At 41.1% G+C, this 211,677-nt stretch overlaps 3 protein-coding genes across 5 annotated transcripts; 1 reads left to right on the forward strand and 2 right to left on the reverse strand.

The window, feature by feature from the left end:
• Window positions 1–36,710: 36,710 nt before the first annotated feature.
• On the reverse strand, window positions 36,711–39,003 carry LOC311192268 (intraflagellar transport protein 70B-like). The gene has a single exon (XM_084264708.1). The coding sequence runs from the start codon at window positions 38,992–38,994 to the stop codon at window positions 36,994–36,996; it is 2,001 nt and encodes a 666-aa protein (XP_084120834.1). The 5' UTR covers window positions 38,995–39,003; the 3' UTR covers window positions 36,711–36,993.
• A 6,137-nt stretch (window positions 39,004–45,140) lies between these two features.
• Window positions 45,141–176,057, reverse strand: PDE11A (phosphodiesterase 11A; the record flags this gene model as incomplete). Its single annotated transcript, XM_084264499.1, has 20 exons — window positions 45,141–45,302; window positions 58,662–58,745; window positions 61,553–61,623; window positions 64,533–64,600; window positions 65,958–66,035; window positions 69,680–69,780; window positions 72,364–72,454; window positions 75,394–75,503; window positions 80,506–80,613; window positions 80,714–80,860; window positions 101,620–101,670; window positions 105,083–105,175; window positions 105,524–105,591; window positions 107,043–107,118; window positions 109,183–109,318; window positions 113,028–113,092; window positions 116,530–116,670; window positions 118,732–118,821; window positions 158,920–159,078; window positions 175,260–176,057. 20 exons carry the CDS (start codon window positions 176,055–176,057, stop codon window positions 45,141–45,143), a joined length of 2,697 nt encoding a protein of 898 aa, XP_084120625.1.
• An 11,805-nt stretch (window positions 176,058–187,862) lies between these two features.
• Window positions 187,863–202,009, forward strand: RBM45 (RNA binding motif protein 45; the record flags this gene model as incomplete). Of its 3 annotated transcripts, XM_084265273.1 has the most annotated exons (10): window positions 187,863–188,240; window positions 190,314–190,436; window positions 190,569–190,695; window positions 192,654–192,764; window positions 193,091–193,270; window positions 194,170–194,299; window positions 195,565–195,661; window positions 195,995–196,161; window positions 196,914–197,109; window positions 201,061–202,009. In XM_084265273.1, 9 exons carry the CDS (start codon window positions 187,863–187,865, stop codon window positions 197,104–197,106), a joined length of 1,506 nt encoding a protein of 501 aa, XP_084121399.1. In that variant the 3' UTR covers window positions 197,107–197,109; window positions 201,061–202,009. The 3 variants fall into 3 exon arrangements, with proteins under 3 accessions (XP_084121399.1, XP_084121398.1, XP_084121400.1); XM_084265272.1 differs by lacking the exon at window positions 201,061–202,009 and having other exon boundaries at window positions 196,914–197,413; XM_084265274.1 differs by lacking the exon at window positions 201,061–202,009 and having other exon boundaries at window positions 187,962–188,240; window positions 195,998–196,161; window positions 196,914–197,413.
• Window positions 202,010–211,677: the final 9,668 nt, after the last annotated feature.

The raw sequence follows: 211,677 nt of genomic DNA on the forward strand, positions 1-211,677 counted from the left end.
CACTCAGCTCCGGGACACACAGTTTTTGGAGACAGTCCAGTTTTGGGATGGCTCTGAGCTGTATGGCCTGAGTTGTGCTGTTCAGTGAGAAACTGAATTGTGTATCACCAGTTTTGCATATTTTGCTATAAAGTCCTATTATTATTATTATAGCTATCTCTGCTATCCCACTGAACTATCCTTATCCCAACCTACGAGGTTTTTGGTTTATTAGTTTTCTTTTCCCTCCCTTCCTCCTCCCACAATTCCCCCCCCTTCTCCCTCTTAGAGAGTGAGTGGCTGTGTGGTGCTCAGCTCTCAGCTGGGGCAAAACCACGCCAGCTATAAAGTTTTAGAGCAGCTTTTTAAAGAATAAGATGGAAGCACTGATCATGACGGTGAAGCTGTAGGTACACAGAAAGATGATGGACAAAACTCTGTGATGTAACTGCAATTGTGTGCAGCTTAAGGTAATGGATGCTTCTAGGACTTCGGATCAAATTAGGAAATAAGTGAAAAACATTTTTTGTTTAAAAAAGACATTTTTAAATTAAACCTATATTTTCTAATGTTGAGGAACGTCAAATGATTGTCACAACTTTGCACTTGAGTATCATGTGGCTGGCACTAGTGTGGATGACCTCCCACGATGCTTCTACAAAGCAAAACATAAAGTGGCCGTTCTCAAGGCAGGGCCTAGATAAAGCTGCTCCCATGGGTGACACTGAGCATCTGGTTATCTGGTGTTGCTACTGCACCAGTCAGTGCTAGCTCAGCAACATCATGTTCAAAGCAGTTAGAAGACAATGTATGGCACTGATGTTACATACTCAAAGTTCAGCAAACACTGCAAACATAGGAGGGCAGTTTGATAAGTTCAGTTCTTCATAAATTGCTTATTGATAGCGGCATTGATAAATGCAGTCTTGACGAGACACAAGCCTGAGGATGTAGAAGGAATGAGGAGGTACAAACACAGCCACTGACCTTTCTCCCTCCCAGCCCGTGGCAGCAGCCAGCAGCTATTTCCTGTCTCGCTCTGTTCCTGCTGCTGGGGAGCAGGAAATCCTGGCTGCCCAGAGGCGAGGGTTAAAAGCCCTTCTGAAACATGAAGTGACACACATGCTCACCTAGCAAATACATTGCAGCTGCGTAAATACACATGGAGACCAGGCTATAAAAGCTGGTCATTAAGGAAAGTAAATCTGGCTAATGTTAGAAAGCAAATGTAAGGAAGATGTGGGGGAGCTGAATGCTACATGAAAATCTCAGGGTTAGAATGACACTTGTTGACAAGACTTAAGTATGATGCTGACTATGCTATCGGCTTAGAACATAGTCCCATAGTTCCTTGCCTTGCTCAGGGCAATTTTGGCTTTAGCAAAATTTTCTAGGAAAACAAATAAAATGCAATCTCTCTGCTGCTTAGTTTGCTCCTCATTGTCCCCACCAAAGCTTTTAAGCTTCGTGGACTGCTTCAGCCAGACTCATACAAGAGAGAAGTTTCACTGTATTCATTTTTTTGTGACTTTTGTGGAAAATACCAACCCTAATTTGGGCTGGCAAGAAAGATAAAAGCTGAAATGTCATCTTGACCCTTGTTGACACCAGAGAATCCATGTGGTAAAACCCCAAATATTAGTTGGTATACAACCATGTTAGAAGGGCAATGTTCTCTGCCTTGTGATGGTTTGTGGACCCTTAAAATGCTTTGAGTGTGTCAGCCAGAAGACAAACTGGCGGATTTAGTACTGCTGCTTCTGAGAGTACAGGACAACACTGTTCTTCCAGTCAGTGATGCTTTTTTAAATTTAGATCTTCTTAATGAAGGCTTTGTCTTTCTCTGTCCATGCTTGTAACTGTTATGCTCCTGTTGTCAGCTGTGCTCACTTCCCAGGTTAGCATATTCCAATGCAGGAACCTGAAGAACAGAAGCTGCTGGCTTCCTTCAGTTGGTACTGGAGCTCAGTTTGTATGTGCAGAAGTGCCTCAGATTATAACGGATACCCTTCTTCTTAAGAGGTGAGATCCCTTTAAAGCATCGCATTAAAAATGTCTGCAGGGGTCAAGAACAAGCTGTGTAAAGGGGTCAGGGAGAGAGAAGGGAGGGGAAAGAGAAGAGGTGTTGGAAGAAGGCTGCAATAAGCTACGTCTCTGTGCTTTAGCAAAGTCCTGGCTGTTCTCCTGGTGAAAAGTTCTTTGGCTTTACAAGTGTGGAGTCCTATGTTGTTACCCAGAATGTGGTTGAGGAAGCAGGATTTACTGTCCTGGATGAGGAGATGAGTGACTGCTGCCAGAGGTGCAGCAGAGAAAGGTTCACAAAGGCTTTTACTCCTGCGCAGTGGGAAGGTTAGCACTGCAACCTGGAATGCAGAGGCTGTCCATCTGCAAAGCTTCAGCGGGCAGCCCAGCCCATCAGCAAGCTTAATAAAAACTTCTTTGTACAGCTTCACCTGTCTGTTGCATGACTTATTGCTAACACAATAGTGACCAGGAAGCAAAGAGAATTGTTAACAGGGAAAACAGAGCAAGGGCAGTGCAAGCCAGTGTCTTGTTCATTACACTGAAATGAACATCTGGTAGGAACAGCCAGGCAGAAGGGACCTGGTTACTATAGAGAAAGAATAAATTTAGTACGGTAACAAATCTGCTGCCTTGGTTACAATTTAGTACTGTAAGGCCGATGAGAGGAAATCACTGTCTCTTCATTTGTAAAGCCTTGTGCCGCTCTGTGGACATGAATAAAACATGACATTATTTCCTGTTCTTTTCAGTAGCTCACATAAGATTCTCCTACATTTCTGGCCTTGAGTAGCCAGAAAACGTTCAGGTGTTTACAGCTCAGCATTTGTGTGCTGGCTTGCTCAGTCCTGCTACAGAACTTTGAGTCCTTCTACCCAACTTCTGTCTAGCATTATTTATTAAAATCAGAATTATCCTTGTTGCTGTTGCAAAAAGGATAGGGTGATTATTATCTGATCCTTTGAAAAAAATGATAGAAGAGCAGAAGTGTTGGTTTAGTTTTCTTTTGTTTGCTTTAAAACCAAGTGCTGATACGCTACAGCTGCAGACCAGTCAGCACGCAGCAAAGTCAAAACAGCTGTGAGCGGTGGGGTAGGGAACCTTGAGCTGAATGATGTATTTGTAATGAGTATTTGCAATTGCAGAGACACTATAGCAATCCTCAAGACCTGCAGCCTGAGCACAAGTACATTTCACTGAAGTTAAACGCAAATTCCCATAATAGTGAGCTGAGCAGGTTGTACAGTCACAGGGACTAGTGTCTAGAAGTAATTGTGCTTGTAGCCTTTAGCCTCTGTGTGCAGAGCGGTGTGTTTGGTGCTGACACTTAGCATCTTGAACTGTAACTGTGACATTGCACTTCTTCTGTGAGTCTGAATGGTGGGATTTGCTCATTGCTTGCAAATAAGCTCTTCAGAAACAAAATGGCATGCACTGACTTCCCAGGGAGCTGACTGGGGTGTCACATGCCAAGGCAGCAGAGGTTTGCTGATCTCTGCCTGGCTGGACTGCATGGGTGTTTAACATACAGGGCGAACAGCCTCCTCACAAGGGCTGTTTTCATTCTGTTTGCAAACACCTGCCATTTTACTCCAGACAGGCTTTTCTTGCCCAGGCTGTGTATATTCTGGTCTGGAGAGAGGCAGCTTTGTCCTCCTCATTGTTGCCATCCCTGCCTGAGTAAATCTCATCTGCCTTTGCCCCATCATATGTGGGCACACACACCCCATCTACCCTAGCAGCCACAGCAGGAAAGATCTAGACTCTGAAGAGGGAATTTTTAAGCAAAGAAGAAAGAAGTTGGACACCACTCAGGGCTGCCCAGTTGAAAGACCGCTCAGTGCTTTCCCTGTAGCAAATAACTCTGCTTCTCCCTCTTCCCTAACAATAATAATGGATCTCAGCTGTATTTCTGTGCCAGGTGAGGTGCAAATTGGTGCATCTGGTGTGAGAGAGGAGTCAGCCCTCACCTGCCCCTTCTCCTGGCCCTTGCAGGCCTGTTTGTAGGGGTGGGCAGCTGCCCCTGCCCTGCTGTGGGGTGGGGCAGGGTGGGCCTGCAGCCCCGTAGCAGTTCCTCACAGAGTGGTGTGGGTGACTGGAGCAGGTAGACACCGGCAGGATGTTCCCCACTGAGGTAAGAAGGTGTGCTTATCATGACACTGGTGGTTTTAATATCTCTCTGGCTGCTTGCTGATAGCCATGTGAGGGCTTGGAGCAGGTGCCTGGTATGGGTCAGGGCGGGAGGAATCAGCAGTGGGGCTGCCATTGCTCTGAGGAGGCCCCTGTGGTCACAGGAGCTTGGAGGTGGCAGCAGGGCAGCAAAGGCTCTCCTCCCTGGGGGAAAATGAAGCTGTATGATGTGTCTTGTTGAGACAGGCCCTTGGGGAAGGGCTGGGGGAGCTAGGTCTTCTCTAAGGAAATGGGGAGCTCAGGAGGAAACCTGGGCATAGCTGTGTGGAGTCCAGCTTCCCTCAGAGGGTGTCTGTGTGTCCATGGGTATGTCTTGGCTTTTGCTTCTGTTTCCGATGTGTTGAGGCAGGGTTTGAATTTGAGACCTTTGAGTCTTGAATGACTTAGAGGCTGTTTCCCTTCTGTCCTGTGATACTAGTTGCTTATGATAACCGTTCTGCAAATGAAGCTCTGTCCTTGTTTATAAGCAGCCAACTGTGTATCCAACGTGACTGCTAATGGATCTGTTCATTTTTTGTATGTTGAATTGGCTTGAGGTTAGGAACTGCTCAGCTGCAGAGCAAGGACAGCAATTGTTACTCACCTTTGCACTCTGAAATCACTTGGCTGTTTTTAGAAGAAAGAAGTAAAAAAGTCTAATGCAAATCTTGCTTGGTATGCTGAGCATTCTGAGAGGAGACTTCTGTGGGGCCGCTTGTGAGTCACTTGTGTATTATGTACTCTGGGTTTGGCCTTTAAAACACCCCTCTTTTGTACACTGTTTCTGTCAAAATATGTGACTGTGAAATATCAACACACATGCTTACATTTTTGGATGTGAAGAATGGCTGCATTTCAATCTTCGCTGCTTTTTCAAAACAATACATAAAAAATAGAAAAGGGAAAAAAAAAGAATGAAGCATTCCTATACAGTGGAAGCTACAATTGAGTTTGCTCTTTAACTACTGTACTACTGTGACTTGGGTATAACCTGCCCATAAAACTCCCCAGCTGCTCTAGCTCTTTTCCTGTTGGAAGGCTGGCCATAGAAAAAGTTAAGAGTACAGGACTGAAACCAAGATGTGAAATTAAACTTTTATTAAAGTAAATCAGGTCCTGGATTCATTTTAAAGAGTGAGGCAATAAAAGTGAACATATAAAAAATTGCAATTTAAAATAATGTACATTCTTTTCATGTCATTTCTCTGTTTTCAATTTTATTGGTACAACTGAGTTATATTTACTTAAGTTGCATACCTGTGTTTTTCCAACTGCAACAGTGGCTTGTGTGTTTGATGCCCTTCGCTTTTTGGGATGTGATGGAGAAAGAAAGGGGAATATACTGGCAAAAGCAAACCAGAGAGAGCTTGTTATGGCTCCCTGGTTCCCTGCCACCTGGGACCACTGCAACATAGGGTTGCCCAGAGATCTCATTGTTTCAGCACAGAGGAAGAAGCCTTGGGCTTCTGCCCCACCATGGGTTGTCCTGCAGCTCCCAGGGCTGCCCAGCCCTCGTGAGGAGGCTGTTGCTTGTGCTGCAGAGCCCCCACTGCTGTCCTGCAGATTGGTGGGGATCCAGCCTCCTACAAGTGCCCTGCACATGGTGCAGAAGCAAGAGGGAGAAGGGATGACTTCAGGCATCAGGGCTGCTTAGCTATTAATTAACTATTATTATTAAACCATTTAACTAGTGAGGGAGAATCCAGAACATCATTTCTCTGTACTTCAACAGCAGTGGTAACAGGAATGAAACGCTGGTGTTAGATTGAATTGCGTTGCCTGTTGATATCAATGTGTGTTGCTTAACTTTACTGAAGGTAGAATGGAGGGAATTCCCTTTTGCTTCACGATCTGTTGGGTTAAGGAGGCAGAATTCTTGTTTCCTTTCTGAATTCTTCTGAATGAATTATCTTTGCATTGAAGAAGCTATAGATCCTGTAAAAGAGCATTTTCCAGCATGCTCTGTCAGGAATGCTTGAAGCCAGGAAGGAGCAGATGTGTAAGTGGGCTATGTGCATCTTGTACCCAAGAGAGATGATGTGTTTGCCATGGATGTAAAACTAAGAATCACCTGAGTGGAACAGAAAACTTACTACAGAAAAATACTTAGCTTTGCTCGTGTAGTCCGCTTGTTGTCTCTCTCCATCCCATTTGTTTGCAGAACTGTGGTCTCAGTCCTGCAACTACCAAGTCCCTTCAATTACTGTTGTCTTTGAAGAGACAATAATTGTAATGGGTCAAGCCCACATCTTGCAATGAGTCCAAAATGCTGCTCTGCATGTATAGTGGTGCCATCACCAGTGCTTACTGGCAAGGTTAGTCACCTCTTTCATCGTATTGGACTTGCTTTCAAGCACATAAGTATTTTTTTCACCTGTTTGCAACTGAAAGCAACCCTATTTCTATGAAGTTTTGGCTAGCAAAGACTGCAGGGGCAATACATTTTGAGGTATTGGGACAGTCAGTGCGGATACAATTCTGGATTCTTCTTCCTCTGAGTGTTTTGGGCAGGTTGTATCATCAGAAAAAATTTCTGTGCTTCTGGTAGTGGCTTTTTTTTTTTGTTGTTGGGGGGGTTTTGGTTTTTGTTGTTTGGGTTTTTTTGGGTGATAGGGACATTGACTGGGTCTGTACTGGCAAAGTTAGGCAGATGCTTTCGTGCAGGACAACGTTTTCCTCTATTGTTGTTTCTCCTGGCATTTGATAAATTCAAAGAAAACAATTTATCTGTTTTCCCAGTTTATAAAGCTGGAGGGAAATGGTTTAGGTTATTTCAGCTGGACAAAAGATAAGATTTATAATCAAGTGTCCTGAGTCCAGGACTGTCTACTCTGGAGCACTCAGGATTCATCAGCTGGAAAATGAACTTTATGGCAGATCTGTGTTTGTGTTTCCTGATGATTCCAGTGTAGACCCTTCTCTCCTTAAATGTGGAGTAACCTGCATATGTAGTGGTGGTCTTAATTCACGTCAAGGTAGTCTGTGTGGAAAGTTAACACAGATTATCTTCAGTAATGCAACCATCGTGTTGCTAATTTGTTTTCTAGTTTGGTAGACATAATTAATGTGGATAAAATGCTGAGTTCTCTGTCCTGGAGCTATTGTTTCTCAAAAATTGCACAGTCAAGCACTAGTCTGCAAAGCTGAAGTTCCCCTCTGGCATTTGGGAATGGGCAAGGTTGTTATTTAGACAACAGGATCCCATTCTTACCTGGCCCATTGCCACTGCCCTCTGGCCCTTTCACTTCTGGATGAGAAATGTAAAGGATGCGTCTCTGCTGCAGTGCTGGGGCAGAACAGAGGAGGCTAAAGCTCTTGTGGTTTCTCTGCTGTTACCAGCATACTGCCATCTGGAAATCACTGAGGGAGCCTGTTAATTCAATTTTATTACTGTATATTTTAAAGACTGTCAGAGAAGCCCAGGGCTTTGGGACAGGTCTTCATTTTAGTTTAGTCTAAATCAAAATAAATAATAACATCCTCATGAAGATGTACAGGCACTGAGAGATACTTATCCAACCTGACATGATGAAAAAATAAACTAATGATGTTTTATAGGCTCATGAAAAAAATATTTACTTACCTCGTATGACTGTGCCAATGAAGTTTTAAACAGATTAAAAGCAAAGACAGATGCCAATGTTCACGCCAATCACTTTGCATAAGACACAAACAAAGAAGGAAACACAATTATCCCAAATTTAAGCTTGCCAATTCTGATTTAAATGTGTTAATGTTTGGTGCAACACGTACTTGTTTCTTATCTAAGACCAAGCAAGTTTTGCTATAGATTTGGCAAGGCCTTTGAGATAGTTGAAGAAAAATGGTATAAATGTTGGATAAGATTTTTGGATCCAAATATTCAATTAAGAATGCAAATAAGCTTGAAATTAGGCTATCTTGTTCTGTGCAGTGATGTTTTTGCGACACACTGAATATACCAGTGGCTCTTAGCTTCAGGTTTTGTTCACCAAAGATAGGGTACTTTTAAACCCAGCTGAACAGAGCTGAATGCTGTGGTGAGTACAGGTACATTTAAGTGTTCAATTACTTTAAGTGTTTGCCCAGGAAAAATAAATGCCTAGGAAAACTGGGGGATGTGAGCAAACCCTCTGCTTAGCACAGTATTCGCAAAGTCCACACTGGATTCCAGAAACAGCTAGTTTTGGTTGTACCCGTGTTTCTTAGATGGGAATTTTGCACAGGGCTGCACTTCTGCTGTGATTTGTGTGCTCTGCTAAGAAAAGCTGGATTGGTAGCTCTAACCTTATCCCTCGTGGATAGCTCCACAGTTAAAACACCCAAGTTTTGTCTGTACAGCAGCCCCAGTGAAAGCATTGAGGAGGCTGGTGAGGGCTAAGGGTGGCAGAGTTCAGGCACGTGTGTAAACATACAAATGTATTGTGAAGTGACTGGCAATACTTGCAATCTTACCTCTTTTTTTTTTAACCTCTTTCCTTCCTATAAAAAACCACAAACAAAAAAACCTCAACCAAAAAGTACCCATGTAAACATAATGAGATCTGTATGTCAAACCAGTGCAGTAAGCTGTGGCTGGAGCAGAGGCCTGCCTGGTGGGCTCTGGGTCTGACCTAAAAATCAATACAGTGGGTGTTCAGGGTGGCATGTGAGCCTCTTGGTCCCTCCCTTCCTTCACATGTGTGTATGATTATTTTCAAACTGGTTACCCTGGACTGAAGTGGATGTTCTGGCCTGTAACTGTAAGTAATGTGTGACTCTGCAGTTTGAATCATAGAATCATAGAATGGTCTGGGTTGGAAGGGACCCCAAGGATCATAGAGCTCCAACCCCCCTGCCACAGGCAGGGACACCAACCTCCAGGCCTGGATCTACACAAGGCTGCCCAGGGCCCCATCCAACCTGGTCTTGAACACCTCCAGGGATAGGGAATCCACTACCTCTCTGGGCAGCCTGTTCCAGCACCTCACCACTCTTTCTGTAAAAAACTGGTCTGTTTCCTTCCTGAGCCACTTTCAGAAAGAATCCAACCTTTTTATAGCTTGGAGATACTGTAAAAGCTGCCCACTTGCTCACTGGCAGAGCAGGCAAGCTCATTGCCTAGCACTTCAGGTAAGCACTTTCTGACTGATAATGCTGCCCCTGTCTACTGTTAGCCTTGCTGGCATGACATATCGGACAAGGAAGCTGATGTCTTCTCCAGCACTATCCAAAAGCAGTCTGAAATGACAGTGAATCTTCATTTAACTCCATATCAAGGATCATTTTATGACTACATAGCAAATTAGCTGACTAGAAAGCCAGGTGGTGCAGGTTTGATTGCTGAGAAGAAAGATGTTGAAAAACAAGTAGATGATGCAGTTTTTACTTAGAGGTGCTGGACTTCTCTGTTCTTGAAAGCATTTGCTGTAGCAACCATGCAGCAGCCAAAGATCCATCTGATGTTGTTACTGCAGTCTTCTGAAATGAGTTCAAGGTGTTCAAGATTACCACAGAAGTTTTAATCACAATAAGCAAGCTGCTTTTTTGTGTGTTTTTTTTTTTTTTTTAATTTGAGTAAATGCCTTTCGGAGTCCTTGCCTTCATTTTTCCATTGCTTGTGTAGTACACAGCAATCATAACATCTCACAGAAAACTCTGTGGTACTTGTGTCAGTGTACCCTGGAGAAGTACCGGCTGGGGTCAGGCAGCTTCTGCCATCAGTTCTTTTATAGTGTCTGTCATGATCTTGGGGAACCTTCGTCAGAGAAGGAGGAGGAAGATTCCTAGTTCGTTTAACCTTTGGGCCTTCTGGAGGAATAACAACAGGAGTATTTATTACTGCTGTTCATTTTTAATGGCCTTAGTAAAGGCCGGCAACTCCTCAAATGTTTGGTGGGCCCCTAGCCCAGCCATGAATAATGAACTGTCTGTGACAAACTCTGATGTGAATTCAGCCTGCACAGGGCAATTTGCTGTAAACATGAATTCACTGGCTTCCACTTTGACAGTTATTTTTATCTCTCTCATGGATTGAGCCAAAGGATCTGCTATGAAGATCCCAAACTTTAAGATATTCAGTGTCTCTGTACAGGCACAGCAGTTCTCTTAATCACTGCTGTCTGAGGCAAATATTAGAGGTGCAATCATGAAATGCAAGGCTGCAACATCAGCAAGGACTGTTCTCTTAAAAAATACCTGGGAAAAAGCTTTATTTGAAGAACTAGCCTGTTGGTTTACCCCCTCTCCCTGTCCCAGGTGACAGAGCATCTCACCTCTCTTGATCAGCCCTTCAGTTTTACCCGTAGTTGCTTCTAGGTTTGTTCTCCCAGTCTCTCCCCATACTGCAGTCCCGCTGCCAACAAGGCACACAGCCACAAGAGGAGGTTTCCCCTCATGGGATGTTGCCCTTCCCATACAAAAGCTCAGGTCCAAATTGAGCAGCTGTGCTTGTATCTGGCTCTGAAACAAGGACTACCCATCAGTTTTCCAAACTGACCCTTCCAAAGTTTCAGGATGCCTTCCTTGCTTCATGTCACATATCTTTAAAAAAAAAAAAAAAGAAAAGAAAGGGCTGACATATATTTGCTACTCTAATTTACCTTTCAGTGGTTTGTTGAGCTTAGCTTGTTTTTTGTGTTGTTTTATATGAAAATATAATTCTTTCTGTGGGTGCTGGGTTACAGTTATGAGGTGTTAATGGGCCCTAGCAGAGCAGTCATGTCCTGGAGCGCATTAGGGTTTGATTTGGGCCTTTATTTCATTCTCTTTATGCTACAGATCGAATGTGTGTGTGTGTGTTTGCTGTTTGACTTTACCTCTCTAAGTCCCACTGCTTTCACAGACTTTTGCTTGTGTTCTGCCAGGCTGAGTTGTTTAGTGGGATTTCTGCCACGCAGACATTCAGCTGTGTGGCATCCCAAAGCAGCCACACCAGTAGTTTGCAGATAAATGTTGTGTTTCCCCAGGGAGCAGGCAGAATTTCTCTGGTCCTAGCTTTGTTGTGTATTTGAATGTGTTAATACCAATGGGTTTTACTGTCTCTTTGTTCCTTCTAGGGCTTCTTCTCTTTCTGTTCATTGTAGGGATTTGTTCACCAGTTAGTATGCTTGGGCTGCACATAAGTTTGTACTTTGTTCTTGACTGTATTGTAACTTTCTGTGATCTATGTCCCCAAGCACAAGGAACTGGCAAGGAAGTGCCTGAAATTGTGGTTTGGCGAAAGATACCTGGTTTAGGGTCCTGTCCCTCTATTAATCTGCATTACAGACAATAGGCCAGATGGGTGCAACTCCACCAGGCTTTGATGCAGCAACACAAAATTTATACCAGCTAAGAATGGCCCAATGTCTTATTTATAACTGAGATAAAATCTGCAGAGAGAGGTAATATCTTTTATTAGACCCTCTTGATTTATTGGGAGGAGGGGGCAGAGGGAACTGACAAGTTTTTGGGCACGCTAATCCTTTTTCGGGGAGAAGTATCTTTATGAGGATGCCACAGAAACTGCTATCCTAGCCTGTATGCAGCAAAAAGACTTTAATAAAATAACAAGTGTTAATAACAATGAAGCATTGAGCTTTCTCTCCTGGGTCCTGTGCTCTCCCTACACTGAGCCCTCCTCTTTTATCTGAACTGTGTTATCTGGGGAAAAGATCTGGGTATCTCTCACCAGATCTGACAGTCTCCTGTGCAGCTGGCCCTATCTCGTTGTAGAGCTGGTCTGTTAGGGTTGGCATGGGACCTGGCCATGCCTTACTGGGAGTGTTTCTTCTCTCTTCCCTTGAATGAAAGGAGTGCACAAAAACATCTTGCTGGGTTTATGTAAGTGCACTGGGAGCTAGGACTTCACTGTCTCCACCAGGTCCTGGGATTAGTCTTGGTTTGTTGTGCTGTCACACACCCAGCACTGCTGTTCTTATCTCACAGAAAATGGGATGTAATTAGAAAGTGCAAATTTGGATGTAGTCTCAGAACTATTAACTTATGACCTCTTCAAATAGGACTTGAGAAGAAGATAACCTAGCCTATTTGAGTGGGCAATTCTGCATCCTCCTGGGTGGGCTGGGGTGTTAGCACCACAGAGAGCTTTCCCTGGGGGCATGGTGAGGTGAGGGCTGCTCTCCTTTTTTCTCCAGGCAGACAGAACTGCCAGGTCAGCATGTGTAAATACCAGGTGTACAGGTGTGATACAAGGTTGGCTGTGAGACCAACCAGCGTGACAGACCCCACAAAGCAGAGGTGGCAACGCCGCCTTTCAATGCCTATGTGCGCCAGATGCTCAGAGTCCTGTGTATAAAGCAGGACTTCCAGAAAGCTCCTCTAGCAAGGAAACCATTTCCTCAGTTCCCTGAAGAACAAGAGAAACCAAAGCCTTGTCTGGAATCCTCATCGGCTGCTGCCAGCAGGTGTCCCAGCTGTGCCTGGGCCCGGGACCAGCTCTACTGAAGATTTACCGCTTGGTCTGTCAGCGTGAACATATCCCACCACCTTCTTCTTGCTTTCTGACACCCTGGTGGGGTTTGCTGCGGAGACCACGTTTAGATGTCTTCTCTGAATTGGCCCAGAGTAGTAAGTGAAATGATGGAGGGAGCTCAAACTTAAAACACAGGGGTACAAGATATAATAGAAGGAATAAATCTTTGTGTGTCCCCCTTTCCTGCCCAGATGCGCTATAAGTCTGACAGACTTATGTTTTATATGGAGAACAACATATGCTACAGTTTTCATTTCTCTAACCATTAATCAAAAGGTATTTTGTGTAAACAATGAAATTGCCAGCTCTGGCCAGCGTGGGTGGGCTGACAGAAAGGCTTTGCAGTTCTCTACAGATCAGATTGGCTTTGCCAGATACTACTAGCCCTGGTAGCCAGCAGCAGCTGTAAGAACCATACACCAGGACGGATGGATGTGCAGGGCCGTGACCGACACCCAGCCTCAGGACTGGCAGTGGCAGGCAAAACTGCATTTTCAGCTAGGCCAGTGTAATGCTGCTAGGACCAAGAGTATTAGTGTTTCTGCAGAGACAAACCCTCCTGCATCTGTCTCTGCTTTTTTGCCATTTTCATGGGTTATAGCTTGGATTATGTCTGCTCGTTTTGTTGTGATACCAAATGTGCCATTTTTTATTTCTTAATTGCCAAAAAAAAGGTGTAAAATTGCAGGCAATGCAGGTTAGTGTACATTATCAGGTGACTCCTTGCCCACAACCCAGTGTGTGGCTAGAAACACTAAGATGTCTTTCCATTTTACAGGGGGCTGTGGGATGATGGGAACCAAGCGCTGGGTGAGGAGGTGGGTGCAATGTTGAGGCAGTGGGGCGCCTGCTGGCAGGGAGCTGGAAGCCTGTCTGTGATTCTTCTGAAAACCAAACCATGGTTCTGCCTCATGTGAGGCAAAAGCTTCACAGCATCAGAATTACTTCTTGAAAGAAAAACATTTTATTGTCCAGTTTTATGCTGCTGTTTGGCATGGTGGTCATTTATCTCAAAGGACTGTTTCCAGACTGCTGATGCCAGGTGATGAGAAGCTGCAGCCAGTCCAGGACTCTGATGCCAAGGTGATTTTGAATAGCAGCCAGCATGAGCAAGAAGTGCTAGGGTGATAATAAAATGCTGCTCTGAAGGCACTACCAGGAATTAGCAATCTATTTTAATTTTAAGAAATCTGACAGTTTTGCAATGGTAATTTGTAGAGCACTAGGATAGATCTACCAAAAAGCAAAAGCTCTGGTTCTCCTAGAAATTTTCTTTGAAGAATTTAAAATACCAGACTTATGGTAGGATTAGTGCACAGATGGCACCAGAAACTAACATCCATGTTACAGTGACAAAAATCATGCGTCTCTGTTATTGCTATCTTCATCTATTGGGAAGGATCCCATCAACTACAGATTATGTCTCAACTCCTGTAGTTACCAAGACCTCATCAGTGGCAAACAAGGCTAATGTGAGGTGTGAAATATGCCACTGGGTCAGCAATCCTCCCCCTGCCTGCTTCCAGCTGTTACACAGTGTTAGTCTGGTTTGGGAGTGGTGGTTCTGCTACATTTTATTTCCCGAGAATTTGTCATAAAAGCAAGGGACAAAGGGAAATTAATTCAATCATTCAGATTACTCCAGTGCAGTTTCCCTTGTATGTTTTCTGCTTAACTTGGGCAGCTGTAAAGGGCTGCAGAAAACTTACAATATATTGAGAGATCGGCACCCGAGTAGCAAATTTCAGAGTCAAATCTTGATGCCCAAAAAACCTGAAGAGATTTTTAGATGTGGAGTTTGGATTCAGCCAGTTCTAGAAGTAAATTCTTTTCTTCAAACCTTGCACTGGAGCCAGGCTTGCATTCCTCACCGTCTCAAAATTTAGTGCTGGTTACTTTGTGGTGAAAGCAGATTTATATTTTGCTGGTCTTGAAGTGACTGATTTGCTGAACATCAGATGATAGAATTTGCTATAACAAATTGTTGGATCGATGATCTAACACACAAGTATGCTGTTACTGACAACATGTGATGATTCAAAGGCAACAAACATATCTTGCTGTGCCATCTCTTAGGGGAATAATTTCTTCCTGACACTTCTAGTGATCATCTTACACCATGAAGCATGAGATTTGATTACTGATACTTTAGCATGCATAACTACAAAAGTTGTTATTTTTAATGGAGTGGACAGTGTGTCTCATGAGAGTTATAAACACATCGCGCGCGTTTGAAATGCGATTGTTGTGATTTGGCCGATTCTAATACAGAAGGCTTTGCACAATTAGATTAGCTGATGAAAACACAGCATTGCTCAACAAATCAGCTGGATTCATAGTTAACATTTTTCATGAAGTCTCTGTGTAAGCCAGTTATTTTTTCGCCTCAGTAATTTGTCTATCTTGGGTAGCAGCAATTTCTGCTGAGAGTGCCAAGCTGGGGAACAGCAGCGTGGAGTTGGATGTACTAGAAATGTCAGGTTTGTACATCTTAAAGTAAGAATTGCAATGACAGGGCACTATGATTTGGAGTGGCCCATCAATGAAGCAATGAATTCTCCATCACCCTTTTGGCCCTCTCTTTTGTGGCGGTAATTTTGGCCAACTACCTTACAAATCAGAAGGCTTGGTCTTCCATGAATATGTTTTCATGCCATTTATAACCACTCCTTCAAAGGCCAAGATGAGCTGACTTTAATCTTTGGCACATAGGTGTTTCAGAAATAGCAACATGATGAAGTTTCACACGTAACCTCAGGAATTTTCTATTTTGTGTGTACATATTGTACAAATGCTATCAATAACCAGGCATTCTCAACTCAAAGGCTGCACAAGAAGTAACCTTTCTCTGGAGGTTTTTCATTTGATTCTGAAGTCTCATATGAAATGAGGTAAAAGAGCTTCATAATGGGCTATTAGCACAAGCTAAACCTTTTTTTCTTATACCACTTATGAATGGTATGAATGGAAGAGTGCAGACTGCAGGATTTGCTGCTGAACCGTACTGTCTGCACAAGTTGAGGACTTGTGTAACCTTTGTTTCTGTACCTGGTTCTGTAGTTTGACTCCCCAGAGCAATCAATTTGAGGCTACTTTGCACCCTATCTGGTGTGCCCTGCACATAAAGCATGCATGCTGCATCGGAACGTGCTTTTCTGATTGGGCTTTGTATTTTCACAGTGGTTTGTTGTTCTGAAGTATCTGTTCCTGTTACTGGGTGGAAGCTTTTTCCTCTTGCATGGTAACAACATTGAAAACTCTCTGTAAGGCTTCATAGGGTGTATATGTGTATATAAGGCTACATAGGGTAAACAGGCTCAGTATAGGGCTATGTTTTTACATATATGTGACTATATTCTGCCCTCCATTTCAAGATGCAATCAACCTTGAAGTGATGTCAAGCATTTTACTTTTCCTATGTAAGCTGATGATAGCACGTCACAGACAGAAAACAGGAAAGTTGCTGCTTCAAAAACTGGGTGGGCTTCTTTTGGCAATGCTTTGTATTCGAAATGAGCTTTTGAGTTTCTAAGTGGCACTTCAGGCTAACAGGCAAGCCCAAAGAATATGGGGAGACCTTGGCCGCTAAAAACAAATAATCTTCCTGCTAAAGATGAGGTTCTTATTGATCTTCAACATACGGCAAAATCCTCTAGTGTTTGGGTTAGCTCTTAGCCCAGAGGGCCATATTTCTCTTTCAGCTCTTCTTGGACAAATGATCCAAATGATAAAATCCTATAGTCCTCTCCTGACTACTTTGATTTCAGCCATGACCTAAAAGCCAGCCACTGCAACTCACAGCAGCCTTCTCATGCCCCCGCTTCTGCCTGGCTCATCCTCAGACACTGGAAATACCTGAATAAATGAAGTTATTAAAAATACATATTTAAATAATCATCTTCTGCTTGGTCTGTCTTAGTTTTACTACTGGACCACGTAGCAAGGAAGGAAGCTGCTGGTCCTGAGTTGAGCTCCCAGAGTTGAACCCTCTTCAACTCCTCCTCAGAGCTGGATGTGTGTGGGTCTGACTGTGCTCTCCAACAACAGAGATTTTTGGACCTTCAGTTTCAGTGAAACTAAGTAGAAGTTACAAGCTGCCTACTCATAAATATTTATGTGGTTTTAACAGGCAATTTTTTCTTTCCCTTCACCAACCCACCCTCCTTCTTTTTTTGATAGCTTTCTTGTTTAGTGCCTTTCGAATCCAGTTCCTGCATTTATAGATCGCAGGGGAATATTTTATCCATATGTCTGCCTACCCACCCCACCTTTTGATTTTTACTGAGACCTGTAGCAGTGACTGCATTTACAGTGTGGCAAAATGGAATTTAAAAACAAATTGAATCACGCCTTGTGGCCACCACAACTCAATCCAAATGCTGCAGGTATGAGGATCTTAAGTTATTATGCAGAAACCCTTATTTTCTTCAAATATGCAGACCAAATGTTCTGTGTCTGTTTCACCTTTTCTTCATTTCACCTTATTTGAAATTAGAGTGAAAGTGGATATAGAACATGCCTGTCTGCCTATGTTTGGCAGAATTTCGTTCGTCTATGATTTCATATTGCATTTTTAATATTGTTGATAGTGATAGCTTTATTTCTAGACCATCTAGGGGATACAGAAGGCACATTAAGCCTTACAGTATATAATCAACGCGGTAGCAGACCTCATGTTCATATGAATTTACTGATAAGCTAATATTGCCAGATGTATGTGGAATATTAGGAAAAGCCAAAATTTAAAAACATCTTGTAAGCAGGTCTCTTTTTCAGACAGGATGTTGATATCAGGTATTTACTTGTTATCTAAAAAGGTAGGAAGGAAGGTCAGTGGTGTTAAGACACACTACTTAAGATGCCATTCATCACAATTTTTAGTGGACTTTTAGTGGGAAGTAGCTTTGCCATTGAAGGGCCCTGTGCTTTTGAAAGGAGACTTGTGTGCTTTTGGACCACCAAAGCAATATTGAATGGCAATTGTTCTCTCCTGGATAGAAGTGCTATTGAAAGAGTGCTAATATGAATCATCTCACCCTATGTTATCACTCAAACCTTTCCAGTTCACACCAATAAACATGCTCATACTTACTGTGGCAACACTAACGACCACAGGGGAGGAAACTAGCTTTTTGTGCTGGAGCACAGTTTTATATGGAACATGCTGCTCCTCCTGCACCCGTGTGGTTTAGTGTTTCGGGCTGTTTCATTAACCACTCTTCTGACGGCTTCTCAGCTTAACAATGGGTAAAGCTACAGCTGCAGTAGGTGTCTCTTTAAATTCTCCCTGATGTGAAGAAATCACGCAGCTCCTCTGCTGTCTCCTTCCTATGAAATGCTGCTTCTAATCTCTGGCAAACCAGCTGATTTGCTAAAAGAATTTCTAGTTATTTATTTTTATGTCTTTCATTATTGGCTGTTCATAATCGCTCTCAGCCGTCCTAGCTTTCATGCCCTGACATTTTATTTGTTCTAGTTTGTATTCCCTTTCTATTGGCTTCAGTTGGGCTGGGTTTTCATTTTTTGAGAGACACCTGTTTGGCTTGAACAATATCTTGCCGTTTAACCATTTTATTGCTCTCCCCCATACTTTCCTGCCTCCTTCCCCCTCATACACGCCTTTTTTTTGTGTGTGTGTGCTTTCCATGATTACATTCAAGTTGCTTAAATAGCTTCCATGCTGAGTCTAAAGATTTTAATTTCCTTACGTTTGAATTTCAGGTCTTTTAATATCTATTGCACTTAAGCACAAAGTTTCCCTTCCCTGGTGCCTGTTGATGTGATGAGATCCTCCTCCTCAGGCCAAGTTACAGCGTGGCCCCAGCAAGGGCCAGGTCCTCCCTGACCACATCCTGGTCACCTCTGTCAAGCCTGGCCCAGTGCTTGAATTAATGCATGTGGTGGAAAACTGCCCTGGGAAGAAAACAAAAGGGAATTTTCTGTCAGTCTTGGCAGAAGGCACAAACAACCCTTGAGTTCCAGCAGCTGGTTTGGGACTTGAAGTAGCTCAGTATTTCTTGCCTGACTCCTCAGATAGAGCTGAGCTTGATTTCAGGTCCTGCCTGTGCCTGCACAGTATTAGAAGTTGAATGAAAAGGTACCAGATCATCTGTTTACTTGAGAGCAGAACGAAACCTGTTTAGTCAAAATCTTTATTCCTCTGTAAAAGCTGCAGTTTGACTGTTGGTTTGAGAAGTGGAAGATCTTGGGATATGAAATTCTGTGGAAACTAAGCTGGCAGGAGTGACTTCAATCCTGTCTGCAGGGATCCCACTGCTAATTCCTTGAGCCGTACCCAGGCAATAATGTGCTCTTATGGGGGTGCGGTAAGCCAGGCGTGAGGATGGGTCCAACTATGTAAAATCACAAGAGCTCTCTGTAGGTTTTCAGGCAAACTAATTGGGATCAGAAGATCTAGAAGCAGCCCAATGATGGGGATTGCCCTTTTGGGTTTATTTTCCTTTTCTATGAGTGTTTTCTAATTTTTCTTACTAGTAGAGTGTAATTGCCTTCCAGGAAAAAGCCAAGTGGGTATTTCAAGTCTCCTTTTGTATTAGTCTTACACCCCAACATGTTTCTTTCCTCTGGATGGGAATTATACTCCCATTAGGCTGAAATAAACTACAGCTAAATCAAAATAACCGGGAACCTGGCAGTTTGCATCAATAACCTCCCAAAACCTGATTTTAGAGTTTGTTTATACCATACAAATGTGCTATAGTAGGACTGTACTCAGCCTGTTCTGACCCCATATGCCCATGGGGGCAGCTGCCTCTCTGCATCCAGGTTTCCCATGGCATGTAGGCTGCTGTGAGAAAGAGAGGATTTTTCTCAGCAGGTGCCCTGTGCACTGTCCCTCCTCCCTTCAGCTCAACACAGCACAGGCTGTTTCCAATCACATAACTTGCAGCATGAAGACTCAATTGTTGATATGTGGGGCAAACAGGGAAACCTGCCTTATTGTTTTGGAGTAGACACTTCTGTTGTTTCACCAGGCTTGGTGACTACACCTGGCCCCAAACTCAGGCATGAAATGAGAGTGATGATACCTGAGGAATAGATAATTAGTGTCAAGGGAAACTATTTTGGGGGGAATAGCTGTGAGTGGATTTTGTAGTTGTTTGAGATTAGCTTAGTCATGTGGGTGCGTAAACAAGAAAGCGAGTGGGGTTGTCTAGATCTCTTTCAGTGGTTGTGTGCTGCAGGCTTTGGCCGATCTTCCCTGGTGTCAAAGTAGTTGGTGGGGACTGACAGACTGTGAAAAGCCACTCTGGAGTATCTACATCCATATGGAAGAGTTTAAGCTTCTCCTTTCAAACTAGGATGCCTTCGTTTTGCCTGTTGCTGGTGTTTAGTGAATAGTAAGAACTGATACTTAAAGGTAGAACATGGGAATGTAATGGAGTTTGAAGGAGGACACTGGCTTCTCCTACCTGAAACACTCAGAGATTTTCAATGGAAAAGGACAAGCTGTTCTTTAATTTTAGTGGCATAACTCCAGGAAATTTGGGAAACTTGCAGATTTGGGAGGGTGATGGTAAAATCTAAACAAAGATTTCATAGTACAAATTCCTCAGGTTTTAAGGCAGCTCTTTTCCAGAGTTCATCTTTCCTACAGAGGACTGAATGAAGAAAACAGAAGCGTGAGCTTTGCAGAACTGAATCTAAATTGTGCAGTTCCAGCTTAGCTCTGTTTTTGTTCTCTCTGCATTGTTACTTTGAAATTTTAATCTCTATCTTTCTTTATTTATTGGCATTCTCTAGTGCCAGAGCATGAATTTTCAGCCTCAGATGAGTTTTTGTAATCAGGTTCCAAACCCCTGAAGTTATTTTATTGAAAGTGCTGTTAGGCTTTTTGACTGGAGCTGCAATAATATGTAATGGCACTATCAGTGTTGTGGCTGGTCTCTATTACCACCTAAAGGAAATCCAGTGTGGAGGAGGAGAACTTTAGCAAGTGAAGATTTCCTTATGGCCAGTGGGACTGTGCTTGTTAGAAGGGTCCCTGGACCGGTCTTACATGATAAGACATGGAAAAGAAATTATGGGTATTTGTATTGACTCTTTATCACTGCAACAAAGCTACAGCTAGTTGGTACTGATAATGAGTTTAGGTGACTCTCTAGTTTTGTTACATTCCTATGCCTGGAGAGTTTATTTAAGTGAACTGCTGCATTTTTATTACCAAACTTTCCAGGCTTCAACATAATACAAGGCATTGTATACATGGGCAGAGGGGTGCTAGGAGAGCACGAAACAGCTTTGATTGTTTCAGGTTCCCATCTGCTGTCCCTTCTCCTCCACCACCACCACTGTCTCTCCCCAGAGGTACCTCAGAATTGAAGTCAAATTGGAAAGTCATTTGACACAATTGCTATAACATGCCTCTGTCCCACATGCAGTGGGCAAGGAACCAAACTTCCAGGCATTTCAAGAACTGCCTGAGGACAGCAGGCCATGGCAATGTTGCTGCTGGCTGCAATCACAGCTTGCATGCTTTTCTTCACCAACACTGTGATTCCTGCTATGCTTTAAGCAGGAACTGCCACTGTCCTCTAGGTTTCTCTCCATAATGTATACAAACTGGGCCAAACTCTTTCCTCAGTTGCACAGAAGGAAATCAGAAGTAATTCCACTGATGACTGTGAATGTTGCAGTGAAGTTACACTCACTGGAGGGCAGAAGTTGGACTGCTGTGCCTGTCTGCATATGTAAAAGCTGTCATTGCCAGCCAAGCTGAAATGCTCATTTACTGCAGCACATGGATAGCATTATTGTTGCTTCAGACTTTGTTTGGGTGGAAGTCAGTGGTTAAACACCTGAAATCTCAGTAGACAAAAAGAGAAGACTATAAAGTTTTATGACTCTAGAGTAGGAGATTGCAACATGTAGGTTCCATTAAAAAAATCAGAAACTATGTTATATTACATACTTTAGAGGTTTTGTCACTGAGTTGATTAGTATGACTTAGTTATTAACTGTTACTAGAAGCTTTCCACTGAGAAATGGAATTAGAAATACCAGTTGCTGTGTTTTTATTCACAATCTTGTTGAATTAATCTCAGTCTTGCAGATGCACAGAGAACAACTCCTAAGGCTGTTTTATATGTTTAAGTATTTGCCTATTTCTTTGTGGGGAGAAAAAATGCAGAGAGAAGACCAGTGTTTTGTAACAGCTGGGCTTCAGATGCACACAGCGGAGCAGAAAGGGACGAGAGCTGTAAGCCACATTTGTACTCAGGCAGCTGCAATTCTGGTGACTGGGATACTTATTTTCCCAGGACAGCACTAGTATCATAGTTTCTAGCACTTTCTAGCACCCACTGACCTTCTCCAATTCCTTTAGCTTTCCTCCTCTTTCTCTGCCATCCTTGCGGTTCTCCTTTACTCTGCACTCGCCATCTGAGCACTGTGATAGCTGCACTGACTGCTAGAGAAAGGCAAGGGGTTCGATAAGGAAACATTTACAGATGCTGCCTTTGTCTCACATGCACAAGAACACACAGACAGACTGAACATTATTGCTCCCTCTCCAAACATAGGAATGCATTCTATTTTTTTTCTAGTTTTGCCTCACAGCCAGGTGATGTGTGTATTTTTAAAAAATATCAGATGTGTTAGTTGGCTGGGAATGGTGAAAACCCTTTGTTTTTTGCCCAGACTCTGACTGAAGAAATGCAGGTATGTTCAGTGCCAGCACATACATGAGAGGATTTTAAATTGTGTGTGTGTGTAGGGGTGCGGACTTGACTCTGAAATGCAATCTCTAGGTGTCTTTTAGACACCTAAATTCACTACTCACATCATCGTGTTTTGATGTCATGTCCCTAACATCAGAACATAAAAGGGTCTTCAGCCTGACTGTTATGAACTCATTAGAAATACAAAATGTTTTCAGATAATTGTTTGTAGTGTGTTTTCAGACCTATTCCTGTACAAAGCCCTCAGCTGCTTCCTCTTCCTGTCATTACAACTCCAGTTTTCACATCTCCAGTGTGTGTCTAGCCAGTGCAACCAGCGAGATACAGGCTCTACCTGAATCAGGTGCCGTTACATAAATTCACTGGACAGTGGCATTTAAGGACAGGAAAAGCTTGCATGTAAGCACAACAATTTGAGAGGGCAAGTTAAGAGTTCAGATGAGCTTTTGCAAGTGCGGTGGACCCCAAAACAGCCCACCCCAGTGAGTCTGACTTGTGTTGGTTGCAGTGAGCGAGCCTTAATGTTCCTCCGGTCTCTCTTAAAGCAAGCAGCTAAAGCTAATGGGCCAGCTGCAGTGCATCCTCCTCAGCAAACATAGCAGGACACTGCCAACTCTTGCCTTTTTGACCTGATCACGAGAGACCTTGATTAGGGCATAAAACATTGATAATGTGAAACTTTCAATTGCTTTCACATTTGTAGTTGAGCTTGGTGTGCCTGTGGGATGCCTGTGGGTGTTCAGGATTTAGCTGGTAATCTTATTTTACCCGTTTTCATTACTGGCTGAAAAGTGCAGAGTTGAGGGGATGTTTTTCTTGTCATGTTTTTTGCTGGTGGAGAAATGCAAAGAAAAGAAATCCCTTTTGGCATGGGAAATGATACTACATTTCATTTAATAATGAGTAAATTTTATTGTGCACCAAGCCAATTTATAAACGTGATCTCTGGAACTCGCATGTTTAATTACAAGGGGAAAATCGGAATTAGTTCATTAATGCTGTGAAAAGGAACAGTGACCTACCTGCCAAATGGCAAGGTGGAAATAATTAATCTGGTCAATTAAAAAGAAACTGATAAATTAAAATGCAAAGCCTTCCATGTGGTGCATTAAATTAGGGAGTCATGATTTCCAGAACGCATGTTTATTGTCAGACTTGATCCTTCCTTTTCTTGCTTGACTTGATTCTGCGTTTGGCAAGTCCTGTGAGTGAGTTGTTTGGTGTTCAGGACTAGCCTACAAATTCATACGCCCAGGCATATTTTGCAAAAGAGACCTTGCAAGATCAAGCTCTTTATGAAATCTAACTGATGAAATGTGCATGCTTTGGTTTTTATTTTTATATTACACCCTCCCCCCCCCCTTTCCCTTTGCTTTGCTTTTTTTTCCACTGTTAAATGTCACTTGCCTTTCCTTTCTTTAAAAGACCCAGACACAGTGCTGAATTGCCAGGGTCATCTCAATCAATTTATGACCTTAAAAATCTGATCCACACGGAAACTACTTGAGCTGCTGGAGCTGAACCCTAAAGTATACAGCATATTTGCTCCACGGAACTGGAAATAGTAAAACAGTTCCTTTTCTATAAATAGCAGTAACTCCTCTTGACATTTACAAGTACATAGTATTTTTTTACACGCTGCATGATCTCAAAAGTGCTTAACAGATCAGTGAACTGTGTATCTGCTCAGCATAGGTAACTGCAAAGCCATTATGTGCCCTGCACCATCCCTCACAAAAGCTCAGGACATTTACATTAGCTCCTGTCCATCTCAAGGCCATAAATTGCAATAAGAAATATGGGCTACTTACTGAATGGTTGACCAGTGCTCTGGTGCAGCCTACAGGAAAATATGAATGTTATTGTTTACTTTAACTAGGGCATATATCATACAGAGCCAAGGTCTTCTCGTTTGTTAAGATGAGAGCTGCTCTCGTTGGAAATACTTCGGGGCACGTTCCGTTGCTAGGGAAAATTCAAATTGAAAAGCAAGAGCCAGGCAGAGGATGGTTTGAAAGTTTTATATCTGAGGTGTTAGAATTGGCAAGCGTTAAAAATACAGTGAGAGCACCAAGTCAGACATTTCTGTGATGTGGTAAAAATAAGCAATGTGTGTTGTAGCCTCTTCAGGAGGCGTGGGTTTGCCTTGCGAGGGAGAACAGTATGAGATGGAATAAACAGCTGTGGCCAGAAATCAAATTCCTGGCAGTGCAGCAGCTCTAATCCTCCTCCTCCAAAACTACAAATCACCAGGGGGATTCCCCTCACCCTGGCTCCCACCAGAAGCTCTGCAAAATCACTGAACAGCCCCCACGACATGGTTTTAACTTCTGAACACTCATATGTGTCAATAGAGTTCCTCACTAAATCCTTAGGACATCATGATTCAGATCTGAATTATACACTCTGCACCCATTTTTTCCCATCTTAATCAGCAAATCATTGTCTGTGTCCAGCTGGGAATTTCCTCCTGGAGAGGAGGGAACACACAATCAGCTTCTCACAGTGATTGAGTGCAAGCATGCAGCTTCATAGGGAATGGCATAGGAAAAGGCAGGTGGGAAAACAAATTTATTTACTATAAATGAGCAGAGAATATATAAAACCTGCCCTGGGGTATAAAACTTGCAAAACTCTGTTAGAATCATCAGGTTTCCCAACACCTCTGTCAGCTTCTGGTGAAACAGCCCTGTAAAAACCAAGGTGGGTGTCATTGCTGCGTGATGAAAGCTATCCCAGTTAAAGAGATAAGCCTTCCAAGAGCAGCTGAAGTGTTGCTGAGGCCAGATACATATCGGAGGCTGCCCTGACATGGCAGGTTATACAAGCACTGCCAAAGATGAGGGAAATCCCAGCCACTCTGGTGTCCACTGGGAGTGGCTGGACCATGTTTCAGACTTTGTCCCTCTCACTTGTGAGGCTTGCTCTCCTCTCATCCCTCTGTGTGTCCTGCACCCAGGGGGTGCTGGCTGTCATGTCCAGTTCAATCTCAGATCCAAATGTCCACCTAAGCTGTGTAATGAGACCCGCTTATGCTTCTTGAGATCTCCTTCCATGTTGTAAATTTAGGCTGTTTAATGGAAACTGCCTCTTCCCTCCTTGTCCCCATGCATTTTTCCTCAGGGCTTTGTTGCCACAACCAATGGTTGTGTCTTTGGTGAGTTCAACTCTAGCACTGTGTGTATAAACAACCCCCAGTTTGTGTTTCATGATAGCACCTATTTTTTAACCACAACCCAACCATGGAAGAAAAGATAGGGTTTCAGACAGGCTATTTAAAACATGTTGCCAACAGTCCACTTGGCTCAGCATCCCATTTCTGAGGACCAAAGCAGGCGGTCTGCATGCTTAGCGGACATTGGGATGCTGCTCTTTGCCCCCAGGGGACTGTAGCCTGGCCAGTTCCTCGCTCTCCAAAGCATCAAGCGACCTTGCAATAGCAGTGATGTACCTGCATGCTTTCGGGTGGTGTCTCAGCGTGCTGTATCCTAAGGCATGGATTCCCAAAGATATTTGGGAACCTCTTGCTGAAATGGTGAGGCTCAGGTGCCTACATGCCATGCAGATCTTGGCCTGAGGGCTCTGTTGCTTCATCTGCAGTTATTTCACCCCTTGTCCTTGGGCCAGAGAGGGAAATGGCAGAGGAGTCACAAAGGTTATTATAAGCCAGTTCTGCACTCAGGGCCCACATAGTTTGGGTCCTGCTTCTCCACCCCTGGGGACAGGAGAAGAGCTGCTTCCCTTTATGGTGGGGGCTGTTCCCTCCACCCAGGGCAGCCCCTGTGGGTGTCACCAGCCATTGACAGGCTGCTCAGGGCCAAAGGAGTGGAGGGGAGCACAGTGCACAGCAGCAGCTGAGCATTAGTACATCAAGCGAATGATCAAAACATGAGTCGCTTTTGGCCCTCCCTGCTCATGAAAGCTGTATTTTTCCAGCAGGCTGTGCCTTCTTAGGCTGCAGCTTCATCGTCCTGCTCTGTCTGTCCCCATCACCCCCACGCTGTACTCGTCTTCATTTCGAAACGTAAACACAGGTCTCTGAGGAAGCTTCCAGGCTATGGCATGTTTTATGCATCTTTATTAGCTCCGTTCAAATGCTGGAGATTACATGATGTCTGGGTTTCCTTGCAGTCAAACTTAATATCCTGAAAAATGGGAGATTTTACTGAAATCCTGCAGTGCTGGCCAGGGTGTGGGAGGGTCCACTCTGCCGTTTCCATGCCCGTGTTGTTGCCATGGATGTGCAGAACTATCTGACTCGAATACATTCCTTTTATTGTGTGTGGTTTTGGTTTGGTTTTTTGGGTAGGGGTTTGGTTGGGGGTTTTATCAGGGTAGGGCAAATGCACTTTAGGAATTTTGCCTCTGCCCAGTTTAAATTAGTGTAAAGCTGTGATGCAAATTCAAGATGTGCAAAAATGAATGAACCTACAGGGGAAGAAATTACGGTGAAAACTGACTATATTACATGGAAAAGGCACTCTGTCTACTGAGTGGTATGGGAAAACAAACAGAAATAGCTGTGAGAAATGATCACAAGGATATGAAATGCACGCTGGTTTTTAACTAGTATAAATATTCATTGCTTCAGGGGAGCCGGGCAAGCTGACATCAGTTGAGGATATTAGCCACATGTCATGTATTGAAATACTTTTTGTATGAAGAAGAAAGGAGGTGGCTGCTAGCAACTGCATTTGCAGGTAGAGCTGAGGCCAGGTCCCTCAGTCAGGGGAGTGCACCTTGGCTTCCCTGCCCATCAAGGCCCTTCATCCCATGCCAACACCCTCAGTGGCACAGGTGCTCCTGCTGGGCTGCCACCAGCCTGTGTTTCATTCAGATGGGAGAGACAGTGCAGTGTTTCTCCTTGGGTGCTCTGCTGTATAAACAGGATGGTCGGAGAGGGAAGGTGCTGGGGGTCCATGTCAGAAGCAGTAAGCTAGTCCTTGAGGGCTGCATAACTACATGGTATTATCAGCTGCAGGGTTACTGATACATGGTGACCCCCACCTCTGCTCTCTAGTGAGGACAGGCAGGCTCTCGGGGAGCAAGTGCAGGAATGGAGAATTCTCAGTGGGTAATGTCAACCAGGTTTACTCCCCAAGATGAAGGTAAGGCTCCCACTGAATGAAATCTGGCACAAATCCTTGTTAAATGGATATGCAGTTATTGTAGTGCTAGCGTAGTACACAGGAAGGCTCCTCCAGGATTGCATCAGATTGCAGGGATTCAAATGCAGGAGGCCAAAATAAAATGGCAGTCAAGAGAATGCATAAGTGAATCTGTCTTTGTTCAGTGTCAGGAAATTAATGCTGGCTTCTTAAGGCATGGGGAATGACATTGGCTGCCAAATACAAAGTGCTCTGGATTTCATGGGAATAATTATGACAGTGAAATATTTTCTTAACTTGACCTTGGGCCACATACTAAATGGAGAGAAGTAAATTTGGCACTATGAATGCAAACTGAGCCACGGTAACTTATATCTGTGGAGGATCTGGCCTTACAGGTCTGCTCCACGGGACCAAATCCTGCTGTCGTGCTAGTGTAAATTGGACTGCATTTTGCTGAATTGGATGGAGGTCCTGGGGCTTACACTGGCTAAGTGCAAGCATAATTCAGCTCTTGGTGAGGACCGCTACCTTGTGGAGGTCAGAGGTATCCCGACTGAGCAAATCAGCTCCTGTGCAGCTCTCACAGGACCACAGTAAACCAGGAAAGTAGTGGGAGGCATAAAGCCATCCCCAAGCTCCCCCCAGAACAGTGGATGGGGCTTGATAGAAGTGTGGTGACAGGTTGGGCATGATGGAGTCCGAACTGGAGTCACACCAATGATTGCAGACAACTGACCAGAGATAAATTCAGAGACACCTTTCTGAAAGGCTGAGCACACGTTCACCCCTGGCTAAAATGAAATCTCAGTTTGTGCAGATGTGGTATGTACTTCTGGATGTTTCTAATGTGTTAATTATCAAGCTAGTCCTGCTCCTTTGGCTCCTGCCTCTGACAACTCTTTAAGATCAAATGAAAAAGCAGTTGTTAGCATTATTACATATTTCTTTGTGCTACATTGCACCCAGATTAACACCTGATGGCTCTGGCTTCAAACAACAAGCAAAGTGATGGTGCAGGGAAATGTTTTGTATTCTTATTCTGGGCTCATTTCCCTATGTTTAACACAAGAATAAATAAAGGGGCATCGATCTATCAGAACAATAGGATAAGCAAAACCCACGCTCAGGCCAACTTACATGTCCATTAGATTATGGGAGAACATAGGCAAAAATATTTTAGGAAAGGAAATAAAATGTCATAACTCACTTTTGGTTTACATTTTTGCAGTGGGTACATGGCAGAAATATTAAGCAGATGTTGTCATGTAGGTTATCTTTCCCACCATATTGAAGACAAAGCTGATTACTTTGGTTAAAACTCAAAATGAAAGCGTTAGTTGCTTAGGTTTCTTGTGTAAAAATGCATCTACTTGGCAAACAGAAATTTGAGAAATAAATTCCACAGAACATGGTACAGTCTAAAATTATGGGAGGTTAATACACATCCTCAGTGTTTTCAAATGCGAAAGACAGGAATATCTATTTGATGTGTCTCCCATGGGAGGAATTATCTGACTTCTAACATGTGAAAACACCAAAGCCAAGGCAGAGCCTTGCTGTTCCTCCATCACAGAAGAATATGTACTTTTGAAATTTTATCAGCTAGAAAATCAATGAGTAGGGTTTTGGATTTCATAGAGGAATTTTACTGGGGTGTTTTTAGGTCCAAATGATAAAAACGCTATAAATTCTATCTTAGACTCTGCAAGTGAAAGGTTTAAGAGATTATGTGAGTAAATCATTCATCCCTTCTGAATATCCTGCTGATAAAAGGGATCCCCTGATGTGATATGTACTGTCAGGTTTGAATTTGAAGCAGAGAATTTCTTTCAAGTTCCCTTTAGGGAATCCGTACATTTTACACTGAATATTAGGAACACCTCTCCAGGCATGGAGAGGAAGCCAGAATGAGGCCCTAAAGCCATAGAGAAATTATCAGAAAGAGATAAACTGGTTTCCTTTTTTATTAAATTCTCCTATAACCAGCTTTATAACCTAGCAAGTCACAAAAATTTCACAGTACATTACACATGCTCACTCGCAGGCATTTCACCAGATCAGGGAGGAGGCTCTGCGCATTCTGCCCTGGACTGAGCACAAAGGCAGAGGGCAAGGCTCCCACATCCCCCTTCCCAAGACACCAGTCCCAGCTTTATATTTTGTTGACTGTTTCATTGCTATTAACTCCTGTTATTGGCATTTCATGGTTTCCAAAGCCTGGATGTGATTCTTGGGCAGGAGCAGGCCCAGACGCTTTTAGGTGTTGGCGGAAAAGAAGAAGGTGCCACTCATTACACTGGGAGAAGCTGTGGCTGCTCCCCATCTCTGCAGGAACTGTGTGTGGTTCCTGTCTTGTACACAGCTGTATGGGTTCCTTAGAGGCTGCCGGGGACGTGTTCTCCGTGTAAACAAATGCTCCCTACGGTATAACTAGGGATGATGGGACTGGTACCCGAAACTGCTCCATCCTCTCTCACACATCAAATCCCCCTCCCACCCCCGCGCCTTCATGGCTGGCCATGATGCTGAGAGGCAGCATAAAAACCTCGCTGACTTTCCTTGTAGGGCCTTGCTCCCCCTAAATATGAGGAAAGCAGCAGCTGGGAGCTCCTGGAGAGCCAAAAGCCAGTGCCTGGACCTGGGGGAGCAGTGATCTCTTCAGGGCAGCGACTGCCCTAGCCTGCTGCCTTTCACCATTTGTTTTTGGCTTCCCTTTTCCTTCCCTCTCTCCAACGAGGAGGAGCAGCGAACTCTAGCGTGGAAAAAAGGACTTGTGCGACCCTTTTGTGCCTGGAGCGAATATTAGCTGCCGGCATTTGGTCGGTCTCATTCCCTGCAGCCCCGCTGTCCCAGGAACTCAGCAGAAACCCGAGGAGGGGGATGCTGGTCCCGGGGGGTGCTGGCCGTGCGGCTCCCTCCCCGCCCGGGGCCGCCCGCATCTGGGTGCCGGCCGGGCCAAACCTGGCGTAGCAGCACCCTCTGTAGCACGGCTGGAACATGGCAGCAGCCGCCCAGGCGGCTCCCTGAAGGTTACACAAAGGCATGTGCTGCCAGGGGAAGAATAATGCCGCCCTGATAAATCAGGCGGTATTTCCTAATGGAGATGTCTCCACACCTGCCTGGCACCTACGGACAGTTGCGGGGATTATACTGGTGCGGTGGCGATCTCTTTGCTGCCGAGATGGCTGAAGCAGCGGTCAGATGACAGCCAGCGGGGACGGGGCTGCTTTTGTTTTAGAAATGTGATGTGCGTTGACCTGCTCTGCAGGGGAAGAGCGAAGGATTTATGTGTGCTCTGAAACCCCCGTCCCTCAGCTCTGATGGAGAAGCAGACCCTCCCGCTCCGCATGGGAGCTGCAGTGATAAATACTATTGACAGAGCAAGAAAATCAGATACGCCATGTCAGAGCTCTTGCGTTTCTGTTTGCCGGCTGTTTGAGCGGCCGTGAATCAGGGGAGGAGGACACAAAGAGCTCTGTGAGGCACCAGAGAAATGCAGTTAAGAAAAATCTGAGCTGTGTTAATTTTAATTTGGAAGACGGCTGTTAGAAAACAGTTCAGCCCAACAGGATCTGAGTGTTAGCCAACTCCCTCTGCCCTCTCCCACGGGAAAGAGGGTTATAAAATAAAACCGACTCATAAAAAGCTGTTAGTCAACCTGTTCCCTGCTTGTAGCACAGGATGGCAAGGGTCCTAGAGGCAGAGTTGGGGGGAAGGAGAAGGTAAGCAGCAAGGAATTCAGAGAAGTGGATGTCTGTGTGCAGCAGAAGACAAAAGTACCACGGAGAAGCTCAGACCATTCAGAGACAGTGTGTAAATTCTCCTCAGGAAGTCTAAAAGCCATCATTCCCATGTTCCAGGCAAAAATCTGGTGCTTGCTTTTTCAATTTCCCTCTCCGAGCAGTTCCTGGTGGGGTGGCCATGGGGATGCAGGTGTCTGCCGGGGCTGGGGCTGGGCTGTAGAGGTAATCCTGAACTGTGTGGATGGGAGTCCTCAGGCCTGTGCTCAGAGCCACGGGGGCTGCATGGGCTGCCTCCAGTGAAGGCTGCACCTGGCTGGGTCCAGGTGGACGACTGGGACCCACTGCTGACTTACCTCTTGTAAAACAGCAATGTTTTCTTAGCATACAGCGGTTGTACCATGGGAAACATGGGGTTAGATGTTTTCTAAGCAGCATCTTAAGTGGGTGGAAACAAGGCTTCTTGTCACGGAATTTGACTGGGGTTGTAGCATTTCAGTACTTTCAAAAAGCTGCTCTTGGATGGCTTGAAATAGTAGTCTGTAAAAATGGGTACTTTCTAAGGTGCCAATTTAAAGCTCATTGAAGTCAATGAGAATTTTTTTATTGGCTTCCCTGGGCTTCAGTTTGGGCTATAAACTATACTGAGTTTAGGGGAAGAACCCCAAAAATAGCAACATTCTGTACTGAAGCTGTTGGATTTGGCAAGGTTTGCTGTATGAGCTGGCTTTATTAGTTTAGCTACAGGCAAGGTCTAGGAAAATGATGCTAATCAAGAGGTTCTTTGAAAAATTAGTCCAAATGTCTCAATTCTTCTACTTAACAGAACAACATCAGCCAAAAAATGTTGTTTTGCTGACAGTAAAACATAAAAGTTTGTTGGGATTGAAAGCCTCTCTTACCTTATTTAGAAAATGTTTCTTTGTGAGTCATGGGTAGGACACACTGCCCAAAAGAGGTGCAGAGGACTGCAGAACAGCTGTTTTGCTGTATCAGTTACGTCTCAGTATTTCTCTGCAGTGTGCACACTTGGATATCCTTATACTACTGATTAGCAGCAAATTGACTGAAGCTGGAAGGATTTTAACACCAACTCGCTTTTCACCATTCCCACACTCGTGTAAATCACCCCTAAGGACACCAGCCAGGACTGCTACTGGAGACTTTCATTCTCCGTGTCCCCACATCAGCATGGAGTGACAGAGACAAGTGGGCCTCCTCCGAAAGGCCAGCCTGTGGTTTGTACAGGCTGACACGGCACCTTGCGCGGGCGCTGGCGAAGGTGCACGCACAAGAGCACCGCGTGCCCTGCCATTAAATGCGGTGGATGTGCAGGGAAACCCCTAGAGATGCCCCTTGCTTTGCTTGTGAAAGAAGGTGGTGTTTTACCATCCTCTCTCGGGTCTTCGTGCTAAAAGCTGTTTTTGCAGAAAATCTGTTTTGTGGACTAGTTCTTGATAAATTGGGTGGTATTCACGTGTATCTTTTTTCCATACAAACTACGTGTCGTGATGTGAAGGTGAGGTGGGTTGTTCCAGGCATTCTCACTCCTTAAGAAGACAGCAGGATTTAGCAGAGGCCCAGAATTTAGGCTTTATTTGTTGAAAGGCCAAAGGGAAAGATAAAGGAAGAGAAGCCTGGAGGAGAGGAGAAGATGGATCTTTGTCAGTGCTTATCTTTCAACCCACACAGACACGTTATCACATTGGTGTCCTGAATCTGCAAACCGTTAGTCAGGGCCACACTCTGCTGCCTTTGCTGGAGACTAAAGCCAGTGTGGATGCGTGGAAGTTTTGAAATCAGTCATCTAAAATAGGTTGTTTTAAGTAAGGCATTGTGGACGGGGCTGCCAAAATGGGCTTTTATTCTTACATGTAACTTCATTTTTAGAGGAAATAATGTTCCTATCCTTATCTGTCTTCTAATGGGGCTTGCTTACCCAATAGGAACACCCCCAACTTCCCCAAGGAAGACTTTAATCATGTTCCTCCAAAAACTGTACAAGAAGAGTCTTGTCATTTATATGTCTTATCGTCAAATCAGTCACCCCTTGATTACTGACATTTTTTTACCATCTCTGGCCACAGAGCTGATCACAAGTGTCCCTGGCATCCACTATCTCTGTTCTGCTGGTGGTGTCAGCAGACATTTGATTAACTCCAGAGATTTGAGCATCAAGGGGATTCAGGGTGGGGCATGAAGTAAATCACATCTTCATGCCTGCCCCGCTCCACCCACCAGCACAGATGGGCTGCTGGCAGAATGGCAGTTTGAGGCCTTTGCTGGAGCAATGTGTGCTGTAATAACTGTGAGAGTAAGGGATCTGCCCACTGCATTACGATACAGCTTCTCATATGCTACATGGGTGGCAAGCCCTTGTAAGGTCTGGGGTCAAGAAGACTTCACAAGATGCATGGTAAGGACAAGGTGTAAAAGGCTGTTAGTTCAAATCCTGGAGATTGGCCTCAGTTACGGCAGTGATGTGTGGGGGGTGCATCTTGTGTTGCTCATCTTTTGGCTACTGATGCCATAACAGAGGGCTGAGGGCTTCCTTCTTGCAGCCACCAGAAAAAGCGGAGGCTATTGCTTAGGGATCCGGGCTTGTCTGCAGCTGTTTGCCCTTCACAGCTCCCCAGGAGCATGGTCAGGTCTTTCTGGGGAGTGTTTTCCACTTGCATTTTTAAAATTAAAACAGTGATTTTTAGTTGTGGACAAAAAAAGAATTGTGCTGGCTTAGGGTGTTAATTTAGGCAGATTTTACTGTATTTCTAAGGCACATAAACCATTATGAGGTGTCTCCTCCCTTTTCTCTAAATAAAAATGTATGTGCTTTCCTTTAAAAATGTATTTTATGTGTAAGTCACATAGTGATAACATTAAATGCAGTATAAAGATGGTAATAAAAGTGGTTGTAATGTTTATATATTTTTCATGACCAAAGTGCTTTGCAGCTGGGGATGCTGTAAGTGTGTGCTTGCCACTGGAGTGACACACACTGCAAAAGATGACAGCTGTGTGACCCCGGGACCCGCGGCCGCAGGAGGGTTGGGTGTCTGTTGCTGAGGAAGACGCTGTGGTGGACAGGGTGGAAAATATTGCCTGGATGAAGAGGGGATCCCGCACAGAAGCGTGTGCTGATGCACCAGAGGAGGAAGCTCTGGTCCCAGGTCTTCCATTGTGTCTCAGCTCTGCCGCTTCCCCCTCTCCTTTCAGCAGCAGAGGCCTCTCCACACGGGGGTCCCGGCGTTCAGCATCACCCACTCAGAAACCTCAGGCTGTCTGGTGCGCAGTGCAGTCTGGGAGGAAAAGCGGATAAAAACAGAGAAGGAAAAGGGAAGAACCGGGAAAATCCCCCTGCCGACATTTTCCCCAGGGTTTCCTGGTCTCTTTTTTTTTTTTTTTTTTTTTTTCCTGTGTCTGATCTGTTGCATCAGGATGGAGCAAATTCCAGGCACGCTGACTACCCTCTAGCCGTGTATTCTAAAACAGCCACATCTTACACAGCTCCTTATCCTTTTATGGGGATTTTTCTTCCGTAGGGAGCTGGAGAGCTCTGCGCCTTCCCTGGAGGGTGGTAGGATTGGGGAGCACATGTCAGAGCCAGCCGATCCTGTCTCCTCTGCTTATTTGCTGTGGACCCCTGCGTGGCCACAGGAAACGAGGAAGAGATGATGCGCTTAGTGCAGCTAATCCTGGCTGTAGCACCGTGATGAAAGTCACGCACCAGGAAACTGCTAGAGCATGTGAACATCACTGAACAGTCAGCCATGGAAAGGTGTCTGCACTGCTCTGCATTGGAGGGCATTCAACATTTGCACAGGCACAAACCTGCAAAGTGATTTATTTTGTTTTTTTGAGTGTCCACTGACTTTTACAGAATACACACAATTACTGTTAAATAAAGGGCTGGTATTCCCTCAGTCATTGCCCATTACTGCACTTCAGACGCCATTCTGTGGCGTGACTTTTAAAACTTTGTTTTTTAGAGGTCACACTGTTTATGCTGCATAATAGATAATACAATTCCCCTGTAAATTAGAAACATGCTTTACATCCTGCCGCTGTGCTTCATGGAGGTGAACAAGATGGGTCTCCTCATGGGGCAGCACTTGTGGGAAATACTTAGTATCACCATAATCCCGGGCTTTACAGACCAGTAACAAACTAAGGAGGCCTCTCAAGGACACCATGCCAAACGTCCTGCCTGCTCTCTAGCCTCTCTAGAACATTTTCCCATTCTTAACGCTGTTACATTTGATTTTACTTTACTGTTATAGGAGGTTTTGGGTAAACTGTAACATTACCTAACCCACTGCAGTTTACTTTCTCTACAGAGGACATGCTCAGCTCTGACAGGTTTCTCTCCCAGCAGATAAGCAGAGTTGACTTTATGTGTGTTTCAATGATTACAGGTCTCTTTTGGGCCCTATATACCCAGCTCTCTGGAAGGATAAAGTATTCTGTTGCTTTTACAATAGAGCAACTTTCAAAAATGCTGTCCTCTTCCTTTCCAGGTAAACCATACCATCAAAGCTGGATTTTGAGGGACACAGAGCCTGATTCCAAATTAGCCCTTGACAGCTCTTCAGGGAGCCAGTATCAAAGGTAAGCAAGTGCGTTACAGCGGTGGATCTTTGATCACTATTTAAAAACTTCACATCACACATTGCTTCAGAAGGCAGAATACACAAGGAGAGCAGCCATGGGGCACAGAATCAGGCTGCATAAAAACCCAGAAAGGCATTTTGTTCTTGCTTTGCTGTGAAACATGTAATGTGGTTGAAAAGGTACGGGAAGAATATTGACAAAATAGGCTGTCTGGTGCCAGTGTGATGGCAGTGCTAAGTATGGGAATTAACCAAATCAACAGGGTTTCAGGGAAGTGTTAAAAGATCCAGGAACAGTAACACGAGGAGGGAAATTGGGAAGCAGATTTCTTGAATGTAAGGGTAGAAGCTGTAAGCCTTGTGTGCTTTTTGAGAAATACAGAAAATAATTTCATGGTCAGGGGATCTCTTACCAGAGACTGGTGTGTGCCACGAGCAGTGACGGGGCTGAAGTGGGGAGGCCAGCACTATGAAGTAAGCACGTTCTACCTGACAGGTCTGCAGGGCAACAGCTCGGATGAATCGGGGAGTGACACAAGCCAAAGGGCAGCACTAGGCAGTGTCTCTAAAGCTAGTTATGTCATCATAACTTTCCTGCAGGGGTAGACCTAAACTGAGGTGCCATCCTGATCTATCCTGCTTGGAATATATTCCTGGTCCCTGTACTAGGTACACAGTTTGCCAGAATACTTGTGCATTATTACTGAGTTAGCAAAAGGCAGCGTTAGGTTTGTAGGACTGATTTGTTGTTATAAACCCATTTTTTGTGTTGAAATATACTAGCAATGTGGTCTGTAACACACTCAAAATACTTTGGGAAAAGCAGAAGGAAGAAACATTTCACTCATGGCACAAATTACAGAATCAACTCTGTTCAATTTCTGTGCTAGAAGAGATGAATACCATTATTTTCAATTATCAGCCAATGAAAAGAAACTTGGTCAAAATTTCAGAAGGATAAAATGTTTTAATGGCAAAAACTCTGATAGTTCTGTAGTGAAGTTCTTGGTCAATACATTTTAAGGTGTATTTAACGTGACAGATTACTGAGGATACCCCTAGTTGTTAGGTACAGGTTATTTTCATACGAATATTCTGTTTTCCACTGAATGTTGTTACAATACAGGACAAAATCTTTACAGGTAAGCAATCAAGAAAAACCCATGGTGCTATAGACTATCAGGGTGAGCATCACCTTGCAGGCCTATTTCTACTGTACGGGAACACCATTTACGCAGTCCACCCAATGACCTTATACATCAGTGCCCTCAAAAGCCTGGCTTCATAGGTAACTGTGTTTTTCCCACTGTGCATCGTCTTCTCTTCAAGGGGTTGCTCAATAACAGCTGGGATGTTTCTTCCATACAGCTCACATTGCTTCAGAAACTGAATGCACTCTTGAATAACGCTGTCACGTAACATGATCATGTGCTTGGACATGTTCTCCAGCAGGGACAGGAAGCACCGTTTGGCATAATACCATGTATCAGTGCTCAGTTTTTTGTTATATGGCTCCAGGCTTTTAATGACCCTTGAGATCCCAAAGTCATAGTTTCCCTTCACACAGTAAAGGGTACCAATGACTAGATTGACAATGCAAAGATGGTAGCTGTTTTTATCAGGATTATCATAGGACAGCTGTTCTTCTCCTTTCTCTATCTTCCTCATCAGTTCCTCTGCATCTTCATTCTGGCTTGTCAGGATGTAGGAAACACAGAGGTTTGCCAATACAATGGCGCTGATGTGGAGAATGTTGTTGTAGTGTTTTTTAACTATAGGCTCGTAGAAACTAATGGCCTCTTTATACTTACTCTCTTGCATAAAGAGTACGTGAGCCACATTGAGCTTCCACACTTCGTGTTCATTGCAGAACTCCACTGACTTGCGGAAAATCTTTTCTACCATTGTGTAGTTCTTCATGTCCCAGTAGATCTTTGCCTGAGCCATCAAGACAGGCACATATCTATCCAGAGTCTCATCATACTCACTAAGTGCCTTTTTTACCGCTTCATCATCCCAGTTTTGCTTAGCCTCCTGTACCTGCTTTGTGAGTTTCCTCAGCTGCTCAGTCAGCATCCCGGCCGAATCATCTAGCTTGTGGAAAGCCTCCTCAGGGGCTGTTTGACAAGTAATAATGGCGTCCAAGAAGTTGTACAAGTAAGGTGTGAGCAGTTTGTAGGTCAGATGGGCATTCTCTGCCAGCACATCAGCTGCCAGGTCATAGTATTGATGCTTGCAATACAGGAGTAGCAAGTTTCCAAAAGTTTCCGGTGGACAGGGGTTCTGCAGCAGCAGAAACTGCAGTTTCTCAAACCCTTCAGTGGGCTGGCTGTCCATGTTCATTAGTGCTTGGTTGTGCAGCGTGACTGGGTCCAGCTCCTCTTCAGCCCTTGGCGGCATATCTGTGAGTGCCTCCTGGGCCGCTTTCGGGTTGCGCACCTGGTACTCAATGGCTGCCTTGAGGTTGAAGGCCTCCACCAGGGCCGTGCGGTGCAGGAGCAGAGTGTTGCCAACACTGCGGACGTCAATGCCCTCAGTGGTCATGCCCACGCTGAGCTCTGGGTGCTGGTTGATGCCGCGCTCGATGATATGAGAGATATGCTGGAGCGCGGGTGCATACTGCTTGGCCGCGTAGCAGCACAGCGCCATGTTGTAGGACAGCTCGGGGCAATAACCCAGCACCTGCATGGCACCCGCAAACTTGCTGCTGGCCTCTTCGTGCCGCCCCTGCCAGTACAGCAGGCAGCCCAGGTTGATCTCAGCATCAGCCCGCTCCGAGGGGTCCTCAGCTGCTCCGGGGCCGCCGTCCGCATCGGCGGCGAGCGCCTCCTCCACCAGGTTCTTGGCCGCCGGGAGGTCGCCCTGGGCGTAGTGTATAGCTGCCTGGAGGCGCAGGGCGCGGCCCTGGTAGGCGGGGAGGTCCAGCAGCGGGCTGGCGGCCCGCAGGGCCTCGCTGTAGAGCCCGGCCTTGTAGAGGGCCTGCGCCTGGTAAAGCCGGTACGCCTCCAGCTCGGGGTGCAGCGCCACCAGCTGCTCGTAGCACTCGGCCGCCACCGCGAAGTCCTGCAGCTGGTAGTGGCAGTAGCCCAGCAGCGAGAGGCCGCCCCGGGAGCGGCTGCTCTTCTGCAGCTCGCGGCTCAGCAGCGACACCGCCTCCCCGTACCGCCCGCTGCTAATGAGCCCATAGACGACGGCCGTGTACTGCCCGTCGGGGACCGGCGCGGCATCCATCGCTGCTGCCACGGCAACGGCCCCGTCGGCACGGAAGAGGAAGCAGCGCTCCTCCCTGCCGCCGGGACGGAAACGCTCCCGGGCGGGCGGTCGCTGCCCCGGAAGCCGGTGGTGCGCGGTGCCGCGCGGCGGGCGGGGCGATGGTCGCGGGGCGTGTCGGGAGCCGTAGTGCCGGGGCCAGGGCGTGTGTGCGGGCGGCCCTGCGAGAGCCGTGGGACCGGGCTCGGCGCTGAGCTCCCCCGCCTCCTCTTTGCCTTCCGGGCCTCCCGCTTCGCCGCGAGACGGGGTGCGCAGCGGTGTCCCCGCATCGGCTCAGGCAGCCGCTCCTCCCAGCAGCTTTGGCTGGACCTGACCCGTGACTACAGCTCACGCAGCTGGAAAGAATGGGTCCGGTGAATTTTTGTGCGCGTTAATGTGTTGCTACGTCTTGTGTAATGTTCTCCTAAGCAGTCAGTGGTTCTGCAGGAGCAGGCCCCGAGCTAAAGACACAGTCCGAGAAGGCACACCAGGAAGTATTTAATTGCTGTCTGGGGCTTTTCGAACACGAAACACCCCCTTTGCAGCCTGTCAAGACCCCAAGTTTGTCACGGCTGATGGAAGGAAGGATGCTCTTACCCTAGCACAATTGGCTAGCTCTTCTGCAGCTCTAAACAGGTAGAAAAAATTATTTCCAAATTTTCTGAAGCTCAGCAACCTCATTGGTATTTGGAGAGGTATTTCCACCCCTGTGGTAGTTCTACTGAAGGATAATATGTCTAACCTCACAGACCGTATAATCTCTATCATTTCTGTACATGTAAACAGTGCTGTTAAAGCCACCAGCCAGATTTGGTTTCTGGTCATTCCAGACTTAATGCCAAGTGTATCTAGTGAACTGGTTTTGCTGCCAGGCACCACTGCTGCAAGGTCACTTTGAGAGCTATTTGAGCTGCTCAGGGGCATGTGCTTTCACTGCTCTTCTATCTGCATGATTCAGTAATCAATAGATATGGCCCTGGTTCATCCCGACAAGGTAGTTTAAAAGAAAGATAATAAAAAATTCACAGCAAACCATTAAAATGATTTATTTTTTTTTAAGAGACCAATAAAACCAAGTTGTTAATTTCATAAACATGCTTTAAAAAGCTGAACCAGCATTGTTCGATCTACTAAAGCAAAACAACGAGGGGAATGGTTTTAAAATGCAAAAAAGGAAAAGGATGCAGATATCTTAACCTACAGGTTTTGGAAGTATGTAGGATTCACTTGCATTAGAACATGGACACAGTACTTCTGTGTATGTGTCAGTTGTTTCCCATAGGCAAAGGTTCAAAGCTCGCAATGGTATTCCCCACATAACTCTTAAAATGCAGTAGCCAACATGCTTGTAAATTGGTAATTAAATACAAAGTAATCCAGGAAAGAAAAGGTAACAAGCAATATTGAGTATGTATTCCAATACTGGCATATTCAAGTGATGGAAATCTCTGGACTGTCAGTTCAGCTGACTTATATGTCACATTTCATCGTTGTGTTAGAAACCATTCACATTATTTTACTCTTAAAAAATCTTCTGTTCCTTTGACAAAGCCAAATATTTCTTGCTCTACATTTTCTTGCCCAGAACACTCTAAGCATTGGAAATACTTGTTAATATGTTTTACATCACCTTGAAACAAACCTGTTCTAAAATTCCACTCAATGCAGAAATAATCTATCAATAACTAAAAGTTGTTTCAATTTTATGAAGGGAAAATAAATTTTTGGCCTGTAGACTGAAACACTCCTATTTTTTTACTAGGATTATTTTGTCTGTGTATTACAAATGATACTAGGCACTGCTGGTTGCAGTTTTCAAAAACAGCTTGTGAGTACTAGTATTGGCTTTGTAGGTAACTACAGGCACGTTATAAGTTTGCAGTGCACTACAAGAAGGAGCAATTAGCAAAGTCACCGGTCCAGAAGAATGCAGCTGCTGTACCAAGGACACCATCTGAAGGGATACCTGAGCTAAAATGAAATGTACTTGTCTGCTCCATGGTTATTTGCTGGAGGGCACAAAACCTACTACTGCCCTTCTCAGCAAGATCCCTGGGCCGGCAAGGAGAAGGGGCAGGCTATGGCAGAGCTCCATGGGACGTTCAGTGTCTAATTGCCACGTGAAGCATCCAGTTCAAACTCCTGTCAGCTACTGCCACACCTTGTGAGCCTGTTTTGGAGCAGGGGCAAAACTGCATCTACATCTTGACCATGTTATTCAGTGGCTCTGTTTTGCCTCTAGGTCCCAGGCTGGGAGAAAGGCAAAACAATGGGGCACTTTTAGGGGAAAATGTCTGATTTGACTACCTGAACTGTGGCCAAAGATACCTCTTTGATGTCTCATTCTTGGGAGGTGGGAAGCCGTTCTGTCTGAGCCACAGGAGAGCCTCTACCTCAGGTGCTTCCTGCCTCGCAGAGTTTTGTTTTCTGTTTGGTCACAGTGTTGTGTTGCAGGGAAGGGCTTTAATCCAGAGGCTGTACATATGAGCCCCTCCTGAGCCCTTCCGTCACCACCTGTCTGCTCTGTGCATCTCCCAGGAGTGAAGCAGAAATTGGGGCTGTACCCAGCTGGCATCCCATCTCCTTGCTAAGTACATGTAAAGGGCTTTGGGCAGGAGATGAACCCACTCTTGTGGTTCCCCACAGGCTGGTGGGGAAGGTGCACCTGCAGTTCGAAAGCCTGCTCCAATTCAAGGAGGACTTGAATGCCAGGCTCCTTCCTGATTACTCAATGCAATGTTAGGGCATTTACGTGTTGGGTTTTTGGGGGGTTGGTTGGGTTTTTTTTGAAGTGTGTGTGAGGAAAGGTTGATTTCTGTAAACAGCCTCACAGGTGGGAATCCTGCATAGATTTACTGTGTGGCCTGAACTATCTTTGAGGGTGGGGATGAAGACCCAGGTCTTCTGAGCCTTTTCTGCTGATAAAGTGAGGGTCACTGACTGGTTGCCGTGAGACCTTGTAACCTGTAATTTATGAGACAATGAACCTGATTGAATTCTGGCTATGGTTAGCACTAGTCGCTAGGACATCTAGAAAAAAGGCATTGCAGTTGAACCAGCTCAAAGTAACTTTGGGGAGAATGAAGCCCCTGTGTGTGTCCCGTGTGGTCACCACACTTTAGCACTGGAATTGCAAATGCTGGAGCCAAATTGTCATTAGCAGCTGCGGCAAATAAATGATGACTTATCCGTTGCTGAAGGGAAACCTGATTGTTCCACCTTGGAAAAAGCCAAGCAGCACTTTGCTAGTACTGTCCTGGGTAGCCGACACATGCCCTCTAGTCTGTCCTCACCTCTTGTGGACCTGTGTTTTATACACAATTGTAGAACTAGACCAATTTCAGTGTATTTTTTGTTATCTCCTTGTGCCCTGGACAGGGAAACAAGTAAAAGATGGAGAATTCTGATTTAATGACCTATAGAGTCATCTTTCCTGTGCACATCTCACCACAGTTTGGCAAAACCGACTGAAGTACTGGGAAAATGTTTACCTACCAGAAATAATGAAAAGCAGATAAAATATCTGTCTCTCAAGATTGTAAACATTCGTTAAAAAACGTTTTCCACCATCTTAAAATATCAGAAACTTGCAGTATGTTTCTTTACTGTACTGTGTGCTTCCACAAATATCTTGTCTTTCAAAAATGCATGTTTTGTGGGTTCCTAAATAAAACTAGTATAAGACTTTTATTTATTTTTTAAGATTGAGCTATATGACTTTGAGAGACCCAGGGCTGTTCTGAGATGCAGTGCCGTGCCCCTCTGGTTTCAGTGGGGTTGCTTCGTTTTGCCTGAGAACAATTTGATAAAGATCAAGCCGTGCTCTCTCATTTTCTTCCTGGTGATGGAGGAGCAGAACCATAACATTAGTCAGCAGTTTCTGAATTTTGACCCACAATAACAAAGATACGGAAAGACAGGCGAAATAGATGGAGGCAATTACAAACAGTCACTTGATTGATGGTTGACATTGTTAGAGCTTCAGCTGTATGTCAGGTTGTGGTGGTGCTGAATCCCCATCCCTGCCGGTGGGTGTTGCCATGGGCAACAGTGCACTGAAGCCAATAAAAAGGAGAGGAAATGAGGGGAGACTCAACCTTGGGGGAAGCTGTAGGGTAGGCGCTATAAATTATGTTATACTTAGCAGTATGCAGTATCAAAATTCAGGAAAGCCGTGTGTACCTGCCGGCAGCGCCATGCCAGTTCCTGGTACCTGCTTCTCCCATGAAGTAGGTGGTGTAAGTTGTGTATGGCTTGCTGGTTACTCTCCTGCCTCTGTCTTTATTTGGGGAGGACAGGAGTGGGAAAATAATAGCAGAAACGTCTCCATTTGGTGCGTGTGTTCACTGCTGTGCGATCTGCGTTTGTGCTCTTCCCCTGCTCCTTTCTGGTGAAGTGGTGGGGTTCAGATGTGTGCTAACAGTTTGGCTGGCGGCGGGACTGGGATTTCCAGCTGTTCTCCCATACCCACGATTAGTAGTAGCATGGAGGGGTTTTGTTCTGCTGTGTGTTTTTTAAAGAAGAGATCAGCAGATTTGTTGTTTCTGGGTCAGACAGACCCAGTCAGCTTTTCAAAGGTGCTAGGGACTCACTTCCCTTAGAAAGGTAGAAAGGGCTTTTAGCATCTGGTCAACTGGGCCAGGTTCTGATTTCCATTAAGTTGGTGCCAGTTCCAGGTAACTCCACTGAAGTAAATGGAGTTTGGCACAGGTGTAAAAGTAAGCTGACTTCAGCTTGAATTTCTGCTGCCAGACAACCCTATATTTAGAATCCCATTTTTCATGGAGTACAAAGGCTTTTTTTTCCCCCCTATGAATGGGAACTCGTAAGCGCTGCAACATGACTCCTCTTGTCCTGCAGCAGAGAAAGCACCCTCGAATCACAGATCAATCACAGTTTTGCTACAGTAGTAACCCTTGCACTGATGGGAAGAGACCAACTTTCAGGTAATGCTAGCACTACCACAGAGAACTAGACATGTTTGGTTTTGTGACCTGTCATGTTTGATTGTATTTTTATGAACACTTCTGCCACAGACGTCTGTCTACATGTGAGCCTCGCCTAGTGCTGTGCTAGCTGTAACCCCATCTCGAATTGTACTGAAAGAACTGCAAGAGAAGAAAGAGGTAGTCAGTCCAGTGTGATGATTTTCTCTCCCTCCACCATTTCGAAATTCTAATTTCACCAGGGAATTATACTAGAAAGACACATCCATGGTCCACTTTTCAATGTAACATAAACCTGAAGTGCAAGGCAACAGATTTCCTTTTTTATTTGTATGCTATTTTCATTAAAGCCCATTAATCTTTTCCTTAGGGGACACTGTAATTTAAGAAAAAAAATAAAAAGTAATGTGTTAAAAGAGCATTTTTTAAAAGAATAAACCCCCTCTAAAATTACCATGCAGTATTTTGCCTTTATGCAAACTTCCCCTTGCTGAGAAATTTACTGCATTGTTAATATGAATTTCTCAGGGAAGCAGGGACAGGTTGGTGTTTTTAAAGATAATAAAGTTTGTTTTTAAATGTAGCAAAGGTAGGCAATTCTAAAGGCCCTGATCAATCACTAAGAAGCTTTGTTGTAAAAAAATACTTCTTTAGAATACAAAGCAGGCTTTTCAGAACATTCAGGCATAAAAGAGGAGGGAAGAGTGAGAGAGGAACATCACAAAAGCAGGCATAATTGATTCATAACATGTACTGAAGAGATGCAAAACAACAATGTAATTACATACTATTCTGTTTTCCTGCAGCTCCTTGCATATGAATCGCCCAGCTTGCATCCCAGTTCTGCTCTGTGTTATTAATTTTATTAAGCCGCAAGTTCTTATATTTCCAGTCTGTTGTCAGCTTTACAGATTTTTACAGCAGCAGTTGAAATGTAGCAGAGCCGAATGAATGCTTCTTGTGGTAAGTCTTCCATGTGGCTCCAGGTCCCAGTGCAATGTCAGTGCAGGCCTGCCTTTCAGCCCCGCTAAGCCTCCCAGTAAAAGAACTATGCTGCCAGCAAGATAATATCCGATCCATTAAGCATGCCTGTGAAAGCAGTTCTTTAAGAAATGGTGGGGCTAAGCTTATGAAAACCTTTCAGACAGCTCGTGTCGTAAAGCGACACTGACATGTGCAGGCTTAATTTATGTCTTTGAGAGACATGGTAAAGCTAGAGGAAAAGGAGGATGCGGATGCCACCTGAGAAGGAAGTCTTTTTTGGTGCAGCTCCTCCCATTTACCTCTGTTTACTGCCACGGAGTCCAGCATGGGCTTCAGTTTCACATTCAGCTTCACTAGACACTGGAGGAAGATGAAAAAAAGAAGAGTATGAGAGAAAAAATATTGACAGTATTTCCACTCCTTTGATGGACAGTCCAGGGAGTAACAGGGTAAAAATAATTTAATCTGTGCTAGGTCCCCACCTCCAAACGCCTCTGTAGGAGCTGATTGTTTGTAGGGGCTTATTTGCTTGTAGGAGTGTATGGTTCTCATTGAGATCTTTACCTTACTCATTTCACCCAAGGCTTTAAGTAAGCCACCAAAAATGTCAAAAAAGCACATAAGGTGGCAGAGTTGCTGGTCAGCTACTTTAGCTTTCTTGTAATCCTGATCGATAGTTCTCCTGAGGCATCCCCCAAGTGCCTGAGCTATCCAGTTGCTGGCAGCTATGAGCAGCAGGTCCACTGGCTGGATGACAAGTTGGATAAAGCTGAAATAACCTTCAGATTCTCCCTAGTGCTAGATTCCTATATCCTATAGATGAATAAGCCATAACACTACTGTGCTTTCCAAAGCTGGCAAAAAAAATACATTTCTGTGTGCTCAAAACAAAGGGGGAAAAAATTGGTTTTGTTTTTAAATTGCAGTGAAGTCACCTCTTTTCTACATGCCCAGTCCAAAGCTCACAGAAGCCAGTAAGAATTTTTTATTTGTTTTCAGACCCAAAATTCTAAAACCCCTGCACATCTTTGCTAGAAGTTTATTTTACCTTTCCCTTTAGTATCAAAAGCTTATGTGCAAAGACCACAAGTGCTTCATTTGGTTTTATTCCTACATTCAAGAGAGAGGAACTTCTTAACAGCAGCACTCAGATGTGAAGAAAGAGTTAGCCAGTTACCTCCCAAGGGGGTCACCAAACGTGCCCTTCCAGGACAGTGGAGTATTATTCTTTTGCAGCTTTTTGGATTAGGAAGAAGTGGGTTTTGCTGAGAGTTGAGTAGCATGCTTGCTCCGACAGCGTGGAAATTACATATTTGTCATTTGAAATAAATGCAAGATTAAAAAAAAAAAAAGGAGACAGCAAAAGCAGTTTTTCTGAAAGTGCAGAAAATTGTGAGGAAAGGGGAAGCAGGTCCCTCTGTTCATCATTTTCATTATTTGCTTTAAGTAGTGGGGTTAACAGCAACCACTTTACATGATCCCCAGAGCCCAGACTCCACTAAAGAACAGGGTTTTTTTTATAGCTAGACATGGGAGCTTGGTTAGCTACTGAAGTAAGTCTTGGTAGATTTTTAATTGAGCTATTATATGATAATTAAGGGTTAATGGCCTGATTTTAAGATGTGCTGAAAACTTGCAATTTCAGTTGCCTTCAGTAGGAAATATGAATGCTCAGCATTTCTGAAAAATCACACCATGGGTAAGTGGCTGATTTGTGTGGAACTCAAAGCAAATCTGCTTGAAATTGTTTCTGTAGAATGTGACACAGACTGGGCAGATAATTTTGGCCTGTATTAAGAGGCAGAGTCTGCTGCAGTCTCTGCCACATTGAGTACTGCTCGCTGGTGAGTCGTTCATTTGATAGAATGGACATGGGTTTTTAACAATCCCATCACCATGCCTCAGAGCTCCCCACTTTTAGCTCTTTATTTTAGCCCATTCTGTATTCCCTGAATCTGATTTGGTGGAATCCAAACCAGGGGGGCAGTAATACATCATAAACACCTGAAAACACCCAAAGAGCTCATTGTTGCTGTCATTGGCACCTGTATTTCCACTGCCAACTCAGTGTCTAGAGGTAGCACATTACATACTCAACTCACAACACCAACATTTCAGATCCTTTCTGTGCAAAGCCAGTATCCATCCACTGGCAGTTAACCTTGCTGGTACTTCTTAAATCTTGAAAAAGTTTTCGTGAAGTATTTTTCCAATATACACTTCAGATTAAAAAGAACCCAGCATCTAAATCATGTTCAAATGTCTCCAAGCACAAAGACAGCATTCTGCATTCACACCCCGTCAGCCCTGGGATCTGTGACTGCAAAGTGCAGTATAGGCTGTTGCTGTCATAAACGCTACAACAGCAACCTATCGCTGCTACAGGGAGTGCAGGGGAGCTCCCTGGGACAGCAGACTGTCTCAGTATGGGTGTGCTGCTCTCAGCTCTACCTGTGGCCTTTCTGTACTGTATTGGCACCAGGACTCACCACAAGACCGTGATCTTTTGAGTCCTAGTGCCAGGGAGCAAATGCAGAGCTCTGGGCATGACCGGCTGCTGTGCTGTCCCTCCAGGCCCAGGCATATGCCACGCTCTTATGGCAGGAGACACCTCTTGCACTGTGCCAGCAGGACTGTGAGTGCTTGAGCTGCTCAGATCAATTAGCTTTGCATCAACTACAGCAGTGACCAGAAGCCCAAGTAGACTGGGAATGGATTCAAGAAGCACCCACACAGTGCTGCAGTAATCACTGTATCTTATGAGCTGTAAACACATTTTAAATCCAAAAGCAAGTACATATATTTTATAGAAATATATACCTAAGTGCATAGTACAGTCTAATAGCCCAAGTGCACCAGAGGTTACCAGGCAAATAACAGGAGTGGTTAACTAATAACATTAATTTTGCTGAAATAAATTAAAAGGAGTATTTAAGAAAGAATAAACCATGTCTTTAATATTCAGTTTTAACACAGCACAATCCATTAATTCTCTGGAATACTAACAAAATATATTGTGTAATTTTAAGAAACTTTATTTTGTTACACATTAATTTAGATTAGGGGTATCCACAGTGCAGATTTTGCTCTTGGTCTATAAAATGTCTTTATTCAGACATTGATTTGATGTTTAAGCCACTGCTGCTGTATTTAGTAGCCTTTCACTTTGGGACTCTTTCATTCTGATCTAGTCTTTTAATTAAACCAACTACTATAATTTCTATGGAAATTAGCTTTTATTTTATTTTTTCCAGCTACCAAAGCATTTCAGTAGGACTTTTCTGATACAAAGTACACAAATTGGATTTTATTTCTGCTTGAGATGTAATTAAAAACTAATTTGCTTACTATATATCTGGCCCTGTTTTAATTATTAAACTCCGGTAATCAATTTTCTTTTATGAAGCTTCTGGGAAATTATCTCAAAAGCAACACATTTCTCTCCCTTCTGGCAGGCACTCGACCATTTACGGAATTACATTCATAGCACCTGTTCCTGATCCGGATTAAACCACCAATTTATTCCCAAAGCTCTTTAAGTTTATTTGGCTGTAGCCTAGTCAGGGTTTTCTACCTCCTGGCTGCACTTCCTTACTTTCCTTTTTATTGCATGAAAGCCCTGCTGCCCTGCTCCTCCACGCCGCTGTTTTCGATGCATGTCTTGTACAAACAGCTTTGCTAGTGAGATGTCTAATTTTGTGAGCAGCTTCTGAACCCCCCAATTTATTATTTGCTTTACTAGTAAGAGGCTTGGACTTCAACAGCTGTGTGATGTGGGATACCACCACGTAAGCTCTTAGCTCCATAAATACCTTTTCCCCCGTCCCTCCTCAGTGCAGTGGGCAGGCTGTGAGCCAGCCGTGCACAGCGGGCGAGGGAAGCCCTACCAGGGAGCGTTCCTGTCTCTCCGCCTGGGACCTTAATGCCCACTCACAGCTCTTCCACTGCAGTGCAGCTGCCTGGCTACACTGCAGTAGGTGCGCAGTTGGTGACCTTTCCCATTTTATCCCCTGTGCTGTAAGAGCTGATCTTAACTGCAGAGTAATAAAGGGTGCTGGATCAGTGGTCATGCTGGTGGCTGCATGCTCTGGCACTAGGAAAGGCCAGATAGGCTTACAGTTCCCTTCTGCATCTATTACCTCAGATGTGTGACTAAGCTGTTTTTCATAAAGTTACTGTATAGCACTGGCTTTTTCTTACCACCTTCAGTAATTTAGGTGTCTCTTGTGACTATGTACAGCTCTGCCTGCAGCATATTTTCATGAGTTACAGCTCCTCTTACAAATAAGCTCTTCCTGCATGAGAAAAGGTTAAAGGCACTTCAGCCTTCACATTGTGTACACCTGGGGAGAGGGGCAGGGCTGCTTGAGGGAAGAGCCCAGAAGTGGGTGAGTGTGAGACACTCAGAGGAAATGATTTATGGGAGAAGGTAGGGAGAGGAGTGTGTTGTTTGTTGTTGGGTATAGAGATGTATTTCTTGCGTGTATTTTGCTAGCTAAAGTGCAGAGATTGCAGAAATAGCAAAAGTAGCAACAAACTGCTTCAGGGAGAGGGTGCTGAGTAGCAGTGGAGGAATTTGGTAGTAGACTTGTCCCTAGGTTGAAACGGAGTGGTGGGAGAGAGGACTTATCTGCTACATCACCTTTGTCTCTGGGAAAGGATGTTGTCTGAAACAGCCAAGATGCTGTGCAGAGGTGATTGGAGTCTCAATTACTGCTGAAGCAAATACAACAGTTTGTTGTCTTTTAAGACTAACATCAAATCCTTTTAAAGAGGAGCATGGTAAGTCCTAACTTACAAACACTGCAGGACTAGTATACTCCAGAGCATACACTTTTCCTTTTCTTGCCACCCCTTTCCACCAACCTTTCCCACCCCCTCTCCCGAGATTCCCATCCAAATATTGACCAATTCTGACCTTTCTTAACTCATGAGCTTTGACAAAATACAGCTCACGGAAGTATGGTTGCAGGTCTAATATTTGTAAAGTCAGTTTATGGAATAAGACCATATAAATTCATTTTTATGACTAAGCACATATCAAAAAGTTATAGGTCTCAGTGTTCACTCTACTTTGGAACCCAGTGGCTTGTAATGAATCACTTTTATTACGTAGGCAGTTTCTGAGTTGGAAGGGAGGACTAGTGACCGAGCAGCCATAGGGATAAATTCAGACCTGGTGTAAGCATTTGAAGCATTGCTGAAGTCAAGAGAGTCATGACCAGTTACAGCAAAGCTGAATTGGACTCCTGAGTTTTGCTGAAGTGGCTTTCCCGTGAGAATACGTAGGCTAAAGGTGAGCCATCTATCTGAAAGTCCTTGAACTTCAGATTAGTTCAGATAAAAGGGAACCTGTACTGCAGTCATCCACAGATTTCATCTTCATAATACATATACGTGATGGAAGTTGTTTTGAAAACCCCAAAGTATTTCTGTATATGTGCCCACGTACTAAAACAAAGACGACTGCTAAAATCCTACCTTCTCAGGCAGACTGCAAAGCAGTACAGGGATGATCTAGGGATTAACCTCTGTGAACTTCTGACTGTGTGCATATATGAATTATTTGCCTTTCAGGCTGTATTTAATCATTATGTTCCAGAAAAAAATACTGTATTTGGGAGGAAGATGAGTTCATGGTGGGGGGTGGGGGATCACTGCAATCCCCTTGAAGTTGAAGGAGAGTTTGTTTATTCCTTCTAGGCCTTACTGAGGAGGGGTCTGGACGATCAAGCACATAATGCATCAGTGCCTTACTTTTGCATTTCTGCCTGGGAATTTTTTTTTGGTGCACAAAATATAATTAGATAAACTGAATATAATTCTAACTTTTGTATAGAAAACAGGAGCTTCTTTTATCTTCTCTGTAGAAATTGTTAGCAGTGTGGAACGAAGCGAATTGTGACTGGAAAGGGATCTAATACGCAAGTGTGCACATTGTCTGCGATGAATTAGTGTTACGTGTCTTTCTGGTGATGGTACACTAGGAAACATTATGCTGCACTCCTTTGTAAGTTTATATATATCTATATGCATACTACAGAAGGATAATTATAAAGTAAGATTATTCACTGGTAAAATGTGCCACATACTTCAGGGAGGAAAATAAGTACAAAGCTCCTGGCAGCCAAATATGCTCTGACCAGCATCAAGCATGCTGTGCTGTCAAAGGCAAAGAGTGATACTGAAGGACTGGGCACCTATGGAAGTAACTCAGCTGATGTGTTGCCATAGTTGCAAATGATTCATCTGTTCCTAATAATTTCATGAAACTGAGGGTTTGCTCAGAAGATTTTGATTCTACGTCTGAAGCACACAAGAGACAGAATGTTTCTAACTCTTCTTTCAACATTTTAACCAAGCAGCTGATCAATGTCTTCTGCCTTGTTATTAAATGGGTTTTGAAAAACTCTTCAAATCATATCAGTCTCATATCCTTATTTAGTTCTTTGAATTTGCCCTCAGCTGGGAATTCTGCAGGCAACTGTGATTCTGTTGTGTTAAACACTCACTTGAAGCGTTTCATCCATCATCATTTCTAGTCCTTTTCTGATGCAATGTAGTTTGTGCTTTGTCTTTCTTGAAAACTGAATGGCTGTTAAATTATCCATTTATCTTCTTTCGGATTTGCTGTACAACTTGAGTTCCCTCTATTGACTGTCTCTTCTACCTTATCTGCCAACTTTTCAATCTGTTTCCTCAGATCTATAATTTATATACATTTCCATACACAACTGCATGTCCTTCGCAACACATTAGGCAGATAATTCTAAATAAGACACAGCACAGAAACGGTAGGATTATGAATTATTCACTTTTTCTCACAGATCAGGCTGCTCAGTTTCACCAAAGGTAACCACAAATGTCTTTTGGTCTTCTCACAAATATCTTTGTGGATGACCTGTCCTTTCAGTTGAGACTTTTTTGGCATAAGTTGACTGAGAAGTAAGTTGAAGTTCTCTTGTTTGAAGGAAAAAAGAGCTCATTTTTGCTGTGTCATCTTCTAAGCAATTTGGAAAAACCTTGTTTAGTTCTTGACAGTAATAAAACGTTTCATCAGTAATCTCATCAAATTGCAAAAGTCACAGCAAAAATAATGTTCTGATGATTTCTAAAAGCAAAAGGAATTTCTTCCTGCTCTCAGGAAACAAAGAGAAGGATCCGGATCTTTGTACCCATTGTATAAAGGTGCTCGTATACTCGCAGACACAAAGATCCTTGCTCTGAAGCCACTGTGACTTTCCATATTATGCTGTGAAACAGTGACTGACTTGGAAGGGAATTGCAAATAAAAGCATTCTTTCTTCTTTTCCTCTTTTTCTTTCTTTCTTGTCTAGCTCTTCTTTTGTACTACCAGAGAGTAAAGGTGAAGCAGCAGAAAAACCCCAGACTTGTAGGTTAAGGGCAGCTTGCTGATACTTAGTCCGTTACTGGAAGTTGTGATACAGTCATGGTATCTGAGTTTTATGAAAGTTCAAGAGAATTAATTCTGGGTGGTCTTATTTAGGTTCATTGTTAGTAGACAAGCAACAAGGCAACAAAAGTGCTGAACCTAGTTCAATTCCTGTTTCAAGGCTAGAAAAAGATCCTTCTGCGGTGCCAAAATCTCCTTTCTCTGGGGTGATCCCCTATTCCTAACATAATCTTTAGCTACCAACTCCCCCCAGCACTGGCATTTAGCCTGATTAAGTTTCCTCTGAAGCAAATTTCTTACAAATGCAGCAGAATATGTTGCACCTGCTCTTCCTTAGATAATATTACCCCCTGGATTTCAACACAAAGTGAGACTAATTTGATCTGCCAAAGTCTGTGCAGCCTTAGTTCATGGTGTATCACACACTGCTTCCTGAGCCTACCTGCTTTACTATTCCTTGTCAGCCAGGCAGTCCCAGGAAGCATAGATGTGTTGTCTCTCACTCTCTGTGTTTAAATCAAATGTCAGAAATAAGCCCTGCAAAAGTGTGCATTTTTGATGGTGTTCTGTAGGATCTATTGGAAGGCCTCTTCCTCCAACACCCTACAAAGGAAAAGCTGATTTCAATGAGAATCTCTGAGCTGATCAAGTTGCTTCCTATACCTTCCAAATACCTTTGTCCTGATTCTTTTGTTGTTGTTCTTAAAACAATTCATAACAACTTGTGAGCATATTTCAGGGAAGGTCTATATCTTGCTCATGGTGATCAACTTGCTACCTGTCCCTGGACTAGCTGCAAACTAGCATTGCTCTGACTTTTGTACCTATAACCCCGGGTATGGGTGAACTGTGGGTACAGCAAGCAATTTCCAAAATGGTCATACAAATAAACTCTTCCTCTCTACATAATTCTAAAGGTTTTCCAGATCTGACTGTATAGAGAGGACAGAAACACGTGAAGAAAAGTCATTGTTTTGGCTGCATCCAGAGACTCCTGCCTGAGCACAGCCTAAGCCATCCCACACAGTCCTGTTCTGGACAAGCAGGACTTCTAGGGGAGCGGCCCAAACCCTGAATTTTGTATTGTTATTTCCTTGTGCAAAACTGCAATTGAAGGAATAAGAGAAAGTGGTGATTGAGGAAGAGCTGCATCGGGACATAACGTGAGATTCTTAAAGCATACCTTTTCCTTCTCTGTAAAGGAATATTAAAAGGTTAATCTCCTGCCTTACAGTTGTAACTAGAGTAGACACTTTTGGAAAAATAATCACTGTGCATGCATAATGCACTTCCAATTCAGGTTTTAAAGTCAGCTCTTGAACCAGAGGAGTTACAGCACAGAGGTAGTCGTGATTGTTGGACGCTTCTGTGTATTTTTGCTATGCTTTGTAGAGGCTCTACCATTTATGACACCTTGTGCATTTAATGTATGCTTAGAAGCAGAATAGATGCTTTTGCAGCTACATCATCATACTCTAAAGATAGATTTAATTACAAGGCCAGACATTGTCTTCTGTAGGAAGACAGCTATATCAGCTCATGCAGCAGCAGACTGATTAGATTTCTCTCTAATCATGTCAAACAATGTGATAAAGGACTCGGTGCCTCCACATTCTGCTCAAAACACTTGCTAAGCTAAACATAAACATTTCTTCTCTTCCCAGATTGCCCCTAGAATCTCCAGTAATGCAGATTCACTTCTGTAGATACTGTTATACATTTAAAGCTTTCAATACTTCAGGAAAGCTTGAATAGCACTAAAAATAGCACTAAAATGGAACAGTTCAACGGAGCACCAAGGTAGAGGTGAGCAGGGCAATCTCAGGCACGCATAAGTTGTAAAAGCCTGAGCTTCTTTATCTTCCACAAAGACATCTCCCTTAAATTTAAATAGCTGCTGTCATTGTCACTGACTACCTGACTATGTATTTATCTGCCCAGAAGCAGAGTGCATGGCCTTTGGCCCTGCTATTCATAGCGTTACTGTCTCTGCCTAACAATGCTGTGAACAGAGCCAGGCTTCTGTTAGCATCTTTTGTTTGATGTGAATCGCTCAAGCTTTGATGTTGTTTGTGAGAAAAATCATGATTAAAAAGAATAAGATCTTTACTCTCCTGCTCTGTCTGCTCCCCCACAGAGAAATCTAATCCAAGTTGGAGAAAAATCTGTGACGGGTCCTGTCTTAGATACACACAAACCACGAAGTCCAGGAGAGATTATGTTTTGGTGTTTAAACTCTTTGCATCGCTTTATTGGAGGGTCAGAGAGGCAATTTGTCTTAATGATGAGAATTCTGTTTCCTGTTACGTGAACACGTATGTCAAATAGGTACGGAACAGTTTCTGTGTGTGGTTAGCACAGCTGTCAGTGTAGGCACAGGGCTTTATTTTCAGTGAGGTAACTTAGATTTTCTGCTTTAGTTGCATCTGTTTCCTCTTTATAGACTATTCTACCAAAAAAAAGGGGGATGATTACTTCATACTGAAGCTACATTAGTAAATTCGAAACACTCTATGGCTCCAAAAATGTATTTTTTCTTATAAATTATTGTTTTAATAAGCTTGTTTCTCATCTGTACTGATGAGCTCTTTTCTTGCTGGCGTTTTTGAATGAAGAGCGAATGTGATGCAGTAAAGCGTAACTAAAGCCCCTAAAATCAGAGCTTCATAGTAAATGGATGGCTGTTCTGCTACTCAAGGCAAAAACTCCACTGTCACATAAAAATACTCTGATCAGCGATCACTACAGTAACAAAAAAGTAAATTCGATAAAATTATAATGTCCCGAGTGTAATAAAAAGCAATGAACAAAAAATTGGGAAGCTTTTATCTTCACAAATCTTTGATCCACAGTGTGAAGGAAACAGATTTGATTACTAAGGTGTTTTGAAATAGGCAGTGGCTTGAATCCCACACTGAGCAGCAGATATGGAACCAAGCAAGGGAGCAGAGCTGTGGCTTACCTTGTGCCAAGAGCAGTCAGGTTTACAGAGTGAAGACAGAAAGGTTTGGATTTAGGCACTGGGATGTGGGAAATCTAGCAGTGTATAATTCTTTATTTTTGTTTTTTTAATATCCCCAGCTGTCATTACGTATCTATATTCAAGCTTCAAGTTCCATATTAGATTATGATGTAGCATATTTTTGTATATCTTTGACTAATCTTTCCTTTGAGTCAGATGGGCTTTCCAAGTGGCAAACAGGACTACTAGTGGAAGTTGCACAGATCTTGAGGATTTTCTAGTCACTTGTAAACCTGCTCATAAAAAGGGCCCAAACTCAGAAAACAATTCTAGTCAGGTAAGCAGAGGGAAGTGATACACTTCCCCTAGTAAAAGAGACTTCATCTCCCTTTACCTGGGAGAAAGTTGCACCTCAGAGTGGGTTGTCTTGAGCTGTATCTTACAGCAGGTACATAAGGAGCATGCAGAGCCAAATCTCCCCAGAAGACTAATTCAAAGAATGTTTCAGAACAGAGAGTTGAGGGATAGGGGGGGAAGAGGGGAAAGGCTAGGAAGGCCATAACTCTCTGAAATGCTCTGCAAACTTTATATACCGTGTTAAGTATGAAACATTCCTTGTGGGCGCTCTGCTACGTGGCCTAGCTCCTAAGCTTTGACTGCGGGGAAGATACAGCTTGTTACATTATTGTCAGTGCACCAGGGTGGTGTTAGACCACTCCTGGCAGCTTGGGCTGTGAAGTTCCTTCTGTAGCGCACCCTTCAGACATCTGCCGCTGCCAAGAACAGCCTACTCTTGGCACCTACTTTGAGCAAAGAAAATTTCAGGGGGCTCTTGTGATCTACTGCCTGGATTTAATGGGAGTCGCCTGCATTCACTGGTTGCTGGGACCTTCTCTACCGTGTGGGCGTAAAATAAAACTGAGCACAGCATTAAGTCCTGCTGTAGCAATTGCGTTGGTGCGGATGCACATGTTTCCCACAGAGTTCCCTTCAGGCCCTGGATGCTAGGAGCTGCCCACATGGATTCAGGACTTGTAATCACCACCATGGAGGAAACTCCATGCAAAAGCTTTGATTTGTTCTCTATGGTTTAATGTTGTAATTCTGGTATCAAAATGAGTGTCAAGCATTTATTTCAAACATACGGTTTTTATAAGCGCCATGCTAGTGATCTCTATAAGTACTGCTAAGCTTTTACTAATCTGTCAGCTGCCACCACCTCTTTATGTTGCACTGGTAATGATGTAACCCATTCTATCCCCACATGCAGCCCTACAACATATTACAACAGCTAGAATTTTAAAGAACATATTGCGGGGGGGGGGGGGGGAGGGGGGAGGGGAAGAAATCTAGGACTTGGCAAAAGTTGTGGTGTTCAGCCAGCCTTAAATGGAGGATTTATAATGCCTGAATACACTACTGATGAGATATGTGTATTGAGGTTTGATTAAGTTGGATATGAAAATTAAAATGTGGCTTCACATTGAAGAGAGAATCTCCCGCAGTGTGATACTATGACATCAAGTTTTCTGTTTACCCCTAAGGCTGGTACTGCAATGACTTCCAGGTTTGATGGTGTCTCTTTTTAAAGTTGTTTAGCAGCAGGCTAATAGCTGCACAGCATGATGCAAAGACAGCAGAAAGCAGGGAAATCAGATGTGAATATATTCCCCAGAGATCTCCTGCTAAGATGGAGCTAACTAACCAGAGCTTTAGCGCTCAGATGTAGTCATCTTATGCAGAGGATGGGCTGCTTGTCAGCTCTTCCTGCCTTATTGTATATTTTTGTATTACAGATGCTATTACAAATAATGAATTCTGGTATAGTATGCATTCTAGCTTAATAATATGCAAGGTAGTGTAATAGTAACTATTACCCTGAAAGGAAAGTAATTTTTAAAGAGTTTTTGTCTGAGGTCAGGTGTGTTGTGTGGTTTCCCCCCCTCCCCATATTGTCCAAAATGATCTCGGTATTTTAAAAAAAATATTGGTTTATTTTCTTCTTCTGTGCTTGCTTTGCCTTAATTGCTTGAAAGCCATAGATTTAGTTTATTTCATCATGACAAAGACTGACCTAAGAAAGGGATGGGATCTACTGGCAAAGCAGTAGCCCACCTCACTGTTTACATGAGCTCATGTCCACGTCTCAGAACAAGAGTTGCCTTTGCTGCTGGGCAGTCACTTCATTATTGCCACATTGGCAGCCTCAGATGCCACAAGGTAGAGTGGGCAGGGGAAGCCCATCATCCTCCTTACCTCATTTGCTCTTGGTGACACATCTGGTCTGTAAAATGAAAAGGAACTGCTAATCCATCATTGTGTGTGTGCAGGGAAGCTACATTCAGGCAGAAGTTCACAGTTTATTGTGAGCTTGGCAGCTGGTACCTGCTTCCCAGCTCTTGGCTTTGTGTCACCACTGACTCAGTCATTGCTTGGAGATGTGAGGCGGTTTGGGGTGCAGCAGTAAGAGGGAGAGCTTGTTGCAGTTCCCCAAAAATGTGAGAATATACCCATGTTTTCTCAGATATCAGTGGCCACACTGGCAGTAGTCTTTAGTGGCCTAAGGTGGTCTGTGTGGGTTCAGTGAGTAGGAGGAAGATGGGCTGACACAGTTACTGATGGTTTTCTACAGTCTTTTTTTCTCCATTTATCACCCTGCTCATGTAGCTCTGCTTTCTATACATACAAGAGAGAAAACGTTAAAATGGTGAGGCTTATATTATGCAAGTCAAATTCTGAAGCTGGTTTAATCCAAAAAGAGAGGCATTATTTTGGTCATCAACAGCCCTCATGAAGTAGTGCTTGAGACCTTGTACACCTTACACCAAGCACCCATGCAGTTGGTGTAGAAGCACAATTGGAAGAGTAAACGCCAAGTTAAGCAGCGCACAGCTTAAACCACATATCATTTATCACCAACCTTAAAGGCTGGGCCTAGGCTGCCCCTTAGCAGCTTGGAAAGGAGCCCAAAGGGAGTGCAAAGGCTCAGCCTTGAATTTCCCTTTGGGTCACAGCTATTTGGACTGGTCTGACAGCAGCACCTAATGAGGCAATCTGTCCGGCACCTCTCTGCAGAGCACTCCTTGCCATGATGAGAATCAGTTTGTCTCAAATATAATAAACAGTTGCCCTATCAGCTTTTATAACTCAGGAATTATGTTTACAAATAGTACCACCTTCAGGGAATCTGAAGATTTCTGCACAGAATTCAGACTTTTGGTAACGTCAAAGAAAGATAACAGTCCAAATAGCCTTCCAGGCTGCACTGTGAGCTAACTCTTTTTCTCTAGAGAGGCAAGAACAATCTTCTCTGGACTCTACAGGAGCAGTAAGTAAAAATTACCTCATATAATGGCATGCAGATGCTATCAATCCACTCGAGCTGCAACCTGGGTAGTTCATCTTTCCTGTTCCGATCAAAAATGGCCTGAATTGAGAAGGGAACAAAACTGTCATGCTTTATTACACTGGAGTATTTTACAGACACATCATCCAGCACTTTGCAGCTATGATCAAATTCTCACAACCAGAACACTTTGTAAACCATAATCAATCTTTGCAGCAGTCTCCCTACTGCTTTGTTGGGCATGAAAAATAAACTGTTTATTTTCAATTCAGTTTTGAAATTTGTAGGCTGAATATTTGAATTTTATAATTCTGTGATGTAAAATCAATGCTCCACCGTTGGAGCTGAGCATAAGAACATCCTGTAGAAATGCAAAGTAGCTACAAAGGTAGTAGAAATTTCCCTTTTCTCATGCACGGTTTTCCACCTCAGCAAAATGAACAGTTATTGACTGGGCTCGCTCCCTCCCTCCCGTTTACAGACCCTTTCTGTAGAACCAGCTGCATCTATGAATCCAAAGGGTGGGGAATCAACAGATTTGTTTTGGGAATAGTTATCAATTTGTTCCTCTGAAAACAGCCAAATTCACTCACCCAGAGAGGAAATTACAGATATTGAAGCTGATGCTCAAGTATTGGCTGATAGGAGATGGAAGAAACGGAGTTCTGAAGAGTTTGAAAGTGAGTTGAGTTTCCTCCATACCCTGCCTGAGATTACGTCAGTCCATCAGCTTTATGTCTGCAGGATTTTAATCCTCCTTTTGGTGGCTCATCCATACTATTTACCAAATGCCTTTTTTTTTTCAAGCCCTGAATATGTAAAGTTTTAAATCTTTCTGTCTTTTTCTGTGGAAAGTCTTTACTTATCCTGGGCCCATCTCCTCGTGGTTGATGTGTCCTGAGAAGGCTTACTTTCCTTCTGTACTTTCTAGAAACCCCAGACCATACATATTGCATTACATTAAACAACTGGTTGAATTCTTCAAGTTGGAGCCTGCTCTTTCTGACATAAACAGGTATCACACAGTTGTATCTAAAGAAGACCAGGAGGTAAGATTCAAGGACTCTGTGATCTTAAATGAAAATCTTGGATTTGATTATGGAGAATTCTGTCTTTCCTATTCACATATTTTTGAACGATCCTATCATTTTCAGATTGTTATAAGCACAGTGCAAGAAAAAAACCCCACCTGGAGTTGTAAGAGAAGAGACTATCACAGTATCTTGCTGAATAACAACTCTCTTCTCTAACTAGCAGCAATTCACCTATCTAGGTGGTTTGTCATAGCAATATGTCATGAAATACATTATCATTTGTTCTTGTTTAAAAATTCCTCATTAACGTGGTAAAAGTCTGCGTGATTTTGCCCCTTAGCCTTCAGCTGTTGGAACTGATGAACTTTGTGATTATTTACTGGCCTTATCTCCTAACATAAAACACTTGTCAGATCAGTTTATTGGATTCTTTGAAATTGTGAAGTGCCAAACAGAGGGGAAAATCTTCCTTCAAGCTGTATGGCTTCAAAGTATCCTACATGTGGCCCAGCAGTTACTGTGTTCTTTGATGCAGCCTCTAAAACCCAAAGGAAGAGTGATAGGTCCCCTATGATAGCAGAAATAAGATATTTATAGTAACACCCTCTTCTTTTCCACCTGTATAGACAGTTGAATGCAGATTTTCAGAAGCCATGAAGAAAGCTCTGGCTTTTGTCCTTCTCTGTACTTCTACCAAGCTTAGAGCATGTTCAAAATGTAGATGTAACAAGACACCTTGAAATTAAATAATCCTTAATGTTGCTAGACCTGGGCCATTTGCACTGGTATTCATTGCTACTTGAAGACAGTAACATTAATATATGTGTTGAAATAAAATTACTTCCTATTATGCTTCATTAGCATGAGAAACGCTTTGCAGATTTTATATACAAGGCAGGAAAGGCGCGATGTCTATATTCCACAGAATGTTACTTGCAGTTATTCAGGCCTAGATTTCATCTCAGATTTGTGGATACTGTGTCTGACCAATTATTCTTCTTCTGGACTGTAGCTACAATTTTTTCCTAAGATGTGCACACAGAACTACTACAGGGAAGAAATCCATTAATGTCCCAATCTCTGACAGTGTACAAAATGAAAAGCCATTTATTGTATCTGAGCGTTGTTTACTACAAACTTTTTAACTTTATTGACTTCATTACATCCCCACTGGCTCATGTATGAGTATTATCAAAGTGAGAACAAGACCACAGGAACGGTCTTTTTATTCTTGGAAATATAAACATATTTGTGAATGGCTTGTAAGTTAGAATACTTTGCGTTACCCTCCTCTGTTGCTTCCAGAAAATGGCTTGTCAACATTTTTGATGTATTTAACCTGGATAAGGCTTTCTCTTCAAATTATTCATTGAAAATTGTTATGAATAATTTTTCTTAACTCTTGTTTAACACTTTATTGCACTCTGCCTACATTCTACTCAATACCAATATACCCTTTCAATCACAGTGTTTTATTTTCGGCATTTCAAACATCAAATAACACAGGTGAGATAGCTGCAGCATAAGGTAAATTGGCAATTTTGATTTCTGTAAGTAGCTGGTGATTTTTATTATTTTTTTTATTACTGTGTATTAAAACCAATATTTGTTGCTTAGAAAATTCCCTAAGTTATTCTGTCAATCAGTAGGTAAGGAAAATGGGGAGAAGGGGACAATGCAAAAGTGACTGAATTGACTGGAGAACTTCTACATGTGGCTCCAAATGTAAGTCTTTATTGGACAGAGTTTTGTTCCAAGATTTTTATTTGCATACACAATAGTTCTTCCGATTGAACCCAGTATTTTCTTACCCCATTCAAGTTAGTAACGATGTCAGAAGCAATAAAAACTTACTGAAGGGGTGAGTTTGAGTTCAGATCTTTCTCTGTCTCCTTGTTCAAAGAACTCACTGGTTACCAGCTCAGCTGCCTAAAAACATAAACCATGACAAAGATTAGAGTTCTTGCTAAATAATTTTTAGGGTAATGAGTTCTTGCTCAGACTGTGACTTCAGTCTGTGCTTAACTGTGAAGAAGTGAATAGCTCCACTTACATGATGGGTGTCAGGCATGTGTTTGTGTAGTGTTCAGGACTGGGCGTAGAGGGTGTGTACACAGCATAACCACTGACAGGCACACCTTCCCCTTTTCAACAGGGGACTGGCAGGGGGAATTACATCGCAGTGCCGAGGTTGCACTCGATGTGGTTACGCGCGACACAAGTATTGAGAACAGAATAGAAAATTACAGTTTCTCTTGGCATGCACAATCATGTCTGCAAAAATGCTTTGTAAAATGTGCAAGAGATCTCTGGGTATTTACAGGATGTTGCCCTCCCTAAACAACTTCACTTGTCAAACAAACTTAATTAACAAATAACCTCTATTGTCTTAATTTAATGTGAATTCGTAGAAGTTTTCTTCCTGCACTAGGCTTTACTTCTTTCCCATGACTGTCATCACTGTAGGGTCTGAACATCTACATACAAACTAAGACTCTGATTACCATACTGAATCCAAATTGGGAACTGGTGGGTTGGAAGTTGGAATGCATCTTTCTGATTTTCGTGAATAAAGATGTTCTGTTCAGCAGAGGTTTGTGGTTTGCAGAACACCACAAGATTTAACCTGAGAAATTACTATGGAAACATCAGGAAATTCTAGGAAGTCGAAGAGTGAGCAATCCTGACATAGTAGCTTTCGTGTACCGTATTCTTCTCGTGTGGGGCTTAGAAGGCTCGTGTGACATATGGGGGTGCAGAAAAGGGAAACCAATCTACTGAAGATGCGATTTAGTTCCCAAAGTTCCTGTCATGCCTCCTTACTGTTTTTTAAAAGTTTTCAATCTAGGAAATTATTTCATAGTTCACAAGATAGTGAACTGCGGAGAGAACCTGCACTTCTCAAAATTTCTTGGTCTAGCAGCTTCATGGCAGCAAACTTTCACAAATCCTAAGCTTGTTAGAGTTGAAATAAGGAGTACCAAAATAAATTGGAAGTAGGTGAAGTGATGTTATAAAGTACTCTTTAAATCTCGAGCCAGCCTGTCACACAGTTTGGAACTTTATAATGTGGGTAATCCCAGCGGCCTAATAAAATTCTGGATCAATACGCCAGATAGAGGAATAATTTAACAACTTAGCAGCAATTAAGGGTTTGCCAAGTGTATTGTATAAAAATAGTCAAGACACAGTGTCAGCCCTGCCTCTCACTGCTATTCTGTTCTTGTGTCCCTCTCTCTCTTCGTTTGTTCCTATCTTCTTTTCCTGAATTTGGCTTCTTACAGGTACCCTGTATTCCCTTTGATTCATATATTTTAATCCCTTTTCCCACTCACTTTTCATGTGGGTTTTTTTCTGTTCCCCCCCTTTTGGCACAGTTGAGGGCCAACTATTTCTTCTTTTCCCTCTGTGGACTTACTAGCCTCTCTGCTCAACCAGGCAGTGCCTCAATCAATCTCAGACTGGGTTTTTCAATATAAAGTACATCTGTACTCTGGGCTGCAGGGGAATTTTCACCTGCAGACCTCAAAAGCATTAAGGATAAAACCCCGGTTTGCCAGAGACTTCAGCACTATTTCAGCACCAGAGCACAGAGATTGACAACATGGAAAACAGACCCTGCCTGACATTTTGGATGTCAAAGAAAAGAGAAGCTAACTGGGTTAAAGAGGACAGATGAGGAAGGTTTGCGCAAACTGCAGCTGTGGGTAGCTGGCACTGAAAGATCTTGTGACTCATTTTCCCACTGCAGGATGTGAACAACTTCCCTGATTTCCACGTGAGGTGCCCATATTCTGGCTGAGTAGAATAAACTATTGTCACAGTCTGCTGATGAAAGCAAAAAACCCCCTCATGTGACAAACTGTGAGCTGAGCCAAAGGCCTTGCCACACCGACTTTTTTAGGGACTTAACGTGCCTGCTCCTGCCTCACCGGTTCTCTGGTCTAGCTTCTTGTTTTCATCCATCTTTCAAACTTACCACTTTGTGGTTAAGCCAATCAAACTCCCTCCAGGTGCTTACCCACACTCAGCTGTGCTGGTGCATTTTCTGTTCATTTCTCAATGCTGTAATAGTGCCCCACAACCCTATACATCCTGCCTTCTACTGGCTTGTTCTGGACCTCAGTAAAGGACAGGGAATTGTTAGCATGGATACAGGAAATACTAAGGATGGATGCCTGGAAGAGGGAAGAATGCATGGTAAAGGACAAGACTTTGGGACAGATTGTTTTCTCTCTTTGTAATTGTTTGCCAACACTGGACACAAGTTTTATGTCTATTTCCAAAGAGCCTACTTAGCAGCAGAAGCCTGGATTTTATTTGGGTTTTTTTTTCAAAGTGGAGGGTGCTAAAAACAAGTCCATATGCTACACTTGCAGTTTTTTTTCTGTCATTTTTGAGATAATGAACATATTTATCATATATACTGAGGATTTTATGTCAATCAAAGCTTGCAGATCACCTGCTGGTATTTTTGGTTTAGGGAAGATTCTGCCAATGCCAAGGAAAACTGTCTGACAAAACAAGTAAGTGCAGCGACATGTGGCTAATGCTTTTTATGTTTAATCCATCCATTTTTTTTATATGGATTGAAAAAGTTAATAAGAAGAGAGATGGTAAAGCCAAATCTCTTCAGGTACCTACATGCTGCTCACCAGCATGTGTACATGGAGAGATCATGCAATAAACCATTTCTTGCAGAACCCCCCTGCTATTTTTTTATAGCATTAATACCGCTGTAAATTGATTCCAGTTTTGGTCCCTTGTAAGCCAGGGCCCTGGGAATATTGTCCCGCCAGTCCCGCCTCCTCCCAGCCCTGCTATTAATCATGACTTGCCTGTCTTGAAATCTCCCACGGTTTGGTCACAGCTCCAAGGTCACAGGCTGTCATTAGCATTGATCTGAAAAACAGAAATGAACAATACAAGCTGAATCAACCTTTGTTGGATTTCTAAACAACTCTGCTCTGGATGCATAAATAAATAATACATATATAAAATGTCAGCCCTGGCACCTTCTTTTCCTCCAGTAAAGAATGACACGTTTGAAATTTCAGTCATCAGCATGGCTTTTACATCACAATTGTGCCTAGGAGGCCTAACGTGTTGCAGGTCATCAGATGATGAATTTTGGCATTGTGCATTGCACACTGGAAAAGAAATGATATAGCAAGGAAATAACTGCTAATTTTACAATACTTCTATAACTACTTACATTAATACTTATAATATATTAGAGAGCACGTGCTTCACATGATATAAGTAAGGGTATTATTACATAATAACACTTGCAAACTGCATTAATTTATATGCCTATTTGTAAGTGACTGCCATAGCAAGAGAACCTATAATCATGGGAGGCATCCCAGACACTGTTTAAGCAGTTTCTAACACTCATCTACAATAAAAATTTAAGATTTACTACAAGCTATACTGTTCCACTGTAGTTTAATACCTAGCTACAACCATGTTTTATATGCATTAGGAGAAAGAAACCATTCAGCTGTAGAAAGCGTTTATGTACAGTACATGATGCAGATAAAAGTCTAAGAAAGTTTAAATGAAGAACAAGGGCACTGAAAATGAAGCATCAAATATATTGCCCGAATCTAAAATTAGGAATGGGTGAAATGATATGGAAAACAGAAAACGGCCAATATTTTGGTCAAAAGACCAAAAGGAAACAGATTTTTAATGAAATTTCAGATAAAAGGAGACGTGGCCAGGCATGCATATGCAAATGCACACATTTTATTGTCTCAAAAGCGTGGTGTACTCAAACCACCCGCAACGTCTGAGGCTTTCAATAGGAGGCATGCTCAGGTCATTCTTGAGGGCCAGAGGGGTACCATGTATCTGCAAATTCCCAGGTACAGACTAGGAGAGCAGAGAAAAGCATGGATGAGAGGAGGAGGGAATGGGGAAATGGGCAAGAAAACTTTATGTCCTGAGGTAGAATGATGCTTCCTGGAGAAAGCACAGAAGGGCTGAATGGTAACTGGGGAGGCTGGGAGAAAGGGAAGGGAAACATGACAGAGTGTGAAAGCAGAGAGAGGAATGGAGAAGGTGAGGTCACACTGAATGCATCCCTGCTGTTTGGTAATGTTTTGAAATCACACCATATATTTCACTTTATGGATCATATTTTAAAAACAAGCTACCTTCTCTAGTTACTCTGAGTCTTTGCTCTATGATACATGAAATTCCTTGCTCTGTGCTACGCTGAAATAACCAGAAAGCCAGAGATAGCAGTGCTTACCGAAATATTTCTCGGTGGTTTTTTATGTTCCAGTCATAGCCACCTTTACTGACAAGTTCAAAAAACTCTGTCCTTCTCCTGCAACAAAACAGATGATCAGAGAGGGAAACAAGACACTTCCAGGGCAGCGCTGCAGCAGAGACACAGTTCTCTGGATGATAGGAGATCATGGCACCTCGTGTGTTACTGTTAAAGTCGTTACCCTGACAGTCCATTTAAGCGAAACATACTAATTTCCGAACATGTTCTATAAATGTCTGTTATCAATGTCAGAGTTGCCTAGTAAAAGCAATGTTATATTTATGGTCTCCACAGATAAGGAAATAAATGGTACCAAAATGTTCAGTCTTCCATGGAAGCATGAAATGTTCAACTACAGCAGTGGACAGACAGACAATAGAAATACCCCTGAAATATATACACGCTTCTTTTCTCTCTGCTTGTCCTTACTAAATGGTTTCTTACTTCTGGGTCCTGTAGGGTTTTTCAGAGATATGCAATTCCTGTTATTCCCAGCACACAAAACAGAAGTGAGACAGCTGCAGCTGTCGAGTTAGTAGTTCTTATTGGCTAGAAACTAGATCTGCCTGCTTGGGTCCATGCTTTGTCTTCTGGAATATCTTGCCTATGGCCTCAAAGATGGACAAAACAGGAGCCAGAACATGTTAATGATTGTTCGGTGCCTTCAAGTACCAAAATTCTGACTCATAGTTTCTAAGTTTTTATGGCACTGAGACTCCCAGCTGCTCTTGCTGCATTCCGTGAGACTACAATATGACACAGATCCTGTCCCAGATGTAGCAGAAGTTGAGGTACGAAAATACAGAGCGAGTTGCCCAGGGTGACACAACATATTCACAGCTGGAAAGCAAATACCTGTGTTCTGACAGTCCAGTGCCCCATCACACGGGAGTCTGTGCTATCTCTTTGTCAAGTGGAAGTGCAGTTTGATTCCCAACAGATGAGAGTTTACAAACCCTTGTGTTTTCTACATTTACTGAAATTTTGGAGCAGGGATTACTGAAAGCACCAGTGCAGGCTTTTCACAGGACGAGATGCATGCTTCTAGGAACTCTGCCCTCCATCAGCAGACAGACTGTTGTCTTATTCTTATCCCTGACTCTCACACCAGTCACTCCTACTAGAGGGCCTTTCTGTAATGGGTTTCATGACAGCAACTAGAACAGGGAGATACAAGGACTACATAATGGTATCTAATCACTTATGTTTCCTGAAATAAGATAGGAGGAAACAATTTAGTGTTACTACTGGTTACTTATGCATGGTATCCAAGAGGAAGAGGTTTGCTATTGTTAAGCAAACCTAATATGCCAGGATTTAAGAAGTAAACAGAATGACATACACGCTGCAATGTCTTTGAGTAACATCATCTCTGGTTGTATTTTTCCTGGCAGGAAAAGTTATTTTGCTATGTACAGAAACTCCAGTTGCTCTACAACCCAGTGGCTCAAGACATCATTTGAATAAATTTCCATAATCTTAGTTTTGGTTCTGTGCTTTTGCTTGTTGTATTATCTACAGGCCTCATTATATAGAATTAACTACTAACATCAAGTATGTTTTCCTCCTGATCTTTCACTGAAAGTCATCTTCTAGTAGAAAAGTAGTGCCTTGAGAAGGCTATAAAGCCTTCCTCTGCCTGGAGTTTTGTTGCTGTTTTGCTAGTTTAGGCGTTCTAAGAATACTGATAGAGAATTCCATTCTCTGCAAAAAACCCGAAGATGTAGCAAATGGAAAAGACAAGTTAGTATGTGTGTGGAAAGCATCTGTTCAAACAGGGTGGCTTTAAGAAGCGTAAATCATCATTTCCTGGGAATGATTTTCAGGTGCTTTTGGAAGTAAAGTAGCATAACAACTACCTGATTAATGAATCATAATAACACAAGAGGAAAAAATAACTTATTTGCAGACTTCTCAGTAATGAGGCCTCATTTACTGAAAGCATCCTGATTCATGTAGCCCATAAAAATCAATTATGCAAGCATAAAAATCTTCAAGTTCAGCTGATCTACCTTTTTGGACATTATTTCCCTGTACTGAAACTAGAAAGGTATCTTGATCATGTAGTTTTTCAAGCTAAGGCAGGCAGGGAAGAGCTCCATCATGTCTGGGTCTGGACAGGGCTCCCTCCCAAGGCACCGCTGCCAGCCCTCTCTGGCTCATCTGGGGGCTGCAGGATCCTGGCCAGGGGCAGCACATAGGACTGTGACAGGGCAGCTGCCCTCTCAGCCCCTGCCACTCATTGCTTCCTTGGCTGACAAAACATTTCTGCAACACTTGTTATCTGTGGTGAGATAGGAGAACCCATACCACAGATCCCCAGGGCCCTTCTGTCTCACTTAAAGCTGTCAGCCAATTCTCTTGTCTCACTAAGGCACCCAGATAATAAGCCATCCTCACAGACAACTTTAGAAAGAGTACATGCTTTCAAGGGTTTGTTTGTCCTGCTCAGGATTTTCATGTCAGCAAGCAGAAATTCCTTAATGGACTAATGTTTGGCAGTTATTTATAATAAAACTCTTCATTGAACCCCCTTCTTAATATAACTTCTCTGAGAACAGACTTGCAGGAAACAAAGAATATCAGTGTGTCTTCTGCCAGTGCTGTTTAGAAACAACCCTTGGCACAGTAATCAAATACTGAGAAAAAACGGCAAAGCAGAAATTGCAGCATCCCAGGTAGTAATTTTACAATGAACAGTTAAAGATGAATTGTTAATAGAGATGGTGAAATGGTTTCAGGGTAAAGACTTTGCCTGAAGTTTTCTGTAAACTTCGTTTGGTATCAGCACAAAGCACCTAAAAGCTGAGAAGAATATTACTAATCCCTACTCAGCACTGTGTGGGGTAGGATGGTGATGGACATCAAACAGAAATCTCTAAGGCCAAATTATTGCCCTGACTGGGAAGGTGGTATGGTAGTGTGCTGAAACTGCACCTGACAGCACTTCTCCCTGTAAGTCAGCCACAGGCACGTGCCAGAGAAGGGGGGGGGGGCGTTAAAAGTGACATTGGACTCCTCCAACTACACCACGCTCCTGCACATTCTCACCGGGAAGAGCTTGGTAACACTTAACAGGATTTGAAAAAAGGTGAAACAGCACAAACTTGAAGTCTACTTAGAGATATGATTTGCAAATAAAAGGAAAAGGAAGAAAACTGGATGAGAAAGGGCCAATTAAACTTTTCTGGAGTTAAGCTTTTGAAGACCTATTCTCATCTGATGCAAACTGGCATAATTTGTCTTCAAAGCAGCCATGCACATGGTTTCATTACCCCTGCAACTGGGTCTAGAACTAAATATAACATTTTGTAGTGTACATGTTTCAAAACTCTGAAATGATGGGGAAAAAACTTGCAAAATGTTGTTGCTTTTCTACGTGCCAGAAGAAATGACCACAGAAGGGACAGAAGAATTACGGGGCAAGAGCTATAACTGATTCCTGTGATTGTTGTGAAGTGTAAGTCTAGGATATTGCTTGCTTTTCGTCGATACAGGCATGTTACACACTAAAGCAAAACTTACTTGGACACTTGAGATATTTCTATTAGCCTAAGATATACTAAGTATTAGACTAAATCTCTTCAACCACAGCTAAACACTAATTTCTCATATTATATATCCTTATTGGTATTTAATAGGTCATTAGAGTAAGTTCTTCGAATTTTCATTTGTCAAATACAAAAAATGCCAATACTTACTCAAAATACAGAGTGAGGTCTGTTGCCAATATTGATTGCTTTAGAAGCTGCATAAGGTCACTGTAATCCTTAGAGGACAAGTTAGCAAAGATGTTGTGACCCTATAATGAAAGAGATAAAAGAGGTAAAGGGCTAGCAATCAATACAGGTTTTTAAAAGGTTTTCTAACTCTTTAGTCTACTGTTTCACTGTAACCGAGGCCCTTTCTGATTCATGGCAAAACTATGACAAAATAATAATGTTAATACTGCTGAGATTACATTGGGGTGGAAGAGTTGACGTTTGTAATCAAGCACCCGGGACGTTTTTCTCAACTCTGCTGAAATTACAGCCTCTTGAGGAAAGATTTACTCTTCGCTCTGACCCTGCACAGACTCAGTTTATGGGGAAAAACTATGGATACATCTCAATCTCTCCTCTTATTAAATGTTTTGGGGAGCTGTGCATTGCAGCTTTTGAGTTGTGCTCCTAATAGATTTATCTGTGCTGCTGCTTGCAGGCACACAAACTGCTGTTAGAGCAGTCAGAGCCACTAAATCAGTTTTTCATTCAGAGCAGCCCGTTTGCCTGCTCTGCCCATTACCGCGTTGTCTTAGCGCAGGCTGAAGAACCGCGTTGTTACGCACTTTAAATGGCCCTTGTGGGCCAAATAAGCTACTTTTTAAGGGGTCAGGGATTGAGAATTGGGAAGGTGCTCCATGGCCAGAATGAAAGGAAACAAATTATTTAATACTGTGATTTGAGAGCAGGAAGATCTGTTTGTAACTGTATATCTGAAAAACTAAGGGGGAGAGACATCCTCTAATTTGTCTGTGAAATCCTAGAGAACATAAACTGAAAGAAACAAAATTAATGGAGAATTCTACGTGTAAGCTTAAGAAGCTGGTCTTTGTGACATTAGCCACATATAACTAAATTAACATAAAGCACTGCACTTTTTTTCTAATCACCTATGGAAATAACAAGGGCCTTGCTAAACAGAATCTTGTTTGGATGGTGTTTTGCACTGTAATTTTGCACATTCAGTGTGCACTGCCACCTACTGCTAAGGAACATTAAAGTGCCCTTAAACCCAAGAATTTTCTAGCAACAGGATCGCTGTATATTGAAGACAAACAAGGTAAGAGATAGTATTTTTTAACAGATAGGCTAATTCTTGGTGTAAAAAATAATTTGCCATGCAGAAAAGATGGACTTCTCTGCTACAGTGAAATGAATATTTCTTTTTGGCTAAATATTGAGAAGGGTTTGAGAACCTAAAGCTTATATGTGAAAAACAATTTAAAACCCAGAATACCCAGAAGAAGATAAACCAAAACTTTCAACAGGGGTAGTCTGCCAAGTTGTCTGTCATCCTATAGTATCTGTTACCTTCCTGAGCTGTTTCATGGTGTATAAAACCACGCCGCTACAAAGCTCAAGATCACATGTGCTGTTACCATGTCAAGAGTAAAGGATACACAGCTCTTTTGTTCAACATGATAAAAATCAAAAGAAATAACACAATATACAATGTTTCATATCAGATAGCAAAGACAGACGAGAATATCAACATCTGGAGACAGGATATAATCTAATTTCAGTTTATTTGGAAGAAGAAACCAACTGCTTAGCTGGTGAAAGCCGGTATATCTTTAGGTAGATTGGAGGATCCAAACAAAACCCAAAACCCTCTCCCTTTCTTCCTATTCTGAACCAGTCAGACTTTCAAATGCTGCTCTTTCTTATACCTTTCCTTGGTAATGTAGGGAGCAATGTAATTCCTAGCATCGCCTTTTAGATAAGCTAGGCTAGGCTAAGCAGATTGAGCTGTTTAGATCTCATGCTTGTGCTCTCCTTTCTTATGTCTACTTTTTTAATATAACGTTGAGAAACTGAACACTAAAGCCACAGTCCTGTGACTAATCTGTGGCACTGTACCCAGAGATAAAGCCATCACCCTGTTCCCCTTTGTCTGTGATCATGGGACATTCCCAGGTGCTCTTCAAGAGTTACTGCAGATCAGCATATGGTCTCTAATTGTGCTGCATGACCAAAACTTTTGGTTTTATATATATTTTCTGTGTAAAGGAAGAAAATACATCCATTGCTTGTAAGGATAGCGCATCCATCCTGCTTTTTTCACTTACATCTCCGGTATGCTACATACGGTTGTGAATAAGGTAGTCTAGGCAAGAACCATGTCTTTAAACGTATCTGCAAAGCAGCTGGTGTTCTCCAGACTGCACAGTATTACTGATACTATTAAAAAAAAAAATAAATTCATACAATTATGTAAAACCATCATAAAAATACCAATTACATGAAGACTGTCAAAGAAAGTAAATTGTTCCAGTAAAGGTTGACTGTGATACTCTGAATACACCACCTGTGGGGAAAGGCAAGAGCTGGTTTTCTCTGCCTATAAACCACTGAACAGGATATATGTAAGATGACTGAGGAAAGCTGACAATATGATTAGGATATGTTCTCTTTGCCCCTCACTGATTGAGACAAATATAATCTCTGGGCTCCATGATCAGCATTTGTAGTTGTTTAATTTTGTGCTAGTTGTGACCTTTGTGGTAACCAATAAATAATTCCTCAAGGAGAGGGCATTAAAAAGGTACTGTGCGTGGTATTTCCTTTCTCTGGCTGCAACTGCCCAACAGTTTACAGTGAGATTAATAGTAATGCTTTTGTACCTCACTTTGGAGAATCATGACAGCATGATTGAAATGGTGGTGCTCCAAGGTAGCAGAGGTGCCATACAGCTGAGCTAAGGCTGATCCGCTCCTGGAACAGAACAGGGGGAGTCAACAAATACCACTTGTCTGCTTACGAAGCAAGTTTCAGAGACAATATAGTAACAAAAGCATGCAGCCACACTCTCCCTCTCCATTTCAGCACCACACTTGAGACATCTGACAAGATCAAAATAGTAATTTAAAGCCAGATACAAGGCATTTATGTTCCCGATCTCGCTAAATGACTTTATCATAGCAGACCTCAGTCAGCTTCAGCTGACTCAAGATTTCCCTGGAACTGTATGAAATTTTCTAAAGCAGCTTTTAAAGTGCCTCAGTGAGGCAACAGCACAGGTGCAGGTAAGACAAACAGAAACATCCATGAGCTCCTACTAATTTTTATTTCTTAGTAGATATAACCACAGTGCCTTACAATGGGCGAATACAGCGATGTTCTGCTTGTATGTAAAACCATTTACCTAAAAAAATAACTAAGGTAAACAAAAATCCCACAAGTAACAGCAGTGGCCACTACTGTAAAGTTTAACATCTCTTTAGAATGTACTTTCTCATCATGTTTATTGTCTAAACCAAAATTAGCTTCAAAATGCACAGAGCAGGTGGGGTTCCTAAATTTAAAGAACAAAAATCTATAATATGTTTATAATTACAATTATAAACCTGAGAATCCTTGGGAAGTGCACAAAGTGGGCCTGGACTGTCAGAATAGTTACTGCTCACCATTACTTCACTTCTGGGATCCAGCCTAAAGCGACAAGATAGGTTTTCTTTCCAAAGAAATGAGAATAAGAGATTATGCTAGAGACAAGCAGAAAGAGTCTCCTAGGAGCCTGTACTATAAAACTGCACCATACTGATATTTAATTATCAGAAGCAGCTATATTAGAGAGAAGGATGTCCAGGAAACATCATCCCTAGAGAAGGTGGTGTTGAGATATATAACAGAGGCATTTCAGACAACTGCGATATTGCCTCCATCGTATACCTCTTGAACTTTCATCACACAGAACAGCAGTATTGAACACTGAAGATAAAATAGGAAAATGTGATGCTTAAATTTATAAGTCAGGTTAAAGGAATAAATCATAGCGGCTGTTATGAAAACTACAGCTTCTGTTTTCAGGGATGCTTTATACACGTGTGGTAATGTTTGTCTTTTAGTTAAATGTCTTCAGCAATTTCTTTATGGAGTCGTAAAATGGTAGCCTCCTCTTTGTCAAACAAGAAGTATAAGTGATAGCAGTCTAATGCCAAAACCTCTACCTTTAACGCAGCCCTCCTTCTGCACAAGAGATACTGTTGTGTAATGTTACACTGGAGAAGTGGTTAACTTAATCAGAGCCTAAAACGGTCAGGATGTAAATCTTGGGTCTCGTTTTTGTAAATTAGGAACACAAACATCAATCTGCTGAGCTCCCTTCCCATTTGTCTCGTCTTTTTTGATTCTCTTCAACACTCAGCTGCAAAAAGGCATCTCGCAGTGCTTGGTAACCTTTGCACCATGAGCTCTGTCTTTTGAGCACTACAATTGATTTTCCTTGCTATGGTGATTGAAGATCCAGACAGTGTCATTGTTTCATTGAGAGTGTACAGCAACACCAATAGCTCAGGAAATGGCAGCTTAGCGAATATCAGAAACATCAGTTTGAGTGATGTTCACTGAGGCAACTTGCCCCCAGAAACACAGCGCCCTGCACACACATTGCAGCGGAGCATTTCTGCAAAAGGTAGGACGAAATAGGCCAATACAACATCACCCTGCCTTTCAAATATATTTGCACAACCATCGGACCACTTCCCGTCACGCTGGAGGATTAGCAGTAATGCAGAACAGACAAAGCTGCAAAAGCATGCTGGGATCTGCAGGAGAGCCTCAAGGTCTCATATTCTCACTGTAGAGGACCTGGGGAGTCGAGACAACAACATGGGATTTGTAGGAGCCTCGGTGTCTGACAGCTTTATTTCACAGCTTGGCCAAGTCACCGTCAGGGGACATTTCATGTTGTGTCCCTGCCTCCCCATTCTCAGGGAACAGTTTTTGGAAAGAATTTGACCTTGTTCTAGGGAATTCCCTTACCATCACGTAAGAAGTACCCCTGAACCTTCCACAAACCTGCTTCTACAGTAAAAATAAAGACAAGGGCTCCTTAATCTGGTCCAACACACTTTGAATAGAGTAAAATTAATTTTTAACCTGAAACAGTCTGGAGAACAAGATTTCACATAGGTGCCTTCAAGATCCAGCTCTTCATTCTGATCTGCACAGACCATGGCAGGGGTGGACAGCCCAGCCCTGCCCACTGCAGCACAGCTCCAAACAGGCTCTGTGTGCTCTGTCATGTGGGGCAAGGCAGGGGAGGAGGCATTTCTACTGGCCAGGGACCTGTGAGCTCCACAACTGACAGAGCACATATGCTGAAGCATCTACTCCAGCCACCTGCTTTTGACAATATGCATCAGAGCTCCAGCATGATGTCAACAGTTTCATGCTTTGTAAGCTTGGAATTACTCTGAGTATGATGCCTACACTGTGTGACAGTTTCTGTGAAAGCATGGTTTCAGTTTTGCCTATTTTCTTTTCTCCTTAATACTTGAACAAGGTTTTGCTTAACATCCATCCCCTCCAGCGAGAACAATGCAGATAGTTTCAGTGCTTCCCGGGTTGAATACCAGAATCAATAACACCCGAGCCTGAAAAGAACACCAAGTTTTGGCACTACGCTTCAATATGCAGTGTCAGTTCACAAGGGGTAACCCAATCAGCAGCCTGATCCAAAGGACAAGCCAGCAATTACCCCAAAGAACAGAGAATGATAAAGATGGATGGTCCCTCACTACATACAAGAATAAGAATACTTGGCCTTGGCCTAGGAGGCCTGAAATTAATGTTTCATTCTTTATCCTAGTCACCTTTTGCTCTTCTGTGGAAGAAAAACAAATTAAACTACTAAGAATTAGAAAACTTACTTGGCTTGGAAGGCATTGTTGGTTCCCCTGTGGTCAAGGTCATGACATAAGCATCCCACAATCAAAGCTAAAATTTCAATTTCAGTCAGAATCTCCTGAAATCCTGCAGTCTGAGGGAAGAAAAAAACCACAGCAGCTGTAACTATCAGGAACAAAAGGGATAAGTAATGTTAGTCCATCGAGCAACAGTCAACTTTGTTTTGATACCATGAACGTTTCAGTACGAAGATAAATGCTTTATTGTCATTTTATATTCCCCGCTGTATGTTAGATGGTTAGCACAACAGATAACGTCCTTGGAGTGATCTGTTATTACCTCTCTGTTGTATTTGCAGCATACCATTTCTCTACTACCCAAAAGGCACTAAAGGCAAAAAGAGCTGAAAACAAACACTAGTAGCTACACACCAAGTTAGGAACTGGAATCTCCTATCAGAGAAATACCAAACATAATTGCTTCCATTTTGAAATTCTTGTTCAGAGAAGTACTGAGACAGATTTCTTCAATCCTGAGGTGACCACCTTAGTCAGTCCCTGCTGTCAGAGATAGCCGAGATGTTAAATCAAAAGGCCTACAAAAGAAGCCTGCTAATATATACTCTATAGAACTGTTGTTTTGAACTATTAAGTAGTTTGTTACCTGGGGCACATGAAATGAAGTGGCATAATTTAAAGAAGAAGTGTTTCAAATGGTGTATTTCTGCTGCAGATACCTGCAGCAGAGTTTTGGAGAGAATTTTGAAAACATATTCTGAAATTCCCCACGAGCAGCTCAGAACAGATGGATGGGGGAACTGAGCCTAAAACATTTTTGCCACTATCCTTCTCGCTCTGGATATTCACTGTGGCAGCTTTCCTGCCTGAACTTCCTCATGTTGGAAAAGAAATACTACTGTTACTGCTAACCTCAAGCATCCTGGACAGACCCTGTCTGGAGGAAGTGCTGGAGCCTGTGTGGGGAACCACCTTGCTGCTGCCCTGCATGTTACCCACAGCAGAACCAACCTTGTTCTCCAGCTGCTTAGGGGCACAGAGGCACAGGGGCATACTGCCTGCAAAACTGGAAAAACATAACACTTGTCTTTCCACATAACACTCCTCAGCCAGCTGCACAGTCTTGTTCATATGGAAGGAAATGATACAAAAGACTATAAAATACATTTACATTAGAGGACCAAACCAAGGCTGAACACTAACAGTGTGTAAGAAATCCTGAATTCCATAGGTTTTCAATGGGCCATAATTTCACCCAGTGGCAAAAAAAGGGTTAAGTGATACAAAAACAGTATCAGTGGGACTTGACGTCCTTACCTGGTAGGGACTTACAGCCCACTCAGAAATGCCAGCTAATTCCTGTAGCACCACACGAAACCCCTGCTATTCACCCTGAAGACCACAAACTGTACTTAATTACATAAATACACATTTAAATCCAAACAGCCTCTGTTTTCATAGCCTGAAATGCAGCTGCAGTTCCTATGTAGGCAGCGCAGGGAGCCAGGCTCCCCCAGGTGCTTGGAAATGCATTTCAGTGGGAACTGAGGAACTGCAGGACTTGCTACAAAGGCTTTATAATTGTGCTCAAAGCTCACGTACCAGAAAAGGTGAGCAAATAGCAGAAAAAAGATTCCTTTAGTGTAGAACCCACAGGTCTACAGAGTAACTTGAATATTATAAAATAAATTCTCCTGATTTCTAGAGGCGTTGCTTTTTCCAGTTTCAGTAACAGCTGCCCAGGCAGAGGATTTTCTCTAAAAAATAGTGTTTTCTCTTTTCATATTTTACACAGTGCTCTTATATAACAAATAGTAATCAAGATCTGTTTTTATAAAGGGATTAAAAATAGGTTTATAACTGACAACATGCCACATGTCAAGTTTCAAGCTAAACATTCATGGCTAAGTTAAATCAACTTAAAATAGAAGTTCTATGATATAAAATTGATGCTGTAGTAAATATTCTTTAGCATAACATAAGCATTGATTAAACTCAAGGATTCAAACTGTATTGCAAATACAGGAAAGCTGATTAAGGAATTTATTAACAGTAGCAATATCTAAAAATAAATGTGATTTTTCATTTAATCAAGTCTTGCCATCAAATGAGAGAAATATAGAATATTTCAATTAATAAAAACAATTTAAGACAATGTTATCGTAAGCATGTATCTGCTTTGAACATAATGCAAGTAAACAGAGGATTACATTTCCCTGGGTTTTTAATTTACACAGAGAGAAAAAATACACGGCTAGAGATGGCGGTGCAGTAAAATTTATTTTCACCAGAAAAGGAATGACCCATAACTCATGACTGGCAGAGTCTCCAGTGAGTTATGGAGGTCATTCTTTCATGTGAGGAAATGAATTGCATTCATTATACCTTGCCCCACGTTTATATGTTTTGTTATTAGCACACCAGATGGGATTTTAATTTTGCATTGCTTACTTGTTCTTTTTTACTTTTTGAAATAAGCATGGATGTGAACTATCACTGATACTGTTATCAAGTGATAATGAAGCCCAGGCTTGATCCTTCAGCTTACTCTGGTGTGACCTCCCTAACTCGCAGGAGTGGTCTTGCTTCGGAGCTTGACTTCAGAATGTTTGGGCGAGTCTGAAATACAGAAGTGTAGCTCAAAGGACTGGCCTTGTAACTGGGCAGTGTCTAAGAGGAGAGAGAAGATAACGTGCTTAGATATACAGGAACCTAGATAGGCAGAAGGCTGGCCCAGGAGTGAAACAACTCGTTTAAGCTTTGTTGGATTTCTGTTCCTTTGCTTACCCCAGCTGAGTCTTCTTTCTGCATTCAGTGTGAGCATGACCAGGCCGTTAGAGGCTACAGCATTCCAGGTTAGACATTATTGTGCTATGCCAAGTCCTACCTGAAAACACTCTGAACCAGACCTGTGGGTTTGTATTTGTGATGCAGCTGATACTGCTGACTGTCACAGAGAAATGAGGAACAGGGTGCAACAGCTGCACAGAGCAGTGCCTGCCTGGCCATCCCAGCTGCTGACAGTCAAAGAGTGTTACCCTTTTTGCAAGTAAAAAAACAAGGCACACACTAACTGGGGTGGTTCTGGCAAGGCAAACACAGGAAGAGCAGATCATTCACCTGAACTAAGTCTGCTCTCAGCCCAGAGCAAAGCGGGATGGGGTGCACAGCGTGCCCCATGCCATGGGCACACGCGCCCAGCCCTGCACAGCCTGTTTGGTTTTTTACCAGGAGTGTGGGCAACAAGATGAGGTTGGCTTGAAAATCCCCAGTCAGCTTCCACGGACAGCTGCATCCCTATGCTGAGCGCGAAAAGAGCCTGAAATGAGGCTTTGAGGACCACAGCCACGGCGGGTTACGCCGCGGCCTCGCAGGGTTGCTGGTGGCTGCTGAAGCAGCAGCGCTCCGGTTCCTCCCAGCCGCGGCAGAGCTGCCGTGGAGATGCCTGGGGGAGAGCGCGCTTCCCCCGCGGAGCCGCCTGCCGAAAACCTGGCCTCGGAGCTCCACCTAGAGGTTCTCCCGGGTGAGGGCTCCTCACCCCGGGCAGCGCTGGGAGGAAATCCGTGTCGTTCGCGGCTGAACGGCGCTGCCAGACTTTGCCCTTACTTCTCAGAGTAAAGACCTCGTCGCTGTTCCACAACTGGAAAACAAAACGTCAGGTTTCTAAAACTAGGAACTGCCGATGCCCACACGTTCCCACGAGGTTGCGTTCGAGATCATCAGAAAGTGCCTTCTGCAACTACCTCAGTTCTGCCCGCTGAAGAGCCTCGCAGCAGCAGAAGGGGCTCCCTTGCTCCCCTGGTGAATGCCACCATTTCCTCTGTCTCACCACGCTGGGTACAACTTTGCTACACCCCTTAAGTGCTCACAGAAACAAACCCACATAGCTGGGAGGACCTAGCACCACACCAACACCTAGCTGCTCAGGGCTGTCATACTCTTTTTTTTTCTCACCTGACACACAAAGTTCTGCCACAGAGACAACAGCAAACAGGACAGATGGAACCCACGCACGAGACAGTTGTGCCCTGTGAGTAGGAAACAGGCCACAGTCCATCTCAACTCCATGTAACACAGCACTGACTGTGCTGTGGGGTCTCCAGCTCCATGAACAGGGTCAAGATGCTGACCACACCACAGAAACTGGACAGCATTGAGAACATAAATGCTCAGTGATTAAAAATTAGTGAACAAATGCATGATATCCCAGATAAAGAAACACTTGCACAAGTGCTATTAAAGTGACACTTTGAGGCTCACAATAGATGACTCTGACCATTAAAACTGAACATGAATTAAACCCAGAAAACCTGAATTCTAGTTTTTATCTAGAAATAAGGCAAACCCAAACCATAAAGTACAGCAGAAAGTCTTGCGTGCACACAGACATGTTGCTTCTCTTTTGCCATATTAACCAGAACATCGAACATCAGGGACCACTGAGCTTTTTATCGATGCACTTACAAGAACTAAGTAGCCGAACATGGATTATTTCACACAGCGGCCTTGCTGTAGGGTAGGGAGAGAAGGCGAGTAAGAGCCGTGGTTGGTCCTGCGAGGAGTTACTGGCACTGATGGAGATACGTTTTAACAAACCCCAGAAGTGTTACAGTGTCCAGTGGAGATAGAAGACTCACTTAGATCACTGCATGTTGGAAGTTAATCTTAAAATGTTTGAAGGCAATGCCTTCTACAACTGTTTAGATGAAGCTAGACAAGCAGGTAATAAATATAAAAATAATAAATACTTGTGGGATTCTAATCTTCCTTGGCTTTGTACTTCCCAATTTAAGAGTCTGAGATAAATGTCTAATCAAAGAGTCCCAAAAGAAAGACATTTTTGTAAGATCAAGATCTGTAATAACAAGCTCACTCCAAGACTGCCATCTGTTTTCAGTCACTTTAATGTTCCTGTGATATCACTGTCACTAAAACACTATGAGGTTTTGCCAAATACTTGCTGCCTTAAGTTGAATAACCTAATTCTACGTGCATTTCTATTGGAAATGAATATCATAACAGCTAGAAAAGAAACCAAATGTTGGAAAATGTTTAGACAGGTAAGGCAATGTGGCAGTAAAAGCTGTTACGGGACCATGTCTGTAGCTGGATACTTACAGTTAACATGGCAAACATTAGCTGGCAGACGTTGAAAGCATGCCTCCAGTTGTGATACAAAACCATTCGATAATTCTTCCTAACTGTCAAAAGCCACCTACACAGCGTCTGAAAAGTACAAATTGTATCAGGGCTACTAAATGTGTACAAATGGACAGAGCAGTGCCGAGCCAAAAGCAGCAGATATCTCTGCAGCGCAGATGGTTACCTCGTAGTCGATTTTAAATTTCTGAACCATTCCAAGTTCCATGAACATCCGCAGGGCTGCTGTAATCATGGCATCCACATCAAGCGAGAAGTCATCAAAATGGATATCATCAATGCCAAGCTCTGACACCAGAGGGATGTTTGCTGCCTGAAAAAGCCAGAGGGAAAGAGAAACTTCAGATTCAAAACTCGGGTCTTTTTTCCCTGTGTCACTCTTATATGAGGCCATCCATACATCAGTTCTGACCTGCTTGATTTGAATGCTGAGCAATAAAGGTCTTCATCTGAGAAACACAAACACGTCAAGCTAACAGAGCGGGGAAACGGTGGGAAGAAGAACCTGGTATGAGCAGGAAATATGCTCACCCTCCCAACTGGAGCCCGTATATAGCATTTAGACTGCAAGAGCTGACCACTTTACAGCTACTGCAGTAACACAATATATTCCAATGCAAATTACAATGCTGTAATGCAAGAAACATCTGGACGGCCAGCAGCTGGGAATTTTAATTGCTACCATTCAAAAATGCAAACTAAATATACCGCTCTGCAGAATTTCTTCACCCAAATGCCTTCAGATCATAAACATACAGGTGCCCTTTGCTTTACACTGTGCACCACATATTTACAGAACCAAAGAAAGAACAATACAAGAAACATCTAGCAGAAGTACTTTTCAAAATAAAATAATTTTCAACAGGCTGATTATGCATTATGTCAATACACAACAGCAAAAGTCTTACATTTTCCCTTGCCTATGTAGCATCCAACTTTTGTTCTCTTTGTAAGAGAGAAAGGAGCTTTCTGTGCACACACACACACACATGTACGAGTGTGGGGGACTGGCTAGTGTGTACAATGGCATGCACAGATGTGCTGTGGCTGGCCCAGTGGCAGCACCTGCGGGAGCCAGGCAGAGGTGCTGACAACCCTCACGGGCTTGTTTGCCCTTCCTTACACCCCTTCGGACTTACCACTCGTGTCCCTAGGGAGGGCAGGTGGAGGAGGCTACATTTGCTGAAGGAGCATCTGTTCCCTGTCTCCCGCAGAGAGACGATGATGGGTCAGGCAGAAACCTCACAAAGGGGCTGGGTGCAGCCCACAGGCCAGGAGCTGGACCATGCTGAATTAGTTAAAATCGTGTGGGCTCAGCTGGTGTGGCACATCCGGCTGCTCACTTGCATAAAATACCCATTTGTTCCTGCAACTGGAAGTTCACCTTCAGAGTTACAGCCTCAATGTCACCACCTTATGGCTTCCATTTTGAAAACTTAGGTTTTGATATATTGCACCCTAACTACAACAAGTGATTGACATGTAAAAAGCTTTTTACACCTTGATAATTACTAGATACAGACATCAGGCTGGTGTAGCAATACCATGTAACAGATGATAGTGTAAACCAGCCATAAAACAGGTATTAGCATTACAGCATTAACTTATTTGGTCGTTATAAAAGTCTTTTCAGTTCATCAGGCAGTAAACACGCTGGTACTGCAAGAAGTCCTTGGGTGACAGAAAATACAACAGCCCATCGAGTGCCATCCCAGATCACAGCTGAAGAACCTCTGGAGCATGCAGGCAGAGATGTAAGCTCTGGTAACTGCAGACTTACTTTGCTTGCTAGCAGACTTAGCCAGGTTGAATAAATTCACCATCTTTTCTGAATAATTATTGAAACATTTGAAATACTTCTTCATGATCCCAATGGGAGTTACACCCAAGCACCCTTTAAGATCTGGCTGAAAAGCTATGTATTTACTTCTGAGGTAAAGAAAGAAAGAAGGTGTGGTTAGGTGTGAAATGGGCACTGTGGCCCTGAGACTGTGCTGGCCAGACCTTCAGCAGTCTTACAGAGACAGTGGCTTTTTCATGATTCAGTTATTCGGCAGAGCTTCAGGCGATACCCAAGCTGCACACTAACATTCTGAGAACATGCTCATTGCATAGCAAACGCACTCTCTATCCAATGTCTCCAGGGGAAGAAACACATTTGTCCATCTTATTTGTTTGTCAGAGAGAAGTCTAAATAACAAAGGTGCTCAAACAGAAGCACATGATTATAAGGAGACTAAAATTTGTTTTATTGAAACTAAAATTACAAACCTACTGCTGCACTGTCATTAACTTTGAAGTGGGCTCTGATTAAAATTTTCATGGTTTTGACTTAAAGGAAACCAAGTATTTTCCTTGCTTTTTTTTTTTTTTTAGTGGAAACAACCACTTTTACCAGTCTATTACAATTCAAGGGAGAACACTTGAAGCAGTTGCTCAACTACAGTTGTTTTTTCCCTTTGTCAAACAGGGAAGAAATAACAATATATCCCAAATCTATTACAAAGTGAACAACAGGGTATTAACAAAGCAAGTCAAAAACAATTTCTTCCCACGTCAGTCTGAAACTTTTAAATATTTATGAGGTTTCACATTCCTAAATTTAACAGGAGTGCCATAATCCAAAATAACTGCTGAATTAATAGCCAGGAGATAACATTTGTATAAAAGAACCATTTGCTTTACAACAGCAATAAAGGAAACAACAGAATTATGAGTGTTGAGACTAATTTGAATAATGTTAAAAAAATGATATGTTGTGGGGCTGCAGCAATATTCTGGCTGCACCTGGCATTGCTTGTCCTCAGCTTCTTATGCTGGAAATGCAGCAGTCCAGGGTTTATAGGAGAGCAGTCATTAAAGCTTCATTTTTTTAATTACAAAGATATAAAAAATATTCATAATACAGAATATTAAAACATATCCACCCCTGAAATTTTGCTGCACTGCAGGACAAATTCCATTGGATTCCTTTAAATAAAAAGCAATAACAACTCTCTCTTCCAGGAAAACAGAGGGGATGAAAGTACCATGACAATAAGAGGAAGGGGCAGGCAATTAAAATTCAAGTTACAGTGAAATTATTTTTTAAAGCACCCCAGTGATTTAGAATCACTTAAAAGGCTTTCTTCCTTTTGAATGTTTTGACGTTCGGTTTCCCCTTTCTAAAAACAATTAAGAACATTACACTCTCAAGTCTTTTTACCCTGTGGACCAAGCAGTTTCAATGCTCTTCATCCTTGAGACGAATTCACATGACTCATCTGTGAGTTTATGGTAAATTAAAGCCGGACGTGCCTCCTCCGGTCACATCTCCATACTCCATGGCACTAAAGCAAAGAACTGTCTTGAAAGGAACCACGAACATCAGTTGGGCTTAACACATGGAAGGCAACCACCCTTGCCTCATAAAGTACAAGCTCAGCAGCTACCAGATTGGGAAGCACTCACGCCTGTAGGCAGCTTGAAAAAGAGGACGCCGTGCCCCCGAAAGAGAGGATAAAGACAATGCCTGACCCTAGACTCAGGCCTGCATAGCATGGGGTGGGATGGGTAAAGAAGGAAAGCTTGATGCTTACACCTTATTGCTGCTGTAGTCAACTATTTTACAGTTAATATACATATATATGTGTGTGTATATGTATATATTTAAAGCACACTACAAAGTGGTTTCTTTATGTTGTTAGCATACAAGTAGTTAAGAAAGATAATAATTCCTCTGGGCAGTATGTGTTCACATGTAAACACACATCAGAAAAATGGAGTATGACACGCTCACACATATGCACAGAGCATTTTGCAACATTCACACTGTCAGGGCTGCAATCACAATCAAACACCACAAGCATAAGGGGAGATTTCTGCTGCTCTTGCTGAACATGCCTCCTGTATGAGAGTTAGGTTTTACATTCAGCTTGGTTAATATTACTGCAAACTGCTTTGCTGTTAACCCTGCTTTCAGTAGGGTTCAGTCCTATACCACACTACATGATCAATACTGCTATTGAGAAAACATATACAAAGCATACCATTAAATGCCTTCTTATGAATTAACTTTAAATTTGCTTATAGTTTTCAACAGTACAATAACAATCCCTTGGAGATGTTTGAAAGGGAGCAAGCTTCCCATACGGAATACCTTGTATGTGTGACAGCTGCTACAAAGCTCCTGATAGGTGTCTTGCTATTTTAGGGTCTGGAAACACGTTACCAGTCCTTCCAAACAGGGAAGAAACTTTATGGATTCCCCTAGTGATCCACACACTTTACAAACCAAACTTCCTGTGTGAGTCTGAAGTCAAGTTTTCAGTATGTGAAAGCTATACTAAACTAAAGTCCTCTCCTTCCAGCTAGTCAGACATAATTCAGTGGAGGCCAGCAGACAAGTCACATGCTGCCAGCATAAGAAATGGTCAGAGGGAGATAACTCCTTATGCAGGGGAAAAACTGTATCATGTCAGCAACAAGTATGAAAGAGCAATTTAAATATTTAATAATCCTCCTATAACAGAATTTGGTTACGAGACAGTCTGGGTCGGTGATGGAGAGAGGGAAATTTCAAGGTGGTGGTTACATTTTGACTCATCTTGCCATAATCCTCTAATTCCATCCTTATTTCCTACAAGTTGGCACACACTGACAGGCAGCTGCTTAAAGAGTTTCTTAAACAGAAGATGCTCAATAGTTCAAGGGTCTGATCGCAATAACTTAATTCAGCACTACATGTCATTTGACAACATAGTTTTTGATCCCATTTGATGCTATGAACACAGGACAAAAATACCATCCTACAGGTTGACAGGAAAGGCTTACCAAATTATTTTACACTGACTCTTCTATATCTGCATTTGATAATACGATAAAATGAGATGTAAGAAAACCGTTAAATTCTTCAGAAAGCATTCTTTCTCCTTGTAAAACATCCACTGCCATGGAAGCAGGCCAGCCAAACACAGAAAACGCTGGACTGAAATTCTACTTCGCTGTGTCAGGTTAAACTCTCTGTACTTCAGTTTTACTGCCTGTGTGGATAAGACATCAGTCCTTATTAGGCAAGGAAAGCATTTTAAACCTACTGATAAGTATATTAGTATGACTCTATTAAAAAGAAAATAGCACATTCTGCTATTTGGTATGCTCAGCTTCTTTCCCAGGCAACTACTCTGTAACAGCAACTTCCATTACTGAACAGAGTACACTTTTTATATAGCCCTATGGACGGTGACATGTGCAATGGTTAGTGAGGTTTCCTAATCAGGCAACACTGCCAGGCTGATGGAAAAAATAACAAGAAACTTGGACATATATAACACACATAATGATATCCCATGAACTATAAGTCCCAATGTAGCAGAAGAATGGCTAAACAATATGGTTTGCCTCAACTCCCAGGGGCACCGTTCGAGTCAGGAGTCCAGATACTGTGATTTCAACAGCAGGTCAGAATCTGACCTCATTTGTACTCTATAGTGAAACTGGAGCTTCAGACAACGTGACATACACAAAAAATAGGACTACCCTTTCAAGTATCTCTTCACCTAGAATCTCTCTCAGAAGATTAGGAACTGAAAAACCTTAAAGGCTGATCATCAAAACCTGCACAGAAAGCATCAAAGTAGAGAATATTTAAATGTGACGCCTTCTTTTTCTCTCACTTACTCTTCTGTCAAGCCATACCGGAGACTGTGTTTTCTGATGGCAAAGATCTTTCTTTGGGAAGGGTTCTTTTCACATATAAAGGCCTCTAAAATACCTGCCTATGTTTATACTTGCAGGCATCTTTTAAAATGTATCTTTAAGGTCAGTTATTAGAAATAGTGGACAAATTTTGCACCTTTTCATAGCCATGGAAGACCAAAGCCCGTTATGTTCCAGTCTGACACATTTCTTACTCTCTCCAAAGGGGAAAGAATCAAATGTTTCAGGTCAGAGATATTTTAATGCCCAAAGCAACCTGGCTTTTAAAGGCCTCCATCTGTTACCACAGACTGTGGATGGCATCTCTCTGCCCTTCACAATGCTGAGTTAGGAGCTCTTTTCCAACGACCAACTGCAGCAGAAGCAGGATAGCAGCATTTTAGGGGAATTTTATAATAATTACAGTAAAAGGGAGTGGAAGAGATGTAAAGTGTGCATGTGGATTCTCTGGATTTTGATTCTAATGGGTTTTTAACATGGTTATCACAGTAGCGGAGCTGCTGCATTCGGGAGTAAAACCACACAGAATCACAGAATCATTTAGGTTGGAAAAGAGTTCTTTCAGTCTGTCCAACTCTCTGGCTCAAGCAGGGTCAAAACCCCCTCAAACTTTACTTGCCTTTCAGCAACTTTCATCAAATTCCCATTCTCTGAATGAGGTCACCATATGAAGGGATACTCAAATAGCCACAACAGGGATGAGACAGGAGTGGGGCTTTGGACTCAGCTGAAGGCATTTGGATGGAAATATGAGATAAGGAGACCTCATGCTGCCATATAAACATTCTTTGTCGCAGTCAGATCTATAAGGCTCCCCATTTCTCTGTGCCAGACTCTGTGAATGTTTTATTCAGCAACTGTTCAGATGTAAAAGACATCAACAATCCCTGGAACAGGATTTATGTATTTTAAACCTCTTCAGACTAACCCTGCAGATAAGCAGAGGGCTGCAGTTGTGAAATCAAATGCCCAAACTCTGCCCAGAGTCCCACAGGAGGTGTCTGAGCCCTTTGCTGGAAAAGGTCATTCATTGCTTTAGTTAAAGTTTCACACCTGTAAACCAAGAATAATGCTGCTCTTGCATCTAGCTTCACAAGCTGCAGCTGAAGCACGGATAGGTGGTAGAGACTGCTTCATCCTCAACTGGCAAATTAACACCATAATGTGTTATTTAGACATGAAATGTGGAACAAAGAAAGCTGCATTTAGGCTTGTTTCAAAAACCTGTATTTGGTTTGACCATTTACCAAACATAACTACTGCTTAGGATGACTACTGGTATTTCCTTTAATTCAAGGACAAACTTCATGGCATTACGAAAGGTTTTTATTCTGCTCTTTCTATTAGAACAAGAAAAGTAACTATTAAGCAATATATCACTATGAAATATAGCATTTTGGAAAAATTTTTTATCATGCACTGTGGGCTTGTGACAAAAATGTAGTATTACTTTCTACTTTTTGGTATAAAGCTGTGTATGTCTGGGGAAAGGATTTGTCATCTTAGGATTTTATCTTTAAAAGGGCAAGGGAAGAGATGTCATTACAGCATTACACATGCTATTTCCAAAGGTAAACCCAGAATTATAGCTAAGAAGCTGAAAGTACTTTGAATGTTCCTGATCAATCAATCCTGTCTGAACATGCCACTTTCTGAAACTGGGACCTATCAAAAGGAATAATAAATTTCAGAGATAAAAATATTACATTCCAAATTTTGTTACGAACTGTAATAGAAAAGACACAAAATACATTATTTATGTCGCTAAAAATCAAACCTTGATGTTAAAGTTGTTTCCTTGTACACAGTAGCAAAATATATGGCAGCCTATAAAAGGAACAAGAAATTTCTATTTTAAAAGAACAGACACATAAAATAAAAGCAATTAATGGTCTGAGCATCTATTATTCTTAAGGCCAAAGTCCATAACCACCGCAGCCTAGGAGTGGCGTTTTACAGGGCATGCACATTCGACACAATGATCTCCCGAGGCGCGCAGGGGTGTGTTCACGTCCTTTTGGCTTATGGTGATTAGGGAATAACCAGTGTGTCACATACTACAGGCTAGCAACTGTCGACTTTTTATGACCATTGGTACAGATGAGAAGCTCATACAAAAGGGTCTATTCAGTCTCCGTCCCAGAATTCTAAACAAACACAAGCAGCAAACCTAAGACAAGTATTTCTCTGTGATACAAAAGTGTCAGGCATGCAGGCTGCCATTTCCCACAACAGCCTTAGTGGGTTTTGGGAGGCAGAGAGACAGCTTTGTTGCTCCCATGAAGAGCAGAATGGGTAATGCAGACTGACCCCCTGATGCCTATAAATTTGGGAGCGGGAGGGAAGAGGGATACAAGGTAGCCCTCTCCTCCACAAGGCTTCCTTGGAAGGGAAGGCTCTAGCTGCCTCCCTGAAGACTCAGAAGAGGAAAAAACCTGATCAAGAGCAGAAGGAATGGGGTCAGGGTTCTTCTCCCAGAGTACATAAGGTGGAGGAACTGTCTCTTTGGGTAGCAAACAGCCCAAATCGCATCCTGTAATTCTCAGTTGGTCACAAAGCACGAGAGAGCAAAAGAAGCAAAGGCATTGCCAAGAACACACACAAACCAAAAAAAGAAACAATCTAACCTCAAAAACCCCACCGGTGTATGTGCTGGATTACGCCACCTTCTATCCCAGTGTATGCCAGCAGCACCCCTCACCAGTGCAATCTGAGGGACCACAGGTCCCGTGGCACTGTGGGCTGCCGTGGTGCTGGGGGACCGCGCAGCCGTGGTGCGGGGCCGTGTTCCTGTGGCCACATTCCTTCTGAGCACCCGTGTCAGGCTGGCGGTACAGCCACTGCTGGTGAAAGTTATGCAAATATATGAGCAGGTTACTGCTCCACTGGGGAGAAGGTCCTATTTCAGATCTGTGAGAGTGACAGCTAGAGCAGAATATTGTCAGGTAGACAATAAATAATATTGAAAACACCTTCAAGCATCAACATATATTTACAGAAAAGCTAGAGAGAGCCTTGCAGCGATTATCCTTAAAATATGTTTTATCTTTGTATTTTTCTCCTTAGTTTTCAGCAAGTTCTGATTTCAGGTTTAAAAGAAATCCACCCATCCTATTCTGAATCCATAAATCTCTGCCCTAGGTGTACTCAGGACTGCCCAAAAGAACATCCTCCAAAAAAAGAGCTTCATCTTGCTACAGTTTAACAAGCCAAGAGGGTTATCCTGTGCCAGGATTTTTCTGCAGGGTGCACTGCAGAACTCCCCTCCCTCTAGCAGGACCTACATCTCCCACAGTACCCTTCATCCCACACAGAAGCTCATGCTCACTCACAGCCTGGTCATGTCTTCTGAGAACAAATAAAGCATACAGATCCCACTCTCTTCATACAAACAAGTAACAGGCACTTAAATCTTGTATTTATTTAGCTCTTTACTTACTACCAATGTCTTACTAGCTTTATAAGTTCTTCTTTAAACAAAAAGTGCTTTGAGCCAAAAGGCTGCAACAGAGCCATAAATATTTGTTTGCTGTCATTCATGAGGTTCCTAATGAGGGTCTTATGATACATATTAACTGGCCACTGTGAAAACACCCTTATGATGTTTGCCTGATACAGCTGTTCCTTTTCTCCAACACCACGCATCTGCCAAATTAATATTTGGAATATCATGTCTTATGCTCTGCTTAGACCGAGCTGCATCAGCTGAGCAGGCGTGGATCTCAGCGGTCTGTCTGTGCCTCTTCATCTTAGGGGCACTGAGGATTGTCCGTGCCCACCAGAGAGCTGTGGGGGGTACACAGAATACCTCAGCCGACACTGACTCAGAGAGGCAGCTAATGAGACAGGCAAGAGATGGGCCAGGCAAGGAGCTGGATACAGGACCTTCTGGAGCTGCACTGCTGTGCCACGTAGCACCCAGCTCACCAAGGTCTTCCCCAGGTCACTGCCGTGGTGCTACCCACAAAGGTCTTGCCACAAGCTGCTGTGATTATGCCATTTACAACCTTTCCTTACCGCCACCCGCAGCAACAAATAGACCTTCTTCAGAAAGAAACATTTAAACTGGAATCAGTTTAACAGTAGAGTTTATGAAGACCAGAAATACAAATAGGGTTTTGTTTTGTTGGGGTTTTTTGTGTGTGTCCATGAGCTGCTTGTATGCCTGGGACAAAACCTACGCCATGGCACTGGCAGCACTAAGAGCAGGGTTAGCTGAATGACGTTTAAGTGCACCAAACAGGATGCCGTATGCATGCACAGGGAGATCACAAAGGCTCTGGAAAACACCGATATCTGATGTTCTCAGCTTTTTTGTGTGTGTTTGGAGCTGGGTGTAGCTTGTTGCAAAGCACAAGATGACAGAACACTTCACAGAAATGGCCTCATAAAATATTCAGTTTCCTGTTTTTGCCTGGGGTACAGTCTGCCCATTTTCCATACAACTGCAGCAAGAAAGAGATGTGCTGGAGTCTATTTCTCATACATTTAACGTGTTTACACTTTAAATTTGAAAGACTAAAAATGCAGAACTACTGACATAATTTCTCTGTACATTTACACTGCCTGGGATTTTGCCCAGACTAAAACAAGAGACTTTTGAGACTAAAACAATAGAGGAATGCCCCCCGAGGCAGACAACGAAACAGTGTAATAAATAACCCGTAGAAGGTTGTAATCACAAATATAGTTTACATAATATATACTAGATACTGTTTTTCTTGGATCACATGGACTGATGCACCCCAAATATGAACTGATCTAGAAAGCAAGTGTGCATCCATCTGATTTTTCCCTCCAAATAATCCCAGAGGCCCACTCACACATTTGTGCGTGGGAAGAGGTCTTTCAGCACAGACTGACTCTCCCCAGCTGATGGAGGAATGCAAAAAAACAATAATAAAAAAAAACCCAAATAAATTGCTGGATATGAGACGCTGGGTGTAACATGGCCGAGCCTGTGGACATATTTCTCCCGAGTCTCTCGGTGACTCACGCACGGAGGACACGCTGTCTGTGCTGATAACATATTCTACTACACGCACACACACACATTACCACGGTGTGAAATTGCACTGATATGACTTTTTTTTTCAGGATTTTACAGTGTACCAGAACTGCTGCTAGGCAATCGACTTACAGTGGAGCAAGGATGGCACCCAGTGGCCAAACGGATTCATCTCAGGAAAAATGTTTCCTAGCTATTTCCCATCCTCCACTTTCTGGAGTTTTAATTATAGACAGGTTCCAGCTCTAATGCAAACTCACTGGTCACGTCAACAGCTTCTAAAGGACATTGCCTTCTTCCTTTGGGGGACCATTCGCCTTTCCTGTTGTAAAGTAATTTGCCAAAAAAAAAGCCTAAAGAAATATTGCCATTAATAATTTAAAATCAATACCAGTAAACATTTATGACAACTCTTTTGCAGCCAGAACACTGTATCAAGGCAGAAACAGAGAAGTATTTTTTCCCTTTTGTAGTGTATATGCTAAGGAAAGCAAAAGATTATTTTTTTCCCTCCAGTTTTAAAAATCATTAGAATTACTAAGAAATGTGCTTAATTTTGAAATTAAGATTGATAATATTAATGCAAATTTTAAAAAAATCCAAATTATGTTTGGTGAAAAGTAAGTTAATTTTTTTGCCAGAAAATTCCCAGCTGTAACTGTCAGTCTGCTGGGGCTACAAAAAGAATCCAAAGTGTAGACCAGTAAAAAATAATTTTAAATGTGAAACATCATGCCAGTTTTTCTGGATTTCTTTGAAGAATTCTTTCTTCTGTGAGTTAAAATAAATAGTACAATGGTGTTACTGGGCTAGTCTGGGAATGCAGGTCTCGGAACAGTGAGCTGTCCCCAGGGATGTCTATCGACTGTGCGGGGAACCATCTGATCCTTATTGACAAGGAAGAAAACACGACAAACCCACAGTGAAGAACTCCTGAAGTACCATCATTCGGTGAAGTACCCTAATTTTTTTAATTATTCTATCCAATTTAAGTGTACAAGTCTTCGCTAGATATATTTTTGTTCCTGTCTGAAAACCTTTCCAAATAAAGATTCCCAAGCCTGTCCCTGACTGAGGCATACTACTTCATCATTTGATGTGTCAGTTTTTTTGTTTTTTAAATCATTCATCAGATACTCCTCAGGCTCACATGACATTTTAAATGTATTCGATGCCTTATCACCTTTTGCGTGGTCGTTGACTAAATGCTGTAGCTATGTAGACCTGTATTTATTCCTTCATGCTTTCCAGTTGACAAGAGATTCTTGTGGAGTATGATGACCGATCAAATTGAAGGACAGACAACAGGTCTGCTGGATAATACATCATTTCACCTTCACTTGTGAGCAATACTCCATCCTCAACAACTGCTATTTCTAGTTTGTTTTTCTAAGCATTCTCAAGTCCTGGTCCAAAACTGGTTTTATGAAAACAGATGCAAGAAATACAAAACTTCCCATAAAAAATAACAAAAAGCAGTAGTTGAGAACAGCAAAATAGCAGCACTTTTTTTTTTTTTTTAGAATGGGTAAATTAATAACCATAAGTGTTTTATTACTCCTCTGCTGAAAATTTCTGTTGCTGAAGTACCACTGTATTAGTGTGCATAATTACTAAGAAACTGAAAAACAGCCACTATTAAAGGCAATGAGTCAGTCATATTTCTAACTACTTAGAATGTTTTTTTAGTACTGTAAAGGAATATTAGAGCATAGTGGAAAGTCTTGCAATTAAATCAATTTAAATCTATTTCAGCTGTATAGAAGAAGGCTTTTTAAAAAAAAAAAAAGTACAAGGACTGCTTTTGACCATGTGTGTAATTTTGATTTTCTGTTATTGTCACTGATTGAAGTTTATTACTTGCTAAGGTATTTAACAAGGAGATTGAGGCTTTGGTCTGGCTATGAAGTAGCTGATCTTAGTAGTAGTCATTTATTATTTAATATTTCTAGTTACCATGTGTCTTTATGCTGCAGTCAGAATATCAGTGTTGATTTTTCACATTTTTTTAATCTAGCTGTTAAGCTCCTTTCTTTTTAACCTACAGTGTGAATGTAAATTTTGCAGTAAATTTACATTTACAATGTAAATACACTTTGCCTTTGCATATTAAAAAAATTTCCCAGAAAGTTCCATATTAACGTCTGCATTATGCCCGTGCCCTGACATAATCCAGAGACCAGAACCGATTCCTTGCTGAAAGAAACTTGTCCCTTTCAAAAATTCATTTAATGACCTGTGTTAATCTCATAAATGAACAGAAAAAATGTCTAGGCATGCATATATGATTAAATTGTGGGGTTTATCTAGCTTCCAGGCTTCTTTTGCCTTACCTCTATCAAATCATATATCACTTTTGCTCAAGAGAAAGATTAAAAAAAACCCAAACAACAGGATTTGCTTATCTCCTACACTACAAAAATAAACTGGCTTTGTGCAGGCTTATCATACAAATGCAACAATCTTTCACAGTCAGAAAGAAATGCTGGTCTTTCACAGAGATTTCTGCCTGCTCCTTGCAGGTGGGAAAGCAAAACATGAAGCACCCTTACCCTGCTCAGATGGTATGACAGCACGAGGGCAAGGAACATGTCCAGTTACAGCACAAATATTCAGAGGTGGGCAGACGGGGTGGATGTACTGCTCATGACTGCTATAACCCACCTTGACACCTCTGTAGACCACAAAAGGGTGGCCCCTTCAGAGAGTGGCTCCATGCCTGAGCCTCACCAGGTTAAATTCCTCCTTGTAAACCTTTGCTCCGTGACATCCTGGGAAATCCATGTGCCATCTGCTCTGGAGGCAAGAAAACATTTTACTCTGGGAGCTCCATGTTTTCACCTGGACATAATACACATGGTCACTTTAAAAATACAAGAGGAAACCTTTCAGTGACCTTTTGCAACAATTTAATCTCATCTGGATTTACTACAAAGCCAATAAATTCAAACGCTAAAATGTCAATAAAACTGTCTAAATTTTTGAAAGCAAATTCAGAATTCCCATTAGCTTTTTTCAATTAACTATCCCTAGAATTAGGGCAGACACTGTAGTACAACACTAGTCTAGTAAGACAGCTCCAAAAATAATTTGTGAACACGTGCCTTTCATGCCTCTGACATACTGAAGTCATCCCACTTTATTGCTGATAAAATGCCTCATGGAAGAAATACAAACAACCCCCCCTCATGTTTTACCACAAACTGTCATATTGCTCTTTTATACGCCTCAGTCTCAATAAAACCCATGAATCCCACTGGAACAGGTTTCATGATGGTAGCAGTACCTGTGTGGGAAGGGCTGCTGTGCTACAAGTGTACCTGAGAACCACAGGTCCCAGCAAAGAGATGAGGAGCTAAAGAGCAGCTTAGCAGGACAATCCAGAAATGCTCCTGGGGCAGGTGGTTGAGAAAGGCAGAGAAGAAACTTGTACTTAAACAAACAACACAGCAAACCTGGGACTTTCCACCAAACCCTGGTATCAGCAATTTCTGAGATTAGTGACAGTAATGAGCAAGTCAAAGCACATTTCTCTGCATTTTAAACTCAGAAGACACAGTCCCTTTTCCTGTCTGATATAAAGAGATGCAAAGAACATAATTCCCTATTTTTTTTTTCAATCAGTGCAGTTGGAAGGCACTGATTAATAACATAATTCCCAACTGTATTGTGTCAGACCAAAGGTACTTCCAAACCCCATACTGCAGCTTTGTGAGTGACCGAGAGCAGGGAAGACTGTTTGAACTGAGGTGCACGCCTGCCCACATCAGTGAGATGCACTTTGGAGATTTCCTGAGCCAGAGATGACTATCTCCATACAACAGTCCTCATTTGACTTTTCCTTCTGTTAACTCATCATTTTTAACTCATTAGCATCTGTGGTGATAGGTCACATAGTTTAGCTATAATGTTTGATGAAGAGAAATCTTTAGTCTGATCAAAACCTGTAACCTGATAATTTAATTTGATGCCCCTGAGCCTAAACACTGCAGGAGAAAAACAACCATGAACAATCTTTCCCTACTCCTCCATGCCAGTCCTTCTCCACACTGAAATTGAAAAAATGTTTAGTTTTATATATCTTTGAACTACAGAGCACTAGCCTGATGCCAACAGATGACAGCCTTACATTCCAGAAATATTTTATTTTTAATCATTATTTATTATTTTTAATAATTTTCAGTGTATGCAGCATGCTCCTGATTACTTGTTTCCATGACAACTGAAGACACCGGCACATGTAAAAGTGTATGAAATAATGTAATACAATAAAGACCTCAGTTTCATGAATTATGGAACGCTTAACACTGTGCTTTAGGTCGTCTTACGTGGGCAGTGCATGAGGAAATGCAGAGGAAATAAACAACGTTTTACATCTTGTGAGCACGTGCACTTTTCAAAAGGGAGGAAGGGAACACAGGTCAATACTACACTTAAGCTCTGTTTACCCTCAAGGTTTCTCATTTTTTCCCCATTGTTGCTATTCTCAGTGGAACCTGAGCAGCTGGAATAGCACTGGGGAAAAGAGTGGTGCCAGCACAGACCCTCCTGTGACAAGCGAAGAGGAAGGAGTCCAACTCTGGTTACTAGTTTTGGGGGATAATCTAAAAAAATAGTTAAGCATGTGAGCAACATCACACACTTAACATAGACATGTAGGGCTCTAAGGGACTGTATGTGTTTCATCATGTGTACAGCTGGGACTACAGCTCACAACCCTGACTTTGCAGTGTGATCACATGCCTTCGGTCCTTGGTAGACCCATGCTACCAGACAGATTCAAACAGCATCAATGCAGAAAAAACCCTCATCTTCTAGCTATACATATTTAAATGCCAATATTTCATAAATGCTCCGAAACAGAAAGGCCAGCTTGCCTCTCTGAAATTTAATTACCGAGGAAGACTATAATGTAATTATTATAAACCACCACAAATGATTTAATTACCAGAACACAGAAGTAACTAAAATAGTTCCAAATTGAAAGATGGCGCCACAGCAGAGAATAGCCTAGCCTAGCCTAGCAATGCTTTCCCAGTCCTTACAAAGATTGGAGATAAAACTAATACATAGAATTCAATTTTTCACTGTGCTGCCCTCTGTTAAGCATTTAAGGGTGGGTATAAAACTCTATCAGCGTAAAACAGGAACAACAAATTCATTTTATATCATACATGTGACATACTCTGAGTATCAAATTCACTTAAATTTGTCACCTTTCATGATACAACTGTTTACTTTATCATATACAGAAGCAGTACTAAAAGTTGCTTCCTTTTTTTGGTTCAACTCTTTCTATCATTATTTAAACGTCTGTGTTTTTAAGAGATACACAGAAGCCTCCCTATGTGCAGGTAGGTCGTAACTAGCCATACCTCTGGCCACTGAATTGAGAAATGCAGGAATTGTTATTCACACTACATTCTGAATTGAAGATTGTGTAAAGCAGGTGATACATTATTTTCTGTTGTGCAGCTCTCTTGTGTGCTGTTTGACCTAAAAAAGGGAATCTCTCACAGGGCTATAAATAATTCATCATAGTCATTAAATATTGATCTGGCTTATACCATTCACAGCTGCACAATTAGGTTAGCTTTTTAAAAACAGCTCCTTGTATATTACCCATAATAGGACAGTGTTTACATATTCTCTTTGGAAACTATATTAGCTAAATTTAAAGGTGATGTGTGTTTGTGGGACTGCTTGCTAAGTCACAGGACTTGTTTGTTACTGTCTTAGAAGTCAGTAACTGTTGCTTTAAATATCCTGTCCTGGACACAATTCTGCATGTTTTAGTGAGGTATCTTGGTTTCTATATTTGTCTGAAAGGCAACTATTTTTAGGCTTGGAGAGTCTGCATTTCCATGAGAAGAAGCCTGGCACTGCAGGACAACACTACAGGATAGCATCAATCCTAAATTAATCAGACTTCACTAGTCTTATGTTTTTCTGTTCCAATAATACAAATGCCTAAAGCTAAACACTAGATCTAGGACATCACAGAAATAATGGATTTCTCTTTTAAATCTAAACTTCAAGAGAGAACAGAACTGAGTTGTCACAGTTAAAAACCACACCCATTTCTAACTTCTTAAAACATAAAATTAATGTTGATACAGATATGATTCATTGGTGCATTACTTTAGCTTATCCTGCCAAGATTCAGTTTGAATTTAGTGTAGTTATGAAGATGCAAGCGAGGAGAAGCATTGCGATGAATCGGTGTCAATACTTCAGACAGACATTATCAGATACGTAAGAAATGTTTCCACTCACAGTGGACTTTTTTGGTTTCTTTTTAAGCCATCAAATTTAAATCATTCACAAAACCCACATCCTCTTTCTTAGAACCTGGAAGTACAGTGCATATTCCAAATAAAGGAATAATGGTAGATACCCCTTGATTAATTACAATTAATAATTAATTCTGATTCAATTGCCTGTTACTGAAACTCTATCAAATTAAGCTTCCTTGTGCTCTTCCCCATTTAAAAAATCTACCCATTGCCAGGAAAAAGGATCCATTTTAGCAAGTGTGCCAACTCAGATTTTCATTTAATGTACATTTTAAACTGGCATAAAAAGAGGACTGTATCTTGATCTTATATTTTAACTTTTCTCAGAGATCCTATATCAGGAAACGCAATACTAAAGACCAAATGAGAATGAAACAAATGACTAAATAGATGGCAGATGACAGAGGAGACGTTCTTATGCAATTTTTAAAATGCCAAACAATGCTGAAGACAGCAACGTCCTGCTGAAATCAATGTCGAGCCTCCCATTACCTTCCCCCATGACAGATTATCACCTACAGAGACTGAGGGATTTGCTCAGGCTCTGAATCCAGACCTCTGCAGTTCCCTGTGTGTCTAACTGGGGAGCTCAGTGCCCTCTCTCATTGCTCAGCAAGCTCATTGGGTTAAGGGCATGGATTTTCCACTTCACCTGGGTATGGGCAGCAGAGTGAGCCAGTGATTCCACCCAGGTCAGCAGAGCTGCACCCGCCTACGCTGTGTCTGAGCCTCACGCTGGCCTCCTGAGAAATGTCTGCTGCTAGCGTAAGTGCTAATGAATCCAAACAGCTTTAATGCAAATAATGAAAAGGACTGGTGGCATGAAGTTTTACAGTAGTGATTAACATAATTAGACTCTCTTCTGGAAAAAAAAACCCACATCCATCCATTAATAGAATGTTTTCCAATCGTGTAAGCATTTTTAAACTTGGCTTTCAGTATTTTATCAGTGAAAGCTATATTCTAGTAACACTAGATGTGTAATCCCTTCAAAAAAATGTAAAAACCCTGATTCAATGTGAATCTACAATGCTGCTTTGGTTTTAGACAGTTGCAGGAATCAGATATGGAATAGTTCAATTGCATGACATAGTCCATTATCATACACTTATGTGGTGTTCCATACCATGAACTTTCCTCTACTCTCCAGCTCCACAACCAGTGGTGCTCTGCGCTTTTTCCCATCCTAGCATCAGAAGAAAGGTATTCAATGTCTGAAGGGTTTCTTACTCAGCTAAGGGTTTTGTTCTGTTAATTCTAAAACGGGATTAGTAGCTACAGAAATGAATGCTACTTATTTTACAGAACCTGCTCACAATGACTACGTTTAATTCTTAAAAAGATACCACAGTTACTTGTGAATGTGCACATTTATGAATGTATCCAGTAGAACTACAAAATTATTGACAAAGTTCAAGTAAAAAAATCAACTTTACCTAGCTTTTCTAGGCTTTCTGTGATGCAATAAAACTAATTCACTGTTAACAGTCAGAGGAAAGAATAAACTTCATGTACATTTGCAATTTTTCACTCTGTATCAGAATATTCTTAAAATCTTAGGAAAAGCATTTTATTAAGACTATAAAGAAGTAAGCAGACAAAAGATGGAAATAAACAACCGGGAAGTAAGAGGAAGAATGCGTAATTATTTCCAAGCTGTTGGCATCCAGCTACAGTATGTTTGGAGTAATATGTTGAATAGTTAGTCAGCTCAAATGTATTGTCATTCCGAAGCCATCAATTACAGTTAGGTCCCATGTCAGTCAAGAGCCAGCAATGAACTACTGACATTACTCACATTTAGATGTTTCTATCATGCATGTTTGTTACTGTTCTGACTGAACCAGAACATTGGGTAAATCGTAACACACATTTCCTCTGACATCTGCTAATAAATCACCAAAGGGAGAGGGGAGTTTTAGCCCCACACACCCCCAGAGGGAGGAGTTGTTTATTAGCCAGTCAAGTCTAGAAGATGACCCTAATATAACATAGGGCTTATACAAAATATAACAATATAATGAACAGAGAAAGGAGCAGTGATTTCAGGGTAGGATGCCCCAGGAGACCTCAGCAGGGAGACCGGCTACCAGAGCTCTGCAAGTGGGGGAGATGGGAGCAATTTCATCCCACGGATGGATGGTCCTCTCTGGGGATGAGCTGTCTGTTGAAGGCCCACAAGACACACTGCTCCTCTCTGGGTTTTGGTTGGTTTGTTTACAACCAGTGGTGTAAGGCATTAACAAAGCCTGCCTGACATTCATTTTGTCAGGAATTGAAAGCATGATAACTGGATACAGGAAAGGGAAATTTTTTTCTGAAAAAGCATCTCAGCTTAGTTTAAGCACAGCTTGGTTACAGTCCTCATTTTCTCATCTCTGTTCCTTATAAAATTTTATCTATCTGGGTTAGTAATGAATAAATGCTTTTCATTTCCCTTTATCATTAACCATTAAACAGATAGTTACATCCCTTCAATGTAAATGGATAATGACAAGACATTCCTTACTTGGAGACTGGCAAATCTATTAATGAAGACACCTGGGAAAAGAAGTGGAATTGCTCCTTATCACACTAGTATCTAAAGCCAAAGGAGTAACACAGCAGATTTTTATTTCAACTATGCAGATCATAATGGAGAATTGTCTTTCAGTGGCTGGCAGCAACAAAGTAGTATAGCCCTTTGGTATGTAGAAAAATGATGTTTGAATTGTGACAGACACAGAAGCTATATTGCAGGTCCTTATTCTAAGGTAAACTAAGATACAAACCAAAATAAATTAAAGTAAAATTATGGGCTCTTTATTATCCCTTTCTTTTCCCTCTCTCAGTGCTCAGCATTCTTTTTTTGCTAAATATAAGATACCACTTCTTAAGCCACAAAAGTGTTTTCTGCTAGCTACAGTGTTAGAATTATCTTCAAGCATGTTTGATCCATCAATAATTCAGCAATCTTCTCTTACACAAGGGCGGGTAACTGCACCAATAACAATGGAGGGAGAATATTACACCCTTATCAACAGGTATTGATACAGAGTTCTAAGGCACAGCCATCATCTCGGCAACAATCTATGGACTAATTAACTATTAATAGCTGCTTCTAAGTCTCCCACAGATTCCCCCTTCTTCCACAACCTTCCCCATGGTGTAGAGATCAGGTTGCAGCCATCCCACCGAGTGTAAAAACCACCATCAGACAGCTGTTTTTCAGCCAGATGGGTGCCAGGGAGCCACAGCAGGGAATGCCAGCAGTGCAGTCACAACAGTCCTGATTTCCTTCCCAGACCTTGCCACAGTCTCTGATGTACGTTGTGTACAGAAGACCAACACTGACGCCTACCACATGAGCCTCCAAAAGAGCTTTGAGGAGCCCGTTACACCACTGACTCCTCAATAGCCAAGCAAAGCGCTACCAAATATCTGTAGCGTTTCCTCTGACAAACCTTATCACAGAAGCAGCTCTGGAGTGCTGGCAGTGATGATGAAGCAAGGTTGAGTTCTCCCTACTCTCTACTGCTTGGCCAGACAGGATTCAGTGAGAGCACAAAAGTATTCATCCCTACCAATGCTGTCCTCAGCACACATCACTTTACAGTTCTGCCCAGGGTGCTTACAGAAGTTACAAGAGGATTTCTCACCTTCATGTCCAGCCTGCTGAGCCCACGTAGACTCTTGATAGCGAATGCTCTGCTTTTTTTTGAAACACAGGAAAACTTCCACACTATATACACATAAAGTCTTAAGTTGCATTCATCTTCCCACGGTTCTATGACTTCCCTACGATGGTTCTTGCTGAGGCAGCCACCAAACCCACTCTGACGTGCAGTTCTAGCAGCTGGTGCTGGGACAATGGTATTTTCCCTCTGTGGACCCATAACTGCAGCTCTCAATCCTTTGAAAGATTTGTCCTCCTTACCTGCCTAACTGCCTAACATGTAGTAACACATCCTTTGTAGATCACTCGCAATGATGATTTTCTGCTTTTGATATAAAACTGTTCTCGCAGATAACTTACATCCACTTTAATTTACTATTATATTTTCAGAAATAGCTAAAAACTTAAATCCTTACCTTAAATTTATCAACTTCTGCCTTTGAACATGTTGCATGATAAGACAACACCTGTCCCAGAACAAAAGATAAAAAAACATTTTAGTAGACTTGACAAGTAGAAATAATAGGGTTCTGTACTGCAGTCTAATCAATGATGTTTAAAACAAATTTAATTAATATTTATGCATGGTAATTCAGTTCTGAATGTCAGCATATAATAACTAATTGCAGGTTATCAGATATACACTTGGCATTTATGTTGCAGGGAATTTTACAGGGAGTCATGGACAGTAAGTAATTTAATATTATAAGCATTCCTACATTGTTCTCTTAAAGGTCTACAATTAAAAAGAAAGAGTTTAATGTAAAAATATCAGAAGATTTATAGTCTTTAAATAATGCCTTGTGCTATACTGTAAAGCTTTAATGCCTTTGCTAGTGGCACATCACTGGATGCAAATTAGCACCTCTATGCTATGCCTGACATGCTCTTCGACACCATTCAGGAGATGAAAACATCAGATATAATGCACAAACGTACCGCACCCCTCCGCCTGTTACCTGTAAGCATGCATACGTTTACATGATGTACATCACATCCTCATGTGATAATACTAACATGGAACAAGCACTCCAGAAGGTTCAAGAGCCATCCTGTATGTCAGACCCACCCACGTCTGACTGCGGCACCAGGCCATAAGGGAGCCCACAAGCCAGAGCACTCCTAGCAAGGACAGGTCCTTCACACCACACAGCAACACCCCATCTGCTTATGTGCTAAAACTTTGATATATATTTCTCATTTTGAAATGGTTTTAATCTGTGAGCGTCTCTGTTATTCATATCAATACCTAAACTCTATCTCAAATGCCCTTGGCTTGCAATACCTTGTGGCAATAAGTCCCAAGATGTATTTACTCATATCAATTTTAGAGGTGTCATCTTTTACAGTAACAGGAAATCATTCCTGCACTATAAAAGAATAAATAACAAACACCAATTTACTTGTTCTGTCCCATGTTTTACTTTTTATAACTATACATCATATCCTTCCTCAAATAGTATCGATTTTTCTGTCTAACCATGTCATAGATTCTCTCAGAAATCTGTAAGATTAGTAAAATTATGTTTTCTGCTATGACAGATTAAACTCAATACCAAAATTCTCATCAAGCTTCTCCTGTACCTGCATTCATTATATCCTTCAAGATTTTTAGAGTCTTCCTTAGTATTGATTATTCTAATCTTTTAATCATTTGCAAATTTTGCACCCTCAATATATCAAATAGTATTTATCCTGGTTTTGACCATATGGCATCCTACTGTCAACCTTTCTCCATTATTTATTTACATTTTAATCTTCTGTTTATTAGCCAATCTTATGAGAATACTATACAAAAACCAGCATCTGTATATATGGATAAGAATTTTATTACGCTATATATCAAATTGATTTATTTTACATCTGATATCAATGTCATTTTCAAATGCCACTCATTGCCACCCCAGCTAAATACATAAATACTAATGAAGTATTCTATCACTGATGCATTCAGAGCCCTTCAACATATACCATTCTTTTGTTCAATACTTTTCTGCTGTATCTTCAATCAGTTTATACAAATATTATCATGAGTTGTAGCTCATTTATAGAAAGAATTACTCTCCACTGAGGCATAGTGGCCATTTGTCAAACCCATAATCTACATTCAAGATATATGGCTATTAGTCTTTTTTAGATCAAAAGAAAAGCAGCTGTTATTTTAAACAACAAAAAAATTAAATTTCCTTGATTTCAGTAGTAAATAACAAGCTTCTATGTTAACTTTCATCCCTCTGTATATGACTGTGGTATCTGGAATTGCCTGTTCTTCTTGCCAAGAGCAGCATTCATTCTTAGGTGTAATGCTTCAAAAATACTTGGGGTATGTGAGTGCTTATAGTAATTCATGACTATGATATGTAAAGAATAAGGAATCTTGCAGGAGGCCTGAAAGGGCAAGTTTTATAACTTCTCTTCCCTAAGTGAACACATATACAGGAAGAATAAAAAGTTGTCTCAGGCTTAGAACGTTTTCTAACACAAGCAGTCCTGCTGGCTTCAGAACGCCTTAGGGTGCCTGTGTGCTTTACAGGATAGATCCCCAATACGTACATGGACATCACTAACTGAAAAGTGAAGGGAAAAAAAAAAAGACACCATCTTCATAGCAATCCTGTTTGGTTTGATTTTTGTTTTAATACAGAGAAACTGATATATCTCTATCAGACCAATGTTTTTTTTTTTTTTTATGGTTCTTACTGTAATTGTGAGTACTGCTTAAACTCAAAGGAGTTACACAGCTAAGGAGCACACATCAAGGATAGCCACATAATTTTCTTCTCTTAGCACATGTGAAATATAAACCAGTACTGAAATCTTAGTGACATGATCCTTTTATCAGAGGAAAACTTTAGGATTAGTCTTGCATTATGGTTTTTAAAAGATATTAATTTTCGTTCAATCCAAACCATTCTGAATTATTGTTTTAGTAGGAATAACAGAAATTTGCAAAGCTATCCTCAAAATTCCAAGCTTTGTTCTCACCAAGATTATTTTTAATGCAGTGTTTTAAAATCTCTAGAATGTTATATAGAAAATAGTGGTTTATTGTTGAATGACCTTATAGAAGTTTGAATAATCATAGTAATCATATTTTAAAAATATTTTGGTTTAGAGTTTCTTTCACAAGAGCTGGCAGATATCATTCTCTGTGAATGGGGTATGTGTGTATGCATGCACAGGAAGGGAAGTTCCTATAAAGGCAACAGACAAAAAAAACAAAAAAAGAAAACTTGCCATCCATTTAGCTACCCTATATGTATTTTATAGAAAGACATGAGGGGTTGGAATGCTAGGACCTTGCATTATGTATTGGCCTTGACACACAGCAGCGTGCTGAGCTGCCAGCCATCCTGCTTTGACTTCATTCTAGCAAGAATATATCTGATAAGAGTTCAGCAGATGTTACTAAAAAACCCCTGTGGTGATGACCACTTTTTTCAAAGTTCTCCTATTCACAGTGTGTTTCACTTAAACACTTTCACAACACTAAAAAAACCAAGCTATCCATAATACCAAATTCTAAGGAATTTTCAGTTACTGATGGGCAAGAAAATGCAAAAAATGTCTAGGTTATTTCCTAGTATTACATCTGTAAGAAACTAGATTCTCCATCATCATTCTCCCCTCTTCTAATGTAAAAAACATAGGCAATGAATGAGATACCTATATTCAAAATTACTTAAACTGCTCATGAGCTCCACAGCTAAGCACACCCTAATAAAGTTTCCCTTCAGCATTACCTTAATAAGACAACACTCTAAGGTGCAGAGAGATAGATATAGAAAATGATGCTAATTACAATAAATTCAGAAACAATATGTTTCTTTACATGAGACACTTGTAAGCAAGAAAAGGTTATGTTAGAGGTACACATACATCAAGAGCCACAGACTGTTTTGCCCAAGATTTCTTCACTTGGTCATACATAATTGTGTTGTTGATGCCCAGGCCACAAAAAATAACAAAAGCCTAGAATTAAAAAAGAGAAAATAAAGAAAATAAAGTCAATTACAATTAATTTATAAAACAAACACAAAGATGAATGCTGGCTTAATCATGAAAAGGAATTGCATAGAAATATTAGGAATAATCACGCTTAAGCAGGTTATCTTGAGAATGCAGGTAACTCACTGGCCTCAGCAAGATGAGATGATCAGATGCAAGAAAATGGTTTTAATTAGGATGCAACCTTATTAAGTGAGGAGTTCTGAGAATTAATGTCAAACCCCCTCCCTAGAGCAGCTGAAGCAACATTACCCAGAAATACCAAATCCTCCTGAAAATTATGTTATTGCTATAAAATCAAATGCCTCTTACTTCAAACAGTCGCTGATCAGCATCGTCAAAAGGTTTCCCATCAAGCCTGTTCAACACTTGGGCTACCCCTTTAGAAAGAATTAATATGAATCATGATCTTCATTCATTAATTCACAATGCAAAGTTGGTAAGATTTAAAATGCATCTTTCAAACCAAAAAGCCAAACTGCATATATTAATTCTGAACAATCACCAAACAGATACAAAGATGTCAAAGTCTGCTTATTTTGATACTAGGACTCAATGTATTACTTTCAACTGTTGTTCTTTACTCTCCAAGTATAATATTGCAAATCTAAAAGTCACTTGCAGAACTTTTCACTAAAGGTTAAAGTTCACTTTGGGAAAGATCTTGAGCATTTGGCCAATAGCAATCATGGAAGTTATCAATTTGAAGTTACTAATATAATTTGCTCAATCAGTATTTTCATTCCTAAAATCCTAGTTGGTTTAGCATCACCTGGGTATTTAAGTCCTTTTTTCCTCAGGACTGGTCCATAAATTTACAAAATCAATGAAAAAAAAATAATTTTCTTAAACCACTTGAAAAAGTGTTCAAAGATCTTGGCTGTAGCTGAACTAATACTGAGTTCTACTGCAACAAACAGTTCCGATTTCATTTAGCTGCAATATGCCCTTAGAAAAATACTGTTAGAGCTATCAGCTGTCAAGGGTTCAGTTTCTTTCTACTCCTTTAAGGTAACACCTACTTCACAACAAACTATGAGCCCTATCTTTAAAAGGCTCAATTTCCACATCACCTCTGTTGAATAAACTTAAAGATCCTGGTCCTGCATGGCACCAAGAGCCTTCAGCAACACACTACTGATCTCAACTCTTGTGGACAGCCACAACACACAGGGATCTAAGTCTTGCCCTGCTGGATTAAATTCCTATCACTTTAACTTGAATTCTTTTGTGGAAAATTAGAGGAATCTGTCACTATTATTTACAATTGGCACTCCTTTTTGTCCCAAGCCCAGGTCATAACGCAGGGGCAATTGCAGGTCTATCATTGCTGAGAAGCATCCCATCAAACAAGCAATAAAACCCTGTCACGTCCTGATCCAGCACACACCACTGCCACAGGCAACTCTGAAAGCTGCACAGCCTCTCTGGTAAGTCTTCCCTGGCTGTGTAGTTTATCATTAAAGAGGGAAATGACCACTTTGCTAGACTTCAGAAACAGTTGCCCAAGTTGTATGCAAAAAAAAGGGACTCAAGAAAATTATCAGAGAGTATCAAACATTTTTCACTAATATTGTTAGAATTTCTGTTTTCATCTCATTAGCCTTCGAGTGTCAATACAATATAACAATGATACAATGGGAAAGCTGAAAAAGTCCATACAGTATCCAAGTCAAAACATCCCTTCTTGGATACTTAGCATGCATCCTAGGTACCGTAACTTCTTAACAATATTCAGCTGGGAAAAAGAAGAAAAAGGAACATAGAATTAAAAATACAGAATTAAATTTCCATTAGCAGAAAAATGGTGCAGCTGTAAGGAAGGCCTTACCGATTATTTGGTGGTTGCTATTCCATATAGGAACACACAGTACAGACCTTATATGAAAGCCAGAAATCTGGTCAGCCTAAAATGTAAAAATGAGAGTTTCCATTAGTGGTAGGTACCATTTGCGATCTTCTACACTCTAGTACTCAAAACATCAAGGACTAAGCTTACATTTACAAATGTCATTCCATATAGATCAGCTCTCAGAAAAAAGAAATCCTGCTGAAAGCTCATTCACAGTAAGATTAACCAAAAGTCACAAGTGTTATTCTAAAACGTGTCAACCCTTTCCCGCTGCAAAACATCGCCAACTTTGACATAGAAAGATTACGCTATTTGACTTTGATTTGGAATTAGAGACAAACTGCAATCAAGACAATATCCAGACAATTCCTGCACTACTTACACTGGTGGATTAGTGGAGACAACCTCTGCTTATTCTTTAGGGTCATTGCTGCAAAATCTAAAGAAAATATTTTTTCAAGAAAGATGAGGGGAAAAAGAATGGAATGAGCCCACTCGAGAGATCGGGAGATGTTCTCTTACTAAAACTGCCAGTGCTGCAGGCAGTCTGTAATAGCAGAAAAGTAAAAGACCAGCAGTAATTCATATACTGGAAGCAGGATGGGATCACTGGGATATCCTGGCTACCGAAAGATGCACCTCAGGTTTTACTAGAGTACTGCTTATTTGTACATGCTCAGAACTCATCACTGAAATCATTGTGGAGCGCCAGCTAACATCCATGCCCCAATGTATATCTTAAAATGAACTCAATGAAAATATTTTAGTGTTCAATTCTCAGTGACTTAGTTGAAAATTTACCATCAACACTTGAAAATGACAGTTAGTAGCAGAGAATAGAATATCTGTTTGTAACTACAAATGCATGTTTGAGTCTAAGTCACAAGGGATAAAGTATTCTTACTACACTTGACTGTCTGTAGAAATAACTGTTTGTAACAACTGAATTTAAGTATTAAATTTTCACAGGACCCCACCAAAAAAAAAAGATGGCTCTTTATATTGTTTTCTTTTTCTCTGTATAAATTGGGCAATGGCTCTACCTTGAAAAGGACTAAGTATGAAACAAATAAGAGACAGCTGAATTATTCAGGACATGTTAAATTAAAAGTACAACTACAAACATTTCAAGGATTGGCATGCTTTATTTTAGCATATCTCTTTGGCCTCAGGCATTAGACCAGAAATAGACCCCAGGCATTAATGGTACTTTCTGAAATTCTGAAATGATTAGCATCAACACAGTCTTCTTGTACACTTTTACAGCAGGCTCCTTTTATTTTTATAGTTTTGAAAATTTCTGCTGGTTTGTGAGATAATCCCTTTACAAACACATGGAATAAAACTAGAAACAAGCAAACCCTCAGCATGAAGCACTTCCAAGCACACTTAACTGTGGTAATATATTTTGGCAAGCGTGCTGACCAAGGCTGTCCACTGATTAATGTGCTGCCCAACTGCTGGCCCAGTCCCCTGCAGTAATACTGTTTCCCTGGATAGAATTCAGTGAAGATTTTGTTCTTCCATATGACTCATATTTATTTAGGTGTTAAGTACATGGTTTATCTGTATCTACGCCTTCCTAACAGAAGCTGGAATTAATACCTACGGATACATAAACAACTTTTATTAGGAGTGATACGTATCTTAGAGTAATAACTAATCCAGTGTGTATATTTTATTTGTGCAAATTTAAAGGTTAGTTGGCTAAGTTAGACCACAAACAACATTTGTCTCTCTAGACACAAGTTCTGTTTTCACTCTCTGTGTGTACGGTCCCAGTCACCCCAACAGATAAGAACGATGGGGCTGCTAACACTGAACACTACCAGAAGAATTTCAGCAATAAAAATCAGCCATCACTTATAAAACACTACTTATAAATAGAAAAAATGAATCATGGATAAACAAAGTAACTACCTACAGGCATATACCGATTCAGTATGAACTAGCCCTAACCCTGTGTTTACTGTCAACATCAGCAGATCAGGAGGAGGGCCTACTTGTTATAAAATGAATTCAAAATAAATATTCACACTTTACAGTGTTTCAAAATTGTATTATATTAGTTGCAATGCCAAAAGTGAGATGTATATTTAAGCTTCTAAAAATCTCTTACTTCAGCATCAAAGCGAGGATCCTGATAGGCATCACTGATGTTCACTGGGAGACCCGTGGAAGCTACAAGTTCAGCAATGCTGTTATTTATTAGCCAGTCAGAGTAAGAGGATGATTTCTCCACGTTGTCTTTGAAACTTTCAAAAGGTGTAACAAGGGAAGAAAAGGATACAGTTAACATTGCTTGAAAATCAAAAATGTCTTACAGGAATATTCATAGGAACAACAGAACCATCCACAGAAAGGATGCACAGTAAAATGCTTGGAAGACTTAATCAAAGTGAACGCATTGATTTTCTGGAGACTAATTCAGCTAAGTCACTCATTTGAAAGAAAACTCAATATTCCTAAAAGACTATAAAGAAAGATAATAGTAATGATTTCCACAAATAAATCAAAGTGTATCAACTTTCATTTGAGATTAGAATTTAGAGTGATTGTAATAAATGTTATGTGTATACTTTGACAGGAACCTCTACAGAAATATAATTTTTTTTGAGCTAAGTAGAAAATACACATTTATAATTTAAAACATATTTCAGGACATCAATACTTGAGAAGCAAAAAAATCTTTATGGATAAGAATCTAATTTCAAACACATAGCTCCCATTTCATACCTTGAAAATCTGGATGATATTATCATTATAATGTAAGACTCTTTAAATCAGGACTGGATTATGGGTGTCAGGCATTAAGCAGCAAATTAATTCAAGTAAAAGAAACAAGATAAAATTCAGGAAGAAGTTTTAAAAGTATAGTCTACTATGTTGTCTCCATTCCTAGCAAGTGCTTTACAACCTACACTCTGGAAGAGAGGCACTCAACTTTCACTAGGAGGAAATATCAATGCTTAATTCTGATGCAAATTACAGCCAGCTGGTTCTCTCTCCATTCTCAGCAGTTCAGAACACTCAGAAGCTACTCTAAAAATCACAAGCAATAATTTTCTCCAAACTGTGGAAAGCTGTGAGTGATTCCTGCTGGACAGATGCTGGCAGCTGCATGCTGCCATCTCCCCACCTTGCCCACATATAAGGAAAAGCACCACAGGCCAGACAGCAGAGTAGTGCTGCGCACTCCCCTTACGCAGCTGCTTGTCTCGCTAGCTTCCCCTGATACCTGAGTGTACATCACCATTCCACGGACACAGGGTATCAGGGATTTCAGCATTTTCTGTCTATCAGCCAAATCTGGAGAGAGCACAGATATTTTCTCCCACCAACCCAAACTCTGGCTCAGGCAGCTGACCTTCGCACTGCCACTGGTTCTCAGGTTAGAAAGCTGTAACCATCAGTTACATCATCTGCCAAGGTGACTACTGCTGTGCAGGAAAGAGCCTACAGCACCTTCCCTCTGGCTCATCTTCATCCAGAATACATCAGAACAGAACTCTCAAGGCTTCCAAGATTTATGTAACCATTATTCAAAGGGAGAGAAAATTTAGGAGACTTGGCAACCCTGTACTTCAAGAACAAAATGACTGGCAAAAAAGGAGAACATTGGTGTGCCATTATGGATAATACATAAACTTGATGATGGTGTGTGCTGGAAAACTGCAAACTGAACAGGTAAATGCAAGTGTCCTGTTGCAAGGCACCTCTTTACAACCAACAGCAAAGAAAAATGGGGTGAATATTCATTATAATATTAGTGGACTGAGCAGGTGAACTGCTATTAGCCAGATTTAAGAATGGCAAATGAAAAGGCAGTTTCTTCTAAAACTGCATGAGAAAGTATGTTAAGACATGAAAAGTTCTATTGTCTTCAGAGCGTCTCTCTCTTTCAGATAAAACTTAGAAGTAAATCTGTTCTCCCTATTTGGATTTCCGCTGAATTTCAAAGAAATAATATTTATCTTCACTGGTGTGATGGTGAAGAAACTCATCTGGGCTTTTTTTTGTTTGTTTGTTTCACATGAAACATCTCATGGCTTCACATCAGTTAAGGCTGCAGAATGTAGAATGAAAAGGGCAAAACTCACTAGAAAAATGCTCAAATGTCAAGGGCTCGCGGCATTGTTCTGTATCCTAAATAACCTTTATTTTCCTTCTATAGTGCCAATAACTCAAGCTGTGCCTGTGCTAGATCCAAATGTGACATCATATCTGCCAGTCTAACCTTGGTCTTTGTAAAACCAGCTTCACTCTCCACTGGATCAAGAATTAAAGAAAAAGCAATAAACGTTTATATTATAATGCACAGAAATACACCTTTATAAATCTTATAAAGACTAGCTACCAGGTTGCATGTGTTTATTCACATTGTCTCAGACTAAAGTTAAAATAATCTTGACTACATGCAGAGCAGGCTACTACAAATTGCTTTTTGGTAACATGCTAATATAACTATGGTAACAAGAAATAAGCCAGCTTGGTTATCTTGACACCACTCTGCATTGTTTTGACTAATCTGGCTACAGATCAAGTTTGAGAAAAACAGGAATAACAACCGCATCCTTTGATTCATACTCCTGTCCCTGAACAAAAGGAATGTATTTTCACCAATTTAATTGGCCTAGGAAAGACCAACCACTACTCTGAAGCTTTGTCAAAAGCAGTAACTTGTGATTCCCAGATGAATCAAGACATTACTTATTCATGTTTAAACTTTCCTATCTTTTATCTCCTGTTTTACTTTTCCACTCGTGTCACCATTCACATCTCTCATCTAGTGGATAGGGCATTGAAGAGATGTAGATTCTACCTGTCTGTGTGGTCTTGGACTCTGCTGTCAGCTCGAACATCTTAAAAATACTACTACCCATTTTAGGAACGCTGCAAAATCCATGAAAAGCTTTAAGACTTACGATCTGTTGGAATCTGGAACACAATGTACACATTCAGCTTAATGAAGTGGTAGCTTCTCACCACAATGGAGGTGAAAAAATAAAGCATAAAAGATGGCAAATTACCCAAAAATATTTTTTAAAGCCCCTTTAAAGGCCTAAATGTAGGACAGCAAAAAGCAACTTTCAAATTTGCTAAGCTATGAATAGCAAGTTGGACAGGAAGTTTATCATTATAGCAGCCACTTGACATGGAAAATTCTAATTCAGAATCAGTATGAATTGATTTGCATAATTGTATTATGATCACTGAGTTTGGGCCCTGATAGATGGGAGAAACCTTTTCACAACAGCCTTGAACCTTCATCCACTTGTTTGGTATGTAGGGCATTTTATGTGGACTGTTACTAATTGTATTATCTTGTTGGAATTAATAGAGTAAACCCATATGGATAGAACGCTCTTTCTGTTACTACTTATAATTAGCCCTTTATCAATGTTTAAATATAGATCCTAGTAAGCAAAACATATACTTCTATTTTGACTGTGCTCCCAAACAAGATTTAGTCACAGGAACACAAATTCAAGGAAATGCATGTTTTAGGCTTTCCAACTTGACAACAAGAGGAGAAATAAAATTGTACTGGAAACGTTTCAACACAATGGTAAGGAGGCATCTTGTAAGAGATCAACAATCTAAAATAATTTTGTAACTTTTACTTCAGTATTAACTATGCAAAGCAACACTTGTATGTTCTCCAGAAGTTCTACAATAAAAAGTCATCAGTTATTTCCTGGTTTCCTCTCTGAGGCACTGACACAATGTTAGTGCATAAAAACACACACACATACATACATATAAAAATACAGGCGTGAATAAATACATGTTTACTCAAGCAAGCCTTCATTTGAAGCAAGCAGGAGTCTTGCCTGAGAAAAACTGTAGGCTCAACACTCTTCAAATCTATTCAAAATTTCCATAAGAAAATAAAACCATGATCAAGCAAATTTAAAACTATGTGAAAAAATAATCTGTTACCACAGAAGACAGGACACTAACCTGTTGTCAGTATCAGCACTGCATTTTGGAGATAACAACTCAAAGGACTTGGTAAATTTCACCACCTGTCACAAAAAAGTAACTGAAAATTGTTACTAGGATAAACAAATATGTGAGAAGACAGTAATATGAGGTTCTTATATTTAAACCGTATTTTTATCACATGGTCTTAGAATAAAAATTCAATCTGCATTCCTCCAGTGTTCAACATACACACTGTGCACAGTTCACTACATAATATCAAATTATATCTTTAGATTCCTTCATGAAACTATTTTCTGCAAGAGTATATGCTTCCCTTCAAAGGCCTCTGGAACATGAATTATGGGGCTTTATTCAAAATGTCACTTTTAATATATAGGAAAACAAACAGATTCATTTGCACTAATTGCAACCAATTTTCCTTGTACATATGTGCCAGCAGCATGCAAGTGAAACTGTAAGGGTGCCTAATGTGACAGACAACACAGATAATGTTTTGGATGCTAGCATGAGTCTCAATTTCCCACTTCAGCTCTGTATGGTAAAAGGTTTTCATGTGATGCACAAATGACAGCTATTTGGACATGGCTTAACATTGAGTTACTTTACAGAGATCTATTTTGATATATAGTTTAACCCTCAAAAATAAGTGGAAATCAGGAAATCACTTGTAAAAATGACCAAGTGGGTCGCAAGACGCTATTCTTCTACTCCAAATTAACCTAAGATTTATGAGTTTTTAGAAAAAGTTTATGCTTAGCTGAATACCTTTGCTGTCCACATTTCAGAATTTAGTCTAGAGGAATGAGAACTCATTGTCTGTGGTTTGCAGAAAACCCCTCTGTGCTCGAAGGTAGGAATATTACTAAGAGTAGAAAAATTAAATGAACAATGCCACCCACAGCCTACTACTAACACAATGTACTATTCTGTGGGGAAAAAATTGTATTATACTTGCAAACGTAGTGGCATTTCATAAGAACGTAGTAGAACTGTACCTTGTAATTATAAAATCAGTGTGGGGGGCCTAGAAAAAGAAAACAAACTAGAAACATTAACATTCTATAACAGAGAATATATAAATGAAATACAAACCTCGATCTTGCTTTTATGAAAGTTTGTGTCATTTAGGGCATACTCCACTGAAAAAAACTTCATCTCCATTAGTTTAAATGAAATGAGAATCACATCTTTCCTCCAGGAAAGAAAGTAATTTTTTTTCGGCCATACACACAAACTTGTGATTCTGTCTCTGATAATCATTTAGACTTGTCACAGCCCAACAACAAATAATCAATTACAGAGTCAGTGAATCCAAAGATATTTGGTTAGAAAAAAGAATTATATCAGAAGCAACAATTTTACCCTTCAACTACTTCTCAAATCAGTAGAAAGGAGGATATTTTGTGTTGAATAGCCTGAAAACACTACAGGAAGCTACCAATATAAAGGCTGTCACCTATTTTAATACTAATAACAATAGTCATAAAAATGTTAAACATTTTCAAAGAGACTCTCATACCCCACAAACGGCATCGCTCTTGACAAATATTTTCATATGGCTTGTGCCCATCTGTTCAACTTAACAGAGCCCTGCAATGAAACAATTATTCTTCGGGCAACTGGGCAGAGCAATTGCAAAACCAAAACATGCTTCAGTAATGCTGAAAGTTTTGTTTTCACTTCATCTACTTAATGCAAAAGCTTCTTCCTACCACAAGAACAAATACACGACTATCTAGACATTTGTGTCTTTTCCAATGGATTTCCTGTTACCTCATGGAAAACCTACTGGGTCAAATTGACAAGAGGCCTTACATTTCACAGAATTTTCATCATTTTGGAACTAAGACTGGTTTTCACTATTTATTTTGCAAAGAGACTTGATAAAATGTGCAAACATAGCGGCTCCTAAACATACCTCTGCCAACAGCTAGAGCGAGCGGAAAACTTTCAAGAAGGAGTAAATACCATGGAGTAGTGGCCACCAAAGGTAGCTTAAAAACTCCCTGTGTTGCAGATTCAGCCCTTATTCTCTGTAATGTGTTGTTTCACATTACAGTACTAGTTTTCACCAAAAAACATGCATAAGGCAAGTTCAGAAGCTGACTACTGTGAAGACACTGATTAGATTGCCATAAAGCCCACTGAGCTGCACAGGATGGTCAGTTAGAGTCCTGAGGTTATTTTATCTGTCATTTCTGATGGACCAGTAGTTTGATTACAGATGTGGCATGTTACATATTAGAATAAAAAACTATATAAGTATTTCACTTTGATACAGTTAACTATAATAGATGCAAAATTATGAAGACTGTACAGGTATCAACAGAAATGTTTGATTTACTGGAATGCATGCAGAAATGGTTTGAAAAATTAGCATTTAAATTTTGGTTGATGATGCAGCTGCTTCTGGTTCTGAAACTTCTTGAAAGCACCACCCATTTGATAAGTCATTAGCCTGAAAATATTAGTGAAGCTATAAATTCCAGGTAAATGTAAATGAAGTTACAGGCAGGATTTTTCTTTCCTTCTAGTGGCTATACCACAAAAGAGGGAAACTGAGCAAATAAATATTTTATAACAAGTCAGGCAATTTTTTTAAGCTGAGCAAAGGAGCACCTTGCTTCTTAGTTAAACTGTCCTAACTGCTCTATAACAAGCACTAATTCCATCACACAGACAACTGAGAATCAGCTGGATCACACCACTGATCACACCATCAACAACTTACAGACATTATACAGAAATTATAAATGTACCTTTCCGTTTCCATTTGAAAAACTGGCTATACTGGTATCAGCTCAGATAGTGTTAATTTTCTTCACAGTAGCTTGTATGGTGGCATGTTTTAAATTTGTGATGAAAAGAGCATTGATACCACAGGGTTGTTTTCATTATTGCTTATACAGTGTCAAGGCCTTGTCTGTTTCTAACTCTGCTTGGTCACTAAATAGATTGGAGTTTACACAATAGGCTGGGAGTGGACACAGCTGGGACAGCTGTCCCCAGCTGACCTATACCAACTATACTGTGTGATGTCACACTCAGCAATAAAAGCTGCAGGAAGGTGCAGTGACTTTCGGAGTCATGGCATTTGTCTGCCCAAATGAAAGTTCCATGTGATGGAGCCCTGCTTTCCTGGGAATGACAGAACACCTGCCTACCAATGGGAAGTATTCCTTGTTTTGCTTTGCTTGTGCACACAGGTTTTGCTTTACCTACTGAACTGCTTTTATCTCAACTTAAAAGTTTTAACACTTTTACCCTTCCAGTTCCCTTCCTCATTACACTGTGGTGGAGAAATGAGTGAGTAGCTGTGTGGGGCTTAGCTGCCTACTGGGGTTATAAAGTGGTAGTGATAAAGATTCAACCTGTACTTAACCTACATTTCAGAACTATGTGCTGGAGGAATACTTGCTATCCTCTACTTATGATATGAAACAATTTCACCATGATGAAAGCAGCTGCTGCATTACTCCAGTATTAAGCTTCTTACAGAATATGCAGTCATACTTACGGGCGACTCGATGTCTTCCAGCAGCAGTACTGAACACCGCTCACACTTCAGCAGAGTCTGGGCCCGATGCATAATTTTCTTGACAATTTTCTCTAAGTCTGTTTGCTCTTCAAAGAGGTCATTCACTACTTCCAGTAAAGCCTGCATTCAAGGACAAAAAACTCTTGTTTTGGTTGTAGAATTAATAAATACATGGAGCATTGCAACAGAGGCATAATCTCTGGGATTGACTTTAATATGAGTGATCCATTGAAATCTTCGTTCAAATAACGTTCTTAATTATGGCAACAGAATTGGGGGGGGGGGGAGGGGTCTAAAGAAAGAAAGAACTTAAGTATTTCTTAGCTCACAACTGGGTACAATCCAATTCCTAGCAAACAATGGTAAACTTTGAAACTATTTCACTGTGGTCCAAATATGAAACAATGGCTGTAAAGCAACTCTCCAAGTACATGGTATGGATTGAGTTACTTGATTTGCTATATTGAAGTTGCTGGTGAATTTAAGATCCATTTTATTAATTTATTACCCATTTTGCATCTTCAAAGCTGGAAAGTAAAAACCACATTAGTACTCCCGTATTTCAATATCATTCTGATCCAGTCTTTATAACAACATGTCTGCAAAACAAAGTTAAGATCTCATTTCACCAACTTTAAAAAGAATAGGCCATGGTCTTTCTTACCATGGGTCCAAAGAAGAGTGCTTTTTCCTTTATGCTGGTTTAGGGCGCTGACATTCAAGAACAGACATATAGGTGAACATACAAATGTTAGTGGTCTCAGCTCTCCTAATGCAGTGATCATCTGCAAAATGGTGGTCACAGTCACTGGAAATTGCCACCCTTAGTCTCCAGTTTTATGGGTGTGTCCCTCGTGTTACTTGCCAACTAATTTCAACCACGGATGAGGCAAAGCTTAAGACCACCAAGGGGTCAGGAATGGAATTAAGTAAAGGCCACTATAATGCTGTCTGATCTTTGTTATGCCTTGTGTGGCTTAAGTGGCAATAAGAAACAAAGAATCTGTAGTTCTAATCAAATTTCCTGATGCGTCCAACCACTAGAATGTGCCATATTCTAATGAAGAATGAGAATGTCCTTAATACTTTTTTGCTGAATGCCTCCCTCAGATTAAATGCTGATTCCTCAAAGTCTGTCATTGTCCCTTGCAGGCTGGGAATCTGCAACAAATTTTAAGTCTCTGTGTAGTCAAATGATTATTTCGAACATCAATTTTTAGCAAAAGAATCTTTTTTTTCCCTAAGTCTTGTCCACGTCTCCACCCCACAATGTAATGGTCTGTAGTCAGACATGGACAGAAGACAAGGTCAGATCCTTCATAACCCTTAAGAACCTACCATTAGAAAGGGATATTTGTAATTTTCAAAGTAGTGGAAAGTATCAGTTTCCATACATGGAAATCCTAAGTATACAATTGTCAGTGTTCAATATACAGACCTATCCCACTGTTGTTTCCCCTGTTTGGTGAAGCAAGAGTAGGTTCACCAGCACTAGTGGTAGTTTTACTGAGGCTGTGGAGCTGTGATCCATTATAACAAAAGTATCGTTCCCCATCATTGCAGGCAAGGTGATTTTTAAAAAAAAAGCCAACAATTATAAAAAAATTAAATCAAAATTGCCACCTTATTTTTTAAAAAAAACCAAAGCCCTCTCTGAGAAGAAAAGGACATGTGAACTCAGCATTATATTCACTGCTTTGGAGACTCTTTTCCCAACTCATGCAATCATGAGTAACATGAGTAATACATCTATGCAGACACATGCTGTCAAAACCCTTTGGATACAGGGTTTTTTCTTGCTTACTTTTATAAAGATATATCCACATTATTTGCACAAGAATTGAATATTATAAATTCAGGGTGGCAAAGGCTTGATATTGCTGGTATTTAATGAGAGTTTGAATCTCTGCCAAAGTAACACGGTTTGTGTTGCAAATGCAATTGTTTCAGCACTACGAAACACAGAACTGACATCAGGCAACAACAGCCACCACCACGAGTGTACTTCCCTCCCACACTCTCTGCTTGCTGCCTCAGTCAAGATAGTCTGTTGAAAAGTGCATTTCTTAAAAATAAAGCATAGTTAAATCTATCTGCTTAACAAACACGTATATGTAAGCTGGAATCTGAAGGGACAGAAGATGAAGGTTCAACAGTGGTCTGATACACATTTTTACTTACCCTGCTTCTGTCATATTCCTTCCTTGAAGCTGCAAACAGCTGGGCATTGGATATGGCAATCCCACAGAATGGGAGATACATCTGCATCACCTAGTATCAAAAGAAACTGCCAGTCATTAACTGCAATTTGACACTCATGTTACTAGCAAAATGATCTAATCCTAAGTGACATGTCCCAGTAGGGTCTCAGCTTACTCTTGAGCAGAACACTAAACACAACCATCACAGGCAAGGCACAGAAAATGGATGGAACAGAGATTGAATACAGAGGAAAGAACAAATCCATTTCAGTTCACACGTCCGAGTAGTGAGGGTCCTCTTTAACTTGTCTGGAAAACTGCAGAGTCTCAAGTCTATAAAGTGTCTGCTGTAGACTAAAATAAATCACTGTAGACACTCCAGCTTCCCTAGAAAATGTATTATTTATTTTTCTGGATTGCTTGTTTGTTCTAAGCTCAACAAGTAATGTTGAGTCCCATTCCTACTGATTTCTAGATGATGCAGATTTTGGAAATACCAGCAGAGTGGAATACAGCACATTGATCCAAAACTATCAGAAAGGTGACTGTCTTCTCAGTGAAGGAGAAAAAAAAAAGAAAGAAAAAAGAAAGGTTAAAGAACATGCTTCAGAAACTGGGCCTTAGTGCATCACCATACATTAAGAAAGACTGGACAAGAGAGACTGGGAAAATATTTTGAGGTGCACAAGATGACTGTAAGCTGGCTGTGAAATGAGTAAGCTTTGGCTAGTCAAATACCTGAGCACCTGAAGGCACTTTCACAAAGACAACACTGTATCAAGGTTCAGTAATATCAACATTTTTAAGCTACATACTGATAACAAGTCTGTAACACACTGGCACTGCTGTGGTTCCCAAGCTTAAGTCTGTGGCATTAAGTACCTTTTATAGGTGCCAAGCAGCCTTAGTGTTTGCAAAGCCAGTGAGAGTTGGTGCACTCTGCTGTTTACAGAGCCACAAGAATACTGCAGCAGCTAATCTTTCTTCTCCCAGGGCTGTCAACTGGGACATACACTGTAAGCAATCCTTCCTCTGACAAGTTTTGGCATCGAGCAAACGGCATTTGTCTTTGAAATTCCATTTAATTAGAGAATTACTGCTAACCCAGGGAAGCAGGCTATTGAGACTATTTGAGGAAAAAAACCCAAATGAGATTTGCAAGCACCCAGAAGAACCAAAAGAGCAGCACTGCTGTTCTACTTTATCTTCCTTAAATGCTCCATTGGTTACATGTCTGCTGTCCTGGTAGCTGACTGGGGCTAAACCACAACATCTACTTAGTCTGTGTTTGTATAATGATGAATTTTCAAAAAGGGTCTTCAGATCTTCTGGATTTCCCAGCTGCCATTCTGTCAGAATAACTGCAGATTTTAAGGATGCACACAAATCCACTACACTGCTAATTTGCAAACACTTTTGTCCTCTTCCTCTCATGGCTCACTCTAAAGGAAAATGACATACTTTAGACTCTATAAACACTCATCTTTTTGGAGAGGCAGTAATTAAACTAGCCAACTATCACACCAGATCTGCAAGAAACATCACAAAAAATGAAAAATAAAGTCAGACTCTAAGAAATAGCGAAGAGGTTAATTTTTAATAAAAATTCTTATAACAATTCTCGGAGATAATTTTGTGTATTTCATTTTGCATTTTGTTTCCAAAGTGAAACACCACTGTATTTTTTTTTTCTTGCAGTAGTACTAAATGCCACAGCCAAGCAAAAAATACAAAGCAGAAAAAATTTAACCTGTGAAAAATCTGATCTTCAGTGCAATTATGAATATCATAGTGAAACTGGATACATTTTTACTTAAAAAGAAGTAAATATTAGTATTTATCACCTTCACATTGGAACCTCTACTACCAAAAGTAATGTGACCCTGTGGCAATGGGAAGCACAAAAGAAGTTTATGAACCTTCAGCAATCCCAAAACCAGCTAGCAAAGATGTCTTTTTTACCAAGAAGAAAATACGATTTTGCAGTACAGAAAAACACTGCTCTGTGGAACCCAAATTCTGAGGCACTGACTCTATATAGAAATTAACATCCATAAAACACTGGTTTATGAAATGTCGAGAGTCTGGAAAGCTGCTGACTTATATAATTCTTTTCACCACTCAAACTAATTGTGTAACGTGCCTTGCAACTAAGAAAGAGACACCAAGCTGTTTAAGACAATCAGTAGAGGAAATTAATAAATGTGCACAGCTATGGAGAGAAAAAGCCCCAAAAATCTACTGTAAGGTAGAGAGGGACCACCTGTGACATCAGATAAATCAATTATTCCTGTTTACTTGAGAACAACTGCCAAAACAAAATCCTATTGCTGTTCCTCTTTTGTAGTTGCTGAATGGTAAGGGTGACTGCTGCCTAAACAGCTTTTGGCAAATTCTAATAATACAGCATTATATAAACAAAGAATAAAGACATTAAGAATAAAGACATTTCTAATGCCAACTGAATTTCAGATAAGATGTTTTAAACAAAAATTGCAGAATGGAGTGGAAAGCAGTTATCAGAGATTTTGCATTACGAATTAAATCTGCATCACTCAAGACTGCTTTACAAGCACCTCCAACGTGTTGATGTCACGGCTGTTGACGCTGCGCAGAAATATGGAGTAATATAATATTCAACCCTTATCTGTCTGAGCTATATACTGTAAGGAGCTGGTATTGTTGTGCTAGATTCACTTCAGGGATTTTCCCTCCAAAAATCAACACAAATTGGGGAAATTTCACATAGCCCATGAGCTGGGCATACATTTTTCCTCCTTTCAATTCACAAATATATAATTAATAATCCTCTGGTACCTCACTGAACCATAATGCACTGTAATTCTATTGCCATTCCTGCTCATTACTACTATTTCTCCATAAATAGAATGATGTAACGTATAATGAGCCTAAAGAACAGTCCATATTTTACTGTCTTCATTCTCCAGCACGAATAAGCTTCAGTAATACAATACTGACTTGGTAAGAGCAGATAAATTGAGCAGAAGACAAAATTGTTTTGAAAGGACAGAGTATTAAAAGATTGGTCAGAGACACACTGTTAAACATTACGTGACAGGAAGTGACACAGATAAACGACATGGTTGTTTTCATTTGCCTTGGTGAGTTCTTCCTGTAGCACAAACAAACCAGGCTAGCTTGAATCTACCAGCTAACATCTGTACAGCTTTCCCAAACAGTTTTGTTACACAGTGAAGATAACCTGATGCTGAAACTTGTAAAGCAACCACTGACACCTGAGCCAAAAGTTGAGCATGTTTCCATTACATCAGTGCATAAAATACTGGTGTGAAACTCATGGAAAAACACCTCAAATAACCTTCTGAAGGATATAAAATACTTTCTCTTTGCTAGACTGAAGGCCATTTAAAAAAATATAATTTTGAATCAAAACGGAGTATTTCTCAAAAAAAATTTCCTTCCGTAACTATTTTGAACTAATGACAGGAAAAGAGCCTGCAGATTTATTAAATGAAGCAATTTCCTAAGAAAGCAAATAGGCAGAATATAAAAAGATCGAAAATGTAGCTTTAACAGTTATACCTCATTAATTTATTTTGGCAAATAAGATTAGTTGTAATAACTCATCACAATACTTTGTGGCATATTAACAAATCAGTAAATATGTAATAGCATATTTTATAAAAATGATGTTCAGTCTGAACACTAAGATAATCTAATGAACCTGCAGAGATGTTGGAAGAGACTACTAATTTTTTTTGTGCAAACTATAAGGCATTTGGATACAATAACTGCGGGTTAATAAGATCATATTGCAAATTACTTGAGCATTCGGTGCCCAGGTAACCTGAACCAGTATCTCATAACTAACCTTCCAGCAAGTACCACAACCTTGGGTAGAAGCTTCACAAATTCACAGTGGCATACAAAAGCTAAAAAGCTGTGCTCACAAACTGCTCAGTATTTTATCAGGGCAGGAAATCCTCTATGAAAAGAAGATGAAGTAATGAGCACTGGTTCAACATCTCATCCTCTTCATTTCTAAATTCTATTATTTTGTTATTGGGTTATTTTTTGTTAGGAGTATTAAAACACAATTACCAAGGGAATGAACAAGATAAATACTGGAAGCTTTAATATTCAATTATACAACCACTTACGTTTTCAGCTAGGTCCTGAAGATGACGTATCATTTCTGCAAAACTACATCAGTAAGAACAATTAACTGCCCTGGCCATAGTTACTTCATCCTTCCTACAGGAGGAAATATTCTCATTGCTTTAGTATTTCCGCACATCTCCAAACTTGTATGCCCAAGGTTATACCTTTAAATCCACAGTAAGAACTGAAGCAGTATCTTGATATTTGGGAGTACATAGCATTCCCAAATCCTGCAGTATTAACTGCAAGGACAAGAAAACTCCTACCTGTGCTTCATTCATTGTGGGTTTTTTTTAAGGCATCAGTCCTGAAATCCAGATAAAGTACAGTAGTTCTCCCTCAGAATTGCAGAGGACATTCTCCCATGTTTCCTTTTCATAAACACAAATTTATAGGCCAAAAGTTCTATACCTAGCTGCACAGTAGTTTGGGCACATCAGCATTTGAACACTCATGCTACAGCATCACAATGTCTTGAGATGGGACACTCATTTTCCTTTTATCTTGCTTTTCATAGATACTGAGACATTTAATATGTTAAATTAATAAGATGCTTAGCACCATTCCTCTGAACTGCTCAAAATAAGTTAAGGGTTCCTCTTATGATATGAGCTTGGGTTTCACAATAACTGCAAACATGATATAATTTTTTTTTACCATCAGAAGCAAGCATGAGACACCTGGCCAAATCCTTTCTGATGATGCCCATCCTCAAGACATACCACCTCATTGCACAGCCTGGGGACAACTGTCCTTACAGAACCTGCAAATCCTTCCCTTGCTGCCCAATAAAATCCTCTGCGGGCTCCTACTTGAAAAGTTCAAAAGAAGGCTATTTTCTATAATAGGGCATCTCATGGGAAATAAGTTTTGAGATTGTTCTCTTCACCAGAAGGTGGTATAAAAGCCTTTAGTTTCCTAGCCTCAGTGTTGTTCTACCCTCATGAACAGCACAAACTCCACACCAGCCACAAAACTGCACAAAAGATTACCTTTCTTACCCTATTTAGGGTCTGAGAATGTCTGCTCATACCAGCAGACATGTCTTCTGCTTACTTTTGTATAAATGACAGGTAACAATGTAGACAACGAAGCTGCACGCATGTAGACCTGCAATGCAGAGAGTTGCTAGCTAATCATGCAAACCAGCCAGTGCTGCAATGGCAGCACAGTGCACAAGTAAAACGCCAGCTTCACGCTTGCTGGCTGGAAAGCAGCCCTGAGTTCAGCTTCAGCTAAATGCAATGACATTTACCCTGCCGCCCCCGCATGCGGCTTTGCCTGCATGAAGCATCCTCAGAGAGCACCCGCTGCCGTAACTGACAGATACAGTCTAACTCATGGTTTCTGACACACTCCAAGCATCCCCCTGCTTGTGGTCACAAAAGAAAACCATTTTGATGTCTGATGGAAGAAAGAAGCGTCCCAGTAAGGCTTGTGTACCCAATCTGGCACAAACTCTAGGTTAAGCTCTCAAAAAATGCTTGTCTGGTTCAACTGTTCTCTTTAGTGGCCACAGGGGCCACTGCTCTTTATGTAGCTTGCTTGGTAAGCCTGTGGGGGAAGGGTGCTAGGTACAGGCTTCCTAGAAAGGAAAAAAATGTCCTTCAAAGTAAATGTTTTGCTGCAGTTTAAAATGATAAATGTTTTGTGGACATACTTAGAGCTAAGTCAGGGAAGCCAGCTGCCCTTTGAAACACCTCCTTAAGTTTTAAAAATAGATTCAGAGAATGAAATATTCCACTGAATTCTGAAAATGATAAACCAAAGTCAATTGGAAAATGGTTAAAGCACAAGCACTCATCCAAACTCCATTACCTTCTGCCACCTGTGCAGCATCTGGCTGTTCATGCCTCTGATAAAATCTGACCATCACCTGGGTTTGCAATTCCCAAATATTTTCCAAAATTATTTTTCCACCCCAAACATGGACAGAATAACTGCTGGGTAGAGACACCCCATGAATTACAGGCATACAAATAGGGTGCATCATTTCTGCTTATATCAGTGAGCCAGCAGAAGCTCCTGGGCCAATTTTCTACTGCCTCTGTCCTTTCTTTGTTGTTGGTTGTTTGTTTCCATTTACACGTGGTTATCATTTATGCAGTACCATAAAAAATGCCCTACTCCTCACAAACATAGGACAGCATCTCTGTCCTATAAAACTGACTATCTAAGTACAGAAGATTTGGTGTCTATAAACAGCCTAAATGGGACCACAGGAGCACTTCTTCAGCACCGACTCTGTGCTTGGCTGCCTGATATAATTACTGGCACACATTCAAACTAGATATCTGCGTCACCAGACAGATTACAGCACACATCTCCTGTAGGAGCAGACTTATTACAGTTTTAAAACCTGAATTCTATGTAGGTCACTGTCCTCACAAGCTGTGGTGCTGGGAGACTACTGCATGCAGGACCAAGGGGCAGGAATGGGCAGGAGTGCAGCTTAAACGGGTTCAGCCTCCAACCTTTTTCTGGGCCCCCACCGCTCCCCCTCCAGTTGCGACAGCACAAACCCCATCTTCTCTCCTTTCTGCTATGCACCTAAGACCTTTAAACTGGGAAAACAAATGAACACATTGAATTTAATTTACAATAATATGCTTGTAGAACTCTTTATATAGTCAGAATTATATGCATCTACTAATCCTATTTCATTTTTCTGGCAGATATTTGGAGGTTTCTTACCCCAGTCACTTCACAGCTAAACATTATTCATATCTGCCATCACTAGCAGGAGGTGAAGTTCCAAAAAGTCTAAACAAGCTACAATGAATTATTCTGTCATACACACAAAAATATTGGCAGGGGCTATTAAACCTATTTTTAGCAATATTCTGTACGACATATTTAAACATTTTAACATTGCATTAAATGTAGCACTTTGTATAAAGTGGGAAGGACAATAAATTGACTGTAAATTTCCACAGGGCACATCATTTTCAATGCTATTGCTCCAAATAAATCTGAAATACAAAAACGTTTCTACTAAAGATGAGAAAGCTAAAAATAATTTAAATATATCTAAAATGGCTATTATTCTTGGATCCAATCTTCAGACCTCATACATACAAAAACCTGGCTGTTTTCACAGGAAATTTCTCCTTATTTTACACACACCTGAATTAGTGATGCCCAGCAAACACTTCAAACCGCCACTCAGTTATTCAGCATGTGATACTAAGCCAAGATTTGTAGCAGGGAAAATGGGAGCAAGGGGAGGAGAAAAATTACAGAAGGAACAACAGCAGTTATATTAAAATTAGAACCCTTCAGTAGGGTTAGCACTGAAGGACAAAGAGCAGTGACACAAGGAGCATCACCATGCTAGTGTAAGCACCTGTAAGCCCAAAGCCTGGCATTCAGCCTTTAGTCCTGAAGGTTCAGCAAACACACATCAAACTTGAAAGCAGGAAAAAGTCACCTTGCAGGCAGCCTGATTGAGGGCTCCAAGGTTAAAGAAATATGATTAAACCAGTAAACCAATATACTTCTATACTCTAAGCAAGCTGAAAAGCCATGGGGACTCCTCACTGCAAGGGCTACTGAGGACTCTCAAATCTGGAAAGTGGAGGTACACACTTTGTCTGTGTGACTACCTGCAGTTAGAATGGCATTAAATTAACTTCACAGTTATGAATGACATTTCTTTATCAAGATTAGTGTTTCCACCCATTGGTTTTGAAAGTTGGCAGGGCACGATACTTTGTAGCGAAGTCTTACAGAGAAGTGCTAGGCAGCTTTTATTATTTCTCTGAAATTACATGAATGAGCAGCACCATGAAAGGTCACAGATGTCCTCAAAACCACAACTCCTACCCACACTGATTAACTTTCCTTCAAAGGCTGCACCTCAGTCCTCTTACGCACCAAATGATATCATTGCCTTAACGGAAGTAAAGGTGAGAGGGTTCATAGAGGACATTTTACCTGTGTAAAGTTTTCCAGAGAGACCGAGAGGGACTGTCAGTGCCTGGCTGCTTTCTCTCCAGTTTTGAAGATGACCCACTAGAGGCCGGTCCCCAGGCAAGGGAGCCTGCAGCCATTGTGTAAGGCAGGCAGTTCTGCAGTGTCTGAAATCTCAGTATAGCAAAGCACTTTGGCAGTCCATGAGTAAAGTTTTACACCAGAAATATATCACCACAGTTTTTTTTTCTAGAGGCAGCGAAACAGAGCCAAAGAACAATTAACTGATTTATCTGATGGGAGAAAGAAGGTGATGAAGAAAGATTTTGTCAAAATTTTGGAAAAGCTCCTGATTGCCGCTGTGCCTGAATCCCAGTGGACCCAGCCTGCCCAAAGACAGCCTTATAAAAGCTTTATTAATATCACTGCATGAGATGGGAAGATCGCAGTGTTTGCACTGCAGAGTGAGAGCAGTGAGGACGGGTACTGTCAATGCTTAAAAAACAACAAACAAATAAAACACCCCAAAAACCCCAGACTTGCAGATCAGAACTTTCAGTTGGCATAGGAGAATTAATACACATCACTTGAACGTTGATTTTTTCTACAACACAACTGCAGACTTCAGTTTTACAATTTCAAAGTGCACCCCATGTCCGATGTCTGGCAGATACTACCCATAACAACTGAATGGTATTGAAACAAAGAATAAATTCTGTATGCATCCACACCTTGAGAATAATATAGTCAGAACACAATTCTACTTACAACTCAGTTACTGATTCCTAATTGTTGTCACTTATGAGAACTAGATTAATTTACATATTTCTTGCTCCACTCTAAGTATTACAGCAGACAAACTGAAAACTATTTCTACTAATTCTTGGCTTAGCCATAACTGATTATTTTCTTTAACTTTCTTTACAAATTAAGTTTTATCTTTAAAGCCAGAGTGCTGGCACAGAATCAGAATCACAAACTGGTTGAGGCTGGCAGGGACCTTTGGAGGTCATCTCGTCCAACCCCCTCCCAAGCAGGGCCACCTGTAGCCAGTTGCCCAGGACCGTGTCTAGACTGCTTTTGAATGTCTCCAAGGACAAAGACTTCATATCTCTCAACCTCCATCTGGGTTCTTTTCAGTGGTGCCCAGCGACAGGACAAGAGGCAATGTGCATGAACTTAAACACAGGAAACTCTCTCTGAACATCAGAACACATTTTTGTGAGAGCATCTGAATGCTGGCATGGGTTGTGGAGAGATGTGAAGTCTTTGTCCTCTGATGAGATCCCGCTATGACAGTTCTCTGCTGAACAGTCCCAGAGCCCTCAGCCTTCCCTCATAGGAAAGATGCTGCAGTCCCTTAATTATCTTTATGTACCTATACTCTGTCCAGTATGTCCATGTCTCTCTTGGACTGGGAAGCCCAGAACTACGCGCGTGGCTACAATTCATGCTTGAAACTTAATCCTGCTGTTGCATAAATACTATGTGTATTTTAACAAAACAAAACAACAACAACAAGGCATTTACCATCTATATATAGCAGTCTGCATGGAGATCACAGTGATATTACAGGCTCTTCTCTGTAAACTTCAAAAGGTGTTTTGTGATTTTTGAAGAAAAAAACTACTTGAGTGGTAACATTTTTAATTTTGGACTTTTAACAGAGAAAGTTTCTGGAAAGCCTACTGCAGAGGCCTGGTCCTCTGTCATGCTGAGCTCCTCCATCAGCAAGGTGGGTGTTCCTGCCTGACTAGAGCCAATGCTAGTAAAAGTGCTTCCTTCTAACTGAAACTCCAACTGTAACACACAACCTGAATCTAACACATAAACCAACAAGATTTCCTGGGTTCAATTGTGCCTGGTATGAGTAAGTTTAGCTCTCCTGGCTGCCCACTGTTTGCAGCAGTAGTCCAAAGGGGATGGAAAGGGTTGCTTCTGTTTCACTAGGGAAAAAAAAAAGTAAAGCAAGTGAGACCTGGAGTTCAGATGGCAGCATAAAGGCAAAGCGGGGACTCAGACACCGACTGCAGCCCTTTACGCTGCTGCTTCTCGAGCACAGCATTTCTAGTGTTTCTTAGACTACAGCAGTGTATATTTAGTGACTAACGCCACTGTTACTGAATGTCATGGCACTTTAAGCTGGTGACACTTGCCTACTCTGTCATACATTTCTCCTTTAAAAAAATAAAAAGGAATACAGTGTGTTCTCAGTGTATCATTTTTAGCCATGTATTTTTCTTAGAAATACATTATTTCTGCAAAAGTACAGAACTTTGTTCTCGCAGAATTGATTATACAACTGGACATACTTGACAATATTCTTATTTGAATCTGATTATACCAATTAGGTAATCTGAGTTAGTTTCCATTATAGCATTTTCAGACCTGATTAAAAGCATTTCTAACACAACATGTATTGTAATTTCTACCTATCATGTTGTGAACATTAATTTTTCACACCCTACAAACTTTTGCCTTTAAGAAAACAGCTCACATGCCTCATGTTGAACTCATATATATATATATATTAGTGTTTAGTAGTATCATCTTTAGAACAGTTTCCATGCAAAGTGACAACAAATTTGCTGAGGAGAAACTTGTCTAGAAATTTAGTCTCATTCTTAGCGGTTTAAGGTTAACTACTAAATTAGGGACAGACAAAAACTAATGTAATATCAAGGCAACCGAGTAATTTCTTAAACTACAGGAAAGAACAAAAATGATAATTCTGGTTAGTTGCAAATGAAAGGAGCTTTTGAAAGACCATCACAAAGTACTGAAAAAATCCTTAACTGTTTTTTAAATAAAATTATTTTCAGGAAAGTATTACCTCTTTCCATTTTGACCACAGTTTAAAGGAACAACAGCAGGAATGTAGCTGAGCCAAATATTGCTCTCATCTGCATTACTGTGAGCCTGCAGTAATACTTCAAACATTGTAATTTAGATTTATGTGGTTGTAATTTACAGATTTTTGTCATCTTTAAAAATGGCAAAAGGCGGCTGCTGCCTCAAGGATATTTTCATCAGCTCTGGCTTTGTCAATTTTACCAAAGGCAGACCGACATTAATGTTTACTTTACCCTTTTCAGGCAGATACCAGTCAGAAGTAGCTGAGCATAAATAATTACAGAACTTCTGTGAAACCACATAATTTGTAATCCAGACTGATTGGTTTGGCATTCCTTGCTTTCTTGATATCTCTATCCTATGTCTACCATAATGTCCAAATCTCACATTTTACTGTTGAATCCATGCACAAGAATCTGCCAACAGAAACAGGAAATGGAGTGACCATCTCTGCACAGAACTTTGACTCTTACCCATAATTTCAGTGACAGCAAGTACAAAAAAATATATGCTATCTTTGCTAAGATCTCAAGTCACAGTTTCAGAGAAAGTGATCTAAACTTGTTCATTTTTTTCTTTTTACTACTAAAATAGGAAAAGAGCACATATGGGGGAATAAAGATTGTCCAGCAAATAGTAAATGTGAAATTTAGGAAGATAAACAATGATTCAATCTGCAATATTGAAAATATACCACAGAATCACAATGTTGGAAAAGACCTTTAAAATCATCAAGTCCAACCATTCCCATCCTCTGCTAAACCATATCCCTAAGTACCTCATCTACCCTTTTTTTAAACACATCCAGGGAAGGTGACTCAACCACCTCCCTGGGCAGCCTGTTCCAGGCCCCAACAACTCTTTCAGTGAAAAATGTTTCATAACATCTAATCTGAACCTGCCCTGGCACAGCTTAGTATCATTTCCCCTTGTCCTATCACCTATCACCTGGCTGATGTGACCAGTGCCCACCTCTCTACAACCTCCCTTCAGGTAGTTGTAGGTGGTGATAAGGTCTCCCCTCAGCCGCTTCTTCTCCAGACTAAACATCCCCAGCTCCCTCAGTCGCTCCTCATAGGATTTACCCTCCAGCCCCTTCACCAGCCTTGTTGCCCTTCTCTGGACTCGTTCAAGGACCTTAATGTCATTTTATGGTGAGAAACCCAGAACTGCACACAGTACTCAAGATGCAGTCTCACCAGTGCCGAGTACGGGGGCACAATGACTTCCCTAGACCTACTGGCCACACTGTGTTTGATACAAGCCAAGATGCCATTGGCCTTCTTGGCCGCCTGGGCACACAGCTGGCTCATATTCAGCCTGCAGTCAACCAACGCCCCCAGGTCCTTCTCTGCCTGACAGCTCTCCAGCCAGTCTCCCCCAAGCCTGTAAGCACTGCATGGGGTTGTTACGTCCCATGTGCAGCACTCTACGCTTGGCATTGCTAAACCTCATCCCATTGGTCTCAGCCCATCGGTCCAGTCTGTGCAAATGCGTTCTAGAACACAAATGTGTTTTTACATGAAAAATAATTAACTTGTCTTTGATCTTTGCTTAAAAACATAACTTGAAGGCTTTTAAAATTCATTCATTTTGCTCAGAATCTTCACTAGACATCAGTAAGAAAGAATCAGAGTATGGATTGAGAGCCACAAGCTTCAGGAGTCAGGTATCCCTCTTCAGCTTAAGTCAAGCCTTAAAAGGATAAACTTTGCCAGACCAGTTAGAAGTCAGTCAGGCATATTCCTGAACTGCTTTTTTTCTTTCCCTGGAATTCTCTCCAAACCCAGCACCTTATAAGTGCTATTTTGATACTTTTTGATATCTTCCCTACAGCCTCTATTAACTCTGCAATCAGGGAGATCAGTATCATTAACTGTTTCCAGTTTCAGCTTAAGACACTTTAAAAATAACATCAAGTAATTACTTGGATATTTCTCCGGTTCCTTAGAACTTACAAGTACACGTTCTAGAACAATGATTTACAGAATGCAGCTCATACACATTTTTTGCGTGTGTATGTGGGGGATTTTAATCTACTCGGTTGAAATGGTGGTAATTAACTCAGGCAGTAAATTGAGGTCTTCCAAAACTGCCTTTTGAGCATGACTGATCAAGAAAGCAGCAAGAGAAGCGCTGCTTTCCATATTACTGCACCAGTTTTCAGACTGGGTGGACTACAGCCGCCTGACTTTAAAAAATTGATTTATTTTTTTTCTCCGTGCTGCAGACTTCAAGGGGCTGATGAAAGTGTGTGGGCTGGTTTGGATGTGAGCCATGCTTTTTCCACACATCATTGTGTCTCCTGCACTAATGACTCACACCTGCACATACTGCTATCTGATTTCTAGGCAAAGTTATTTATAAACTGGAACTGCAGGGCCAAATCCTGGTGGTATACCTATACAGATCATGATTTACCTAAAGCACATGTCTGTGGAGCACAGACAATTTGGGGATGCTGAACTCACTCTCCTTTCAGGTGCCATGAAAACTGGATGCAGCTCGTCCCCTGGTAAAACCCACACTGCAATTTTATCTTGCAGCCTGCTACTGATCTGATGTGTCAAAGCACCACTTTTCACCTGGTTGTGAGATAAACACAACCACAGCCCTCTGAGGTTCCCTGGACACAGAAAAACATCCTATTTTCTCTCACAGCAGGTACAGAAATTATTTGCCATACAGGTTGTTTATACCTGGAGACTGGCATGCTGTAGGCCACTGTAGACAAAAGAAGGTATTTTATTCAAGCAAAAATATTGTTGCTGCAAGCTTATCATTAGAGTTTTGCCTGAAGCATCTCACTCACTGGTCCAGAGAGGTATTCAAACCTTCACATTACAGACTCTGCTTCCAGACATTCTTCTGCAGTGCTCAGAGCTTTTTGCTAGTTAAGATTGCAGAAGCATCAGCATTTGGTAGCAATTACATATCATCTTCTCCTTCCTCTGCAACTGGCCATGAAGTGTTTTTACTACAGCTTCAGATGAGGCCATTTGTCTTCCTTCCTTCCTTTGGAGTAATTTGGTGAAGGGCACAGAAAAAACAGTTCAGAACAACTACTTAAATGACCTCTCTGTGAGAGCAGCATTATGAACCATACAATGAGTTACATCCTCAGAGATACAAACCAGTGATCTGCTGCAGTGTAAATTTTCAAAGATGTTAATCTTACTCCTAGTAAGCACACAGCATCCTGCCTCTTAATGCTGAAAATCAAGTTTTGAATCTTGGATTAAAGTGATTGTGCATGTAAACAAACCTCTGTCTAAATGGAAAACACCCCAAGCCTTTATATAGAAAATCAGGTATACAGGCAAGCCTGTAACATTTTATACAGACATGCATTTTGCTTCCAGCACAAGGTTCTTTCAAAAATATACTTATTTATACTTCATTGTGTGCCTCAGAAAAACAGAAAGGTATTAATATTAACATGACTGTTGAGCAGCAGACTGGAGGGCATTTGATTTCAGGTAGCCACGTTGTGTTTAGAAATCAATATGCTGTCTTCTTTGGTGCAAATTTACTGCTGTTCATGGCTTCTGCCTACAGTAACAGTTCAATCTGGGGCCAAATTATTTCAAACATTTACAGAGCACCCAGAAAAACATGGCTTCAATTCCAGTTGCAACCTGTAAGCAGTATCGTAGCTCATTCAGACTGATATCTTGATTCTACAGTACTAAGGAGTAAAATACTTTACAATCTGAGTAAGGATGTCTGGTCTTTAAGCTGCAGAAATAACAGCACAACAGTCTGTGCTAGCGCCATACCCATCAGATTTTTTTAGGATGCAGGAAAAGAACAATTTTTTATTTGATTACAATTTGAGTAGGCTTGCTCTTTTTTTGACTCCATAATTGTGGACTGTAGAAGTTGTCATTAAACAAGCAATGAATACCAACCAAGGCAAGGTTGAATCATCAGGGAAGTGCTCCGAGTTACACACCCTTGCTTCTTACAGCTGAGAACAACTAGAACAGAGATGCAAAGTGAAATTCAAATTCAGCTTGCTGCACATCTGCCTACATTTGCTCTTTTTCCACGACTTCAAAAATTTACCCAATGCCCAGTAATTTTATCGTGACTTTATCTGCTTAAGAAACTATCTTAGCTTTGATTATTTTCATAGGCATTCAGTCTTGTTGCAATCTTTACACTCATTTTTCTTCTTTTCTGCCTTCTTTTTGTAGTATTTGTTTATTCTCTTCTCAAAATTCATGTTTCCAACTCCATCTCTGTTTACAGAACAACAAATTTTAATTTTCTTCTCCAAAAATGTCTATCTTACTCCACTTTAACTTTATTTGGGGAAATTTTAATTTTAAAAAATATTATTACCTCCATAAAGAAAGCCTTCTCTCTATTCACAGAACTGAAACTGAAGAAAAAATGGATTAATTCTGCATGCTAGCCTGCTAATTGTCCTGAAGTGTTATATAGGTAGGCAAACAGAATTTATTCTTGGTATTTTTTTGATGACAAAATTTTTACCAGTACCTATGTGACAATGGATTCTATGACGTTTCTGAGAAACTGAACGCAAAGCATAAACTGATTTCACTGAAAAAGACCAATAGATGGTGCCAGTACTATCAAATCCAAAGTACCAAACAGTTCTATATTCTTATACAAATTGCCTGAGGCATTTAAATAGTTTGCTGCTCCTTTTTCTGTGCAAAGAGATTCTTGATTCTGAAAACATTTCATTTTTAATTAACAATTGTAAATCTGATTTCAGATGCTGGGAAAAAGCCCATTGGAAAAAAAATAGAACCAACAAAACCCCATCCTTTGGTGTTGAGGAACCTTTCCTCTACATTGTTCTTGTCTGTGTAATTTTACATGGGATTCTGGTTTCTAGTGGCTTACACTAAATCAGTTTTATGAGCATCTGAATAGGATAGAAATTTCTCAACCCTCACTTGTGGTAATGTTGTGTTTCAGAAATATAGGTTGGTCAGACCAAGAATGAAGAGATTTTGTAGCCTCTCAAGGAAGACAAAGTAAAAGTGCATCATTTAAGGCACACCTCTTTACCACAAAATCATCAATAAAGTAGGAAAGAATTCCAAGCTGTTGTGTTTAAACATGTGCTTGTGCTGTTTCAGATGTGGGTGAGATGTTGTCATTGTAATTTTACATTGATTTTCTAAAAGACAGAAGAATAAAATGTAAAGATTGGCAACAGTATAAAATAAAATATTATACTATGCACAAACAGAAATGTTAATGAAGAAACCCAAAGAACTACTGGATCTTCCTAAATCCTTTAGCATCCATGCTTGAACAGCAGAAAGGATTGTATAAACTGTGGTAAAAAATATTTGTTTTGCTGGCTTTACAGTTATTGCTAGGAAACACCTAAACAAAAGCATTAACTTTGGTGTTGGGTAGTCAAATTAGTCAGACTTACTCCTTCCATAAGTGAGCAATATACGTAGCACTATGCATTATGGTTAGGATTATTTTATAAAGACCAACCTAACTTTATATGGTATTTCACAGATTGATATAGAACATAATTTTATCACAGTAAGTCAGGTACCCATATGTACATCATGCATATAAAATAGAAATATGAGAGATGAAAGAAGAAAATACAGAAAGAGAATTAGTGTTTTTCACTACTTCTGATTCATTATCAAGCTCAGGACAAACTTGACTCCTCGGTTCCCCAAGGTCAGACCTAATTATTGTCAGAAGCAAGGTCTCATTGCAACCAGAGACAAAAAAAAAAAACGCTTGCTAAGAAAAAATATTTCTGAATTAAAGGGATTATGCTGTCTCATGCGTGTTCTGGCTCTCTGAAATGTAGTTATGTATTGCTGTGCCACCACTTCATTCTGTGAAATTGTAAAAGACTTCTAAACTAAAACTAACTCAAACACATCAGGTACTAACTCATTTTTCCAAATGTTGTTATTCTCATTCAGATTCCTAGAATTAATGAATCAAACCACTGCTCTCAAAGACACTACTTCTGATTTGATACACATTTCATTTCAGTGTCTGGTTGTTCATATATATATATACACACATTATCACAGAAGATGAAATGCTGACCTAGATCATAGTTGCACTAATGTATACTTTTTTATTAAGGGCAAATTTATGCTTCATAAAGCTTCTGTCCCAGATCCACAAAAAGTCAAAATTATTATGGGACATTTCCTTTAACTGAATTCAACAATTCATTTTTCCTCATGCAAGCTGCACTTATGCTGTTTTAAATGTGACCACGTCAGAATATCATCAGCAAATAATTATTTTCTCATTGGAGGAGAAGATGAGTTCTAGTAGACAGGACACAAAGTAGTAAACAGAATTGGGGTTTCTTTCTCAGCTGTACCTCCGACTTGGAGTGCTATTGCAAGCCACTGCTTCTACACAAACATCACTGGAAGATTTCAAAGGACAATGAAAATACCCTAAGGGTGCAGAGAACATAACATTTTCCTTTCCCAGTCTTTGAAAGCCAGATTTTTCCTCTGTTCTGATATTGATATGAAAGTTTAAGTTCTTCAGAAATAAAGTTATATGTGAGAACAATGCATTTTTTCCCCAAGCAGCTTTTCCTTTTCTTCTACAGTTGTTCTGTACCGAGGCACAGGACAAGTGTTGCTTGTTTTCTACGTTAGTTACCACTGTGGCCCACTGCCTCCAGCTTCTCAAGTGCAAGACTTTCTCCTCATCCTGCATCCAAGAAGGACCATTAACATTTCCCTTCCCTGGGGCTCTGAGAGGCACTGACACTGCTTTTAGGTCTCCTTTGGAGGAGCTGTTTCCATACATACTATGTTCAGATGATAACAGCTGGTAAATGAAGTGCCATAAAGTCAAAGCAAACCAAATACACGGGCTCCCATGCCAAAACTTTGTCCAGTATGTGGACAAGTGTGATGAAAACAGACTTTCACAGTCATCCTGCAAGCACATGATTTACGAGATGACAAATACTACACTTCCTATCATAACTAAACAGGCTTGACTTATAATCAACAGCTACACTAGAGCTAAGAGACTATCTGCAATAAATATACAAATAAATACCCGTGCAGCTTCATTTTGAATATAAAAATCAATTTCCTGCTGATGTGCTCAGCACCCATTTACATTCTTGAAAAAAAAGCCAACCCGCAAGCTGCACTTGAATGTAGAAGTAGCTCTTATTTATGAAAAATTCTTTCTCTTCCCACACACTGTATGAAAGCAGACAATGGGAATGGCATTATGTTAACAATACCAGTAGCAAACCGATACTTTGTGCTTATTTTGTGTGTTCCCATAAGTGCAAGAGAAATGCAAAGGGGCAGCAACCAGTCATCTTACCTCTTTTTTGATTTTTGAAAGCAAAAGTCAGGTCTTAAGTGGCTACCACAAACACTTCTGCAGTTTCTAGAAATACGTGGGGAAACTTCAAACACACAAATTGGGGAGGACTTGTTTCACTGAGGATGAGAAAGTTAAACACAGGTAACAGGTACAGATTCAATATTTATATTTTGACAGAAGCACTGAATTTTACACACTGATGCCCTCCATCTTTAGGCTCTTTAGCCCAATTGTGACTGCAAGTTGATTTTAATAAAAGGAGAGCTAGATTAAGGAAGTAAATATTGCTTTGAAGCAATGTTAGTTTATATAAGGAGGGTATTAAGTCTCATCTCACTGAACCAAGCAGAAAACAAGCAGGAAAAGATTTTTAAGTGCTAACCCTCTTTGAATTAGCCTTCGGACAAAAGCTTTCTTGCTGTCTTACTCAGGGCTCCGCTACTTCTCACTAGTATGTGTTCACAAACCGCTCAGTTATTTCTGCTTACACAGGCATGCACCAAGCAAGCACCTCTGGTTTTGGCTGTGACAAGTGCACATCAGTTTGGGGACATCTCTTGACTTGAGCCTTGGGTTCCGTAAAGAAGCCTAATTGCTTCACATGGCTATAAAAAAAAAATTGAACAGCCCAGTGATTAAAGCTACCAACTTTAAGAAGTTTCAGCCCAACACTTGACAATACCAATACACACATTTATAATGCACTTATTATTCCATTAAGGAATGAGAGGAAAAGCACTCCCCTTGTTTTAGATATGAAAAAGACGACTGTTGCGATAGTCTCCCTGGGTTTTATGGTGTGAGTCATCTTGCATAAAAAGTCCCTTGATTTCAGCTAGACTGCAGAATGCTACATTCATTTACTTCCAGCTGCGTGGAAGTCTAAAATCTGAGTGTCTGAGAGCTCTTTGGATGTGAGCTGCTGCCCATTCATACAGTTGCTAATACAACTGGCTAATGGCTTTGAATCCAATTATTTGTGTTATCCTGTATAATACAAAATACAATCGGGGTCCTAATTCAATAGCATTAAAACACACACAGAGAATTAAAACCTCATGTGGAAAACTAATTACTTTTCTCACAGAGTAATGTAGTGCTCCCTGCAAATTAAAAGATGGATTTTTAGTTCAAGTGGACAAATTCTGACCTTTATTTCCCCGGTCCCAACTCATACCACTGACACCTCCTCTGCTCCCTAAGACATAGAAGAAGATCCATATAGGTGGAAAGCAGACATGCACAGCTGAGAATTGCATACGTAAGCAGTAGCACAGTGTAAGGTGGCATTTGGAGCTCTTACAGACTGCAGAGACAGCCCAGAAAAGATACAGTAAATTATGAGTTGCTGAGTTTGACTGTTTCTAATATCTACTAAACATTGCAATGACTGCCAGAGTACCAAATAATTTTTAAAATTTAAGAACTCCTTGTTCCTCTACCTCCAGGCAGAGCTGCTCTTTAATGCTTCTGCCAGGTACAACAGATTCTCAGTTAAGGAATGCAGCTTTGAATCAAGCTCTGCTTGTTATGCTCAAGCCAGTAGAAGTTACAAGCAAACAGACCATTTATAATCAAAGGTTACAAACACCTATAAAAACTTGTCCTCCACAAGCCTGGTATGTTGTATAACTCTCAGTTGCATGATATATAATTTTAATATTAGTTATTTGTTATGGCTTTATTAACAACTCAATAGAGTTATATCCTTTCCCTTCACTAATTTAAAAAATGCAAAAATATCTTTCCAAAACTAACACAGTAAGGAAAAACAAATGACAATGGAAGATGAAAGTGAAAGCTTCTTTATAGGAGCCTTCCAGGACCTAAAGGGGCCAACAGGAAAGCTGGAGGGGGACTGCATACAAGGGCAGGGAGTGACAGGACAAGGGGCAATGACTTTAGGCTGAGAGAGATTTAGTTTAGATATTAGGAAGAAATTCTGTTTTGTGAGGGTGGTGAGGCCCTGGCACAGGCTGCCCAGAGAAGCTGTGGCTGCCCTTCCCCTGGCAGTTTTCAAAGCCAGGTTGGATGGGGCTTTGGGCAACCTGGGCTAGTGGAAGTTGTCCCTGTCCATGTCAGGGGGTTGGAAGCAGATGATATTGAAGGCCCCATACAACTCAGACCAATCTAATTCTTGAAATAACATATATGTATAATACTGGCTTCCTACTATCATCAGTAGGATTTGTATCACTATGCCTGTGCAGAACTGAATATATTTTGTTCCTACACTTCAACAATACTGATAACAGGCTGTAATTCATCAATAATGCCTTTTTTAGTTTCACAAATTAATAGAATTGTGCTTGTTTGGAGTCAAGGAAAATTTCCTGTCCCCAAAGAATCCATATGCCTCCACAAAAGGAAGGAAAAACTTTCTTAGCTTGAATCTATGTCTGTGCTCTGGGATACACAGTGGCTATGATGAATAACTATACAGTATTTCAAAAAGAGTACAAGATAGAAAGGTATATTAAAGTACACTGATCCAAAAATATATGAACTGCAACAAAACAGAATTTATGGAACCTCCTCTAGAAAAAACAAAGTATTCCAAAGAGCTGGCTTAAAGGGTACTTCCTGAAAATGTTAACAATATCAATACCCCAAAATCATCATCACAGTTGCTTTTCTGGTTCTGGTGTTTTTTTGTTTGTTCTGGTGGGGGGTTCTCTTTAAGTATTAAACCATAATGCATAAAGAAAACCCAGTATGTTATTCATAAAAAGTAATCTTGAGAATTGTATCTGGATTCTTCCTACTGTAATGACTGACATGCAACTGCATTACTGCAAGCAGAAGTATCTATCTATCTATAACTCTGTCCTTGGAAAGACTAGATTCAGCTTTTAGCCTAATGCTAGCATCCTGTGATTACCTGAGCCAGCCTGATCTGCAATGCCAGTCTAGTTCTTAGAAGTTTGCCACTTTTACAGTTTCTCAACTGTGACTACTAATACGCGATTGTTTTCTCATTACCTTGACGTTCCTTTTGGTGCCCTATTTTCAGCTGTAAATTTCATAAAGCACAAAAACTACATTCCCTCAAAGCATCCAGAAGGTCTCTGTAAGCCTACTAAAAGGTCATCAGACATGTATTTACAGCATTCCATCTGTCATTTTTGTAATACTTCCTACCATCCCTTTGAGGAAGCTGCCTCCTGCTCACTGCCTGCACAGCACCTACTCTACTGGGGTCTTGGGCCCATGAGTGGGGCTTCTAGATTAAAAAAAAAGTATGGATGCACAAGGTAAAGACATACTTTAAAAAAAGCCTATTAGATACCTAGAAAAGTAGAGAATTCATCATCTCCATAACACCCTCATCAAAAATTCTTATAAGATATCCTATCCTGTTACTCTTTTGATTGGGTTATTGTTTATATTTCTCTCCATCAACGCATTATGTACAATTTCCTACAGAGAAATCACAACATGTAATAGAATTTAGGACTGTTCAAGAGCAGCTCACATAAAAGCTCATGCAAAAACATGCAGAATCTTTACTTACATGTTTGAGTTGGAACTTGCACACAGCAATCACTCAAGAAAGAGCTGTGCTGCCCAGAAGTTAAGCCTTGCCCTGCCATGCCTGACTCCAGTCTGTGTGCTGCCACAGTTAATCCATCACCAATGCTCAAAACCGTGTTTTTATAGTACTGGTGAATTTTATCTAGTGTATATTTTACCTGGAGCGCTGTCTAGCATTCAGAAGCTGGCTAAGAATCCCACATGGATATAATGATTCCACCTAAGCACAGAGCTAACTTCAGGACTTCCTTGCAGCAGTTCTCTAGGAGAAGACACGGTGACTAATAACAATAGTTCAGAGAGCTAAGAAATTACATAAGCTTGGAATGCTACCAAAGAAATAAATGGCATTATTTCCATTTCTACTTGAAAAACAAGTATAGTACCAGTAGTATTTGCTAAACAGTTTAAATTTTTTCATCTTTACAACACAAAAAATACAAATTTGGGGCTCTAGAAAAGGTATTAGTGTTCTGGTAATCAAAGCTGCCAACTACATACAAAAAGCAAAAATGAAGAGGTGACTGTTGTGTTAAGGGTACAAGTCTGATGTGTGGCTGAGGTGGGGGGAGGTATCCTATCAAGCCATGAGGTTCAGAAAGGACCCCCCTTGCTTCCTAAATTCCTCAGAGAGGATCCTACGTGTGTCTAGGTAGACTCTCAGTCCCAAACTTGGTCAATGGTTTATGTCTGAAGGATTATATACAGCCACATATTGGAGTCAATATTTACCTGTCAGACCTCCCTAAAGAACTTTCAGTGAGACAGTTTCACAAAGTTGAAACAGATAGAAAGTTTAATAAAGCAGCAAATATAAAGAGTTTAGAATTGCTGTTGATAAATTCACTTACAGTAACACCATTAATATATGATTACAATGCCGGCCAAATGCTATCCTGGGTATTCTTCACAAAGAGTTGAAGTTGTAATGCTTAATAAGAAGGCATCCCTGTCTTGGGTGTAGGAGAAGGAGCACAGCCCATAAACTGCCTCTTTTGGGTTTTCAATCTTTTCTCTCCCCGCTGGGGTAACTTCCTCCACACCTTTATACTCCAACCCTAGCTGTCCCCTCCCTGGGGTGACACTTAACATGATCTGGGTGGAGAGTCCAGTGCTGCAGTCACATACATTTAGCATGTAATTCTGACTTAGGGGTGTCAACTTTAATATTACTTTCACAGATAATTAAGCAAAAGGATTCACTTTGGACACTGTGGCCTGAAAGATTCTGCATACAAACTGTTTAATCTGTTTATTCTGCAGTCTTTAGCCAAAACAGTCACCCTGCTGCAATAAGACTCCCTCTGCTTCTCACGCCAACCTTGCAGATCTCCATCCACAATATTTGCGTAAGAGACAAGTGGACAGCACTGTTTCTAACCTCTGAGGTGCAGTTCTCACAGTGACTTCCCACAGAATTGCCAAAGCTTGTATGAAACCTTGTTACCACTTGTCTGAAGCTTGTCCTCACACAATTAGCACCGCTGTAGAGAACCAAGGCTGACAGACGAGAGGTCAAAAAGCAGAGTATGTTAGAAGTAAACTTGTTAAAAAGCAAGTTCAAAGAACAAACTACCCCAAAATATGTTTGCACTCAGCACCCTAATGCTTTCCGAAAGAAACTGACTAAAACATGACAAGAAAAATTAGGATACATTTGTATTGTAACATAGTTTTCAAGAAGGCTTAACAATTTTAGTCATCATCAATTTCGCTTTTAAAAGGGGTGTGTGAAAAAACATTAGCTTACAAAAATTCCTGAGGTTTTGCCTATTTTTTTCCCCAGCAACTGAAGTTACCCTACATACAAAGGTCAATTTATATCAGGCTTGATCTGTTGGTTTTATTTCCCCTTGCCCCTCATTTTTCTCCGCATTACATACCATACCTCCTTGTGCCCCTTCTACTGACAAAGTGTTCCACTTTGCCTTGGTGAGGGCTATTCACCACTTCCATACTTCCCACATAGTCTTGATTTTCCTCTTTATTTTTTAATTTTTTATTAAATATTGTGCCTACAGCTACCGGGTTTTTTTAGTGCTGTATCACTTGCATTGTTTCCTTCAGGTTCCTATATGAAAAGGATGAGTAAGGCAGAAAGTGAGGAGAAAATCCATTTGTATTGCAGAAAGGTAAGTTGGAAATGAAATAATACTGCATGAATGAAAATTAAATTCTAACAGAGAGGACAGCAAAACAAAAGAAAATTATAAACAATACTAAAAGGAAATTGTAAAAGGCTTAATGAAGAAGAACGGCTCTATAAGAACGGACCTCCTGCATTGTACATCATATAGATCAAGTAAGCTTAGTTGTTCCTATATGCAGATAACTTAGTGAGAACATGGGATATTCTACAGCCTTGTATTCATTTCTAGTACTATCTGAAAGTAGAGATGTATGATGCTGTATGACAAACCATGCTAGACTGCAATAACCTCCAGCAGCAGCTTTCATTCATCTGAAATCTAGTAGTCCTTTGAACATGCAGAAATGCTTATAACAGCAAAAGACTTTATGGAATGACCTTTTCTACCACCACCATCTTCAGTGTCTGGGGGAGAAGTAATAAATGCTGAGCTGTACCAAACAGCAAATCTATTGAGACTCTTACCCCTTTCACCAATGCACCCATCTGCACAAAGCATAGGGAGAAAACAGGCATTACCAAAAGGATAGCAACAGGGTAAGAAAAAGGGAACACAGGCTTCATTTACAGCACTGGGGTATACTGCCTGTTGCAAACAGGATGATATAACTGCTGAAGCAGAAGAAAAATGAGAGCTGTAGAATATGCCTTAAGCTAGAAAGCAGAATAACAATGTCCTAAAGACAATTTTTTAAAAAAGAATTTTTTTAAACCACATGGACTGTATTAGACTTCTGCACAGCACCGTTGACATGTATCCAGCCATGTGTATCCCAACTCACAGCTGAATGGCAATGCTTCCTTTCTGGGACTTTTGTGTAAAAGAGGTTGACAGAGAAAAAATTTTCAAAAATAGTTTGAGAAAAAATATATTTTGAGTAGCTTAAAAGCAAAAAGCAAAATTCAAAGGAGTTTCTGCCTGAGGGAAAAAATAAATCAGCATGGACACATTCACTTCAAACATCCAAAATGTAATAAAGATATAAATAATAAAAAAAAATATTGTTGGATAGTTCAGCTACTTTCAGCATCTAACAAAAGAAAAGGTTGTTAATTTTTTAATAATTAATGATGCTACCAGACCGAAGCAGCAATGTGCAGCACACATTGGATAACTTTGTAGACAGACAGGGGAGTAGCTACTCAGGACAAGGCACTTCTTGGATCAAGTAACCACAAGACTATTTTTGAGTGAAGATGCCTGAAGCCTTGCTTTAGCTGTCCAAGTCCATTTTTGGATCTGGTCATCTCCTCATCTTCAGAACAACATTGAAAAGTGTGAGGCAAGTAAAGTCTGAGGCTACACACCAGTCACAGCAGAATAGCTAACAGATGACTTATAAAGCAAACATGACTTAGGGAAAGCTCTGAATGCAGTTGTGAGCACGACTTACAGTTACTGTTGGAGTACTTCGGTCTACATTAGATGAAGTCTCAGTTATTGACATGTGATAAGGATATTGGTATCAGAATCAATCTTGTATGGTAAGTCTGTTGCAGACAAACTATGGAAAAAAAATCATCTTGATTTTTTTTTCCCCCATGTAAGCACATGGTTTTAGAGAACCAACTCAGCAGTGGAGGCAGAAAGGAGGGACCTCTGCAGGTGTTGCCAGAATCAGACGTGCAAGTTAAGTTAGGTTTATTAAGATTCTTACATAACGGGAAAGGTGATGAGAAGCTTGAAACAAGACGCTGGTGCCGTAATGCCCTGCATCCACTTGATGGCAGTGTGCACAGGCTGCCTCCGCTTACATAATGCCGCTGCGAGCACCGCACGGCTTCAGTCCTCACGGAGAAGCGTACGCGGATGGTTTGACATGGAAAGCTGCAAACACTTGTAGCATCCCTGAGCCTGAAGTTGGGCTGCGCTGATGTGGAGTACGTCTATCGGAAAACATGGCAGAAGCACGAAGATGGCTAATCAGATTTATATTTAATTAACACTTACAAAACATCCTGCCATCTTACACCGCTAAAAAGTACTAAAAATGCCAGAAACATAAGCTAAAGGAGAGTGACAACCTATATTTGGGACGCACCTCTCTAGTTCTACGTGCTTTTTTATTTTGATATCATCATCACAACCGAGCAGGAACGAAAGCCACTAGAGGGGGCGAGACCCTCTTCTGGTGGTACGTGAGCGCTAGACTCAAAAGCAGGAGTGCAGGATGCTTTCTCCATCACTTGTTGCTGTGTCCTCAGACTGGGTCTGCCCCAGCTTTTCACGCTCCCAGCCCCGACCTTTCCTGCCTCCACGTCTCTCGATGCTGCAAAAACCTGTCTTAAAGAGACAACAATTTCTGCGTTCCTGCCTGTGCTTCTGAAGGCTATTTTACAATCAGCTTTTTGTGTGGCAGTAACTGCAAATGCAAATGATAAGGTATCAGTGTGCAGCTCCAGTTAACAAAATAGTACCAGCTACCAGATGACAGTTTCTTATAATTTTAGTATTACATTTTATTACATAGATACTATGTATATTTTATACTTTACATTTATTTTAGTTATTGTTATTTCAGTATTCCCTATGTCAGAGAACTCTGTCCTCTAGGAAAAGCAGAATGCAGGATTGACTCAAAAATTTAAAATATTGAGGAAAAGATAAATAAAAATAATGTCATTCAAAAAAGAAAGGCACCACAGTTCTGCTGCTATAACTTTACCATTGTAGAAGATGCATCCAAATGCACAATGTTCTGGTTATTATTTCTGATACTCGCCTCCATAATCATATTCATATAAAAATCGTACTGCCTAGTTAGCTTCACATCAGAATTACAGCAACTATCCCAGAAAAGCAGGTTCTGTTTAAAACAGTATCTCATGGATATTTATAACAGCTAGATATTTCCAGCTCCAACATCATGTTCTACTACAACCATCTAACATCTAAATTAATCTTTCTGTAAGCAAAAATAGATCTTAGTATATTACCTGACATATCCACTCTCATAAAATCCACAAAAACCAACAGCAGAAGCAAAACAGAAGGCCATGCAAATTAGAATAAATTTAATTAGAACCAATCCAAATTATTCATCTCAAGTTCAGTTTTCATTAAAAGGAAAAGTTTAAGTACCTGAAGAAACAATAATTGAAGATTTTGTTTTAATGGTCAGTACATACTAGTTCAGTGAGGAAGATGATCACAGAGCAGTCAGTGGAATTCATTTTATCAATTAACATATATTAAGTTGTCCTTAAACGCAGAAGACAGAGGCTTATCAAACAAGTTTCTCACCAGTGTTTTCCAGTTTCTACTCTGAAAATGGAATGTAATTTTTAGAGTATATGTGAAAAGCTGCAGCAGGTTGAGGGAAAAAATAAAAAGGAAAACCCCCACCTATACTTTCACATGTAAACATCAATACAGGAACTTAAAACCTCACAGGACTCACAGCTGAGAACATGAAATGCTCAAGTTCATTCCTACAGGATCTTCTAGTGGCTTGTACCCTTTCACATCTCACTGGAACAGTCTCTCCTTCCTGTGTAGGATGAAGATACAGTATTTTGTTGCTCTAATTTGTTAGCAGGAAGCTTCTTGCCAACCTGCTGCTTTAACACTTCTGCAGGCAGACTTCATCTTAGGTAAGTCATCCACATTCCTAGTGTTTTGTCAATTGTTGTCAGCTTCCTGAAGTTCAGAATTATTTCATTTTTTTTTAAGAGCCTAGAAAACAGAGATCACCCTTGTAACATGTATTTATTGAGGCCACATTGCAGCTACTGTGCATGCCCAGTAGGGAAGCAACACCCTTTGCCATCACTGAGAACTGAAACCCCTGGACGTATAGGATTACAAACTCATGACTACACTTCGAGTTTAAGGTGGCCTAGGCTTGATCAAAGTACAAACCTTTGCAATACAAGCCCAAAAGTGAATATGTAGCCCCCACTAATCACATTAAACATGTTCTCCCCTGTGTGTGACAGAAAAGGAAAATTAAGACTGTGGTTATGGTAACGTGGCTTGGCAAGCTTTCAGAGTCTTTCAAAGACTCCTCTCCTTAGCAGGAAGGATTACCATATTAATAGTTACTCCACTCTTAGGACAAGTTTCTGGGACTGCTTCAGTTCAGACCACAACACAACCCTGCTGTCCTTGCAAGGCACCCTGCTGACACCTCACTACATGGCAGCTAGGACATCCTCAGTCCTTGCATCTCCATGAGCCTGTCACCGCTCAGCATGTGCTTTTCTGTACTTGGGTCTCCACAACACAGCTATCCACCCTTGGGCCTGTCCACTACAGCACCAAAGCATTTCCACTCACCTCCCAGTTTAAAAGCATACCACAACACTGAAGTGCTATTATTATGCCAGAGAACTATTATCATTGAATTTGCCTTGTAACCATGACACCAGCATTGCAAAATTCTAGTCTGTTTTTATACAGCAAAAGATTATTTTTTTTAAACAGGAAAGAAAACAAGATTTGTTTTTATCCATTCTACCACATAGATAACACATTGCCAGCATATTAATACTTAGGTTAAATTCATGTCAAGTTCAGTCTAAAGACTGCAGCCTTGATAGTTGCCAGTATAAATATTTTTTTGTTTCATTAAAAGTGTGTGCAGATAAATATTCTAAGTAAAAGGGTTCCCTACAAGCTGAATTGACAATTAAGGTGCTTGCTTACAGCTTTCACAAAGCACTGTTAAATGAAGTGTTCCTCTTGGTGCCCCTGCCTATATCACTATGCTGTTCACAGGAAATATTTTTCTGAACACAGCTTGCTTACCGTGTTAAGAGTTACCTGAAGTGTACTATATAATTTCCTTACTGAAATCTCTGACCATCATTCATGATTATGAAAAGTGTGGCTCAATTATCTCTGACAGCTCCAACAATATTTCTACTGAAAAAGTCATCATAACATTGATTGTTTTAACTCTAGTTTCGTGTTTGCCAGCTAAGCGAGGGATGCAAAATCATTATCATTAGTTGGTTAAACTACTTTAGCTTTTATAATTCTAGTCAGCTCTGCTATGAACCTGTAATCTTACTGCACAGTAATTGTTAATCTTGTTGACTTTCACTGCTGACCCGACGTGGGTTTTATGCTATGCTGTAAAGTGTTGTTTTTATTAAAAACATGACACTTCCCAACATGCACACTGATTCAGGGACTCTGGAATCTTTCATAAGAACAGGAACAGTTTTTCCTGAAGTTAACTAGTAAAGCAGATTAGCTAGGTTCAATGATGATTTTCTATTTTTTTAATATATGTTCTTGAAATGCAGCAGCATCAAGATGCCAACAAGTGATGAAGGACTGCCTTGGCTTTCAAAAGCAGTTCTACACATATTTGAGAGTTTGATTTACAACATCAAGTGCAGTTCTTGGGGTTTTTCAGCCTAAAGGGTACAGAAAAATGGTTTGAGTGACTTCTGCTTTTCCAGACACAGAATGTAGCAGCTGTTAGAGCAGACCAGAGGCTCTGTCCAGGGCTCTGGGGAGCAGGCACCCCTTGTGCCAAAGCAAACAGCTTACTCCAGGTGGGAACTTCATAACTTTTGAAGACTGAAGACTTTTAGGGAAAAACAAATGGCATACAAATGAATACAGAAGGACTCTTCACTGTCTTCACTAAAAGAAAACTAGGAGGAATAATACAAAATAAGAGGAAGACACAGCATTTCTTAACACAATGTGCGGGATGTTGTGAAAGCTTGTCTTGCTTCAAGAAATGCCCGAATAAATTCCTAAGTAGGAAGTCCCTGGGGTGGTATTAACTACAAAGATAATGTCTGGCCCTCAGCTGCAAATTATAGGAAACTGGTGGAGTACGTGAGAGAAATACCACTCTATGCTTGCCTCATTCCAGACATTTGCTGTCGGCAACTGAGAGGAAAGTCATTGGGTTAGACAGACCTTTCATCTAGGATGGCCAATCTTTCCTTACATTCCTGTGAAAGAGGAGGACAAGACTTTTATTAATTTTCAGCCACAAAATTAATCAACCATTTTCCCAGATAAAGGGGAAATGCATTCCTATATGCTCCTAGAAGGCATTACAGCTACATTGCTGCTTATATACTCTGCTGAGGTGCAGACATGAATCTCTCTCAGGCAGACAATTTCAAAGACAGTGTGGAGGAGGACCAAATTCCTTCTAAAGTACAATCAGTTCTCCTCCAATTACAGACCAGCTACCTTTCTGCAAACCAATCAAGGACAGCAGGGTGGCACAATCTTCATGGAGATGAGAAGTATTATGTATAGAGCTAGGACTGTTAAACAGCTGAAACTTTTTTGTGAAATTACTTTGGTGTTTTCTAACCAGATCTGTCCGGATTACAGCTGCTGCACACAAAGAAAGCATTCAACAAGGCTTCAAAAGCTCAGGCTGAGCTCAACAAGAGGGAAAATAATTTCCTTATTATAGAGTAAGAATACTTAAAATAGAAAATGTGATAGTACATGTGGAACCACCTAATGCCATTTTTAGAAATATGTTTTAGAAGAGAGACCACTGTAAAGTGATTTGCCCAAGGGCATACCGTGAGTCAGTGCTAGAACAGAGTATCATTTTAATTACAGTGTCTTATAAAGCCTGTAATAACATCTTGAAGGTCAGAGGTTGGCTCAGTTTTTAGCAAAATTATTTGCTAAGCAGTCTTCGATATCTCATGATGTAAGCTACAGACAGGCTCAGCATCACTATTCCAGTGGGAAATACTTTTGATGGCAGGAACTGCTGTACGAACATTTCATTCTGCTTCAGGAAAGATAAGCAATTCACAGGAGATGTGAAATGCTATTTTCTAAAAGTATATCAAGCCTTGAAGTTATTATGAAGAGCAGCTATAGAGAACTGAGCAGACTGACAGAAGTTCAGAAAACACTTCACTAGGGACAAAGTCCTCCCATCCAGCCCACAGGGCACATCTCCAGTAATTGTCAGTAACGAAGGCTGCACCAGCTGCAGACGAGGAAGGTTTCCTTTTGCATGCTCTCGTAACAAGGCCCCAACACAGGTTTCACTTGAAGCAAACAAGATTTTTCTAATGACCCATTTGATCAAAATAATGAAGTTGGTTGAAGGGAGTTTTGCCAAGAAAAGGAAGACAGCTGACGGTAAAAACTTTATTCCCTGGGTAATGTAATAACATGGTTTTCTCTAGAAAAAAAGCTTTTCCAGTCAATTCTTTATATAGACAGTACCTAAGAGTTATACTGCAACAAATACACATCATAGCCCTCAGACTATTTTGTGACAGGCTTTCTTCCTGCTGACAGTTGAATCAAACAATTCTAATCCTCCCGAGCCCTTATATTATTGTTGGTTTGGTATTCAAAGCATTTAAATGAAAATTCTATTAATATAGTAGTATTAAAAAAGGTTAAAGTAATATTAACATACTAACTTCAGTTTCTAGTTACTGAAGCATCTGCAAATTACTAAACAAGTACAGAATTCTTGGCTCCAGGGCTTTCTGCTGAATACTTTACACTATCCTGCTTCTCACTGAAGAACTTTGTATGGCTGCACAAAGGCAAGGCAAATGAGCCCCATGATCACCCCATTTTGTTGCATTACCAGTCTCCCTGTGAAATCTGTCTATGTGTTTGACCAGTGGAGATCTGGAATCCTTTTCTCCAGGCCTGCTGCAACCCCTTGTGAATACCAATTAAGTGGGAAAAGAGGAAAAGCTCCAGGGATATTTTTATGCTTCATAACTTGCAGTAAGACCCAAGTCTCTAGTAAGACTTAGATCCAAGGTACTGCTGAATGCTTCATAATTAATGTCTCTAATGGATCAGTTATCCTCAGAACTTCTCTGGAGTTTTGTCAAACAGGGACATAATTAATAAAAACCATTGCAATTATAATTTTTGATAACATTACTGAATACATGGAGCAGATCCTCCTGGGAACTATGCTCAGGCACCTCCAATCAGGAGGTGATTGGTGACAGCCAACACTACTTTGTTCAGGGCAAATCACACCTGACAAATTTGGTGGCCTTCTACAGCAGGGTTACAGCATTTGTGGATAAAGGCAGAGCAACTTACACCATCTACTTGAACTTGTGCAAAGCATGTGACACTGTCCTGCATAAAATCATTGTCTCTAAATTGAAGAGTCATGGCTTTTATGGATGGACTACATGATGGTTAATGAATGCACTGGAGAGTCACACTCAGAGTCAATGGCTCAGTGCCCAAGTGGAGACCAGAAACAAGTGGTGTTCCTCAGGGGTCAGTATTGGGACCAGTTCTGTTTAACATCTTTGTCAGTGACAAGGACAGTGACCAAGTGCACCCTCAGCAGGTTTGCTGATGTCACCAAGCTGTGTGGTGCAGCTGACACAACAGAGAGAAGGGATGCCATCCACAGGGACCTTGACAGGCTTGAGAGGTTGAACTTCTTAAGTTCACATGGACTCACAAGGCCAAATACAAGGTCCTGCACACAGGTCAGGGCAGTCCCAAGCACAACTACAGGCTGAGTGGAGAACAGATTGAGAGCCACTCTGAAAAGGAGTTGAGGGCATCAGATGATGTGAAACTCAGTATGACCCAGCAACATCCACTTGCAGCCCAGAAAGCCAACCATATCCTGGGCTGCATCAAAAGGAGTGTGACCAGCAGGTCAAGGGAGATGATACTCCCCCTCTACTCTGCTCTTGTGAAACCCCACCTGGAGTGCTATGTTCAATTCTGGGGTCCTCAGTTCAAAGACAAGATACGTCTGATGGAGTGAGTCCAGAAGAGGGCCACAAAAAATGATCAGAGGATTGGAGCACCTCTCCTTATGAGGATAGGCTGAGAGAGTTGGGCTTATTCAGCCTGGACAAGAGAAGGGTTCAGGGACAATTTATAGCAGCCTTGCAGTACCTAAAGGGGCACAACTGGAAAGCTGATGGGGGCTGTTTACATGGGCAGGTAGTGACAGGATGAGGGGTAATGGCTTTAAACTGAAAGAGGGTAGATTTAGATATTATGAAGAAACTCTTCCCTGTGAGGATGGTGTGGTATATGTTGCCCAGAGAAGCTACCAATGCCCCCTCTCTTGCAATGTTCAAAGCCAAGTTCAATGGGGCTTTGGGCAACATGGTCTAGTGGAAGGTGTCCCTGTCTATGGCAGGGCGTTGGAACTAGGTGGTCTTGAAGAACTACTCTATGATTCTATGACCTAATCATGATGGAAAGCAGCAATGTGACCTCAAATGCTGTGTTAGATACAAATACTTAATGCCATCACATCCGAAGAAAAGGGCTCCAATTTCCTAGAAAATTAAATTGTGTTGCTTCTACAAATTGCCAAACACAACAGTAAAACCCCCCTTAACTCAGGCTGTAAAACACTATTACCATCAGTCTGTTGAATGCTCAGAGCTGTGTGCCTATTTTTGACAATGAAAACCTCTTCATTCCTTACACAGTTGCAGAGTCCAACTTAAAATAACTACCACAACACTACCTTGGTGATTCTTTGGCTTAAAATAGTTGATCCAAGAGACACAAATATCGTCTAATCTGCCTGGTAGATACATTTAATATAACCTGCACATTATCTTCAAGTACCTAAAAACAACAGCTTCAAAACCACAATTAGATTTAACACAGTTCTTGTAGACATAAGAGACATAAGGCGCAACATGGGAAGAAATGCCTACAGGGTTCTTCTGCATGCCAATGAGATTGTTTTGACCACAAGCATCCAACAAATATCATGAAAGTTTTATTCTGTCTGATAGCATGGCTCAGTCTCAAGGACTGACTACCATTTCTAAATTTGATCACCTTTTTCAAGGTCAGAAGCAACTTCAAGACTCTAGGCAGCCGACAAAATATCTCCTAGAAAAAAAATCAAAACTGAGCTTGAGGGACACTGACCTTTGTTGTGTTGTGGGGTGCCTGTTAGCATAACCTCTCCAGTTTTTTGAGTTTTCAATGAATGTTCACTTAAAAAAGTTATTAAGCAGTCATATTTATGTTTAGCAAATTTAGATCAACAGCACAGCCTACCACAAAGTGTGTTCAGCCTCTTGGAGCCTGTTTGTATCCAGTGGAAGGATACAGAAACAAAACAGATTTCTTCACAGTGTTCTGACCCAAATGAATTCAAGCTTCATTAAACAGATGGGGGGTCTGCATTTAATGAAATGCTCCTAAGCTAGAAATGGACAGAGGTTTGATGTTTAAAAGCCCATGAAATCAGCAGAGATTCTTCCATTTAGTTTATTGAGCTCTGAGTCAAACACTACAAACATTAGCCAAATGAAAGTCTAGATTTACAGACCAGAGCTCTTATTTGTTCAAGTCTCTCAATAATAATTGAGATACAAGCATAGAAAATATGGGAAGAGCCAGCAGGTTCAGATTTCTGCTGACAATTACAGGAAGAATCCAGATACTTTCCTCACTCATCACTGTACAAGACAGGAACAAAATCCCAGTCCTCAGAAAAAAAAAAGCCATGAAAATCTTCACTAATTATTCTATAGGGAAACCCTTTCTGATGCCAAACCTGACAATGTGTTTGTTTTATGACAGCACCTAGAAGACTCAAATAAAGGATAGCATAAAGTGTACCATAAACACACAGCAATAAAGTAGCCTGAGCCCAGGAAAATACACATTTATATTAAAAAAAATAAGCAATGCACTAAAATATCACTGTAAGACACATCTTAGACATGTTTCTATACCTCAGAAATAAAGCAGTCCAACAAATATCAACTTCCAGTCTCAAAGGAGAAATATTAATACAGTTTTTTGTGAGTTTCAAGCACATTTAGAGAGTTCTGAAATTAAACAGAAATCTAGACTTTTACCTTAACTTGAAAACATGTCTGAACATATGCAAGACTGAAAGAAGTCTCTTTAAATATGTCACTGCAGGTATTTGGTGGTGTTGGTTGCAAACCAGTGGTGTGAAGCTGCCTGATAGTCAATATTCTAGTAACAAATAGTTTTAAAATTCCTCAGCAAGAGAATTCAGTTCCTGTGATTTATTTTAATTTTGATTTGTATAGCAAGTACTTTTCAAGAACTGTGCCTAATAGACCATTGGAGTTTTCCCAGATAGTTGTAGTGCTTCAGCACCTTCATCCTTCAAACGTCTTATTTGCTGTTATTCAGCAAATTTGTCTCTTGCATTGGGATGTAAGTGACATACAGGCCACAAGATACCTTTGAGGATAATGTCAGTTTTATATAATAGCTTTTGGAGTCTCACTGCTATGCAGATTTTTCAGAGGACCAAGGTAGAGGTTAGCAGGTCATTAAATACTGTAATATATGAAAGAAATCATTTACCTGATTTGTTTCTTATGCTTCTTTCTAATCTACCCATCAATATAATTTTCAGGTGTCTCTTTTTGTAAACTCCACACATTCAGGGAGCTGGGGTCATAATTTTCACAGGAGCCATAGATGCTTGCCTGTTCTAGATCACTACTTTCCCTACTAGTTTTATTTATAGTTTATTACTTTCTTAGCATAAAGAACTGTCCTAACTGACTTTGAAATTGCTACCTGCCAGCATGACTCTAAGACAATCACACAAAAATCTCACAGAAAACAAATTAGCAGGTATAGCAAAATCCCTGGAAATCATTCATCACTATGGTGACCCAGTTACAGAATATATTTAAACCTTAACTAAGATGGACCAAGAAGAGCATGTTAAATTGGACAATTTGGAATCACAAGGCTGCTATTACGAGTGTAAGAAATGGCAGTGTTGGAATATGAGAACACCACATCCTCGAGCTCCCAAACCCAAACATACACCAGTTGAATTCTGGAGACTGGATATATATATTTCTTAATAAAACTATTCATAGCACAGACAACCAAATCCAGCTCTTCCTTGCTCCTCCCAGGAGGAATCTCACTGCATTCAAGTTACTGCTTTTCAGTAAGTCAAGCAGGATTTAATTCAAGCTGGCTGCCCTGCATAGCTTCCCCACAATCGATTCACTACTTTTGGACGAGGAGGACAGCAGAGCCAGAGAGAACCAGGACAGCAGTTCAAGTGACAGCAGAGCTGCTGCTGTTTGTTAAGCCTCTCTGATGGAGGAATAGATTTGTTTTGGCACTGCCTCTCAGAAGACTAAGAGTCATACAATAATCTAAACTACAGACTGTCAAGCTCTTGTTAGGCTGAGCTTCTCGCCAGTCCTGGAACAAAGTATGACTCACCAGCAAACAGTACAAATACTTAAATGAATCTTCAGGACAGTACTGGGAATTCATGCAGGGTGCACAGTTCTTCTCAAGGGTTTGGGTTTTTTTTTTTTTTAATCTTTCTACTCCATGACTGTGCAAATGGTGTCTTCATTTGCAAAATATGCACATCTATCTTTCCAAAAAGTTACCAATTACACAACCTAATAGCGATGGCTACTATACAAAAGTGATAAGATATTCTACTATTGTTTGTATCAGACTGGAAATATCTGAAGTCAGTCTGTTCAACTGAGCCACTGATGTTGGGGAGACAAAACACATTTTGATACAGAACATTTTCTTTCATGCCAGTGGCTGTCAAGTCTAGTTCTGCCTTAAACAATTAATTGGCTGAAACATCCCTTACACCAAAAAGAGAGAAGAAATTTGGCAGTGGAAAACAATCATTACTTGTGGAATATTCACTTAGGCTCATTAGTGCTGTGTTATCATCATCATGGTCAGAGATGTAAGAGAAAAAACTGAAAATTTGCCATGAAAAACAAAACCAGAAACACGTTGAAGTGTAACACTCCATTTTACATATTGCAAAATATAAACTTGGTTACAGCTTGGGAGCATTAAAGACTTCTCAAACCTTAAATATTTTATTTGCTTTTAACTGCACAAAAATAACTAAGAGTACATAAAAATGATGCTAGCATCTACTTAATTCTAATTGAAAACATAATTCTTTGCTTCCCATTGACTTAAGACAGTAGTGCCCCCAAGTGACATTTCATTATACAATATAGTCTTGTAGCTTTGTTAAAAAAAAAGAGAGCCTAACCAGTTATTTTAATTGCCTGATACAATACTGAGAGAATAGACCCTAGCAAACAAGAGTCAGACTTAAATGATACCAACATTTTCTTGAGAGCTAGGGAGTTGGGGGGCAGGGGAAGTAATTTACATTTTTATTTTCTAGCCATTCTGAAGCTGCTAATCCTTGGAAATGGTAACATCAACATAAAGCTGAATTTACACATCTTTTGCCAGCTACTTACCAGGTTCTTCTACACAAACCACCTCAATACACAGCTAGATCTCATTTTGAAGAGAATTTCCAAATTTCCAAGTTTTCACTTGCCTTCTTTCCTCACAATCACTTTTGCTGATATTACTATAAAAAACAAACCCTGTTTGTTAATCCTGCAAGACTTTCTCTCCTGGAACTGTGTTCTCTTGCTTCCCAGAGGTGCCTCATGCTTTCTAGGTTATCAATGAGTGAAGAAACTTAGAAGCACAGATTTGGAAATAACAGCACACAGACTGCCAAGCCTCATTAAATCTAAGATCTATTACAGGGCATTATAACGGCTGTGTTCTCATTTATTTTTCCATAAACACTATGCATGAGATCAAATTTAATATATTCTTGAAGACTTCGAACATACAGGCTTATAATTACAGCAGTGATACAAATGACTAGTAAAAATGATATTAAGATAGCAATTAAAGTACAGACAACTTGCTGATTCTAGATAATATTTAGCAGTCACTGAATGGAAGCAAATGCCACAGCCCCAAATATTTACATTAATATATTTACATAACACACAATTCATAAGTACACACAATTGCTTTGCTAGTTGAACGCATGATAAACAAATGCAGTACCCATGATAAACGGCTGCAGGAAACAGCAGGAAACCGCCTATTCAGAGAGTTCTCATTTTATTTAATTTTCATTTGGCTAGCCATTGTAGCATACCTACCAGATTTGTGTTGCACACTAATAAATCAGTATTTAGCATTCAAGATTTTCAAGACTCCAAAGTAATTCAGAAGCAAACTAATGGTTACGTAAGTTGAGACAACTTAAGTAACACTGGGTCACCTCAGATATTGGAAAAAGTAGCATTTGAAAATTGACAGTTATTTCAAAGGTCACTCAATTCAAACTAAATCACCGTGCAGAATAAGTTATACAGAAAAGTCAGAAATTAAAGGGTAATTTTCATGGAAAACACTTTCATAAGCTTTTCACAGCAAAGTCGTTAAAATAGGCAATAAGATTGTGACTTTCTTCCTTGTTCTTCAACACACATTTATATGAAAACATCTAACCAAAGGATGATGCCAGGTATAAAACACTGCAATGAGTATCATTCTTGTAATTAACTTTGTGAATAGTAACCACAGTTAGTTGGCATTCAGAAATTTAAAAACTCGCTCCATGGTACTGTGCATAAATGGAGAACTGAGCCATCTCTATCCTTAGCCTGTCAAACCATTTATCCTTCACTCCTTTCATTTGTTGAATCTATTTTAAAGAAGATTATAATCCAAACATGTCTAATCTTTCAACCAGGAACCAGCTGGCTAGGTCTTAAGAAGAATCTGAAGTTTGAATCTTAACAGGAGGTTAATAAGCAGCTCAAGAGCACATCAGAACAGATTTAGGAAAAGCACCAAAAGCAAACACCGGTACACAGCAAGCAAGCTAGCTCTTCATGTATAAGTAGGTGTCACTAAGAATAACTGCTCAATGACCTCCACTTAATAGCAAAGTTGTGCTATGCTAAATAATTTAAAAGTAAATAAATGTTTGCTCAGAACTATTGCTATTAGAAGACATCTGATCTATAATACAAGGTAGAAAAATAATCAGTACTTCTTTTTACTCTCTCAACTTTAACACACCCACTTATTAACATTCCACAATGCAGTGATTTCCCTACCTGGACTGCAAAATGTTCCTTCGCATACTAAAATTTCAAGGTGGCAATCAATTTCAAATTACTCGCACTACACAGCAAAACAGAATATGATGCTATTAAGAGACATTATTCATATAAAGATTCATATTCTTCTCACCAAAGAAGTGTTTCAAGCTATGAAATGGTACGTAAAATGCTCTAAATGTATTGCTATAAGTATGCAACAGGCAAAAATAATAATGTAATAGCAACTTCAAGAAGTACTCAAAAATACAATTAATATGGTTTCTGTGGAAGACAAATTTGATGTATGCAATTTCACAGCCTTTATAAACCACTGTTAGTTTAGCTTTATAATGCATTTTGCTCGTCAAGATATTTTCATTCTAAAACTCATCTCCATCTACTTAGATGATCCAATGTGCTGGGATTTTCCCCTTCCAACAGGCATTACCTACTATCTCTCTTGGTCATAACAGACACATCAACACATAGGTGACACCAACCATGGCTCTGCATCTATTATTAGCTCTTTTGAATCAACATAAAGAGCTTTCATGGGCAGAGTCTGCTTCTAACTACACTTCCACAAAAATGAAATTCAATACCATTTTAATACACAGAAGTGTATTTCCCTATTACATACTTGAATGAGACTCCATTTTTCTCTCCTGGGCAGAGAGAGTTGCTGTTCTTTTCCTCCCTCTACCACACTCTTCCATGATCATCATTTGGCTTTGCACACATTTTTCCCTTCACAGCACTATTTCCTATTTCCCCCACTTTCTATAATTCAAGTTCCCTCCTTGTGGATCCTTTTATTCTCCTGCCTTCCAAGCTCTCTTTACTCTCCAAATGTCACTTCATATATACATCTAGTATCCCCTTCCTGCCCTCTTCGTCCTTCCATGGTCTTTTGCAAGTCTTCTGTATTTTAGGATAACAAATTAGTGTATGCATAATCTCATCCAAAATAAAGTTTCTTTCGTATATACTACAGGCATTCAACCCCTGGAGAGCACTAAGAGCATGTGGTGATTTTTAGTTAGCAAGCTTAAGACTGCTTCTTATAGCTTTTCCCCATTAACTTATTCTTACAGATAATTTTTCAAAAAGAAAAAATTTAAGTCTTCTTATTAAGATCTACTACATGAAAAAAGTCTACATAAGATTAGGACCATTAAGTTGAAGTTTCAGCCGTGAGATCTCTCACATTTACAGAACAGATACATGTTTTATAGTGGGAACAACAAAAGCATGCATTTTATGTTTAGCACTTCTAAAAAACATCATTACCACAAGAGCTATGCCATTTACTTAGTTAAGTATCTCTTTAAAAAGTTACAAAACAAATTTAAAAAGTGAAGGTAATCTTACTTTTTCATCATCATCAGAAAATGGGGCACCTCCAGGAATCTTATTTATTGCTTGAGCAACACCAATAATCTCTCCATCACTGTTTCTTATGGGCATGCACAAGAGTGACTTTGTCTTGTATCCCGTCAGTTTGTCAATCTCATCATTAAAGCGGCGATCCTTCAAAAGAAAATAAGGAAACATTAACATTCATGTCATATCTAAGCTTTCTTCAGGCAAAGTACTTCATTTTCTTAAAGTCTTATATAGTATTTTCAGAAGTGTTATGTTATTGCTTCTTTGTTATTACCCCATTTAACAGCTTGTTTTCCTCAGTTAAGACACTAAGAAAAACAGTTCTCAAAAGATCAGTACAATGCTTACCATTGCATAATTGCATTCCCTAAAGTCCCACACTTCTACCTCAATTAGGAGGACATACCTGAAGGATCACTACCCAAACAACTGCCAGAACATGGAAAACAAAAGCAAATGAAACACGGGGAACATAAATATGAGGAGAGATAAAAAATGTGACTGAAACCCCACGTAACACACTTTGGGCTTTGACAAAGCTCCTTACACCCACAGCTCACCACCATGACTGTGCCTTCTTTGATGGCTCTGGGGCTGTCTGTAAACAGAGGGTCCTCCACAGCTCCATGACAGCGGAACAGGCCTTGGCAGCAGCCATAGACTGTCCGACACACCTTGCCCAGAGCTTTCAGAGGTTAACAGAGGTAAGAAAACTACCAGTGCCTAAAACTGTGGTCTGCTTCTGACCCATTACATGTTTGCAGGCAGTTTTCAGTTTCCTCAATTTTAGCCAGTCCTGCTTGTTTTACTCTGTCTATATTACTGTGAATAATCTTTCCTACCAGCAAAGGTGTGGATAACCACATGGCCCCTGTGGGTGCTGATAAGGGCCCTGAGCTCTTCTGTGCACACACCATAGCTCCTCTGAGATTCCCACTAAAGAGCATTTTGTAGTCCACCAGACATACCTTTTATTAGCATGCACATGTTGCAGGTTGGATGAAAGGGTAAGGAGCTGCAAGGCATGCTCTACCGCCTTCACTGAGAATGAAGAGAAGAATGAGCCCCACAGACCACGTATGTACTAATTTCTATTCTCTCCAGCTAGGAAGTCACCATGAGTGGAGCAAGGGTGTCTGTTAGCTGTATAGAGTATGGATGGTTGCAAAATTAGGACTTTAATGTTAAATAGAGAACATATAAGCATGACACTGTATATATTCATCCTATTATTTATCTGGTTTTTGGAAGTTTATGACCGTTCAATCTAACCAGTGATTCAGGTATGCTTATGTACAAGTTGCTCTGCTGATCTGTACCTACTCTTTACTGCCTGCTACCTGCAGCAAATGAGAGCTTAAGAATTTTCTTGTGCATCATAAGCTACAGGTTATACCTTATAACTAGTACATAAGAAGTACCAGAAAAAGTCAGTTTCAGATAGAAACGCTATATGAAGTTGCAATGCTTAAATTTACATTTGTGAAACACTACATAAACTATGAAACAAGGAACAAGTTCATGGAGAGTGGCCCACAACACTAACATCCACCTAAATCACTGTGCAGCAGGCTGAACATGTGGGCAAATACCCAAGTAGGCTGAAAAATCCTAAAATGTAGCATACATCCACCAGGGTATTGTTTCCATTAATCTGCAGTGCTCTAATGACTTTTGTTGTTAAATTTTCCCCTTAGTATTAGCAGAACAACTGAATCTCCACAATAGAAGTTTACCCTTAAGCTTTACATGGCAAGTAGAAATCATTTAGTCAAGAATTTTGCTAGTTTCTTGTGTTTTTGTTAATTTTAAGATTTTGCTAGCCAAGAATAGTATCTAGTACCATCAAGGTATGCATTTTATTGTTATGTATAAGTTTTAAAGCTTTATTTCACATGCTTTTGTATTCATTGCATTTAGTTTTACTGAACAATGTTAATGCATAATCAACTACTGAACACATGTATAAAGTCTCTAAAACATGATTAAGTATGCAATGTAATCCTGATCATAAAGAATACACGTAAAATACAAAACACATACTATGAGCCTAAAACTCCTGTTACAATAAGAGGACAGAAATCAATCTCTTAAGATAATGAAAGTGCTTATAACATCACGCTGAATAGTAAAGGTACTAATAACAAGATGCTCTTCAAGTATTTTATTTTAAAGTTTTTCTAAGGCAATGAATGTGCCTAAGGTTACACATATTTATTGAAGGATCCACATATGGAATAAGTGTTTGCACCACATTCAAGGAGGACCTAACTTTTCAACACATACTTCAGATCTTTTATTTTGTTGTGGGTTTTTTTATTAAGTGATTACTTCATACTTCTTGCTTCCCCTCCTACTCTATGTGGGGTCACCATGCTCCACAAAGTATATTTCTATCCCCCCAAACTATTCAGATACTAAAGTCTTGGTGGTAGCAGTAGTACTGGTAACCAAAATGCATCCAAAAAATGACAACACACTTTACACTAAAGTACTAGAAGTTGTTTCTCATGTCTTAGTGAAAACCCAGGTGCTTTAATACTGGTAGGAATTCCAGATTGCAGTATGTAGCAAGAGATGATAAACTACCATCTTCAAAAACATAGTAGTGCAAAAACATGGACAGGGTGGCAATTTTATATCTTTAGACTAAGTTAAAATTGATCACTGTTTAAAAAATAATGCCATCACTTTATAGAAGACTTTTACTGAATGACACTCACGTACTGATATCGAGTGTTAATAACGATCATGCATGCACACTTATGCTAAGCCATGCTGCCAACTTCATATCCATCCTCTATAGATGCTCATAATTTCTTTCAAGTAAATGGAGACTTTTTGGCCCTGCTTGCCTGTTGCACTTGAGTTTAGTCTATCAAATAAGACTTGTGGGCTAGTATTCCAATGGGGTACAAATTTTTTTTTTAAATAAATACAATAAAACCTCAGCTCATTCTGGAAAACTAAATACAGAAACATCCCTGTTTTAAAAAAAAGCTCTCCCACATGCAAGTATAATTCTCAGCATATAGCTTAGCTGGAGACATGACTCAAGTAGTATATTCTTTAGACTTGCAGTTCATTTAATCTTCCTCTGCAAGATACATGTAGCTAGTTACTTCTCAAGAAAGATGATCATATATAGAAAGAGAGGTTTTTAAAAGATGTATTAAACATCTTCTCAAATACTATTCTGGCAAGCATAGAAAGTTAAGAGGACCTTATACTGCTATGATCATTAAACATCTTGAAGCTTTTCTTAAATACTTTAACATTCGTAGTAAGCAAACAGCTGAGAGTAAAAAAAGTTAAAAAGTCACATCTCAGCAGAAAATTATTTTCAATATGGATTGACACAAACAAAGGGAACCAAACTAAATATCGGTCATTCATTTATTTGGCAGTGTGCCCAAGTCTATTCTATGGAACAGTACAACTCAAACTGCAGATCACAAAGAGACTCAAAGGAGGCTGAAAAGTTCAGAAGAGGTAGTGCTCACAACATCTTTGTTCATCTTAGCAGAGAATAGTCTTCAACTGCTCTTCTATCAGCCAGGGAAGGAATTACTGCTGTTTACTGGCAGCAGCTCTGTTCCTCCAGGGTGAAGTTAGCATTTATGTTGCAGACAATAGTTAGAGCCAGCTCTGACTGCCCTAACATGAGAGAACTGAGCTATTCTACAAAAATAAGCACAAGTTCTGCTTCCAAAAGTTTTGACAATGTTGACTGTAAAATAATGTATTTGTTTCAGGTGATGAAAATAATCCATGCAGTCCTTAATCTAAGAGAAGATTTGATTGTGGTAGGGAAGAGAGAATTCATTTTATCTTTACTGATGCTAAAAATGGATTTTTTTTCCTTGAAATTTTATTTTTGTGAATTGCAGAGTCTATAGAAATAGACCGTTTCAGTCACTGTCTTGGTTTCAGCCGAGAGAGTTCTTCCTAGTAGCGGTACGGTGCTGTGTTTTGGATTTAGGATGAGGGTAGTGTTGATAACACACCAATGTTTTGTTTGATCCTAGGCAACACTTACACAAAGTCAAGGACTTTTTAAGCTTCTCATGCTGGCCTGTCAGCAAGGAGGCTAAGGGTGCACAAGAAGCTGGGCTGGGAGGGGACAAAACCAGGACAGGCAACCCAAACCAGCCAAAGGGGTATTCCATAGCATAGGATAGCATGCTCTGTGTCTACAACTTGGGGTATGTTGGCCAGAAGTATGACCACCACTCAAACTAGCTGAGCATCAGATGGTGAGCAGTTGTGCTGTGCATCCCTTATTTTGTACATTCTTCTATTACTATTCCCTTCCCATTTCTGTCCTATTAAACTGCCTTTACATCAACCTGTGAGTTTCACCTTTTTTCTTCTGACGCTCTCCCGCACCTCACTGAGGGAACAGGGAGGGGGGAGCAAGCAAACAGCTACATGGCTTTTAGCTGTCTGCCAGGGTAAACCACAACAGTCACCCAAAGAGAGACATGCTCCACACTCCCTCATCATGAAAGATTAACATATACATTTGGTTATTTTATTATTTGTTGCAAGTTTACATACCTTTCAACCACAAGGAAAATCAACTGTGTTATTCATATAGATTTTATAGTGCTCTTCTGCCACGGGTCAAGCTTTTTTTTTTATATACTATTTGTTTCATCCTATTTTAATTCTATAGCTTCATTAGCAGTTGTTCTTCCTTAGACCGACTTCTGCCTCTGGAGTATATTAAACAGTATCTATGTCCATAAAGACCAGGTTACTAATGTACAGTCTTTGATAATGTTTTGGAGAGATTACCTTGAATTATTTGTGCCCAAGAACTAACTTAAAAGAATCAGAACCCCAGTGATGGATGCTTTTTAATAAAGACATCAAGGGTCCAGACCTGCCTGATTTTGTGATCTTTCTATATGCTTCTAAAAACATTTATATCACCTTGAGTAGAAGCTGGACTGTTCACCACTGTAGAAGAAAGTGAAACTCAATGCAATTATCACACAGTGGGCTTCACCAATGAATAAATTGAACATTATTTCAACTTCTTAGTGGTGTCTGAACTACTATTTAGAATTAGCAATTATTACTGAAATATTGATAACATGGTTTGAGTTATTGACAAGGCAGCCTCTGCTCTACCTATTTTGTTCAAAGCAAAACAGTACATGGGGAAACACTGAAATGACAGCATGCCTTGGCTAGTAACACTGTTGTTGACATAACATCTTTTGGCCTTATAAAAAAAGTAAATTTTCAAGGGGGAGTATAACTGTAAAAGGAGAGCTGCTGCACAGACCAAAAGTTGCAGTTCATTTACATAAGTACACTCAATTAAGAGATCCATTGTAAGACAGAACAGAAGTCTGAGATAAAATATATCATTGTTTATCTGAAAGCTTTTATTTAGGTAACAAGTTTCACTTTAGTGGGCACTTAAATCCCATTGTAATTCACAAACCTGTGGCATATGCAGTCTTTGCCTTTTTGGGCCTCAAGATTAATACACAAAGCACCATTTGACCTGCAAGTTAGTGGTGGCATGCAGGACAGGGGCTTTTGAACTTGTCCGAATTGAACATACACAGTAAAGCTGCCAGTGTCAAGAAAAGATTTAATGGGCAATAGATCCTTTTTTCTTTAATGGATGCTATGGAGAATCATAGACACACAAGAGAGTTTGAAAGAACTTTCCAGATTGCTAAGTAAAACTCAGTCCAGATATATTGATTTTCTGATCAAGCATATTTTGGAAGTTTCATGTTTCTCTCTTGTTGGAACTTCTACATGAGGAGAAAGGAAGCACAGGGTCCTGGAGCAATCAGCCTTAGTTCCAGCAGCATGCTACTCAATGAAGATGCACAACGTGTTTTGGTCGTTCTGCCATCTGACAGCAGATTATCTGCTTGTGATAGGAAACTGGACTACCTTTTGCAGAAGGATATTACATCTCCTGAGCAGAGACTCAAGCTACAGTAAGCACAGAATAGGGTAGCTAATGCACTTAACCAAAAAAGAAGACATTTGAGGAAAACAAGAACTTCTTAATAAAAATTTAAAGCTATTGATATGCAAAATGAAACTCTATCCTTAACCTTTAGTGAATGGGCAGGCAAGAGTCTTATTTTGGTGACATTTAAGTAGTTAGAAGGAAAGATACACAAGTGAACAAAATAAAATGCTATTTATGGCAACACTAACATTGAATCATGTAATATACACATAAGGAAACTGACTTACTAGATAACTTGCATTATGTCCCAAAACAACTTTATCCCCACCCCCTTTCTTCCATCACTTGTAGTCATAATAGGATATAAATGGCAGGATCCAGCAGAGAGGTTTTACTGGGTTTAACAGCCTCAATAAAACCCACAACGCCCAAGCGTGAACTGTGATGGTTTAGAAAGCCTATAGAAAATTTTCATCTACCTCTCATCACAGGGTTGTAGCCTTGAGCTACTTGAGGCCTGTTTAGCAACAAAATAGCTGCCAAATCAGACTGTAAACACTGAGATACAAACTATTATTTCACACATTAGAACAGCCTGTAGCACAAGGTCCTCATCTGCAGCAGGCTGTTGGCAGAAAGGAGCATCAACATTAATGATATCAATGAAGCACTTGCTTTTAAGTTCCTTTTACTTAGATTCAGAAATTAGAGACAGGCCAGATACAAGATACACTTTTGAGAGAGACTTCACCGTAATTGTACTATCCGTATCTTCATGCAAGAACATTCATGAATTATCAGTAAGGTCTTCCACTAACTGTTTAAAACATAATTAAATTCAAAACATAATAGGTTTCAATGCTTTGGTTCTGTATGAGATTGCTAGATGATAGAGACATTAAAAATGTGAAGACTGAGGCACTTTATTTCAGAAGTGGCAAAACGGAAGAGCTATTCTGTAGGATAAACCTTATCCTTGTCTCAGGTATTTATTGATTGTAAATTCTTCTTGGGGGAAATATTACCCTGTAAAACATTGTATTCAATCAGAAGAGAAAAAGCTTGATTCATCAATCCAAATGCTGGTATTTCAGCTGTCTGTGCAGCGACACTGCAGTCCCAGTTCTTTTGGGACATATTTAAAGATTGTCAATAAACAAGACTAGACAAACATTTTCATGCTTTTATTCTATAAAAGACCAGATTAAGGCAGAGAGGTTTTTTTCCCTATGGTTCTGGAATTATGAGTGTCTTAACTTCCATTAAAAAAAAGTTTCTGGTTTGTGTAGCTGAGGAAGTCTCAGATGTGTTATCGGAAAGTAATCAAAAATATAAGGATCAGAAATGTTAGAACCTGGAACATTAGCTGTAAGCAGCATGAATTATGAAGGAGTTGATATATTCAAATTCACTTTTCTAGATCCCCTGCCTTTATCACATCGGATGAAAACTCAAAATATTGACCACATTTACAAACTCTGATCCCAAAAGATACTAGTTACCTTGATATACCCAAAGCTTCAGGCAATTTGAATCAGGACCTAACCAAATAACACTCATCTCCTGTATGTCAAGCCTTCCAATTGACCTCTACATTAATAAAGTTAGTCTGTAAATCTGACAGCTGTACATATATTGGGCAAGGGCTGAAAAAAATTCAGCTGTACTTTTGATAGAAATAGCAAACGAAAGAAAAAAATCAGTTAGGATCCAATCCTCTTTAGTATCAATAGCAAATTGACCATGAAACTAGTATCACTAAATAACAGTTGGTAACTGTGATTAAACCTGACCAGGAAGAGTAGATAAAACACCATTAAAATGTCACTACTTCTATTCTTTGCTAAAAGAATCTACACATTTTCAATGGTATTTGTGTTGATTTTCAGTTTAATCAGGTGATTCACCATTGTCAGTAGAGGTACAGGGTTTGGGGTTTGTTTTTTAAGCATAGGATGGCTCTTTGAACCCACGAAGAAAACATGTCCTTTTTATATTCTCAAGGCTAGTACAATTTATTTAAAGTATTAATAGCATGATTTACACCAGAAAAAGTATAACCCTAAAACAAGTTAACAAAGAGTCAAATAATGTAATGGAGGCTGAAACCTGCATGAATACATTTCCATTAATTAAGTCTTCATCACAAAGACAGTGTTTTCCTTTTGCAAAGTCTAAGGAGAAAGTATTTAATCTAGTGAAGTGAACTATGTGACACAGCCAAAACTCACAGCAACAGGGAAATGCCATTTCTGATTTAATGATTTGGAAACACTGCTTTATTAATCACACAGAACAAAAGAACACAAGAAATGTTCAATTAAGAGGCCTGGCCTACTATATTTTACAGTTCACTGTGTAGTTTTTATTGATGGGGGGTGTGAGAGTGTTTCCCCCATAGGAGGGCCTCAAGAAAAAAATGCAAGCAAGAAACTTACAGCAGAATTTCTTTGAGTAACTAAATCAGTAATTTAAGTGAGTAGGATATTGCTACCTGCTAACCTGAGTTTTCTTGTACTACTTAATTGCATAGGAAGACAAATTTTATTTAATATACTTCGGTTGACTTTACAAGAAACCATCCTGCATCCTTCCATTCACAGAAGTAAAGAAGCTGAAGCTGGAAGAGACCTATTCAATGTCTCAATATCATGCTTCCCATCAGGACAGAACACAAACTTTTACAGAAAACAAATAGCAATCAAAAAAGACAACATGTTATCTGGATCCTAAGTAGAACAAAAAAGCTAAATAAAATAATAAGGCATCAGATCTGTTCTTGCTGTTCTTCACTAAAAAATAATCACATATGGTATAAATTGTATTTACATAAACAAGAAACAGAAACCAAGGAAAAACCACTACAGCAGATATAGCAAAAATCTTGTAGAAAAGAAACTTGTACACAAAACACAAGTAATAAAGTGATCTGAGGAGACTTCCATGTAAGCCTTGCTGCAGCTATTCCTGCCATCTCTCCCAAAAATCTCTAAAGCCCTAGAAAGGCAACATCAGAACAAAGTAGCACTATTTACCAGCATAATCAAATCTAATTCTCTCAAGTAAATAAGCTCACAGTCCAGTTACTTTGGGATAGATTTTTTTTTTTATACAGAATAAAGTTAAGCAGGTACAAATGCAAAAAACAGCTCACCTAACTGTATTCCTTCAGTGTCAAAAAAGTTCTTAAAATACATAGGTAATACTGACCCTAAAAGTTTCTTAATTTCCAGATTTAAAAGTAATTCAGTCCACATACAGCTTGAACTATAAAAAAAACCCTTATTTTGAAAAAAAACCAAAAAGGTGTGCATCTGCAATGATACAATACTAAAGGCATTTGGAAAAAACATGCCCATAGTTCAGGGTTTCTTTAGTTTGATTGGTGGAGATGTGTTATATCATTTGTCCTCTGACCACTGTTTCTTTTATTATAGAAATATAAATGACAATGCGTGTTGTCTGCTTATGATTAGCACAAAATCAATGTGAAAAAATAATAGAGGAGTAATATAGGTGGCTTAAAAACCCTCTGACACTCCTCTGAGCAAAAAGACCAACAAGACTCCTTTGTGTTTCAACAGGAGTCCATGGATGGGTTACAGCAGCTGCAAGTAATTACTCAGGTGAACAAGACAAGGCTTCAAGCATTACACAAGTAGCATACTAAAATTCTAGAAAAATAAACTGAATATATCTTATTGTGACAAAGCAGTCATGCAATTCACTAAGCCACACTCATTTTTAAATGCACGCTGTAGAGACATTAAGCTCAGTTGCTGTTACTCTGTTAACATGCGACTCTGCTGAGCCATTAGTTTAAGTTGTATTTCATAGTTCATCAACTGGTTTGTTTAAGAAAAGTAAAACAAATTAACTTGCATAATGATGTATGTTTCTGCTTATTAGCTTTGTTATTCTATAGAAAAACTACACAAAAGCATACAATTGTAAATAATCAAAATGAAACATCCATTTTTTTGAAAACCAAATAGAACAGCAAAACCCATTACCAAGCAAAACCACAGCTTTCCTCAGTCTCATGCACATAAGAGGATTTAAATTAAAATTTGAAGGGCCTAATCTTGTAACCCTTACAGTCACTGACTGCTTTAACTAATCAAATACGCATCATTTCCTTCTCAGAAGGAAGTTACAGGTCACTGAGGCACCAGTTTCACACTCATTCCACAAGGAAGTCTTACAAGTATCTGAAAGGAAAAGAAACTGGAAAAGTTTGCCTTCTTCAGACAGATGAACTGGCTGAGTGATAAACTGGTCAAAGTCTGTCAGCTTAAAAAAGGACATTCTTACAGTAGGACAGGAAAAACTACCCCAGCTCTCCCAAAGTGTTTTTCCACCCAAGCTGTGCTGCAGGAGAGAGAGCACAGGAGCTGACTTACAGCTGCCCTAAGAGGCCAAGAGCACCAGGGTACTGAACGCTCATTCTTTAAAGCAACCAAGAAAGTAAATCAGCTAGATTTATTGTTAAAAAAGCAAAGCAAACCAAGCCCCCAAAACTACTAACCTGTTAATGCCCTGAAGTCCTCCACGCATGTGCTTGCCTGAAAGCCTATACCCACCCTAAACTTCCCCCTCACACCAAAGCCAGACGGCACAACACCCCTCAGTACTGACTTACAGCATGAACCCCCCAAAATGGCTGGCATTCAACAGCTGCAACATAAGTAGAGACAATTCTTTACAGGTGAGTCCAGGCAGAATCCTTCCCTCAACCTTTGGCCACCACACCCATGAGGGGACTTGCAGAAGAAAGGCCCGTGTGCCCCAGCTGACACCAGCCCACCTGCTCTTCATTTCAAACTGATCAGGCAGCCACTGAGGCACACCTAGGTTCATGAGCAGGTGTTGTGCACCTATGAAGTAACTCTGGAGGATGGGCCACTGCTCACCTGGTTGGTGAGCCCTACACAAGCATGGAGAGGAAGGTGTGTTCCCTCATCATCCCTGTGGGCTGTCACCAGCAGTGTATATTTTGTTATGCAGACCTGTCATCTTGGTGATTTACCAAAGCAGCAGCATGGAAACACAAAACCATATCTGAGCCCTCAGGTAGCTTTGAACATGTGCTCTTTATGCAGTCTGGGTGTCTACTAGCAGCTCGTGCCCCAGACAGACATCTCCAAGGTAAGAACAGTGGTAATGTGGCCCAGGAAGGCCTTAGGGTATTTTACAGGAGTAAAGAAACTATTCTCTGAAAAGAAAACTTGCCAAGCCTAGGGAGATGACAGGAGGTAAGAAGTCCTCCTCAGCTGCTGCCCCAAGGGTTCCCCAGGTGGTCTCTGTGGAGACCCAGGAGGGCTGCCTCATGTGGGGAGATCCCTCTCTCCCAGGCCAGTGCAGCCTCCACTGGGCTGCAGATTTGGGTATAATTATATCCCTCCAATAATTTACTGGCTTGTACTCACAATTTAAAGTTTTCCTAAATTTTTCATGATGGGCCAGTGTCCCTTTGTGGAAAGCATGTTAAAGCAGTTTAGTTCTTTACTGTTGCAATTATCTTCTGCATACCCTTTGGTACTTCCTAGTCATGTTTAATGCACTGAAAAAGTTATTTTAACTCATTTTTTCTGTATTACATGGAATTAAAAAATTTATTGTTTATTTTTTCTTGCTAGGTTTCCTGCTCTCTAAAGAGTAACCTCTGTCCTTGTTAAGAGTCAGTACTGAAATGAACACGGCTGTTGGTGGTGCTTGCTGCTCAAGTGCTGCTGAATAAAACAGTGCGTAAGTGCTTCCCATTTACAGAACTGAACCTCCCAGGACCCAGGATTTTAATGCTTTAACTGCTTTTTAAAATTGAAAGAGATGCACAGTTAATATTGATGATAACAAACAGCTACCCTGTGTAATGAAATACAGTTACTGTGTGTTTGTGGCCTTCTGCACCAACAGCCTGACCTGCCTAGGTGCTCCCAGGCTACAGATTTGCACCCACAAGCAGTAACTCTGCAATGCTGTCCCAGCACAGTAGGAGTCACTTCTCTAAGCTCACCCAGAGGGCCTGAAAAAGACAAAACTGATGCCTATACCTAAGTGTTCAAGGATGCTTAAAATTTTAAATGTAAATAAAGAGTTGTGTGTGTATTAGATGTATTAGACTTGACCTAAACTTGAAAGAGGTAACAGGGCAGTCCAGAAAAATGAGAGCTCCATGTGTCTCTTGTTTTGCTTGATTTTAATTCCAGTAACATGGTTAAATTTTCTTTTTCAATACTTGAACTGTACTGAAAAATAATTTCTGATCATACTTTATAACACTTTCTCCAACTTACAAAACCCCATGTCTTAGCATGACTAATATTTCTCTCTCTGCTCCTCACTTCATTAAAGCATGCATCTGGTAAGCCATTCCTTCTTGTGTCTGTTGAAGCTACTTTTTAATTCCAAATGTAACATAGGTGTGCAGTAACATTTTTCAGCTGACACCGGAAAATGGCAAGACTTACCTTTCACCACTTTCAGATATGTGCTTACTATTCCAAAGAGGAAGATTATTTTCGCTATTTAGAAGGACTTGGTGTGTATTAGATTACCTCCCAACTTTTGCACAGCTAAAGGTATAACAGTAACCAAACGCTACTTGTGATTTACTTTTTTTATTATTTAAATACTGCTCTAAAAGATGGAACAAATTGAAATAGTAATTTCAGCTAAACATCATAGAAGACCTGTGAGAAGAAGGGATGACATGAAAAAATCCATAGCTTTAAATAGGAAAAAAAAAACAACTCACAAGAGCTGATGATAAAGGTTTAATGGTGTCTTACAATATGTTTAGCAGTCTTTATACATGACTGTAAAAACTACATCTATGCTTTGTTAAAAAGAGCCTCAAAGGACATTTGGGTCCAAAATTTCCTTGCCAGTATAATTGGATTCTTCCAACACATGTGCTCAAGACGTAGGTCGTCATTCATATAAAGAGTCTGAAAGGCTTCCCAAAATAACCTAGAGGAAGACTCAAGGCCTTGTTTTAAAACTTTAACTGACTAGGCGTTCAATTTACAAGTCAAGGGGATTGCTTCCAGTAGAAAGAGCTTTCAACTGGCTCCGAAATGCAAAGAAAGTCTCCTATCTCTATCTCCTTTTCTGTTCACGAATTTTCTGTGCACTCTGTAAGAGTGCTAACCCTTATAGATCAGATCATATGTTTTACAGATTGTTATAGTAATAAACTCACTTTCATCTCCACTTGGCAATAGAATAAATAAAAATTTTAATGTCATGAATGAAATCGTGCAACTTTTTAATCAGTCATTAACATTCATCTAAACCTTACCATCATTAGTCAAATTCTCTGATGCTGTGAACCTCAAAAAAGTTTGTTCAATCAGTGCTAAACTTCATAAATCAAATTACCATCAGATGTTATATAGTTATTGTTTAGCATTGAAAGAAGAAATTCTAAAAGAAGAAACTTTTGTATTTAAGCATGCTTATTGAATTAAGATTGTTTACACGAGCAGGCTTTGAAAGTCAGACTCAGCAACAGTAACAATCTCTCCCCACCTATTAATTATTTTATTTTGTAGTATTTTTTTCTCTTTAGAAAAATAAGGGTAAAATTGAAATCTTACACTATCTCTGGAAAAGACACTGCAAGTAATTTGGGGGTTGGCATAGGGGGCTGCCTGCATGCAGCACATTACAGGACATGACAGGATCTAAATGTAGTGTTGATCACTCTGAAGTCCTGCTGATGACAGTAGTAGCTGATGATACAAGCAGGCAACTCAATTTGTACTTGATGGTACAATTCCAACTGGTATTTGATTAGGGTCTGAGAAAATAAAGATGGTTGGATGATATAAAACAAATTTCACAATACTGTAAACTAGATTACTTCCATATCATCAGGTTTTTTACCTCTTTTTAAACAAGTTTGTAAATTAAAAAAAAAAAAAGCAAAAGAAATTAATGTAGAGGTGTTCCTCTGACCTAATATAAGGCCTTTTCTTACCAAATGGGTAGCATCAACGTGGACACTCTCTTCAAGGGACAAAATAGTGCTGTGCTGTCACTCCTTTTTCTCCAACTCCATCTGTCAGCATGACAGTTTCCTGATGGTGTTTTTTTTTTTACCTGACAGTTGATTAAACACTTCCATCATCAGTGGAAATGCTGACAGAAATCATATAATCACATTTATTAATTTTTAAAGTGTTGCATTGTGAGCACTTACAATGATCTGAAATGGCACAGCTGCCACTTTTTTATGCACGGGTACCTGGGCTTCCACAGAGCTCTTTACACTATTAAATTAGAAAGGTCTCCTTTTAATGATGCACAATGGATATATACGTGCCAGGTGTGACAAGATAAACTGTATGAACTCAGAAACATAACAGAAAGCTGATCCCCTGTTTTATTATCAAGCAAAACTTTCATTAAAGTTGCAAGGTCTAAAGGTTTTTTTTGCACTAAGTGTTAGTCAGAAGTAACTCCACTGAAAGCAAGGAAGTTGTAATTGATACAATTATAGGATGAACTTGATGTAGAACTTTCCCTTCTACTGCAACTAATGTACTTATGGCTTAAATAGACAATGAATTGTATTATTTATAATATTTTAATTGATTTTGAATAGGAGCCAGACAAAAGCATAATACAAATAGTACTGGGAATGGCAACTGGATGGATTGTTTTCCATTTTTCTCTGCAAATGAAACAGACAATAAACTGCTTAAAGTAGCTGGACTTTTCCACAGGGAAGTGAACACCAAGTGAACAAACACTGGAGAAAAAATAATACAGTCACCTAGAATTAGAAAACACTCTGCAATTCCAGTGCTGGTCTCACCTCCAAAGAAAAAGTGGCTGGAGCTAACCAGAGTTAAAAGGAGAGACTGAGCTCTTTCCCACTCACCTCAGGTATCCTTTACCTGTTTAGCCACTTGAGATTATTGAGAATATCTTCTGCTTGATCCCCAACATCAGGTATTTTTGGAAGAGTGCAGTTTTAGAAGTGAAAAATAATAAAGTATTCTCTGGTAAGAGAAAGTGTATAATGAAGAAAAAAATACAGGAAGAAAACTTAGAGTTTTTCAAAGGTGATCCAATGCTCTGTCATTTTAGTCTTAGTATTACAGCTTTTTTACCATGCTCTGTTCTCTCCCTTCAAACACTGTGGGTTGGCAACCTCTGTCAGCCTGGATCTGTGAAGCACCTAGCATTTTTCACTGCTTGAAAAATAAATAAATATTCAGCCCAAAATACATTTACCCTGGCTCTTCAGTATTTTGAAAAAAAATAACCCAACCTTGTTTTTCAGGTTTCTTCCCTGTATTGTTTGCTATAAAGCATCATCAGTTTTTTAATGTTTATTAGCTCTGTTATTATTATAGAGCAAAAATGAACATTGGGCAGTGGGTATTACTAAATTTCTAATGACATACATCTCCCACCTTTCTAAAGCTTTCCAAGATCCTAGCTGATAAAATCTGTCGCTCTGTGGTTCTGAATTTTCTCAAGAACCTCAAACTGCTGGTAGTGTCTCATTCTAATAAACACTGGAAATAGCCCCTAGGACTGCGAGAGCGGGAGGGTAACTGAACCTTGTGAACTGAACGCAGGGGTTTGCACCAACGCACACAGGCGAAGGCACCTCTGTCCCTGCTGAACTCACGGGGAATTCTTGTCCTGAAGCTAGAACTACACTTTCACAATTCACACTGAAGCCTCTATAAAAGTAAGCGCTGGGGAGAGTCCTTGTAGGAGAATAACAGGACTGGGTATATCACTCCTAGGAACAGGTTTGAAAACACATGCCATGTGGACTGAGTGGGTACACGCGAAGGTGAAAATATATGCTCTTTTGAAAGCAGATTATGTCAGCAGCAGGCTGGAAGGGAACATTAAGCAAGACAGAGATTTAAGACTATTATCACTGGCACTGTCACGAGCGTTTTTTAAAAACTTTTCTTAAGCCGATTCCAAAATACGTTTCAAAACCGCATGAAGCCGCCTACCGCTCCTGAGAAATCCAGGAGTCCTGCTGTACCGATTTCACGGCCATTTCATCCCCGTCGGCTACCCAGGAGAGGGTTTCCCCCCGCCTTCACGGGGGTCCCCTCGCACCCCGTCAGCTGTTGCCCCGAGCATCCCCGCGGCCGCTACGCGAAACCCCCGGCGCCCCGACGGTGGCAGCGCCGCCGCCCCGGCAGGGACACCCCGGGGAATACAGGGCGGCGGGGAAGAGCGCTCAAGAGAGAGGCAGGGCGGCGGGGGGGGGGACGCCCCGGAGGGAAGACAGGCCCGGGCGGCGGTAGGGGTTCTCAGCAGGCGCCCCGGCCGCCGCGGTCCGGGAGGGAGCCGGGGGCAGCGAAGCGCCGGGAGCCTGCCCGGCTCCTACCTGGTAGGCGTCGGGGATGTTGACCGTCTCTCCGTGCTCCGCCACGTAGCCGATGATGCCCTTGCCCCAGGGCACCTGCACCTCGTTGTTGTTCTCGGTGGAGCCGCAGGGCAGCAGCGGGGTGCCGGCGTGCACGTCGAAGAACTTGGAGACCAGGCTTTTCTTGCCGCCGGCGGCCCCCTCCACGAGGAAGAGGGAGCCCCGGTCGGCGTCCACCATGAGGCAGACGAAGATGAGGATCTTGTAGCTGAGGCTGGTGAGGTCCAGGTCGTTGGAGATGTCCTTGACCAGCTCCAGGAAGAACTGTCGCTCGTTGTGCTCCTTGAGGTAGCGCTTGTAGTCCAGGGCGGTTGGGGGGTACTGGGGCAGGCTGACGCGGGACTCCAGGAGGGCACTGAGGATGTGGGCGGTGGTGGGGGGCAAGGAGCTCGCCTTCCGCAGCAGGGCCCGCCGCCGCACGCTGCTCAGCGGCTCCTGCGCCCGGGCGTGCACATGCTCGTCGTAGGTGAGGTTGACGTGGATAGCCTTGGAGCGGGCGAAGCTCTTCCGCAGCTCCTTCTGGGAGGCTCGCCGCTGCAGCCCCCCGCTGCCGGGGCCGCCGGGGCCGCCCGCGCTGCCCCAGCCGCCGCCAGGGCCGCCGCTGCTCCGCCGCTCATCCGCCGGGCCGGTGGCGGGGGCGGCAGACGCTTTAGGGAGCGAGTTCTTCCTCTTCAGCCACTTCTCCACCAGCTCCGGGTGCCTCTCTAGGAAACTTTCCACCGCCGCCACGTCGAGGCCAGCATCGGCGGCGGCCGCCATGGTCCCGGCGGGGGCGGCTCAGGCCGCGGGAGCCCCCGTAGTGGCCATGCCCCGCCGCCGCCACGTGCTGCCGCCGCCCCGACGGCCGCCCCGGGCGCCGGGGTCTGCCGGTAGCCCCGGCGAGGGACCGCTCCTGCCCCTTCCCCGGTCTTCTCCTCGGGGGCCGCGCCTTCTCCTCGTCCCCTGCTTCCCCCTCCCTCCCGCCGCGACCTCCTTTTCCTGCCCACCACTCTTTATTAGTAGTAGTTGTAGTATTCGTATTATTCTAGGTATTTTTCCGCTCCTCAGCTCTCAGCCCTTCTCTGCTTCTAGCCTCGGCCCCCTGATTCGGGGCCGGCTCCCCCGGTGAGCCGGGCAGGCGCTGCCGCCGCGCCTCTGGAGATGCTCCGGGAGCGCTCGGGCAAACCCCTCCTGCCAAGTGCTGTCAATGCTGGCGGCGGCTGCTGCGTAACCCAGTCGGCGGACCACTGAGGAGGGAGGGGAGGGCGGGGGGAGGACGCGTGAGCCGAGCGGTGGGGAGGAGGGAGGGCTGGCAAGCCCCGGTGCGGGGGGAGGCACCGCCGCCCGCCTGGCGGCAGCCGCCTCGACAGCCTCCGCGGGGATAAGGGCGGCCGTGCGGGGCGAGGCGCCCAGGATGCCCCGGCGGGAGGGCCCCGGGCAGTGAGGGAGCTGCGCTAGGGAGCTCCGCGCTGGCGGACGCCTTGTTCAGAACATCGGTGGGAAAGGGTGAGGGGGAGGGAGGGTCCTTTTGTCTATGATGCGTGTGCAGGGATGGGGCAAACCCGGCCGCGGCTCCCGCCCGCGGTCTGCAGGAGAGGCGGGGGGAAGAAACGCAAGAGCTCCCGTTAAAGAGGTTTAATTTATAGCGTTACTTGCGCTACTCCAGTACTTCATAAGACAGGAGGAAAAACGGGCCCCTCTCAGAACGACCAAGTGAATTCCGTTTCTTGAATCCCCGAGTTGAGGCGCCTGCAGCCTCTCCCGTGAGGAGACCTGGCTCTGCCCGGCGCTCGCCGTTCGTGCGGCGTTTCGTGCCCGGCTGTTAAGAGGGGGCAGAGAGTCGGCTCCTGCCCGCCGCCCACACAGCCGCCTAGGGCTACCCGCCCGAAAGCCGCATTCCCTTGGTGCCGGGAGCCCGCGGGGTCCCCCGGGCATCTCGTCGGGAGCGGGGCCCCCAAGGCGCGCCTGGGTGCCCGCTCCCGCAGCACCGGCTGCCAGACGGAAACCGACCACATTCACCGAGGCAGACGGACCGGGGTTATTTTTATGCGCACGTGGAGCACGTTTCATTGCTAAATCGATGCGTGTCTACGCACAAGCGATTGAAAAAACCGGAGTCATGGATCTTAACACGTGAAAAACGTCTTTCATGCGCTACCAAAGCCTGAATGAAGGCGGCTTCAGAAATTCATGAATGGGAGTTTGGGTGGCTGGGAAAACACACGGGCAAATCGTCAGCCAAACGAGATCCCGACCTGCCGGGGACCCCGTCCCTGCAGCAGCCCCTCCCGGCACGGGGGTCCGGGCAGAGCCTGCGAGGAGGGGACACGTGTCGATAGTGCAGGTGTCAGCCGCGGGGGGACGGGGGTGGGGGTGGGGAAGCGGGAGGGGGGAGGGGGGAGAAAGGAGGGGGTTCTACATGCCTGTGCCCGAAAGGCTGCCGCGTCTCCGCAGCACGGGGGTAACGAGGGGCTCCGTGTAGGTGCTGTGGCTCCCGCAGCCCGGAGGCTATTTAGGAAGCGACAAACAAAGGATTTCGCCTCCCGCTCTCTGTGCTTGCGTTGTTGCAGACTGGGCAGCAGCTTCCTGGCCGCCACAGCCCCAGGCCACCGCGGCGGCAGGACTCGGTGCCTGCCCCCCGCCGGGTTTCATTCTGCTTTCCCGGCTGTCCCCGCTGCGCCGAGAGGCTGCCGCAGGAAGACGGCTCTCCATTGAGAAACCGCGCCGCCGACGGCACCCATTCGGCAATAGGGCGGGCGGAGCGGGATGCGCAGGCGCGCGAGCAATCGGGGCGGGGGGCGCCGCCCCCGCCAGCACCCCCAGCCAGCGTCCCCCGCCGTTTGAGGGTCGGAGCAGGAGCTGGTCCGGTCTGGGGCTGCTGTGGGTGTGCGCAGCGGCGGGGAAGGGAATGCTGCATCCACTGACTTGCCGAGGGGCGCTTGGCTGTAGCACCCGCCGCGAGTGGGTTGCGGGGGCGGGGGTGGGGGTGTGTGTGTGTGTGTGTGTGTGGAGTGGGGTGGGGAAGCGGCTTGCGGGCGAGGGGACGGAAAGCGGGGACGTCGGAGGACACGCTATGGGGGATCGTCCCCAAGCTGCTAGCGCCTCCGAAGAAGCTGATTACTTTCCGTGCAGGTTGCTTGGACGTGAAATCGCAGGCGTATCTCGCTAAGGGCCCGGGCGCCTGAAACACCCCTTGTGGGAGCGGTTTTCTCGCGCGCTGCCGATAAGTAAGGGCTTTCATGCGCGGTAGCCGGCACGGCCCGTCAGCCTACGCCGGCGACTGTCACATCGTCGGTGGGGGCCCCGCCGTGGGGATAGCACAGCCGAGGAGCCACCCTCTCTCCCCCCGTTATCCGCGCTGCCGGTGCACATCTGCACGCCGCTGCCTGTGATGCCACTGAACCGTCCTCGGCGACTGGCGCTTGCCGGCGCTTGCGTCACCATCACCCTCGAAGGGCGCCCGTTCCCCGCAGCCGCTAATTGCCGCTTGGCCTTTCCAGTGGCGTTTGCGTTTTCCCAAGGCGGGCACAGACGCTCCACTTTACACAAAGAAATCTCGTAAGCTGCTGACGGCCTGGCAGGCACGTACCCCGAGCTCTCAACAAGGACCTTGGGCATCTGCGGACCAGTGAAATTGTTGTACGTAAGGAATTGTTACCGTCTCACTGGTGTGAGGTTTGGCCTGAGCTACAGGCGGGTGTTTACAACAAAACGGTCACAGTGAAGCAGTTCTGTATGTAAACATTTAAAGCAATTGAATGTTTCAATGAAGCTAGCTATAAACAAGGTCTTCCTTGTTGGTACATTTCTTCAAACAGTCGTCTGGCATCTTCAGTTTCTTTGCTAGGGGGTTAATAGAAAAGTCTGCATATTGACAATCTCTCAAACAGCAGAGCAAGACTGAAGAAAGTATCGAAGCATAAAATACATAGTGAACAATCTACTGTAACACTTTAGTTGTGAAGAACTCTGCAGCACCAAATTTGTGAATAACCTATAATCCTCTTTTTTTGCAGATAAAACCTGACAAAGATGACCACTGTGGTTTGTCTGAGCTGTAACTTGATCAGCCTTTTGGCAGGCATGCTGTCATGGTAAAACCTGCCTCAGAATCCTGGCCTGGTGTGCATTGGACAAAACTCGGGTCTGCCTGTGCTCTGGCTGTACCTCTGTTTGCAGAGTGAGTGAACCAAGCATGCCATATGCTGGACTGCAGCTTCATGTGTGGGCCTGAGATAGATTAGTTGCAGCCTTTTGTGGTAGGGCCAAAAAGACAAGAGGATTTTGTCGTCTCCATGGGATTGTGCTGCCTTTGTAATTCTACAGGTGTGCTGCAGTGAGATACATCATATCTGCTTCATTTTATGTATGATGAACCTTTTATTGGGGTGGATGCCCAATACCAACTCAGAGAGCAAGGGGGGCTTTGGCCAGTCTCACCCGCTCTCTTCGGTACAAACGTACAGAGATGCACTAAAAGAACCACATGGTGAGATGTCAATGCATTGCTCAGGCAGAGTGTGTTTCTCTATTCAGGAGGCAGCGGTATAGTCCTCTTCAAAATGCAATTGAGAAAAGCGCTGAAGAAATTGTTTTTCCACTCAGGCAGACGCTTTAAACAGTGAACAGAACAGGTCTCAATATTAAACTGAAAGGGGAAAGTATCTTCTAGCTACAGGCAAAAAACCCCAGGTACCCATCTAGTTGTGTCACAGAACTTTTTACCCATCTGTCACTTATTTCCTTTCTTAAAAATAGCAGTTGAGCTTTCTGGAGCACTGTAAGACAATCTGTTAAAGCCCCTGGTGGGCAAGCATTAGAGCACTGCTGATAAAATGAGTACCTGGGAATAGATGCTACAGCAAATTTGTTTTGTACTAATGCTCCCTTCTGCGATGACATAAGAAGACCTTGCTTGAGTGAAGTATGTTTTAATCTATTACATTTGTGTATAAACAGTCAATTAAATTTTAAATCACAATTCAAGTGACAGAGATTCACGAGGAAGTTTTAAGAGGACTTTAAGCACTTTCATCAATCCTCTACTGTTGGTGAAAATATCTATTACTATCAATTTACCTGAGCTAGTTAGCCCTCATTCATCCCACATGTTAGAGAATAAAGATACCTTAATATATGAGCCACAAATGGAGAAAAATATCCACAACTATTAAAACCAAATGGTATCTTGTTATGTTTTCTTAGCACACAAAGGAACACTAATGATACAATGAGTGGGATTACATTTTTAAGCCAAAAAAGGTCATAGGTGTTCAGGTACTTCCTGATTAATTTAGGTCAACATCACTACTGAAAGGTTACTTGTTCCCTGAAAATATATGATACTTGATATTCTGTTTCCATCATCTTTATGTAGTGTTCTTTTAATGTAAGGTTCTGTTTTGTTACCTACTACATACGGTACTTCACAGATTGTAATGCTGAGTTTTTGTGCATTTTTTTCAAAAGAAAATTTGGTTGTCAGTCCTCATGCTTACAGGCACTTTTTTATTTCCATAGCCACAACTGAATAATGGTTTCAGTGGGTGTTTGAATAACTAGTTGCTGAATTGGGCTCTCAGATCTCCTTAGAGAAAGGAGCAGTTTTTCTGAAGTACACTCCACAAAGGTCTGTGAAACTTATATCACAATATAAATAATGCTCACCTCCCGTTGTTATTAGGACATAGGATCTTAAAACACACCCTTATTTGATTTTTTTAAAGGCCAGTCCCCAATGAATAATTAACGTCAAAATACTAAAACTTGACATAGGAGCTAGTCAAAATTCCAAACAATTTTCACTGATGTTACAGCTGCTGCAGCAATGTTACATGAAGTTGCTTTTTTCCAAGCTCTTTCATTCTGATTTTTAATTCCAACAAAAATAGTCTTTGTACCAGGAATGCATTTCTTGGGGTTTTCCAAATACTCTTGTCAGTGTATTCACACTCCAGACAGCTCCTGGAAACAAGCAAATAAAACCCCAGTAAAATACAAGGCTGGCCCTACATCATGCTTTTACTGAAATATCAACTGTCTCATATCAAAGGTGTGATACTTCTGAACACAATGTGGCTAGAATCCTAGAGGAATGTGAGCATAAATGATACATAATATAAAATTCAGAAGGTATACATTGTGTTTGTGTAACTTTAATAAGTCAAATACAAATCCTTTTTGCATCATGGGGAGATGAAGTTCTTTGTACCATTTCTCATAAAACTACTTACAACTTTTAAACTACATAAGTGTCTCTGTAATTCCAGGATCCAGATGATCTTACTTGAATTTCATACAGTTGCTGAAGATGGGCATCTGCAGATTGACATGATATTCATCAAGGCTGTGCTTCATTGAAAGACATTAGAAAAAGGGTTGTCAAGGGCCAGTTCCTGGAATCTCTGACAGAAGTTGAAAACTCCTTAGCATTTACTTCCAACACTGCTAAAACTTGTCCCTGTCAGCAGAAGCTTACTCTTGTACTGAAGACTACTGAAAAAGCTATAATGACATTTTCAAGTTTCTCTTCTGCCCCCCAGAGCTGACTTTTCCCATTGTCTAAAGTAGATTTAGCTATCACTTTGTTGGCTTTCTTTTAAAAACTTGTACTAACATCTGCATGATTTGTTCACTAAATTTTAATGAAAAAAAAAATAGGTAACATATCCTGATGAGGTTTTTTTGGGGGGCTGTGTGTGTGAAGGAGCTCCCAGTATAAAGTGAATGTCAATAAGCATTTCCTAGAAATGACAGAAAAATAAAATGTCAGCCAATTCTAAAGTACCTCCATAATCAGAAGCCCCCCCACCCACCCTCGCCCCCCGCCCAACGAACCCACCCAGGACTGCATTTGTAATTAATAGCTCGATTCAAATAGTATCATTTATATTCAAATAATATAAATAAACCAAATGAAACCCACATAGAATGACTTTCCATTTTTTGGATGTTGCACTGCTTTCCAAGACTGTCTGTATGCAAGACACGAGACAAGCTTACTAGAAGGTGATAGCACTTAGTGTTCTGAACAAAACAGCTGCAGCGCACCACGATGCCAGTAGAGGGTAGTGACCAGCAAACAATCTATAAGCGCTCCTAAGAAACAGGAAGGAAAACCTAACCATTGACACTACAGAGGTCTGGGAAAGCTATATACCTTCTGACCTGGTGTGCTGAGTATTGGTTAAATTTCTTTTAAATATAACGACCAAAGAGTGTTTCTGAAACTGTAGTTCAGATTGATCTGTGGTAATGCAAAGCAGACAGCAGAGAGAGTAACTCCTTGTGAGTAAGGCTTTCTATTGTACCTTTAAAGAAAAAGGGGTTTTTTTTTCATAGATGTGTGTCCTCTCCAGCACTGCACCTCGTCCATATCACCTGTTAGTTTTATCTTTATCTTGTTTGCACCTGAGAAAAAAATCCTGCAGCTTATCCTGTTCTACAGCCAAATAAGCCCCAAAGATTTGGTTGTGTCTCATACTTTCCATCTTTTCCAACTGTGTGGCACTGAGAACACATTTGAATAAAGATCTTGCATTTTTCAACAGCACTTATTTTGATCTCTGTAAAAAATCTTTTTTAAAAAGAAAATTTGAACATTATCATGGAAAAGTAATATAATATTTGTGTTTTTTTCCCAGTACATCGAGTTCCTGTAGCATCTGTATCCTGGGAGCTCACAAGATGCGTGTGAAGCCCTGCTGTTGCCTATAGCAGTGTCCTGGTTTTGTCTGAGATTGAATTAATTTTCTTTCTAGTAGCAAGTATAGTGCTGTGTTTTGGAGTTTGTCTGAGAATGATGTCGATAACACACTGATGTTTTTATTTGCTGCCAGGTGTTTACACTCACTCAAGGACTTTTCAGCTTCTCTGGAGGTATTGGCCAGCAGACTGTTTGGCTCAAGAACTACCTGAGTATCAGCTTTGGGTGGTGAGCAATTGTGCTGTGCACCACTTCTTTTGGATATTATTCTTCTTTTACAATTATTTATTATTATTACTGTTACAGTTGCCTTCCTTTTCTGTCCTATTGAACTATTTCAATCCACAAGTTTTACTTTTTAAAAATGTATTTAAATTTCTCTCCTCCATCCCACTGTGGAGGGGAGTGAGGGAATAGCTGTGGGCTTGTTAACTGTCTGCTGCATTAAACAACAAGCAGCAAAGAAAAGCCTCAAAAATGGCTTCTTCATGGAGGATCTCTCAATGACAGTAGTGCTGTTTCAAAAGAGATGGGTCACCATCACCTTTAGTGTGGCAAGTCTCTGGTTGAAGGAGGCCCTTTAAAAATAAATCATTGCAGCAGAAACGAGTATGCTAGGGAAATACAGGATACAAAACTGTGAGGAGTGATTGATATATCAGAGAGTCATGCTGCCATCCAGGCGGACCCAACAGGCTGGAGCATGATCTGACAGGAACATCAAGAAGTTCAACTAGGGGAGGTGAAGAGTGCTGCACTTGGGGAGGAACACCATGCACCAGTACATGCTGGGGGAGGTGACCAGCTGAAAGCAGCTGTGCAGAAAGAACTTGGGCACCATGGTGGACACCAAGGTGAACATGAGCTGGCAATGAGCCCTTAGAGCAAAGAAGGCTACAGCATTCTGAGCCATATTAAGAGAGTCACCAGCAGGACAAGGGAGATGTTCCTTCTACTCAGGACTTGAGGACACACCTGACCTGGTGTCCAGCTCTGGGATCCCCAGGATGAGAGAGACACAGACATCCTGGAAGGAACCTAGTGAAGGGCCACAGACATGATTAAGGGACTGGTGAAAGGCTGAGAGCAAGGACTGTTTAGAGAAGGCTCAGGGCGGATGTTATTGATATATATATATAAGAAGCTGAACAAAGAAAACGGATCCAGACTCTTCTGAGTGAGGCAATGGTCAGAAACTGAAACACAGGAGATCCCACCCAAATACCAGGAAATGCTTTTAGTGTGGGGGTGACTGACCACTGGCAAAGAGGCTGTGGAGTCTCCATCCTTGGATGATACAGGGCCTTGCTAAGTAGATGCCTGCAAAGGGTTGAAGTGTGCTTGCTAACAAGATGCTTGGTAAGGGGGCTTGCTAACAGGATTGTTTGAAGTGCCATAGTGAATATGTAACATTCTACTGGATATAGTTAAAGTGAATTGCAGCGTTTGGGCTGCATGTCTGTGGTGGAGTGATCCCCCGTGTGCCTGGTGCTGAATAAACATACCTTCTCATAGCTTCTTTATAACTCTTCCTGAGTTGTGAAGTCAGTTTCTGCGCATCAGTTGGCTCCCCCGATGGGACCCTCTCTGTCCGGCTGTGGGACCTGCTGAGGACGGGACTCCTCTGGGCGCCCCTGAGACTTCTCAGGAGGGCTCCCTTACTCATTCAGATCACCGCAGGGACAGACAAGGACCACTTTTCAGTGGACCAAGGTATGTTGTACTTGGGAGGGGATACCTATAAGCTGTAAGTAGATGTCCTGTGCATGGTAAAGAGCGTGGTGCTCACCCCTGGGTGGATTCGGATCTGGTAAAGGAGCTTGCAGGAATCTCTAAGGACAGTCCGCAGCTGTGGCCAGCAGGAGGTTTGCAGGAATCCCCTTAGGGCAGCACGTGAGCTCCTTCGATGGTCTGGGGCCTGCGGTAATTCGGGATCTGCTGACCGATAGAGCAGCCACTAGCAATTTTGGGGGTAGATCGAGTGAATCTGAGGTTCTCGCTGCATCTTGATGTCGGGAGCCAGGGTGGACCTGCTAATGACTGTATAAAAAGCAGGAGAAAGGTAAGCGAGCCTCCTTGCAATAACCACTCGGATAGCTATCATTTATAACATCCTGCAGCCCATGGGAATTGAAGTTTACATCATTGTGGTTATAATTGGGATTTTCATAACTATTGTTACTCTTTGCATATACAAGAGATTTTTGTGCCTGGTACCGTGTGTTGTTTGAGTGATTTGAGTGCCTGAGTGAATGAGACACAGTCTGACTGCAGAGTCCTGATCTGCGGTTCCGTGTCTCTGTGAGGAGAGTGGCCAGAGAAGGACAAACTGTATGGCAAATTTAAACTGTTTGTGTAAACAAAACGAGTTTTGAACCAACTGTTGCTCCTTGGTGTTATATACACGGACCCGAAAACTTTTCGTGCAAACCATTGTTTGTATTTGTATATTTTATATGTAAACAGGAGGTTGTTGTACAATTTGGAAACGATTTTTGGTGTGGTGAGTGTGAGAAAAACTAGTCTCGGTGGGAGAACTCCTGTCTGTCACACAGGAGATCAAGTTTCCATTCCTCAACAGTGAGTCACTTTTCTGGTGACATTGATTTATTGGTATTGGCTTTGGATATTGCTACAAGAAACTGAGTTTTGAAAATTGATTTAAATTTGATGAACTGTTTGTGTGAGTGAAATGAGTTAACTCAGTGTAAGTGGTGAGTGACTGAGTTGCAGCCTCTCTGTGAGAGAGAGAAAAAACCTACTCACTAAAAATTCATGTTTTGTTTTTTTTTTGTTTGGTGTAATCAGTGTGGAACTGAGAATGTATTAGAGAAACCCTATTGTTCTCATTAGCATTGCTGGAGAGATACTGATTTGCAAACTAGAAAGGATATTAGAGATGGAAAAGCCAAACCGTTGCTTTCAAGTTCTCAGAGAAAGAGGATTGTTAAGAAAAACTTCATAGACCCCCTGGGGAATGGGAGTCGGAGGAAGGGTGATCCCACCTCAAATGTGAGGATCAGGATTATACAGGATCCAGCAGAGCTACTCTGCACTAGCTTGTGATTTGTATATCTCAAGAAAATAAACCCCAACCCCTTCCCTTAGGAGAAATCCCTTGTCGCAAGCATTACCTGAACCTAAGACACGGGGTCTGGGTGAAGTTTGAGTGCTTAACCTGTCATCAAGTACACAGCCGGAAGAGCAGCTGTCACTTTAAGTACGAGTGTGTAGATCTTACGAGACTGTGTAGGTCCTGTGTGTAGATCTTATGAGACTGAGATCATCACTGTACTTTGTGGCTGGGAATTAGAGATATCAACATTGTGGGAAATATTGGAGGATAGGTGAGAGGGGATTGTTGAACGGGATCGGCGACTACTTGGGAACCAAATAACTATTAGAAAGATTAGAAGCCATGGGCAACACTCAAGGGGGAATCCTGAAGAGTCCTTTAGGATGCATTTTAGCACGTTGGAAGGATATTGTGGGAACAGGAGGGACAGAGAGCAAAAAGACTCTCATCAAATATTGTAATCAATGGTGACCACTTTATAAACTAGACAGCAGGGAAAAATGGCCACTGCATGGAACTCTAAATTATAATACTATCCTACAATTAATGCTGTTTTTAAGAAGGGAAGGAAAATGGGATGCGGCCTCATATGCAGATATGTTCTTTACCCTTAAAGTCATCTGGAATGGCAAAGGGATTGTGGGTTACTTCCCCCACAGGATCCTGGGGAAGCTAAAATCACGCTGTTCAGCTTGCAGTGTAGGGCAATGATGTACAAAGACAAAATGTATCAGACAGTGGATTTGGAGAGACTTGAGGATTTCATGCCCCCTCCCTCCTCTAACCATACAAAAACATCAAAGGGGAAATCAAAGGTAGAGAAGCAAGAAGGGGCTAAGGGATTTACCCTTATTACATCCAGGACCTGTAGCAAGATGGGCCCCATAATCCAGACACCCCTGATGCAGGCAGTGGGCTCTGAGGGACCAACTTATATTAATAAGGCCCTTTCACTATGAGTGATTTGGATGCGTGGAAGAAGTGGTAAAAGGGTATTGGGACGACCCTTCATGGATCGCCAAGCAGTTTGAACTAATTGTTAAAACCCAGGACCCTGACTGGCAGGATATAGATGCAATGCTAGATGCAATGACAGAGACGGAAAGCAGTTGGTTTTGAAAATAGCGAAAACACAGGTGCAAGCTCAAATTACAGTAGGAACTTTGGGGGGACGGGCGGAACAATATATTCCCCTGAGAGATCCAGGATGGGACCTGAATGATTATCCTTCTTTATAATTCTTCTTATCCTTCTTTATAACCTTCTCTATAACTCTTCCTGAGTTGTGAAGTCGGTTTCTGCGCATTATGGAGACGTTCAAAAGTTGCCTGGAGATGGACCTGGGGAGCCGGCTTTGGGTGGTCCTGCCCGAGCAGGGGCTTGGCCCCGCTGACCTCCGGCATCTCCTCCCGATCGGTGTCCCTGTGACACCGTCCCTGTCCGGACGCTGCCGGGGGAGAGCTGGCGCCCGGGATCGCCCCTCCTCGGCGCCAGCCCTCCATTCCCTGCTTAGCCCTTCCCACCCGGTGCCGGGGCGCAGGTGCCTGTCTCTTCCGGGGCAGACAGGCCGTAGCCCGGGCAGGCCAGGAAGCGCTTCTCCCGCACAGGCCCCCGCTGGGGAACTCTGCGCAGGCCGGCCAAAGGCGACATCGATCTCCGCTCCGCAGGCTGAGCGTTGAAGCCCGACACGGAGCAGCCGTGGCGTCCCGCCCGCTGCAGGAAAGGCCGCGGCCCTGACTGGGCGCGGTGAGGCGAGGGGGGCGCGGCCGCCGCGGAGGAAGAGGAGGAGGAAGGGGGGCAGGACATGTTGTCTCCCCAGCGGAAAGGGCACTGTGGCCATTCGCCGCCAGCCCCAGAGAAGAGCCAGGTGTCTCCGATGGCGCGGGAGCCCGGCGGCCCCGCTATGGAGGAGAGCAGCGGTATCCGTCTCTCGGCCGAGTGCCTGGACGAGCCGCCCAACAGCCGCGTCTTCGTGGTGCTGGGCAAGGACACCGGGGAGGCGCTGATCCGGGAGCGCTTCTCCCCCTTCGGGGACATCCAGAACATCTGGCTCTTGCGGGACAGGCGCACCAATGAGTCCCGCGGCATCGCCTTCATCAAGTTCGCCCGCAGCTCGCAGGCCTGTCGGGCCATGGAAGAAATGCACGGCCGCAGCCTGATCCCCGATACGAAGCCCATCAAGGTACTGTCGCTGGGCCGCGTCGCCCCCGTCCTGGCGAGGAGCGGGGCCGGGAGCGAGCGAGCAGGGCCGACGGGTTGCCCCCCCGCTCCCTCCCCAGCATGGCGGCCGCGGAGAGCGGCAGGCCTCGGCCGCTGCGCCTAGAAGGTTGTGGTGGCCTGCGCGAGGTAACGGGAAGCCCCTAACGGGGGACGGGCTGCGCGGGCGGCCGGTGCCGGAGGCCCGCTAGCAGCAGCCCTGGAAGGCCTGCAGCGAGCTGGCCGCTTCGCTTAGCAGCGAGCAGAGCCGCCGCGGAAAGCGTCAAACCCGCGGCTTGTGGCTTTCGCCACGCACTGCTGGCGCCGGTGCTGCCGCCCTTTTGGGTCAGACGTGGGGCGGTGTCGGGCCGCGGGGCTTGCGAGCTTGGCGGGGCTCCTCGGGAGGAGCTGTGGTGGGTCCCTGAAGTTCCCACGCGTGGCATTAGCGGCAGCAGGCCTGGAGAAAACGTGGTGCCAGGAAACTCGTTGCGGGAGGTTGTGCGTGGGGTGCTTGGGCTACGAAGATGATTAAGGGCCTGGAGCATCGCCCCTATGAGGAAAGGCTGAGTAAGTTGGGACTGTTCAGCCTTGAGAAGAGAAGATTAAGGGGCGACCTAATTAAAGTTTATAATTATCTGAAGCAGGGGATGCAGGGAGAATCAGCCAGACCCTTTTCAGTGGTCTGTGGGGACAGGACAAGGGGCAATGGCTGCAAGTTGGAGCACAGAAAGTTCCGCACCAACATGCGGAAGAACTTTTTCACAGTGAGGGTGACAGAGCCCTGGGACAGGCTGCCCAGGGAGGTGGTGGAGTCTCCATCTCTGGAGATATTCAAGACCCGCCTGGATGCCTATCTGAGTGATATGTCCTAGGGAGCTGCTTTGGCAGGGGGGTTGGACCTGATGATCTCTTGAGGTCCCTTCCAACCCCTACAATTCTATGATTCTGTGATTTTAAACCTTGGGAGAATCTTGAGGTAGTATTCTAAAACAGTACGTTTTAATGTCGATGTGAATAAGCATACTTGTGTTTCAGTTCTGGTTTATATTTAGTTTGTAGGTAGTGTATGTTCTCAAAACAGTTTTTTGTCTGTCGAACTGACAGTCTGCTTTCAGCCTTTTGAATTGTTTTCATATTCCCCAAGCACTATTAAGATACAAATGACTTTGAACAGTAAAAGAAGATTCCACGTGTGTCATTTGAAAATGCGACTGAGTCAATAAAATACTTTCTGAAGACCCGGTCAGAAGCCAAAAGACGAGTTGTATTCCTTGCTCCCTTGCATGACTACTAGGAAAATAATTTAAGAGCTGTGTGATACTAGTTCCTGTTTTTGCATATGAGGCTTACTTTGAAAGTTGTATTTTTCATATTTGGTTGTTCTGATTTGGTTTGTTCATTGTTCTTTGGTGGTTTGGATTTTGTGTTGATGGTGGTGGTTTGGTTTGGGTTTTTTTGGTTCTTTTTTTCCCCTGGTTGTGTACTGGGGTGCGCTTTGAGATAAAATCTGTAATTATTGAAATGAACATAGATGTTAAAAGTTCCAAACTTTCACAGAGCACTAGACCTGAAGTTTTCATCCCAACTGAGCAATGAACTGCAGTAGTAAGGTTTTAATAAGCTGCTAGGCTTGTTTGCTTGGATGCTTATTTTTTGTTACTACTGCAACTGCCTGTTGCAGTAATGCTTTCTATTATTATTTTTTTTTTCCTATTATTTCTATTATTTTTTTTTTACTACCTCAGGTGCCACCTGTGACACTGGGAGTGCTGCAGAATCAGGCTTTTTTTGCTGTTCCTGCCCATCTGTACACCCAGTGAGAACTTGTGGTGGCCTCCGTCTTGCTTAGGAAACCGTTTTGGGATGTATTGTATTTGCGTCACAGATGCACTTGTGATCAGAGATGAAGTTTTTGTTTGCTTTTTTCCCCTCCCGTATTTGGAAAGCTAGTTAATGTGAAATGAATACGAAGACTTGTTAAAACTGTTTTTGTTGCTTGTTGATATGTGGTTAAGACCCTTTCCCCAGTAATTAATAACCTGTGAAATTGTTTCATTAGGTATTTATTGCACAGTCAAGAGCCTCTGGAAGCCACCGAGATGTTGAAGATGAGGAGCTTACACGAATCTTCGTTATGATACCAAAATCCTATACAGAGGAAGATCTGCGAGAGAAGTTTAAGGTACTGTTTTGTTTGGCTGTTTGTTGCTATTTTAAATTGCCTTTGTTGTAATTTGTCAGAAGGTCTCAACACATGAAACATTTTAATGCATTTTGACACAGCGTAAATTAATACGTTTTTTTGTTGTTCTAGATGTATGGAGACATTGAATATTGCAGCATTATTAAAAACAAGACTACTGGAGAAAGTAAAGGTTTGGGGTATGTGAGGTATTTAAAACCATCGCAAGCTGCCCGAGCAATTGAAGAGTGTGATCGAAGTAAGAATCTGACTGAGTTCATTCAAGTTTTTCACATTAAGTGTGTATCATCATTAACATAGATTTAATTTTTAGTTTTCTTTGCAGGTAAATTATTTATGATGTTGTCGTGGTTTTACCCCAGCTGAGAGCTGAGATCCATGCAGCTGCCTGCTCTCTAAAGGAAAAGAGCAGGGGAATTGAGGGAGGGGGGGAAGTGTGAGGCAAGGGAAGGGAAAAAGAAGGAGCAAATAACAACCCCAAAACCAAGAAACCAAAAGGCCCGTGGGTTGGGATAAGGATAGTTTATAACAATGCTAACAGGACTTCAGAGCAAAAAAATATATGAAACTGTTGATACACAATGCAGTTTCTCACCGAACCCACAGCTCAGGCCGTGTCACCCAGAGCCGTCCCAGAACCCGACCGTCCCCCAAAAACTGTGCATCCCAGAGCCGCCCCTGCTCCTCCTCCCATCAGCCCCCCTTTATACTGGGCAGGACGTAATTGGCATGGAATACTCTCTTTGGCCCGTTTGGGTCACCGGTCCTGGCTTCGCCCCTCCTTTCTGATGAGTAGAGAAATGTGAAGGACTGAGCAAGTCCTTGACTGTCTGACAGCAACTAAAACATCAGGGTGTTATCAGCACTGCTTTCATTTTAACTCTCAAACACAGCATTCCATCCGCTGCTACAAATGAAGTTAACCCCATCCTGACCAAAACCAGGACAGATGTAAAAACATCTTGAGATAAAGTTCTGTGCAAATTAAAAAAATAGTACTATTAACAGTCATTGAGAGCAGGCACCAGATGACATTCTTGCAGGACCAAACTGCAAGTAAAACCAGTAATCCCTAGTGATTCTGTTGTGATTGCACTTACTGAAGAACCAGTGTATCCTAACTGAAGTATGGGGTTTGGCAGGGTTTTTTTTGGGTGGTTTTTTTTTTTTGTTTGTTTCCATTTTATGTCGTGATTTATCTGTTACAGGATGACTTTGTATGCTTTATGACCACCCATTGGTCATTTATGCTCTAGTACCAAAACGTTGTTAATGGATTTAAGTCAGTCTGGTGGAAGGCCACCAAGGTGGTCAGGGGCTGAAGCTCCTTAAGAAGAAAGGCTTTTGGGGAACTTAACAGTAACCTTCCAATCCAACCTCCTGCTCAATGTCCTTTTAATCACAAATACGAAACAACTTGGTGTGTGGGTGTGTTTAGTCTTTTGTTGTTGTGTGGGCTGACCACACACACAACACCTGGTAATATATGTAATATTTCTACATGACATCTATTGTGAGTGGTTCTACAAAAATTATATTTGTGACAGTTCTTGTATAGGAATATGACTTAGAATTTACCTGCTAAGTAATCTCAATTAACTTTTTATGCTGTGAGGCTAAAATGAAATTAGTTGGACAGCCTGAGAGTAATACGTATTTCTTTCGTAAAAGCAAAAACCTAGAGCAGTACGAAACCTACATAAACTGCTATTACAGCATGGACATTCAGGTGATTGCTTTTGGAGTACCTCTGAACCCTGCCAAGTATCACAGATTGGTTGAAGTTAGAAGGGACTTCTGGAGATCATCTTGTCCAACCCCCAGGCTCAGACAAGAGCACCTGAGCACTCTGGTTGTCCAGGACCATGTTTGGATGACTTTTGGGTATCTCCAAGGACATAATGTACGTAGCCTGTCTGGGCAGTCTGTGCCAGTGCTCAGTCACACACACAGCAAGTAGGCTGTGTTGTGCTTAGCTCATGACTACGAGTAGTTCTGTGTAGAAGTTGTAACTTGGACGTAATTATTATGACAGACTGCAGGAGTTACGAGTTGTTTCCCTAAAGCCAGCACTTCGTAAGTTTTGTGAACAATATGTTTCTAAATATGGCACTTGAAGAGTACAGATCTGGTCAGATAGTTCAGATGTGCTAAGGTGGTGTTATATGTGTGGTTGGTTTGTTTCGTTTTTTTCAGGCTACAGGGCTATTTTGGCTGAACCTAAAAATAAATCATCTGAGTCTTTTGAACATGATTATTACAGTAATAACACGAGGCAAGAACCAAGAGGAAACATACTACCATTTTGTAAGTCTCAGCTTTTTGTACTAAAAATGATTTGTAGGCTTGATTATGGTTGCAAAGTAAAAATGCAGTTTGGAAGAAGGGATGCTAACAGAGGCTTATATCAACACTTACGTAGTAGATTGGATGTTGGAGATAGAAATAAGTCAGGTACTTCAGCTTCATGGTTCATTTTGCTTTAGTTGGCTGTTAATTTTGTGACCTGCATTGGTAAAATAAACACTTCAGTATATAGTTTACTTAGATTACTTTTGAGTTAAAAATATGTGTGAAATGAAGACGTGCTAGTGAAATGACTTGAATTATTTATTTTTGTGTTGATTATTGAGGTGGGCAGCCAGAGTTTTGTAGTTTTGAAAAAAACGAGAGCAGAATTCAAGAGTCGGTCTCCAAACGTCTGTCAGTGGTATCGCAACTTCCCTTAATGCAAGAGCAGCTGTTTGCCCTCTTTGATCTAGTGCCAGGACTGGAATATTGTGATGTTCAGAGGGATCCTCATACTAACAGTGGTAAGTAAAAAGTATGAAAAGACTTTTTTTTTTTTTCCTATCTGTGCATGGAAGGCACCTTAATTGTACTTCAGTTCATTTCCATTGCAAATACAGTATGCTTGTTGGAAAGAATTAGCGTTTTAGGCATGAAAGGCTGCTGCTGTCTCTGCATAAACTTAGTTTTGTTTGAACCCCTGTTTATAGGTAACTTTACTTCTATTTTTAGATAATAGAATCTCAGTGAAGACAGCATCAAAACCGTAAGAAGTGGTTCTTGGTTGAATTAATACGTTTGGATTGAGTTATTAAAAAAAATATTAGACATCTGGCTTTTATGTTCTTTAAACAGATCTTCTGAGTTTTCAAGTTGAAGTAGGGTGTTGTGTCTCTGTGTGTAGAAACTGACATGAGTAAATGGGATTAAATCATTCCAAAACAAACAATGTTTTGTACTGGAAGGATTGTTTTGGTTTCAGTCATATTGTTTTGCTCTTGCTGAGAAAAATGTGAAAGAGCTGTTCTCCAAGAAGCTTGAAATCTAAATGATTCAGAGTGTTAAAATGTAACTTTATAGTACTTGTGATTCACTGTTGGGATAATTGCATTTTAAAATAGAACTCTATATGGTTTTGTTTCTAATTCAGGGTTAGGGAAGAAGACATGTTTTTACTTGTATTACTTTGTTACCATCTCTTTGGGTTAGCATAAATACAGCTTATCTGTCACTAGTTAATTCCACTGAAGTTTTCTTCACAAATGCTACTGATGCTGCTATTAAGTGATGTACTCTGTAGTAAAAAGACTTCAGAATTTTATATCATGCTTGACAACGTGCAGTTTAGTCATACTGCTTTGAGTGTACTTTGTTTTTAGGATTTATCCATATCATACCAAAACTGTGTGTGCTGTATTTGTAGGGTATGCTGTGGTTCAGTACAGTACTGCTGCATCAGCTATATATGCCAAGTATAAATTACATGGTTTTGAGTATCCACCTGGAAATCGATTAACTGTCATTTTCCTAGAAGATGGAAATGATAGCTCAGAGTAAGTACCAATACATAGAGACAGAGTTGTAAGATGGTGTTCTAGAAAGCAAAATTATTGTTTTAAATTTTACCTGAAGAAGTAACAGCACTGTCACTGATTTTGTTTCATACTTATAGATAGTATTTTCTGAAACTTAAGTGTTTTGTTTTTTTTAAAACATTTAGAATAAGCTTTTTAAAACTTAGCAGTCTTTGATAAAGAAAACATTAAAATATATATTCTTATATAAGTTGGAAATCTTGTTTTTGGCAAGAATCTGTAAATGTGTCTCTAATGTGTAATAAGGCTGGAATATGTTTTTGATGAGGTTCTTGTATTAAAACCTGATTTATCTACTTCACCGCTTAGTTGTGTTTGCAGTGCTGCAGATAGGAGCCTTGTGAAATGTGTAGAGTAAAACTGTTGTGTGCTGAGGATCTGATATTCCCCACTGTTTGGGGTCATCAGGTTTTACTCTGACCACCTCTAATCTGTTCCTGTGATTTGAATGTCTGTTACAAGTTGGAGCGGCTTAGGTACGCTCCTGCAGTTAATATTTTGGCGTAGTTTCATCCTAAAGGAATATAGCTCTTGTCAAACCTGTTCTGGAATATGAGCGAGCACACTGAGGAGGGTCAGTGGGGTGATTCACCTCGGAAGTGCACGCATGATTTAAAACAAATTGCAACCATTCTTCTTGCAAAAAATTTCCTTCATTCTTCAATAACTCCTACTGTTTTATGGCCCTACAACATGGGCTGTGGTTCTGTGCAAAAAGTGCAATTGCTTTCTCTTATTCCCCAAGAGAACTGAGAAAAATTACTGGAAAATGAAAGCTGGAAGTAAACCTCCTGTGATAATATTCAGAGTTCTGAATTAAATCTTTGTGTTCTTGACTGAAACAGGTTAAATTTTTTCTGTCACTTTTGCCTTTCAGGAGCCATTCACAAAATGTAGTGGGCTCTGTAGAGTTGTTTGGTTGGGTTTTTTTTAATTTACCTGCCAGAGTATTAAAAACCCAGGAGTTTTTATTTATATATATATATATATATATATACACATACATACATACCTGAAGCTTTTTGGTGAGTTGCAGGTAGCATGCGTGCTTTCAGATCACGTCTAGAGCATCACGAAAGCCTGTTTTTTCTTTATGTACATGAGTTTACAGATTTGCAGGGATCTTTTAGAAGTGCAGTAAAATTTATTTTCTTTTTCTGAGTTTATGCTTACTGTAACTTAGGTTTTTCTTTAAAGTAGTATATTGTCACTTCTGCTTGCAGCCTCATCAGAAAAATGGCAACACAGTTGGTAACAGCACATGTGTCCTCAGTGTTGCGCAGTAACAATGCAGTTGTTCAGCAGTACAGGACGCCTCCTGTAAGTTAATATAATGGATACTGTTAATATTCTTCTGATTTGTAAGGCACTTCTGGTGTGCCAATGAAGAACATTGCTCACTTCCTTATGTAACTGTTCTGGATGTTACATTTTTAACGTGCCCCCCTGGTTTGTTGTACGTTTTTATTCCCTGTAAAGTTGTCCAACCTACCTTGATTTATTGTCCAATTTAATGAAATATCAAACGTAAACTAATTAAGAACTGGTAGAGCCTGTTTATGTCATGAATAAGAACAAAATTGTGAATAAGGTAATATTTCCCCTGCTGCCCCATCCGTTAATTAATGCTTGCGTATTTTTCCCCTGTCCCAGCAGGCATTTGGAGGAACTTCTGGCTCACAGTTACTTCTGCCCCAAACAGATGCGATACTTCCACCACACAAAAAAAAGGTGCCACCTGATACTTCTGTGAAGGAAAGGCTTCTCATACATTTTCATCCACATCCTTTACCTGTAAATGTGTTGGAGGATGTGTTCTGGTAAGATTCTATTTACAAATAAGTGTTCTTTAGCAAAAAAAAAAAAAAAGACGTTTCAAATAAATGTTGAAAATAATTTAAAAAAGAAAGATGGTTATCATGAAAAGTCCAGAAAAGACAGTTCAGTGGTCAGTAGGTAACAGTTGCTTTTTGAAACAAGCGTGTAATGGAATTCACCTTGAAAAGTAAGTGCCATATCATCAGCATAGCAGCTTTATTATCGAATAATGTAAGCTAAAGTAAAATGTCTAGCTTCCTAACCAAACCTTACTGTTGTTATAGCATAATTTATTTGGCATTTTCAAATACATATTTTTGTAAGGAATTTAAGTATTTTGATAAATTTCCCTGGTAACTTAGGGGAATAAGTATTGGGAGGTTTTTTCTCCTATGCCCTGAGACGTTTTGGTATTTGTAGCTTATTGACACTGTTTCAACTGTCCTTTCACACTACCTCCCTATGAACTTTTGATTTATATATCTATTCTGCCTGGAATTCTAGAGAATAGGATACAAAAAATGGGAGCTTTAGAGGAGGGCAACACAAGAAAATATAATATATGTATGAGAATATAACTTTCACAGCTAACAAATCCTATCTACCCAGACTTCAGTCTTTGATGCCATTTCCCACAGCATTCTCCTGAAGAAACTGACTGCTCGTGTCTTGGGCTTTTCACTGGGTAAAAACCCTACTGGTATATATTTTGCAGCAAACCGTGCAAATTACTTTTTGTTTTTTCCTCCCCTAGTCGTTTTGGACACTTGATAAAAGTTTACCTTGTCGCTGGAAAAAATGTGGGCTATGCAAAATTTGCAGACAGAGCAAGTGCCAGTGATGCCATAACTGCGTTACATGGCAAGATTGTGAATGGTGTCAGGCTTAAAGTAAGGCTGGCTGACTCACCTACAGAAGAATCTAACAAACGTCAGAGAACTTATTGACAGGTGAGTACCTAGTCTCAACTGTTAAAGTTCAGATACTTGAAACAGCAAAGCATGTTGGAGTTAGAGTTTGGCATTACATGTTCATACCTAATTTTTAGCTAACATCTTGAAATTTAATTGAGAAGTGTGTGTATATATGTATATAGGGGGTGTGTATATATTTATATATGCAAACTTACACTTTATTTTAGTAAAAAAACTATTTTTGTAGTTTTTGAACAAATATGAACCAGTTGATTATCATAAATCTGGGTATGCATAGAAATATTCATTTTATGTACAAGAGTTTCAGTTAACATTGAAAAGAGCATGCAAAAATAAACAATGGAACTGAGATCAGCTTGTGTGTGTCTTTCTTTCATTAAAAATGCATGCCCTCCCAATGGTGAGGGGTAAAGATGTGGAATTCAGGGGTAAATAAAAAGGACAGGGGAGGCACAGGAAAGGTTGCCAGGTAAAACCAAAGGTTTGGGATATTTGGGTCATCTGGATGGTCAAAAATCAGGTGTAGCTGGAATGTGTGATAGTGAAGAAAATATTGCAGAGCTTGTTATGGGGGGGATTGAGGTGTATGTTTAAGATCTAATTATTCTGAAAATGTATTTGTTGTTGCTTATGGCCTTTGAAAGCTGGGTGATCTTGTAGCGAGGTTTACAAGATTCAGGGACAAAAGTCCACTTTTTCTTTTAAAACAATGGTTTGATTCAAATTATGTATGGACCAGTTTGGTGGCTTGGTTTTTTTTGTTTGTTTGTTTGTTTTTTTTTTGTTTTGGTTTGGGTTTTTTTACATTAGAACTGTTACCAGAGGAGAGGTAGTTTGGGGAGGAAAGGTTGAGCCCTGTTTTCTGCAAAATAACTCTCAAATGTTTCTGTAGCTTCCAAATTATTTCAGTACTCACATTACCTGTATAGAGGACATGCAGTTTTGCTTTAACTTGTTCAGAAAGCATCACACGCTATCCTGACTCTATTTGCATCTCTTTTTACTTCTAAGTTTCACTCACTGTACCTTTCTCTGTGTAGATATTTGTGACATGGGAGTGGTAAAGACAAAAGTAAATTTTTGCCCCATGATGTTTTCTTCTTTTTTCCCTAAGGACTTTTCATGTTCTATTAAACAAAAAAAAAAAACAAAAACAAAAACAAAAAAAAAAAATTCCGGCATTCTTTTTTCTGTATTGAATTGTACCTAAAACTCACTTGAAGCTTTTTTCAATTAGCAGCTCTGAATGCAATTTTAAGTGACTTGTACCCATGCTCTTATCTTTGTACAAAGGTTTTGTTTGCTTTTAATGTGACTTCCAATAATAGAAGTCCAGTCTCTTGGTCACTACAGGAAAAACTATGATGTAAGATGTAATGTAATACCAGGTCTGTCTTGATTGCTTTTTACTAGAAAAGTGTAGATATGATACGCAACCAAAACGATAAAGGTGATGTATCCTTACTTTTTCCTTTCTTTAGCAAAGGTAAGAGTAGTCAGATTGGGAGGTTCTTTTCTGGTTTTCCAGCTAAGACTTTTAATTCACACATGCACATGTACACGTATACAAGCTCACACTTTCCTAGTGTGATTTTTGAAGAAGATTCTTCAAAGTCTCCATCAGAATAAAGGTGGAGTTTGCCTTCAGACAGGATTTTCAAAAGGCTAAAACTTTTTTCAAACTGTGTTTGAAAATTCAAATATATACCTATTATTGATTGCTTAAAATCCTGAATTCTCTTACAAGGTGGGAGTAAGACCTAGACTGTTGCTGTTGTGACATTTTACCCAATTAGAAAACTGGAGGATTAAGGCCATATTGGAAGAAAAGTCCATTTACCCATGCAAAATTACAGCAAAGGTCTTTGTCCTTTCCTGGGTGTTTGCATTTCTGTAAAGATTCAAATAATAAAGTACTGCATTTGGTTTGCTTGAAGGTGGGCACCCTAACTCTGTCTCAGCCAGATTCCTCATAATTCTGATGCAAATAACACAGGTAGAAGAGCTTTCTCAGTTCACTGTGTTACATCTTGTTACATCCTGTATATCAGGTCAGAGTCTCTTCGCATCTAGCTGATAGGACAGACAAAACACTCTTTTTGTCCTTTAGCCAGTTTCTCAAATTCAAATGAAATAAATAAAAGAGAGTCTATCTGTGCTGCTCTTTGGAAGGGCTTGGCCATTTAAATCAGGTCTGCTACTCTGACTGTGTGCTGGACGGACTGACAAATGGGTTTTGCAGTAGTTTAGAGACTTACATTTTTCTTTCACTTAAAGCTTTAAATCATGCATGTAAAAGGGAATGTAATTCTAAAATTGTACTTTTTTAAGATGCAAGAATATTAGCTGTAGTTCTCTTTGAATTGTAGCTGGAAGAAATAATCTTAGCAAAAACTTACTTGAGTTTTCACTTAGGGAAGTCATTGCCTCTAAACCCCCCCCCCCTTTATAAAGTCCTGTTGTATTGTTCTCCTCTTGTCTCTAACAAGGTGACTGGATTTCTGCAATAGTCTTCCTATGCAAGGTTCTCAGATTAAAGTGGTAAGGCATGCAAAGTCAATGGAATCTATATGAAGATTATTTCCCCAATAATATTTTTCTTAAGAAAAAAATTTTACTTATATCTTAAAATTATTTACGTAAGTGTTTTATGGTAACTGTATACTACTGATTATGCTCTCTGATCACAAGAACAGTTATCTTAGAGCCTTTGTTTATCAGGAAAATGTTAATGCATGTGTATTAATACCATAAATTAATCCATCCAATACGTTTTGCAGGCTCTGGCTCTCCTACAGATCAATGAAAATTTGATTGCTTATATCACTAGATAAAAGTAGCAGAGAAATGATAGAAATACAGACCAATAAGGTTCTCTTAAACTTACATTAGAACTTTATGTACTTTTGTGGTTTTTCTGGGGGGGTGAGGATTTCATGTGTTACTCTAAGTGAGTATTAATGGTTGAAATAATCACTGTAAGACATCTTGCTTTGAGTTGGATTAGGCTTAAGAAGACAACTACAGTGTCAACTTGCAGGCAGTTTCTAAAAGCAAAAACTGTGTTAATGTTCTTGGTGTTGACCAGCTCTCTACTCAGGTTTTTGCATTGCTTTGAGCATTTAGTGAGAACCTCACTGCAATTGTCTGATGCCTGTTGTGTAAATTGTATCACTCAAATAGAAAAGGAAAGAATTTGGTATCTTTCAGAATGTATTGTGGAATTCCAGTTCATCTCATCGTTGCAATCTCGTAGTTCTAGTTAAATACCACCACACCCCAAAGAAACCAAAATCAAGCCTACAAACAAAACAAAAAACCCACCCCAAATATTCTTCATTAAGACTTTCAGGTAGTCCTTAGGAGTATATTAAAAATGCAGAACATAAGATACCTACGGCTGAATTTTGTGGGTCTTCATAGTCGTTACTGATTGGCTTTAACCCACAGCAAGTGGGTTCATTGTATTACTCCCTTCTGAAAAGGTTTGGTGTAGTTTTAAAATCATTTAGTTACCAAGTTGAAAACACTTTTTCTGTCAGGAAATACTTGGTTATTGTTGTCTTTTATTATCTTTGTCCTAAAAATGTCCTGATTTGATTAGAGTTTTTAGTTGAACTTATAATTTTCAGGATTGTAATATATCTGTATTTAAAATTTATTTCTGCAAAATTTTTATTTAAAAAAGTAATTGTATCATAGTTGAAATATACTCCAGAATAAAAAAGTTAACTATATTTTGTTTCAACAGTATACTGCAGAAAAATTGCTACCTTTCACATACTGCCCAGAAAGAGGTTCCTCTTTAAAAGCTAAGGAAGCACATATAAAAATCAAAATTTGACTTTTAAATATATTACAAGTCTTACTTATATGCTGCTGTAATGATTAGTTTTATAAAAGCTATGTGTTAAAATAGGTATGTTGCTTTTTGATACTATTTTTGTACTTGTGTTTTTTCTACAGAAACTAAATAAATGACATGACCTTCAGCTAGCTGACTGACTGACTGAAAAACGTGACTAGACATGGTTCCTGTGGACAGTGACAGCTTTTTTTTTAATTGCTACTTAGTTGATCTTCTTTCTTTCTATATATGGTTCTTTCTGATTTTGAAAATGTAGACATGCAGTCTTGAAAATTAGGCATTAAAAACTGTAAACTCATGGTTGTTCTTGTAGTAGTCTATAATCTTGTATTACAGAAATCGCTCTTGTGTTTAAGTGAATTCCCCCTCTAAGATGGAAAGTGCAATGATGAAGGAGATAAAGGAGTTGGCATTTTGTGGCTTGACTTGTTAATTGATAATAATTCAGATTATAACTGTTGAAATAGAAGACATTCTTCATGATCCAAATTACACTGAAAACTGAAGTACACCAGCAAATTCAAAGAAAATTAAATAACTGTTTCAAAAACTGATAGAAGACCTGGCAGTATGAAGCTAGGGTTAAGAAAATAGCTGTTACCAAGAAAGCGATTCAAGTACATCCTTAAATATTTGGTTGATTTGGGCCAAAATTACTATTTATGCTTTTGTATGTTGTTGAGTAGAAAGGACATTTGACTGTGGGTCAGACTACCAGAGCTTCTTATATTTGTTTTTCTTATCCTGAGGTATTTTGGATATAACTGTTGGGAAAGTATGGAGTCTAGGGGTGGTGTTTTGTTTTGAGGGATTGGAGGTTGTTTGTGTTTTGTTTTTTAAAAATTTTTAAAAAAGAAGTTATATATGGATATTTTGTTTAAGAGTTGGCCAATTCAACATTTCTGCAGGATGAAGAGGATTTCACCACTGATGAATAAATGAAGATAGCTGCATAGATAACTTTCAAATGCCAAATACTTTTCTATGTATTCCTGAATACTATGTGTTCAATTGAAAATATTCTGGCTATTAAAATAATTTATACAAGTAAAATGGATAAATTTCAGTTGTATGCACACTAGAGGACGAGCATGCTGTTGGATGCATCCTTCTTCCTAGTGTCTACAGCCCTGGTCCCTTGCTTGTTGGGATGGGGAGAGATGCAACTCCTCTGGCTCAGAGTACCTTCAGGAAGCTTTCCTTCCAAGCAGTCCCTAAGGTAGGGGTGAATTAATTACCCCTTAGTTACCTGGCATGGGATAGTCAGTTGGGTTTTAGAGCAGATGCAGCCAGAGAAACAATTTTAACGTGGTGGGGGAGTTACTGGTAAGTGGGATTGGGTCACGGCGACATGAAGTGAATGGCAGTCCATACTAGATCTGTGGTTAACAAAAAGGACTTGAGCTTTTATTCTACCTTATTTCATGCACTTACCTGCTTTTCTTCCCTCCCCACTGGCCGTGCTAGGTTTGCTTAGCCTGAGCTTCCCTTCCCAGGAGGGTTGTTACTACCATCAGGAGGGATGGGCAGAAAGTTGTTTGTGCTGTGCAGCTGCTGGGTCAGCAGTTCTGTGTCCCACTGGCTAGTGGTGCCCTTTGGCAGTTGTTGCTATGTTGCTCGCTGAGCTCCAGTGTCATTCTTCCCTCCTACAATCTTCACCTGTTTCTTCAGCTCCTTATTCTAAGAAGGCTGCTAGTTATTGGATGCCTTCCTTGCAGCCTCCTTCCTGGTGCTCAAAGCCACTGACTGTGAAGAGTGAATGCAGAAGCAAGCCACCTCACAATTAGGGGTTTTGTCTTGTGTCTGCATTAATTCTAAGCTATGTTTTTACCTACCACAGATGGCTTTGTTTTCTTGGATTGTTTGTTTTTCAAGCAGAAAGGAGAAGGTGTTGGAAAATACCTCCAGTTGTAAGTAGTTGAAAGCTGCTGGTGGAAGGCTTTTTAAATTTTCTCCGTTACTCTACAACAGCAAAAGAAATGTACCAGTTCAAGCAGTGCCCCTGGTTGGGGTGGGAAGAGAAAGGCACAGAAGAGCAGAGCCTTTTCAACTGGAAGATACATTTACTCAAACCTTACAACTTTATGATTCAGTGTTTTATAGCTATCTGCCTTAAAATGCTGCTAGAATACAAGCCTAGGTTGGCCATCTAGTAACATCAAGTGACTACCTACTAGCAAATCATTTGCAAGCAGTGTATTTGTTAAGCAGCGCACGTTTTAAAAAGATTTAGTGAATTGGTCTCTGCTACAAGATACAGCCATGTTAAACTCGTTTTCTCTATTTCTGGTTCTTGTAAAAAGAGGTGTCAGTAAACATATTTTTGCATTAGAAAGGGTATTATGAGGATGTCATTGCATGTGGTTCAGAAGCTTAAATTTTAAGTATCAGGAATTGTATTTAAAAAAACCAAACAAAGTACAAAGCAGTGTTTTTTCTTATGCTAAAACAATACTGGAATTCAAATTGGCAGACATTAGGAATTTGCAGAATACAGGTTGCTGAAGAAACCTCCTTTTGCTTATTTCCATTCCCCTTGGTGCATGTGTTACAGTGCAGCCCTTGATCCCTCACCAGAAGCGTTTTTTCCCTGAGAGCAGTTGTTTCATTCAGCATGAAGAACAAAATTGAATCAGGGTTGCGTGGTTTAAGTAGGCTGTAAAATTCCTGCTTAATTTGTTGTAGGTATTAGAAATTAAATAGTGTACCAGACAGGTGTATGGTTGATTGTGGAGAATGGGATTCTGACTGACCCAGAGCTTGATTATGAGGGTGGTGGCCATTGCTCTGTGGTTTTGCTAGAAATATCCCATTTGGGCCTTTGTGTCCCTCATCATCACTCTTAAGTTTTGAGTAGAATTTGGGTTTTTTTCTGTATTTGTTCAGGGGAAAGAATTCTGTGTGACCATAGATTCAAAACTCCAGAATGGTCAAGTAACACCTTTGCAGCCTTTCCTATGCAGGGAGTGCTTTCTAGAAAGCATTGGTCCTACTGCAAATCTGATAGAGACACCGTGCTCGTATAACAGGCCTGGCACGTGCAGCTGATCCAGTGCCATGCGGCGTGTCTGCATGTTAGGAGTGAGCTCAAACACAGTCAACAAGGGGTGCGAGGTGCTGTGCCAGTGCAAGCATCTTTTTGGGGCACGTGCAGATCGTTACTGTCTTTACTTAAGAAAGTGCTTAAAAGTATTGGGTAATGGTGGGAGTGTTATTTAGGGGCCATGTCAAATGCTGAGAATCTCTGTATGGTCAGTTAAAAAAAAACCAACCCAAACCTCATGTATGTGTTTGAATCAACCTTTTTGATGAGTCTCTATCAAGATCCCCAGACTACTGCAGAAGGTGGATGTCTGTGTGTTCAGGTGATGTAAACCTCTCCACAGTGTAAGAACTCCAAACCGAAGTGATTGGTGTCTGTATGTAGTCCTGCTTTGGGCTACGGAGCTCTCTCGCCTGCATGTTCACAGGTTTCTTGATGAAAAGAATTGAGCTGGTACTTGGAGGGAAGAAATTTCCTCATTTTCAGTACTGAGACTTCATGTGATACCCTAAGAAGCAGGTCTTCAAGCAGACAGTATCCTTCCTTCTTAAGAGTGATTCAACAGCATCTATCAGGTGACTTGTGGAGTCATTTGTAGTGTCCTCCTGGTAGCGTTTTTTAGAAGATTCTTCAAAGCAAAATCATTACTTGCTCTCCTTAGAGTTCAGTGTATTTCCCAAAAGCATTGATACCAGCTTGTTTAAATACATTTTGCTATTTTAAAGTCCCCCAGCATTTTTGATTGGATATGATATTCATCGCTCCTTGTTTAAATTGTTATATAGTGCTACTGCTAAGTACTACATTTCACTGGTAGGAAAAAAATGCCTGCTGTGAGGATGAGTGTTAGGTTCCTGTACTGGAAAAAACTGTCTCACGTGTATTCCTTTTGCTGACAGTTAGTAAACTGGCTAAAACAGTGTTGGGTTCTTTGTGTGGTGGTTTGGACTAATCGTGCTTGAATGGTGGTAAGTAGAATTTGGTATGCTTATCTGTTTATGACTTGAATTTCAGCTGTGTTCATCTGCCATAGGTTCTATGGGCATGGTATGGAGCTTTAGTCCCTTGTGGAAAGGGGATGGTACAGATTTCATACATCGTGCTAAATGATGTCCAGTAGAAATTATTTTATCTGTTTACAGGTCATAACCACTTGGTCATCAGAGCAGCCTTTAGTCTGTGTAACTGGAGAAAGATGCTAATTTGCTTATGTTGCCTGAATGATCAGAAATACCCTAATGTAGACATTAAGTGAAAAAAGGCTACTCTCGAGAGGACTGAGCTTTCCAAATGTAATCTGAGTCAGTGATTACAATTAGTTCCCTTCACTGGTCTTGGGGTTCCTACATGAGACCTTTAGTAGTGGTTTGTACCACCAAAGGAAGAGTACTTGAGGTAGGGGCCGAGCCCGGGTTTGCGCTGCGCAGGGGAAATGGAATTCCTTCACGTCTCTCCTCTTCCTTCCTGTTAACCATCTGTTTTCTGACCCAGGGCACTCGGCCATGTAATTTCTACTCTCTCTATGGAGATACCCTCTAATGTCAGTGATGCCAGGCACCTCCACTCTTAGTTACTGTAGCAGTGAGAGACATAAGAAGGAATAATCATATGTAAGTGGAAGCTGTTGAAGGCGAACACAACATGCAATTAGGTGCCCAGCTCCAGTTCAGGAAAACTCATTTATATTCTCACTACTATTCTCCTGAACTTTCTACCTCTATTTGTTAAACATTGACTTCAAACTTTGTCAAAGATTCTGCGGCAATCGGCGATGGGCAACACGCAGTTCGATAGGAAGTTTAGGTGAAGCTGTTTATTGGACAAAGTCACACAGATTATATACACTTGTTACTGCAAACGTGGCAAGCTAAAAACCCGCTAATTGGCTACACACACTGTTCACACCAAACTGATTATTTATAATTACTAACCAGTTCTGACAAGCATGTCTTCTAGCTACACATTGTTTACCTTAGATGTCCAAAAGCATCCACACATCTGCTGTTTTGACCATTTATTATGGCTGGTCTTGACATGTTTGCTTACTCCCAAATACCTTTCCACAACTCCTTCTTGGTTTAGGGCAGTTTGTACCCCTGTCTCACGGGAACTCGAGGATATTGTCAGGGCCTCTGTCTTCTGTGAGGAGAGTCAGGCTGCTGGCAGGCCTGCTGCCTTCCCTGACAAGATTCTGCTCACGTTTTTCACAGAACATCAAATTTGAACTGGTAAATTTTCTCCAAGATAAACTGAAGAAAAGTTTATAAGTGAAAGGAAGGAGGGTCAACGATGCCAAGTTCACTTATCAGAGCAAAGGCACCAAGGGTGATGATGGAGCCCACAGCGCTGTGTGGAAACCCCCGTTACAGCAGAGGTCACGGGTACCCTGGCTGTGCAGGCAGAGCCTGCAACTCAAAATTCACTTTTGGAAGTCTTAACCTGCTTCTAAGGTAACCAACTTACTACAGAATTTCTTAACCAAAAGGTTGTGGTGGGTTTTGTCTGTTTATTTTCCACAGAGAATTATCTCAAGGTATATACATTTCAAACATGTAATTTAAAATACTTATTATTAAATAATAACTATTGTAAAATAATTTAAAGTAATTAAAGTAACTGGGAAAATACAGAATTCTAGTTTAACTTACATCTTTTCTCTGAATTATTTTTTAAAGTGTTAATTTCTTCATAGCCTCTTAGTTTTGAAATACCATTTTTTAAACATTTTTTTTTTGCTTGCACAAGTCTCACATGTCTATTTCTGATTTTATTTCCTAGCATTCCAGAGGCTTTTCATAGTTTTGCAAATGCTGGATTAGCCAAATAGTTTTAAAGTTGTTATGCCCACTATGAAAATTTTGAGACTCACCTGAAAACACCACATACAGAACACCTCTTTTATACCATCTCTTGGCATTATTGCAACTTGTTTTTAAAAGATTGAGATAATGAACGTGAGCTGGGAAGAGAACCAGAGGCAAGGGGAACAAAACAAATGAAAAATAAGGAATATGATTAAAACCCCTGACTTCTGGTTTTGAGACAACAGAATAGGAAACAGTCTAATAATAGGTAAAGCATGGAGGGTGCATCCTGAGAGAAAGTCAGTTCAGGCATTGGGGAAAGTGGGATAATCCAAGTGATTCATACTGTAGGACAGAAAATATGGAGGGCACTGTGGTGCTCTGGAAGCCAAATGCTTTAAGGTTAAGGTGGGTGTAGGGATTTGGAGTCTCTTGGATGGATGTCTATCACCAATGAACTGTGGAAGTCCTTCCATCAAGCCGTTGCAACATTACGCTATGCTGATTGTCAGGCACCGGGCACATTTCACACGCGCATAACTGACATTATGGCATGGTGATTACTTCTAAAACAATGGCTGTTAATTTAAAAAGTGTGTGCTCTGTTGAGCTCCTTTCTCTTGTTGGGCAATGTCCCCTTCATCCCTCTGTGTGTGGTTCTGTTCCTCCTCCTTGCACTGACAATCTGCTCCGAGCTGCAGCCTGACTTCACTGAACAACCTGCAGCACAGTCGCCATCAGGTCACTCACCCGCAGCCTCTGGTTTTGGCAGGGTCAGGATCAGTGGCAGATAGCTTGGGTTCCAAGCAGGATCAGGCCACCTGCAGCCAGCCTGATGCTGCATCCCACTGGTGGTTTCAGATGCTGCAGGCAGCTCTGGTAGCTGAAGCTGTGGAAACAAAAGAAGGAGCTCTGCACCAGGAGATGCTGGTGGATACGAGAGGAAAGAGAAGTGTGCAGCTGAACGTAACACAGAGCACGCTTCAGCTGCTCACTCTGCTTGATTATAAATGCTCTAAAGGAAGCTTTGAGGAGGAGCTGCTTGGAGGGATGATGGCCTGTATGGCCTCAGTGCTTTGTAAACATCGTAAATCACAGCTTGAAAATAATACTTCTGTACTGCACAATCCATGCATCTCGTAGATGGTGGGGCTGTTGTTTTGAACCACATGTGACATTGAGAGATTAATTAAATGTTGATACAAGACTTTTATTTTCTCTACCATAGCCATATGCATCCACCTGCTTCCAAGCCTTAATTATCTTCTTACGAATTTTTCTTCTAAGCCTGCAGACTCTGTAGGGCTTGGGAAGGTGGGGCTTCACCCAAAGTGAAGTGTTCAATTAAAAAGTTAACATGCGGTATCTGCAGGACCTTACGAAGACTGAAGAGTTAACTGCTGACCAGATCGTACTCTATATTTAGACAAAGTGTTTACAAATCATGAGCCTGGGAGTACAGGAGATACCCTGGGAATTCTTCCAACTTCTCTGACCGAGCTCTGTCCATGGAAAGTGCCAATGAGAAACTTTCTCTGATGTCATTTTAGGAAATACAGGGCAATGTTAACAGAGCATATTCATGTGCATGGACATCAAAACTCTGTTGGAAGTGCAAATATCTGCTGGAAATTATGAAATTGTAATTATAAATAACTTCATAATCAAAGTTGCAAGATTGCTGAAAGTTATATTAAGTATGAGAACTTGGATTGTCCGAATGCTAGGCACACTCGATCCCTCTCCTAACATGTCTGTTACATCCAAGATTAGGAGGAGTGAGGTTATATTTAATCAGATAAAAAAAAAAAAGGCAATGGAATGGCCTGTGAAAACATGTATTGACTGATGTTTTTCACTTTTAAAGTCCAAATAATTAACTTCTATTATAATAATGCTGGGGGATGCTAAAGTTAGCTGCATGCCTTCTCCATGACAACAAACCTGATTAACCACTTAAAATCATTGCCACAATTTTGGACACAGGTTATCCCTACACATGTATTGCAGTAGGTTTTTCCTGTGCTTGTTTAAAGGAGAAGGGTACAAAGATGGTCTCAGTGCCTGTCTATAAAAACATTATTGGAATTTTGCCCTGTTTCAGATGACCTCAAGGATAATCTTGGTTGTTTCTTTGGAAAGGTCAATCAGGTAGTTCTCAGAGTTGTAGAGGAAACCACACTGCTCTGATCCTTTTTCAAGCTATTGGAGGGGAGTTACTGTGAGAAAAATCTAAAGACCTTGGTCTAGAACAGGAACTAGAGTGCTGGTAATAGCCAGCCAACTGTAACAGTTGTAGTAACAACCCTGTCAGCCAGAGATTAGATTTTTTTGTTGTTGTTGAAAAAGTGTAGCTTGAAGTGTTTATACTGCTTTGGTTTTCATTCTACACCGTAAAGAAATATGCGTTCTGCTGAAGATGAGGCCGCATGACTACTATCCACTGCTGAAATAGAGTACGAAACAAACTCGCTTCCTTATCTGTGTGGAGATAGCTAGCTATACAGAGTATCAACCATACAGATTTTGTTTATATGAGATTTAACCACTCCAGCTGATTTATCATATGTTTGTCTTCAGGAACTCTTGGAGTTCTGCCAAACGGCATTTCAGATTTGCTTCTCAGATTTCTAGTTTCTTGTATTTTATAGTGATATTCTTAATAGAACTCTTATAAATTCTGATTATCTAAGATGTAACTTGAGTTTTAGAGCATCTTTGCATGTTTCTAATTTCCTTCTCGGTTTCTTCAATGAGAAGAAATCACTATCCATTTCTCTTCCAAGATGTCCAAGGATGGTTTAGATTTCATCCCTGAGATAATCTATGAATATGGAAAGTATTTTTCTTCTATGCATAAGTTATGTTATTATGCTTCAGGATTTCTCTGGCTATGTACTGCCCCAATCTTGTATAAAGGAGAGCAGAGAATGATCCTGAAATGAACAGACGAGTGCATATGGGTTATCACTACTGAAACCAAAGAGAAAAATGCTGAGAGAAATATTTTTTTTCCAAATTCTTTCCATGGAATGGAAAAGCACCCATGAGACGAAGATAAACTTGAGTCTGAGTCAACTTCCAGGGAAGATGGGGAAAGGCAGCAGTGTGTTTTCATTCCTAGAGATGCTGCTTGTCCTTTGTTGCTTGCACCTAACTGAGCAGAAAGAAGTGAATGCTTGGACAGGACCAGCATAAAGGTCCATTTAATCTGCTGTCCTGCTCTCCACAGTGGCTGGAAACTGATACTTGGGGAGAGCAACTTGCAGCAGGCAATAGGCAAGCAGGTACCTTTTAAGCAGGAACTGCAAAGGAAATTATTGTCCTCAGTATTGATAGCTATCCCTCATTCATCCATACAGTCCACACTTAAAAACCCCTGTGTCTTTTCACTTCCATAGTGCTCTATAGCAGGAAGCCATCTGACTTAGTAATGCTGCATGGGAAAGTTCTTCCCAGTCATTGTTGTAAACCTGCTGCCCACTTGCTCACTGACTTTCCCTGAAGTCTTGCATCATGGAAAGTAGTGTGTGATTGTTTCCTATGTATCATTTGGGATTTTATAGATCAGAAGACAATTCTCCTTCAGTCTGTTCTCCAGATGGATGCTATCTCCTCACACAAACATATTCCCATACCTCTGCATATATTATCTTTGCAGAGAATGTGTTTTCTAGGTCCCCATTTCCATATGAAGGAACTGGAACTGTACACAGTACTGAAGTGCATGAGACACTTATATAGGGATGTAATGGGCTCTTCTCTTTGTTCTTGGCTGCTTTTGGAGTAATTTCTACTATTGTTTGCCTTTCGGACTATGGCTGAGTAGCAAGCTAATGTTTGCAGAAAACTACTCACAATGACTTGAAATGATAAAGGCTAATTTAGAGCCCGTTATTATGTATGTTTAGTTAGGGCTATTTTCATTACTGTTTACATTAGTTTGCAGTTATTGACACAGACTTTCAGCTGCCATCGCATTGCCCTGTCACTCACGATTGTCAGATCCTTCTGCAACCGCTTAAGAGTCAGCTTTTGTTTTCTTACTGTGAGTAATTTTGCATTATCAGGAAACCATGAAGATCCTTGGCCCTCACACAAGCAATTTTAGGCTATTTAGGGGCAACAGTGCTCAGCCAGAAGTGTCCCAAGTAATTCAGGCCTGTGGAGGACTCAAGGAAGGAAGTAAGTAACGTTGTGTTGGGTGGTCAGTCTCTGTGAATGAGCCAGCTGGCTTCCTGCTCAGCATGATGTTACCTGGTGGCAGTTGTGCTTTCTGATTCTCGGGGTGGCTCTTCAGATGTCTGGCACTCCCATACTCCAGGGCACATCCATTTCCCCTCTCGCTGGCACTTGCCTCTTGCTGGCTCTGAGCATGTGCCTGATATGAGCCTCCCACTGCCTCATTTGTTTTATTATCAGATGCTCTGTGGTGCTCTACTTTGTGGTTGTTCTTCAAAGCATTTCCAGTTCACTGGTTACTACCGCTGTGCTCTGAGTTTTGCATAATTCAAATTAACTTGCGAAATAGGAAAGGTGTAATTTGCAAAAGTCTTTAATAAAAACATGTGTCTGCTACCTCTCTGCCTTGCCCTAGGATATAATTTTGCCAAACACACACAAACTTTAACAGCAAATGACAGCAAAGAAATGACAATATTGCTACCACTGGAGAAAACAGAAATATTTTCTTAAGATTCTGAAAGTAAATATTTTCAGTGCCCAGAGATCTGCTTATCCCCAGTGTACGGTAAGCAAACATTTCATATTATATTTAGTAAATTTCCCTGTTCCTGAATTGGAGTAGGGCATTTTAAAGGCATATATATCTTGCCAAGAATTGTGGAAATAATTTTATGGCTTAACCT

This window comes from Gallinula chloropus (genome assembly GCF_964237585.1).
Source record: "Gallinula chloropus genome assembly, chromosome: 5".
In the NCBI taxonomy this organism is placed as follows: Eukaryota; Metazoa; Chordata; class Aves; order Gruiformes; family Rallidae; genus Gallinula; species Gallinula chloropus.

Bases quoted from the DNA above. Each gene is read 5' to 3' on its own strand.
- LOC311192268 (XM_084264708.1), bottom strand. From the start codon at position 38,994: ATGGATGCCGCGCCGGTCCCCGACGGGCAGTACACGGCCGTCGTCTAT.